At 33.2% G+C, this 288,358-nt stretch overlaps 10 protein-coding genes across 12 annotated transcripts in view; 2 read left to right on the top strand and 8 right to left on the bottom strand.

The window, feature by feature from the left end:
• The window catches only part of LOC139515725 (calpain-9-like), a 25,906-nt gene extending 21,763 nt beyond the window's left edge, over positions 1-4,143 (bottom strand). Inside the window, exon 1 of the mRNA XM_071305391.1 lies at positions 3,630-4,143. Coding sequence (XP_071161492.1) covers positions 3,630-3,989 — 360 coding nt within the window. The 5' untranslated portion in view covers positions 3,990-4,143. The remainder of the gene's footprint in view (positions 1-3,629) is intronic.
• Positions 4,144-11,607: 7,464 nt separating this feature from the next.
• On the bottom strand, positions 11,608-17,009 carry LOC139514777 (cyclic AMP-dependent transcription factor ATF-3-like). The gene is made up of 4 exons (XM_071304408.1): positions 16,909-17,009; positions 14,982-15,244; positions 13,412-13,519; positions 11,608-12,738 (listed from the first exon to the last, which is right to left on the bottom strand). The coding sequence occupies exons 2-4, from the start codon at positions 15,213-15,215 to the stop codon at positions 12,607-12,609; spliced, it is 474 nt and encodes a 157-aa protein (XP_071160509.1). The 5' UTR covers positions 15,216-15,244; positions 16,909-17,009; the 3' UTR covers positions 11,608-12,606.
• Positions 17,010-27,523: 10,514 nt separating this feature from the next.
• On the bottom strand, positions 27,524-36,870 carry LOC139515721 (cyclic AMP-dependent transcription factor ATF-3-like). 2 transcript variants are annotated; one of them, XM_071305385.1, is made up of 5 exons: positions 36,791-36,855; positions 33,516-33,619; positions 30,697-30,947; positions 29,135-29,242; positions 27,524-28,734 (listed from the first exon to the last, which is right to left on the bottom strand). In XM_071305385.1, exons 3-5 carry the CDS (start codon positions 30,928-30,930, stop codon positions 28,588-28,590), a joined length of 489 nt encoding a protein of 162 aa, XP_071161486.1. In that variant the 5' UTR covers positions 30,931-30,947; positions 33,516-33,619; positions 36,791-36,855; the 3' UTR covers positions 27,524-28,587. The 2 variants fall into 2 exon arrangements, with proteins under 2 accessions (XP_071161486.1, XP_071161487.1); XM_071305386.1 differs by lacking the exon at positions 33,516-33,619 and having other exon boundaries at positions 36,791-36,870.
• A 44,519-nt stretch (positions 36,871-81,389) lies between these two features.
• Positions 81,390-85,790, bottom strand: LOC139514776 (basic leucine zipper transcriptional factor ATF-like 3). Of its 2 annotated transcripts, none has more exons than XM_071304406.1 (4): positions 85,706-85,790; positions 83,311-83,538; positions 82,546-82,653; positions 81,390-82,010 (listed from the first exon to the last, which is right to left on the bottom strand). In XM_071304406.1, exons 1-4 carry the CDS (start codon positions 85,721-85,723, stop codon positions 81,864-81,866), a joined length of 501 nt encoding a protein of 166 aa, XP_071160507.1. In that variant the 5' UTR covers positions 85,724-85,790; the 3' UTR covers positions 81,390-81,863. The 2 variants fall into 2 exon arrangements, with proteins under 2 accessions (XP_071160507.1, XP_071160508.1); XM_071304407.1 differs by lacking the exon at positions 85,706-85,790 and adding an exon at positions 85,353-85,477.
• A 14,092-nt stretch (positions 85,791-99,882) lies between these two features.
• On the bottom strand, positions 99,883-102,165 carry LOC139515734 (cyclic AMP-dependent transcription factor ATF-3-like). The gene is made up of 3 exons (XM_071305406.1): positions 101,657-102,165; positions 101,298-101,405; positions 99,883-100,913 (listed from the first exon to the last, which is right to left on the bottom strand). The coding sequence occupies exons 1-3, from the start codon at positions 101,948-101,950 to the stop codon at positions 100,776-100,778; spliced, it is 540 nt and encodes a 179-aa protein (XP_071161507.1). The 5' UTR covers positions 101,951-102,165; the 3' UTR covers positions 99,883-100,775.
• Positions 102,166-106,880: 4,715 nt separating this feature from the next.
• Positions 106,881-113,801, bottom strand: LOC139515719 (phosphatidylinositol-glycan biosynthesis class F protein-like). Its single transcript, XM_071305383.1, has 5 exons — positions 113,507-113,801; positions 111,537-111,628; positions 110,744-110,860; positions 108,600-108,708; positions 106,881-107,212 (listed from the first exon to the last, which is right to left on the bottom strand). Exons 1-5 carry the CDS (start codon positions 113,765-113,767, stop codon positions 107,096-107,098), a joined length of 696 nt encoding a protein of 231 aa, XP_071161484.1. The 5' UTR covers positions 113,768-113,801; the 3' UTR covers positions 106,881-107,095.
• Positions 113,782-116,643, top strand: LOC139515720 (F-box only protein 48-like). The gene is made up of 3 exons (XM_071305384.1): positions 113,782-113,913; positions 114,539-114,768; positions 114,965-116,643. Exons 1-3 carry the CDS (start codon positions 113,847-113,849, stop codon positions 115,127-115,129), a joined length of 462 nt encoding a protein of 153 aa, XP_071161485.1. The 5' UTR covers positions 113,782-113,846; the 3' UTR covers positions 115,130-116,643.
• A 1,772-nt stretch (positions 116,644-118,415) lies between these two features.
• LOC139515717 (uncharacterized) lies at positions 118,416-143,446 on the bottom strand. The gene is made up of 13 exons (XM_071305381.1): positions 143,270-143,446; positions 141,202-141,427; positions 140,581-140,688; positions 139,604-139,708; positions 136,541-136,668; positions 128,440-128,578; positions 126,903-127,079; positions 125,403-125,599; positions 124,536-124,662; positions 123,952-124,245; positions 123,201-123,317; positions 121,313-121,470; positions 118,416-120,504 (listed from the first exon to the last, which is right to left on the bottom strand). The coding sequence occupies exons 1-13, from the start codon at positions 143,377-143,379 to the stop codon at positions 120,366-120,368; spliced, it is 2,025 nt and encodes a 674-aa protein (XP_071161482.1). The 5' UTR covers positions 143,380-143,446; the 3' UTR covers positions 118,416-120,365.
• A 9-nt stretch (positions 143,447-143,455) lies between these two features.
• Positions 143,456-207,227, top strand: LOC139515718 (uncharacterized). Its single transcript, XM_071305382.1, has 13 exons — positions 143,456-143,579; positions 146,667-146,704; positions 147,229-147,269; positions 150,758-150,853; positions 151,942-152,066; positions 161,268-161,357; positions 163,362-163,476; positions 163,851-163,904; positions 164,625-164,686; positions 189,566-189,724; positions 190,389-190,523; positions 191,377-191,422; positions 206,255-207,227. The coding sequence occupies exons 1-13, from the start codon at positions 143,517-143,519 to the stop codon at positions 206,302-206,304; spliced, it is 1,074 nt and encodes a 357-aa protein (XP_071161483.1). The 5' UTR covers positions 143,456-143,516; the 3' UTR covers positions 206,305-207,227.
• A 22,194-nt stretch (positions 207,228-229,421) lies between these two features.
• LOC139515716 (PAS domain-containing protein cky-1-like) lies at positions 229,422-236,289 on the bottom strand. Its single transcript, XM_071305380.1, has 10 exons — positions 236,078-236,289; positions 235,570-235,736; positions 234,926-234,975; positions 234,201-234,290; positions 233,690-233,872; positions 233,091-233,278; positions 232,742-232,848; positions 232,255-232,411; positions 230,644-232,028; positions 229,422-230,372 (listed from the first exon to the last, which is right to left on the bottom strand). Exons 1-10 carry the CDS (start codon positions 236,122-236,124, stop codon positions 230,341-230,343), a joined length of 2,406 nt encoding a protein of 801 aa, XP_071161481.1. The 5' UTR covers positions 236,125-236,289; the 3' UTR covers positions 229,422-230,340.
• Positions 236,290-288,358: the final 52,069 nt, after the last annotated feature.

Here is a 288,358-nt window from a genome sequence, read left to right as displayed (position 1 = left end):
CATGACTAATGTCCAAATCGGTCACTAAAATAAGCATGTACAAAATATACATTCATCATTCATGTGTACCATTCATGTAAGTATAAATAAAGATATCTTTTAGTCACAAAATGTCCAAGGAATCTTTTGGACTGTTTTAAACATGTAGATAAGAAATACAATTGACAATGGAAATGTGGAATGTTTCAAAGAGACAACAACCTGACCAAAGACACATGAAAGAGCAAAATACAGCCCAAGGCCACCACTTCAAAGGGTCTCCAACACAGCCAGAAAATTCCACCCCCAGAGGCGGGCTTCAGCTGGCCCCTAAACAAAAATGTGTAAAAGTTCAGCAAAAAAGGATGTCACACTAAACTCTGAAACATACATGACATATAAATGAACCAAAATTTTAAAAATATGCAAGAAAGCTTATCAACCTTATACATGTACGATCTGGAGTGAAAAAAACTTGTAACAGGTTCTTCTACAACACATCTGTATGTTTAACATTAATAGTTTCATTTTGTAAATGTACAAAACATCCTAAACCTCCAATAACAAATGTTTACACTAATCAAAATTCCTTCCAGCCTACAATTATGTACATGCATGTAAAATATCATCAAAGATACCATATCATGCTTATGATTTTGTACGCCAGAGGCATTTTTCTTTAACATTTATATCACAAGACTAAAATTTAAAGTAATGCTTGCATCAAAACAATTGAAAGGCCAAATCAAATAGATATTATAAAACCAAACTAATATAAAGGCTGAGGACAGTGGCGGATCCAGAAATTTCCATAAGTGGGGGCCCACTGATCAATTGACTGCCCAAGAGGGGGCCTGCCCCAGTCATGCTTCAGTGATTTCCTAAATTATCAACTATTTTTTTTCCGCAAAAGGGCCCCTCCCACCTTAAATCAGCCTCTAAAGGCAAATAAGGCATTGTTTCCATAAATTTTTGAAAATATTAACAATATTTTCAACAAAGTGAATATTTAATATAAAATATCTTTTTCCAGTTTCAATAATTTATTATGTTATTCATGTTTATATCATGTACATGTATGTCTATCGGTGTTTAACAGAAATTTATTTCTGAAAACTTATCATACAACTCATACATTTGTAGAGGTTTTTGTTCAACACTTTTTATCTTGTTTCAAGTTGTTTGTATGATTACATTGCTGATGTTAATTTTATGACATGTTTCAGATTTGTAATGTTTTGACCCAAGGGCAATAAATGTCATTTAATAAATGCAAAAAATGGTAATTCAATTCATTTTCCCAAAAATTACATTCTGTAAAAAAATCCTTACAACTGTAAAATTCAATTCCAGTGTATATACAGAAATTGAAAAACAAATGAGAAAAACTCTATAGTTGGTTCAATTTCTGTATGATAATATAAGTTATATGGTTCGCTACTGACCCCATACAGATCCATAGAGGGTTAGTAAAATCCATAGGGGGTGAGGCCGGAGGCATTTAACCAATCACAACGTGATAATTCATCTGTGGTCCGATAAGGATGGATAATAGCTACATGTACATTGTATATATAGGACTTAAGGATATATAAACTGACATACATGTACATGTATATGTATGTAAAAGAATGATTATAAATTCTAAAAAAAAAAGGACATGTAAAACATTGCAGATACATGTATGCATTGTACCTAACAAAATGTTAAGCATGTTAAGTGGGTTATAACTACATGTAGTCCTTATTGTAATGAACCCACTGATCATTTGTTAATAGTTAATTATCTTTTATACATGTACATTACATTTGAGACATCTTAATAATAATTATGCTATTGTCAGGTGATTGTTGGTAAAATACATTGTACATATACTTGAGTTTATCATGTACAAATGGACATGTATCTCATATACAAAGTGGGTCTCGTTGGGGTTTAAGCGTGATGCTGAACTGACTGTTTTTTTTTAAACACGAGACGTGAAAGTTAAATAAATAAGAGCGAAAACGGGAAATTACATGCTCTATTATGGCAACGAGAAGCTGGATTTTCATTAAGCAGTAAGTGGGATCTAGGATCAGACCACCCCCTCCCCCCAATGAGACTCCCTACAAAATGTACATTTGTGCTTATTGTTTAATGAAATGATGGCTAAAAAATTCCAAAGGGTCTCCAACACAGCCAGAAATTTTTTTTACATGAAAAACTGTTGTTGAGTTTTTTTCATGATGTTTAGGGATATTAAACAAAATTTTTGGTCACACAAGATAATCAACAAGGAATGCCCTTTACCGTTATGTGTCAAACATATGTTTTTTCGCAACCATTGGCATTAGCATTAAATGAGCCTCAATTTTCCAATGTTCAATCTCATTTTGTAGCTACATGTATGCATGATTAGTATCGAAAGGAGTAAATTTTTTATCATTGATAAATAAGCTTGTATATAGATTCCACAACTGCAAGAAGTGTGTAACGATATTTCTCTACTTGAGACAGTTTACGAGTTAAATTTTAATATTTAAAGTGCAAGGCTTCCTGAGCTTTTTAAATACTTAAAATGTAACTGTCGATAGTAGTGGAATCTGTTTCTCTAATGATTTTTATCCTTCCTTTTCAAAGATTTGTAGAAAGCTGTGTATTTTTTTATGGGATGTCACCAGACATGGTCACCTTTTTTCATGATGTCACAATGGGACAACTCAGAAGAAACCAAGAAAATTTAAAGTTATAATTAAATTTCAACCAAATATCATGATCATTTGCAGAGATCAGAACTTTTACTAGTGGGGAGAATTATTTTTCTCACACCCATCAAGAAATGTGAAAACAGCGCAAAAATTAGAGAAACATGTATGAGTAATTAGTTTTGCTGTCTTTCTTCTGGTGCTGTACCCCACACCTACATACACCTTATCGCTAATCCCGGCTGACCCGGCTGCTTGAACTTTTGACGCATACAACAATCACTTTTCCATTGTGGCGTCATATATTTTGTATTCTAATGCAATTATTTTGTATCCATGGTTCTGATTGGATGACAGTAAGCGTAAAATTCTCTATCTCCTTGTCTGTAACTAAGGAAGCCGACATTTTGAATTGCTGAATGTATTGACATGTATTTTCTACAATAATAAGCCAAAAAACTCACATGTTGCACCTAAAAATCTTCTTTTTATCAAATTTTATTACATTCTGAAGCGGCACAGAATCCAGAAAACGCCCGGTGTTTATGTTTGACACCGGAAGCATACCTATGACGTCACCTAGTGTAGGGACCAAAGAAGATACCATCTTTTCGCGGGATTTTCTTTAATGAACGTTTAAGACTGAAATAATGATTTAAATTCAATTATGAACTCGATTTGCATTAGAATAGAGATAACTGTATTGTATTTGAAGCTTTGCTGACGTCCATCGGTTTTACTGTCGCAAATACCCGTTTACCTGTCTCCGCTCCGCGTCGCCAGGTAAACTAAATTTGCGACAGTAAAACTCAAAATTTTACGGGAACCTGTGTGATATCCAGTAATGGCGGACAAATAGCGATAAGGTGTATTGCACCTGCATAAGCTGGTACTGTAAAGTTCATTGTAAAAATGCCACAGTTTAAAGGATAAATAGGGAGGTACATGTATACAATCACTTACATAAGGTCTTTTCCATTCAATCCTATATGGCAAAGTCCGACTGTAATAAATAGAAGAGTCTTTAGCAGGAAAATCAGGGTCTTCATACAAAATTCTCCTCCTCAAACACTCAGACCGAATGTTATCAAAATTGCTTTTCCCACGATGATGCTTGCTATGAGTTTCTGTCTCTCTGTTAAAGGGACGAGACACACCAACCTTATTTACTTTGTCAAAAGGGCTCCCGTTCTGATACTGGTGTGGTAAATTTTTAGGCGGTTCGTTGGCATAAGTTGGCTTGTCGTCTACTAGTACTTTTGAGTTGTCAAACTTTTTAATAGGTCTACTATACACAGCCCTACTCGAGGATGCAAAAGCCATGATGTGTTGATTGCTACGTCATATTTGAAATATTTAAAACTCATTAACAGATGCACTATGCATGAAAACATTGCTTTTCAGGTAAATGATGTTTGTTGACATTTTTCACATGCATTTCCTCCGGATGTTGTATTCGAAATGGTGTTTCCTACTTACCAAGAAAAAGGTAATCTGATTGGCTTACCATGCGAGGAAGGCGTGTCGTATTTAGAGGTAACGTAGGGGTTTAATTCACATAAAACTAAGATCAACTCAGATATTTAATACCGAATCTTCAAAGTTTCTAACTGAACGAAATATCATTGAAAAAATTTTAATTTATGAAAAATATGAATTGCTTTTAAACATTCCTTTTTGTTCGACTGTCTACTGTACAGTACTATATATATTTTCTTCTTGATTACATGATTTGCAAAGCCGAAAATGGACCATTATCTTATTTTATATATATCTTATATATTTTATGAGATATCTTATATAGTTAATGAGATATCTTATATAGTTTATCTTATATAGTTTATAAAATATCGTATACAGTTTTCTTTATAAGATATCTTATAAATTATATGAGATATCTAATAAACTCAGTGGCGGATTCAAAGGGGAACATTTAGTTGGTACCTCCCCCCCCCCCCCGCCCCTTGTCCTGGGTTAGGAAGCCCCCACCCCACCCTTTTTTTGACCGATCAATGCATTTGAATGGGAACATATAGGTGGAACCCCCCTTTTTGTCCTTGGTTAGGAACCCCCCTTTTTTTAAATGGCTGGATCCGCCCCTGAAACTATAGAAAATATCTCATGAACTATAAAAGATATATCTTATAAACTATATGAGATATCTTACATAAAGTATCTTATCTAAAAAAAAGATGTATAAGATATCTTATGAACTTAAGGATATCTTATATGAGATATCTGATGAAAACAGATTAAATAAGATATCTTATATATTAAATGAGATATCTTAAATGGTTAACAAGATATCTTTAATATTAAATGATATATCTCATATAGTTTATATATGGCGGTCAGTATTTACTGGTGGAGGAAGCCTGAGTGCCCGGAGAAAACCACCGACCTTCGATAGGAAAACTGACAATCATAGTCAATTAAGATTGGAATTGAGTGCACCCGCACGAGCGGGGTTCGAACTCACAACCTCAGTGTTGACTGGCTAGTGATTACAGTAGTAACTACTTAGACCACTCGGCCACCGCAGCCCCCTAAAACAACTCGGTTATTGATATCAAGCAAATACAATGCAAGAGGGGCAACTCATGTAACCTATTCATAGTTCATGTAGTTGATGAAAGAAACAAATAAAATATTGATTTTTTTATGGTTTTTTTTTTGTTGTTTTTTTTTGGGGGGGGGGGGGGGGGTCGCAAATATGATCGAAGTGAAACGTTTAAAATGCGTATGTTGTGCTTTTTTAAAAATTTTCTTTCAAAGCTAAAAGTTTGGAAACCCAAAGATGGATAAATATATAAGGAGACAAAGAAAAAGGGCGAATGCATCCAAAGGCTCTATTTTATATATAATAATAATAGTAGTAAGAGTAGTTGTAGTAGTTTGTAGTAGTTGTAGTAGTAGTATTATAGTAGTAGTAGTAGTAGTAGTAGTAGTAGTAGTAGTAGACTACTAGTAGTAGTAGTAGCAGACTACTAGTAGTAGTAGTAGCAGACTACTAGTAGTAGTAGTAGCAGGCTACTAGTAGTAGTAGTAGTAGTAGTAGTAGTAGTAGTAGTAGTAGTAGTAGTAGTAGACTACTACTGAGTAGTAGTAGTAGCAGACTACTAGTAGTAGTAGTAGTAGTAGTAGTAGTAGTAGTAGTAGTAGTAGTAGTAGTAGTAGTAGTAGTTCAAACTTTACAATATTTTCGAATTGATTAGTCTTTTAGTTGAATCAAGCAACCATTAGCGACACAAGAGTAACATTAGGCTATTTTGAAGACATTTCAAAATAACGGTACTTACTATTATGAATAAATGCAATTTTCTAACTTTTCTTATTTAGAGTTATCTTTCTTCGTATGTGCGATCATTGCAAAAAATGAGAAAGCCTTTGAGGCGGTATAAATTTGGTATAACTGGGACGAGAGAAGATGCACAGCATGGATTTTTTTATGTTCGTCATAAACAAGAAGTGTTTGTATTCTTCCTTTGGAAAATGCTTTCCCAACCAATTCAGATCTTTTCACGTTTTTTTTAATGAAATATCTTTAGATTATTTACTTTCAATATTAAAAGAACTAGGTTCGATAAGGTCCTAAAATGGACACGACGTCTAAACTTGTCAGCAAATCAAAGTGAACACAATCTAGTTACACAATTTCTTACTGAATTAAAATAAAGTAAAAAAAAATATCTCTATTTATCTTTCAAGATTGTGTTCTACGCAATCTTCAATCATTTGTGCATTCAAAAGTACCAGTTATGTATGTTGGTCAAATTTCAGATAGTTAATGCAGTGTATATATGTCTCTGGTAAGTGTCAAACGCTTTGAAGGAAGGAAACACAATTGAAATTTTAACAATTTTTTAGCATAGTTTGATACCCCCAAAAAATGCACACAACGCACACAATCGTCCAAGTTGTAAATCTGAAGGCATAATTGATTAGCGTTATAAAGATCGGATAACATCGTTGAAATTGAATAAATGTTTAATTTTATGATTATTCTTTTTGGCAGAATAATACGATTACCCATAAGACAACTATCCACAAAAGGTCAAATGGCATAGACGAACGCAACTATATTACTGTTCGAACTTCAACAATCAGTGAAACTTATATCATAGTCAGTGATATAAAGCACCGATATGAAGAAATCTATTTTAACTGAAACAGCAGACACAAAGTAAGGGGAACAACTCTGTTTACCTTGTGACCATTTTATATAATGAAACAAATGAATTATAAGCCATTGGGGGAGCGTTTGTTTTGATTTTTTTTTATTTGGGGTGAGGAGTGCCGTTCTTTTTTGAAGTTTTTATGTCACGGAATAGAAGTTCCTTCATAACATAAGTTCCAAAGGGAAAATATATTCTGGAATATTATTTCCACAGGAATAAATATTACAGTATATGTTCCTAACGGAATAAATGTTATAGAATATTTGTTCCAACAGGAATATTTATTATGACAATGTTTATAACAAAGTTTCCATTGGAACTTCTGTTAGGCGGATCAAATATACGTTGACACTTACTCGTATAATCGGCGTGCCTGGTTCTCAGCTATATTTTGTTAGCCTCTGTTGTATAGTTTTTTTTTAACATAGATCCCATTGATAGTTTCGCTTTGTTACTTGTACATAAAGCATATTGTCTCTCTTCTTTTTTTTTTTTTTTTTTATAGAACTGGTATTGTCATGTATTAGATTAAATGGTTGGATAATGTGATGGATGAGATAGTTTGGTAAAGTGTCAATATTTTAATTTGGCATATAGCTTAAAATGGAAGCATTCTAAATGTTTTGAACTCTACTGATACATACCATACATGATTCGCTTTTACGAAACACAATCTAATCAAAATAAAGATCACTGATTTCTTTAAACAAAATATGACGAAAGTTACGATAGATTTATATTTGATTCAGAAATAGATTGCATGAAACACATGTTTTTTTAACATTGTGTTAGTTTATTTTCTTTTGCGTCAACATCTATTCTGATTTTTGTATACTTCACCCACTATTTAATTTTTCTAAAACACATGAACAGATCTGACACCAAAAGCCCTCAAGGTTACACTGCGGTTTATTCTAAAAACATACATGCTGTTGTCTGCTCTATGGTCGGGTTGTTGTCGCTTTGACACATTCCCCATTTCCATTCTCAATTTCATGCTGTCGATTTTCATGCACACAACCTGAATATACGAATGCAAAAGTATTCTTTTGATTCGGTTCACATATTCCATTACAAAAATAAGCTGCCGAGAGCTTTTTGCTGAATATAAACAATATTTAAACATTAAAACAGAGAGTATGCAGATAAGATATTTAAGCAACATACATATAAATACAGCACAGGCATATTGAAATACACGCAAAGCAATACTGAACCACAAATCTAAACATACTAAAACTGAGACATAGCGAAAAATGAAACAAAACTTAAATTCAAGCACAACAATAATGAAGCAAAACCAACAATTACACATCCAAAATTAAAAGCAAAATGAAAAAGTTAAGCTTATCAGTGTAAATGTTGGCGCTATAACCAAAACATTATTCAAGAGAAGCAGAACGACGACATTCCGATCCATTCCAGGGCTGTATAAGGCTCTTGCATTGTAAATAAATCTACTCTTTCCCTTAACCCTTAATTCTCTCAGGGCCAGATGTCACATAAGGCCTCCACGCTGCCATTCCACCCTTTTCTATCTTCTGCCGCTGTTCTTGCTACGTTTCAAATTGTCCATCCTTGCTGGTTACTTCCTTTCTCTGTTGCTCTTCTCCATTTAGTTTTTGGCCTTCCTCTAGTTCTTTTCCCTTCCGGTGCTTATTTTAAGTGCAACGTAACTGTTGTTGTCTCTTTCACGCCTCAATATGTTTCATATCCATGTCCATCGTTTCCTACTTATGTCACAACTGATGTTTCTGGTGTTAGCAATTTCGTTTACTGTTTAATTTGATGTTTAACTTTGCCATCTGATTTTTAGGATTTTTCTTAGGCATTGGTGTTGTACAGTATTCAGTTTGAATTTTCTTTTCTTCGAGGTTTGTGAGTTTCCATGTTTCACATTCATACAATTATACAGGTGCATTCTTGTTTTACGGCCAATTCCTCTTGTATACCATATATTTCTTAGGCGATGGAATGTCCCTGTTGCTGTCTGTATTCTGTTCTTGGTGTCGCTACTTCCTCCTCCCTCTCTACCCCCAGTTACTTCTACTTTTTCATTTTATAGTGTTATCAACTCTTTACTTTTTGTTTGCTTGGATCTCTGAATTTTACATTTTTTTTTAACACTTTTTGGGGTTAAGTTTTAATTCCAACGACGGGTGCCACTTGTGAAGCAGGATCTGCTTACCCTCTCGGAGCACCTGAGATCACTCCTAGTTTTTGGTGGGGTTCGTGTTGCTTATTCTTTAGTTTTCTATGTTGTGTCATGTGTACTATTGTTTGTCTGTTTGTCTTTTTCATTTTTAACCATGCGTTGTCAGTTTATTTTCGATTTATGAGTTTGACTGTCACTCTGGTTCCTCTTTTTCAGCTTCTGTTGTAAATCTCTGCGTTTTCTCGTCAAGGTCGTTAAGTTTTGAGGAAAGAAGTGCGATGTCGTCAGCTAATTCAAAATCTTCTAAAACAGTATTAAAGTTCCATCTTACCCCTCTGGCTTTGTCTGCAGTTGTTTTTTCGCATGATCCATCTATATTTTGAGGGGTTAGATTCCAAGTTCTACCATTCTGATGTTTCTCCCTGATCGATATCGGAACACTAAATTCCATGTATATATTCCTTTTATGGTTCTTATGATCTTGCTTGGTATTCCATAGCTCTTCGTGCTCTTTTATAGACTCTCTCGGTGGACTGAGTCAAGTGCTTTTTCAAAGTCTATAAAAAGCTTGATTAAATTCATTTGTTTGTTCGGATGTTCCTCTGTTTGATATAAAACTTGCCTGTTCATTCCTTAATCTTTTGTATATTCCTTCTTTTATTCTTTCTATCAGCATTCTGCAGAATACTTACTGAGAACAGGTAAAAGTCACTCCCCTCCAGTTGATACAATCTTTCATATCGCCCTTCTTAAAGATCTTATCAGCATTCTGCAGAATACTTACTGAGAACAGGTAAAAGTCACTCCCCGTCTGTTGTTACAATCTGTCATATTGCTCTTCTTAAAGATCTTGCAAATCAATCCCTTTCTTCAGTCTGATGGCCATTTTTCTTTTTCCGATGGGCTGTTAAATATTTCCGCTATTTTCTCTGCTGTTAGGTCGATGTCTGCCTTAATTACCTCTGGTGTTACGCTGTCTATTCCTGCTGACTTCCCATTTTGTGTCTTCTTCAAAGCTCTGTTAACTTCAGTTACTGTCCATTCTCCTAATTCAATCTCGTCTATTATATTTTTAGCCAGATCTACATCTTCCTCTGAATATGTTCTACCCATCTATTCAGTATATAGTTCCTTTCACTTTTCAATTCTCCTTCTTTACTTTTTACTCCTGTGTGTTGCCTCTTTCTTTCACATGTTAAGATTTTAGTGATATTATATAGCGCTTTGCTTCTGGCCTTTTCTGCCGCTTTTTCTGCATTTTCAGCCATCATATTGTACCACTCCCATTTATCCTCCCGGGCACTTTTCTAAACACCTTTATTTTTCTGTTTGTATTCTTCATTTAGTCTCGTTTTTAATCTTTCTGATCTAGTACCTTAAATTCTTTTCTTTCATCAATCATTTTCCATGTATTGTTGGTTATCCATGCTTTACTGATATTTTTACTGCTCCCGATACCTGTTTAGCTGCCTCAGCGTAAATCTCTACTGCACTTTCATATTATTACACTAGATATTTTAAGTCACCTTCATCCAGTACTTAGAATTTGTTTCTCACTTCAAGATTAAACTTTTTCCCTACATCCATATTTTTTAGATTGTTTATGTCATATCTCTCTCTCTTGCTTTTGTTCTCGTCACTTTTATTTCGTGTCAGTTTGATTCCAATCTTTGACCTTACTTTGGTCACTGTTCACATCTGCTCCTCTCATAACTCTTTTATCTAATATTGATGTCATCATATCCCCACGTAATATTATATGATCTATCTGATTTGTTGTTTTTCCATCAAGGGGGTTTCTATGTTGCTTTGTGTATTTCTTTGTATGGGAATATAGAGAGAGAGCCTGTTATGAAGAAGCCGTTGATTTGAGAAAAATTGCATAATAATTTCACATTTACATTAATTGTCCTTCATCCGTGTTTTCCTAAAACCTCTTGCATATGGCTGTTGTCTCAGTAGTACCCTTTCCCTCCATCTTATTTGACTATTCAATTGTCTTATATTCAAATTGTCTGCCCTTTGTACACTTTGTTGCAATTCGATATTAGTAAGTATCACAAATTTGCATGCATACAATAGTTATCAAAGGTACCAGGATTATAATTTAGTACGCCAGACGCGCGTTTCGTCTACATAAGACTCATCAGTGACGCTCATATCAAAATATCTATAAAGCCAAACAAGTACATAATTGAAGAGCATTGAGGATCCAAAATTCCAAAAAAATGCGCCAAATACAGCTAAGGTAATCTATTCCTGGGATAGGAAAATCCTTAGTTTTTCGAAAAATTCAAAGTTTTGTTCACAGGAAATTTATTAAAATGACCACATTATTGGTATTCATGTCGACACCGAAATGTTGACTACTGGGCTGGTGATACCCTCGGGCACGAAACGTCCACTAGCAGTGGCATCGACCCAGTGGTGTAAATAGTTATCAAAGATACCAGGATTATAATTTAGTACGCCACACCAAACTTGTTCTCACTAAAAGAATTATCCAATATATTAAAAGGTGATATCTAACACACTTATTCTTATTTAATACATACAAATATAGCAATTCACCTTTATTGTAGTAAAGGTATATAGGCATTTTTTTTTACGAAACAGAGGACATTGACAAAAAAAGTTGCCACATAATCATTACAAAATCACACCAAGCTGACGTACAACACAGCAACTTAGCTAAAAAGGAAACAGTGGAATATATTTGCAAGCTAGATTTAAATATATTACATTTTTTAAATCAATATATAATTATGGTTCAATTCTTTTTACCCTTATCAGTTTTGTCATTACACCTACAAACAAGTACTATGATAAGATTGCTTTAATGATTAAAAGAAAGAAAGAAAATAACACACAAAGCATAGAAACGAGTTTGTTTTTCATTTAGTTCATAACCAAAGTTCGTTTTATTTTTCAATTAAATACATAGGTTAATTCAATAACAGAAAAAATGTACCTGACGGTAAAGAATTAAGAAAAAGACTTTAGAAAACCTATATACGTGCAATTAAGTCAATGTCGGGAGTTTAAATGGCTACCCTCTTTTTTCTGTTACATTTCTTAACCTCAAAATACATGTTTGATAGTCGGTGACATGTGAAAGAATTTGGAAAACCCCACCACCCACAAACGTTTTGCATTAGTACACGAGTTTCAATAACCTAGATTATACCATATATAGGTATAGATTAGATAGTCAAACCTTATTTGGGTAAAGTTTAACAAGATAAATTTAGTTTCTGGAGAAAATCTTTTAAAAACTACATAATTGTTAAATAAGTGCTAACTCGTTGCTTAATTTATTTTTTTATTATCGCTTTCAAACCGTATACATAGTTAACACAATTATATACACAGTTACCAACCAAAACATTGCATACATTACAAATTCTGATAAATATCTGCGTCATGTTTGCTGATTTTTCAACGTATTGATTTATAACAGTATATAACTTTAATATTTTAATAATATGTATAAATAATTTGTCAAACACGTACTTTCTCATATACACAATTCACAAACAATTTGAACAACAAGCAAACGAATAGCAACACAAATTTTCTTATTCAAATCACAACAATCAATATTTATCTACAAAGTCGTTTGGATGCCCGGACATACAAGTAAGTGATCATTTAAAAGTTTAAGAAGCGTCTCTTTTTCTTCCCGCAATCTCTTAATTTCAGCAGTCTTTACATCATTATCACGTTCAAGATCTTGGATCTGTAAAAAAAAGATGCATTAATGATGATGTTGTGTTGTAAGTTTTGAAGAGCTGTGTTGTAATTTTTGAAGAGGCGAAGGGATGCATATTTTGATGATCATGTGCTAAAGTAGGAGAGGAGATGTAGTTTTGATACTCATGTGTTGTCCGGTTACGAATGGTTCCTCATATTTACTCTATACCAATGAATGCTTAACACCAGAGAGCAAAGAGACATTGCACATGGTTTCATTTTGTCCATAAATTTAGTTATGATTTCATGTTTGTTCGTTTTTTGTTATCTGTTATTGCTGCTTTTTTATTCTGTCCAATTATCACGATATTCAGTCAGATTTCATACTTTCGTGTCTCAAAAATCGTTTCTATGTGGGTGAGTTTTTAGTGTTTTCTGTGAAAATAGTTGTTTGTATTGGTGTAAATTTATTATGATTCTTTAAAAGTTTTTTGTTTGATTTTATTTGTGTTGTGTTTTCTCTGATTTTGCAGTGATGAGATTTTATGAAAAATGTTCTAATATTTTGTACCTGTTTTTGCGATTATTTTTAGTTCCATTTTCATTTTCCTTAGTTCATGCAGCCTTTTGCTTACAAGTGTATATATCATGCATAGGTATGCACGTAAAGCATGAAGATTTCCCCCAAAATATAGCATATTTCAATCGAACCAATTTACCTCGGAGAGTGTTTTCTTATTTTGTTTCCGTCTTTTGCGAAACCTCCTGGCCGCCATTCTATTTTGTTCTCGTCTTCTTACAATTTTGTTCTGTTCATCTTCTGTAAGCTTTAAAATCAAAAGTACATTTGATCAATACAACAAGTTCGAATACAACATTTAATACAGCTCATTTTGAAAGATTTTGACTCAGTGGTGGATACTTGCCTTTCTTCGAATACCTAAAACTAAATCTTTCGAAATAAGGGTTGAGACAGTTTTTTTTACCTCTGTAACTTGTATACTTATAACAACGGAACCACTCTTTTTTAAATTTTCTGAATCCGTAATTTACATTAAATGAAAATGAAAACATTATAGAATATTTGTACACAAAAAAACAAAAGTTCATATGGTTCCTTTTCCACTATTCGCCAGCATATGTTGTTTATTTCCTCAACATATGTACCTTTGTAATATTATATAATGTCTATGTTCTTCTGTGTACCTTTGTATTTACAGCGGTTTATCAGAATAAAGGAAGAAAATAGTAAAACAAACTTTCATTTTTGTTCAATTCCTTTTTTTATTACCCTATTTTTTTTTTAATTTGACCTAAAGACGGTTAAGAACTGACAGTATATAAGATAGGAGATATTTGCTAGAAAGATCAGCTCATGTTGAATATAGAAAATATAACGCAATAACGCACATGTACATACATATGAGGGAACACCAGACTTGGCTATTAAAATGTGATTGAGGCAAGTGCAAAACAAAGGCTAGTGATTATGTTGATCGCGGTCGTTGATACCACTACCCCCTTCTCATGAAAGCTATAAATGTATATTTTATTGCTGGATTGATCAGGATTTATCATATCTCAACATAGCAATTCATCTATTGATGAATGTAAATGTAGGAACTTACAAGTCACACCAGGTCCAAACTTGCGAAAAAGCCAACCAGTAAAATGATATATACGTTCAAACTTCCTGAAAGGTCGTTAACTTTATCTGTTGACTCTATAACTACTTAGTAATATGTTTTATATTATATTATATATGTATAGTTTCTTTATACTATACAGTATATGCATAATTATATCTACTCACTTTGATTAGAATTCCGTAAATAGTAATCAAAGGTACCAGGCTTATAAATGTAAAGTGCACAATTGATATAGAAGTTTTTTCAGCTTTCTACTTTAAAACAGTTAAAGGCAGTGTTTGTTTTTTTGGAAAAAAATGTTTTACGACTAAATAACATTTCAAAACTCACTACCAGCAAAGGAAAACAATTTTAATTAACTTAATGTTTGATGCCAATTTTTAAATTATTATTGTTGAGTAATTTATCTATAGCAAACTTCACATAAGTATAGAACGTTTTCAATTTGAATTAGACAATGAATTAAAAAAAATTACATATATGACTAGTCACTAAGTGAACGTTCAAATAATCACATAAATATTTATTTTTTTGGCTTTTTATGTTGGTTTTAATTTTTTTTAACTTTTAGTCAGCGGGTATAAACAAAGAAAATACAACTTTGATTAAAAAAATAAGTTACTAATAAATATAATTCTACCTGGTACTTGATTTCTTCAGAAAAGTCTACTTTTAGTTCATCTTGTCCTTTGGCTAGTCTTCTTGTTTGTATTGTACATTTCAATTCTTCCTTGACCAGATGCGACAGATCTCCTGTTTCAAATGCTGCTAGGGAGTCATCAAGCACATTGTTACATTTGGATTTTGAGAAAATATCATATAGAGCTTCTTCAAGGTTGTAAAGGTCGCCATTTTGAATTTGAAAGTCCAGCATACTTGAAAGTTATGCTTTTTGTATGTAGACTGGAAATGAAAATTACAGACTGAATACCTGTTATGCAAAATGAAATGGTTACCTATTTTATTCTGAATATACTAAATAAGGGATAACGCAATCTTTGGATTTATTGTTTGAGATTTTGAACTGCAGTAGACAAAATTATTACATTCTATAGAATGCACCGCATATTTCTTTAAGGGAACCGATTTAAGGAGTACTGTGTTTTCCTAAACAAATATTCTTATCCCCAATTTAATGAACAAAAATAATGTGATCAAGCAGACGATAAAAAAAACATTCTAAATCCAGATTTTCCCCATACCTTAAAGTGTTTAATTTTGAAAACAAAAACAACAATTTGTTTGAGTCGAAAAACTGAAGAAGTAACATCTGACTAAAGCAAAAATAAAACATGATACTATCCTGTCAATTTCCAGGCATAGATTACCTTAGCCGTTTTTGGCACAACTTTTTGGAATTTTGGATCCTCAATGCTCTTCAACTTTGTACTTTTATATATGCGTCACTGATGAGTCTTATGTAGACGAAACGCGCGTCTGCCGTACTAAATTATAATCCTGGTACCTTTGATAACTATCTATATGTACAACTATAAAGGTCACCATTTTATCCTATATTTGAAAATTTAAAAAAATGGTAAAAATTTAAGACTTCAAGACGTCAATAAAGGATAAAAAACAGAAACTGCTTTCTGCCGAAAGCAAAAAAGTTCATCTGTGAATTGGCAATCGCAAAACGTGAGGAGGTAAAATACACGACAGAAATCGAAAGAACAATTTGACCCAAAAGTCCCAAGAAACTAAGATAAATTCTGATCGATCATGAAAACAAATTTTGTGTATGCCTTTACGAAAAATGTTAACTAGAATGTCATAATTAGTGTGGTTTTATATTTGTCTTATCTAATTTAAAATGTTTTACAATGAATATCATTCAAAAACTAAATAAAATTCGTAAGAATAAAACAAACAAATTTGAAATATCTGTCAATAATAGCAAAATGATCGCAAACAACAACGCTTTCTGATTTTTCTTTAGATGTTTTTTTCGCCCGAAAAATGCATTATACATCTTGTCATCTTGCAATTTCTAAAAGAATGCCAATGCAAACAATATCATCTTATTTTAATTAATAATTTTTTCTCTATTTTTACATGCCAAAATTTTAATTGTTTTAGAACTTCAAGTAAACAAAAACTGAACGCTGGAACATAGAGTTTAAATAAAAAAATATAAATATATCTTAGATAAGGGAATCAATTAATATATAACTAAATAAAAATATATTAATTTCATTCCTAAATTTTGTTTTATTCAATGTTTAAAACAACTTTATTAATTGAATCAAACATAAATATATTACATATGATATTACTATCATTAAAATTTGCATTAAAATAATGACTAAGCATTTTTAAAACATATATATTCCTTTATTTACTCCCCAAAACTTCGAAGCCTCAGTAGCAATGATCAACAGTAAACTTGCCATATTACAATTTTCAAAGGTATTGTGGAAAGAATGTATACAAACGAAATAATAATTACTAGTAGTAAACGAATATTCTCCCGGATATATGTACATAGACTTTGCACGTAGATTGTATACATACTCATTTAAATAGTTGGTAAGCTTCCAAAAGAAAATTTTCATAAATTTACTCACTTATAATGGAAATGCATTAGTGCACTGCACACATCTCCTGCATTTCACTATTTATGTTTGAATTATTTTATTCCGTCCAATCTTGTTATATCTAATACATATTTAGTTTACCTTGAGAAGTTGGAAAAACCCACTATGCACTCCCATTTTAAATGTTTGGACATAGCTTATTGCTATAGTCGACAAAACTGTTCACAAAACAATACAATGGAGAGATATGTTACAATGCTTCAACGTAAACATGACAACAAGCTTATAGACCAATAATTATTGGTTTAATATAGGAAAAATGTCTTAACTGCATTTTCCACAACACGAATATTTAACAATCAAATAAAGATATGTGGACAATTTCTAGTATATTTCTTCACTCGGATGGTCGAGATCGAAAATATATAAAACTTTAAGAATTTTGATAATTTGTAGAACACATTAGTTTGTATCTAGCTCAACCTCTAACTTGTGTGACAGTCGCATAAAATTTCACCATATTCACAACCATGCGTGAAAGAAAAACAAATTGCCACATAAACAAGGCACATCAGAAACACATTATGTCCACAGCACAACTTCACATAGGCGAGATGCATAAGTACACAGCCATGCCAAAAGGATATTACCAAAACTGGATTAAACAGTAAAGGTTAATGATTTACAAAGACAAATAAATAAACAGTATTGAAAAGTTCCATACATTGATGCTGTGCACGATTTTGATACGTTATTGCATTCTGACATGACCAGTTTTTAGCGAAGTCTGCTAAGCTCTGATGTCAAATAAAGGCAACAGTAGTATACCGCTGTTCAAAACTCATAAATCCATGGACAAAAAACAAAATCGGGGTAACAAACCAAAACCGAGCGAAACGCATTAAATATAAGAGGAGAACAACGACACAACATCGAAACGCAACACACACAGAAACAGACCAATCATCAGACAAAACACCACGAGAATAACAAATGTAACATGAAAACCAAATACATGAATTTGGGATAGACAAGTACCGTGCCACGTCTTATCTCAATATCTCAAAAATAAGAGAAAACACAAACGACTCAACGTTAAAATGCAACACAAAGAGAAACGAACAATATATAACAATGACCATCTTCCTGACTTGGTACAGGACACTTTTAAAGGGGAATAAAAGTGGTGGGTTGAACCTGGTTTTAAGGCATGCCAAACCTCGCACTTTAATGGCAAAGTTAAATATAACATTGAAATGACAACATAATATTACAGGACTACAATACAAATAAATAGGAGAACATATTAGACACAGAAAAACATGATTAATAGATAACAAAAAGTATCAGGTTTAAAATTCAATACGCCAAAAACGCGCCTTGCCCACACAAGACTCACCAGTGACGCCCAGATATAAAAGATCGAAAGTGAAAAAAGTACAAAGTTGTACAGCACTGAAGATCAAAAGTTGAAAAGGTTTCGCAAAATACGGCATTGTTTTTATGCCCGGGATAAGAACATTCTTACTATATAGAACAATTCATGCTATTGCAAACAGTAAATTTTATCAAATGAATATGAAAGAGATATACACAAAGAAACTAAAGTATTAACTAATTACAGAAAACTAAACCTGAATACATAACGCCTAGATATAAAAGATCGAACGTGAAAAAGGTACAAAGTTGTACAGCACTGAAGATTAAAAGTTGAAAAGGTTTTGACAAATACGGCATTGTTTTTATGCACGGGATAAGAACATCCTTATTATATAGAATACTTAATGCTATTGCAAACAGTAAATGTTAACAAATGAATATGAAAGAGATATACATAATGAAACTGAAATATTAACTAATTACAGAAAACTAAACCCAAGTTTATCACAAAATAGACACACATCCGAATCAGTCCAAGCGTCAACGTAATTAAAAAAATTGTGACGTCACATACGATGGCGAAAAGGCAGAAACGTTATGCCACATTTGAATTTATGAAATTTAGAAACAGCATGACGTCACATATGAAAAACTATCATTCAAAAATGAGATAGAATAAGGATTGATTTAGAACTAAATACTGATAATTCATTTAAACAAAATGCATATTGCAATACTTATTAATAGCAATTAACTGTAATATATATATATGTCCAGTTTGTTATGAATCCAACTTCAAACGTAAATAATCGTACAAAATTTAATATAATTAATAAAGAGGAGGTGGTTATTTTTTCTATACGTCATACCTAAATATATAATAAGAAGACGTCAACACATTTGACAAAATCTGATGAGAATTACAAATATAACATTAAACATGTAAACTAAATACATGAATTTGGGATAAACAAGTACAGAAACACGTCTTATAGTAATGCGAATTCACATTCAGCAAAACGGTCACAATCGGGAATAAGTCACGTTTGGTAATTAAAAGATTAGACGACATAATGACAAACCACAATCTACCATGTGGTAAAAATGTCCTTAGCTAGTTTGGTTAAAGAGACATTATATGGATCAACCAATTCGTGATGGTGTCCATAAAATTTACGGAGTGTCAATTTTAATCTGTCCTCCTCATAACTTTGTTGGAGCAGTTTCTGCGTAAGGAGCACACTCCTGTATATGAAGTCCGTATAGTGTGAACAAGCACGTGAATAACGTATCAATTGTGATATGTAAACACCATACGAAGGGGCAGAGGGTATGTTACTGCTGAGAAATGGGAAATTGATAATTGGGAAGTTGAAATCGTCCCGTTTATCATAGATTTTTGTGTGAAGTCGTCCATCTACGTCAATATTGAGGAAAAGATCAAGGTATGAAGCAGTCCTTCTAGTATCAGTAGTATCCTTAATTTCAAGTTCACTGGGATATATGAGATGTAAGTATTGGCTGAAGTATGGGTTGTTCAACGATAAAACATCATCAATATATCGAAAAGTAAAATTAAAGAATTTCGCAAGGTGCTTTTTCTTTTTGTCTTTTAGAAGGTTCTGAATAAATTCTGCTTCATACGAATACAAAAACAAATCAGCCAGCAGGGGTGCACAATTAGTACCCATTGGAATACCGACTGTCTGTTGAAATATAAATCCTCCAAACTCAACAAATATATTGTCGATCAAAAAGTCCAGCATTTTAATAATATCATCTTCAGTATATTTTCTGGGAGATTCAGTGTGATTCTTCACAAAATATGAAGTATTGTATCCCAAAACAAGAAATTTGTATCTACGATTCCCATTTTTATAGAAAAAGCTCTGTTTTATGAGTTGGTGAAGTCGATCTTTCAACTGAGCATGGGGAATAGTAGTATATAGCGTAGAAAAATCAAAAGTTTTTATGTTGCTGCAAAATTGCAAAGATTGTGATCGAAGGTTAAGCAGTAGATCTTTCGAATTTTTGAGAATCCACATCTGGTTAACACCACTGGTAGAATATATCTCCTCACAATATTTTTGAAGCCCATCTTTAACTGTAGAAAGAATAGTAGTCAATACTTTAGAAAGATGTTTAGTCGAACATTTTGAAGACCCAGCTATGTATCGTTCTTTATATGGAGTTTTGTGTAATTTAGGTATCCAGTATAATGAGGGCAAGTTTTCTTCGTTTTCTTTGATGTTGATACCAAAAGAAAGAAGGACAGATTTATGATTTTGTAAAATTTCATCCTTGGTAAATGATGTTAAAGAATATGTAGGATTACCAGTAGTTTGATCAATTCCAAGCTCTGTAGTGAGACATTGCAAATAATGTTTTTTACATATGAAGACAATATTATTGGAGGCTTTATCTGCCGGAACAACGACATATTTGTCATGCAAAGAGGATAAAGCATCCACAACCTCCGGATTCTTGAAAGGGTTAGAAACTCTTGTACTCATATTACATCTTAGTTTTTGTATGCGCCTCTGAATGCATGATCGAATAGCTTTGATCCATTCAGACAAAGTGTCCAGTTCGGGTTCGTCTGGTTCGCGCTTTATCCATTTTCTTGCATAGTCCTCAACTGCATCCATCAGTAACTTGAAATTCTTTTTCCAGTTGATGGGCTGGGGGATTCTATACTTTGGTCCCTTGGCTAGCAACTCTCTTAGTTGTTTATTGGTAACAATACCAAGGTCAAGATCTAAAATAAACAAGTGTGTAAATTAAATAATGTACAGAGGTTACAAGTTATAGATAATGCATATTTTAAGGTTTTTCTTGTCGTAGAATACAACGAGGGGTGTCAGGATTGATCAAATGAAAGACCGACCGAAGGGAGGTCTTTCTTTGGAAAATCCTGACACCCCGAGGTGTTCTACGACAAGAAAAACCTTAAAATATGCATTATCTGACTTATATACCGACAAAAAAATATTATTCTTATAAAGATTTGCAAAATTTATCGTCCTATTTTACCGACCACACAAAAGTGGGATATTCCTATCTAATGCGTTCAGGTTTTAATACGCCCTACGGCTCATTTAGAATTTGAAATAAAACTCACTAATTAATCTAGATATAAACCTTTGAAATTAATATCTATACACAATAAAAAATATTACTGTAACTGCATGACGAAAGACACAAATGAATTGTTACCATTCGATAACGGTGTATGATAAACACAAGACACATTGTAAGTAGTTTATTGTACCAAATTAGTTTATTGAAAAGTGGGGCGGGAGTGGGGGTGCTATGTTTTTTCCAATTGTAATGACATTTCTACCGCGAAAAAGTGGTTAATTTTTCAACAATTTTAATTGAATCGAATGAAATATTCAGAAAGATTGTCTTTTAAATAGCAACACATTTTGTTAACAGATAATCAGTATAAAATTATATATCCTCCCCATCCGCTCCTATTGAGAGTTTCGTGAATGTTATTCGTTAATTAGTTGATCATTTGATATAGTAAAAGGTATATATACATAAATTTTTTAAAAAAGTAAAGAACTGACACGAAGACGAATATAGATACATGTAGGTCACAGTATCATTTCCTATTCAGTGTGTATCGTCCTGAACATGCATGAAATATTTGCCACTGGACGTTAAGCAACCAACAATCAATCAACCTTTTCAGTGTGACTCAATAAGATTTTCAAATCTTACACACGAATATGTTAAATCTAGCTTCATGAAAATCTACACTAAAATTCATTTCGCTTAAATTCTGTATTTAAGTGATATATTAACTTTAATTAAAATAAAATTAAAATGTGGTCAATGACGATTTTTTTTTATACCTATCATTGATTAAACTTTTAAAAATAAATTCCCAAATCAGCAACAAAATACAATCAGACGAATTTGATTTTGAAGTAACTTATAGATTCTATTTTTATCAAGGAAAATAATGACCTCACACATGTCATTATTTTATGCCTTGGGGCATATTTCATTGAAACAATGTATCGTCCGGGTTGATTCTGAAAAAGAATGACCTATGGTTCTGAAAGGAAATAACTCCATATAGGTATATAAAGAAGAGCTGATCGATAAAATCTAAATTTTGGGTAGAATGTCTACATGGTCTAATTGATTCATTTTTTGTCTTAATAATGATTGATTCATTTTTTTGTCTTAATAATGATTGATTCATTTTTTGTCTTAATAATGATTGATCATTTTGATACTCATAATTTTTCAAAATGTAAATTCACGAATTTCCGGAAATTGGTTCTTCCTTTGTATAAGTTATTTAAACTTGCACATATATACTTGAATATCCTGGTTACAATTATGACATTAAATTCATCTTCACCCAATAAAACCTAATAGACTCTCGTTTAAAACCAGCTCAAGCATTTAAATTTTCATTTCCTTCTTTTTGTGAAATGGGATCGCTAAGACATGCATGCCAGAACTTCTTTTAAAACTAAATAAAATATTTTCATTCACTCTTAATGTCGAAATTCGTTCAAAAGACTTATTTTTAATGCAATTACGACATCACCGAATTGATTGATTGTTTAAAACTTACTTCAATTGTGTATATACTAGGTATATATCTATATTTCAAGTTTCCACTTGGCCTTTCATGAGAACTAAATATTATCAAAAACTTAGAAGTATTTATAAATTTTATGTTTTACAGCTGATTGTTTTCTTTTGTAGATACTACTAGATATTCTGTTATCATGTACGTGAACGTGTACCCCTATTATCAACTTCCAAGAGGGTGTTGGATAGTGTGGTACACGATTTTTTCTTCTTGTAGAAATACACGTAAACGATTACGGGCTAATTGACCTGAAGACACGTTTCTATGTGCCAAATCATAAAAGAAATGTGCAACGTTAGGGTGTTTTGATATAATATACATTGTTAATGGAAAGAAAGGATATTATGTATGAATGCATGAGAAAATATTTCTACAGGCACTTGCCTTAGCTAAAAACAAAGAAACGGTACAGTATTGCTATCAATCTCAAAATCAATGCTCCTTAACTTCGTGTTTTGTTAGGCTCTTTTATATTGCTTTTTTAAAAGAGCGTCATTGATGAGTCTTTTGTAGAATAATCTCGCGTCTGGTGTACACAGGTTTAAGGTATCTATGATGAACTAATTCAAGATGAGACCTTCAACACGAAACAAAAAGATCAAACTTCACCTCAAAGTCAACACGGTTACTAACATCAATTTGAGTGAAATTATTTCTGTTTGCCCATTTACCTGTGCAATAAAGACTTGAACATCTATGAGGGTCTCATTTGGGGGTTCTGATCCAGGATCCTGCTTACTGTTTTGTCAGATTCCAGTATTCCGCTTACACTATGTACGTAAGCAATTCCATTTTTTTATAATTTCCCGTGTCACGCTATCTAGTCTTCAGATCTCGTTATCACGGCAAAATAATGTGACTTTCACGTGTCACGCTTATAAAAAAAATCGTCAATCCATCGTCACGCTTATACCCAAATTGAAACCCACAACTATGGGGGTAATATCGATCAACAAATTGCAGACCATAACGAGGGGAAAATCTAACACTCATTATTGGTTCGACAAAACGTTTTGTAAAACACAAAAAAAACACCAATACAAACATTTAAATTAACTTCGGATCTTCTTTGAACAGCGGTATACTACTGTTGCCTTTATTATTCGACAACTTGGCAGAAATAAACGAATGGATACTAGTAGTGTATATAATTCGAATGATCTATATTAAAATTCTGGTAACCATACATGTCGAAAGAGAAAAAGTGAGGAAATGCACATAGAATTTTTCTCAAGAATAAATATGTCAAAACAGACATTTACCTCACTAACTATAATTTTTTTCCCGATTCGAGCGTCACTGATGAATCTTTTGTTGACAAAAAGCCCGTCTGGCGCAAATACAAAATTTCAATCCTGGTACCTATGATGAGTTTATTTACAACCATTGAATCGATGCCACTGCTGGTGGAGTTTTATTCCCGGAGGGTATCACCAGCCCAGTAGTCAGGATTTCTATGATGATATGAATTATCATTGATATGGCCATAATTATAAATAAACTGTTGACAAAACTTTGAATTTTGAAATACTGAGGCTTTTCTACCTGAGGAATAGACATTATTAGCTGTATTTGGCAAAACTTTTAGGAATTTTTGGTCTTCAATACTCTTCAGTTTTGTACTTTATTTGGCCTTTTAAACTTTTTGAGTCTTTTGTTGCCGAAATGCGCGTCTGACGAATATACAAAATTTCAATCCTGGTATCTATAATGAGATTATTTATTAAACATACGGCCTCCACACGATGTAAGATACATTGTTATAAAAAGAAGGGATATAATGTATTATTTCATGAATTAAAATCTCTAAAACCAAAAACACACTTGAGAACCAAAGTTAAAAAATATTTTTTAACCACAAATACACGAAAACACCAAAATAATTAACTTCACTGACAGAAGAACAAAAACATTTTTTACACAAAAAACACGAGCACAACAAAACAACAGGCAATACATACAACTCTTATAAAGCCAGACCAATATATCACATGCTCCGTATAGTAATACAGTCAAAGCCAGGAATTTTTATTTAATCCTTTGGATTTAATACCTTGTCAGAATAGTTTAAGAAAACTAGGCTAATTATTGGATAACACAGAATTGTATTCATATCATATACATATCTTTCGACAAAATTTAAATGCATTCACAAATTTTTGTCGATATTGTTATTTAACAAAAATAATCCATGTCAATTTATTGACCGAAAAGTTGAAGTGACCAATTATTTTTTGGTAGATGACAAAAATGTCCATAAATTGCAACTAGGCCTGGAGTGACATTATTTGTAAATTTTTATTCTACTGTATATTTACCGTGAATCCGATCTACATTATTTGATTCGGGGCAACTTTAAAAATATTTTGATTTTTAAATAACTTTTAACACAATGCTCATAAAAGGCTTTATTTAAACCCATTCACTTTTTCTTCAATGATAGACTTTAATGGGCCAGATAACTCTTAAGACTTACAATGTCACCATGCATATCAGAAATTAGCGTTAGTTATCAACCAATCAAATAGGTCAAACGTTCTCTTAAAGGGGACTGCAGTTCTTGAAGTCTTTAATATACGCAATATATTTATTTTTTTAAAATATCAAGTAATACTTTCAAATATTCGATTAAATGCACAAAAGTAAGGATTATTGATTGTATATATCAATTTTATATATTTTGATCGCACGTTATATATATATATTCGAAGCACTCTTTTTGGAACATGCTGAAAGAAGAGGATAAAAACTCACAGAATAACAAGTAGTGCTAATTAATTGTATTAATTAAGGTTTTAATTCCATTCAAACCTATATGGAAGATGACCTCTCGAAATAATGTAAAGAACTTTATCATTCAACCTAAGAAAAAATAAAATCACAAAAATACTGAACTTAGAGGAAAATCAATTCGAAAAGTCCATAATCACATGGCAAAATCAAATAACAAAACGCATCAAAAACGAATGGACAAGAACTGTCATATTCCTGACTTGGTACAGGCATTTTCAAATGTAGAAAATGGTGGATTAAACCTGGTTTTATAGCGCTAACCCTCTCACTTTGATGACAGTCTCAGGAAAACAGTATACGCATGTCTTTTTTTAAAGTTCGATGATATCAAAAGGGTTGCTTCGAATGGGATCTCTTTTCGTTTAAAGTGGAACCCTTACATTAAAGTTATTTTTTGGGTACCTGTTCTCTCTGTGATTATTTCACTGGCAGCGACAAACACTCTTAGATATATCGACAGGGTTCTCAGGAAGAAATACTGGAACTTTAACTTTACAAGTTCTCTGATTCCGATGAAGTTGATTGCTTGTTTCATTGTGTCCTTTTCTTAAGTCTGTATGCTTATTTATCTCTTCCATAGATTCCACATGACTATAAATGTCAATCTTACTATATTACCGGTTTAACAATGTTCCTTGCTTGGGCACTTACTACCGGGTGTGACCTTGAAATTGTTTGAAGGGTGATGCACTTAAACATAAGATACACATCCTTCAACACATTCAAATGCATTCAATTAAAGGTCATGACATTTGAGTATTTGTCACTCCTATTTGTTATCTGTATCATACCTTCCATTATTATATAATCTCAGAAAATTTGCATATTATCATGGGACTTGGTTTACGGTAAAACTTTTTACTTATACAGCTAGTGGTGTTAATGGGAAACCTTTTATAGAATCCCTTAAAAAGTAAAATAACAAAAATAGCGAACTCCTAGGAAAATTCAAATCAGAAAGTCCCTTATCAAATGACAAAATCAAAAAGCTAAATTGATCAAACGAATAGAAAACAACTTTCATATTCCTGACTTGGTACAGGCATTACCTGATGTAAACAGTTCAAGGATTTTCTCGATTCGGGGAGACATAGGAACTCACTGGACATGTTGAATATAGAATTGTTTGTGAGGGTATTCTTATAGAATAACGAGCTTGAATTTTGAATACGTGTGTGTGTTTGCAGGTGTTATGACCTTTAGCTATTACAGCAGTAACAAGGAACGGATTATCAATTACACTAAAGCTGATTATATTGTCAAAAGCTTTAGTGTTATATTTGAGCTTACTCATCTTTTGCTTTCATTACTCATTCAATTGTTTGATATGTGTTTAATGTCGCAGATATTCAACATCGAAAACTCTGCTGTTGGACTGTTAGTCCCCGAAGGTATCACCCCTCTAGTTGCTAGTACTGCGGGATTGGCATGATAATGCGGATATTGCTTCATTGGAATATGCTACTAAAAAAATTAAAACATTTCAAATTAAGGAATATATTTTCCTTCTGCAAACTTCTGATTTCTTGTCTAGATTTAGCTATACCTTAGTCATTACTTCTATATGCTGTGTTTTGTGCACTATTTTTTCTTGTTAGCCATTGCGTTGTCAGACTATTTTCGAATAATGAGTTTGAATGTCCCTTTGGCATCTTTCGCCTCTCCTTTTTAGTCCTTTTTTGATTGGTCAATTCTTCAACGTTGGTATAAGTTTTGAATTTTAATTGTTTTAGCCTGGAGCATCATATTAAAGACATTTATTGTAGTAATGCGCTATGGAACAGTAACATTGGTACCGTTAATGTTACAACCGACATATTTTTCATGCAATGGAGGCTCAATTAAAAACAGTTAAAGGAAACATTTATTATATAGTATAAATTGTACAAAAATACAAATATTCAAAAACCTTATTCACAAAAAAAAGCTTTACTAGCCATTGATAAGCATGTTTAATCAGCAGAAATTGATTAATGAAAAGCATCCTATTACAATTAGAACAAATAAATGATTTCCTTGGTATCAATTTGAAGTAATAAACAGAAACTGAATAAAATGCCATAACAGTTACAAGTACAGTCAATACAGTTTGTAGGAGTATTCGCTTTTATTTCGTACAGTGAACAACTATTTCATAATATTGAACACAAAACGTTCTTTCACAAAACTTATCATTAGCCCTAGACGTTATATGTCTTTTCAATAAAAAAATGATTACAAACAGTACATCATAATACAGTAGATTGATATAATATGTAAATGATAAATTTCTCTAATATCTGTATGGAATTATGATTAACTGATTCAATGCCATTTCTCTTTCTCTTACACTTATTATGTATATAAGGCAGAAATTGTTTACCAATTATCGATGCATATCATATAGATAAAGGCAGATGTGGTGTGAGTGCCAATGAGACAACTCTCCATCCAAATAACAATTTAAAAAAGTAAACCATTATAGGTAAAAGTACGGCCTTCAACACGGAGCCTTGGCTCACACCGAACAACAAGCTATAAAGGGCCCCAAAATTACTAGTATAAAACCATTCAAACGGGAAAACCAACGGTCTAATCTATATAAACATGTTAGTATATTCAAGTCATTGGTTTGTTTTCCTTTTCCTATTAGGACAAAAACGTCTATCTATTAGATAGGCTGATACCATCAAACATATGCCAAACAATTGTTCTTTTAAACAGATTAGAAAACTTCAATCTTAATAAAAAAAAAATTGTCGTAAGATAATTGTGTTGCTCTGAACTAGTTGTATCCATTTATTGATGGGGATATATGCATCTTTAACTTTTTTAGGAAGTTAATGTCATATTACCTTGGAACAAAGTAAGATTGCAATCTTAGTTCATTCCTATCATTTAAAAAATGGTAGATAATAATTTCACCCTTTAAATATTCATGGCTGAAATCTTATGCATTGTTTTGCATTAGGACACACTAACAAATGTTCGAACAACATTTTCTGTAACTGTTCCTTCTCTGCACGCAGTTCTTTTACCTCGTTTGTCTTTTTCATATTGTCAGATTCTTGCTCTTGTATTTTCTACAAACAAAATATCAGGGTTTACATTAGAGTATGATAATAAGCATATCAGGATACAAAATGGTAATATTATCATTGTCTTTTACTTAGTTTTACTATTGTAAGGAAATGAACAGATATTTTGTTAGAAAGTCATAAATCGATAGAGTAAAAAAATCCGAATAACAAACTAAAACAAGGGGAAACACATCAACTATGAGAGGAAAACACATGACCAACATGAACACTGAAGTGCTACAAAAACAAATGCCAACATGCTTAGAAACAAACTATGTGATAACAACTGCCATATTCCTGACTTGGTACCTGACATTTTAAGAAAAAAATGGTGGATAGACAAAGCTAAAAAATATTCCTTTCATATACCAATATATACAAGTTTCTTTCTCTCATTACCAACCTTGAACAGAAGCGATGAAGTACTTTTCTTCTTTTCACGAAACCTATGCGCTGCTTGTCTGTTTTGTTCACGACGTCTGTCAATCTTAATCTTTTCTTCAACTGTCAGCTAAAATGAAATTGTAAATTGTGATAATACACAAACTTTAACAACATTCTTGTAGTGTATTAAAAACAAAAACAGATATAAAAAAAGTCTTATTCTCGATTGTGGTATTTTGACTTATAAATCAAGGCAACAGTAGTATAACGATGTTCAAAAGTCATAAATCGATTAAAAGAAAACAAGTCACGTGGATTCGCAATGCGGGCGAAGCATTCATAGCAGCAACAGACACTTACTTTGTGAACGAACCCTGTCTCACTCTTTTGGGGTTCTTTCGTTTCTGACAGTTTTTGTTTGCTTCCTTGATTTGTCTACTTATTGGTGGTTTTGATATCATGTCCTTTCATAGGTTACAATGCAAAGCTCTTATTCCTTGTCATAAATTTTACATCACCCAAGTTTAGGTTTGTTTTGATCAGCTCTTTACGATTTATATTAGGTTTTCATTTCACATATAGTTTGGCCTCTAGAACATGTAGAACTACTGAAGAGACGTTTATTTTCAAAATCAACAATCAGGTGCAGCAAAATTGTATTGTGTAAGTTAAATTAAAATATTACTTTTCAGTCATATAATGGGTTTCACTGGTACTTCTTGGAACATTCAGTACCAACATATTAATAAGTGGGTTTCTTGTAATGAAGTTTGTGGCTTTCTGTGTTATGCTTTTGTATAAGTGTTTTGTGTTTTGATCTCTTTTTGGGGGATTATATCCTTGTTTTTTTTTCTATTCACTTCGATTTGTGATTGGCCTTGACTATTTCCTTATTTTAAATGTTCAAACATAAAAAAGAGATTTGATATGATTCCCTATGACAAATATTTATAACAAATAAACAAGATAAAGAAAATTAAAAAAAACATACTAAACAAAATGAATCTTAAATAGATTTGTAATTGCTAACATTAACGGATGGCACCCTCGTTCCCCAATTGCCATGTTAACGGCAGCCATTTTGAAAATTCTAAAGTCATAAATCGTATTTGATTGTGCCAATCAACATGTTTGTGAAATTTCATCAGGTTTGGGTCAGTTTGAAGTTTCAGACTTTTTTGCTGTTTCCATGGCAATGGCAGCCATTTTGAAAATTCCAAAGTCAAATGAAAAGTCTCATGCCAATCAACATTTCTGTAAAGTTTCATAGAGTTTGAAGAACTTTCTTTATTTTTACATTTTTTTTCTGTTTCCATGGAAACGATGGCCATTTTGCATATTCCAAAGTCAGGTGCACAACTTGGTGGTCATGGTGGTCAACGTGATAGCAAAGCTCAATCAAGATTGGTCAATCTAATTCCGAGAAACAGCCTGGACAAAAAGTGTCAATATAAATAATGAGAAAAAAGAACGTAGAATAACAATATGTCACCCCAACTCCGCTGAGGGTGCCATAATCAACATTTACAACAACACATGGGAGGCGGTTCTAAAATTCGAATGATAAGACTTTCATTTTACCTCATATATTTTCTCTTTGGGAATCTCAACTTTTAGTTCCTCTTGTCCTTGTTTGTATCGTCTAGACTGGATTGTGTACTTTAGATCTTCTTTAATCAGTGGGGCCAGATTTCCAGTTTTTAAAGCTAATAATGTAGCATCAAGCAATGTGTTGTTGTTGTTTTCCAATTTCAAAATTTCTTCCCATGATTCATCTTCTACAGTCTGTAAGTTTGTATTATCGATGGCGAGCATTTTGTAAAATATTGAAACTAAAATAAAAATACGTTTCTTTAACAGAAATTTATAGACTAGAAGAAGTTAGAAAAATTGCGAATTTAAAGTTACATGATATGACATCTTAAATATTATGTTTACCATCCTTTCTATGATATTTGTATGTGTAATATGAAATTATACCAGAACAAAGCATATATTCAGAAAATTCTGTAAAATCTTTCGACAGTATCTCTGCCCTTACTTACTCAGCACATTTTTTACGCATGCGCATACGTGGTTAAGGGTAACGTCATCCCTATAGTAGGATTATTGTTGTGATATTATTAGATATTATTAAATATGGAAAGAGCAATAACTCCTACTCTTTAAATGAACACAGAAATATACGTGTTAATTAAGGTCTTTCCTCTACGCGAGGTAAGACCTTAGTTTTATTATTACCTTTATAAAATAAATGATAATTTTAATATGTTTATCTGTTCCAAGTAATCAAACTTGCATTGAATTTTAATATGCTTATATTTTCATTTGTAGTTATAGAAAATAACGATATTCCGTTGTCATGAAGTGTCTATGTGCAATTTTGATACTTAAAAAAATCGAATTGAGACAACGGGATATAGGATGCAGAATCGACAAACATTTGCATTGATGAGAGGAGAGAGGTTAAAGTGCAAAGTATATGCATCCGAAACGCTTTTCTGCATTAAACTTCATAAAGAGCGCTCAAAGCCAAAAAATTCATTTAAGGATATAATATAAGACCCAAATTTTTGATCAGCTATATGACAAAATAAAGGACCTTAAAATATTACAAAAAAAAATAACTAAGGAAAACTTTGCCATATGGAGTAAACAGAGATTCACACAAAAAAATCGAGTTATCAACATAGTATTAACGAAGTTTTGTTACAAATCATGCCAGTACCGAATCAATGGCTACTGGGCTGATAATACCGTGACATCGGTAACTGATAGTCCATCATCAGAGATATCCACCCAGTGGTAGAAAATTTAAAAAAAAACACGTCATAAGTTGACTCCGTCCGACGCACTGTTTCTGGATTTACATTGAATACGACCGTACAATGCCAAACAAACATTGAAAGTCAAGGATGTATAAGACCCGAATCATGGGACAAGCTATATGACAAAAGATGAACTACAAAAAAATAGCTTAATTCATCTCGGAACAACTTTGCTTGAAGTTCACAAAATATTACACTTAAAACTATGAAATACTTGGTAAGCTAAAGTTTTTAAACATATATATGCCATAGTCATATTCGTCTTGAGCAACCTGTTCGATTCTTTGTTTTATAATGCTTTTAAAAATAAAGGCGAATGATACCAAGGGGACATTCAAACTCACAAGTCGAAACAAACTGACAACAGCTTTGTAAAAAAAAACCAAGAAAACGAACAAAAGACAGACAACAGTATCCAAAAACACAACATAGAAAACTATAGACTGAGCAACGCGAACCCTACCAAACTCACGATTGATCTCGTATGCCCCAGTCCACTTCGTATTCGATTTGGCCTGCTAATTGTTTTTTATTTGAGAGTCACTTGTTATTATTTTAAGACAAACACGTGTCAGGCCGGTATCAAAATACAAGCCTGATATCTTTGATGAGATTTTGGATGCAATATTTTTTTTATCCCATTTCGTATGATTCTTTGGTTACCTTCGTATAGCAGCAAATTTCACCCCTTTTTTTTGTTCTGCTGTACAATCCTTTTTTTCATTACTGGCTTTTTCGATGGGTTTTTTTATGGTGTGGAGAAGCTTCTTTTTCTTACTCTTCTCTTACTGAAAAGTTGTTTCCCCTATTTTGTTTTAGACTGACGTTTTTCAGAACTAACCTTCATATATAGCTTTCAAACATCAAAAAGTAAAATCACAAAAATACTGAACTCCGAGGAAAATTCCAAACGGAAAGTCCATGATAAAATGGCAAAATCAAAAGCTCAAACACATCAAAGTCTCTGTTCTTTAAAATCACGACTTTTATCTACCTGTGTTGTTATTTTCTTACCTCATTATGTAATTAGGTGATATATATACATGTCAAAATCGTTTTTAAAAAGGATGCCTGACATTTAGAATTTCTAACGTGTCTGAACATGCTAAGTTCGAGTAATTTCAAGGGTGATTCCCCTTTTGCCGCTAGAAAACTCGATATCATTAATTAATAACAGGTTAATATTTTTATATTATAAAAACGAGTGATACATGTAAATATATGTGTAAAGGTTACTGTAACTTACGAGAAAATATTTTCTGATGAAATAATTATGTAGGTCAGTTTTGTTTACCTAGACTTCGAAATTTTATCGTGTATCTTTAATTTGTTATATAATTAATATTTATCCATAATAATATTTGATACAATTATTGAAAGCCTTGAATATTATATTGATATCTTATAAATAGTACGTGTATTATAAAATTCATCTTACCATTTACATTCACATAATTATCATGTATACATACACTAATTATAAAATTAATGATGACAGCTCAATTTATTTTGATGCTGAATTTTATATGTATTTTTGTATATAAAGCATGCTATTTGGAAATGTACACTTACATAATATTGCCTCAGATATTGTGCATTTATACGTTTGCTTCTGTATAAGAAACGTTCTATGTTTATATTTACATTGTGAGGATTCCAACGGAAAACACCTTTTTCTATAAATATAACAACATCTATATATTTGCCGGAGGCTAATAGTTCAATCGGGATGATGTGTATTAGAATACTGAATCAGTTATATGATTATTGTACGTATCAAATTACATTGTAGTTTTGTGTATCTATTAAAATCTTATTTTATAATGTCTTTATCCTGCGGCTAAAACAAACAGCTCTAACATGTTTTTACAGGAATATCTATAAATAAATAATTTCAAGTAACACCCCGATATTACCAATATAATAGATTTTATTTTTTTCATTCTTTGAAATAATACTAAGAAAATGTCTTACTTGGATTTATAAGTATCGGCGTTATTATGTAAATTCACCCAATTCATTAATTTCATAGACGAGAAAACATATATTTTACGTTAAAAAAAAACATACATTTAATGATATTTGCATTCATTGTAAATCATATAATAATTTAAGATATGTTTAGTTTATATTTGTAATTTTAAAGATATACCCAATTGTTAATCAATTAACAATACATACGTATACTTGGGATAATTTCCTACACTTTCATACCACTGACAAAATCAAAATGAGAAGCATGTTTGTACCTTCGAACACTCTATATCTAGTAGTCTAATGTAATTGGACGATTGGTGTTGATGTGATCGTTTAACTTGACAAACCTCGCGTTGTGTGTATGTTGCAATGTAGGAACTATGCAGATGTTGTCTTTTACTTTGTTACTTTTTTCTATCAAAGAACTCCAAGGATAATTCAAAACGGAAATTTCTTTATTGAATCGATTAAAAAAAATAAACGAAATAGTTTGTTACCCAAATTGATAAAGTGTTTTTTTTTTATGAGGCTTAACCCACCATTTTTCTTTATTGAAAAATGCCCCGTATGTAGTCAGGAATATAGCAGCTGTTTTCAAGTAGTCCCCTTCTACGTATGTTGGCGTTTATTTTTGCTGCAGTTCAATGTTTCTGTACATGTTGTTCCATTGTTTTTCTCTTATAGTTGATGTGTTTCCCTCAGTTTTAGTTTGTAACCTGGATTTGTTTTCGCTTAATCGATTTATGACTATTGAACAATGGTATACTACTGTAAATAATTTGCCTTTATTTAAATCATATATTTGTAAAATTTCTGCGGACACAGAAAGTGCTTATTTGACAAAAACTATCCGACATTAAATATTTGATAATACATTGTGGCTAAAAGAGTAAGGAATAAAATTAAAAATAAATTAATTTATTATTGAAGATTTGTTTAGTTTGTATATTTTGAATATATACCTAATTAGTTAATAAATAAGTCATGCCATAGCAAAGGAGAACTCAAATTAAAGAAAAGGGGGATATTCTATAAGCCAGGTTTGCATAACTCCAAAACAAGAACACTTTAAGCGTTGGCGACGATTTAAAATTATAGCCATCCAATGAATTTTCCCGGCCGGCGGTAAAACCAATGCTACAGGGATGTGCTAGATATATAGATATGCAGTCACGTCCTATCGGTATTGGGACGTTAAATCTGATTCTCGAAAAGGCCGACTGTCACACTCTATAAACGTTGACAAACTATTTTTACAACTCTTTGAGGGATCCTTGGAGACCTGTTGCAAGGCAAATTGTTACCCGAATCCAATACACCATTCCTTTCCGATAGGCCCATTTGAAGAATCAAATTTCTACCGTTGGGCGTTACACAAAGAACCAATCAATCAGCAAGGCAAGTGTAAATAACTATTAAACAGAAGAAAATTAAGATCTGCGATCAAGTTACTATTTTGGAATTTTCAACTTTGTCTCATTATGTATAGCTCCTATCAAACGTTTTGCTTCCAATGTTCAATCGAGTTTGATTAATTCTGCTGTTTTTGAAATTAAATCATAATAATTAATGCACTAACCTCGAAATAATAGTTGTCGACAACCAACGGTCGAAATATATATAAAATAAAATCATCACAGATACCAGGTTTGAAATTTAAACTCGTTCCTTGCTTGTGCTGTTAGATTGAGTGAGAGCTTAAGGTAGCTGGCTTGTGATGTTTTTGAATTTTGGTAAGATTTTCGGAATCCTCTGGTTTTATCAATTTGAATGCATTAACAAATTTTGCCCGGTGACCCCCGTTTTTCTTTTTATAATTCTTTTACATGTATAATGATGAGCTGTCTGTTAAAGTCTTTTACAATTTTAATTACTTTTTAATAGTTTTTAAGGACTTTTACTTGTCAATGATAAAGCTATGAAAAGTCAAGAGAGAACATTTCCCGCCAAAATTTCAATGGCTAATATATCGAAAACGAGCACGGTGACCTATATATATTTTTTGCTCTTTGAATTCCTTCATTAATCCCCTATCAATATAAACTAGTGTTTCGAAAAGTTAATTACTTTGAAACTGAGAAGCGAACTACCTTAACAATCAAGCCCACAAATCTGTTATGATGAAAGGTATTTTCAATGTTTTTGATAATCAAGGTAGTAGGGTTATTGACAGGAGAACTTTTCTTGAAGGGGATAATGTTTGGATATATTTTCTCAATCAATGTTACGTCTGTATGCTTCTATTTTTATGTATTCCCTCGAATCTATCAATAATGGTTGTAGAAGTAACACCCATCACCCATTCTATGTAATTGTTGCGGTGTTAATCTTTTTTCTTCTTCCTTTTATTGAAAACATTTTGTGAAATCTAAAGTAGGAAAAATTTCGAGGTTGTTCCCCTTTTACCACCGGGAGAGATTGTTTTGAATCAAAATAACTACACGTTTAACCAGGTATAATTGTATTGTTTCAAGATTTAATTTGGATTCACATTGTGAGATAAAATATGAGAGTAAAGGTTAACTCATTTTACGACAAATATTTTCTGATGAAATAAGAACCAAGGTCAATATGATTTGCGTAAAAAAAATAATTATTGTGTGTATCGCGATTAGGAAATAAGCTAATATCCATTCAGAAAAAAATCAATACCATAAAATCTATTTTTTTTTAAAGCGAATGAACGTCTCTTCATATGATATTGAGTGAGATCACTTTAAGAAGTCATTCTTATCTACATATATATTAGTCAAATCTTTAATCATGTATAAAGAAGAACTATGACAACTTATTATTATTGTAGATAAGTTGTACATTCATTAATATGTATACATTATTCTAGAACATGCTATTTGGAAACATAGACTTACATTGTCTCTGGTATAGTTCATAAATTCGTTTGCTTCTTTCAAAATTGCCTCGTCATGTGCAAAACGTATACGAAACGTTTTGTGTTTATATTTATCTTGGGAGGATTCCAAAGGAAAACACCTGTTTCTATAAATATAACATATATGATTAAAGAGCCTTGTGGTTATACGTCACGGCATGACTGTGGAACTGCTGAAGGCTATTAACAAGTATTAAGAAGATGAATCGTTTATTCGTAGAATTGAATTAGTTGTCTACGAAATGAACTTCATTTAGCCTTTTTAACCCCTTTTTATATTCGAGCGTCACTAATGAGTGAGTCTCTGCGTCTGGCGCAAATGCAAAATAACATCCTTGGTATCTATGATGAGTTTATTTATTTCCACGAAATGAGATGATTGTTTTGTAATAAACATACAATTAACTGCTTCATTAAGGTTTTTACCCATACTAGTCTTTATTACTTTTTTTTTTATAACAGAACTAAAGCTTTTAACTGTGTATTGCTATATACCTTAATTATGTTGAAATGATACAAAGTTTAATTTAAGTCCCCGATTTGGACCAATTCAAAAACGGAACACGAAATCCAAACACACAGTAAATTTTAGCATATTCAGTATTATGTTGGCCCCTTTTTCTAAACGGTTAGGTCCATCATTACTCCCATAATCAATCTTAACCTTCCTTTTCGGTATGTAACCTTGAAGTACAATTTCAAAGAAATCTATAACTTATACTGAAGTTTTTTCCTGAAATCCTAGTTTTTGTCTCATTTTTGGCCGCTTATTCCTGAACGGTTTGGGCCACAACTCCCCAAATCAAACCCCAACCTTCCTTTTGATGTAGGACACCCTGTGGTACAATGCATACACTTATACCACAGGCACTTGTCTCAGAAATGTTTTTCCTCTATACCTTAATATAAAACTATATATGGTATATTAAGGTATATTCGGGAGGAATTGAGACAAGTGCATGTGCTTCTTTACTGTAACGACTAAAACCATCACCATTAAAAGTTTATGGTTATTCAAATAAATAAGAAAACTATATATATTTTTCAATCTTTGGGAGATTCGTGACATTACCGAAATCATGTACGCAAGTCTGTCAATTAAAAAAAGTGCATATATTTATTTTGAAAGATGTTAACAAAAGAACCCTCGTTTTTCGTGTTTATTTATTTTGAAAGATTTTAGCAAAAGAACCCTCATTTTTCGTGTGTGTTTGTCTGATTGGGTAAGATTAAAAATAAGAATTATTAGGAAATGTATAAACAAAAATATAAATTCGTTATTACGATTTTTTTTTCTTTCAATAAATTATTTTCGTGTGTTCCACTTCTCACAACACTAATATTTCACCACTGGAAAATTTGCCCGGCTTAGATTGCTTTGGCTATTATTTCAGGTCCTTTGGTCATATTGTTTGTTTTGTTTTGATTTTGTATTGGTATGTTTTTCAAACAATCCTATTGTTTGAATTTTAAACTAATAAAATTATTATTCAATAGTCCTTCATTTGTATCGATTCTCATACATCTTTGGATTTCAAATTTTGACTCTTCAGCGTTTCTTAGAGAATTAAGGTTAATCCACAAAAGTGTTTCAAAGGCAACCTGCTTATTTCTAAAATGTTATTTTCATTTTCTAACACTAGGGGAATTTTTGTACTTTTTGATACACAGAGAGTATCAAAAGATCAGTAATTAGAGTATCGGTACTAACATGACTGATTAATAACAAACCTTTCTCCGATGATAACGGTTTTTCTGCGTATGGTGTTCCCATGAAAGTATTAGAAGTCAATATAATACTTCCATGGTGTTCCTAATGAAGGCGAATCTCGAATAACGCGGCGGACGCAACTAATTTATAAATTTTAATGAGTAAAATCACAAAAAAACGAACTTCGGGGAAAATTCAAAACTTAAAGTCTCTAATCAAATGGCAAAATTAAAAGCTCAAACATATCAAACGAATGGATTACAACTGTCATATTCTTGATTTAATACAGACATTTTCTTAATATGTAGAAATTAAATTGTTATTTTCATCATATTAAAATAGCTTACATAACATGGGGATTTGCAGTGTTGCGTAGATCACTCATACGCGTGTCCCGACTTTGCCTACTTAAATCCCTATTGATAGTTATATAAAACTTTATTGTTTTATATTTTTAGGAAAAAATGGACTTATTGGTCGTGTAATATACTTTTGGTTAACCTGTGATAATTTTCTCCGAGGAGGTCAAGTCATAAATTTTGAAACGTTTCATCTACACATAGTTATAATAACGATATATGTTTATATCATTCAAAATATTAGATTAAAAATTTCTAAATACATATCATATTTATATTTGGAAATGTACACGTCATAGTTAAATGTATATTACAATACATACACATTTGTATAGAATGTTTAATTGAAATAGACCACGGAAAGGTTTCCCCAATATATTTTTACTATATACATGTTCAAATGTGTGATGTGTAATATTTCACATAATTTTGATTCTGAGTTGCTCTGTTCTTAAGTTTTCTGTAGAAAGTTTTATGACATTTTGTCTTTCCTTTTTGTTCTTTTGTCTCAATTGTTGTTTGCCTTTTTTGATTAATGATTGAATGGCCAGTCGCTACCAATGTTCTCCTGATTTTGTAAATTATTGTTCATGCTATTGAATTTTTTTCTTAGTAACCATTGCTTGTGTTTGAATAAACCATTTTGTTTTTGTTGCTGTTCCGTGTTTCTCGTGTTCCGTTGTTTTTCTTCTAAGAACTGATGTGTTCACTATATTTTTGGTTTGTAACCCGGATTTGTTTTTCCTTAATCGATTTATTACTATAGCGGTATATTACTGTAACCTTGCATTTAGGTGGCACGGTAGTATTTCCTGGCCCATAAGGGATAATGATAGCCTTTTTTAAATTTTCACCACTTTCTAACACTGCAAAAAATTTTACATTCACAGTTAACTGAAGTACTTTCATTTTACTATTCAGAAATGAATTTGAATATGTATCTTGACCGTTTACTTTTTTTGCTATTTTTAAAAACCTAAGGCCACTGTACTTTTAGGTCTTTTATGGTGAAGTGAATACAAAATTTAAACCAGGTGCTCTGCAGGGCGCAGCTTCATATGACTTCAGAGGTCGATCCCTGAACAGTTGGGGCAGGTATGGACAAAACATTTAAGCGTGATACAGCTCTGAATTTGGATTGTGATCAAATTTTTGACATTATATGGGTTTTTTACACAAAACAAATGTCAAGATTTTACAAATCAATTAAAGATTTCTTCTTCAAACTTATTTAAATCTAGAATTAAATAGTTGACACAGCATAGGTTTCTGACACAGAATGAATGTGGTCTAATGAACTTAAATTTTTTTTTGCCTTTGAGCAATTCACTATGCTGTTGAATATTAATCCTGTCAAAAAAATGTTTGAAGAAATTTTCTTTTTATTTATGAAATCTGAAATGAGAACAAGTATGGACACAACTTTTAATCTAAAAATATTTTAGATAAGATATAAAGGGAAAAAAAACTTCATTAGCAACATTTTATATTGGCAAATTTCCAATGAAGTTATTTACATAAAGTTATTGGCAAATAAAAATAGAAAATGACATCAAAGTCATGTCTGGCAAATGTCCAACATACATTATCTAAAAACATTTTAGATAAGATAAGGAAGAAAAGCTTCATCAGCAACATTTTATATTGGCAAATTTCCAATGAAGTTATTTACATAAAGTTAGTGGCAAATAAAAATAGAAAATGACATCATAGTCATGTCTGGCAAATTTCCAACATATATTATCAAATACTATTCTATACAAAGAATGATAACTCCAATTGAAAATTAATTGCTATTGCACAATATTGTGCAATTAGATATTTCTTGCTATTGTGCAATAATGTGCAATTGAAAATTTCTTGCTATTGCACAATACTTGATATGGAATCCTGATTTGGACCAACTTGAAAACTGGGCCCATAATCAAAAATCAAAGTACATGCTAAGATAAAGCATATCAAATAAGCCCAATAATTTAAATTTTGTTAAAATCAAACTTAGTTTAATTTTGGACCCTTTGGACCTTAATGTAGACCAATTTGAAAACTGGACCAAAAATTAAGAATCTACATACACAGTTAGATTTGGCATATCAAAGAACCCATTTATTCAATTTTTGATGAAATCAAACAAAGTTTAATTTTGGACCCCCATTTGGACCAACTTGAAAACTAGGCCAATAATTAAAAATCTAAATTCATTTTTAAATTCAGCATATCAAAGAACCCCAAGGATTCATTTTTTGTTAAAATCAAACTAAGTTTAATTTTGGACCCTTTTGATCTAAATGTAGACCAATTTGAAAATTGGACCAAAAATTAAGAATCTACATACATAGTTAGATTTGAAATATCAAAGAACCCCAATTATTCAATTTTTTATGAAATCACACAAAGTTCAATTTTGGACCCTTTGGGCCCCTTATTCCTAAACTGTTGGGACCAAAACTCCCAAAATCAAACCCAACCTTCCTTTTATGGTCATAAATCTTGTGTTTAAATTTCATAGATTTCTATTTACTTAAACTAAAGTTATGGTGCAAAAACCAAACATAATGCTTAATTGGGCCCCTTTTTGGCTCCTAATTCATAAACTGTTGTGACCTCAACTCCAAAAATCAATCCCAACCTTCTTTTTGTGGTCATAAACCTTGTGTTTAAATTTCATTGATTTCTATTTACTTATACTAAAGTTATTGTGCGTAAACCAAGAATATTGCTTATTTGGGCCCTTTTTTGGCCCTTAATTCCTAAACTGTTGGAACCAAAACTCCCAAAATCAATCCCAACCGTCCTTTTGTGGTCATAAACCTTGTGTCAAAATTTCATAGATTTCTATTCACTTAAACTAAAGTTATAGTGCGAAAACCAAGAAAATGCTTATTTGGGCCCTTTTTGGCCCCTAATTCCTAAAATGTTGGGACCAAAACTCCCAAAATCAATCCCAACCTTCCTTTTGTGGTCATAAACCTTGTGTTGAAATTTCATTGATTTCTATTCACTTTTACTAAAGTTAGAGTGCGAAAACTAAAAGTATTCGGACGACGACGACGCAAGACGACGCAGGACGACGACGACGCCAACGTGATAGCAATATACGACCAAAAAATTAAAATGTTTGCGGTCGTATAAAAAGATGACAATTGATTAAGAACAAGTTTTTCCAGTCGTTCATACAAAATGTGAAGTTTGACTGGAAATATCAATAAAAATGCATAATTCCGAGTTTAGTACACACGATATTTGGTTTGGAAAGCCAAGGTTCAAATTTATAGTTATATCTATGTCGATATGACACTTTGATTCAGAATATGCAGACCTTAATTTTCAGTATACATAATGTGACATGTTTTCAACATTTTTTATTGTTAGTTTCATATATTTTAAGGTGGTACCCAACACTTTCACTAAAATTAATTTGGCTCGTTTAATTTTCATAAAATTTTGACAAAGTATTTACTTTGACCCTTTGACAAAAATATAAAAATTTCAAAAAATTTGAACCAAGCATTTTATCAGAAAAATTACACTGGTTATATAGCAGTTTGACAAACACTAATTTTGATCATTGAGAAGCTTAATATTCCCTTTAAAAACACACCGTCATTAAAACGTTTAGGTGATTTTACAGAGTTATCTCCCTGTAGTGTTAGGTACCACCTTAAATGAATTCAGAGATTTGAACATCAGTAAGCTGTTGCCTCTTATTCAATGACAGTTCACATTGTTCGAGTTATTCATTTTTATCCGCTATGTTCATGTCCGACTGCATGTCTTGCTAATACCTATATACTAGATTATGTTTCAAAGATATTGTCTTTTCTATTATCAATGTTTTGTTGTCCCTTAAGATTGAGTCTCTTTTGGAAAATTGATGTTTTGCAAAATAGAAATCAGATATGAAATTAGTAGTTTTTTCCAATCTTTGCTGCAAGTCGTGAATAATTGCAGAATATGGGAAAGATACGACAGAGACATTCACTCACAAATCGAAAATAAACTGACAACGCCATTGCAAAAAAGAATAAAGACAACCACCGGTATATAAACACACAATTGTAGACCAGGGACTGCACAGCAACACAAACTCTTCCAAAGTCCAAGGGTGATCTCAGGTGAATCTGATCTCATAATTCATAATCATTCAACAACAAAATGTGCAATTTGCTGTTCATAAACAACTAATCTTTGAAACAAAATCTGATCATCATGTTTAACCCTGCCGCATTGTTGCGCCTGTCCCAAGTCAAGAACCTCTGGCATTAGTTAGTCTTGTTGTTTTTTAATTTTAGTTCATTTAAGGTGGTTCGCGAGTCTAAATCATTTATATAGGATTTCTCTATATTTTTCTATAAATGAACTTTATCTTATAGTTAATAGAAAAATAAAATAAAAAAGTGGGTTCACCGTTCATTTGCGCTCACAATCTGCCATCGAAAGAAGCATACATTTTTGTAAAGGCGTTTTTTTCACTAGTGTGGATCTAGCCGTCGATAGCAGCCGGCGTTAATATTCATGAGGCCAGCCTTCAATAATATTCATGAGCCGGCAATAATATTCATGAGATGACTTGCGTTCGAAGAAGTGTTGTTAGAAACTATGAACGATAACTATGATTAAATAACGTTCCTATTTATATGTGATATTACTTCAAACAGGCATGTCAATGGGTGTCTTCTTCGAGGTCCGCGTTTACTAAATTAACTTTTGGTCTTCTTCAAGGACTTCTAGGTCTGCGTCTTTAAATAACATTGTAAATGTAATAAAAACAATGCAAATGCTTCCATAAATATAAAACAAAATAACGGTCTTTTAACATTCTGTGATAAGAGAAATAATGTAAACTGAAGCAATAACAAGTTGAAATAAATATAATTAAATATAGAAATTTAATGGGACATTACAACAAACAAATAAAGTAAAGAACAGTTCTTATTAAAATTTTGTGATTATTGAATTAATGTAAGCTACAATAAATAAAAAAAATGATTGAATACTAGTATAGAAATTTAGGAATTACAGAGAATTGCTGGTCATATGGGCATTCCATAATTTGTTCGTTGTTCGTTGTCTACAAATATAGTCCAATCATGAAACTAAAACATACAATACAGACAGTATTTTTTATTTAAACAGATCAGAAAAAATAGAAACATAGTTAATTGCAAAAATAAAAACAACAGAAAAATAAAAACTGTCAAGTACTATTTCAATGACATATAATTCTTCAAAATTACGGAGACCAATCTCAGTCATTAATCTTAACATTAACAATTTATATCATTTCCTTTAAAATGGCCCATAGCACTTATGCCCTAAACCCGTACGAGTTAGTCAGGAAAGGATAAGGGGGGGGGGGTACCCTGGTATATCACAAATTCGAAAATGAACTATTGCCGGCTGGCCAAACGAAGAAATTCTCCACGTGGGCAATAATACGAGAGGAAGAGGTACTTATTGCCTTTAAAATGGCTCTTAGCACTTGTACCCTAGACCCGTACGAGTTTGTCAGTAGAGGGTTAAAAGGGGGGATATGGTATTCCGGTTTACAACGAATTCAAACTGAACTATTGCCGGCTGGCCAAACTAAGAGATTCTCCACATCAACCATCATACCAGAGGTAAGGGTTGGTATTGCCTATAAAATGGCTCATAGCACTTATGCCCTAGACCCGTACGAGTTAGTCAGGAAAGGATAAGGGGTACCCTGGTTTATCACAAATTCGAAAATGAACTATTGCCGACTGGCCAAACGAAGAGATTCTCCAAGCGGGCAATGATACCAAAGGAAGAGGTACTTATTGCCTTTAAAATGGCCCATAGCACCGGTACCCTAGACCCGTACGAGTTTGTCAGTAGAGGGTTAAAAGGGGGGATATGATATTCCGGTTTACAACGAATTCGAACTGAACTATTGCCGGCTGGCCAAACTAAGAGATTCTCCACATCAACCATCATACCAGAGGTAGAGGTTGGTATTGCCTATAAAATGGCTCATAGCACTTATGCCCTAGACCCGTACGAGTTAGTCAGGAAAGGATAAGGGGGGTACCCTGGTATATCACAAATTCGAAAATGAACTATTGCCGGCTGGCCAAACGAAGAGATTCTCCACGTGGGCAATGATACCAGAAGAAGAGGTACTTATTGCCTTTAAAATGGCTCATAGCACTTGTACCCTAGACCCGTACGATTTTTTCAGTAGAAGGCTAAAAGGGGGGATATGGTATTCCGGTTTACAACGAATTCGAACTGAACTATTGCCGGCTGGCCAAACTAAGAGATTCTCCACATCGACCATCATACCAGAGGTAGAGGTTGGTATTGCCTATAAAATGGCACAGAGCACTTATGCCCTAGACCCGTACGAATTAGTCTGGAAAGGATAAGGGGGGTACCCTGGTATATCACAAATTCTAAAATGAACTATTGCCGGCTGGCCAAACGAAGAGATTCTCCACGCGGGCAATGATACCAGAGGAAGAGGTACTTATTGCCTTTAAAATGGCCTATAGCACTTGTACCCTAGACCCGTACGAGTTTGTCAGTAGAGGGTTAAAAGGGGGGATATGGTATTCCGGTTTACAACGAATTCGAACTGAACTATTGCCGGCTGGCCAAACTAAGAGATTCTCAACATCGACCATCATACCAGAGGTAGAGGTTGGTATGGCCTATCAAATGGCCCATAGCACTTATGCCCTAGACCCGTACGATTTAGTCAGGAAAGGATAAGGGGGGTACCCTGGTATATCACAAATTCGAAAATGAACTATTGCCGGCTGGCCAAACGAAGAGATTCTCCACGTGGGCAATGATACCAGAGGAAGAGGTACTTATTGCCTTTAAAATGGCCCATAGCACTTGTACCCTAGACCCGTAGGAGTTTGTCAGTAGAGGGTTAAAAGGGGGGGGTATGGTATTCCGGTTTACAACGAATTCGAACTGAACTATTGCCGGCTGGCCAAACTAAGAGATTCTCCACATCAACCATCATACCAGAGGTAGAGGTTGGTATTGCCTATAAAATGGCCGATAGCACTTATGCCCTAGACCCGTACGAGTAAGTCAGGAAATGATAAGGGGGGTACCGGGGTATATCACAAATTCGAAAATGAACTATTGCCGGCTGGCCAAACGAAGAGATTCTCTACGTGGGCAATTATACCAGAGGAAGAGGTACTTATTGCCTTTAAAATGGCCCATAGCACTTGTACCCTAGACCCGCACGAGTTTGTCAGTAGAAGGTTAAAAGGGGGGATATGGTATTCCGGTTTACAACGAATTCGAACTGAACTATTGCCGGCTGGCCAAACTAAGAGATTCTCAACATCGACCATCATACCAGAGGTAGAGGTTGGTATGGCCTATCAAATGGCCCATAGCACTTATGCCCTAGACCCGTACGATTTAGTCAGGAAAGGATAAGGGGGGTACCCTGGTATATCACAAATTCGAAAATGAACTATTGCCGGCTGGCCAAACGAAGAGATTCTCCACGTGGGCAATGATACCAGAGGAAGAGGTACTTATTGCCTTTAAAATGGCCCATAGCACTTGTACCCTAGACCCGTAGGAGTTTGTCAGTAGAGGGTTAAAAGGGGGGGGTATGGTATTCCGGTTTACAACGAATTCGAACTGAACTATTGCCGGCTGGCCAAACTAAGAGATTCTCCACATCGACCATAATACCAGAGGTAGAGGTTGGTATTGCCTATAAAATGGCCCATAGCACTTATGCCCTAGACCCGTACGAGTTAGTCAGGAAAGGATAAGGGGGGTACCGGGGTATATCACAAATTCGAAAATGAACTATTGCCGGCTGGCCAAACGAAGAGATTCTCTACGTGGGCAATTATACCAGAGGAAGAGGTACTTATTGCCTTTAAAATGGCCCAGAGCACTTGTACCCTAGACCCGCACGAGTTTGTCAGTAGAAGGTTAAAAGGGGGGATATGGTATTCCGGTTTACAACGAATTCGAACTGAACTATTGCCGGCTGGCCAAACTAAGAGATTCTCCACATCGACCATCATACCAGAGGTAGAGGTTGGTATGGCCTATCAAATGGCCCATAGCACTTATGCCCTAGACCCGTACGAGTTAGTCAGGAAAGGATAAGGGGGGTACCCTGGTATATCACAAATTCGAAAATGAACTATTGCCGGCTGGCCAAACGAAGAGATTCTCCACGTGGGCAATGATACCAGAGGAAGAGGTACTTATTGCCTTTAAAATGGCCCATAGCACTTGTACCCTAGACCCGTAGGAGTTTGTCAGTAGAGGGTTAAAAGGGGGGGTATGGTATTCCGGTTTACAACGAATTCGAACTGAACTATTGCCGGCTGGCCAAACTAAGAGATTCTCCACATCGACCATCATACCAGAGGTAGAGGTTGGTATGGCCTATCAAATGGCCCATAGCACTTATGCCCTAGACCCGTACGAGTTAGTCAGGAAAGGATAAGGGGGGTACCCTGGTATATCACAAATTCGAAAATGAACTATTGCCGGCTGGCCAAACGAAGAGATTCTCCACGTGGGCAATGATACCAGAGGAAGAGGTACTTATTGCCTTTAAAATGGCCCATAGCACTTGTACCCTAGACCCGTAGGAGTTTGTCAGTAGAGGGTTAAAAGGGGGGGTATGGTATTCCGGTTTACAACGAATTCGAACTGAACTATTGCCGGCTGGCCAAACTAAGAGATTCTCCACATCGACCATAATACCAGAGGTAGAGTTGGTATTGCCTATAAAATGGCCCAGAGCAGTTATGCCCTAGACCCGTACGAGTTAGTCTGGAAAGGATAAGGGGGTACCCTGGTATATCACAAATTCTAAAATGAACTATTGCCGGCTGGCCAAACGAAGAGATTCTCCACGTGGGCCATGATACCAGAGGAAGAGGTACTTATTGCCTTTAAAATGGCCCATAGCACTTGTACCCTAGACCCGTACGAGTTTGTCAGTAGAGGGTTAAAAGGGGGGATATGGTATTCCGGTTTACAACGAATTCAAACTGAACTATTGCCGGCTGGCCAAACTAAGAGATTCTCCACATCAACCATCATACCAGAGGTAAAGGTTGGTATTACCTATAAAATGGCTCATAGCACTTATGTCCTAGACCCGTACGAGTTAGTCAGAAAAGGATAAGGGGTACCCTGGTTTATCACAAATTCGAAAATGAACTATTGCCGGCTGGCCAAACGAAGAGATTCTCCACGCGGGCAATGATACCAAAGGAAGAGGTACTTATTGCCTTTAAAATGGCCCATAGCACCGGTACCCTAGACCCGTACGAGTTTGTCAGTAGAGGGTTAAAAGGGGGGATATGGTATTCCGGTTTACAACGAATTCGAACTGAACTATTGCCGGCTAGCCAAACTAAGAGATTCTCCACATCAACCATCATACCAGAGGTAGAGGTTGGTATTGCCTATAAAATGGCTCATAGCACTTATGCCCTAGACCCGTACGAGTTAGTCAGGAAAGGATAAGGGGGGTACCCTGGTATATCACAAATTCGAAAATGAACTATTGCCGGCTGGCCAAACGAAGAGATTCTCCACGTGGGCAATGATACCAGAAGAAGAGGTACTTATTGCCTTTAAAATGGCTCATAGCACTTGTACCCTAGACCCGTACGATTTTGTCAGTAGAAGGCTAAAAGGGGGGATATGGTATTCCGGTTTACAACGAATTCGAACTGAACTATTGCCGGCTGGCCAAACTAAGAGATTCTCCACATCGACCATAATACCAGAGGTAGAGGTTGGTATTGCCTATAGAATGGCACAGAGCACTTATGCCCTAGACCCGTACGAATTAGTCTGGAAAGGATAAGGGGGGTACCCTGGTATATCACAAATTCTAAAATGAACTATTGCCGGCTGGCCAAACGAAGAGATTCTCCACGCGGGCAATGATACCAGAGGACGAGGTACTTATTGCCTTTAAAATGGCCCATAGCACTTGTACCTTAGACCCGTACAAGTTTGTAAGTAGAAGGCTAAAAGGGGGGATATGGTATTCCGGTTAACAACGAATTCGAACTGAACTATTGCCGGCTGGCCAAACTAAAAGATTCTCCACATCGACCATTATACCAGAGGTAAAGGTTGGTACTGCCTCTAAAATGGCCGATAGCACTTATGCCCTAGACCCGTACGAGTTAGTCAGGAAAGGATAAGAAGGGGGTACCCAAGTATATCACAAATTCGAAATGAATTATTGCCGGCTGGCCAAACGAAGAGATTGTCCCCGTAGGCAATGATACCAGAGGAAGAGGTACTTATTGACTTTCAAATGACCCATAGCACTTATACCCTAGACCCGTATGAGTAAGTAAGTAGAGGGTTAAAAGTGGGGATATGGGATACCGGTTTACAACAAATTCGAACTGAACTATTGCCGGCTGGCCAAGGTAAGAGATTCTCCACATCGACAATTATACCAGAGGTAGAAGTTGATATTGACTCTTAAATGACCCATAACACTTATGCCCTAGACCCGTACGAGTCAGTCAGCAAAGGGAAAGGGGTTTATTGAACTGTTGCCGACTAGCAAAACTTAAAGATTCCCCACTAGGGCCACGATAACAGGGACAAAGGTAGTTATTACCTTTAAAATGGATAAAAGCACTGATGCCTTAGACCCGTAAGATTTTTCAGAAGAGGGTTAAAAATTGAAATTAACTATTGTTGACTGGCCATACTAAGAGATTCTCCACGTTAGCCATTATTGGTTAACCTATCGCGGGAGCATAACGTCCGATTTATTGTACTTGTCCATTGTCGACGTCGTTCTGTCAGTTACTTCGCCTTGGAATACGAATATGTATATTTAATGTACTGGCTGAACAGTTGTTGTAGTACATATTGCCTTAACTATCATCTTTATTTATGATACCGTGACCCGGATCTCGAAAAAATGAAATCAGTCAGATCGGAGAACAGAAGACAGAAGCGCTGTTACCAGACTTTTCCGAAATAGAATTACCGGAGAAATAATATCTCGGAAATACGTTGTGTGTCGCTTTCCCAAAGTCGCTTGCTACAGTAATCCTTAGAGTTTTCCGAAACGTGTTTATCCCAATTCAATCCACTTTTCCATAGATCCTGTATGAGCTTCTTTGTTCGTATTGTGACCGGGCTAAGTATTCTAAGTGGATCGTATTTTTTCGAAGAATTTTCAAAATCTCACTTTTTGTTACAATGTCTAGTATTGGAATATCACATTTAGTCCGGCGGCCACAAGTATATTTCAGACGAGTTGTGCACATCCTGATATAAGCATGAACATTGGCATAGACCTTCCTGAAATATTACTCTTTTATTTCAGATAAGAAGGCATTTGAAAAAAATGTCTCACTGCCGGTTAAATGAAAAATGGCGGACATCATACTTTAATCGGCCCAATATAGAAGGCTAGTACTGTGGATTCATTTATTTTCGTGGGTACCAATTTTCGTGGATTCAGGGAAACTTACATATTCGTGGATATTTAATTTCGTGGTTTTACCGAAGTCTGCATACTAGTACAAGCCTTTGTAAAATTTGTCATTCGTTGAACATCAAATTTCGTGGTTTGCCTGTACCAACGAAATCCACGAAAAATTGGTATCCCACGAATAATAATGAATCCACAGTATGTGAAAAGGATCTATCAGCATGCTGCTATAATAATATTTGGTACAAACCTTTGTTATGTAATACTTTTGGATATATTATATAGATAAAATGTCTCTAAAAACCCTACTTTCGGTAGAATCCAATATGGCGGACATTGACTAAAATAAGCTTATTTTTTAGGGAGGGGGATTGAAATGTGTTTTAACGTATTGTTACTATCATTAAATTGTACAGGAACATTTCTTTGATGCTTCCAAGGGATGCAATGTATAAGATATATGTCTTAAAAATCCTTTCTTCCGGTAATATTCAAAATGGAGGACATAAATATGTCATTTTTTTATTTTGATATTTATCTTTTTTTCAAAATGAGAAGAAAGTGGTTTTTTTTTGTGGTGGTCATCAACTTTAGGCTTTAATTTATCCTCTAAACCACTTATCATATTCTGTAGTTAATATTTAAATACAAAGTTAACACTTCCGGTAAAAAAAACCCAATATGGCGTAAATGTCAAAGATGAGTCCTCACTCCATATGTTCGATGTAGAGCTTTGGATAGATTGATTTAATCAAAATAAAATCACTTAAGTACTAAACCTTTTAAAAATTACCACTATTTGGCAAAAAAAACTTGTAAAATCCCAGTTACCACCACATGCACACGACGCAGGGCACGGGAGACTTGATTTTCCTCATAAAAACAACCGCGACAACCTTTCTTACATCCACAATGTGCAAGCTTCTGACAACATGATGAGCCCTCAGAAAGAGTTTTTTAAAAGTGATCCCCTTTGTCTCGTCGTCATCCATTAGCGCCTGGACTTGGTAGCATACGAGCCAATTTCAGGCTCGTCCCCTAAACACGTGTCTTAGTATATTGTACATTTTGCATGCTAGAAAAGACTAGATTAAGTTGATAACCTCAATTAACCTACCCTGTTGCGTAAATAGATATTTCTTGCTTTGTTAACCATGCTAACCCCATATGATTATTTTTTGCTATCTTACAGTAAACACCGGTGATTTAGGCGGATCAATTATCATTCTTTAAGTTAAAGTCACATCTTCAAATGCTATCAATGTCTCCCAAACAGTCTTTTTCCCCCTTTTCAAGAAAACAGAGAACCGTATCACAACCGGGAAATGGATCACAATATTTGTGTGTGATCCCTAATCGCGAGTGCATTTGGAAGGTCATTTATATATATTTATCCAAAGCTTTTCCTCCTCTTAAACACAATCCATAGTTCGTCTACCCCTATGTCACGGAATAGCGAAACAGTTATGACAGCATCATCAATAACGACTGTTCGAATAATGACTTGTTTAATTTCGTGTTTCACTGCATCCGACACATGCACCATGATTCTAGTGTCAACCTTTTAATACATATGTATTAATATGGTGTTTAACTTGAAACGCATCACGGCGGTAAAGATAGAATATCCTGAACATGTGTTGCTACAACTGTCATATGCATCCAAGACTTTATCATAATAGTTTCATGCTTTTTAAGATAAGGGCATAATACCCTATCAGCATACTCGTTATGAAACAACTTGAAACTGTAACAGTGGATGAATGCATATATAGACAATACCGGTAGTTTGAATGCTGCCACAAGAAAAAAGAAATACACTTAGGGATAAGAGAATACAAAGACGAATCCAGAGTCGAAACAAATCTCAAAATTGGTAAAGTTTTCTGAGAGATGACGACATTAAGAAAGAACTTTTTAGTTTTTATTCACAGGCGCTTGCTCAATAGATTTTGAGGAAGAGTTAGTTGTAGCAACAAATGCTCAGGATGTTTTGTGTTATTCACCACATGATGGTGTTTCAAGTTTAGCCTCATGTTAAAATGAATAGGCTTATACTATAGAATCAATATACAAAAAAAAACATGTGTCTGATGCATTGATTCACAGACTTAACTGACTCATGACTTGAACATTCGATACTGATGCTGCTGTCATTGCTGTGTCATTATTCCGTGACATGGGTGCAGATGAACTTTGGCTTGTATTTGGAAGTGGAAAAAGCCTTAGATATAATCTATCCGTGACCTTTCAAGTGCACGTTTAATTGAAAGGGAACTTCGTTGTTGACATGGATGGCGTTTGAAGATGTGACTTAATGATTTAGAATGATGATTGATCAGCCAACATCACCAGATATGGATTTGATAATGCCATTGATAAAACGATACGTGGTCTTGTAGTAAGATCGAACAAACTTATCAGATGGGGTTTACGAAGCAAGAAAACATGTTTTTGAAAGTGGTAGACTTATTGATGATATTTGAACGACTCGGTCTAATGTTTTTCATCATGTAAAACTTGCAATATACCATGGCGGGTGTGGATGAGTAACAAGCTTGAGATTTGGTTTCTATGCTTACTATTCCAGACGCTTATAATGGCGGGGAAAATATGAAACATTGGAACCCCTTTGGACAACTCTTTGTGAGGCCTCTTCACCTTATCAGGAGCTTGTACATTATTGATGTAAAAACCAATACCGCCGCTGTCTTAGTAAATGAGGAAAATCAGCTTTCCGATTGTGAATATTTGCGGCAATAAATGATCTGTACTTTTAAAGATGTTTTAGTACTACAGTGATTTTATCTTATTTTCATCAATCTATCCAAATAAAAGCTCTATTTCGAAGATATGGACTGAGGACTCATCTTTGAAATTTACTCCAAATTGGTTTTATATACCGGAAGTGTTAGCTTTGTATTTAATCATTATCTATAGAATACAATAGGTGGTTTAGAAGATAACTTAAAGCCAAAACCAAATGGTAACTGACCAGCACAAAAAAAACCAGTTTCTTTACATTTTGAAATAAAGTTGAATATTAAAGTAAAATAATGATGTTTCATGTCCGCCAGTTTGACTATAACCGGAAGTAATGCTTTTAAAGACATATGTCTTATGTATTGTATCCATTAGCAGCATCAAAGAAAGGTTCCTGAACAATTTAATGATAGTAGCAATACCCTCCTTTAAAAATAAGCTTATTTTAGTACAATGTCCGCCATGTCGGATTTTACCGAAAGTAGGGTTTTAAAAGACATCTAATCTATATAAAATATCCAAAAGTAGTACATAACAAAGGTTTGTTCCAAATATTATTATATCAGCATGATAAAAACCGCTTTTCACACACTTATACACTAGCCTCTGATATTTGGATGATTTAAGTATGATGTCGGCCATTTAAGATTTTTACCGGATGTGAGACATTTTTTTCAAATGCCTCCTTATCTTGAATAAAAGAGTAACAGCTGAGCTGAGTCTATGCCAAATTTTATTCATGTAGCATGATTTGCACAATTTTTCACAAAGCGGCCGTATTAATTTCTGGTACATCAGATCATCGAATCAGCTATTCCATAACATACCAAGTACTTTTGTGTTTTGTCCGCATATAGTAGTACTTTTTTCCGTTTTAGCTAGCTTACGTATATCCACACGGTTTGACGTCCAGGATCGTAGATAGAATCCAGTTTCCTCCATCATTGATCTCCCTTCCTTATAGTCAGCCCACCCTCGTTCTGTAAACTTAACAGAATGTTGTCCACATACAAATCAGTCATTCAAACTTTGCGAATTATGCGATGTCGACAAATGCAGTCGTAAACAATTTTGATAGGCATAGAGCTTGATTCCTTCTGTACAGGATGATAAGGAATGTAGTGATACTTTTCTTAAGTTCATCTGTTTCATCTACCTTCTCTATGAATCCTCTTCGATCCTGTTCTTGTATAATGTTCCCGTACTTCTTTAACATATCTGAGTTTTGAGTAAGTCTTTGAAGGACGTTTTCTGTCCTTCTGTTCGTGACTGCTTAATTTATAGGCAATTCATCACGTTTTCAAGGTAACATAGCGGAATATTTGTTTTCTCAGAACTCAATTGATCTGTCCTGATAGACTTAAATATATGCATTGTCGTCTTCGTCTACCTCCCTACTATTTATTCCTATTGAATCTAAATTCCAAAATCTCTCCAGATTGAATTCTTTAACTTTGTGTGATACTAGAACATTACACATACTAGTCTTCGACGTGTTTGTTTTCTTACCGTATGTAAGTACCGAAAGCATTTATCCGATATTGGATTTCACGGCGGTAGGATCGTTTACACGGACTATATAATCTTTAACAATGTCCCCGTAGTGATATGCGCCTACCAGCAACGATATCTCGAATGAATCGTGCTTTGTCACCGTGTGCGCTATCTTTAAACCACGCAAATAACCGTTCTGTGTATCAATATTACGTATGTGATTCTGTATAGGCATGCCGATCATCTGTACTATCAGTACTTTGATTGACAATACGTGTCCTACATCGGTTTTCAGATAGATTGTTGACTTTTCTATGTGTCTCACGTTTTTCTCTGCACCTCCAAATGCCGATTAATATATTATTTATGTCCCCGCTATCTGTAAATTTAGTTAAGTTTTGCGTTTCAAAAGATGTTTGCCCTCCTTCGTCAAAAAGAATATCCGTATCGATAAAGAACTGATTTGAGCCTACTTGTGCCACGTCAGTTTTCAAAAGTACATTCGATTGCAATTCTGTCCGTTGAGAATACAAAATAGTAGTATTATGTTCCGTATCATCAATGTCATTCACGAGTTGAACGTTGGGCGAATTCGAAGATAGTGGGTTTAACGTGCATTACATTAGTTTGTGTGGTGTTTCTCATTACAATGTGCGTTTAGATTTACATTCGTTTAGTCTGTGTATACCAAGGTAGCTAAAGATAACAAATTTGTTCATACGGCATTATGTGTCGGCTGTTTTACTGCAATGAGTTGGTGGATGTATTTCGTGACATTAAACGCTAGGTCTAGTCTCAATATTCTTGTAAGATTTAGATTTCACCAATTTCGGATGTCGACTCTTTTGTCCTGTGTCCGGTATAACGATATCGTCTAATATGCTTTCAGGAAGGTCCGTTATACCAACGTTTTTGTTCTATGTCCTCGCGCGAGATATTTTCTGACTTCAACGGGTAATTTGTAGACAATAATGGGAAGAAGTAGTGTGCCGTATGTTTCATGTGTCTTACCTAAAGTTTCTAGACCTTGACGCTACCTCCAATTTGATCGTAAAAAACTTCGTAAGCTTGTTTACTGATTTATAGGCGAAGGAATTTCTAAATCTAGTGCTTCGTGTTCTACTTCATGAGCTTTCAAGCAGTTACACTTTTGTATATTTGTAAGTAACTAGTTAAGATGTACGGACGACTCACATGAGTCCCAGAAGGTTTGCCATTCTGAAATCGTGCCTTCGAAAGTTGGAAGCGTAAGTTTTGGTACGTTACTCTGATTAAAAGTTGCAGGAAATGTACTTTATTGCGTGTTGATTGTGAGAATGGCTTGGGCAAACTGGTTTTCAAACGACAGTGCGTTGTGTAGGTTTGCTATGTTTTGCGTTGAAACAAACGGTATAGTTTTTGGATTTAAAGTGTGCGTTCTAGTACTTTAGTATTTGATTCAATGTGACGGGACTGCAGGATTTTGGACATTTGTATGAACTTACGTACGTGTCAAATCAAGGTTATCATATTAACCGAAAATTCATCTGAATGAAATAATCTAATTTACCACATCTTCCGGTTCCGTTAACTTTAGAATTTGTTCATTCAAGTCCTAAAACAATGTTTGTGTTTGCACAAGTTTTCCTAGTGTTGTAATAACTTCTACTTGATCGAATTTTGTATTCTCCTTTGTTTCATCTAATCTTCGGTATACCTTGAACTACACGTATTTTGCGACTGACTATCTGAACAACGGAACCGAAATTACGTTAGTGATTGCGAAAAGCAGATTAGCGCAAGTGAAAACCCTTACATAACCGCAACTAGAACTTATGGCCGCAGTTATTGGAACTAGACTAGCTTTTCATGTAAAATCGACCTTCTAATGTAAAAACGTGGCTTTCTGGTCGGATAGCTGTATAGTATTGCACTGGTTAAATCATCGAAACTGTTTAAACGATTTATTGTGAATCGAGCGCGAGGAATAACAAAATCAACATTAATGGAGATATTGCCCAAAAGAATGCAACCCAACCAATCTCTTAACACGAGGAATTGACGTCGATCAATACATCGATAGTGTCCTTTAAAAAAAGACAGAATTAGTTAACGGTATTGACAATTACAGAAAAAAACGGAGACGAGGAATTTCTAAACAATGAAGTTCATACTGATCACTATGATATCAGTAACGTTATAGACAATTGGAAATATTGAAATTTTCAGGAAAGGGATTTGAGTAACTGCTTACGTTCAGCGGTTCATATTTAACTACCAATATACCGATATACCAAACATCTGAGATAAAAACACAAGGCAATATCCTAGCACTAGACAATTGTGACTCTTCATAGATGACGGTAGCTTTTTGAGATGCAATGGAAGGATTCACAGCGGAATCATTTTAGAGAATACCAAATTTCCGAATCATTTACTTACCAAACTGATAGTGACAGACGCACACGCGCGTTCACTTAATTCGGACTAAATGCTACGTTTACTTACGTATTACAATCGTATTGGGTACCGATACTTAGACAATATGTTAAGGAGTAATTGATAAAGTTTTCGCTGTTGTTAATCATTGTAATGTTACGTAAGTGTCACGTGTTGACATTATAGTCAAAATAGATATACATACATTCTATTCGCTTTTGTTATTGTTAGCTATACTAGAACACACCCGCGAAATCGCGGGCATATACAGCTTGTAGACTGTTGTAGGATGATTTTTTGTAAAAGATATTATGTATGGAGAATTTCATAAAAGGTATCAAAAGCCCTCTTTCTTTTTCCAAAGTCCGATATTTGTTTCCTTTCTGTTAAATTCAATTATTTTCGTGTGTCTGGCCTCAGACCACAATTATTCTTCTCCTTTACTGCAATGCTTCTTTTGATAAAAGTCAAATCAAATTAACAATTTGCACCGTTTCAAACATCAAATAAATGTAACTGCTTATAAGACCATTATTAGTCTAATAAAATATGCTTCTAGGACAATCCATCAGTGTTTTCTTTTTCTTTTAAGAGCCTTATGAACATGCCAATGGTAGGATATGAATCTTGTATAAATGACTAAGGCTAATTTGAGGGGTGGTCGGACGGGTCCTAATCCCGAAATCCCTGGCTTAAAACCATGAAATCCCGAGATGCAGAACTTGATTTAAAGAAATGCAAATCCCGAAATCCCGAAATCGAAAAATATATTCCCGGATCCCGTAAGGATCAATCCCCAAATCCCGAGCTTAAAAACACCCGATCCCGACGCCCCGAGAAAGGTCCTGCCTACTTCTAATCTCTACCTTACTTTCATTTTTGCCAAATCACCATTTTCCCTTTCAACAATAAATTGTTATGCCCTATTTATGGGCATTATGTTTTCTAGTCTGTACATCCGTTCGTTCGTTCGTTCGTCCGTCCGCGTCTGTCCCGCTTCAGGTTAAAGTTTTTGGTCGAGGTAGTTTTAGATGAAGTTGAGCATGTTTTACCTATTTTAATATACATGCAAGTGGTATGACCCCTTAAATAGTAAAAATTTCAAAGAAAACAGTAGACAGAATCAGGGCCGACTTTCTATACTAACATACTAACATATACTAACATAGAAAGTCCCTGAGAGAATACAGACAGTCTCTTTATATTAAAGTAGTATAATCGTAGTTATTTTAATATATATATAACTGGTATGACCCCTTAAATAGTAAACATTTCAAAGAAAACAGTAGACAGAATACAGAGAGTCTCTATATATTAAAGTAGTATAATCGTAGTTTACATGTAGATAAACGCGAAAAATAATTGTCCTCTATAAGGAGGTATAATATATGAAAATATATGAACTCAACAGAAGACTCAACAAAACATCAGTCAAAATAAGCAAATACTTTTTCAGAGGGCGCAAGAGAAGGAAAGGACAAACACGAAAATCAGTCAACCTGTCAATCAACAACAAGGACGGCATACATCCTGGACGTCTACTGAGTCTAGCGATTACTAAAAACATCTTGCTGGACACGTATACCGAATGCTTCACAATTGACCAAGAATCTGAATTTATTCAAATCCGAGTCGAACAAGAGGAATTGAACTCCTTATTCTAAACAACATCTTCAAGCTACCAAGAAAACAAAGGTGCCAAAAGTGAACAGACAAGACGAGTAGTAAAATTCTAGGTGAGTTAATCTTATCAGGTTTTGCTACTTACCTCTTGTATAGGATCACCACACAAAACACTCAACCAATGTTTTTTCTTCCAGAACTGGACTCTTGAAGTGATTGAAAAGAACACAAAGACTCAGATTGAAAATAACACAAAGACTCAGATTGGAACACCCATAATATTGTAAGTACCGTTAGTATAAGATACATTATCATCAACCGAAATGTTTTATTATACTGTATTTATGCTTACACTTATTCTTTGGACAAGACAAGCTTTTACTGTTCACCAAGTAATACTTACCCCACAACATAAATACAAACCAACACATCAGGACTGCATCTATAAAAACCATGCTCTAGAAGGGGTAAATATATACCTATCTGAACACCATCTAAGCCCAGTAACATCATCTGTACAAACTTACTACTGGATAAAAAGCTGTAAAAAACATATTCAATTGACTCAACAAAAATTTAAAACTGTCCGAGAGAGGAGTACACAAAGACTCATCTTACTCTTACTGAGTGGCATAGAGACAAACCCAGGACCAAGACGACCAAGATTCCCTTGCACGATATGCCAAAAAGCATGTAAAATAGAATCCATAGCTTGTGACGACTGCGATAAGTGGACACATAGAAACTGCATTGGTATGTCAACATCAGAATACAGCAACCTAGGCAAAAGTGAAGACACATGGACTTGCCCATCTTGCTGCAAACCAAACAATTCTTCAACCAAAATATATTTTATACCAAATGGAGATGACAGCAAGCACTCAACACAAAATATATCGACCAATCCATTAATGATGGACAGTATATCAGAAGCATCAATACCATCAACATCAGGTTCCAGCATTAATTCACCATCATTCAACACAACATCTTTCAGCACTGATATACCGATCATGACATCATCACCAAAACCAACTAAAACCAAACCAGCCACTAAAAAACAGTTAAGAATATTAAACATCAATTTTCAAAGTCTCAGAAAAAAAGGAAAACTACTCGAAGCAATCATTGAGTCAACTGAGCCAGATGTAATAATAGGCACGGAAACCTGGCTTGATCCAAACATCAAATCAAGCGAGATTATACCAGACTACTTCCATTATGACACGGAACGCCGAGATCGCCCAAAGGACCCCCATGGAGGGGTATTGATAGCAGCTAAACAAACATTACAGCTGGGTAACATCATAAAAAGCACTGAAATAGAACTACTGACTGGCACTATTAACTTAGAAGGAAAAAAGAAAATGCTCATAGGCGCTTTTTATCGACCACCTGATAAAACAGATGACACCTACCTGAATAAAATGAAAGACGAAATAAATAACATCAGATCAAAACATCAAAAAGACATATTCCTTATTGGTGGCGATTTCAACTTACCTGATATCAACTGGGCAGAACAAACTATAGACCATAGACAGTATCCTACCAGAACCAACCAGGCATTCTTGGAACTTGTAGCTGACAACGGGCTAGAACAAATTGTGGACTTCCCAACACGAAAAGAGAATACCCTAGATTTATTGCTTACATCTCATCCTTCATTTAAATTAAGATGCAAACCATTACCATCAATAGGAAACAGCGACCATGACATCGTCCTCCTAGATATGGCTTGTAAACCACTTAAACCTAAACCAGTCAGAAGAAAAATATTTCTATGGAAAAAAGCGGAAATACATAATATAAAGGAAGATCTACAAAACTTTATAACTACCTTCAAAAACATCAAAGATAGAAGCGTTGAGTCTTTATGGCAGGCATTTAAAACAGCTGTACAAACCACCATAGAGAAAAGAGTACCAACGAAAATGACCCTTGGAAGAAACACTCATCCATGGATCAATACAACCATTAGACGCAAAATAAACCAAAAGCAGAAAGCACACAAGAAGGCGAGAAAAACTAAAAAGAAAAGAGACATGGATAGGTATAAAAGACTACAACAAGAAGTGCAGTGGGAGGTCCGTCAAGCCAACAAGAAGTATATGGAAGAGGTCAGTTCAGACTATAGAGATAATGCAAAGAAATTCTGGTCTTATATCAAGAGCAAAGGTCAGGAATGGACAGGAGTGGCACCGCTAAAAAACAAAATGGGATTTCTGCAAAGTGATAACAAGAGTAAAGCTGACATTTTAAACGACCAATTCCAGTCAGTATTTACCAAAGAAAACCTAAATAACTTTCCAGATAAAGGTAAAAGTCCATACTCCACCATGAAGGACATAAAAATTAGTACCAACGGAGTCCACAAATTATTAAAAAACCTGAAACCGCATAAAGCTACTGGTCCCGATTCAATACCAGCCTTTATACTGAAAGCAGCAGCAGAACAACTTGCTCCTATACTCACAGACCTATATCAAACATCATTGAACACTGGTGAAGTCCCGCAAGATTGGAGAGATGCCAATGTAGTTCCACTTTTTAAAAAAGACGAAAGGCACCTAGCATCTAACTACAGACCAGTATCTCTAACTTCCATCACATGTAAGGTCTTAGAACATATTGTACATAGCAACATCATGGACCACTTTGACAAAAATAAAATACTAACTGATGCACAACACGGATTCCGCAAAAGACGATCATGCGAATCCCAACTAATCGTAACCATCAACGACATTGCATCGAAATTAAAAAGTAGCGGCCAAGTAGACATCATCCTGCTTGACTTTGCAAAAGCATTTGACAAGGTACCACATCACCGCCTCCTACACAAGTTGGAATACTACGGCGTCAACCCCAAAACCAATAAATGGATTCGCTCCTTCCTACATAACAGAAAACAGAGCGTGATATTAGAGGGTGCCGTCTCTTCACAAGTACCAGTACTCTCTGGTGTACCCCAAGGCACAGTCCTTGGTCCATTACTGTTCCTGGCCTACATTAATGACATGCCAGAAACAGCATCTACATCAGAGACCAAATTGTTCGCGGATGACAGCCTTCTCTTTCGTACCATCACCAACCAAGCTGACAGTGAACTTCTACAAAAGGACTTAACAGCATTGGAAGACTGGGAAAACAAATGGCAGATGAGTTTTAATGCCAAAAAATGCCTTGTCATTAGAATATCCCCCAAAAATAGACCAGTGATACAAACATCGTACCATCTTCACGGTCATACTCTAGATACAGAGGAAGCAAGTAAATATCTTGGAGTAACCATCAGCAACAACCTAACATGGGATAAACACATAGACAATACAGTAGGCAAAGGAAACAGAACGTTGGGGTTTATACGTAGAAACCTCAAAGGCTGTACAAAACCTGTAAAAGCAGCTGCATATGTGTCCATGGTAAGACCTGCAGTGGAATACGCAAGCACAGTATGGGACCCAACCGCCCAAAATAAAATCAAGGCAATTGAACAGGTGCAGAAAAGAGCAGCACGATTTGTGAATAACAACTACACAGACCGAACACCTGGCTGTGTCACAAATATGGTTAAAAATCTAAAGTGGGAAAGCCTCGAAGAACGGAGGAAAACAAATAGATTGTGCATGCTATTCAAGATCCAGCATGAACTTATAGATATAGACCGTCACCAATATTTGACCCCGAATGATAACCGGACCAGAGGTAAAAACCGCTTCTTCCAAGAAAGAACAAGTACAGACACCTATGGCCAATCTTTCTTCCCGAGGACAATCAGGGACTGGAACAACCTACCAACAACAGTTACAGCGACCAACACCGTTGAGGGATTCAGAGCTGCCCTGAAGGCATGCTCTGAAAGGAAGTAGGAAAACCAGTTGTAAATAATTTTAATTGTATATTTTTTTGCGAACGTTTTAAATGTAATTTGTAAATAGCCAAGAGAAATCTTTCTGTGTTGCCCGACACTGCGTAAAGTTTTCGCGCGGAACCATTAACATTCAGCAATGAATCCGGTTCCTTACCTGGAAGAAGAAGAAGAAGATAATAGTTGTGGTTCTTGCGAACGCTCTGATTGGCTTATTCATTTTTCATTTTTGTTATCTATCATACGATTGGTTGTATTTGTGCATCTTTAAAACCGGAAGTCTTATCTATGACTAAAAGTCAGTCCGATGACGGAATCATATCCGGACTCCTTTTTTGTCGTTTTTCTCCCAAAATAACTCAATCTGAATAATCATAAGAATGGATGACAAATGCGACTATGCATGTTACCTATAGGACACAGAGGCATGATGATTGATTTATTGTGGAAGGAAGAGAAGCGACACCCAAAATGAGGTCTTCTCGTTTAATAGTATAGATAGTTGTCCGATGTAACCTCTTAACGATATTGGTGTCAAGTGAACCTCTTAACGATATTGGTGTCAAGTGACCAGGATGAATTTACAGCTAAAATCGATACTAGCAGGACATAGTAGTGCCGTCTCCGGAATATTCCAGAAATTCGACGAAAAATGGGGAGAGCGGCACAAAACTTGTTGATTCCAATAACCTTCGAAACAGAAATCGTTAACTCTGATGATTATTTATTTAATTTAGAAAAAAAAAAGCCAATAGCAAAATTTATCTAAGTACAAACATCAACGCTAAACACAAATGCCACAAGTTCGCAACATCACGCAAACGTACATGAATGCATAATTTTACATACCTTCATACAAGAGCTTACGTTATTTTTTACGACAAAACTGAAACATATGTACGTGGTTTAGAATCCCTTGGTCAGACAGAGAATACATATGACCCATTATTGGTCCCTATCATATTGAAAAAGTTACCGGGGACGTACGCATAAATCTTACAAGACACCATGAATCAAATAGTTGGCAATTAAATGAACTACTACATATACTATCTCAAGAACTCAACATTATGGAGAGAGGCAATTCCTCTGATCATACGGAAACTTAAACCACTACAGCAGCATTTCACACCAATGTAAAGGTACGTACAAAATAAATCAACACAAATAAACGTAAAATCATGTGTACTTTTGTAACGAATCACATGTTCCCGTTAATTGCACTAAGATAATTGATCAAACAGCAAATATTTCTGTTGTTAAACAGCATCGTTTATGTTTTAACTGTCTTTGACCCCCAATATAGCTGATTGCAAATCACACAAAAGTTGCAGGAAATGTAAAATAAAGCAGCATACTAGTTTATGCAAAGACGAGGTTAAAAAGATGAAAAACAGAGTAACACTAATGAATATATTACTAGTAACACAATTCAGTAAACACAACACAACGCGAAGAAAACGGGTACAGTTCTTCACTCACAGACACAGACTAAAAACTGTCGTAGCGCAAGTAAGTTCGGGCATTCAATGTACTTACACAAACACATTATTTGACAAGGGCGCACAGATGCCCTCATCACAGAAAAATAAGCTACAGAGCTTGATTTGACAATTACCAGACAGAAGACCATAAACTTGTCAGGATTTTGTGACACAAGTGATGGCACAGACAACGGCAAATTACCTATCAACGTTTTGATTGTACCAGAAATAGCTGGACCAATGAAGACTTATGTACGTAATATAACAAATTTAAAGTATTTGTTTGGCTTGAAATTAGACCATCCGGTCTCACATGACCCAATGGTTGAAGATTCTCTATTGAATTATATCTAATTCGATTATTACTGGTCAATTGTCGATGATAGAATAGTATGAGAAACAGGACCTACTACCGTCAAGTCGGAAATCCGTAACCTTCTGTCCGGCACAATCAATTGAATACCTGCAAATCCAGATCACACACTTACGTCAATGATGAACATATTAGTAGGTCACAAAGTTGAAGAGTAGAACTTTTATAATGGAGAAATTTATGGAAGTTGAAGCTGCTAGTATAAATAATAGTGACAACAAATCTGAAAACAGACAATTCCAAGATGTATATAAATCAAATGGTAGAGGTTACCATATGGAAACATAAAGATATGTTGATAAGTTACCTTGTAAGGAGGAACACCACACCTTACTAGACAACAGAAGTATTGAATAACGGAGAACAGAAAATGTCATTAAACGTCTTAATCGTGAACTTACACTTTTACAGAAAAACGGAAAAATTATTAATGAACAAGAAAAACGTAGATTTATCGAGAGAGTTGATGAACGATCAGCCAAACCAATTGTTCATTCCATACCGCACCATCATTTCCGTAAAAAGTCGTCAACCACGCCAATCAGAATTGTATTTGACTGTAGCTGCAAATTAAACCTTCACCTATTAATCTAAGCTTAAATGATTGTTTGATGGATCTTTGGCCAAACTTTAATGATTTAACCGGAATTTTTCTCCGATTTAGAATGCACAAATACGCCGTCTCGACAGGTATAGAAAAAAGCCTCACTTATTATGGGCTGGAGGAAGAGGATCGTGATGTTACCAGATTCTCTTATGCGTAGTAACCCGGATGACCCAAATAGTACACTAACCGCAAACAGATTCAAGTCAGTATAATTTGGAGCAACTTTCTCTCCGTTTATCCTAAATGCTGTTATACGTAAACATTTGACTGCAATTCAACAGACTGGACAGCAATGTTAAAGAAATACTTTTATGTTGACAATATTATATCGAGCTTTAATTAACAAAGAGCTTTGTTATACTTCTTCCATGCATCACGTTTATTATTTGTTAATGATTTGTATGATGCGAGAGCATAAGAAATTGAACATTTATCAAAATCATCATGTAACCGAGAAGCTTAATCCTTATGGAACAATTTTGTTCGGTAGATGGTGGGAGAGATTGAGAGGAATAACGAAAAACTGCATTAAACGAGCACATATGGACAATAAAACACTCAACACGATAATGACTGAAGTAGAACGTTTACTCAGTGATCGCCCACTAACATACGTTTCATCGGATCAAACGCGGACGACGAACCCCTTACTCCGTCAGATTTATTATATTGAAAACGGACCAAGACGCTACCGTATAACGGCCTTAAAGACTGTAGTTTACAACCAGGAACCAAAGACACTACGCATGAACCTGTAACTGGCTAGACAATCGAAGTTTCTTTCATTAATTCTTAAAAACTACATAAAAAGATGGAAGCAGGAATACATAAATTCGCTTAGGAAATATTACCGATACACAGATCGAAACACATAGAACATTAACGTCGGAAATATGTAGTTCAGATTCAGGACTATGTATCTAGAGTAAATTGGACTTTGGTGATCATTGACAAATTATTTTACGGCAAAGATGGACTTACACGATCAGCCATAATTCGAACAAAAACTGGTTTGATATCTAGACTAATCATCAAACTTGAATTCTTTGGAACTTGAAAATATAGCAGCTCAGAGTGAGGAAAAGACGAAAATAAAAACATAGACTATCATGTGTTAAATATAAATCGTGAAAAGTAAAATGATAACGTGTGATTATATTAGCATATGGACATTAAAATGAATTTAAACCGTGGGCTGTTAAATATTTTACATATAAACTTTAAAATTGTACTAGTAATTTATTTTATTAGAACTTTAATAATTAATGTTCTGATCACTTTCATTTATTTTAAAGTAATTCATGTGCGGCCCAAGTATGTTAAGAGCAAAATTACAAACGCAACGTTCTCGCTGCCCATATTCATTGTAACATGTGTGACATGTTGACATTAGAGCTTGAATAGAAAGAATTATTCACACGAGTCATTATATCAGAGGGAGAGGTATCCATTGCCTCAAAAATGACAAAAATCTTTAATGCCCTAGACTCGTACGACTTAGCCAGGAAAGGATAAGGTTGGTACCTTTATCTATCACAAAGTCGAAATGAACTATTGCCAGCTGGCCAAACCAAGACATTTTCCACATGGGTCATGACACAAGAGGTATATGTAGTAGTTGTATAATGGCCCATAGTACTTATGTCCTAGACCCGTACGAGTTTGTCAGGAGGGGATAACAAGGGTTGTGGTACTCCGATTCATCACGAAGTCGAAAAAAACTATTGCCGGATGGCCAAATTAAGAAATTCTCCACGTGGGTCATTATATCAGAGGAAGAAATAGGAATTGCCTCTAAAATGACCCATACTACTATACCCTGGACCGTACGACCTAGTCAGCAAAGAGAAAGATGGGCACCTTTATATATCTCAAAGTCGAATTGAACTATTGACGACTTGTCAAACTAAAAGATTCTCCTCGTGGACCATGATACAGAGGTTAAGGTACTAATTACCTTTAAAATGACCAGCAAGTAAAAGTATGTTTGAATATTTTGATATACAAGAGTACTTCCCTTACCCTTTTCCTACCAATACGTACGGATCTATGATATACGATACCTGGGCCTTTTTAGAGAAAACACCTAAGCTAATCTTTTTGTTAGCCCACAAGGAGAAACTCTTAGTTTGGTCTTTGTGATATACAAGAGTACTTCCCTTTGCTGTTCAACAGGTACGGGTCTAGGACATAAGAACCATGGGTAATTTTCGAGGCAACATTATTCCATACATCTGATTTGTTTGACAACGCAATCAGGGTAAGTGCTCTGGCCCATCTTAAAGGCAAGGCTACCTCTACCTCTGCTTATATGGTCCACGCTTAGATTATCTTAGTCGGTCAGCTGGCAATATTTCATTTTGACTTCGTTGTACACCGGGATACTATATCCCCCTTTAAACCGTCTGCTGACAAATTTGCACAGGTCTAGGGCATGATTGTTATGGGCCATTTTAGAGGAAATGCCTACCTCTACCACTGGTTTAATGGCCCACGTGGAGAATCTCATAGTTTGGCCAGCCGGCAATAATTCAGATCGAATTCGTTTTATACCGTGACACCATATCCCCCCTATTAACCCTTTACTGACATCGTACGGGTCTAGGGTATAAATGCTATGGGCCATTTTAAAGGCAATAAGTACCTCTTCCTCTGGTATCATTGCCCACGTGGAGAATCTCTTCGTTTGGCCAGCCGGCAATAGAGCATTTTCTTATTTGTGATATACCAGGGTACCCCCCTTATCCTTTTCTGACTAACTCGTACGGGTCTAGGGCATAAGTGTTATGGGCCATTTTAGAGGCAATACCAACCTCTACCTCTGGTATAATGGTCGATGTGGAGAATCTCTTAGTTTGGCCAGCCGGTAATAGTTCAGTTCGAATTCGTTGTATCCGGGATACCATATCCCCCCTTTGAACCCTCTACTGACAAACTCGTACGGGTCTAGGGTATAAGTGCTCTGGGCCATTTTAAAGGCAATAAGAACCTCTTCCTCTGGTATCATTGCCCACGTGGAGAATTTCTTCGTTTGGCCAGCCGGCAATAGTTCATTTTCGAATTTGTGATATACCAGGGTACCCCCCTTATCCTTTTCTGACTAACTCGTACGGGTCTAGGGCATAAGTGCTCTGGGCCATTTTAGAGGCAATACCATCCTCTACTTTTGGTATAATGGTCGATGTGGAAAATCTCTTAGTTTGACCAGCCGGCAATAGTGCAGTTCGAATTCGTTGTATCCGGGATACCATATCCCCCTTTTGAACCCTCTACTGACAAACTCGTACGGGTCTAGGGTATAAGTGCTCTGGGCCATTTTAAAGGCAATAAGGACCTATTCCTCTGGTATCATTGCCCACGTGGAGAATCTCTTCGTTTGGCCAGCCGGTAATAGTTCATTTTCGAATTTGTGATATACCAGGGTTCCCCCTTATCCTTTTCTGACTAACTCGTACGGGTCTAGTGCATAAGTGCTATGGGCAATTTTAGAGGCAATACCAACCTCTACCTCTGGTATAATGGTCGATGTGGCGAATATCTTAGTTTGGTCAGCCGGCAATAGTTCATTTTAGAATTTGTGATATACCAGGGTACCCCCCTTATCCTTTCCAGACTAACTCGTACGGGTCTAGGGCATAAGTGCTCTGGACCATTTTATAGGCAATACAAACCTCTACCTCTGGTATGATGGTCGATGTGGAGAATCTCTTAGTTTGGACAGCCGGCAATAGTTCATTTTCGAATTTGTGATATACCAGGGTACCCCCCTTATCCTTTTCTGACTAACTCGTACGGGTCTAGGGCATAAGTGCTATGGGCCATTTTATAGGCAATACCAACCTCTACCTCTGGTATAATGGTCGATGTGGAGAATCTCTTAGTTTGGCCAGCCGGCAATAGTTCAGTTCGAATTCGTTGTATCCGGGATACCATATCCCCCCTTTGAACCCTCTACTGACAAACTCGTACGGGTCTAGGGTATAAGTGCTATGGGCCATTTTAAAGGCAATAATAACCTCTTCCTCTGGTATCATTGCCCACGTGGAGAATCTCTTCGTTTGGCCAGCCGGCAATAGTTCATTTTCGAATTTGTGATATACCAGGGTACCCCCCCTTATCCTTTTCTGACTAACTCGTACGGGTCTAGGGCATAAGTGCTCTAGGCCATTTTAGAGGCAATACCATCCTCTACCTCTGGTATAATGGTCGATGTGGAAAATCTCTTAGTTTGGCCAGCCGGCAATAGTGCAGTTCGAATTCGTTGTATCCGGGATACCATATCCCCCTTTTGAACCCTCTACTGACAAACTCGTACGGGTCTAGGGTATAAGTGCTCTGGGCCATTTTAAAGGCAATAAGGACCTATTCCTCTGGTATCATTGCCCACGTGGAGAATCTCTTCGTTTGGCCAGCCGGCAATAGTTTATTTTCGAATTTGTGATATACCAGGGTTCCCCCTTATCCTTTTTTGACTAACTCGTACGGGTCTAGTGCATAAGTGCTATGGGCAATTTTAGAGGCAATACCAACCTCTACCTCTGGTATAATGGTCGATGTGGCGAATACCTTAGTTTGGTCAGCCGGCAATAGTTCATTTTAGAATTTGTGATATACCAGGGTACCCCCCTTATCCTTTTCTGACTAACTCGTACGGGTCTAGGGCATAAGTGCTATGGGCCATTTTATAGGCAATACCAACCTCTACCTCTGGTATAATGGTCGATGTGGAGAATCTCTTAGTTTGGCCAGCCGGCAATAGTTCAGTTCGAATTCGTTGTATCCGGGATACCATATCCCCCCTTTGAACCCTCTACTGACAAACTCGTACGGGTCTAGGGCATAAGTGCTCTTGGCCATTTTAAAGGCAATACCAACCTCTACCTCTGGTATCATTGCCCACGTGGAGAATCTCTTCGTTTGGCCAGCCGGTAATAGTTCATTTTCGAATTTGTGATATACCAGGGTTCCCCCTTATCCTTTTCTGACTAACTCGTACGGGTCTAGTGCATAAGTGCTATGGGCAATTTTAGAGGCAATACCAACCTCTACCTCTGGTATAATGGTCGATGTGGCGAATATCTTAGTTTGGTCAGCCGGCAATAGTTCATTTTAGAATTTGTGATATACCAGGGTACCCCCCTTATCCTTTCCAGACTAACTCGTACGGGTCTAGGGCATAAGTGCTCTGGACCATTTTATAGGCAATACAAACCTCTACCTCTGGTATGATGGTCGATGTGGAGAATCTCTTAGTTTGGACAGCCGGCAATAGTTCATTTTCGAATTTGTGATATACCAGGGTACCCCCCTTATCCTTTTCTGACTAACTCGTACGGGTCTAGGGCATAAGTGCTATGGGCCATTTTATAGGCAATACCAACCTCTACCTCTGGTATAATGGTCGATGTGGAGAATCTCTTAGTTTGGCCAGCCGGCAATAGTTCAGTTCGAATTCGTTGTATCCGGGATACCATATCCCCCCTTTGAACCCTCTACTGACAAACTCGTACGGGTCTAGGGTATAAGTGCTATGGGCCATTTTAAAGGCAATAATAACCTCTTCCTCTGGTATCATTGCCCACGTGGAGAATCTCTTCGTTTGGCCAGCCGGCAATAGTTCATTTTCGAATTTGTGATATACCAGGGTACCCCCCCTTATCCTTTTCTGACTAACTCGTACGGGTCTAGGGCATAAGTGCTCTGGGCCATTTTAGAGGCAATACCATCCTCTACCTCTGGTATAATGGTCGATGTGGAAAATCTCTTAGTTTGGCCAGCCGGCAATAGTGCAGTTCGAATTCGTTGTATCCGGGATACCATATCCCCCTTTTGAACCCTCTACTGACAAACTCGTACGGGTCTAGGGTATAAGTGCTCTGGGCCATTTTAAAGGCAATAAGGACCTATTCCTCTGGTATCATTGCCCACGTGGAGAATCTCTTCGTTTGGCCAGCCGGCAATAGTTTATTTTCGAATTTGTGATATACCAGGGTTCCCCCTTATCCTTTTTTGACTAACTCGTACGGGTCTAGTGCATAAGTGCTATGGGCAATTTTAGAGGCAATACCAACCTCTACCTCTGGTATAATGGTCAATGTGGCGAATACCTTAGTTTGGTCAGCCGGCAATAGTTCATTTTAGAATTTGTGATATACCAGGGTACCCCCCTTATCCTTTCCAGACTAACTCGTACGGGTCTAGGGCATAAGTGCTCTGGACCATTTTATAGGCAATACAAACCTCTACCTCTGGTATGATGGTCGATGTGGAGAATCTCTTAGTTTGGCCAGCCGGCAATAGTTCATTTTCGAATTTGTGATATACCAGGGTACCCCCCTTATCCTTTTCTGACTAACTCGTACGGGTCTAGGGCATAAGTGCTATGGGCCATTTTATAGGCAATACCAACCTCTACCTCTGGTATAATGGTCGATGTGGAGAATCTCTTAGTTTGGCCAGCCGGCAATAGTTCAGTTCGAATTCGTTGTATCCGGGATACCATATCCCCCCTTTGAACCCTCTACTGACAAACTCGTACGGGTCTAGGGCATAAGTGCTCTGGGCCATTTTAAAGGCAATACCAACCTCTACCTCTGGTATCATTGCCCACGTGGAGAATCTCTTCGTTTGGCCAGCCGGCAATAGTTTATTTTCGAATTTGTGATATACCAGGGTTCCCCTTATCCTTTTTTGACTAACTCGTACGGGTCTAGTGCATAAGTGCTATGGGCAATTTTAGAGGCAATACCAACCTCTACCTCTGGTATAATGGTCGATGTGGCGAATACCTTAGTTTGGTCAGCCGGCAATAGTTCATTTTAGAATTTGTGATATACCAGGGTACCCCCCTTATCCTTTCCAGACTAACTCGTACGGGTCTAGGGCATAAGTGCTCTGGACCATTTTATAGGCAATACAAACCTCTACCTCTGGTATGATGGTCGATGTGGAGAATCTCTTAGTTTGGCCAGCCGGCAATAGTTCATTTTCGAATTTGTGATATACCAGGGTACCCCCCTTATCCTTTTCTGACTAACTCGTACGGGTCTAGGGCATAAGTGCTCTGGGCCATTTTATAGGCAATACCAACCTCTACCTCTGGTATAATGGTCGATGTGGAGAATCTCTTAGTTTGGCCAGCCGGCAATAGTTCAGTTCGAATTCGTTGTATCCGGGATACCATATCCCCCCTTTGAACCCTCTACTGACAAACTCGTACGGGTCTAGGGCATAAGTGCTCTGGGCCATTTTAAAGGCAATACCAACCTCTACCTCTGGTATCATTGCCCACGTGGAGAATCTCTTCGTTTGGCCAGCCGGTAATAGTTCATTTTCGAATTTGTGATATACCAGGGTTCCCCCTTATCCTTTTCTGACTAACTCGTACGGGTCTAGTGCATAAGTGCTATGGGCCATTTTAGAGGCAATACCAACCTCTACCTCTGGTATAATGGTCGATGTGGCGAATATCTTAGTTTGGTCAGCCGGCAATAGTTCATTTTAGAATTTGTGATATACCAGGGTACCCCCCTTATCCTTTCCAGACTAACTCGTACGGGTCTAGGGCATAAGTGCTCTGGACCATTTTATAGGCAATACAAACCTCTACCTCTGGTATGATGGTCGATGTGGAGAATCTCTTAGTTTGGACAGCCGGCAATAGTTCATTTTCGAATTTGTGATATACCAGGGTACCCCCCTTATCCTTTTCTGACTAACTCGTACGGGTCTAGGGCATAAGTGCTATGAGCCATTTTATAGGCAATACCAACCTCTACCTCTGGTATAATGGTCGATGTGGAGAATCTCTTAGTTTGGCCAGCCGGCAATAGTTCAGTTCGAATTCGTTGTATCCGGGATACCATATCCCCCCTTTGAACCCTCTACTGACAAACTCGTACGGGTCTAGGGTATAAGTGCTATGGGCCATTTTAAAGGCAATAATAACCTCTTCCTCTGGTATCATTGCCCACGTGGAGAATCTCTTCGTTTGGCCAGCCGGCAATAGTTCATTTTCGAATTTGTGATATACCAGGGTACCCCCCCTTATCCTTTTCTGACTAACTCGTACGGGTCTAGGGCATAAGTGCTCTGGGCCATTTTAGAGGCAATACCATCCTCTACCTCTGGTATAATGGTCGATGTGGAAAATCTCTTAGTTTGGCCAGCCGGCAATAGTGCAGTTCGAATTCGTTGTATCCGGGATACCATATCCCCCTTTTGAACCCTCTACTGACAAACTCGTACGGGTCTAGGGTATAAGTGCTCTGGGCCATTTTAAAGGCAATAAGGACCTATTCCTCTGGTATCATTGCCCACGTGGAGAATCTCTTCGTTTGGCCAGCCGGCAATAGTTTATTTTCGAATTTGTGATATACCAGGGTTCCCCCTTATCCTTTTTTGACTAACTCGTACGGGTCTAGTGCATAAGTGCTATGGGCAATTTTAGAGGCAATACCAACCTCTACCTCTGGTATAATGGTCGATGTGGCGAATACCTTAGTTTGGTCAGCCGGCAATAGTTCATTTTAGAATTTGTGATATACCAGGGTACCCCCCTTATCCTTTCCAGACTAACTCGTACGGGTCTAGGGCATAAGTGCTCTGGACCATTTTATAGGCAATACAAACCTCTACCTCTGGTATGATGGTCGATGTGGAGAATCTCTTAGTTTGGCCAGCCGGCAATAGTTCATTTTCGAATTTGTGATATACCAGGGTACCCCCCTTATCCTTTTCTGACTAACTCGTACGGGTCTAGGGCATAAGTGCTATGGGCCATTTTATAGGCAATACCAACCTCTACCTCTGGTATAATGGTCGATGTGGAGAATCTCTTAGTTTGGCCAGCCGGCAATAGTTCAGTTCGAATTCGTTGTATCCGGGATACCATATCCCCCCTTTGAACCCTCTACTGACAAACTCGTACGGGTCTAGGGCATAAGTGCTCTGGGCCATTTTAAAGGCAATACCAACCTCTACCTCTGGTATCATTGCCCACGTGGAGAATCTCTTCGTTTGGCCAGCCGGTAATAGTTCATTTTCGAATTTGTGATATACCAGGGTTCCCCCTTATCCTTTTCTGACTAACTCGTACGGGTCTAGTGCATAAGTGCTATGGGCCATTTTAGAGGCAATACCAACCTCTACCTCTGGTATAATGGTCGATGTGGCGAATATCTTAGTTTGGTCAGCCGGCAATAGTTCATTTTAGAATTTGTGATATACCAGGGTACCCCCCTTATCCTTTCCAGACTAACTCGTACGGGTCTAGGGCATAAGTGCTCTGGACCATTTTATAGGCAATACAAACCTCTACCTCTGGTATGATGGTCGATGTGGAGAATCTCTTAGTTTGGACAGCCGGCAATAGTTCATTTTCGAATTTGTGATATACCAGGGTACCCCCCTTATCCTTTTCTGACTAACTCGTACGGGTCTAGGGCATAAGTGCTATGGGCCATTTTATAGGCAATACCAACCTCTACCTCTGGTATAATGGTCGATGTGGAGAATCTCTTAGTTTGGCCAGCCGGCAATAGTTCAGTTCGAATTCGTTGTATCCGGGATACCATATCCCCCCTTTGAACCCTCTACTGACAAACTCGTACGGGTCTAGGGTATAAGTGCTATGGGCCATTTTAAAGGCAATAATAACCTCTTCCTCTGGTATCATTGCCCACGTGGAGAATCTCTTCGTTTGGCCAGCCGGCAATAGTTCATTTTCGAATTTGTGATATACCAGGGTACCCCCCCTTATCCTTTTCTGACTAACTCGTACGGGTCTAGGGCATAAGTGCTCTGGGCCATTTTAGAGGCAATACCATCCTCTACCTCTGGTATAATGGTCGATGTGGAAAATCTCTTAGTTTGGCCAGCCGGCAATAGTGCAGTTCGAATTCGTTGTATCCGGGATACCATATCCCCCTTTTGAACCCTCTACTGACAAACTCGTACGGGTCTAGGGTATAAGTGCTCTGGGCCATTTTAAAGGCAATAAGGACCTATTCCTCTGGTATAATTGCCCACGTGGAGAATCTCTTCGTTTGGCCAGCCGGCAATAGTTTATTTTCGAATTTGTGATATACCAGGGTTCCCCCTTATCCTTTTTTGACTAACTCGTACGGGTCTAGTGCATAAGTGCTATGGGCAATTTTAGAGGCAATACCAACCTCTACCTCTGGTATAATGGTCGATGTGGCGAATACCTTAGTTTGGTCAGCCGGCAATAGTTCATTTTAGAATTTGTGATATACCAGGGTACCCCCCTTATCCTTTCCAGACTAACTCGTACGGGTCTAGGGCATAAGTGCTCTGGACCATTTTATAGGCAATACAAACCTCTACCTCTGGTATGATGGTCGATGTGGAGAATCTCTTAGTTTGGCCAGCCGGCAATAGTTCATTTTCGAATTTGTGATATACCAGGGTACCCCCCTTATCCTTTTCTGACTAACTCGTACGGGTCTAGGGCATAAGTGCTATGGGCCATTTTATAGGCAATACCAACCTCTACCTCTGGTATAATGGTCGATGTGGAGAATCTCTTAGTTTGGCCAGCCGGCAATAGTTCAGTTCGAATTCGTTGTATCCGGGATACCATATCCCCCCTTTGAACCCTCTACTGACAAACTCGTACGGGTCTAGGGCATAAGTGCTCTGGGCCATTTTAAAGGCAATACCAACCTCTACCTCTGGTATCATTGCCCACGTGGAGAATCTCTTCGTTTGGCCAGCCGGTAATAGTTCATTTTCGAATTTGTGATATACCAGGGTTCCCCCTTATCCTTTTCTGACTAACTCGTACGGGTCTAGTGCATAAGTGCTATGGGCCATTTTAGAGGCAATACCAACCTCTACCTCTGGTATAATGGTCGATGTGGCGAATATCTTAGTTTGGTCAGCCGGCAATAGTTCATTTTAGAATTTGTGATATACCAGGGTACCCCCCTTATCCTTTCCAGACTAACTCGTACGGGTCTAGGGCATAAGTGCTCTGGACCATTTTATAGGCAATACAAACCTCTACCTCTGGTATGATGGTCGATATGGAGAATCTCTTAGTTTGGACAGCCGGCAATAGTTCATTTTCGAATTTGTGATATACCAGGGTACCCCCCTTATCCTTTTCTGACTAACTCGTACGGGTCTAGGGCATAAGTGCTATGGGCCATTTTATAGGCAATACCAACCTCTACCTCTGGTATAATGGTCGATGTGGAGAATCTCTTAGTTTGGCCAGCCGGCAATAGTTCAGTTCGAATTCGTTGTATCCGGGATACCATATCCCCCCTTTGAACCCTCTACTGACAAACTCGTACGGGTCTAGGGTATAAGTGCTATGGGCCATTTTAAAGGCAATAATAACCTCTTCCTCTGGTATCATTGCCCACGTGGAGAATCTCTTCGTTTGGCCAGCCGGCAATAGTTCATTTTCGAATTTGTGATATACCAGGGTACCCCCCCTTATCCTTTTCTGACTAACTCGTACGGGTCTAGGGCATAAGTGCTCTGGGCCATTTTAGAGGCAATACCATCCTCTACCTCTGGTATAATGGTCGATGTGGAAAATCTCTTAGTTTGGCCAGCCGGCAATAGTGCAGTTCGAATTCGTTGTATCCGGGATACCATATCCCCCTTTTGAACCCTCTACTGACAAACTCGTACGGGTCTAGGGTATAAGTGCTCTGGGCCATTTTAAAGGCAATAAGGACCTATTCCTCTGGTATCATTGCCCACGTGGAGAATCTCTTCGTTTGGCCAGCCGGCAATAGTTTATTTTCGAATTTGTGATATACCAGGGTTCCCCCTTATCCTTTTTTGACTAACTCGTACGGGTCTAGTGCATAAGTGCTATGGGCAATTTTAGAGGCAATACCAACCTCTACCTCTGGTATAATGGTCGATGTGGCGAATACCTTAGTTTGGTCAGCCGGCAATAGTTCATTTTAGAATTTGTGATATACCAGGGTACCCCCCTTATCCTTTCCAGACTAACTCGTACGGGTCTAGGGCATAAGTGCTCTGGACCATTTTATAGGCAATACAAACCTCTACCTCTGGTATGATGGTCGATGTGGAGAATCTCTTAGTTTGGCCAGCCGGCAATAGTTCATTTTCGAATTTGTGATATACCAGGGTACCCACCTTATCCTTTTCTGACTAACTCGTACGGGTCTAGGGCATAAGTGCTATGGGCCATTTTATAGGCAATACCAACCTCTACCTCTGGTATAATGGTCGATGTGGAGAATCTCTTAGTTTGGCCAGCCGGCAATAGTTCAGTTCGAATTCGTTGTATCCGGGATACCATATCCCCCCTTTGAACCCTCTACTGACAAACTCGTACGGGTCTAGGGCATAAGTGCTCTGGGCCATTTTAAAGGCAATACCAACCTCTACCTCTGGTATCATTGCCCACGTGGAGAATCTCTTCGTTTGGCCAGCCGGTAATAGTTCATTTTCGAATTTGTGATATACCAGGGTTCCCCCTTATCCTTTTCTGACTAACTCGTACGGGTCTAGTGCATAAGTGCTATGGGCCATTTTAGAGGCAATACCAACCTCTACCTCTGGTATAATGGTCGATGTGGCGAATATCTTAGTTTGGTCAGCCGGCAATAGTTCATTTTAGAATTTGTGATATACCAGGGTACCCCCCTTATCCTTTCCAGACTAACTCGTACGGGTCTAGGGCATAAGTGCTCTGGACCATTTTATAGGCAATACAAACCTCTACCTCTGGTATGATGGTCGATGTGGAGAATCTCTTAGTTTGGACAGCCGGCAATAGTTCATTTTCGAATTTGTGATATACCAGGGTACCCCCCTTATCCTTTTCTGACTAACTCGTACGGGTCTAGGGCATAAGTGCTATGGGCCATTTTATAGGCAATACCAACCTCTACCTCTGGTATAATGGTCGATGTGGAGAATCTCTTAGTTTGGCCAGCCGGCAATAGTTCAGTTCGAATTCGTTGTATCCGGGATACCATATCCCCCCTTTGAACCCTCTACTGACAAACTCGTACGGGTCTAGGGTATAAGTGCTATGGGCCATTTTAAAGGCAATAATAACCTCTTCCTCTGGTATCATTGCCCACGTGGAGAATCTCTTCGTTTGGCCAGCCGGCAATAGTTCATTTTCGAATTTGTGATATACCAGGGTACCCCCCCTTATCCTTTTCTGACTAACTCGTACGGGTCTAGGGCATAAGTGCTCTGGGCCATTTTAGAGGCAATACCATCCTCTACCTCTGGTATAATGGTCGATGTGGAAAATCTCTTAGTTTGGCCAGCCGGCAATAGTGCAGTTCGAATTCGTTGTATCCGGGATACCATATCCCCCTTTTGAACCCTCTACTGACAAACTCGTACGGGTCTAGGGTATAAGTGCTCTGGGCCATTTTAAAGGCAATAAGGACCTATTCCTCTGGTATCATTGCCCACGTGGAGAATCTCTTCGTTTGGCCAGCCGGCAATAGTTTATTTTCGAATTTGTGATATACCAGGGTTCCCCCTTATCCTTTTTTGACTAACTCGTACGGGTCTAGTGCATAAGTGCTATGGGCAATTTTAGAGGCAATACCAACCTCTACCTCTGGTATAATGGTCGATGTGGCGAATACCTTAGTTTGGTCAGCCGGCAATAGTTCATTTTAGAATTTGTGATATACCAGGGTACCCCCCTTATCCTTTCCAGACTAACTCGTACGGGTCTAGGGCATAAGTGCTCTGGACCATTTTATAGGCAATACAAACCTCTACCTCTGGTATGATGGTCGATGTGGAGAATCTCTTAGTTTGGCCAGCCGGCAATAGTTCATTTTCGAATTTGTGATATACCAGGGTACCCACCTTATCCTTTTCTGACTAACTCGTACGGGTCTAGGGCATAAGTGCTATGGGCCATTTTATAGGCAATACCAACCTCTACCTCTGGTATAATGGTCGATGTGGAGAATCTCTTAGTTTGGCCAGCCGGCAATAGTTCAGTTCGAATTCGTTGTATCCGGGATACCATATCCCCCCTTTGAACCCTCTACTGACAAACTCGTACGGGTCTAGGGCATAAGTGCTATGGGCCATTTTAGAGGCAATACCAACCTCTACCTCTGGTATAATGGTCGATGTGGAGAATCTCTTAGTTTGGCCAGGCGGCAATAGTTCAGTTCGAATATGTTGTATCCGGGATACCATATCCCCCCTTTGAACCCTCTACTGACAAACTCGTACGGGTCTAGGGTATAAGTGCTATGAGCCATTTTAAAGGCAATAAGTATCTCTTCTTCTGGTATCATTGCCCACGTGGAGAATCTTTTCGTTTGGCCAGCCGGCAATAGTTCGTTTTCGAATTTGTGATATACCAGGGTACCCCCCTTATCCTTTTCTGACTAACTCGTACGGGTCTAGGGCATAAGTGCTATGGGCCATTTTAGAGGCAATACCAACCTCTACCTCTGGTATAATGGTCGATGTGGAGAATCTCTTAGTTTGGCCAGCCGGCAATAGTTCAGTTCGAATTCGTTGTATCCGGGATACCATATCCCCCCTTTGAACCCTCTACTGACAAACTCGTGCGGGTCTAGGGTATAAGTGCTATGGGCCATTTTAAAGGCAATAAGTACCTCTTCTTCTGGTATCATTGCCCACGTGGAGAATCTCTTCGTTTAGCCAGCCGGCAATAGTTCATTTTCGAATTTGTGATATACCAGGGTACCCCCCTTATCCTTTTCTGACTAACTCGTACGGGTCTAGGGCATAAGTGCTATGGGCCATTTTAGAGGCAATACCAACCTCTACCTCTGGTATAATGGTCGATGTGGAGAATCTCTTAGTTTGGCCAGCCGGCAATAGTTCAGTTCGAATTCGTTGTATCCGGGATACCATATCCACCCTTTGAACCCTCTACTGACAAACTCGTACGGGTCTAGGGTATAAGTGCTATGGGCCATTTTAAAGGCAATAAGTACCTCTTCCTCTGGTATCATTGCCCACGTGGAGAATCTCTTCGTTTGGCCAGCCGGCAATAGTTCATTTTCGAATTTTTGATATACCAGGGTACCCCCCTTATCCTTTTCTGACCAACTCGTACGGGTCTAGGGCATAAGTGCTATGGGCCATTTTAGAGGCAATTAAATGGACTGGTAATGTTGAGATTAAAGACTCTTATTGATCTCCGTAATTTTGAAGAATTATGTCATTGAAATAGTAATTGACAGTTTCTATTTTTCTGTTTATTATATTCCTTCAATAAACTATGTTTCTTGTTTTTCTGATCTTTTTAATTGTGTGATACTATCGTATGTATTGTATATTTTAGTTTTAGAATTGGACTATATTTGTAGACAACGAACAGATTATGGAATGCCCATATGACAATTAATTCCATTTAATTACCCTATATTTAATCATCTTGTTTTAATTACTATAGTTTACATTGATTCAATAATAACAACATTTTAATGTTCATAATTGTTTTGTGTTGTGTGAGGCAATGCAATTAAACTTTTCATTTACTTTCATTTTAAATGACGCGGACCTTGCAGAAGACACCTATTGGCTTACTATTTCCTAATTACTTTATATTGCTATAAATAGCATAACCATAATGGATATTAACAGCAAAAGTTATTTTATTGTCACAATCTAATAACTACCCAAATCATTTCATCGAACGCGGTTTTGATCTTATGAATATTATTGACGGCTAGCCTCATGAATATTAACGCCGGCTAGATCCACACTAGTGTTTTTTTCCGTTGAAGTAATAGGAGAAATAAAGGTAATATCGAAATAAAAAAAAGAAATTTATTACAGAAATCGCTAAAATTTTACAATAATTTAGTTTAAGTACAGCTTATATGGAAATTATATTAAAAAAGATAGGTCACCGATGAGTTGAAAAAGATATTTCAATTTTAGAGCCAAAAAATTGCATTTTTCCACCAAAGGGAGATAATTTGGAACTTTTTCAATGATGTATACATTTTGAAAGTCATCTGGGGCCAACACGAATTGATTGTTTTGAATTATTTTTGTACCATATGATAAAGTAACAACTACAAAAGGAAATAAATAAAATTTGTAATGAAAAACAAATGTTTGATTTTTTTTCTGAAATTTTTTTACCCTCGAGCCTCCTTAATTGTTTTTGAGTTTAGTATGACGTCTATTTTCACTGAACTAGTACACAATTGTTTAGGGTCCAATCGGAGGACAACCTCCGGGTACGGGATTTTCTCGCTGCGTTTAAGACCAATTGGTGGCCTTCGGCTGTTATCGACTCATTGGTCGTGTTGTTGTCTCTTGGACACAATTCTTATTTCCATTATCGATTCTAATCCTATTGAATTAAGATTGTCTAGCTGAAATTTACTGTTGTAAGCTAAAGATTCAGTTATCAAACAATAATGATAAAAACATTTTGATGGTAATGAAATTTTATTCCAATAAGTGCACATGTATCAAACGATAACTCTTGCATGTCAACAACCAAACATTCATATAATACAAATTAGTAGTATAACTGATCAAACTATATAACAGTTCATAAAACATTGTGTATAGATGTGTCACTTTAATAAAGCATACATCAATGAATAGGTGTTAATATAAATGAATGCAACCAGTATGTCTTTTGATACTCATTATTACCGCTAAGTATATGAACAGTTCACACTAATGATCATGAATGATACAACATTCTACTCTGTCAGATTTTCGAAGTCCTTTTCCCTTGCCAGAATTCTACGACTAGTTTAGTTGTTCATGTATATGTAGGATAAGACAGCAAGGACACATTCAAATTATTCTTCTTATGTTAATTGACAATTGTCTCCTTATGGTCATGTTAGGGTATATGGAATCCCATTGTAGTTTACTGTCAGTACCAAATTTCATGGTTCAAATTTGATACTTTGTTTGGCACTAGGACAAACTAAGAGATGTTCGTATAGCATTGTCTGTAACTTTGCCTTTTCTGCACGGAGAGTCCTAATTTCATATGATTTCTGTGTGTTGTCTGCTTCCAGTTCTTGTATTTTCTACAATGATAAATTTAGTGAAAAGCTACAAATCTGATGATATATTTATTTGATATTTACTTTTATATAGGTGTAATATATCGTCACAAATTGTTACGAATTTTTCAAAATAATCATTACTTAATAATAAAAATACTAATTTAACCATTTTAACAAATATTTACTATTCTGTTATTTACAATTCTATCGATATTTAAAATGTGTTTAAATACAATTTCATAAACCCAAATTTTAGTTTTATCAAAGGCAAATCTTTCTTTTTTTCAAATACAATTTAAAAGAATCTACTGATATAATCATAAGCATATTAGTATTTTCTATCTGAGTTAGCTTTTTGAAGCATCCGTCCTGTCAGCCTCTTGAGGTAGTTTTAAAAAAAATGTTGTGTTAACGTTGTCCTTATGTTTTTGTATGTGTTTTTTGTTTTTGTTTGATTGTAATATATAGTACCTTATTTTATGGAGTGCGCTGACATATGCTTTGCCTGTTGCCCAATGCAATTCAATTTGTTTGAAAAAAAAACATTTTAACCTACCTTGCAAAGTGATGTAGAATTAGTTTTCTTTCTATCCCGAAATCTTTGTGCTGCTAATCTATTTTGTTCACGACGTTTAACAATTTTATCCTGCTCTTCCTCTGTTAGCTGAAACAAAGAATTTGAAATTCAATGACAATTTTTAAATAATAAAAAAAACCTCTTTCTTTGCAGTGTGTTGGTGCCTTTAAGGCTGAAGATTTTCGTTTCCAACATCCGCATATGGTATGCCTTCCTTTGTCGCTTATTCTTTATTATGATTGTTTTATAATCTGAATTCGTAAATGTTAGATATCTTAATTTAAAATATTTTTATCTTGTAGTACTGAAGGAATTTAGTGATGATTCCAACGGTCTGAAAATTCCATATTTTTTATCGTCAGTCTTCCAAAAAATTAAGGCAACAGAAGATAACCGATGTTCCAATACCATAAATAAACAAATAAAACCAATGGATTAACAAACAAAAACTAAACCCGCCTGTCAGTTAAACTGATAAATTGCGTACAATGTGTTTTATGAAATTTAACTATTAATCCCATTAAAATACAAATAATGTGTCCAAGCTGTGTACTACAATCTTACAACACTTCGCCCAACTTTCTGGTTTTGGTAATTATGAAATTTCAGTCTTCAAAATTTTGATGGTTGATATTCATCTCACAAAACCAGTTGATCCCAAAATGGCATTTAAACAGTGGAAATAAGAATGCCGCGTTTTCGGATCTGTAATTTAATCATTTTTTATAACTATTATTAACCTACCTCATGTTTTGTTTCTTCTGGAAATTCTACTTTCATTTCGTGTTGTCCCTTGGCTAATCGTCTTGACTGTATTGTACATTTTAGCTCTTCCTTTATCAGTGGCGCCATGTCACCAGTTTCCAATGCTAGAAGTGTTGCATCTACCAAATTGGTGCTGCCGTTTGCCATTTTCATAAGTATATTATCTTCCAAATCACATATATAAGAATTATCCAGCATTTTATAAAACTGTAATAAAAACATAAATTTCTATAAAGTGCTAGCAGATATGATCATGTATTCTTTCTAAAAATAAATGTTAAAACGCATCTTCTTTATTTGAATATACATAGCTTTAAATTGACAATACAGTATATCACTTTTTTGAGTTTATACTGCGTATACTTATTTCATAATTATCAGCCCTTCTTATTACAATTTTAACTCCTTATATACGATTACGACTTTACCTTTTATTAGCGTTCACATTACGTCATGTCTATTTTTAAAATTTTGCTTACTCAGGAAAAAAAACCGCATGCGCATATAACTGACTTTTATTTAAATTGGTATATGTAACCTACTTTTTTTTAATCTAGAGCCGACACTATGGTTTATTTATAAATCTAGAAGGAAAGGTTACTTTTCAGATACCTTTAACAAGATTGTAAATCAAGTCAAACGTTTTGATAACGTATTTAGTAAAATTTCAAAATTACGTCATATCTTAATATATTCATTTCCACTTACGCAGCATTTTTCAAGCGTATGCGCAGACCAAATTATATATTAAAGGGTTAATTGATATTCACGTGGAATCCATGTCACGTGTTCGAGATATTAGTTAATGACGCCAAAAAATCTACTTGAATTTTTGCTGATTCCAAATATCAAAACAAAACGAAAGTATCTCAAACGATAATATCGTACAATCATAGATGTAATTACAATGTTCTTCAAATGGTTGTGGATTTTTTCCCCATATCACCTCAATAGTCAGTACATCGATACTGACATGGTTTATAAAATACCTTTCTTAATTTTGCCGTTAAGTTTGAAACTCTCAAGAAACTAAGGTACTAACTCCTCCAGGGTAAATTGAACTTATAGTGTAGATTGTGTATACATCCTATTTAGGTTTTATCGTTCCTGGTGAAGGTGTATACAGAAAAGCGCTTTGAACTAACCAAATTTATTTTATTGCCTAATCTGATCATTGTGAACAGAGTATTTCTCAAAGTATGCTTATTTTTAATTAATGTTTTATAAGTGAACTCAAATTATGGAAATGTACACTAGTATTTTGTTAAGTTCGAAATATAAAGGTAATAAAAGGACGTATGTACTGAAACAAGCATGTTTGGTCTCTGGTGGATAGTTGTCTCGATGACAATCATACCAAATATCTAAATCATCTCTAATCTCTGTAGTATGACAAGTGCTTTTTTAAGATGCAAGTTTGGTAAGAATTGTCTCCTATATGAACTACAAAACGGAAAATGGTATCATTGGTAAAATTTTGATTTTGGTTTATATTGACAAATGTGTTGCGTAAAATAATTTATCGGATCCTTCTTTTAAGCATACTCTGACTTGACGGAAAATGGAAGACCGATCTTTTTGTGGGGTTGGTAACTGTATCAGCGGGTATCAACGCCTCATTATACTTTTGTTTAAGTCTTGACTATGTATGACTTATATATACAACAGTAATTGCAAAAGTAAAGTATCATCCTGTATCATACATGTTATCTATATCATATTACATAAAGTAAGAAAATGTGATGTATTCCTTCGGTTTATCCAAACACCTGAATATTATTCGAAGTGCCATATATCTATACAGTTCGTTACATATTATATAACCCAAGAACGCACATTTCATATGAATTAAGGCATTCAGTCTAGTTATGCTAAACAACATATATATAGGTACATATACACCCCGCTTGTGCAATTCATGCATGTCATCATATTCAATATACTAGTAGTGTAACAAATATTTGAAGCATTGTTTTTTTTTTTTTTTTTTTTTTAAAGATGAGTAAATAAAGTTAACTTACATTCTTCTGCGGTTTCTGATGAAATCACCACTAATGTGTTAAGTGTGTATATATGCGGCACTGTATTTGTGTATTATGTGTTGATGAACTTGAGAATCGCTGTGTGAATAATGCACATGTCGTCCAAATGATCCTGAGACAATGATCATACCTTTTTATATATTTGAAAATATTCATACTCATAAGTATATTGATGACGATAGAGAAATATATACCCCCCTCTTTTTCCGTCTTTAATGTATATATAATTAAAAGCTCCTAAAAGTAACTGTATACTAATTTGTATTTCCGATTAGAAAGTAGTAAATATTACATTTTTCAATTGATAATGGTATTTGGTAATACACACTTACATTGTTTCTTTTGAACATAAGCTTTGAAATAGGTCTGGATCGTTTGAAATTACGCCAACTTGTGTAATACGTAATTTAACGTCCATTTTTATATCATTGGGTGAGGATTCCCATGGAAAACACCTATTCTAAAAATAACTTATCGATTGGATTGTTTATTTAGACTTGTTTTAGAATGGCATACTGGCCAAAACAGGCAGTGAAGACATTCTATAAATCAAAATTGAAAATAGCATTTCCGAAAGTAAGCCTCTTCGATAGATAATTCAAATTTCACTTGGCTGTCAGATATCTGCCAAAAATTCATTGATCTATAAACACTATGACCTACAGAACAAATATTGAACCTCGAAAATCATGATCGTGACAGCGACACTGGGTTAAATGTGATGAAAAATAAAAGTCAGTCCGCAAGAAATCGTCCTGCTTCCCCAAGAACATCAAATGGTCATCCCATTCAATTTCTCAAATAAATAATCTGGTTGTTAGTATGTATTTTAATGGAAGTAAACGCATAACACCACACGAAAGAATCAAAAATCAAAATAAAACATCTGGGTCATTATTATAAAATGTCTTTAAAAAAAACCGAAAAATTGTGTGTGTGTGTGCGCGCAATTTTTATTTTATTAAGTTTCGAAGACTCCAAAACTCTATAAAGCAAATTTAAGTCATTTGTAAGAAAACAAACAAAATGTCTGATGTGAATTTTTAGTAGTATCATAAATCTAATATATGGTAGTATCATGTATGTTTCTCTCCTTGTATTTCATACATAATCATCAAAGCTATGAACAATATAATTATCTGGTACAGCATAGTTTGAAATATACGGAAGCCGATAAGGGCCATTAAAAAAAAAATTATGTCGTAATTTCGACATAACATGTCGTAATTTCGACATAACATGTCGTAATTACAACATCACTTTGTCGTGATTTCGACATAATATGTCGTTATAACGACATCGCTATGTCATAATTTCGACATAACATGTGGAAATAACGACATCGCTATATCATTATAACAACCTTAGCCTTGTTACGTTATGAGCATTGAAACAATATGGGAAACAACATTTTCATCTTTATTTTAAGAACCACTTATCAGAATCGAATCAAACTTGATATACGTGTGCACTATAAGGTCCTATTCAAGTGTTGTAACTTATAGTTACAAATTGGTTAAAAGACATGACCGCCAATGGACTTTAAAAATGTTCAAAATATTCTTCTCAAGAACACTAAAATGACTGAGTTTAAACTTAGTATAAATATACATTGTGTACCTAGTATATGATGTCTTTTAAAAGAGCTGTTGCGTTTGACATGATCCGAAATTAAATATGGCCGCCAGTGAGGACAAAGTTTGTATCATCAAAACCCTATTGTAAACATATTCATTTTCTTTTTGAGAATGATAAACTCTGAATTCAATCAAGCTTGATTGATATTAAAGTTATTGACTCTATATGTCTGCACATGATAGAACTTTATTTCATAATCAAGTCGAATAGGACCCTTATAAATGGGGAACAATTCAGGCTCCTTGGAGCCTCTATTATATTTGGCATGTATGTAGCAAGAAGGTGTGTTTAGTACTGGAAGGGTTATGTGTGGTTTTGCAATTGCTTGTCGTCCGTCATAGTCTGTAGTTACCATTTATTTTTATTTCTAGTTATTCTACTATTGCCTTGACTAAGTATCGGTCGCCATATTGTTGGTTGCCGGTCATAATCGGCGGACGCCAAGTGATGATAATACAAGCAGCTATCCAAAAAAATGTTTAAGAGGACAAAACTCTGATAGGACGCAAACGGATCATTCTGAAATGTTCGGTATTGGTCCATTTTGTCATGATGAACCCTCGACAGATTTGGGATAAATGTAACGGTTTTCGAGATATTATCAAAAAAAATAATGTGTGCCCATTATATCTTATTTTTCAAGTTAGTAACAGCCGCTGTGCTTTTAAGGAGTAAAAATCGACGAACGCCCGTCTGTAAAGAAAAGATTTAATACGAAAAAATCAAACTAACTTTCAAAGAATTTTGCACAGTATAGTTTCGAAGGAGAGTAAAAATACACTTACGGCAGACGACGACGGACAACAAGCGATAGCAATCGCTCGCATACCACTTCGGATACTAGACACAACTTCCATAGGTGATAGGCGAAGGTCAGGGGATCCATTAGGTTCGAGTATTAGGGGTCCAAAGTTTAACATAGGCTCCAATGGAAAAAGCTTTGAAAATCTTCTCCATAAGAACTATTAGGCCATGTTGGACCAATCTTAGAGAATGAATGATCCTTATATAATGCGGAGTAAATATAAAAAAGGATATGATTGCCAATGAGACAACTCTCCATAAGAAACCAAATTTCACAGAAATTAACAATTATAGGTCACCGTACAGCCTTCAACAATGATCACACCTCATACCGCATGGTCAGCTATAAAAGGCCCCGAAATGACAAATGTAATATAATATAAACGAGAAAAACTAGCAGCCTATTGTATGTACAGAAATAAACGAAACATAAATATGTAAAACATAAACAAACGACAACCACTGAATTACAGGCTCCTGACTTGGGATAGACACATACATAAATAATGTGTTGAGGTTAAACATGTTAGCGGGATCCCAACCCTCCCCCAAGTTTGTAGGAATAGTTGTCCTGGCCATGGGAACAGTGGTTAAAATAACTTGGGGTACACAGTTTTAATAGGGCTTCAATGGGGATGACGCTTGAAGAATTTCATTAAGAACTATCAATAGCAATGCAGTTATAATTTGCATCAAGCCTCAGTAGTACATTAAGGTTCAAGTGTGTACAAATGAAGGTACAGAGATAGATCTGTGGGTCTGAGCACTATGAGTCCAAAGTCTAACATAGTCTTTATTGGGAAAAGCTTAAAATTCATCTTATTCACAACCTGCAATGGAAATGCAGGACTTCATTATTTACACAAATCTGTACATGCCTAACATATTTAGAGGCTCCAAGGAGCGTGAATTGCTCCCCATTCAACTGGGTCTAATTTGACTTGATTATAAATAAAGTTCTAGTATGTGCAAGTGAATAACTTTAATTAAGCTTGATTGCATAGAGTGTTCATTATTCTCAAAAAGAAAAGATGAATTTGTTTACGCTACAAACTTTGCCTTTACTGACGACCATTTTGAAATTCCTATCGCCTCAAAAAGTGAAAAGATAAACTATAAGGTTGTCGATATTATCACATAGCGGTTAGGAGTCTGTAATTCAGTGGTTGTCATTTGTTGCTGTGTTACATATTCGTTTTTCGGTATTTGTTAATACATTATTAAAACCATCTTTTTTACTCGTTTGAATTAAATTGTTAAACAGCTGTCATTTCGGGGACTCTCCCGCTCTGGTATCTTTCGTCCCTCTTTTATAGCTGACTATACGGGGGGATTTTCTCATTATTGAAGGATTATGATGACCTATAGTTGTTAATTTCTGTGTCATTTAGTCTCTTGGCAATCATAATGCATATTCTTTTATATATATAGCGATGTCGTTAAACGACATAGTGATGTCGTAATTACGACATGCTATGTCGAAATTACGACATAGCGATGTCGTTATTACGACATGCTATGTCGTAATTACGACATAATTTTTTTTTTAATGGCCCTTGTCGGCTTCCGTAGAAATACGACGACTAGATTTCATCATTAATTGTAGTAACTTGTCAGTTCAGCTATTTTTTAAATTATTTTTTTTATTTATTTCTGTTGTTTTGTGGGACTGTTGTTGGTTTTCTTATCTTTTTTTTCTCTCCATGATTTTGTATGTTTCTCTTCTCTTTATGTTCTTCCATTGTATATCCCGCCTTTTTTTTCTATCCTATAAGAATGGCTTAATTTTGTTTATGCTAGAGATTTGGAAGAAAAAAAGTGTCAATTAATTAAGACCAGAAAGATCGGACTTTTGATAGTTTTTTTCACTAGAATTAAAGCTATGTACCAGATACATGTAGTATATAAACTGATCAAATTATCTGTTTACGCAGAATTTTCGAAGTCGAATTAAAAAAAAATTATTGATGAAAGCCACCCAACTCATCAACAAAAAGAAATTTTTTTATAAATATTTTACAGTTTATTGAATGATCTTATGTCTCATCATGCATTTATTTGACTTTACATTTAAAAATAAGAAGATGTGATATGATTTCCAATGAGAAAACTATATCCACCAGATTTCACTGGACAAGGATGTGAAATACTATAGGTCACGGTATGGGTATCAACACAAACAATTCCCATAATGCATAGTAAGCTATTAAAGTTCCAAACATGGAAATTTTTAATCATTCCAAAGGACGACGACGATGGGTTTTTTTTCTAACGACCTTGACTACCATTGAGAGTCTTGCACGGTCGGTCAAATAAGGAGAAACCTAACGGCGTGATTTAGGCTGAAAATTTACCCTTTTAAGAGATAATCTACATGAACTTTGAACATGTTTAATTAGATTGATAATTTTTGTCTTTTGAACGTAAATAATGAGGCGTGACAAAGGTGTAGTCTAAGGTAGAACGTCAAATGCAGCTTAGAGTTGAAAAGGAAAAAGATGGCAATGTTAAGACAAAAGATTCGTAATAAGTCGTTGTCAAAAATATATAATGTTCAAGAAATTCTTCACTTTCGATTTTTCCAAATGACTTTCGAAAAATCTTACAAGTCAATACGTCATTATAAAAATAGAAATGAAATATCTGACCTGGTTCCAATTTTTATTTGCACTTTTGGTCAAACGGAGTTTCCCAGAACTGCAAAACAACCACAAGGAGACTTGAGTATATAAAAATAGTCATCCCAGAAATTTTCAACAAAACCCATGCTATGAGTTGCGTATGTGTCTCGGATGTATAAATACACAGCCACGCCTGAAAAATAAGGACATTGAATCCGATGCCTATAGTTTACAGTTAGTGTGTACTCTCGAATCGTTATTGTCCCTAGGAACAACCATGCAACCCCTATCCAACGATTCCTTTATTTTAAAAGGCAGTCTAAATTCTCACTGTCTATCGGGTACTTCTTTACAGACCCATGTACCTTTTGGATTTAATGAGGTACTCGTACCACATCTTCTTATAATGTTAGCCGAATTATAAGTTCAAATGTTTCAACTATTGTAATGTTTTGTTAGAAACATTCCACTAAATAATAGTACACCAAGGACAATTTTTATGCATTTTTTTGTAAAAAAAACCCAAAATTATGCTATTATCCAACCATGATATTTTATAATATTTGAAATTTCATGCTGTTAGAATTTGCATACTTATCCATTAAGTTTTGCGAAAAAACATCACCTTTTTGTAGAACTTCAATATTTGAAATCCAAATATGCACCACCGTCTCTTTCTTCCAATCTTTACTCTTCCGCGTGATGTTATTTGTGCAGTAGTTGCACCTTTCGTTCTTTACTTCCATTCAACCGTTTTGATTTCATTTTAGGTAGCTTCTTTTATGTTTTAGAAACAGAAAAAAAAACTTCATTATAAATCTACAAAACTTGTTCCGAATAGTCTAAGAGCATACACACCGTATACAATTATTATATTTCGTTACTTTAATATACTAAAATTGGGATCTCTGCTTGATCGGTTCTGACTTATTATAAACAAACTAACTAATGCATGTGTATTTAACCGATATTACGGTTTTAGTCTATTGTACATTTTAAAGGGCAATGAAAAAAGGACCTTAACCTTTACAACATACTTCTTAGCTACAATGTTTATATATTGATCTAAATTTCTCGTCTATTTATCATAATACTTTACGATCAATATTAGTTTTCTCTCATAAAAAAATGGAACTATGTCATATCCATATAAGGTGCCCGGGACTAAATATCCATATCCAGGGTTATCTGTTAAATGTCCATATATAGCGTTCAAGTCTACTGTGAGCTTTATATATTATCTCACATACTAATACATGTACCCTTTAATGTCCAAATATGGTTTAGTTGTACAAATCACCACCTAATTCCTAAAGAAAAGCAACAATCCATAGCAAATATATATTAATATCAACAAAGAAATGAGTCAAGTTAAAATGTATTTGCTGATATAATTTTCATGTTGTACAAAATGTGTTTTATACACAAGAGTTGTCCGTTTACATAAAGCAGAAAAAATGAAAATGCCAGACCTATTAAGATGGACAAACTTGCAAATATTATTGATTAACATAGCGTAAACGATATCAAATACATGTAGCACGGGTCCGCCGCCTGCTTCATAAAAAAACTGTATATTTTACATGGTAAAACGAACGGTTAATTGCATCTTCGAATTTATGCACGTTCTTTTGGTACATGAAATTTGGAATTTGTCGGTCAATTCCATTTTTCGTATATAAGGACAACGTTTTATTTCATTCGTCCTAACGTTAAAGTCACAGTGCTGCCATGCCAAGGTTGGACCCTGCATGCTTGTCGAGATATCGTCATCGGCTGTCTCCTGGCTGGAGAGTGACCCAAAGTGAGGTAGAGCTGAAAATAATAACAAGAGGACGATTTCGTGTCTCTGGAATAAATAATAACAGGCTGGCTGAACTAAGGACCAACAGAGGAGCGGAAGACCTCGCATAAGGACTCCTGGACAAGATCATTACATCCGGGTATTTCATCCACGGAACCATTGTCGCAACAGCCACTGCAGTTGGGATACCAGGATGGAGAAGAATCGGCTCAAAAACACTCCATGATAAGAAATCATCACTTGACAAAAATAGGAAACTGTTTTTGTTTAAGCATATAAAAACTGAAAATAAACCAGAATTTCATTTGACTTAGTACCTTAATCTTGATACAAGAAAACTTATTCATGCAATTTTAGAATTGTTGGTCATTCCATTGCTATTAAAACTGGAAGATATAGGCCACGCTCTCAAATACCTTTTTATTAGTGCAAAGTTCTGGATAATGAATCCAATTTCTTTTATGATGTAATGTGAATAATCAATAATGATTTAAAACATATAAAACAGAAGATGTGGTATGATTGCAAATGAGACAACATTCCACGAGATCAAATGACACAGAAATTAACAACTATAGGTCACCGTACGACCTTGAACTAAGAGCAAAGCCCATATCCAATAGTCAGCTATAAAAGGCCTGAAATGACAAATGCAAAACAAAGCAAAAGAGAAAACTAACGGCCTAATTTATTTACAAAAAATAAACGATAACAAATATGTAGTACATCAACAAACGACAAACAGTGATTTACAGGCTCATACATACAGAATGTGGAGAGCTTAAACATGTTATCGGGATCGCAACCCTTTCCTAATCTGGGACAGTAGTTTAACAGTTCAACATAAGGACGAACTATAACCAGATGCTCCGCAGGGCGCAGCTTTATACGACCGCAAAGGTTGAACCCTGAACGGTTGGGGCAAGTATGGACACAACATTCAAGCTGGATTCAGCTCTAAATTTGGATTGTGATTAAATAGTTGACACAGCATAGGTTTCTGACACATAATGAATGTGGTCTAATGAACTTAAAATTTTTGTTTTGCCTTTGAGCAATACACTATGCTGTTGAATATTAATCCTCTCAAATAAATGTATGAAGAATTTTTTTTTTATTTATGAAATCTGAAATGAGAAAAATTTAACCCCACCCCCAATTTTTTTTTCACCCCCCCCCCCCCCCCCCCCTTTCTCTTATTCCAAAACTGATCTCAATTCAAATTTCTAATGGAGTTTGCAACAATAACTATTCATTTAAATACATCATAAAATATTAAAATGTAAAAAAGGTGCTTGTTATCACTGAACTTGGTAAAGATTGTTTTAATTTATCAGTTGGTAGTAAAAGTGAATATACATTGTATATTGTATAAAACAATGATTTAAGTTGATTCAACTACTATTCTGGACAAAGAAAGATAACTCCAATTTTCGAAAATTTCTTGCTATTGCACAATATTGTGCAATTAGATATTTCTTGCTATTGCGCAATACTGTGCAATTGAAAATGCTTGCTAATTGAAGATTTCTTGCTATTGCGCAATACTGTGCAATTGAAAATTTCTTACTATTGCACAATATTGTGGTGTCTGTTATGGTGCAAAAACCAAGAAAAATGCTTATTTGGGCCCCTTTTTGGCCCCTAATTCCTAAAATTTTGGGACCAAAACTCCCAAAATCAATCCCAATTAAAATATTGTTTATCAATGTTTTTAAAATCTTTTTTATCGTATTTCCTGTCTATTTGTATTACGTTTATTGTAATTGTTATGTATGTATTCAACCCCTAGGGGTATAAATGTGCATTTTATTAACAAATGAATAAATGTTTTTAACGTTGGCATTATTATTTCTTTGTTTTCTAGCAATGTGCAGTTTACTATCCATATCCATTTACTGAAAAATCCTAATATACATGTAATTGTTATGCCTTTGACCCATTCAGGGTGTAATTTGTAGCCCCAGATATTACGAAATGTTTAATCAAAATATGTTTTAACATGAATTTGTTAAAAAATTTAAGAAGATTTTGAAATGATTCACAGATTAATAGCTTATTGTCCAAAATGGTAAAATCATATTCAAATATGTAAAATTACCGCAGGTTGTGTAATCCGCGGATCAACGAAAACACCTATATTTATAAATAACCAGTTTATTTATAAGTAAAATTATATGTATAAATAGAACAAATCCCATTGGACAAATATACAGGTATAGTATAAAAGATTATAAACATTCTATGATTAATATTTTCTGATACAACTATAACAAAGTGTTTAGTAGTGTAAGATATTTTACAGAACAATTTACCCTTTTCATAAAACTTGCGAATTAAACGATGCTATTGAAGACAACCATACCACATATTAATGTGTATTCTACATGTTCGATTCAGCCTGCATTATCATTTTAAAGTGATATTCATATTCATCTAGTGTGTGTGTGTGTGTGGGGGGGGGGGGGGGGGGCAATATTAACTGAACTAGTTTCACCCTACGGTACCTTTGCATGCACCTGTCCATGCGAATGTGCTTATATATAGTCTTTGAATATTATACAGACGGACAGATTGGAGGAAAGAAAGTCTAGCTGTCACAGACCCTTAATTTTAAAAGATAAAAGATTAGTTATAACAAAAGTAAAATACAGATCACCTCTACGTATTTGTTGTTATTTAACTATATAATGATATATGTTTGTTGACAATGCATGCATATCAGCGTGAAACAAACATGAATCAATAAATATATCAAATAATTGGTTTGTTCAACAAATAGGATTTTTGAGTTGGGAGAATATAATATTTAACTCGATTTTATTATATCAAATATTCATTTTTAGCACGTCATCTTAGTTCTTTTATCATATGTTAACATAGTTAGTATTTTAGGGTCTGGATCATTCTTGTCTGTACATTAGTGTACTTTACTGAACAATATTAGTGATTTGTTGGAACAATATATTGTCATTACATGAAATCTTTCAGATATCAGATCGTAGTATTCCGAGGTATTCCGATTAAATGTGTTGGGAGAAGATGAACTCATCAATAACTTATACACAGTCACTACGCTATACATAGTATTGAAGATACAACCTTCTTATATTTTGTCTTTATTAAATTTTATTCATTTGTAACGTATTATGAATATGCTATAATGTGATAAAGTTCAGCATCATACTTTACGTCACAATATCAAATTCAACCATACTGGTAATTTGCTGATATTATTTCATCATCCGATATATGATGAAACGGTAACCAAGCAACATTACTTGACCACTAAATAAAAAAAAAGAAAAAAAACCCAACATACGATATTTAATGATTATAATTGACGTGGTTATCTTGGATTTGTCTTAAGTGAGTCAATAATATCCATATGATTATATCCTGAACTGAATAAATCATCTTTTTTCGTTTAAAGGTTTATTTTTTATGGCTTAAATGGTGGTATAGATAACACGTATACGTGCTCTAGGCTTCGGGCTTAGTGTAAGGATGACAATGATATTGTATTTGATTCTTCGCTTTGTAGATGTTTTCGTACATAATGTAGATTTGTTTGTAGATCAAACGATATGAACATGTTTTCGCTATTTTTACTTTACTAAACCTGCTTCTTTTACTCAAGTGACCTGTCTGGTACGAATGTGTGCACAAGACTTAAAGATACTTGACATAAAATTGAGAATGGAAATGGGGAATGTGTCAAAGAGACAACAACCCGACCAAATAAAAAACAACAGCAGAGGGTCACCAACAGGTCTTCAATGTAGCGAGAAATTCCCGCACCCGGAGGCGTCCTTCAGCTGGCCCCTAAACAAATATATACTAGTCCAGTGATAATAAACGCCATACTAATTTCCAAATTGTACACAAGAAACTAAAATTAAAATAATACAAGACTAACAAAGGCCAGAGGCTCCTGACTTGGGACAGACGCAAAAATGAGGCGGGGTTAAACATGTTTGTGAGATCTCAACCCTCCCCCTATACCTCTAACCAATGTAGTAAAGTAAACGCATAACAATACGCATGTAATGCTTCTTTTACTCAGGTGACCAGTCTGGTACGAATGTGTGCACAAGACTTAAAGATACTTGACATGTATGCTTCTTTTACTCAAGTGACCGGTCTGGTACGAATGTGTGCACAAGACTTAAAGATACTTGACATGTATGTTTCTTTTACTCAAGTGACCAGTCTGGTACGAATGTGTGCACAAGACTTAAAGATACTTGACATGTATGTTTCTTTTCCTCAAGTGATCGGTCTGGTACGAATGTGAGCACAAGACTTAAAGATACTTGACATGTATGCTTCTTTTTCTCAAGTGATCGGTCTGGTACGAAAGTGAGCACAAGACTTAAAGATACTTGACATGTATTTTTCTTTTCCTCAAGTGATCGGTCTGGTACGAATGTGAGCACAAGACTTAAAGATACTTGATATGTATGTTTCTTTTCCTCAAGTGATCGGTCTGGTACGAATGTGTGCACAAGACTTAAAGATACTTGACATGTATGTTTAATTTCTTTTACTCAAGTGACCAGTCTGGTACGAATGTGTGCACAAGACTTAAAGATACTTGACATGTATGTTTCTTTTACTCAGGTGACCGGTCTGGTACGAATGTGTGCACAAGACTTAAAGATACTTGACATGTATGCTTCGTTTACTCAAGTGACCAGTCTGGTACGAATTTGTGCACAAGACTTAAAGATACTTGACATGTATGCTTCTTTTCCTCAAGTGACCAGTCTGGTACGAATGTGTGCACAAGACTTAAAGATACTTGACATGTATGCTTCTTTTACTCAAGTGACCGGTCTGGTACGAATGTGTGCACAAGACTTAAAGATACTTGACATGTATGCTTCTTTTACTCAAGTGATCGGTCTGGTACGAATGTGAGCACAAGACTTAAAGATACTTGACATGTATGTTTCTTTTCCTCAAGTGATCGGTCTGGTACGAATGTGAGCACAAGACTTAAAGATACTTGACATGTATGTTTCTTTTCCTCAAGTGATCGGTCTGGTACGAATGTGTGCACAAGACTTAAAGATATACTTGACATGTATGCTTCTTTTACTCAAGTGACTAGTTTGGTACGAATGTATGCACAAGACTTAAAGATACTTGACATGTATGCTTCTTTTACTCAAGTGACTAGTTTGGTACGAATGTATGCACAAGACTTAAAGATACTTGACATGTATGCTTCTTTTACTCAAGTGACCGGTCTGGTACGAATGTGTGCACAAGACTTAAAGATACTTGACATGTATGCTTCTTTTACTCAAGTGATCGGTCTGGTACGAATGTGAGCACAAGACTTAAAGATACTTGACATGTATGTTTCTTTTCCTCAAGTGATCGGTCTGGTACGAATGTGAGCACAAGACTTAAAGATACTTGACATGTATGTTTCTTTTCCTCAAGTGATCGGTCTGGTACGAATGTGTGCACAAGACTTAAAGATATACTTGACATGTATGCTTCTTTTACTCAAGTGACTAGTTTGGTACGAATGTATGCACAAGACTTAAAGATACTTGACATGTATGCTTCTTTTACTCAAGTGACTAGTTTGGTACGAATGTATGCACAAGACTTAAAGATACTTGACATGTATGCTTCTTTTACTCAAGTGACCGGTCTGGTACGAATGGGTGCACACGACTTAAAGATACTTGACATGTATGCTTCTGTTTTCTGTTTTCAACCCTGTATCCCATTGGCCATGTGAAAAAATTTATATTGGTTTGTATAAACATTGAACGACAAAAATATATGACGAATAAATTTTCTGACGACAGACACGCGAAATTTCAACGGATGAGACTGTCGTACAAAGTGAGAGGTTTGGCGTTATAAAACTATGTTTAATCCACCATTTTTTACATTTGAAAATGCCTGTAACAAGTCAGGAATATGACAGTTGTTTGTCCATTCGTTTTTATGTGTTTTGTGATTTGATTTTGCCATGTGATTAGGGACTTTCCGATTTGATTTTCCTCTGAGTTTAGTATTTTTGTTATTTTTATTTTTTTACATGTGTCTATGAAACGCAAAGGTTTGGAATACGATGTCCAAGGTTATCAGGTTATATTTTATTTTCATTCTACGCACACATAAAAATTAAACAAATTCAAGAGATGCTCGTTTAGCTATAACAAATAAGTTAGGACCCTTCTTGAAAAAGTCATTAGAAATGAGGGCATGGGACTCTTAACAGCTTGTTTGTTGTTATAAATTTTGATGCTGTTGTTATTGTGATTGTTTAATATGTATATATATATATGTTTATTGTGTTTATTGTGTTAATATATGTTGGTCACAAACTGTAAAGTTTATATGACAATAAAATATTTGATTTGATTTGATTTGTAATTGATGTTCTGTGTTCACGTCCGGTGCAATTGGCTTTTTGTGTGAGAATGTCAGGATCTCTACTTTCAATGTAACCATATAGTTTACAAAGCTTTCAAAGGTGGGTGTTTTAGTAAGTTCCTGCCTGAGTTTTATTGAACCCATTACGAGTTGCTGGTCTTTATAGAATATTCGTTTCTCAGATGATAGCGGATATAGAATTGAGAATGGAAATGGGGAATGTGTCAAAGGGACACCAAACCGACCATAAAACAGACAACAACATACATGTATTTCGTACAACTGCAATCCTGTCCCTATTCCCCAATGTAACCTACATAATTTGACTTATAACTGGGTTTGTACTAAGTAAACATGAGCTACACGACGGGTACTACATACAGAGCACCTGAGGTCACTCTCGGTTTTTGGTGGGGGTTCGTGTTGCTAAGAATTCAGTTTTTTTATGTTATGTAGTAGGTGCTTTTCTTTTTGTGTTGTTTTTTGTTTGTTTCAGTCATGGTGTTGTCAGTTTATTTTCGACTTGTGAACGTCCCTCTAGTATCTTTCGCCTCTCTTTCTTGATTCTCTTTCCTCTCAAACTAGTCGTCGAAGATTTTGTAGAATCTTTCAAAATGAAGAACAACAATATACGTTTCAAAATGAAGAACCACAACACATGAGTTCCTTATTCTGATAAGTGGTTATTTCGGTTACTATGAGTGATATGTAAAAAAAAGACTGATTATTCTTTCCCTGTGGCTGCAGAATAGAATTTCCCAGGATGCATTCCATACATAAATTCATTCGCTTAAGATAAAACGAAGCTAACCAATATTTCACACTTGAAGAATGGTAAATGTAAAACCATGGAATGTGTCTGATAGACATCCATGCATTCCAAATCTTGAATTCTTAGTTCCTTTATTTTGTTTTATTTGGCTTGACTGATGTAATACATCACAGAATAAACAGTTTCCAAGTGATTTTGCCTTTGTCTATCTATGGAGTTTCTGATTCTCCATTTTTGTGAAATCATTAGTTTTCTATTACCTATTCTACTGACTATATCATCCTCACTCCTCTCTTCTTCTTTTTTGTACGTCTCCCTCTTTTAAAAAGATAACAATTTAATAGCTTGCCTTAAACTTTCCTGTTGTCTCTTTTTCCTCTTAAAATTGCCTATTTCATCAATTTTTGTTCGTACCACTTCTATGTTTATCTTACTAATACGTGAAATAAACACATTGACAACAAGTAAACTTTGAAATATTTAATGTAAATAACAGTCTATAATCTGAATGTACACTCTATGCCATGTCAATATATTACACCATTTAATGGTAATATTAGAGTAAGAGATTCTACAAAATCTGTCAAGAAACATTTTTTTCATTATTCAGTTAACAAATATTGCACATAATACATTTTTTTCTTTAAAAAATGAAAAATCGTCAAAAAAATGAAATTATCTAAACGCTCTAAGTACTAGTAATCAAACTTAAACTCTTTATCACAGTGTTGTCTCCTAAGTTTGCCCTACAATCATTTATCGACTAGTTACAACTACAATTATTTGGACTAGTTACTTTTCATAATTGAAAATCTTTCTAAATGTTTAAAGATTCAGATCTTCAAATTTACAACATAAAATACATTACTATTTGCAAGCACCACTTGTATGGCAAAATACGATAACACTGTCTTGTTATGACAAAATATTTCATAGACAAACAAGACAAAATGTAATTTCAAATGAGTATTTTTTTAGTTCTTAATATACTGTTTCTATATTTTTTTTCTTAATATACTGTTTCTATATTTTTTTCTTAATATGCTGTTTCTATACTGTTTGGTAACTAACTATATGAAAACTGCATTTTTCAACTCTCATCTACATATACATTAAACAAACACATTTTGATAACTAGTGTAATACATAAACCCTACGACAGTATTGTCATGTATGTAGTTTAAGTATGTACACTATTCTGTGTCTAAGTTTCCTCGGAATCGTTGTAGATGTAATATACAACTATATTGTAAATATATACACAGAGCTCTGCGCTTTTTACACATATGTTTATATTGTATGTTCTGTACTTATAAACATTTGATCCTTGAATATCACACGAACTTCTTGTCCAATGTTCATCCAGTTTGTATGGTAACCGTGGGACAGACCAACATATGATTCTGTAACATCGCCTGTAGTTCGTCCCGCTCTTTTCGCAGACGTCTGATTTCTGCCAGTTTTCTCGTGTTGTCCGCCTCTAACTCATTCACTTCCTGAAAATAATAATTATAAAATTAGAAATATATTAACATATCAAAAATCATATGTTAGAGAAAATATTGATACCTGTTCTTTTGTTATTCTGTTTATAATTGATCCGCATAATTGTATTTGTTTGTAAGGTGTTGTTTTTCATTGTGTTCGTGTTTTTCGTTTTGGGGTCGGGAATACACATATAAACTTTCACCAAGAAGGATGATGATAAAACTAACTTTATTCTGGCACACATTTTTGGCATACTTTGCCAAGTTTTCGGTATAATTCATATCGCTCAATAAGCATGATAAGATGATTAGAGAAATACTATTTGATCTATAGAAAGCACATATAATTCTAGGAGAAAAAAAAACATTATTTTTGTTATATATTATGCTTACCTTTGCATAGACGGGTCCTTTCGCTCGGCGACGTTGACGAAATCGTCTGGCTGCTAGTTTATTCTGTTCTCGTCTTTTTACTATTTTCTCCTTTTCCTCTTCCGTCAGCTAAAAACATATCACAATATGAATATAAATAAGTCATTTAATAACGAATCCATTTAAAAAAATCTTTAAAAAAATTAAAGGCCGAGATTTAATTGACACAAGATTTAAAATAGGACTAAACTAATTTCTTACAATTAAATACTTTTCAGCTTTATTTTTTTATTTTATTTCACATTATCTTGACAACCCGATTGATATTTACAAAACTTATATAGACTATATATAAATACAATAGATAAACACTGACTTACCTGTCCTTGTTCTGGTTCAGTAAATTCCACCCCTAGTTCACTTTGACCATTTGCCAACCTTCTTGATTGTATGGTATATTTTAATTCCTCTTTTACTAATGGGGTAAGTTCTCCCGTTTCCAAGGCAGTTAAAGTAGCTTCCGCAAAACCGTCAGTCTGCTGAGAAGGTTTTAACTCAGCATCATAAAAGAACGTAGCCTCCATGAATTTATCGGCTTCTTCTGTCTCAAGAACTGACATAGGATAGTTGTCCAGTGGGGTCATCCACATACTCGGGCATTCGAAGTCGAGCATTTTTATTGTTCATATATTGACATTACTTGCAAAAGTCAATTTAAACTCTTGTGCTAACTTTATTTTTTTCTCTTGTATTCATTATTTATCGAGCCATGCTGAATTTTTAAACACGTCTATATCGTTCTGTGGTCGTAGTTCTTATGACTCTGGGATACCCATTCAATCCTATTTATACCAACCGCATGATTGACTACATGATTATTAGTTTCTACGTGTTGTGAAATGACATGTACATTGAACGGGAAACACCTTGTACGTATTAATAGAAATACTGACGTGTACTACATGTTAGGAGAATTTGTGTAAAAGCACTTTTTAATCAATAACACATGTATCGGTTGAAAATTTGTTCATGTTGGTATTTTTTAATATACCATATTGGACGATTTTTTTTCGAATGATATCTTTTTCCTGCCTATAATTACTATATCGACGATCGACAGTACGACAACTACGTTTAGGACAAATCTTTTCCGAACGATACCAAGTTGGGAGAATTTACACTAATCTGTTGAATAGGACCATGTAAATATAAATTACGAAAACACTACATTTTGAATACACAATTATAGTTTAATTATAATTAATGAAAATGTTTTACTAAATATTTTATGATCCATCGACCTCTAAAACTTCCTACAGAATCATTTTAAAGATACCAAAAGAAGGTCAAAATACAAGTAACTAGTATAACCAGAGACATATGTCTCTGTAACTAAATATAAAAATGAAATGTACATACGTAAATTTCTCTGCGTGTTTTCATATTAAGTAGAAATTTGCCGTATAGACTTTTTTTTAAAGTCAGTTCAGACAAACCGTATAGGATGTTAATTTCTTCAAATATTTTTATATAAATTCGTTGGAATAAATTTTCAAATACTTTTTTTATTACAAATTAAGACTCTTAAAAGTTGACAACAGATGGAACTATCTTCTTTTCTGTATTTATGGGTTTTCTTGGTAGTGCATTCCGACTTTGGTCCCTTATACTAGTAACGCAGTGTGCATAATGCCATTTCTAGATTCCATGGTTAGATATGCGCAGGTTGCTGTGACAATTCATATACTAATCAGAGTACTATTCTATTTACTGCAAAAATTCTACAAAATATAACCGGTCAAACCTTTTGATAAAACTGTAAAACTGAACAATTTAAGAACTCATTCTTTGTCAAGACTGTGATTCATTGAAACCAACTGGAAGAAGCAATAGTGTGCGCCAAGTCAGTTGAGAGCTTCAAAACAGCTCTCCAACGCCGTCAATAGGCGCTCTCTCTCCCATCGAGTAAAAGCCAGTATTGGTACCTTCGACGTAACGATACAGATACAGATTGTATCCGGTAGTATCATATGTTTTTTTTTCTTTCTTTTGTCGAAGACTATTATATATTGACTTTAAACGTATTGTATGGTGTTGTGTCTTTTATCTGCTGTCGTCTTGACCATTTCTCCGTTTATTAACTTTTATGCGAGAAATTTATGTTTTCATATATTTTTATTTTTTATGATCTTTGATTTCTGTCATAGTCACGGCACCCTCAGTCAAATTCATGAACACTTTTCTTGACTCAGCCATGATGATTTAGGATCATTTAGGGCTTGATGAAAAAAGGTGAGAGTGGGCTATACAGAATATAAAATATAGGGGGAAAAAAAGAAAAAAAAAGAAAGGCCAATGTGACAAATGAACAAAAAATAAAGAATTCAAACTCAGATCTTAGTATGGCATTAAAGTATCCTTTAATATAATGTTAATTTCAAGATCGTTACAAGTCAGAGGCGGATTTAGAGGTGGGGCCCAGGGGGCCCGGCCCCCCTTTTTGGGAAAAAATTTGGTTGCTTATATAGGGAATCACTGAAGCGTGACTGGAGCGGGCCCCCTCTTAGGTCAGTCAGTGGGCCCCCACTTATGAAAATTTCTGGATCCGCCACTGCAAGTTGCCTTATGTGTATCTTTTGGTTCGTTTTGTCGATGGGTTTTTGCCCCGTTGGTGAATTATCGACTTTTGTTTTTATTTATATTCAATAAAGAGCAGTACCGTAATAGTTGACTGTTCATAATTGAAGAACACACGAGTTGTCTCCCATATAGAATTACTTTTTCACTTAAAAAGAAAAGACATTAGTTACTTCCCTTCCACCAATTCAGTTTATTGGTAAACATATTCAGCCGTATTGATGGTTAACATGCGAGACAATACTGAGGCATTGATAGATTTCTGGTTGTCAATGTCCAGTGGCAAATAGTTCATACATGTTCAAAACTGAACTTCGAGTCAAGTAAAGATAACATCATGGCCAGACAAAAAAAAAAACTCAAGAAAATAAAGAAATGACAACTAAAAAAAAAACATGTACAAAATAACTCTAAAACAATAAACATTAAACATTGTACAAAACAAACATCATTTAAAACATGAAAAACAACAAGTAAGCCCTCAAAAACCGTGTTGCCCACATGAACCGAGGAAGGTTTAAAAAAGTTGTGTAGAGTGAAGAGAGCCAAAAAGGAATGTTCTTCAAAATCACAGATTAGTTCGATCAATGATGCACGGTCAAATACTGGCATTTACAAAATTGAACGCAAAAACAAATATGAAACAGTTAGCTAGTATGTGAACAATCCTTCTAAATATGTTGCAATACAAACCTTGCTAAGTCTTTTCTGATCTACAAAAACTGGAGTACAAGACAACGGATCTCTATAAAATAAGACAACTAGGTTCCATACCAAAAAAAGTAAGAAATGGAAAGTTATTTATTTTGAAACTGAGCAGCAAACATTCTTAAGATATACTTGTGAAATAAAAAAATAAATATCTATATCAATACTGATAGATGCATAGTTTTTAAGAAGGCAATATTCATAGGGGTATTTCATGAACATTAGACAAAACGCTACACATAAATCTGAAGATAGAGGAACACAAACCAGTGAGTAACTCAAGTGTTTTTCAAGAGTAAGCAGTTTTTATAACTAGTGAGTGATTAGTCTCCTTTTGCAATTTCACCATCAAAAGGTCAAAATTGTGGAATATATCTTTGGACATCTGTGACACAAATCAGATTAAAAGGAAAAGCTAATAAATACAGAACATATTAAAATACCGTATAACGAAATTCATCTACGATGTATGAAATAAAGATTATATAATCAGAGGAGTAGCTGACATTAGGCACTTTAGATAGGTACATGTGAAAGAAGTTGTGGTATGAGTGCCAATGAGACAACTCTCCATCCAAGTCACAATTAGGCAGTCACAAGCTTAAGGTCATGTTTTTTCTCTTGATTGTTTATGACGTATTAACACTAAATCCATCGGATATTGGATGTGTACTGATTGATAATTTAGACTTTAGATGCATGATTTTGTTTATTAGTTGCTATTGGCTTTGAACCAGCTGTCAATAACTGCAAGTACTCTCAGATTTGTACTTAGTGTCTTTTTGTTAGTGGGATGTACAAGTACTCGGTTTACATCCACTCTGTTTTTGTTATATGTATTTCTAGTTGTATTCATCTGATGAGTTAAGCCTTTCTTCAACTGATTTTTTTTAGTTTGTTCTTATGTTGTGTAGTTACAACACTGTCCCATGCAGGCCCGTAGCCAGGAATTTCAAAAGGGGGGTTCGTTTGACTCAAAAACTCGACTTTAACAGTCACAATTCGAACAGAACATTGACTTTAACAGTGCTTATTTGTTTTCAAGGGGGGGTTCGTCCGAACCCCCCGAACCCCCCCTGGCTACGGGTATGGTCCCATGTAAGGGGATCCTGATAACATGTTAAACCCTTCCACATTTAGTATGTATGTACCTGTCCCAAGTCAGGATGGTTGCCCTTTGTTGCTGTATTACATAGTTCTTTTTCTTGTACATTAACTAGGCTGTTAGTTTTCCTATTGAATTATTCAACATTTGTGACAATTGGGCCTTTTTTTTTTATATCTATGTGGTATGTGCTTTGCCTATTGTTGTAGCTGTTAATTTCTGTCATGTCATTGGCAATCATAACAAATGTTCTTTTTATAGTCATATCTGAAAAGAATGGGTGCGATTAATTCAATGCCTACTGCCTAGTGTAGAGAAAATTCCATACTCTCTGCATCTTAAGAACACTTCCAATAATTCTTTTATAGGTTCAAAAGTAGTTTGCTGACAGATAAAATTTAAGTCCCTATCCAATGAACCCTCATTATCTAAAGGCATTTCCAGATTTCCAAACCTTTAACCAGGATAACACCTATTATAGGACCTACCTGTTGTATTCATTGAACATTTTTTGTTTTTTTCCTGAACATGTATGAACTATTTGCAACTGGACGTTTAGTAATCAATCTATCAACAAGCTTTCAGTTACTAGAGTACTCTCTCATTATTCAAAGCTAGGAATTTTACGGTACAGGATATTAGAAAACAATAATTTCTGTAACTTTCTTTTGAGAACCAACTTCTGCATTAGCATCAACTGTGTGTGTGTGTGGCTTGGGGAGGAAGGTTAAGAATCAAAAGATGACTGGTCTGAATGATAGCTTTATTATTTAGTAGTTTCAGTGTTAATTTGCCTATCTTTTTAACAAGGATTCTTAATATGTACTAACACTTAAACTCATATCAGTTATCCTCTATCAGCAAGTAATAGCCCAATACCAGGGCTCTGCTTGAGGCCTAGAGAGGCAGACCCCTTTTGTACTTTGTGCCTACAGTTTATTGAATACCTACCAATGACCCTGGCATTAACTAAAACAATATTTTGTATTTCAACAAACACCTTTTTTCTTAACATGTTTTTTCTTGAAATAAAACTCCATTCTACTATCCAAAGAAAACAGTATGTCATTACCTTAATCTATATACCTTAAACATTTCCTTTGAAAAATAGAAAATTGATATAAAGTGTTAGAATTTTTTTTTATAATTTCAAACCAATTAAGATTATTTTATTAACAGAATAATTTTCATGTACATGTATAAAAAATCTAAGTACAAATTATTGTTGTTGTTTTGTGACTTTGAATTCTGAAATGTATGCATATCTGCCCTGCTATCTCCTTGAACCAGAACAATGCATGTCCTTTCATCTGAACATTGGTCCAAATACCTTTTGAAGACTGGTCTCAGATTCTGACTATCACTTGTTTTATGTAATTTTGATCCTTTTTATTCTGTTATAGTTTATATAAAGGTGAGCTGCACCAATGATTACACCTGTACAATATCCAAACAGTGTCCCTACTACACAGGTAATTGGCCATTCCTAAAAAAAAAAGATACAAATTAATCAAAACATTTTACAATGCATTTCTTTATTTCTCAGTCTAAATGTCGGACAAAACTGTGCAGACAATTGCAGTCAGCAAATAAGTGACAAGGAATGACATGATGTCATCTCATATAAGAGGATGGTGAAATTTTGGTTAGGAGTTCAGACCTAAGATCAGGACTTTTTTATTGTAATATAACTGTCTGATATAAACTTTGTTTTTAAAGTGTTTGTAATTCAATTTTTCCCTTGAATGTAATGTGTTTACATATACAGTACTCATGAATCATCGCCCACTGATTTTCTAAATATTTTTTTTTTGGTGTTTCTTTTTTTCAAAACTGAGGATTGACAATTGGTAAACCTGTAAAATAAAGTAACTTCCCTTAATACCAGATTGACCTTAACAGAGTTGTTGTTTTGAAGTGTACCGGATAAAACTGATGAACAAGATATACGGAAAAACTAAAGGCAACAATAATAATACATGTAAATTGCATAAATATTCAAAATGTTTCTGTGTAACTGGTTTTGGTTTGTTCTTCAAAATGCCGCCAAATGGCAGTGTCATGGCCTGAAAAAGAGCTGCTTGATTGTGAAGACGTCCCCTTACTCTAAGATCAATTATGAATAATAAGAATCCATGAACCTTAAGAAATCTAATTGGCATTTCTGACACGAAATTTTCAAATGACATAATTTATCCTTTAAGATCCGTTCATCATCTGTTTTATCCATTATACCTCCTGTTAGAAGGCCATTAGAAGTTCGTTGTTGAATTTATCTGCCAGACCTCCAACGGATGTATAATGGAATGGACACGTAACGGATACAAAACAGAAACGAAACGGACGAGTACCGTACAAAACGGACGCCTACTGGCCGTTCAATGGACTTTTCATCCGTTGGATGTCCATTTAAAAAATTTTGAACATGCTCAAAATTTTCCACCGGACAGAACAGACGTAGATGGATAAATGTACACTCAATGGACATGCAGCAGATATGGACGGACGTCTAACGGATAAGAATGGACGTCTAATGGACATGAACAGATTGAAATAAGTTATCTGTTGGGCGTACATTCGAGCTATCCCATAAGGTGTGAAGGAGGCTTTAGATATTGTTTTAATTAATCTATTTAGTCAGCATAGTCGAAGGTGTTCTCATTATTTATTTGACCTTTGAGTGGTAATTTCAACATAGTAAATGTATTCCTTGACAACGTATTGAACAGTATAAAATCTGTGTTTTCTGACTGAAAAACAGATCATGTGTCAATGTTTCATTTTCAAGGACCTGACAACAACGACGTACTGTTCTCCTTTCTATTCTAATAATCACTACATCAACCAATTCAAAGCTTGAGTACAATATTTACCTGCCATGGTCTGTCCCAATCAAGGGGTATTGGGAAAGCTCCTAACCAGGCACCTACTATACTACATATAGTTGAGAAATACACTATAGACTCTGCTCCAAGTTCTGGACTAAAATTAAAATAAAATTCTTTACAAGTCAGGTCATCTTGGGTGTAAAACAGTATTTTTTCAATCATTGCAGGAAATATAAAATAATCCGATACTGTGCAGATACATCCAATAAATCTATACTATTTTATGAAATGACCTGTTGGTTTCCATAGATACCAATCAACTAATTTCTATAATCAAAGTCTCCTTCTTTCTTGTATCAGAAAAGAAAAAGGAAATTCAACAGGTAAAATATATGTAAGAGTACAAAAGGGTTACAGTGAATATGTATTCAAATTTAATAAAAAAATTATAGTGGCTACCATACCAGCCAAGTTTTGAAAGTGCCCATGGGGGTTTTAGTGCGCGACAACAATTTCAAAGGTTACAATTCTTTGCAACGACTATTTTGCGTGTGCTGTTTTGTGGTCTAGAAAAAGCGTCATCTTTGTAAGATGAGCTTACAAGCCTTTTCTAAAGTTTATTTGCATGATTCTAGTTATTATATATCAGTAGAAAAGCCGCTACTTGGTGGTACAGTGTAAAAACATTCATTTTTGTTTTTTCTATAAATATAGAAGACAATTATTTGGTCACAACCAGACTTGGGGTAATTGTAATTGTAATCTTTAATCAGCTGTAATTGATTACAATTTTTCAAGTAATCATTGTAATCATTAATCAGCCAAAAATTTGATTACATGTAATTTAATTTAATCAATTACTTTTCAAAATGCCCTGTAATCCTAATTACATTTTGATTACAATGAAAAAAATCTTGAACTGTGTTTATGGTCAATAATGAACCTTTTGTTATTCTAATTTAGTAGATATTTAACAAGTTAAGATAGTTTGGTTTACTTTATCAAGCATGTTAATTGATTTGTATACTTCAGTAAAAAATAAACTTACAATATTAAAAAAGTCATCATTAGCCTAAGAAGGCCTTAGTAAAAGATATTGTACATGTATTCACAATTTAAAGATGTACATATATATATATTTGATAAAAAAAAAACTGTTATATTTAAGCAATATTATATTTTTCTTTAACCCTGAATTATAATCTTTTGTTAATATTGTTATTATTGTAAACTTTCAGTTGACAGGTAGGAAACCAATTAAGGTTTGTTTTTATTGCAATTTCCAATTGAGTATAGCTGTAGGACAATATATATGATAAAAAATTAATCAGACATGAGAAAATTCATCTAATTAGCACAAACTAAATTAAAAGTTGGACAAATATCTTGTTTAATATACGCAAATTTGTGTATGTACTTGGACTGGACATGTAAATTGCATTGACTTATAGAACTTGTATTTTGTTTACAATTTGTTTAAACAATTCTATTGATTTTTATCATAATTTTTATCTGTTAACTTTATTTCATCCATATTTTAACTTCTGAAAACTGCACCTTGAAATACATATAAAGTCTGGAAGAGGTCAGAATACAAACAGCAAACTCTTTATAAAGCCATATTCAATTGAAGTCAAAATGATTCAGAGATCAATGATGATAAAGTGTAATTGGTGACACAATGTTCATGTATGTCATGTATGTCTGTAGTGAACTTTTGTGGTTTATTAAATAGATGAAGTTTGAAGTTATCATTTTAAAATATATAAAACAAAATTCTTTCTAAAAAGAACTAACATTATATTAAACATTAATTCATTCTCATCATTCAAAACGTTTTTTTTTTAATTTATTGTAATCAGATGTAATCATGATTACTTTGCCAATGTAATCATTAATTTAATCAGACACTTTCAGAAATGAAGTAATCATTAATTTAATTTAATCGTACAAATGACAAAGTAATTGTAATTTAATCAATTACATTGAAAGTAATCGGACCCATCTCTGGTCACAACCTACATGACCTACGGTTTTATTTTCTTCTACATATATCTGAATAACCAACAGAAATCTTATTTCTAAGTGAAGAAGTTGATAGTATTTGTAGAAGTGTATTTTAACAAATAGCAGTTTTCATTCTAACTATACCAAAGTAAAATGGTTCATTGATGAATAAAAGAAAATACCTGTTTTGTGCAAATATTCTGATCCATTGCACTGTATTGGTGCCCATTACACACAGAGCTGGTACTACAACTGTAGCTGACATGGTCATACCAAAGTGAAATGTCTCTGCTGAGGATCTAATAATGCAAGGTAATACATGTAATCATTAAATGTTAAAACTGTACTCAGTTAATGACAAATGTCAACTTGGTTTTTCTATCAATAAAAATTTGTCTTCTCTCATTTGATTCTGATGTTGAGAGATTAGTGAATATGGGGTTTATGCCAATGTGATGGTTGATATTTTTAAGACTCGGCATACAACTACCTGTCATAGGTAAATGCTACCAAGAAAATGGTCATAGATATTAAATTGTAAAATTTAAATTCATAATGTTTATACTGGCTATATTATAAAAAGAAAGTTTCATTTAACAGGAATATCTATCATGTCTATATTATCATTATGTTCTATTTCCAGTCAATTTTTATCCCATAAAAAAACATTGAAATATTAGCAGCACAAAGACTTTATAAATCAGATTATAAATAAATGTGAATTGTTATTTATTCTGATTGTATAAATGTGAATTGTTATTTATTCTGATTGTATAAATGTGAATTGTTACTTATTCTGATTGTATAAATGTGAATTGTTATTTATCAGATGGTTTGAATCTTTTTGTCTTAATAGTGAATATTGAATCTACATGTACATGTACCATGTGTACCTGTCTTATCAAATGTTGATGAACATATTTGTTTATAAGTAATTTTTGCTGCTAAGGGTAGTCTAATATACACTGTACTCACTCTAAGAATGGTGCACCGAATAAAACTGCTATTACATGAAAAAATATTGATGAACAAAATAACAGTGATCCATTCTTCAAAATGATTCTTATCTGAAATAAAAAGTATATGTTTAAATACAAGTTCCATTAAAATATAAACATTAAAGATGAACATTGATAATATGAAAAATTACATATGCATGTAGTAACTATTTTACTAATCTTTTACTAACCAACATGATCAATCATGTCAATGGGAACAGTTATCCCTCTATCATAGATGGGAGGCTTTCATGAAGATTTTCTTAAAAAATTTAAACATGTTAAAAGGCCTCAAACGCTATAACAAAGAAAATTGAGACAATATGGGTTTTCTTAGTTTGCAGTCCCTTACCATAGATCAAATTTTTAAAATTTAATTATAAAAAGCTGTGTGGTTAGTTGAGTGGCAGCAAATACTGATTTTAAAAACGTTTGGGTTGATATTTCTGTCAATATTATAGTATTTCTTGCACAAACTGTGACAAAGCAGGGTACATTTTTATATCATGTCAACTTGTAAGTAATATTTGCCATTGGTTGGTCCAACCACTATACATGTATCTTTCAAGACTGTTCCAGCCTCCAGGACTTTTTGTGTAGACATGTAGAAGTTAGAGTCGTTCTGAACACCAATCAGGTGACACTGCACTCACTCTAAGAATGATGCACCAAATAAAACTGCTATAACATAAACATAACCCATACCTTGGGGTGGAGCTAGACAGCTAGCTCAATTGGAACCATCACATTACCTCTCAAATGTTTTTGTTAAAAGAAATTTATATACATGTAGATGTCCTCAGGAAATTTAACAACATGCTTACATGTAAATTGCTCTGATAAGACCACACCTGGAATACAGTAGTTCAGTATGGGACCCCTATTGGAAGAAGGACATAAAAGTATAGAAATGGTACAACACAAGAACTACAACTACCAACCCGGCTCTATGACCGCAATTATACAACCTTTGAATCAACCTACTCCTGATACTAGAAAAACAACAAATCGCTTAAAATTATTTCAGAAAATACTGTACCACCAAGTAGCCACTGAAATTCTCAAATACTACAGTACACACTGGGACATGGTCTGAAAAATACCACATCAACAACAAGAAAACACGTCATAGCCACACAGACAGCATCATGCAGCCACAATGCAACATCTCAGAAAACAAATTCAGCTTTTTCCCTGTAACAAACCGGAACTGGAACCATTTACCAGGAAACATCACAACTTACACCGACTTGAACACTTGAATGACTTTCAAGGAAAAGCCCTGGTCACACTTCCATCCTGAGACCAGAGACACAGTGATGCTCTAAAGATCTTCCATGTTTTCATCCAGCACTGATCACAATTTTAAACTTGTATAAATTTATTTCCTTTTCGGTTTTGTCAGGTTTGATGATCACAACTTGTACAGCACCTGCACTTAATGACACAGCATTAGGGACGACATCAAAAGATCGATGTAGGATAAAAAACTTAAATCGAATAGTTTGGGGGTGGGGGGTCAACATTGCTGCAAGTTTTGTTAATCTAAAATCGATTTTACATATATGCATATAGGTAAATCAATTTTTCCTAAATTAAGTTAAGAAGGGGGGTAGGGGTCAGCAAAAAATCTATGTGAATTAAGTTTTTAATCCTACATTGAACTTTTGATGTCATCCCTTAGCTTGATGGTATTTTTCCGTTGCTGGTTAACGAAAGAAGAGGTAGTACACATAATTGACAACTTCCTGTGAATTATGACATCTTGAAAGAGCTTCTTTTTTTTTTAATCTTAATTATTTGGACTATATAGTAGTATAGAGAAAAGCCTTTCAAAAGGAGACAAAGCTAACCAGGTACCAATTATAATTTTTTATCAGAAATTTCTTAGGAAAAAGGGAAGGTCTGTGTTTGATACATGCCAGTGATTATTTCATACATTCTTACTTTCGATAGTATCCCTGCATTCCTTTGAGATGTACCTCCATGGATATTCATAAAATTGTAAAGAATGATATTGAATACGCTGATGAACAATATAAATAGTTTTGTGACAATAAAGCGATATTTGACTATACTAAACAGATTTTCATTGTTTATGCTAAAGAATAATAACATCAATGTACTAATAGAGAATATAAGATGTCCTTTTAGCAAGGAATTGAGAGTTTCTTTCGCTGGCAAACGATTTGCCATGGGGGCAGACATCTTTGTTTACGATCCGATTGCTTCCCTTTGAAGAGTTCCGGTTTCTGTCAAAACAAATACACGCGAGCGTCAGTTGTTCATGTCAATACACATCTTCACGTTTCAGAGAAAAGACGTTGAAAAGGGGAATATTTTTTGTCAATTAGGTATTTATATTGCATTAATCATACACAATAGTTCTTTAAAGCTAAAATATTCGGTTAGAGGTGCCACGCCCCCTCCTACAGTCAGCTTACAAATTTTGGACATCTGTTTTCGTTCTCATAAATGCAACCTAAGAAAAGAACGTGAGAGCTGATTGTCTCTGGATAAACAACCTGAGTGCAAAATCATGAAGAATTTTGTAGGGCCAATAATGAGGGTTGATGACGAATAATGGTAAAAAATATTGCCAAATATCATTAACAGTAATTTTCGGTGCCGGTGGATAAAGTGTACACTTTCTTTTAGACGATAAAAAAAAGACTAATTAAGATGAATCACATAAACAATTTGATGCTAACAGTAGCTTAAAATGATTATGTTTCAATGTTCGATAAAATGTTTTCCCTGAAATAACCCAAGATCAACCACAGCAGTTCCCTAATAGATACAAATCAGAATGTTGTGTACCTTTGACTCAAGTTTAGTCATGGATTCCAGGAGATATTGGGTATACATCACAATGAGACACCAATCCAACAAAATACGATATTTGTAGAAGTCAAAAAATGAGGTTATCATACAAATGTACATTATATCATGGTAATTTTTGTGATCTTTTATTTACAGGTATACAAATGTGTGACAGTCTAACTACAATAGATGAGCTACCAAATGAAATTCTTCTTGTGATATTTAGCTACTGTAATGTAGATTCATTGAACAATTCTTCGTTGGTTTGTAAGAGATGGAATATTGTGATTGGTCAATCAGATATTTTATGGAAGGAGCTATGTTCTTCATTACATGAAACCAGGAGGCTGATACAAGTAGACAGGGAGCTTGGTAGATCATGGCAGGTAATAATTTACAAAGAAAGGCTTTTTAAAAATGTATAAGATACCAGAAGTACATTACATAGTAATGGTCTTCTGAAGATATACTGAAAATGAACAATTAATGAAGTTATAATTCAAGCACTAAAATCACACTTATCAAATTCATATATTTTCATTTTTTTGCCAGTATGTACAGTTCCTCATATTTTTTTTTCAGGAAACATTTAAGATGAATTACAAAACTAATGACATAAAGAAGAAATGGAAGAAAGGAGATTTTAGTAATCCAAAAAATTACCAAGAACTGGCACCAAAACCAGTTTGTAAAATGGACGATGAGAGCTGGGGCGAAATATTCCAGATGGAACTGGATCGTTGTTGATTCATATTTTCCCATTTATCTAAGATATCAGCAGCTGAAAAAAAAGAATAAATATGAACAGCTTACTAAAAGGATTTAAAAAAGACTGAAACTGATAACTACCAATGACAATTTCATTTCTTAATGTTTTAAATACTCTAAGGCCAAAAAGTGCAGATGATAGGTCTAATTTTGACAATTATTTGGTTCTCAATTAAAAAAAATGTTTTAAGGTAAAAATATAAACAGAAATATAATGTACTGCAGAAGTTTAAATATTTTTCTTTATAAGGTCAGGACTATTAAAATGACATGTACAAAAATATTTTTGTCTCACTGTTGAAGACTTAATTTATTTTACCAATCTATTATAGGGCAGCTTGAATATATTTTCGTTATATTGTTAAGGTTTTTATGTAATTTTTTTATTTACGATATTTTATGTTTATGTTTTTGTTTATTTAATTCATAACAAGTTTTAAGATTTAGTTTTATTTGCAAGTTGTTTTCTCTGTAGATGTACAGAATATATGTTTGTTGTTTTCATATCGAAGTAAATGAGATATATATCAACACCTTAAAAGCAGTCAATATTGTTCATATTGATGAAGAATATTGTTAAAAATGCTTAGACTGAACATAAATTACTTAAATTCCATATTGGTGTACCTAACTATTTTAAACAGAGTTTAAACAATACCAATACATGTTTTTCATGGTATATTTAAATTTGTTTTCAACAGTTATGTCTCTATATAACAGATATTAAGACAAAATTTAGATTTATGTTCTACAAAGCATCTTTGCCAATTCTCAAAGATACAGACAAAAATATTTGATTTCATCATTTATCAAGACATGTAATTTGCAAAGGGAGATAATTTCTACCAAATTGTGTTCAATTCAGGGGGAGATAATTTAACAAAATATTTACATTGTATTCAGAAAACATGAAAGATTAAAACATATATTTTTTTTTATCATTTTCTGAAAATAATTTTATGGAATAAATAACCATATGGTTGATTTCTATTGGTGATTTTTTGCTTTATTTTAACACCCTCCTTAAGTATGAGATTTATACAATTTGGAACATTTCGTTCAGTCATTTTGTACATTTGATTGACCAAAAACATATTAAATTTAGAGACTTTTTGGAGATACTGGCTATCATTGTATATATACAGGTATATGTAGACGTATATTTATAGACATTTTGTCCTACACATTTTTTTTACCATCTTGCAGGATGTTTTTTTTATTTAGAAAAAAATCATTCTCATTACACACAGAGTTTGGCCCAAAAAAATCTGTTTTTGTGTTGATTGAATCATTATGCAGTAGATTTTTTTTTTTTTATCAGGTCTGGAACTTGATTTTAAAAGAGTGATTGTTTTATTGCTTTGATTGTTTATGAATGTATATTGTTTGATGTGTTAATTTATTAATGTTTTATAACATTGATTGTTGTAGAGTATTTTCTCAACTGTGCTCATCACAGGCTGTGCTTGTAAATAAATAAAATCATTTTATAATAATTTTTATTATTTCTCATCCATGTAACCAACTTTTTACATTCTAACAACTGGTTTATACACCACATTGTAATAATTAGCACACTTCATGATCAAAATGTGTTTGTAATAATACCTGTTATGCACTCAAATTAAAATGCAGAATTCAATGTCACAAATGTTTCTCTAAATACATACCATTGTGCATAGAGAACATTTGGTTTACTGGTTCTCAAGCCTTCATTGGTTGAAATTCATGACTTATGTTTACAATTTTCATTTGCCATTGCACCAAAAAGTGGACTATGAGTGATTGTAACACACAGAAAAACACAAAATTGTTGTTACCCTTCTGAGATAAAAGATATTTAAGGATGTACTTAGGTGAAATTTGAAAAATTAAGAAATTTAATTTGATACTACATTTTGAAAGAGCACCAGTTAAGGAACAAAATAAGCTAAAAATATTGATAGATAATGGACCTACTTTTTGAGATATTTGAGTTTTAAAAAAAGGCGGGAAAAGGCTGACTCGGACTTTTACCTTATATTTGCATTGGTTTTATTTGGGTCACAAATTGAAAGAACAAAAATTAAGAAATTGCTTAAATTTTGGAAAATGGCCTTTTATGACCTATTGAAGACTTTAATACAGAGAAAAATGGGTGTTATGGGGCAATTTTTTTTACCCTAGATTGATGGAAAAATACCAAGGAGTCCGAACATTTTACCCCAATTTCTAAACCTCACCTTAGTACATCCTTAAGTCTAAAATTTTGTTCTATTGTTAAACAAATCATTATAGACTGGACAAAGCAATATATATACAAATCAAATTACACCATTAGAAAGCTATCTATTGTTTAAGACTAACAGTAATGATTGTAAAAAACATATAATGAATATTGACAAATCATAAAAGTAAAGGAATGTATCTGTATACTTAAATAATTCCACAAAAACTATTAAATAATATACTATTACCTAAAAAATAAAATAAAATGGAAAATTATGCAAAAATTGGTATGAACAAATGTTGACAAAATATTATATTTGGTTCATATTAAAAGGTGAAGATTACTATGGAAGATGTGAGTTAAACGACAATGAAACTATTACCAAACAACATAAAGTAACACAAAGTTATAAGTAAAACATTTAAAGGTCTATTCATGGTCTTCAATATTCAGCTGGCTTTTGAAACCTGACTGATAGGAGATATGTTTGAATTCTGAAAACTTATAGCAATGTATCTAGTTTATAAAGAACATTACGAGACAGTAACAGCCAGTGATATATATCCTAGTCATCGCATTAAAACAAATAGTGTTTACATCAACGAATCAAATCATCACCCTTATGTGTAAAATATTATGATTTTTTAGGCCCCACCTACAATAGTGGAGGGGCATTATGTTTTCTGGTCTGTGCGTCCGTTCGTCCGTCTGTTTAATTGTCTGTTCGTTTGTCTGTCCGTCTGTCCCGCTTCAGGTTAAAGTTTTTTATCAAGGTAGTTTTTGATGTGAGTTAAATGACAACGAAACTATCACCCAACAACATAAAGTAACAAAAAGTTATAAGTAAAACATTTAAAGGTCTATTCATGCTCTTCAATATTCAGCTGGCTTTTGAAACATATAGTCAGCTTTCAATAGTCCATTTTCATTTTACCAACTATCGACTCCGGAATTAATATTTTTTCAACAAGTTACCTTTTCTGTGGTAGGACATCTTGTTACTTGGTTAAGCAAGAGCAATATAAATAAGTAAATTAAAGATTTTAATCGTTTAAATTTTTCTGTATATGATTAAATCATTGGACAATAGTAAATTTCCCTCAAAATTGCACAGATTATATATTTGATTTTACTTTGTTTGGTTGCTCCTAATTGACAGAGTACCAGGATGACCTACCACAGAACTGGGAGTCAAAAGTCAAAAGTCAGTAATATGAAAAATAAAAAATGGTCAATTGCATAGAGATTCAACAAGTTGTTAATACAATAGTACAAAAATATGAGATGTGGTATTACTTAGAGACAACTATCCACCAAATACAAAGGATGTTTAAAACAACTGCATGTTACAGTATAGTCATTAACTATAAGCAAAACTCTATACTATAGATAGCTAAAAGGAGGCTCCAGTATTATAACAAAATGTGTAAAATGTTCAAAAGAGAAAACTATGGTCTAAATATAAATTTAATTACTATAACAACAGATGACTACTCTGACAACCACTGGAATACATACTCCTGGCATACAAAGGCACATAAAGAATATGGTGGGGTTAAATAAATTGTGACAATATGTTTGTTTGCTCTAAACTCTTTCCCTAACCTGGGACTGGTGAAACAGCAAAATAGAACAAACAACAAAATCAGCTAAAAAGGAATTGACTGATCAGAGATATGTTTGAATTCTGAAAACTTATAGCAATGTATCTAGTTTCTAAAGAACATTACGAGACAGTAACAGCCAGTGATATATATCCTAGTCATCGCATTAAAACAAATACTGGTAGTGTTTACATCATGGAATCAAATCATCAACCTTATGTGTAAAATATGATTTTTTTATGCCCCACCTACGATAGTAGAGGGGCATTATGTTTTTTGGTATGTGCGTCGGTTCGTTTGTCTGTCAGTCTGTCCCGCTTCAGGTTTAAGTTTTTGGTCAAGGTAGTTTTTGATGAAGTTAAGTCCAATCAACTTATAACTTAGTACAAATGTTCCTCAAAAAAACATTTTTCTAATTTAATGCCAAATTAAAGTTTTGATCCCAATTTCACGGTCTACAGAAAATGATAGTGCAAAGTTCAGGTTAAAGTTTTAATTAAAGTTTTTGGTCAAGGTAGTTTTTGATGAAGTTGAAGTCACATCAACTGGAAACTTAGTACACATGTTCCCTATGATATGATCTTTCTAATTTTAAATCCAAATTAGAGTTTGACCCCAATTTCACAGTCCAATGAACATCGAAAATGATAGTGGGAGTGGGGCATCCGTGTACTATGTAACTATTGTTTGTATCTTAAATAATTATTACAGCAACATTTGGAATTTAGACTCTATATAAACATGATAAAATTCAATCATATATGTATTGACAAAACAAGAAAACTTGAAAATTTACAATATCTCAGTCTCAAGTTTTAAACTTACAAAAGTCAAAATATATTAGGCTATACAAAATATGACAAAGAAGTATATAATATTTAAAAGATAATAAATGGCACAAAAAGTTTTAGGTAGTTTTATGTAAGACAAAGCATGTTCTTGTAAAAGATGAATCATTGATTGCTTTTTCTAGAACTCAAATTCTTTGTCAGTCTGGCATAAAATACACAATGATTAAATAAATAAAGCACTTAAAGCAACTAAAATGGCCAAAAAACAAAGCACAGTATCAGTAAATTAAGAGTATGATCCAGGTTATTTTATTGATCAATATTAAGAAAGAACTTTAGTAAATTGAAAACCTTCAAAGAACAAATACTTCTTTCTCTTTTACAGCAAAATGTTAACACTTCAGTCTCAGAAACATTGTTAAACTTTTCCCAAATATTAGTTCAGATTGTAAAGTCTATTCTATCTGCTTTCACATTAGTATATGAAAAGATGTCAGTTGTTCATACTGTCAATGTACCTCTATAACACTTTAATATATATTTTCTAATACAACCTTTCATTGGATAGAATTGTACATAAATTATAAAATTAACCTATTAAAAGCCATGTGCTATCTGGTTTTGGATTGATGTGTATATGGTAATAAGTCTTTCATTGGAAATCCATGTAAAACTAATAAAATAATCAACATTGCTATAAATGGTGTCACTAATAACCACTGTAAGTCTTCCATGATTAAACGATTAAATCTGAAAATATAACAACAAAAACAATGAAATGTAAGTAAAACAAAACAAAGCAATAATTCGAAATTAACAAAATCAAGTATTGCAGTGCCCTCTATATAAAGCTTCCCTTCCGTTATTCTTTTTATAAATATAAAACAGATGTGGTATGTATAGCAAGAAACATAACTGTGTTTCTTATTGTCACCACTGGGAGAATAGAAGTTTCAATTGTTTCCAAGCTTTTTCTGTTTGACTTGTTGGGCACTATTCATTTTTGGACTCTTTATAGCTTGCTGTTTGGTGCAAGCCAAGGCTTCTTGTTGAAGGCAGTACTTCAACCTATAAATGTTTACTTTTTACACATTGTGATTTGGATGGAGAGTTGTCTTGTTGGCACACATACCAAATCTTCTTATTACTACATGTTTAAGACAACTTCTAAAATGGTTTAGAAAACAGGAAAAAACAAAAGGTGTCGCAAGTAAAGTAAGGATTTAAACATTTCCTTTCAGAAACATCGGACAAAATCCAGGATTATGGTAGGAGTTACTTTGATTTTCATGGGAGGTTATATGTTAAGCTTTATTTTTTTTAATTCTGCTTTATAATTGTATGCAAGCTGTTCATTTGCTTTGGGTTTTGTCAACCACTTATTTTGAGATTTTCCCCATGGCAAAACTTAGACTTTGAAAATTATATATACATGTACCAATAAGAGTATAGGCTTATTAGCTCTACTTATTGTTTTCTATTTTTTCGTTTAACCTTTTGCAATGGAACTACGGTACATGTATAACCATAGCATCCATGTTTGTTGCTACCTGCTTACCTAATTGTATAAGAGTCTGTAACAATCAAACCATGTTTATTCCTCATCACAACAATTATATGTCCATGACTGGGTTCATCAAAGGCAGGAACTTTTATACTGTAAACCCCTGGTCCAGCGTGGCTTGTGTTTTGTAACAGATGAAATCCAAAATAAACCTGAAACAGTTCCACACACTTTAAACTTGATCATATTTATCCAACATAATTTGAATACAGACTTATAGTTTTGATATGAAATATATTTGATATGTTTTCTAAACTTTACTGTTTCATCAAATACAGTCGACTCTCGTTATGTCGAAGTCAGCCGGACCAGAGAAATATTTCGAGATACACGTAGTTCGACTCAAACGAACACCGGAAGTTCAACAATCTAAGGGACACAACTCTCGCTTAGCTTGGTAAAGCTAAAATAAATCCGTGTGAATATGGCAAGGGGGTCGATATTCTAGTATCAGATCGATGTATTTGTATGTCACAGTCTTTTATTATTATAATGACTTTTATTTTTACTTATTCAATTGTTTCAATTAAAAAAAAAATCCTATGGCTTTTCCAAGAGAGTAATTTCCAATCGACAGACAGTTTCGTAATTCAGGTCGCTAATAGCTGACAAAATTGTTTATTCTCGGATACAAGAGCTTTAAGAAAATTTTGATTGCTATTTATTTTGTTTTATCCCACTCTTTCTTTTCAAAAGAATATATAACAAGATTAAAGACGCCGTTTGAGTAGTTTTTAGGTGATCATCAACGGAAGCCATAATCCTCACTTTATACACACCCAAGCTCATTAGTGTAAATCACAAATTAATTGTTTTGTAAACAATTTAAATACTTTTCATGAACATTAACAATGTATCACTAATTATTTATAAAAATTCTATAAAAGATCATCTTAGGTAAACACTCATGGAAATAGCATGTCATAAATCAATACAGTGGTCAGTGACCGGAAATTTAATTACACGTGTATTGTCAGATTAACTCTTCAATCCATTTAAATCCCGGAGGTCATGTTTTGACATATGTGTATTAGTTCGAGATAAAAAATGAATTTTGAATGCTTTTGTTAACCTTGGGACCGTAAATTTAGTTCGACTCAACCGAATTTTCGACTCATCCAATTTCGACTCATCAGGAGTCAAATTACATATTTTGTATGGAATAAAGTTCGGGACCACGTGAAAACTTCGACTCATCCGAAATTTCGAGTCAACCGAGTTCGAGACAACGAGAGTTAACTGTACTAAAATATTCAAAGCACTAAGGTTTTTTTCCACCCCAGGCATATATAGCCCGGCTGTTTTTGACACAACTGTCCAGAATTATTTTTCACATGCTTTTCAACTTAACATTTGACTTGGCTTACAGCTGTTTTGATTTGAGCACCACTGATAAGTTTTATGTAGATTAACCATCCATAACAATTTAAACTCAAATAGCCTTCCTTTTTAGATTATCTGGCTGATATTAGATTCTATAGATAACATATCATGTGAGTGACATTCTATAATGTTCTAAAGGTTATTCCATTAAAATGTCAATCTAATTAAAATTAGTTCTTCACACTTGCTCCTCAATTCCTTTCGGTTATTTTTATGTCTTGTGTGACCCTCAAGCTGGTTGTAGTTAGAACTCCCACACTTGACATATAAACAACCAAACAGCAGCAAGTGTGGATAACTAATTTTAATTAGATTGTTAAAATGGATGCAGGTCTTTTAAAATCCCCAGTAACCAACATACTTTCTCTAAGTATTTTTTGTTACAATTTATGGATAAAGTGCTACAAATGACCCACTACCCATTTCCAAAAATAAAACTTTCTGTCCCACCCTCCCTCGTACATTTAAATGGAATAGTCTATATCTCAAAATGACTTACCCTGATTTCATATGGACCTGCCTTCTTTGACATATCACTAATAGCATATTCTAAGTAGAATTCTGACCCTGTGACCTCTTCTTCTATTCGACTGTATTGTGTGATGTAAAGATTAGGCTGAAAAATAAATAAACTGAGATCTTCAAAATAGAGGTGATGCATTTGCTTTTCTATCTATCTATCAAGCAGAAAAAGTGATGAATGACAGAGTTACAGCATTAACAAAAGTGCTTGCTGTTGTTTTCATGAATGTATTGGTTTAAACGATCAAAACATGGAATGAAAAATATCAAATTCATCATTTTTAAAACCCTGGATAAATCATTAGGCATTGCATATAACGGAAAATTACAAAAAATAAAAAAAAATTCAAAAGTGTCTAGAGCCATAACCATATAGACAAAAGTTCACTTATTGAAAAACATGGAGATAATGTGGACTCTTATAAAATAAAATAAAAAAATTAGATGAAATGAATTAATGCACAATATTGATGCTAACTTCAACAAATAAGAATGAATTATCTCCCATTAATATTTATTGAAAAGTCTTGCCTTCTTTAATGACCATTGCTTTTGTTTAAAGATAAAGGTATATATTTTCAGATTTTCAGTTCTTTAGTGATTTTAGGTTACTTATATAACATATTAGACCAATAACAAGTATCAAGCAAATATTCTCCTGTTATAACTGTAAGTTAACTTTCCTTTTAAAGTCCAACATAGAGAAATAAATTTTCAACAACACATACCTTTATACTTCCATATATAAAATCATTAGGACTTTTTGTTTCACTTTGTAAACTGAATTTTAATATTTCTTTATCTTTTTCTTCATCAATAAATATATCTGTTGTTTCCTGAGAGCTTCCTAAACATATCAATGCTCCATCGTTAGTGGCAACTAATATCTCCAATCCCTCTGACCCTTTCACAAGGTCATGAGCCAACAACTGGACCAGAGTTGTCTCCCCTAGTGTGAATTTAGTTTTACATTTGAGGTCCATTGAGATAACATGTAGATATCCATCGTCTGTTAAAACTAACTGAAATGTCAATAGATAAAATAGTTAATCAACAGTTTAAGTTTTAAGAAATTTCTGAGTACAGTCGTTGAATGGTGTAAGCCTCACTTTCACCATTAAACATTACACCATTCCCTCTTCCTATTTAAAGCATGATTGATTGGCAGCATTCCAAATTATCCAAAATTTGATGGGTTGGAGAGAATCAAAATGTTACAGAGTGTGAAAAAAATATATCTTAAGGTAAGAAAAATATTCTGGACTAAATGAATTTTCAATGTTCATGTACCCAGTAAAATAAATGACCATACCATATCAGGTGTTGAATGTGCTGTTGAGATCTTTGTAATAAGAACATTGGATGATATCTTCTTTCCTAACTTTACTGGCCAGTTCGGTAATATCTGACCATTCATGCCATCTAATGCAAAAATATCACTGAAACATATATGAAAATATAATAAATAACATAATATTATGCTACTGTAGATAAATTTATTTTGATGGATACCAATTTTCATGGATTTCGGGGAAAAAATGTATTTTCACAGATATTTTATTAACTTATTTTGACAATATCAGTGTACAAGCTTATTGAAAATTTATACTTAGTTAAACATTCAAATTTGAGGTTCACCTATACCAACAAAATCCATTTATATAAATATCCCATGAGTAATAATGAATCTACTGTAAGATATCCATTTATATAAATGTTTAAATTAGCATAGAACCATTCATAGGATGATTTCTCAATATAACAAGAATGTGTCCTCAGTACACGAATGCCCCACTCGCACTATCATTTTCCATGTTCAGTGGACCGTGAAATTGGGGTAAAAACTCTAATTTGGCATTAAAATTAGAAAGATCATATCATAGGGGACATGTGTACTAAGTTTGAAGTCGATTGGACTTAAACTTCATCAAAAACTACCTTGACCAAAAACTTTAACCTGAAACAGGACAGACGGACGGACGAACGAACAGACGGACGGACGAACGGACAGACGGATGGATGCACAGACCAGAAAACATAATGCCCCTCTACTATCGTAGGTGGGGCATAAAAAGTTCTGGAAAGTTCAATAGAAATACAGTGACATATTTAGCGGGAATTTGGACACCCAACCCCTTTTTGGAAATGGCTGGATCCGCCCCTAAAATACATTACATACCCAACATTTGTTGTAATAATGACATCTAACACATTATCACTGTTGACATCATACAGTCGACTACCAGCCGTAGATGTCCCTGTGATCTGTATCTCCCATTGAGTTTTACCATCCGAGTTATAGCAGACGACATCTCCACTTGTATCTATGGCAATGATGTCTAGGATATCATCACCATTTAGGTCAGCTACAGTTATCTGAAAATCAAATTGTTAATAATAACCACAAATTTTCATGAATTCAACATTAAATTATAGTCTTTAACTATTTAGCCATTTCATTTTTCATTCTTTTTTAATCTTGTTACTGTTTTAAAAGAGCTGTAGTAAAGCTTTTTATGATCCTGTGCATTACAGAATAACACTATTTTTGACTTCTCAAGACTTTCATACATTAATATTCCAACTAGTATATGTATTGCATTTCATGTGTCTTATTTTTTTCTCTCGATAGTCCCCATATAACTGCATTTAGTGGTTGTTCTGGAAAGATGTCTTTTAATATTCTCTTCTCATTTAACATGTATTTCAACAAAAATTAAGATAAAAGGACGACTGAACAGTCAAGGAGTCATTACAAAATCTCCTTAGAGATTGTCAATTAGCGAAATAAGTTTGATGCTAAAGCTTGATCTTAATTATTCACCCGTTTCCAATACTTAAGGTCAGTAGGGACCATATGGTTAGTGTAAGCCGTTATTTTTAAGGATACCCAGTATTTGATGACCTTTATTTTGGTGAACATATATTGTAAGCTTGTTGTTTACTCAAAAAAATAACAACATGTCAGAATTCTTTAATTTTAATTTTTTGAATTATTGTAGTTTGCATATGTTCAGTGGTACATTTTTAATGCATAATCAGGATAAGAATAAGTTATAAATATCTCTAATAGGTAGATTTTGCACCTTATACATACAAGAAACAGAATATTTTTAGGACTCCAACATTGTGCATGCTAACAGATCAAATATAGTTATTTATAATTTACCTCATCCTAACATTGAATATAGATTTCTTTTTTAATATCTCCACAGAGTAAACAAATGTTCTTATTTAAATAGTGACTCCATGGTTTTTGGTCAAGTCAGGTTATTCAGAGTTATTTCCCTTAACCCTTTCCTCCATGGATTTTTTTTCTTCACATACTTGATTCGCATAGGATTTTTTCATTAAAATAATAATCATAAGGTTTAAAGTATTAATGCATTGGGGAAAACAAATATTTCATCAAATAAATTTAAGTCAGATAATTTTATGAATATCCTTTTCATATTGGTTTCATATTGGATTCAAATTTAATTAAGTCTGATTGAGACATTTCCTTGTAAAAGTGTTTCAGCTGAGGTACTACACAGGCTTCAAAAGGCGTCATTATGGAGTAAAGGGGGTGGCGTCAAAAGGCGTCATTATGGAGGAAAGAGTTAAGCCCATGTTGATATTCAGAAAAAGTGCATTTCTGTTTATTTGGTGAAGTATTAATATATCTAACTTGTCTAACCTGTCCATGTATAGACCCAGATGACTTAGGCCATCCATCTTTAACTTGTCCAGTATGGTCTAATATATAGAGATTACCAGCTGACGTTCCCAGAACGATCTCTAAAGGACTGAAATCTCCCTGGATATCTACCACAGTGGGAGTGAATAAATTGTACGCAGGAAACTCAGCTGTAATCTGAATAGAAAAAGAAACTCATTTACTAACAAACAATACTAATACAAAGACAAGAGAGAACCGTTTAACAAGATCTCAATGCATTACAATATTTTTTATTGGCATTAACTTTGTACTTTTTTCCATCTAGATTTGGTAGTTATTTTCTGTGCACTTTAAAGAGTGAAGCAGTCAAATTTTGTAATATAACATTTTTTGGATTGTCAATTTTTTTTAAACTCTGGCCTGTTACTACTTTTTAGCAAGTGCTAGTTAATATTGGGACTTTTTAAGTCATGACAAGAAGATACTAGATATCATTGAGATGGGAGCCATCTCTGTGGGCCCCGCTGTGAATAATGTGCATTAAAAAATTGTATCTTTACCATAAGACATGGGTTTGTCAACTGAAATCAAAGTTTTTGACCTTGACCTTTGACCTAGGAAGTTGTAAATAAATTATGACACACCCTTTGGTGTTGGTTTATAAACATGTCAAGTATAAACTTTGAAATGATAACGGTTCTCAAGATATAGAGCGGACACGATCTTTACCATAGGACATGGGGTTGTCAACTGAAATCAAAGTTTTTGACCTTGAACTTTGCCCTAGGCAGTCGTTCATAAATTATGACACACCCTCTGGTGTTGGTTCATATACATGTCAAGTATAAACTTTGAAATCATAACGGTTCTCAAGATATAGAGCGGACACGATCTTCACCACAGGACACAGGGTTGTCAACTGAAACCAAAGTTTTTTTACCTTGACCTTTGACGTAGGAAGTTGTACATACATCATGACACGCCCTCTGGTGGTGGTTAATAAACATGTAAAGTATAAAGTATGAAATCATAATGGTTCTCTAGATATGGAGCGACACAAAGTGTTACGGACGGACGGACGGACAGACTGATCACTATAGGGCGACCCGCCTTTGGCGGGGCCCTAATAAAAAGATAAATAACATAAAAACTACAAATTTAACTGTTTATATTCACTTTTAAAATTCAACAGAGTAAGATCCATGGCTGCAAACTAACCTAATCAGGTTCATCCTGTAAATGAAAATAAAACTTGACCTGTTAGATTTATTATTTTGGTCCACAATAGTTCCAAAGTTGACAAAGTGACCAGTTATCGGTTAGCTATTTATCATTCTATTACTGGTCTTTTCCACCTCCCCAAGACAGTTTTACGCTTGATGAAAGCCAGCTTGATAAAGTTTCCTCAGACATTGTGTCGTTGCTGATAACTTCTCCTCAGAAATTGTGACGTCCCTCATAATGCCTGCTCATGATTCAAAGCTGTGATACCAGAATTATGGAGTGACTGAGCAGGGTGATATAGACATAGGGAAGGACGATAATAACAACTTACCTGTGTTAGGTCTAATATTTTGGTCCACAATGGCTCTAAAGTTGTCAAATTGACCACTGTTATTCCAGACAATAAAAACTTGCCAATGTCTTCATACTTCAATCCATTTAACTGTTCTTTTTTATTACTTCCCTTTGCTCTGAAATTGAAACAATAAACATGTAATAAAGTGTTGTCTATTAGCAAATTCAACAAAGGACACTCTCCAACATTATATACAAGAATAGAATTCATGACAAAAAACTCTGTTTTGTTGATTTTGTATTGCTGATCGTTTGATCTCTATATTCTTTAATTTTTGCTCAAAACACAAAAGAGGTTTAAAAAATCCTCATTTGAAGGTAATCACTCCAATAAAGAGTCACAGTCTACTTAACTATATCAGCAAAAATTAACTTATTAGTAGATCTTGACTTCCTGATAATTTTTGTGATTTAAAGCGTGTATTTATATATTATGATTTTTATCCGTGATAAAAGAATTACGTTTTATGATTTGAAAGTGACTTATAGACCCAATGGGTCGGGTGTATTTATTGTGTATGTAATATATTTGTACTTTACTGAATTGTTACTACACATGTCACTATAATAAAAATTTACTTACTTACTTACTAACTTACAACAAAATTCAAACAAACAACCTAAGGTTCTATTTTTAGCCATTGAGGCCATGTTGGTTGGCAGATCGGGTAATCAGACACCCAGTTATGTTTGTGGCCAAGTTTGACTTAATTTGGCCCAGTAGTTTTAGAGGAGAAGATTTTTGTAAAAGTTGACAACAACAGATGACAGATGCAAATTAAAGAGAAAAGTTTACTTGGCACATTAGGCCATGTTAGCTAAACAAGATACCCTAACAAACATAGTTAAAGTTTGCAAGTATTTGGCCAATCAGTTTCAGACGAGAATTTTTTTTTTCGAAAAATTAATAGACGCACAAAAAAATGTAAAAAATTATGTTTCAAGGGTAATTACTCCTTTAGGGGTTAATTGATAATTTGATTATGCTGACTTATTTGTAGATTGTACTAGCTGAAGATTTGCAAAATTAATAACAAAAAAATGTAAAATTTCCTAAAAATTAACTACTTCTGACAGTGCTGGTGGTGTTTTAATTCCTGAGGGTATCACCACTCACCAGCCCAGTAGTCAGCACTTCTGTGTTGACATGAATTATCATTATTATGGTCATATTTACAAAACTTTTGAATTTTTGAAATACTAAGGCTTTTCTACCTCAGAAATAGATTACCTTAGCTGTATTTGGCAAAAATTTTAGGAATGTTGGTCCTCAATGCTCTGCAACTTCGTACTGTAATTGGCCTTTTTAATTTTTTTTTTTTAATTCAAGCGTCACTGATGAGTCTTTTAGTAGACGAAACGCGCGTCTGGCGTAAATACAAAATTTAAATCCTGGTATCTATGGTGAGTTAATTTACCCTAATTAGCCTGAAAATTTCATAGTAGATAGATCTTGACTTAATCATCACTTAAATTCCCTTCAAGTTTGCTCTAACTGCTTTAGTTTATGAGATATAAGCCAAAAACTAGATTGACCTCTATGTTTTAATTTTGGCAACAGTGGCCATGTTTGTTACTAGATTGTAACTTCTGATACAAATTATAACAAGATATCCTAAGAAACATTCAGTTAAAGTTTGAAGATTCTTACAATAGTTTATGACAAAGACAGACAAAAGTCGCCAAGTGTTAGCATATAATCTCACATGGCCATTTGGGCCAGGTGAGCTTAAAATAAAGTTTAGGTCAGATGGACCCCATAAGATGACATGTCATGCAATCATTCCTATCAAAAATAAAGTTGACGTTTTGGTTTAAGTAACTGAGAAACAAACATAAACATTTAAAACTAAAATTGACCAATGAAAAATGAAAAGGAGGTCAAGGAAAGATAAACCCAGCAAGACAGACATGTAAACATTACAATCATTTCATACAACAAATATATGTAGTTGATATATTGCTTAATATATCTGATAAACAGACAAAACAATCATATCTTAACATTGACCAATGAACCATGGAAATGAGGTTAAGGTCAGATGAAACCATCTAGACAGACATGTACACCTTACAGCTACTCTTAAATTGCTTATATAGTATCTAAGAAACGCAAAATGTAAACCAAAGCACAAAAAACTTAATATTGACCAATCAACTATGAAAATAAGGTCAATCTCAGATGAAAACCTGCCACTCAGATATGTTTCCCTTATGATCATGGCATACACTAAATAAAGTTGACGTATTACTTAAAGTATCTGAGAAAAGACTTGACCAAAACACTTAATCTTGATCATTGATCCTTGTAATGAGGTCCAGGTCAGATAAACCCTGTCTCATGTAGATGTAGACCTTACTAAGGATCCATATATTAAATTATATTATCTTTTATAACTAATAATAAATGAATATTTCACTTGACAAAATCATATACATGTAGCAGTTTTTCAAGTAGTTGTTAAACCATGAAAATGAGGTCAAGATGATGAATATAGTATGACACAAACACTTAAAGACATCTGCGTACAAAAATGTATTTAGCATCCAGGTCTTCCATCTTTATAATATATTGAGCTATACAAAACTAGTTTATGGCAACGCCTAATATGTTTCCCATACAATGACTTGCATACAATGACTTATGTCCCAGGCAAGACAAAAACTATGACCAAATACACACAATACACTTCTGAAATTCCGTTCCATTCAACTCATGAATTGTTAAAATCAACCCATAAAAGCCTTCAATCTTTTTTTTTAATAAATCTTTAATCATAATAATATACAGCAAATTTGAAGGTAACTGTCTGTGCACTCCTATGTTACTTTTAAAATATTTTTCCAATTGATATAGTTTGGATAACAAAGTATCTAAAGTTTGAAAAAAATTCCTACTCTTCTCTTGTTTCTTCAAAACAGTTCTAATTCTTACATGCTACTGTAAGCTTATAATACAAATAGTGGGTGACAAAACAAGGACAGATTGGGTAGTACCTTCCATGTTAAAATGTTCCATTAGCAATTTAGATTTTGTTCTCTCTATATATATAGCTAGTGTTTATATCCTCCTCTTTATCAAAAATGCTAAAACTACATATCAATTTCCAATTACAAGGATCCAAATTTAAGTAATGAAAAATCTCCTGGCACAAAATGTGGAAATGCTATTTCTCCTGATGGCATATAGGTTTCATTAGGTATTTCTTCAGTCAATGATTCAGAAAGACTATCAAAGTTTTCCAAGAAAAAGATAACACCTTCACTTGTTGTACAGAGTTTAGAACCTAATATTTCACATGCTGTCTGTAATTTTTCTAATGTCTCTTCAATTTCATTGTGTTCTATATCAATATCTATCAAGATCAATTTCTGGCGCTTCTTCAAATCCTTGCTAAGCTCATCAGCATACTTATCAATCATACTATGCCAATTTTTCTTATGATCAAAAATATCTTGTTTGACATTTTCAAATTTTTCATTAATTTTTTTTTTTTCACCCTTCATTCTATCTGAACCTTTGGACCACCTAATTATATTCCTCTGTGCTTTCTCGAATTTCGCCTTTTTATCATCGAAGTCATCTTCATCAACAAGAATGTGATGTATGTTATGAGTTTTAGTTTCAGTAATGCAATGTGAACAGATGACTTTACTGCAAGCTTTACAGTAATGACTGCAAGACATACCCTCATGCTCCTCACACTTAATGTTACGAAACTTCAAACTACCAGACACGTCTTTATATGGTACTTCTTTAATTCTCTCCATTCTATGGTTTTTAGCAATTTTTGAATGGATATTATCTTTACATTTATCACACATAACAGGTCGACATTCACAGTCTAAACATCTCCACATCCCTTTACATTCACAGAAGTCACAATATACTGATGTCTGACTTTTATGTTGACTGCCAGTATTTGCCATACCTGTGTATAGGGAATGACTATATCCAGATGCCATATTTATAAGAAAAACTTCTATTATTCCTTGTTTTTATTCTACTAGCAAATAGTGCATTTCAGTTATACAAACTTGTAATTAAGACAATTGTAACCTACTAAAAACATTGAAGGCACACCTGAATAATTACATATAAAGAGGGGTAGTCGTCCATAGAGTATGAGGCAACAATAATGTATAATAAGTTAATAACAGATAATTTTATGAGAAAGAGAATTTTAATAAATACTTTATTTTCAATGAATAAAACAGCTTTAGTCTGCTTTCTGATTTTTCAAGCTTTTATTCATTAAGCTCAAATAATAGTTATGTCACTAATTATATATTTTGAGCTGGTTACAAGCAATGGTACATGATACCCCTAACTTAAATATGTAATTTGATCATTTTCCATTTAAAAGTTGTTGTTTTTTAGTCTGACAATTCTTTTCAATAAAAGGTTCCCTTATTATCTTTTAATTCTAAAATGAAATTTAATGGGCCATTAAAATAATCTTAAGTATTTTATTGTCTTATATAACATTTTAAAGTTTATTCTGAAAAATAAAGCAAATGGTATATTCAATGTTTCTAATTGCATGAAAAAAACAAATTAATATTTTGAGTCATGAATGTATTAAAGAGTAAACAGTTAGCACATGTAGCACTGCAAAGTTGAGTGCTAATAGTTATCAAAGGTACCAGGATTATAATTTAGTACACAAGACACGCGTTTCGTCAACATAAGACTCATCAGTGACGCTCATATCAAAATATTTATAAAGCCAAACAAGTACAAAGTTGAAGAGCATTGTGGATCAAAAATTCCAAAAAGTTGTGCCAAATACGGCTAAGGTAATCTATGCCTGGGATAAGAAAATCCTTAGTTTTTCGAAAAATTCAAAGTTTTGTAAAGAGGAAATTCAAACAAATGACCACATTATTGATATTCATGTCAACACAGAAATGTTGACTACTGGGCTGGTGATACCCTCTGGGACGAAACGTCCACCAGCAGTGGCATCGACCCAGTGGTGTAAATAGTTATCAAAGGTACAAAGATTATAATTTAGTACACCAGACGTGCGTTTTCTCAACATAAGACTCATCAGTGACGCTCATATCAAAATATTTATGAAGCCAAACAAGTACAAAGTTGAAGAGCATTGTGGATAAAAAATTCCAACAGATGCTCCCAAAACCCCTCATTACCTTCTAACCAAAATTGTTAGTTTTTGTGTAAACAACAAACCTTTTACTTTTAAAAAGTATCTGATGTAAGGATTGACCAAGAAACTTTAAATCATGATCTTGATCTCTTATCCATGAAATTAGGTTCAGGTCAGATGAACCCTGTCTGATGTATATGAAGACCTTGCAAAGGATCCATATACCAAATGATATTATCTTTTATAATTTATAAAAAGTGAGTATTTCGCTTGACAAAAAAATATACAATTTTTCAAGTACAATGTAGTTGTTGAACCATGAAAATGAAAATAATACGACAGATAAAAACTTCATAAATAAGGCATCTTCATACTCAAACATATGAGGCATTGAGGTCTCGCTTCTAAATTATTAAGCTTTACAAAAAAGGTTGATACCTCAACTGTTGCCACTGCCATATTGTAATCCCTGTGTCTCGCATACTGGGACCATAGATGTAATACCCATATGGGTATTAATCTATGCTGGGATATATGTTTCAGACAAGACAAAAACTATGACCAAATAGACACCATGAACCATGGTGACTTTCTGTTTTAATTGAACTCATGGAGAGTCAAAATCAACCAATAAAAGCCTGCAACACCAATTATTTTTTTTTATCTTTTATTAGATGAAATATAAAGCAAAATTTCACGTAACAAATTCTATTGTTTGTGCACTCCTATATGTTACTTTCAATTTTGTTTTTTTCAATTGATATCTTTTGGATTACAAAGTTTGATCAATTTCTTCCTCTTCACTTGTTTCTTCAAAACTGTTCCTACAAGCTCCATTGCAAAACATATTCAGGTGACAAATAACATGATGATTAGGTATAATTTCCAGGTTTAAAAGTTCTCCTCACAATTCAGAATATATTCTGTATTCTGTATCCTACCATGTCATCCAAATCCAAAGACGTTATTTCACCAACTTTCAAGGATCCAAATTTAAGAAATGAAAATTTTCCTGGGACAAATTCTGGAAAACTTATAAGCCTTTTGGCGACCAATTTTCCTCCTACAGGTGTTTTTTCTGTCAGTGAGTCAGAAAGACTATCAAAATTTTCTAAGAAAAAAATAACTCCTTCAGTGGTTGTACAAGGTTTAGAACCTAGTATCTCACCAGCAGTCTGTATTTTATTGAATATCTCTTCAATTTCATTATGTTCTATATCAATATCTATCATGATTAATGTCTGGTGTTTTTTCAATTCCTTGTTAAGCATATCTGCATACCTATCAACCATACTTTGTAATTCTTTTTTATGATTCAAAATATCTTGTTTGATATTATCAAACTGTTATCTATCTCTTTTTTCGTATTCTTTATTCTATTCAAATCGATCGACCACTCAGGTTTATTCCTCTGTGCTTTTTCAAAACGCTGCATTTTATCCTCAAAATCTTTTTCATCAACAAGAATGTGATGTCTGTTATGAGTTTTAGTTTCAGTAATGCAATGTGAACAGATGACTTTACTGCAAGCTTTACAGTAATGACTGCAAAACACACCCTCATGCTCCTCACACTTAATGTTATGAAACTTCAAACAACCAGAAGTGTCTTTTTGTGCTTCTTCTTTAATTCTTTCAATTCTGTGGTTCTTAGAAATTTTCGGATGGATATTGTCTTTACATTTATCGCACATGACAGGTTGACAATCACAGTCGAGACACTTCCACATATTTACCCCATTTGATTCACATAAATCACAATATACTGGTGATTGACGTAGACGACTTGCCCTTACATTCAGTTGTCTATGTCTATACGCCATACTTCAAAAAGACTAATACTTTTTTTAATTTTTTACTGTCACTGTCTTCCAATCATACACAATAATAAGAAAGAAATATACTACTTAAGACGTTTATACAACACCTCAATAAACAAGCATACAGAGGGGTTCTTAACTTCTTAGTCATAAAGTGAAAGTCAACATTATTTTATTATTGAATTTCTTTTATTGATCTTCAATGAATAAAACAGCTTGATTCTGCATTCTGGTTTTGAAGCCAAATTAGTCAAATTATTCCATTGTGACTGAAAAACTGCTAGGAATACTACTACATGATATCCTATTGCTACCCTCACTTCAGTATGTAATTTGATCATTTCCATATATATCTTTATGAAATCATCTGGCACTAATAATTCTATTCATAAATAGGTTCTCTTGTTTATGCATTATTTCTTGAATGAAATTTATTGATCCATTTCAATGCTTACAAATATTTCAATATCTCTTTTTAATATCATATGACAATAAATTTTTGCTGCAAAGTATAAATAATAACTGGGAGAATGAAATAATTATATTCACTTTTGATATTGATCAATGAATCAATATCAAGGGACCCTGTCACACTGATATGCACAATACCTTCCATAATTACTGAAAATATATGTAATGCTGATGAAACAGTTTTACTGTTATTCATTATCATAGTAAATTCAAAAAACCAATGTGTGCATTGTGACTCTTTGACCTCTGACAAAACTGCAAAATCTAATAAATGTCCTTGCAAATTTTTTTTGGAAGGATAATATGATTGAAAATATGAAGTTTTTATAATTGCACACCTTATACTGTCCCTTTCATAAAAACATCACAATCAGTAATGAATTGACAGTAATTGAAAAGATCCCCTAAATCATAAAGAATATCCATTGATAAAAAAATGGCAACAGCAGTTTATTATGACATTTGTTCACCTGTTTTTGGTAATCTATCAGGCCTTAGTGGTCCACTGGTTGAAGAAGTTTTTTAACTGTATCTCTAGCCTGTCAACCATGATATTGTATCTTTAAATGCTGCATATGGCAAGTGCATTCAACTCCAATCTTAATTAAAATGGATTATATAATTTTTCCTTAGCTTCAGAAGTTGAACTAAGATAAAATAAATACTTTACTTACAGAAAGTCATCTTCTTCAAAGAAATAAGAAACTGATATAACAAGTTCTTCTACTCTCTTGTCATTATTGAGGTCAACCAAAACAGGTGTCGATAACACATGAGCATCTACTGGTACTACATGCTGAAACTGTAAATAAACAATGACAATATTACATCTGTACATGTGCTTCAACTGGTTCTACATGCTAAAACTGTAAATAAACTATACATGTGTACATGTTCCTCTACTGGTACTACATGCTGAAACTGTAAATAAATAATAAAGGTGTACATGTGCAGCTACTGGTACTACATGCTGAAACTGTAAATAAATAATATAGGTGTACATGTGCATCTACTGGTACTACATGCTGAAACTGTATATAAATAATATAGGTGTACATGTGCATCTACTGGTACTACATGTTGAAACTGTAAATAAACAAAACAGGTGTACATGTGCATCTACTGGTACTACATGCTGAAACTGTAAATAAACAATACATGTGTACATGTGCATCAACTGGTAATACATGCTGAAACTGTAAATATACAAAACAGGGTGTACATGTGCATCAACCGGGACTGCATGCTGAAACTGTAAATAAACAATACATGTTTATATTTGCATCAACTGGTAATACATGCTGAAACTGTAAATAAACAAAACAGGTGTACATTTGTGTGCATCTACTGGTACTTCATGCTGAAACTGTACATGAATAATACATGTGTACATTTGCATCAACTGGTAATACATGCTGAAACTGTAAATAAACAAAACAGGGTGTACATGTGCATCAACCGGGACTGCATGCTGAAACTGTAAATAAACAATACATGTGTACATGTGCATCTCCTCAAAAAAACATTAGCATTATAGTTTTTACGATACATATGTTGATTTTTCTGGATAAATATGCTTATGTACTGTAAATATGCAAACTAATGCAGACAAAACATTTGATGAGCATGTATCTTTAAAACACGTTGAAAAAAGGTTTGTAGATTTAAGCTGAAAATGTTGCAGAATTCATCAATTTCAAAGCTATATTTTAACATTCTGGTTTTTTTTTTTATTATTATTTGGCTTCTTTTTGCACTATTTAACTGCTATTTATTATTTAATCTTCCAAAATATAATATGAAATGCTTCATGTAATAAACCATAAAGTTGTGCATAAATGTGTATCGGAAATGTTTACCATTATATAACATTTCTGCACTATAGAAGAAAGCAGATGCAAATCCAGGATTTTGAAAAAAACCAGGGGGAACAAATTAGGCAATTTTGGAGTAGAAAAAGTAGTCTAAACATAAACCATATATCTAGCTACATATGGAGAGGGGTGGCCAATTTTTGGCTTCTTGGAACCTGTTACTTATTTTGATATCTAAGGTAAAGTTGTCTTAAGCCGTTTCACTAGAGCTATTTTTATTTCAACGATTAATGAAAGAAGAAAGTGTCATAGGACACAAATGCCCATTGCCTTCTTATTTATCATATTATCAAAGTTAAAAAGGGTCATTACTCTAGAACAATAAAAGACTTGCTGCACAAATTCTAACTCTGTCTGCATGTTGAGGTTCTTGGCATTGTGTATGAGTTTCATCAAATTTGCATAAGGCAAACTTAAGTAAGAGTGTTATCAATGAAAATGGGACAGATGCAAAGACAGATTGCCAACATGGCCAAGGGTAACACTTAATGTCCCAATTGTAAAATTTGAACAGCTTATTCAACAACAACAAAAAAAAACAATTCAGAAATGACCATTTACCAACATATTGTAAAATAGATTTTATAGTTTGTTCTTATGTTGTATATTATTGTTCTTATGTTGTATATTATGCCACTCTCCAAGGTTAGGCGAGAGTTCAGATCCTGTTAACATGTTTAACCCTGCCACATTCTGTATGTATGTGCCTGTCCCAAGTCAGGAACCTGTAATTCAGTGGTTGTCATTTGTTTATGTGTTACATATTTGTTTTTCTTTCTTTTTTTGTACATAAATAAGGCCGTTAGTTTTCTCTTTTGAATTGTTTTACATTGTCACTTCAGGGCCTTTTATCTATAGCTGACTATGCGGTATGGGCTTTGCTCATTGTTGAAGGCCGTTTGGTGACCTAATAGCTATAGTTGTTAATTTCTGTGTCATTTTGGTCTCTTGTGGAGAGATGTCTAATTGGCAATCATACCACATCTTCTTTTTTATAATTAAAATACATTTTTCTCTTATACTGTTGATTCATTATTATTTGTGGAATACCAATTTTTCAGGCTTTCTTGTGTAGAGTGGGGTGCTCATTTTCGCCATATCTTTCCATGTTTTCTTCAGTTCATATTCAGGTCTTTATGTTTTTGAAGTATACTGATATTTCTATATGAAGATAACTTCAAATGCAAAATATTCTTAGCTTGAAAACATACTTGTTTTGAGAAAAATCATCTGAAAAGTTGGATTAAAGGGTGTTTGAAATTTCCTGATGAGTTGTCAAAGGGGGACACATATTCGCCGTTTTTTACACATCTATTTAAAACCAAATAACTGCAGCTTTAAACAATATTTATCAAATCAATTTCATTATAGATGAAAAGCAGACATCTGAAAGGGTTAAAAAAAAAAAAAAACTGAAATTTAGGGCTATCAGTCAAAGAATTACTAAAAAAAATACTTCTTTGAAATCGTTTTTTTCATTCAGGAAATTGGCTGAAAATTGTTGTCTGTTTTTCGGTCCTTTTCGGTAAGTGCCGAAATTTTGTCTCATTTAAATAAATAATCATATTTGTTATAAAAATATAATTTACCGGCATATTTCTTCCATTTCAACCATCCTTTGAAGTTTTTACACATCAAAATCATAAAACGGCGAAATTGTGTCCCTGACGAATATGTGAGCCCCACTCTACAGGTGATCCTAAAATCAAAATGTTCAACAAAGTACACCTTTCTATAGGCTTGTATGCAAAGTTCTGTAAGACCATGAATCAAATATCCATGAAAATACAGGTTTTTCCTTTATCCACAAAAATTGTTACCAACCAAAATAAATGAAGCCATAGTAACTGTATTTTCTCTCACCTCATCTCCTTTTGGTTTCTCAACAAAAGCATATTTATCTATTGCTGGAGTATTTAATATCAATTCATACTGGTACCAAGCTTTGGAAACATAGACTGGATCAATCTGAAACCAGAAATTAAATTTTCATGTAAATTCAATATATTGGTTATACATGTTCATTATTTGAGAAGGGTTACCTTCCCATTTGAGAGTGTCTTAATCTGCTTGTGTAGTGATTCTTACTTCAAAAAAATACTCAGGTTTTTTTCTGCAAGGATATGCATATATCGTGACCATGAAAAAGTGTCGGTTAAAGTAGGGTGTTGGAATACTCAGTTGTCGGATTAGGCAAGTTACACTGTATTTCTAGTAATTACAATAAAATTGTTGTCATGCTTCCCCTATTAAAAACAAATTCAACCATAAAAATATCATTTAACGAACCAAACTTCAAGACACAGCCTTTTATTCAAAACTCATTTCTTGAAATAACCAGATGCTTCTCAGGGCGCAGCTTTATACGACCGTTGAGGTCCAACCCTGAACAGTTTGGGCAAGTATGGACATAATATTCAAGCTTGATACAGCACTGAATTTGGATTGTGATTATATAGTTGACACAGCATAGGTTTCTGACACAAAATTAATGTGATCTAATGAACTTAAAAAAAATTTTGGCTTTTGAGCAATACACTATAAAAATATATTCAACAGTAGAAATTTATATAAAACGCATGCTGAATGCCTATTATAATCAATCAAAAAGCTGCTATTAAAGCTGTGATTCTTCACTGCTACAAATACCAATTTCCCGTAAGAACTTGCCTCAGATTGCAATTTTCCAGTCAATTTCAAGATTCCATGCATGAAATTCAGGAAACAGTGTCCATACATGCCAGTTATTCTATACATCCCATAAATCCATTCTTTAATGTTTCAGTTTGTCAACAAATTCACAGAATTTCCAGCTATAAAAAATAACAGAATTGACATACCTGATAAGTTTTATCCTTTAACCTCACGCCATCTGGTGAGTAAAATCTCAGCTCTCCAGACGACAGAGTAAACATTATATCTAACATTCCATCATGGTCAATGTCGAACTGAAAATAGATTATCTATTATATGAAACTTATAGAAGGGATAGTATTTTTGTATTAAAAAGAATGAAAGTGCAACAATAAAATACAAAGTAAAACAATGTAATGTTATATTTATTTGTTGTCCATCAATAGTATAAAATTTAGAAAGGTTTTACCAAATACTGCTTAAATTTTTTTATGAACATAAGTCAAAATGTAAGTATCCCACTTATCTGTGAAGAGGATCATCTAGCTGGAGCTTATGTTATACCTACACGTTATGTCATGTGTGTGGAAAATTGCTTCTTTTATCAGACTTGTTTTTTTTTTTTGTGTCAACCTATAACTACTGACCAGTTGAACAGACTTGACATGCTTGATGAAATAATTAACAATTTGGTCAATATTTTCATTGAAGTGCAATATATGGACACTGTCACAGCAACACTGACAATTAAGTTACTGTGATAAAAAGTGAAAATGTATTTATCATTGAATAACTGAAAGTTACCTTTGATTTTTTTAATGACCTACCTGTAAAGGACTGGCATGGACAGAGTTATCAAGGTTGACAGCTGGCCATGATGAATGGTGTAATATCTGACCATTCTGTCCCTGTAGTACAGTAAAACTCTCACTAAATGGAGCAGCTATTATTTCATCTTTACCGTTGCCATCGACATCAGATATCAAAGGACCAGCAGCAAATGGAGAGTGGGCAAGCTCAGCTGTCCAGAGGGTATCAAGGTTATAACCACATCTGATAAAATAAATACAGACTGTAGGATGAACCAAGGTCAGGTTAACGAATTTGAGATTGATTTTCCGACTTCTTCGTTATTTCCTAGCATACCAAGTAAAATATTTCGCGCCATAACACCCATTTTTCTTTTCATATAAAACTTTGCTCCTTATCTAATGCTCTTCTGACTTATACATGTAGTATCAATTTAATATTCTATGTCTTTTTTAATTCACCTAAGTTCAACCTTAATGAGCAACAAACGAAGGAAATAATAAATGGTCAACCTTGTATGGGATTGCATCATAAATCTGTTAACACAAACTGTAACCTTCAGTTTTAAGTAAAGTTACAAAAGCAAGTAATTGTTTACGGATCTCTTCACAGAGTTTTCCTTCTACATGTATTTCTGTTCTTTTCAAACATGTATTATCATTTAATGTTTTAATTGGGAAGAGGTTGACAATGGTTGAGGTACAAAAAAATGTATCTGTAATTGATTTTAATCCAAAATTGATTTTAGTTCATTTCAGATGTACACCAGCCATTCAAAACCATATTTTCTAAGTCATGACAGAGGGTAGGAATGCCCTTTACCATCAGGTGTCATTTACAGCTACAGATAGTGTCAAATGGTTAAGATTTTATTGTCATTCTGCAAAATATCATATCATGTTTTGTCAGACACATATCAGAGATCTGTTATTATTGTCTGTCGTTACCATTATTTATATTAATGGAAAAAAAATAATGCGATTCCTTAAAATGATAATTTGTACATTAAAATTTATCTTCATACACAAAAAAAAAACTCTTACTGAACATTTTGCAAAGAATTTTTTATCATTATTTTTCATGAAGTCACCCATATTATGACCTTTATAACAGTACGATATAGCTGTCATGCTCTGTACATGTCAGATGCCCAAAAGTATAATTTGTTTGAGATTGAAGTACAGATATTAATATCAATGTCAATGGTATCAGGTCCGTTCACCCTAATTACATGTTCGCCCTAGGTCCTTTCGCCCTGGGTTCGTTTGCCCTACTTTAAAAAAAATATAATCAATATTAAGGGCATCATATTTAATAACTTATTCAGATATTAATATTGTATATATATTCTTGGCATTTCTAAAAACACATCAAAAGCTTGTTCAATGACATAGTACTTCTCACTGATTGTTAAAATACTTGTCTTTGATGGATTAATGATAAACTAGTCAACTTAACATTATTAAAAACAAAGATGTACGGTCGGAATTGCAAATCATGAAAAGGATTTACAAGTTCATTTATTATTTTATTCTGAAACTGCTTAGCTTTAACACATGTAAATACCTGTAACAATTATACTATTAGTATAATAGTCCCAGCAAATACCAATATAAAGATAAATTACACATTGTAAATCAAAAGGGAAACTTATAAAATGGTTGCGGCAATACAAATATCATGAATATTCGGCAAATTTCAACAACAAATTTTAATATTTTCTTTTCAAATAATAAACATGATAAACATTATGCAACTAGAGTCTAGACAACAATAAAAAAATAAGAATCAGGGTGAATGGACCCTGGGCGAACAGGTATTAGGACGAACAGGTACTAGTTCTGTTCAGCAAACATCAATCAGGGCAAATGGACCCGGATTCAATGTCAATGGCCTTCTACCAATTACCTTCTACCTGTTTCTAAGCCTTGCTTGAAATAAATTTAAACTTTCAAGACAATAACTAAATTAATAAGTTAACCATATTCAACATCATATTTGCTCTACTGGATATTCTAGTTTATATAAACCAAACCAAAATATAAATAAATTAAAAATTGTAAAAAATATTTTGCATCTTCACACCTTAACTTTTCTACACGTTCAGATTGTACTTTAGATGAAATTGGCTCAATGTTTTCAATATTTCTGATGAAACAAAGCAAAAGTAGCAACAAAATCGTCTGATTATTCATCTTTTAAGATTTTTGTTCATTTTCATGGGCGCATCCATCTTGATTACTTCCCCTTGACACTGGGCCCTTTACAATCGGAAACCAGTCTACTTTCACTTTCTTCGTCCTAGTTTTTGACATGCACCACTTCAATTATCATGCTGTCCAAAAGATCTGCAGCCTTTCTTCTGAAAAGCCTGAACAGTTCACAATTGTCTAGTGTAAGTGTTTGAACAAAAACATTCACAAAGTCCAAATTATGTTTGACATATAAAAGATAAATGCTAATCACTAAATCAGTTGGTTATTGCTCATTTTGACCCATTTTTTGGATACACAAGTCAAGTCAATTCAGACTTAATAATTAGCTTTATTTGATTTCAAATAGAATGACCACATAAATCATAATGCATGAAAAGATCTGAAAGTCAATATGCAAAAGAAAGAGTTCAGTGTATGTACCAATTTAAGCCAAAAAAGGTTCTGTACAAAATTAGTTTATCCTCGACTCCTCGTCTCAAGGGTTATCATGCTTTTAGGAAATCATTGTGACGTAACAATATCCATTGGTAAAGCATGCATAGGAAGAATTCATATGACATTCTTTATGGAAACATTTGATCTGAACATCATTAAATAAGGAAACGTACCATATGAAGTGTACCTGTTAGGATTTAGAGATCAACGAATTCTAGATGGAAAAATGATTGCTCCATGTGGTTTTGTATTTTCGAGTAGGGTAGTAGGAATCTAGTGTCATGTCCTCTTGTTGTTAATGCTACACCCCTCGGTATTAAGTATTGCTCGGATGGTATTGCAACAAGATCTTGTATTATGCTGATAAAGCATGATGGTCTTTACCCTCTTTCTGCTTTCTTGTAATTTTTCATTGCAGGGTTTTAAGCATCTCGGTTACACTACTGGTGGTTCTTTAGTCTCCAGTTACAAAGCATGCTGTTCTTTTCTGCACCATTTCTAATTCTCTGATGTTTTTCTGAGTTATTGGGTCCCAAGTAATACAAGCATATTCCATAATAGACAACTTTCGAGTTAGATGCATTTCTGTCAAAAACTCTGGTTTGAGTGAACATCATTTGTGCCTTTAGGGGCATTGTCACTTCTGTTTAAATGTTGAGCGAATGGTTGGAAAACCATAATGCTATGTTGTACGTATTAATTTATTCAGAAAATTAAATTCTTATAATTGACAATCAGCACTGCTGTCATTCATGTTGTCATTAGGTTATATTGTAATTAGGTACTTACAAAACAAACATTATTTCTAGTTTATCCTGCAAAATGACGATCACTAAGAGGCTTGAAGAACGTTAATAGTGCAGAGATACAGGCGATCTCCTCTATCTTGTAAATAACGTCATAAAGGCGTTCATAATTGACAAGTTTTTTTCCGGTGATGGATGAGCTCAAAAGTGGTCTATTGGTCTAACTAGTGTGGTATAACATTGTGCCTTGATCTTATTTGATCAGGAGCTGATAGTTCTTCTCAAGAAAGAATTGATGTTATTGGCTCTCTTGGTTACTGTACAAATGTACCTATATAATAGTTCCATACGTTGTGGCTGATAATAAGGCCTAGGTATTTAGCATTCTTTACTACTTGTAATACGCAGGCACTTGTTTCAGAAATTTTTTTTCCTATATTCCTTAATATAACATTATATTAAGGTATATAGGAAAAAACATTTCTGAGACAAGTGCCTGTGTTGTAATGTCTTTTCATGTATGGTGTAGTTTGTGGTAATTGGTTTGTGTTTGTTGGTTACTTGTACATGCAGTAGTACCTCACATATGTCAGGGTTGAATTGCATGAGCCATGTGTAATTCCATTTCTGTAGATTGTCTAGGTTTTTCTGGAGTAAGATGGTGTCCTCCTCTTTACATATCTTTCTGTAAAGTAAACAATCATCTGCGAATAATCTAGTTTTAGATGTTAATAGTTCTGTCAGGTCATTTAATGTAGATAAGAAACCCTGATCTCCTATATTAACAAACAACAACAAAAAAAGATGGCAACCTATGACAACCACTCAGTAAAAGACTCTTTACTGGGAACATGCACATAAAGAATGTGGCATTTCATATGGTTCTGAGTGCCCCCCTTCCCTAGACCAAAAATTCAATTTCCATCCTTGAAAAATATGTTGCAGAGGTTTGTTGTCTTCTTTATAAAATTTATAAATGATTCTGGACCTATCAGTTATGTTGTGAATTTGCATATCCACTTATGAAATCAGTCTAAAGGCTAAAGAATCCTGGTAAAAACAGGTTATTTTCCGTATTAACAGGGTTTTTTTTACGATCCAGCGGGTATTGAAAACATCTCAGGTATGGATTGGGTCGAAATTCTCCAGTGTGACCTGCAGGATACTGGTCACTTGACAGGTATGGTGGACATTCTGAATTAGATACATTAGAAGGTCCAAATTAATTTTTAAAAAAAATAAAAAATTCAAAGAAATCAGGCAAACCTGTTTACCTTTAGAGGGGAAAATGTTAGAAATGAAAAACATTTCTCTGTAAGTAGTCTGTTCAAGTTGATGATTGATTGATCTTGGAAATTTTGATTTTTATCAGACTGGTGCAAAGACTGTTTAAATGACTCATAATATAATTGTTAACAACTACAATAGATAATTGAAGTTGGAAATGTCATAAATGGACAACAAACAAACCAGAGAGCAGAAAACAGTCTCAAGGTGGTCTTTATTTAGCCACTAAAAAATAATTTAAACTAGCTAAGAAAAATTGACACCTCACTAAACTCAGAAACATACAAATGAACCAAGATTTGAAAAAAAACACACAAGACTATCAAAGCCTTTAGGTTCCTGAAACAGGAACAAACATGTGGCTTGTTGAACATGTTTTGTGAGAGCTCCCCTCCTCCCCTATACCTCTAGTCGATGTTGAGTATAAAACAAACACACTTCAATACGCTGAGTAAAAATTCAGTTACAGTTCAAGAACAATGTTAGAATAGGTAACAGAAGAAACTACATTAAGCAAAATGGCAATGATCAACATAAATAAGCAAAAGATTATTAGAAGTTACCGACATGACAGCCCCAGACCTGAATAAAAAACTAATACTCAATTTAGAAATAGGTACCAGAGTTATCTCTCTTTATACTGTTGTGTTATTATGTTCTAACTTGCAATTTGGAAAGATTTAAAACAGCATAAATTTGTTAAATGTTTTATATTGTGCATTATATATAATAGTTGGATACTGTTTAACAGAAGATTTGTTTAATTTTTAAATTCATGTTTATACAAATATTTTTTAGGAAGCAATTAGAAATGGATTTGTTGGTATGGTAGGAAGGTAAGTTTTTCAATAAAATTTCTCTTAAATCTTATTTGAGTTCATGACATTACTGTCTGTCTGTCCTGTGCTCTTAAAAAATTGTGTTCTCAAAAGTGTACTCTCTTTTTAATCATTTTATAAACTTTGGTGCAGACGCACTTTCTATTATAACATGTACGATGGACAAGTTAAATATTTTTATTTTCTATTTTCAAATTTGATTAGATTTGCATTGATTGTAATTTTTCAATTGCAGGGGGAACGAATACTGGTACATTGTATATTGCATAATTGTCAAATACAGTTAATTGGGCAATACTGAAGTACTCACTCAGAATGAGAATAGGCATATATAATTATTTTGAAAATTTGACCGTTTATAAAAATAACTTGTTTTACTCATTGAATTTCTGCTAGACTACAACAAATTATTATTATAGAGATCCATGTTCAACTGAATATATGATAAACTCGTGGACCTCTACTAAATCTATAAAATTTGTAAACTATCTTTGTATATCTACAAACTTCTCTGTTTACAGGACACCCTTAGTGCGACTTAACAAAGTTAGCCAAGAAACAGGTAAATTTATCAACTTACTTTACCCAGGATTTTATATTGATTCTGACATTTCCTTCTTTGGAGAACCAAATAAGAGGGTAATTAGGGTACATTTTGAGGAAAGAATCGAATATGGGTCTAGGTAAGGTTTGGGTAATATTAGCAGTTTTAGGTTTAAATGCTACTAGTATATGAAAATTAAGAAAGGGAGAATTTTCAATAGATTTAACACTTTTATTACTTTATAGACCTCTGAAATATGCATAGAACTTAGCTAAATGCACATCTTTACATGATTTTTACTATGCTGATATGGTATCAAGCTTTTCCCAACAGATTTTTATGGTTTGTTCTTATGAAGTGTTACACCACTGTCCCAGGGAAATAGAAGGGTTGAGCAATGTCAAACGTGTCTAACCTGCCACATTCTTTATGTGCCTGTTCCTGGTTTGGAGCCTCTTTTTCAGAGGTTGTCTTTACTTGCTGTTGGACTTATTTGTTTTTCAATTGTTGTTTTTAGCATAAATCAGGCTGTTGATTTTCTTTTAAATTATTTCACGTTCTTTGTCATATGACGCCAGGGCTTATTGAAAATTACATTACAGTATGGGTTTTGCTCATTATTGAAGGCCTTATAGTGCCAAACAGTTGTTTACATCCTTTGATCTCTAGTTGATAGCTGTCTCATTGGCAATCATGCCACATCTTACTTTTACATAATAATTTTTTTTTTAAATTGTCAGAAATGGGTAAGGTTGCCTGTTGCATGTCAAAATTTATGCCCTTTACAACCAAAGATTTTTATAAATATTGTACCAATAAAATCATTGTTCCAGCATATACCCTCCTTTTTAAGTGGCAGTTCAATTTTCTATGTCCTACAGATCGATCTTATATAGACTTGGGGTAATTGTAATTGTAATCGTTAATCAGCTGTAATTGATTACAATTTTTCAAGTTCAAATTCAAATTCAAATTCAAATTCTTTATTAATTTTGAGCCTTACGGCTCATCAGTATAATAAAGTACATGTACAGTGTATACATATGGCATATTACAAACAATATAAACAATATACATAATAAACAATAGGTGACGTCAGAAGTTTCATCAAAACAAAATATCCTTTATTACAATAAACTGTTTCTTAATTTAAAAGAAAAATGTATATACTTTTCTAAGTTACAAAGCTGTTTTGTGTTTTCACCTGACAATAATTCTATTAATTTAAAAGTTGATGGCCTAGACCAGTAATAAAATTGAGAATGGAAATGGGGAATGTGCCAAAGAGACAACAACCCGACCATAGAAAAATAAAAAAAAATAAAACAGCAGAAGGTCACCGAACAGCAAGCTATAAAGGGCCCTAAAAAGTACTAGTGTAAAACCATTCAAACGGGAAAACCAACGGTCTAATCTATATAAAAACGAGAAACGAGAAACATGTATGAACTACATAAACAGACAACAACCATTGTACATCAGATTCCAAATAGGACATGTGCAAACATTTGCAGTGGGATTAAACGTTTTAATGGTACCAAACCGTCTCAATTTTCTGAAACAATAGCATAACATCACAACATAGAAAGGCACTTTTTATTTGACCCCTACATGCATACATTTAAAATTGGATATTTCATTTAAATGTTCAAGCAATCTTTTCACCATCCATCAAATTTTAAAAAGTGCCTTCCTTGATTAAAGACCAATAAAAACATTTTTCAAACATATTCCCCTTTTCCAGTGGTAGTCCAAGTTTCTAGGTCCTACAGATCTTATATAGTAACTACTTCATTCTTAGACCTGAATATACATGAAGTATTTGCCACTGGGTGTTAAACTAAGAAAAATCTATCAATAGAATATTTTGAATGGAATTTTCTTCTGTCAGAATACATTTTGAAGTGGAAAATAGATATGAATAATCTTTTCATCCATAACACTCAAGGATAGCAAAAGTATTCTGAAATTTGAACCTAAAGACTTTTTAATGATAATCTTTTTTTTTCTAAAAAATATCATGTAATCACTGCATGTTAAAAGGATTTACATTTATTATTTCACATGGTGTGAAATGTGATTTAAGATTTAGTTGTTTTTAATTTCACTCCAGATCGAATGTTTACCACATTATAATAGTCATGATAGTAGTCTTCATGTGTTTTAACAGTTACAGGTATTAACTGAAATTTAAAACTAATTACTAGTACATAGCACACGTTGAAGGCCGTACAGTGACCTAATGTGTCATCTTGATCTCTTGTGGAGAGTTGCCTCAATGGCAATCAAACCAAACTTCTTTTTTTATATGAAGACCTGAGTCTACAATTATACCTGTATAATGTATTTATAATATCACTTGTAATTTGCAGTATTTTTTTTTTAAATTTTATTTATTATTTTTTATACACTTTTCATCAAGACAAACAAAGCTTTTTATAATGTATGAAAGGGTAAATCAACCTAACACTTATTAATTTCTTACCTCAAATGAAAAAATAAAAATAAAAAAATAAAACATGGTCAAGTAATTTCAGAAATTGAAAAACAGGCCTAATTTTGATGAGACTAGACAGTGCCAGACAGACATCAATCATGTATCATTTTTGTTGACATGCACTGACACCATGCAAAATGAGTCCACAAGTGTATTTTGGACAGTAAGGTATGCACTTTGTTGCAGAAGTTGTTTAACCAAATACATGTTGGCAATTTTCTTCATATATTTGTTTCCTATAATAACCAATAAAAATTGACCCCCATGAAATAGCTCATTCTAATAAAACATTGTTTGTAACATTAATTTTGAATGGACAATGTCACTAATTCTCATGGTATCAATTCACAATTGACCTATGAAAATGTACAGGCAAGTGCAAATGACCTATGACAGATTTCAAATGTATGAATCCTATTGATAGAATAAGAAAAAAATAATTTCCGCTCCAAATAAATTATTGTTTTCATAACACTCTATTTATATAACATTCAACCTTAGCCAACACATTTTTATACCTAATTATATATTTAACTCTCACCCTGACCTAAACATATTGTATAATTAAAATTTAATGTACCAAGCTTGGTACTTCAGTACTTAATTTTTGTTTGTAATTCTGTATGTAGGATCAGATGACAGGCAGTCAAAGCATGTTGACCAAGTTTAATAAAATTGCAGACACTTTATTGTTATCATGTATAGGTATACTAATAGTTAAAAGTTTTGACTAATACAAAAATAGTTAAGCAATGTTTGAACATAGAAATTGTGTATTTCAATGAATATTTGATACTTGGTTCTACAAAAAATTTGCATGCAATTATGTAGACAATTTCTTCTTCGCTCCTTTATAGATTCCTGTTCAATATGAGCTAAGTCTTTGTTTTGAAGGCCATACTTTGATCTATTATGGTTCACTTTTAACTAACTATGGTTTGTATGTCTCATTGGCATGCATACCACATCTTCTTATATCTTAATTTATTACAGTTTTTTGTACTTGTAGGTTGTGAAATTTTAGCTAAAGCTGAGTTTTGTAATGGTGGAGGATCTGTGAAGGATAGAGCAGCATTGTTTTTAATTAAAGATGCACAGGAAAAAGGTAAAAATCTTCAACAAATAAAGCACTGTTTAACTGGCCACCCGCTGATTGATACTTAGACACAAAGTTTGTGTAGATTAGATGAAACAACAGCAGGGGTCCAGTTTAAAGCACTGTTTGAATTGTATTTGAATATTTGCTTGCGTCAGCTGTATTTTAGTTTTGCACTGACTGACACATTTGTAGAGTCTAGAGAGCTGATAGTTGCTGCTGTAGAATTTCATAAATTTTTTTCTCAATTTAAATACAGTGTTTATAAGTTAAAGCAAAGATTGGATTCAGAATATCAAAAATCTGATGAAGCATGTTGTTCTTATAAAGCTACCATTTGATTTCAATGGGGGTGGGGTGGGGCTAGGATGAAATTTGAAAAAAAGGCATGACAGGAGTTTTGAGTAAAAAAAAAGCAGGATGAGCAACTTGGCAAAAAAAAAAGGCAGGATGACTATTTATGTAAAATAAGGATAAACAAATAAAAAAGACAGTATTTTGACCTATAATGGTATACTTTTACAAATTGTGACTTGAATGGAAAGTTGTCTCATTGGCCCTCATACCCGTATCTTCTTATATCTACTATTATAAGGACCAAATAGAGTGAAAAATAAAAAGGCAGGACAGAAACTACAACCAAAAAAAAGGCAGAACAATTTTTTTTATCCTACCTCACCCCTCACCCCCCATAAATTCAAATGGTAGCTCCTTTAAGTACTAATTACTGTTTGATTGTATCACTTGTTATTGTTAGGGATATGCATTTGTTGATTTTCTTTAAGCAGCCATAAAATGATAAATCAGTTAATTCATGAAATTTTCCCTTGAATTCAAGTCTTTTTAAGCTAATCGTTAGAATTCTCATATATTTTGTGAACAATTATATGTAAAATTTGGTAAATATGTATAAATCGATAACATTATACATTTGTACCAAATCAGGAATATGACAGTTGTTATTCATTCGTTTGATGTATTTGAACTTTTGATTTTGCCATTTGATTTGGGTCTTTCCTTTTTGAATTTTCCTCAGAGTTCAGTATTTTTGTGTTTTTACTTTTTTTTTGTACTACATATACTTGTTATTATTTTAGGACAGTTAAAACCTGGTGGTACAGTAGTTGAAGGGACAGCTGGCAATACAGGAATAGGTCTGGCACACATGTGTTTTGCCATGGGATACAAATGTGTCATTTACATGCCAAACAACCAGTCACAAGTAGGTATTGACACCTCTTGACTCACAAACTAAAATATGGTACAAATGTGCTTTGCAATTTAATACAAATGTGTCAAGCCAAATAAAATAGTATGTGTGGTTCCAGTTACATCTGAAAATAAGTTAGGGTAGGTAGGTAGGGATTTTTTTTATTTTATGTTTTTTTTTTTACATTGAGTTGATGGGAGCAACATTCTGACTTTAACAGTGCTTGATGAAAAATGACAATAAAATCTTACGGGTAGGCTATTTTTGAGACAAAAAAGTAGGGATGGTAGGGTAACTGGAACCACACATATATTTTTATTTGGTCTCATTTACATGCCAAACAACCAATCACAAGTAAGTATAAGGTATTGACATTTCTTGATTTGCAAACTAAAATATGGTATATATGCTTTGCAATTGGATACAAATGTGTCATTTACATGCTAAACAACCAATCAAAAGTAGGTATCTATAGTACACCTTCTGACTCATATGCTAGCTAAAATGTGAAATTTTCACTTGGTATAAACAAAAGCATGATATGATTCAATTTTGTCAATATAAGCTAAAAAACTTTGCTGATGAATTATTCATTTGCAAGTGAATAATTCAACCCCATTAAATCTGTATGAAAGTGACCTTCAATTTAACCCACTAGCTAGAGATTGGTTACCCATGAAGAAGGCATGTTCAGTTATTGAAAGGAAAAGAATGTCAACAATGAAAGTGAAACAAGGGGTAAACCATTTATCCACAAAAACTCATTTCTTTTAATGTAAAAGAGATGATTAATGTATATTTTAAATTATATTATAAAATCCAATTGCAGGAAACCGTTATCAAGTCAGAGAATTTCTTTGTACTTTTTTTGAATTAATAAACTTAAACAGCGACACTTTTCACGAAAAAAAAGTTAAGGGTGTACAAGGTTATACAAAGCTGTACTGTACAGTGACCTATAATTACTTCCACGTAATTTGAACTGTTGTAGATGAGTTGTTGCATTGCCAATCACACCACCTCTCCATATTTCTATATTAAACAGTGACAAATAAATAGACATAATATATTTATATTAAACCTCCCTAAAATAACTGAATAATACATGTTAAAATCCTGTAATTCAGATTTAACAATGTTCATTAGAAGTGTAAAGTACTAAGGATGATAATGATGTAAAGAGTCGGTCAATTATGGTCAATTGCAGTTCTGTTATTATAATGTTAAGAGCAACAAAACGAACCGATAATTTGTATTCCATAATTGTAGATAATATGTAATATTTGAAAAATTACCTCTTTTTTCAGACAATAATTTGTATACTACCTTTGATATTTGTCCTTGAATATATTTTATTACCAAAGCAGACATTTTAAGATAAAAATATTATCAGATTGTGAATTATCTCATCATTTTATGTATGTGTAATGATGCTAGAATTTGAACAAAGTGACAAATTTAAAAGTGATAATTACACAATTATACATGGAGGAAGCAGCAATGCTATTGTTACATTTAGAATCTTTGTTAACCTTGGTTGACCTTTGTTATTAGATGTTGACCTCACATTGTTACTTACTTTACAGTTATCCAATTGATCCAAAATTGGTCAAAAGGTACTTCAAACTTGATCTAATCTCCCTTGTCACTTGTCACTTTGTACATGTTTGCAATAAATGATTAAAAAAATAAATAAAATTGAATGCATAGAAAAATATGAAATAGTCATAATACCCTTGTAATAGATTACTTATCTTAGTGGTAAATTTTTTATTTTTAAAAACCATAAAGGAATGATATATAAACTAACAGATGGTGGTGGTGGTGGTGGGGGGGGGGGGGGGGGCACAAGAATTCACACATTAATATCAATGTTCAGTTCCTATAAATACTAAGCTATATTTAATGGCAATGAGTTGTTTGTTGAACACTAAATTGAAGGATACTTATCTTCAAAAATCAAAATAACATGTGGTCAAGTCATATACTGAACTTCTAACTTGAATTCAAATTGAAGGAAATTGTTGCTGTTTAACTCATATCTCTTTCATCAGAGATATAAAACAAAATTAATTACAACAAATCCTCGAAAACTTGTATCAATAGTAAACCAGCATGTACAAGATGTCAATAGTACACCAGCATGTACAGGATATCAATAGGTTGCCAGCATGAACAGTATATCAATAGTACACCAGCATGTACAGTGTATCAATAGTACACCAGCATGTACAGGATATCAATAATACACCAGGATGTACAGGATATCAATAGTACACCAGCATGTACAGTGTATTGATAGTACACCAGCATGTACAGTGTATCAATAGTACACCAGCATGTACAGGATATCAATAGTACACCAGCATGTACAGTGTATCAATTGTACACCAGCATGTACAGTGTATAAATAGTACACCAGCATGTACAGTGTATCAATAGTACACCAGCATGTACAGGATATCAATAGCCCACCAGCATGTACAATGTATCAATAGTATACCAGCATGTACAGGATATCAATAGTACACCAGCATGTACAGTGTATCAATAGTACACCAGCATGTACAGTGTATCAATAGTACACCAGTATGTACAGTGTATCAATAGTACACCAGCATGTACAGGATATCAATAGCACACCAGCATGTACAGTGTATCAATAGTACACCAGCATGTACAGGATATCAATAGTACACCAGCATGTACAGTGTATCAATAGTACACCAGCATGTACATTGTATCAATAGTACACCAGTATGTACAGGATATCAATAGTACACCAGCATGTACAGGATATCAATAGCACACCAGCATGTACAGTGTATCAATAGTATACCAGCATGTACAGGATATCAATAGTACACCAGCATGTACAGGATATCAATAGTACACCAGCATGTACAGTGTATCAATAGTACACCAGTATGTACAGGATATCAATAGTACACCAGCATGCACTGTGTATCAATAGTACACCAGCATGCACTGTGTATCAATAGTACACCAGCATGTACAGTGTATCGATAATACACCAGCATGTAAAGTGTATCCATAGTACACCAGCATGTACAGGATATCAATAGTACACCAGCATGTATAGGGTATCAATAGTACACCAGCATGTACATGATATCAATAGTACATCAGCATGTACAGTGTATCAAAAGAACACCAGCATGTACAGGATATCAATAGTACACCAGCATGTACTGTGTATCAATAGTACACCAGCATGTACAGGATATCAATAGTACACCAGCATGTACAGGATATCAATAGTACACCAGCATGTACAGGATATCAATAGTACACCAGCATGTACAGTGTATCAATAGTACACCAGTATGTACAGGATATCAATAGTACACCAGCATGCACTGTGTATCAATAGTACACCAGCATGTACAGTGTATCGATAATACACCAGCATGTACAGTGTATCCATAGTACACCAGCATGTACAGGATATCAACAGTACACCAGCATGTATAGGGTATCAATAGTACACCAGCATGTACATGATATCAATAGTACATCAGCATGTACAGTGTATCAAAAGAACACCAGCATGTACAGGATATCAATAGTACACCAGCATGTACTGTGTATCAATAGTACACCAGCATGTACAGTGTATTGATAGTACAGCAGCATGTACAGTTTATCCATAGTGCATCAGAATGTACAGGATATCAATAGTACACCAGCATGTACAGGGTATCAATAGTACACCAGCATGTACAGGATATCAATAGTACACCAGCATGTACAGTGTATCAATAGTACACCAGCATGTACAGGATATCAATAGTACACCAGCATGTACAGTGTATCAATAGTACACCAGCATATACAGGATATCAATAGTACACCAGCATGTACAGTGTATCAATAGTATACCAGCATGTACAGGATATCAATAGTACACCAGCATGTACAGTGTATCAATAGTACACAAGCATGTACAGGGTATCAATAGTACACCAGCATGTACAGGATATCAATAGTACACCAGCATGTACAGTGTATCAAAGTACACCAGCATGTACTGTGTATCAATAGTACACCAGCATGTACAGTGTATCAATAGTACACCAGAATGTACAGGATATTAATAGTACATCAGCATGTACAGGATATCAATAGTATACCAGCATGTACAGGATATCAATAGTACACCAGCATGTACAGTGTATTAATAGTACACCAGCATGTACAGTGTATCAATAGTACACCAGCATGTACAGTGTATCAATAGTACACCAGCATGTTCAGTGTATTAATAGTACACCAGCATGTACAGGATATCAATAGTACACCAGCATGTACAGGATTCATTTAAATGTTTTGTGATTTATATCTAAATTTCCAAAGCTAGCTAGTCATATAAAATGAATTAAAAAAAAATCCATTTCCATACAAAATATCTATTAATGTTTCTCCTATTAATACATGTATGTGCAGATCATGACTGTTTCATACAAAAATATATATTGTGACTTTTTCTCCTGTGACCTTTTTTCCTGTGAATTTTTTTCAGTGCCTTTTTTTCCTACATTCTTGACTGCACCTGTTCTCCAAGGGATACACGATCAGCAAGGTTTTCATTGTCCTAGTGGTTCGAGCTGTGATCTACTTTTGTTTCTACCCTAGTCGTCTAAAACATCATTGCTTAATCTCATCTACCAATGTTCTTACTTTTGTTACTTTGTAGGAGATTTTTATTTCTCATCTTGTTTGGCTTGTAGATTTTGTGAACAATGTGGGAACAGTTGTTGTGAAATCCATTTTCTTTATGTATGTCACTTTATAGTTTAAAGGGGATTTTCCAGTTTTTGGACAATAATTCAAAAATGCTTTCAGCAATTCTCATGAAACTTTGGTGAATTGTTTATATCTTTTGACATGAGCTCTATTCCGATTTTTATAAATTTTAGATATTATGTTCCCAAGTTATGTTTTATTCATTAAAAAGGGAGGATTTTCATGTTTGTGTACAAGAACTCATAAATGTTTTCAGAAGGTCTCATGAAATTTGGTGAATAGTTCATATTTATTGATGTATGCTCCCTTTTGATTTTTATAAATTTTAGATATTAGTTTCTAAGTTACGGTATTTAATTCATTAAAAAAGGGGGGATTTTCCAGTTTTTTGTCAATAACTCAAAAATGCTTTCAGCAATTCTCATGAATCTTTGGTGAATTGTTTATATCTATAGACGTAAACTCCCTTTCATTTCAATATTTACTAATATTAGATATGAGATTGAGAAGTTATTGACCTTTTTTCTTTGAAAATGCCACAGGCGTATCATGCACTCATGGGCACAGCTATAATTTGCCATCATTCTAATCTATCCAGCAGAACTTATTTTACACTGACTTTGAAAAAGTTCACCTTCAAGGCCGTAGCTACCCTTGAGGTAGGTAAGGCAATTGCCTCACTAAAATTTCGACACTGATTATTTTTTTTATACATATATATGAATATAACAGTCATTTGTTGTTCTGTCTCAACCTTGATTTCTATAACTTGTCATCATTCCTTTTAAACTATTCTTCCTGGATATAACTCAGCATCTCAACGGGTGATGTTTCTCAATTACATTAACCTAGTAACGATCATCATCATGGATCTCTAGTTAAAAACAGGCTCTTGCAGAAAAAGGAAAAGCGACACTGAAGGTAAAGAATAATAATTCTAGTAAACTATTTTTGTGAACAGAGTCTGAGTATTGCATATAACTTCATTATTACAATCCAAAAACGATAAGTAGACTGACAAATCAAGTACTGGTCTTCGGAAGGGGGCCGTCCTGTCTGCGTATTCGTTTCTCCGTTTCACCAACTTTTGACAAATCAAGTACTGGGCATCGCAAGGGGGCAGTCCTGTCTGCGTATTCATTTCACGAACTTTAATCTTTCTCTTTACAGATAAATAAATTAAAAATATAAATAATATGAAACATGCATGGATTAGTTTTTATCAATGTTTCTTTAACCTTAAAAATTGAAATAATATCCCATATTCCACTTTGATATTATTGAGGAATGGTAAACCTTTAACACAGGATTTCATCTTTACTTATTTGGGACTACGGAATTTCGTTTCTTTATATTCGGGGTTTCGGAATCGGACACCCCCAACCCCTAACCCCTAAATTTATAAATTCTGGAACTAAAATACCACCAACTATTTCCAGAAATAATTGGAAATTACGGACCTAAATGTAAACTTCAAAAACTCCATTCCAATTTCTCCTGTACCCATATCAGATATACCTACTCTATAGATAGAATCATATACCTGTATCTTATCTCATTCTATCCTTAGTTTGTCTACTCTTTGTCAGCGTAAAAGCGAGTTTAATATTTTGTAACTGCGACTGTAAGATGGTGTTTACAGGAAAGCTTAATTCTTTTTTGCAAACAAAACTGTTACTACCGATGCTGCTAACGAATTGCCGATGGAGAAGGAATTAGAAGAAGAAATTGATCATTGTGTTGATGATAATGTGCTACCTTTAGAAACACAGACTGCCCTGAAACGACTGAAAACTTGGAAAAGAGCATGCATGAGTGGCGAGAGATTGTGCGGTCTTGCCATGCTCCATGTTCATCGCGATAAGGATATCAGCAGACCAAATTATGATTCTGAAACGATTTGACTGAACCGGCAATAGAAAAATTTGGCAAACTCTACTGGATCGATGTTTGTTCTATTTTCTGGCAGCAGACTCAAATCAGTGATATTTGGATGATTATCTTGCATATAAATTTAAATAAAATTGTTAAAAATTTGGTGTTAGTAAAAGATTAAAATATGAAAAATTTATATAAAAAGTGTCCAAATTCAAAACATTATCAAACTCTCTAAAAATGCCTAGAATGCAGAATTTTGCACCATTCATTTCATACCCTCCAAAAGAAATTGGCTCAGTTATTTTGCCTCACTAAAATAAGATGCCTAGTACGGCCTTGACCTTGGTGGATCTTTGGAAACTTCATTTAAAGATATGTGCAAAAAGGGAAAATGTTAACCATTTGGACTATGGTGAAAAGTTGTCCAATTTGAAATCGTATCTCCTTGTTTTTCTTTAGTGGTTATATGCTTACATTGAATTTGAAACATAATCGATTAGATACCCTGGTGAGTTAAACTTAAAGATTTTTAATTTAGTTGTAATACCACCAAATCATAGTACGTGGAATCTGGTTGCATACAAAAATGGGTCATATGGTCTTTTGTTGAGAGTTGCATCATTGGCACCCATACCACATCTTCTTATTTCTATATACACAACTTTTTCCCAGTGTAGAAAGTCTTATAACAAAGTAGACAATATATGTAGCATCTGTTCCTGAGGAGTTGGTATTTTTTATAACACGTCCATTAAAAGGCATTAATTTGTCAACAACAATTATGATATTGGACTTCAAATTACTTCTGCTTATTCGTGTTGCTCAGTCTTACTTTTCTGGGTTTTTTTTTTTTACTATCGTTTGTCTGATTTTCTTTTTTCTTTAGCCATGACGTTGTTAGTTTATTTTCAACTTTTGTGGTTGAATGTCGCTCTCATACTTTTGCATATCTCTAAATTGTAAATTAAACAGTTATAGTTAAGCTTTAAAAAAAGAGTAATTAAATTAATTAAAATATACATCTCATACCAATCAGAAGTCTTGATAAACAAACAAAGGTAAGTTTTTAAGGCTTGTGATGAGTTAATTATTAATCCATGAAAGTGTTGATCCGTGTACAAACACAATTAAAAATGTCTCTAATCAATTGTGTAGGGTTCACCGCAGGTTACTTTGATTTTGTGTTTGTTTTAAAATATGATCTGGTCAACAATTTCAGATGAAAGACTGTTTAACTCTCTTTGTTTTTGTTACAAGGAGTAAACATGAAAATATTCCCTCGAAAGGAATGGATGTTGCTGGCACTACTATAACAGATAGTATCCTCAGGATAAACATATTTATGTTGTTAATTGATTTTATTGAGTATTACGAAGGGGTTTCAACAGAACTAAAATGAGTGGAAATGTCAAGATGTATAAAAAGCAAACGAGTATCCGAGTACTAAAACTGTACTCGAGTACTCGGCCCTCTGAGCAAGTACCCCAGTACTCGAGTTCTCGTTGCCATCCCTACTTAATATAGATGAAACAGAATTTTCAATTAAAAAAGGAGTGATATCAAATAAAATATTTCCAATTAACGCTTGAGATTGGTGTTACAATCAGAGACATATAATATATTACTGTATTATATTTCAACATGTAATCTTACAAATAAGATTATCCTCATTATAAAAACTATAAGTATTTTATCATTTCATGGAGTTTTAGATTAACTTGGTGTCTTTTTACAGATGTCATATTTTCATTGGAAGATTTATTTTCCAACACCTATCTCCTATTACAATTTCCATTTTATGGAGCTTAGATTATCATTAAGGTTTTTTCATTTTACCAATATCATATTTTTCCATTAGCCATCTCTAGTTACAATTAGAACTTTGAGACAATGGCACTACACATTCACTTACTGTAATCCTGTTTTTGTTTTCTTATTTGACATAAGCTTCTTACAATCAAAAGATAGTATCGAAAGAAATATTTTTATTATATTTTTCCTCATTTCTCTTGATCCTGCCATTAACAACAAAAGTAGAGGAGACACTGGGTTCCTTGGAACCCTTACAAATTTTTTCTTTATGTTTGGTCCATCATTTCTATATGTGATTGTCAAAAGCCTGTGCTTAAGTGGTTGTGTATTTTTTGCTGTGTTCAGTGTTTTGCTTATTGTTGAAGGCTGTACTGTATTAAATTTGCTTAAATTTGCTTCATTGGATAGTTTTCTCATTTGCATGCATGCCACATCTTCTTATTTTAAACCTTTCCTATTCTTTATTTGCTTATGATAATTTTTTGCCCTTGGTCTAGATATATATATATATATATATACCGGTATATACTACTTCATTTTTTAGTTTTTTTAGCAACAAATGAAGCAAAACGAAAAAAAGCTGCCTATTGAAAATCTTAATTATATTCCTCTCCAACAGTTTTTCCTTTGTTTCGTGTTTTAGTCTTAATTAAGCCAGCATTTTCTAGCTTTTGAATTGCTTCATACTTTGTCTTTCTCCAGCTTTTGCAGCTTACTATACAGAACGCAGTTTTAAATATTTTATTTTTTTTGTAGGAGAAAATAGAAATGTTAAAACTGCTTGGAGCAGATGTGCGACCTGTTCCAGTTGTGCCATGGACAGACCCAGACAATTACAATCATCAGGTAGGCATTTTATATAAAAAATGATTTTATCAAGTTTAGTGATCTTGAATTATCTCCCTTGTTTAAAAATATCTTTACAAAAACACTCCTGTTAGTCTGGTCATCTTTTGTGGGGGAGGGGGCACATGGTTATTTTTTCTGAAGACAAATAATTTTTCAATCAATACAAACTATACTGTATGGTGGGAAGTGGCGGGGCACATGGTTATATTTTCTGTAGAGGTCACAGACAATTTCATTTTCATAAAAACAAACTACTTTTTAAATGTGGGATGTTTCTGTGAAGAGTTTATTATCACTTATCTTGTGATGGTCTTTGCCTTATTAAGGTAGATCAATCATAATTATGATAATTATCAAAGCAATTTTATTGTGATTCAGTTTCTCGCTTAGTCTAATAATAGGTTTATCATTTTTTTTTTCTGAATATGTGGTTTTAAAAAGAGGCCTATTTTTGAATTGATTTTAGTTGCAGTTATGACCCCTTTGCAAGACATTGAGAACACTGTTATTATTATAAATTAAGGAATGTATCTCCCTCATGCAAAGCTCTAATTCCTTTCACAGATTTGGCTATACTTTTTGGACCTTTTGGATTATAGCTCTTCATCTTTTATATAAGCTTTGGATTTCAAATTTTTTGGCCACGAGCATCACTGAAGAGACATGTATTGTCGAAATGCGCATCTGGTGCAAGAAAATTGGTACCGTTAATTTTATTACAACCACTGGGTCGATGCCTCTGCTGGTGGACTATTAGTGCCAGAGGGTATCACCAGCCCAGTAGCCAGTACTTCGGTACTGGCTTGAAAATACGGATTTTTTGTGTTATTAAAATTTGCTGTTACAAAATGATAGAAATTATTATAAATTAAGGAATGTATCTCCCTCATGCAAAGCTCTGATTCCTTTCACGGATTTGGCTATACTTTTTGGACCTTTTGGATTATAGCTTTTCATCTTTTATATAAGCTTTGGATTTCAAATATTTTGGCCATAAGCATCACTGAAAAGACATGTATTGTCGAAATGCGCATCTGATGCAAGAAAATTGGTACCGTTAATTTTATTTTTTATAACATAAAATCTTTTCTGTTCTTGAGGAGTGAAGAAGTTCAAAATACACATTTGTTTATGATGAAAGGGATGTGTGGGACTGTGGGGTACATATCAAAAATACATCAACAAAATGGCACTAACAAACCATATAGAACTAACTTTTGTTTTTTACAAACAAAAGTAATATTTGGTTCTGAAAACGAGACAGATTTTCTCATTTTCAATCTCAATGACCAAGAAATTTTCCTGATTTTTGAAAGACCATTCTGATATCTGATACATATATTTTTATGTAACTTTATCTCAAATATTGGATTATCATATTAAATGCTGGCTATAATTTCTGAATTTACAGTATTCATTGTACATCCTGATACAACAGTCATTTGACAGTTCACTTTGGAATGATTTCTATTTTTTAAACATAGTTTAAATTACTTTAGAAAGCTGTTTCGGTGTTGACATGAATATCAATAATGTGGTCATTTGTATGAATTTTCTGTTTACAAAACTGAATCTTTCGAAAAAATAAGGATTTTCTTATCCCAGGCATAGATTACCTTAGACGTATTTGGCACAACTTTTTGGAATTTTGGATCCTCAATGCTCTTCAACTCTGTACTTGTTTGGCTTTATAATATAAATATATTGATATGAGGGTCACTGATGAGTCTTATGTAGACAAAACGCGCGTCTGGCGTACTAAATTATTATCTTGGTACCTTTGATAACTATTTACTGATTTTTAGTTTGTATGGTCATTGTATTTTATATTTTTTTATTCCTTGTAATAAAGTATTTTTTTATCTTTCAGTTACTAACTGTCAATTTTAAAATCTTGAAAATGTAAAAGTTTTTACTTTCTTTTTTCAAGAGTGTTTATTTAACTTCGCCTTAAATGGTCTCCAATAAAAGGCTTTTAGATTTTTTTTATTGTCTTGAAAGGCTAAAAGATTTGCAGAGAGTATAGAGAATGCTGTTTGGACCAATCAGTTTGATAATACAGCTAATAAACGGGCTCATATAGAAACGACTGGTCCTGAAATCTGGCAAGAAACAGGTAGGTTGGATAGATAAAATTGGGAATGGAATAAGAATTTACAAATTGTTTGTTGGTTTGCTTCTTTTTTTAACTCTGCCAAAAATATAAGTCTTATTTTAGAGTTTTGTCCGTCATTTCTTTTTTTCAGCTAACATGAATTTGTGATACCGGGTACTATGAGTAGGACATGACTGTTTTCTGTTATTCTTAGTTTTTTTCAGATTCATTTTTGTTTGTTTTTTCCTATGAAAGATAAAGAAACCAAAATTAAAATAAAAACAGGTATGACAGGTAGTTTTTATCCTTTCCATCTGACAAAGCATCTTAAATGCTTAATCCCCCTGATTAACATGACATATCTTCATACTTAAGATGAAATATATTTTTTTCAGGTGGTAAAGTGAATGCTGTTGTGTTTGGTACAGGAACTGGGGGAACTTTGGGAGGTAAGCTATTAACTTGTTGTTGTTAATGTCTGTTAATGTTTGACAATGTCTGTTAATGTTTGACAATGTCTCTGTTAATGTTTGACAATGTCTGTTAATGTTTGACAATGTTTGAAAATGTCAGTTTATTGTTGACAATGTCTGTTAATTGTAATATCAGTAATGGTGGATCACAACCTTACTAAAATATTGCTAAATTTTAAAAAAAACATAACATATTAACATCTAAATAAAATATAAAGGAAAAAAATGATATTCCTGTGTTTCTTTATTTGATACTTTTTCATTGATATAATTTTTATTGCTATATCTATTTGGTTATTTCTCTATGTTGTGATACTACAGATATTGCTTTGTAAATCAATCCACTTGAACTTGTTAACAGACTTGAAGACTAGAAAAAAAATCTTAACATTTGTTCATTTGTGCAAGCTATTTATGATTCATCTCTACAAGCTCGTAAAGGTCTTTTTTAGACTTGCTTGCTCCACATGTGTATATTTGTTTTATCAAATTAGAAATTCTATCAATTTGTCATACAAAATGGCAGCCATAGAAAATAATTCCAATGCAGTTCTGTTAATTAAAAACTATTTGAACTGATGGTTCAAAACAATGAAATGAAAGGCACTTAATACTAATAATACTAATACTAATAATAATACTAATACTAATACTAATACTAATACTAATACTTAAGGCATTTTATTTATCTTTTAGGTGTTGGCACTTACTTAAAAGAGAAGAACCCCAAAGTACAAGTATATCTGGCTGACCCTCAGGTAAGTTCTGTTTTCATTTAACAAAAAATATGTTATTTTTTCGTATGAATGCTGTTTTCAAAGTTGTTAACCAACTGCATTGTTTGCACACTATTATTTTCTATTCTTTTTTTAAGGCAATTATTCATTATTCTGAAAACCCCATCGAGACCCTCATATGTTAGTTGTTTGTAGAATTTCCAGTGGTTATTTGAATAAGCCAATATCTCCTTTTTCCATTGCAGTACCATGATAAAGTGATCTTATTGTCTGAAAATATCAGAGTTATTCCTCTTTGTTTATTATTTTAAAACACAAAATAGTTGTAAATGGATTGTACTGTGTGATGTTGAAGCAAACTTTCAAATTATATACAAACTGGTCACCATTTTAACACAAGTCAATACAGGTAATTAATGGATAAATCCAATAAAATCAAAAAGTGGTAGCTTTTTAGATAAAGTTGAGAATGAAAATGGGGAATGTGTCAATGTAAATGTAAAATATTGGTTAACAAATATTATGTTGGGATGTAATGTGTAATTTAATTAATAACTTTAGTTAAGTAATTGTAATTTAATTAATTACATTTCAAAAACTGTGTAATTAGTGTAATTGACCATTTTTGCAATGTAATGTGTAATTTAATTAATTACATTCCAATGTAATTGACCCCCAAGTCTGTCATGTATGTTATATTAATTTACATTAATTGTAAATATGTGTGAACTAAGATAGCATATACATGTATCGTAATGAATATTCAATGTATATTCAGAAAGTTTCAAGCAATCAAAAAGAAGGGATGTCCAAGTCATGGCTGAAGATTTTTTTTTTATTGTTAAAAGAGATTTCCTCAAATAAAAAGTATGAAGAAAAAACAGTTGTATGATTTCTTGTTTTTTCACTGAATTTTAATCTATTCCCCAATTGGTATCATGGGCATTTTTTATAAACAACAGGAAACTGTAATAAATCACTAATATTAATATTGCTTTTAGATTTGAAAAAAGAAGATCTGAATACTGAAATGTTAAGATGTAATTTGTTTACTTCAGTTGCAACTAATTTAAGTATAATACAATATAATCCCATGCTGTTCTTTCAATAAAAATTCAGTACTAAGATTTGAAGTATTTTAAGATTTCCGCACAAACAGATAATATTTTATTAATTATCTATACATGGATTTTGTGAATAAGTTAGAACACCCATCTTGATAACCTTAAAATGACTTTAAATATGCAAATAAGCATTAAATTTACAAAATGGTGAATTAATCAATGGCAGAAAATATTACATATATAATTTAAAAGATAAAAGGGGATTAAAATAAAGTGATTTATTTTTTTAAAGGGATATTTTGATCTACCTCACATATGACATGCCAAAAGTGGGAGACTTCTAATTTTCAAATGAAAAATAGTACGCCCTTGAACTGGTGTGTTAGCAAATATGGACAGTTCTTAAAATAGAAAAAAAAGAGGTAGTTGAACTATTTATGATTCCAATCTCATTAATGATCTCTTTGGCATTTGTAACTTGTAAAGCATTCAAACACCTATTAAGGTAATTATTGAATGTATAACATGAAATCCTCACCAATTTTTCTGTGTGTTATGTGTTATCACATTTACTGGAGATTTACAGCTTATTTTCACTTAATCATATCAAATTATCATATGTTAATTCAGGGTTACCAGTTGTATTTATTTGTAAAAAAAAATCATTAGATGAAAATACAGGACATCACAGATTCTGACCTTTATGAATTTCTAATGGGCCTTTTAGATATAGAACTTGACTTGTGGGATGGACATATTATCTATCCAAGATGCATTTATCCATTATGGTGTCATTTTCTAGAACATTTCTGAATCAATTAATTTTCAACCCCTGAGTATGAGTCTGTGATATTTTTAATCTCAGCCTCAGACTTTATGCATGACTGATAGATATTAAAAAAAAAAAGAGATATGCATTTTGTTATGGTTTGATCTGAGCATGAGAATACAAAATATTGCGTTGATACATGGTACTTTCTATTCCTGAGTGTTTTATATGTGTCTGACTCTAAGCGTTTTCTCACTATTAAATGATGTGTTTTCCTCAAATCTTATATTCACAGTGGTTATAAATTAGTTGCAATATAAAACTTACTTTGTTTTTCATATCTATATAACAAATTTTTCAAAAGACAGTCACGGTTATTTTTTGGAAAATTTTATTTTTAAACTCATAAATGTCTTTAGTATCATAATATATATGATGCTTTAATATTATTACTTTTAATCATTGTAACGAAATGTTGATTTGTAACATGTGTAGAAATGCATTTGAAATTCCTTTTCTTACACATGCTGATATATTATAAGAAAATGTGCTTTCAAATACATGTGAAAAAAACAACATAAATTCCAATTCATCCCAGAGACATTTGTCACAGAAAAAATTATATATCTAACTACATATATAAGATATAAAGGTGTTGTTTTTTTTCAGAGACAAAATCCTTGTGCTTCATGCACATTAAATATTTAAATTGAGTATTCAAATTTTTCCTTAATTGTAATTTTTTGTACAATTATGAATCATATACAAATGATATAAATATTTCAAATTTATCAGAAGAGATAAAAGAGGGACGAAAGATACCAAAGGGACAGTCAAACTCATAAATCTAAAACAAACTGACAACGCCATGGCTAAAAATGAAAAAGACAAACAGAAAAACAATAGTATACATGACACAACATAGAAAACTAAAGAATAAACAACACGAACCCCACCAAAAACTAGGGGTGATCTCAGGTGCTCCGGAAGGGTAAGCAGATCCTGCTCCACATGTGGCACCCGTCGTGTTGTTTATGTGATTACAAATCCGGTAAATAGTCTAATTCGGTAGGTCACATTCATGAAAGGGAAGGGGATTGTAGTTACGACGTAAGGAACATATCCGATATCATTTGTGAAACGGTTATTTCATAACGGTCAACCAACTCGTGATGGCGTCCGTAAAATTTACGAAGGGATGATTTCAACTTCACCATTTGGAACTCTTGGTTTAATAGCTTCCTTGTGAGCAGTAACCCTCTATCAAGAAAATCATGATAGGAAATGCAAGCACGGGAATATCGTATCAATTGGGAGATATATACCCCGTATGCAGGTGCTGCTGGAATGTTGCTACTTAGAAATGGAAAGTTCACAATTGGAAAGCTGAAATCATCTCTTTTGTCGTAAAGTTTAGTTTTCAATCGACCCTCATTGTCAATTTCTAGATGTAAGTCAAGATATGAAGCCGACTTAACTGTATCTGTAGTATCCTTTATCTCCAATTCGATGGGATAGATGCGTTCCACATAGTCACCAAATTTTGAATTGTTTAGTGAAAGAACGTCATCTATATAGCGGAAAGTGGAGTTAAAGGATATTGCTAACTTCTTATCTTTCTTCCTAAGAAGTTCCTGCATGAAGTCAGCCTCATAATAATAAAGAAACAAGTCGGCAAGTAGAGGGGCACAGTTTGTTCCCATTGGGATGCCGACAGTCTGTTGAAAAACACGTCCTCCGAACGTTACAAATATGTTGTCAATCAAGAAATCAAGCATCTTGATAATATCGGTTTCAGAGAATTTTTTGTTTGAATCAGAGTGATTCTTTACAAAGTATGATTTATCCCTCCCTAAGACAAGATACTTGTATCTACGTTGGCCATTCTTTTTTATGAAGCAAAGTAATACCAACTCTTTCAATTTGTCTTTTAGTTTGGAGTGTGGAATACTTGTATTAAGAGTAGAAAAGTCAAATGTTTTAATACTGTTACAAGATGAAAGAGAGTTAGATTGTATGTACTCTAAAAGATCTTTGGAATTTTTAAGTATCCACATATGATTCACGCCACCTCTAGAATAGGCAGTTTCACAATAATTTGACATATCTGAGTTAAGATATGAAGGCTATAGTGTTAAAAATCAAAATGGAAATACATCATTGTCACTTTTTTCCAAATGTGTTTAAATAAGTTATATATAAAGCTCAGAAGGAAGTTTTAAGGTCAGAGCTCATTTATATTCATAGTTTGTAAGGAATTATAGCCTGCATAAAGTTGTGAGTAGTGTCAGTTGTGGTCTTATATCATATCTTATAATTTTTTGGTGATTAGGAGGATTTGGTGTCGGTGATAGATGGTTTGTTTGATGTATTCACAACTTTCCTTGTCTTTTGTTGGGGTTTAATGCAACTTTCAGGACTCTGCTTTATCAGGGCAGCCAGTTTTTTTATTGGTGGAGGAATAAACACATATTTCACTTTTGAGGTTTTACTGTTACGGATCTAAATTGCACTGTAAGACCTAATAACATTTGTAAATCAATCACATTCAGTCGTTGACATTTTCTCATTAACAAAGATTTACCGGGAAAAACTTTTATTTCCTTAAATGATAGACAAACTCATAATTTGTACATGGCCATAGGCCTACTGTACTGTCTTTTATTACTCATAGTAAGTAGTCATAGTATCACATGGTCTTATGATCACATGTTCATTTGTCTGCCATCCTTCATAGACACAACAGACACTTTGCTCAATACTGGGTCATGACCAAATGGGTCAAAGTTGAAGGTCACATAATGGGTGTAATATATATGTCTATGAAAAGGACCCACCAGCAAATTTAATATGTGCGAGATCATCTTGAGTAGGCACTACTGTCCAGATAAGGAAAATATTTATAAAAGCATTAAAGATTTGAGCAACAACACTAAATACAAGATGGCAATACACGTATAGGAAGATGCTGTTATAAAATTGTGTTGAAAAAATATTTCTGCCGAACAAACAGCCTTTGTTTATATAAGTGTCAATATGAATTGTTTAAGTTTCTTATGGTCACATGTTCATTTGTTTTGTCATTCCTTATAGGTACATCTGACACATCTGAAAGTCATTACTGGGTCATGTCAAGATTTATATAAATATCTTCAATGAAAACATTTATTCAATCATGGTCAAGAAAATAAATAATTCATAATAATTCTTATATGATTTGCATATTAGGGAATATGTTGATATGATTGGTCGAGAGAACTTCTTGTAGTTGATCTTGACGTTGGTTATTTTTCGATAGACGATTGACTGAACTTCTTTTTGTTACCAATGTAAACAAGCCGACGGCAATAATAATACCGACGTTACCAAATTTTTTTTATTGCACTTTCATCGTTAAATAGAATAATACACCAAAACATTCGTTTGAATGATAATAAGAGTTTTTGCAGTTTTTTTTTTATCAGATAGCACATTTCATTGAGTACATATTTTTGCATTTACAAACAAATATATTCATGCGCCAGGCCTATTCAATGACATAAATATACAATTTGACGTGTAATAGAGGTAACGAGTGTGAAAACATATATTTCCTATCTCCAATTTTAAAGAATTATAAGGACATTAAAAGACATTCCCGTACAATGTTGACGTCATGAGAGAAAATGTATAAGTGTTTTTTGTATGATGTCAATATATAGTTCCAAGTCTTGCATAATATCAGATCAAACGTGGCAGATTCTGTAATAGTGATAATACCTTTAGCTTAATTTCTATATACAATTCAGGTTTCTTCTCATCTTTGGAAGTTGTAAAAGTTTTGCTCATTGTTTAAGGTTTAATACTGACCCGAATTGTTTACTTTTGAGTCTTATCATCTTTGGTAAATAGCTGTCTTATTAGCAATTATACAACATCTACTTTATTTATTATAAGAAAAAAACATGATTTGTAAACTGTAAGTTCAGAATTTATTGTTAGATTTTTTTTATTAATGCGAATAACATGGCTGAGTGGGTATTGCAATGATAACAGTTCGTGTTTTTAGAATCTGATACATATATATATTTGTATGTAGAGTTTCTAGTGTTTTAGAATCTGATACATATATATATATTTGTATGTAGAGTTTCTAGTGTTTTAAAATCTGATATATATATATATATTTGTATGTAGAGTTTCTAGTGTTTTAGAATCTGATATATATATATATATTTGTATGTAGAGTTTCTAGTGTTTTTGAATCTGATATATATATATATTTGTATGTAGAGTTTCTAGTGTTTTTGAATCTGATATATATATATATTTGTATGTAGAGTTTCTAGTGTTTTAGAATCTGATATATATATATATTTGTATGTAGAGTTTCTAGAAATCACAATAATTAATTTTGATTTTTTTTCTATTCTTTAAAAATTGCAATAATCATAATAATAAATACATCCGATTATTTCATATTTACAGTATCTTACTATACAAATCCTTAGAATGACTAAAACATTCAACTATTATTCTTAGTATGTAACAAAAATTATCTAAATTTGTAAACTATAAGAATGAATGAAAATATACATGTATAATTAATCATGGCCATTGCTGTTGTAATTAGAAGAAGCTGTAAATGATCAATACTTTTTATTGAAGGTGTGAAAGAAACTTCTCTACATAACCTTATATGGGCATTACCTTTTGTGTATAGTGTGAACTCATTAACTGTAATAGTGATCAAAGTATGTTCATTATATCTCTGATGCTGCTTAACAGTTTTTAGACCCATGAAAACAAAAGACATGCAAAATTTATTGGCAACCTTTGAATTATTTATATTTAATTGGGTTTGAGACTTGCATATTGGTTTTTGTATCTTCATTTGTATTTATTACATAATTTTTTTTTATAAATATTGCTCTTGAGACTCGTATCTGAGATAATGTTTCTCCTGAGAGAATGATAAACTAATTGTGCTGCAGTCGATGTTTTATGGCATTCAACAATAGTCTACTGATCTGTGTGATTGAATTATTCATATAATTGCTTTATAAATAGTTAATCACCTTCAATGAATAAAGGGGTCATCTGTGGAAGAGTGATCTAAGTAGTCTCACTACTGTATCACTAGCCTGTCAACACTTAGGTTGGGAGTCGAATCCCGCTTATTGCAGGTGCACTGGACTCCAATCTTAATTGACCTTGATTGTCAGTTATACTACTGAAATTTGGTGGTATTTCTGCACACCAAGCTTTATTCACCAATAAAAACTGACCACTATCCAAATATCACAATGGTTTTGAAAGTGTCGTTACACAGCAATTTATCAATCCATTATGATTATCAAATGTTATTTTAAGTTTTTAAGTTTTATTTGTAAATGATTATAGATTGATGCCTTCACTACATATTTTAGAGAACTGAATGAAGTGGTTTGTTCTTGATATGTTCATTTTGTTGTATAGTAAATTTGAATTTTATTTCTCATTATAACTGCATAGTTACAGAATATATATATATATGAAATAACAATTTCAACAAATAACAAATATCAAAATAGTTATAAAGCCAAACAAGGACAAAGTTGAAGAGCATTGAGGATCCAAGATTCCAAAAAGTTGTGCCAAATACGGCTAAGGTAATCTATTCTTGGGACAAGAAAATCTTTAGTTTTTCGAAAAGTTCAAAGTTTTGTAATCAGAAAATTTATAAAAATGACCATATAATTGATATTCATGTCAACATCGAAGTGCTGACTACTGGGCTGGTGATACCCTTGGGGACGAAACGTCCACCAGCAGTGGCATCGACCCAGTGGTGTAAATATCTATGAAAAGTACCAGGATTATAATTTACTTGGTTTTAGTGACTTCCATTTTTGAATTTTCCTTAGTGTTCAGTATTTTAGTGACTTTTTTATTCACAAAAATTACACAACCTATCATTTCTGGATACGTTATTCCACCTTCCCTTATACATGTTATACGTGTTGTTTAATATGCATTTGTGAAATGTCAACTGTGAGATTTTGGTAACTTCTTTAATTTTTATAGAAACCAATGAAATTCTACCTTTATTGAATTTTTCAAAGCTAAATATCTGACTGAAAAGATTCTCTGCCAAAAATAGTTATCAAAGTTACCAGGATAATAATTTAGTACGCCAGACGCGCGTTTCATCTACATAAGACTCATCAGTGACGCTCATATCAAAATATTTATAAAGCCGAACAAGTACAAAGTTGAAGAGCATTGAGGATCTAAAATTCCAAAAAGTTGTGCCAAATACGGCTAAGGTAATCTATGCTTGGGATTAGAAAATCCTTGGTTTTTCGAAAAATTCAAAGTTTTTTTTAACAGGAAATTCATAAAAATGACCACATTATTGATATTCATGTTAACACAGAAGTGTTGACTACTGGGCTTGTGATACCCTCGGGGACGAAACGTCCATCAGCAGTGGCATCGACCCAGTGGTGTAAATAGTTATCAAAGGTACCAGGATTATAATTAAGTACGCCAGACGCGCGTTTATTCTACATAAGACTCATCAGTGACGCTCATATCAAAATATTTATAAAGCCAAACAAGTACAAAGTTGAAAAGCATTGAGGATCTAAAATTCCAAAAAGTTGTGCCAAATACGGCTAAGGTAATATAAAAAGTCATGGGTCTTTATTTTTTGGTGTCATATATAAAGTTGTTGATCCTAAAAATAGAAGATCTATATTTATCACTTTTTGTTCCATTTTGAAAATATTTTTCAAATATCCATCATTCTGACATGTTTTATATACATGTATATGCTTTCAGGAAAAGTTTTATCATTCATGAGAGAATACTTTAATGGGAAAACCCTGTCGTCTGATAATATCTTTGACAACATTTACTAAAGAATTCGACCAATTTTTTTTGAAGTATCACAAGTGTGAACTTTTAATATGTCATTCAACTTGAAATATGATATAACTTATTACTAAAAAGACTGGATGTTATATATATATCAGGAAAGAAAAAGATTAAGTAGCAATTGAAATGAAATAAAACATCATTTTCCCAGTATGATATAAGTATTTTTAGCATAGATATGAGCTGTTTTTGATATTTTTTTTATTAAGGTCTTATATAACTTCTCAATAAATATCTTTGATGGCTGTGGAATTCACCACAGGAGAAAATGTAATGGTAGTTTTTTTATACTGTTTTGATCACAGATGTGGATATTGAGAAGTGCAAAAAGTGCAAGCTGTTTTGTATTGTATGCAAAAAAAGGACACAGCCAGTCTTTTTTGTACTGGTATCTAAAAGATAGCACATAGTGTGAGAATTTAAGAAAACTCATTAAATTTATTCGTTTTAGCCTGATAAGAGATTCTCCTCTGTGAATAATTTCGAAGGCTTGTAAAAATGTTAATTCATCTGAATTATATCTCCTGTGAAACTTTCATTTCTGATGTAAATGAATGATATTTGCATTAATGTTCACATTTGAAATTTAAATGAAGTTTTTATAGCAGTAACATTGTTTAGAATTGAGAAATGATATAATTTTAATCTTGCAAGTGTTTTAAATCTAGTTACATCTAATGAATTCAAAAAGCATTTGCCAAGTTAAAGTATTCCATGAAACGATCTTATTTTATTTTGAAGGTTATAATACTGACCATTGGTTCTAGCAGTTACATTAAATGACTTTCTGTTCTTATTAGTTAACTTATTATCAATGTGACTTGCAAAACCATATTGTTGGTCACTTAGTAGCTCCCTTGCCTTGAGTGCTGTAGGTTGTATGTATGATCCTTTTAAAGACTAACCAATGTATTTGCTGCTTCTCAGCTAAGAATATTGGAGTAAAAGCAAACACTCAGAATAATGTGTCAGAGTTAGGTGATGTGTCTTCATATGGACTATTACCTTTTGACTAGCTCGCATATAATCCAGCTCAGCATGTCAGTCTAATACACAGCATAGTTCATGCTTGTATATGGGGGCAATTGCTATGTTTTTGAACCCTTCTACTTTTTAACATTTATGGAAATGCTAGTTTTTTTCTTTTGTGCTTGTCACTTCAGAAGTTTACCCCTCCCCTTATTGAAGCCCGCTCCTACACCCTTTATGATAAAAAATTATTGTCACATACACATATAGTTGTTTGTGACAAAGAATAAGAGAATAAGACATGATATAAAAAAATAACAATGGTCAATATATAGACTTTTCCTGTCTTACAACAAAGAGAAGAGCCATGTGTATGCACTGACTTCTATAATAAATCTTCAATGATTGTTTTAAATATGACATGTTGTGAGTCTGACATGGTTTACTGTTTATATAATAGGAATTTACAATTATTTTTGTTTTTTTACAAAAAATTAGTCAGACACAACTTAGAAATAGCAAACTTATAGACTTCTGTTTAAGTAACGAGAGTCAGTGGTTTCTTCTTCTGTCTTTTTTGTTGTTTTTTTTTACTGGCCAATATGGTTGAAAAGAGGAAAACTCTCATTTAAGAATAAGAAAATATACAATTCAAAAGGATATTTTCTTTCGAGGCTCGTGAAAATGTCAGTAACAAAATAGAAATGTGAATTGTTGTTCAACAGCTTAACTACTAATCTAACTTCTTGTCTGTCCTTGGATTTACCATAATGAACATTTTCTATGCACACATATAGGAGCTGATCTGATTTAGTAGTTCAATCTATTTTAATTCTTTGACCTAGCTTTGGTATATCTGTCGCTAGCATATTCTATAATTCTCTGTAGTACTTTGCACCGCATTACATAACTTTAAAGTTATATGTTTCAGTATGATTTTTAAAGGTGAGGGTTATTTTTTGTTGATGTATAAAATTGTATTATTACATCAGTTTACATGCTTAATCAATACAATTAACAGAGTGTCTAGAACATGTGTCTATTTTATAGGTATACATGTTCTGTACTTTTAGATACAAGAGTTCGAAGTTGCTTTAAAAACTCAAAAATTAGGGCGATTTCAATTTGCCTTTCCTCTCTAAAGGACCATTGTATTGATGGGATATGCATGATTACCAAAAGAGATAACTCTCCACCAGAAACCAAATCACATAGAAGTTGATAAATATTGGTCACAGTATGCCTTCAATAATGAAAAAAAACTAAAAAAAACTAAAATACCGAACTCCGAGGAAAATTCAAAACGGAAATTTCGTAATCAAATGGCAAAATAGACACCTCAAACTCATCAAACGAATGGATAACAACTATCATATAACTTGACATTTTTTAATGTAGGAAATGGTGGATTAAACCGGGTTTAACCTCTCACTGGTATGACAGTCGCATGAAATTCCGAAAACCTTTTCCACATAGTCAGCTATAAAAGGCCTTTTTTCTCTCTCTAAAGGACCATTGTTTTGTTTAATTCTAAATAATTATAGAAGCTATCAAAAAGCTATAAAAACAATAAGTCCAATTTCTTAACATTAATTTGTTTCTTTCACTCTATTCCATTATTTTACATACGAAAACGCCTGTACCATATCAGGAATATGACAGTTGTTGTCCATTCGTTTGATGTGTTTGAGATTTTGAGAATTTGCCATTATTTTAGGGACTTTCCGATTTGAATTCCTTAAAGTGCAGTATTTTTGATATTTTTCTTTTTATACATGTACAAGATTAAATTCTGAAAGTTTAATCTAGTGGAATTCAAATATTAAAAAGTATCATAATATACATAAAATAAAGAAATATTTTTCTGTTTTTCTCATAACCTATAACATACCTGGCCACTTATTACATTAACATGTAATTAGGTCTTTTTCAACAATATGCAATTATAAAAATAATATAACCTATCATCTACAAATATGTCTTTAAAAGAAAAATATCCATCAAATTAGGCTATTTTACTGAAAATATGTTCATTAGCCTTGGGTATATAATTATATAGTATGTATGCTATTATACAGCAATCAGCTGGCCATTACTGTTTGTGACATTCGAGTTATTAATTACTAATTTCGTATGGGAATTGATGGAACATTAGTATAAACAAATCAATATCATATTGTATTTCATTTGTACAAGATGAAAAAGGTGTGGAAAAGCTTCAGATTTATTAATCATAAAAATGTATTTAAACTATTATAAGAAGCTATAGGCCATATTTATACAAAAAAATCTACATGTAAATTGAGTGAAGTTCATTAAAAGGGAATAATTAGCCAACTTCCTTTGAAGGTGTTGCAATAAATATTTGAAAGTTTAATGATTTTGTTTAGTGAAAATTAATTAGTAATATTTTTATGGCGAATTTGATATGACAATTTCCTGGTACAATGTATATGAAACCATAAGCTTGACATATAATGCGGTGAGGGGGGACATCTTGAAGAGAACATCATTGATATTCATACATTGTTTATTAGTTGTATTTATGATGTAATCCAGTATAAATGGTATTATTAAAGGTCCAACATTATCTATTCAATATAAAGTGACGTTGACTATGAACAATTTAATATCAATTTCTATTGCTTGATTCAGATTTCTCTACTTCCTCATTTGCTATTTTTAATGTTTAGTTTAAAAAGTCAACTAGAAATATTACTCATCATTTAGAAACTCACTTGAAACACACCCTTTCTCTGTTACATCCGCATATATGTGTATCAAGTTTAGTCGTATTCTCTTAACACTTGTTGAATGTATCTCGAAATGAAAACTGCCACTCATTACATACCCTTTATTTGTTCTTGAGGGCCTCATTAGCCAAGTGTTCAAAGTATATGACCTACTGTATTACTAGACTGTCAACACCGAGAATGTGAGTTCCAAACCTACACGGGACAAGTGCACTCGACTCTTAATTTATTAGAATTGCTAGTTTTCATACTGAGTGTCGGTGTAACTTTCAGGACACTCAGCCCTCTTCAAATATACCAAACCGTTAGCCTCGAAATATTACAATAGTGTTGAAAGTGGCATTAAACCCAAATCAATAAATCAATCATTTCAGGTGTCTTGTATTGTATATGTCTGCTTAAATAAATTGAGAATAAAGAAATTTTAGAGACTTTAAGATATCATTGGTTCAGGTACAAGCGTCTAAGTATATCGAGAATAAAAAAAAATGTTGACACCAAGGTTATGTCCCTTAAATGTATTTGTTTTAGACATGTCCAAAACAGGTACCGGGACCAATGAAATTAGCAAAATAATGCTTGCTCACCTGATTATCTATTTGTACAATAAACTTATCATTGGGACCCCAATTTAAATTTTATATTTGCACCAGACGCGCTTTTTGTCTACAAAAAATATACCAGTGACGCTCGAATCACAGATATCCATAAACAAGACTTTCGCATATATTGAATTTATCCTCATATTATTTCTTTACCATGTTTACTAATATAAAGTAAAATAACAAGAATACTGAACTCCGAGGAAAAATCTAAACGGAAAGTCCCTAATCAAATGATAAAATTTGAACCTTAAACACGTGAAACGAATGGATAGCAACTGACATATTCCTGACTTGGCACAATCATTTTCTTATGTTGAACTTGAACTTATAGCTATCAAAACTCTCACTTTTATTTTTTATTTTTATTTTGGTATCAATGTGAGAACAAAACAAACATATATAATAGGTAAAATGTCAAAAAATAGAGGCAGCAGTCAACAGTATGTTATAATCTTAATCACAATTAAAATCACAATTTAACAACACCCTTAAACTGAAAAGGAGACGTTATGAAAAAAGCAATCGTCTAGCTTCTGAAATTAAAAAAAAAAACGTTTATGCTTTCAAAATTGTCTTGACCTCATGTATGAATGATTATAACGATAGAATCTGGTACTTAAGTGTGGTTATGCAATACATGCAAGACGTTGGACACCTTTTCAGACAGCAAATTTATCAGACTAAATTCATAAACATTATTACTTATATCTGCGTATGTCTTATGTGGTTTTTATGAGGTGTTTATTTATGAACACTTGTAGTATGTTATTTGATGGCTTTATAGTTCTTTTTTAATTTTTGAATTCAAGTGGCTTCTTAGTGGCCTCGTCTGACCTTTTCTGACCCAGAAACTTCCTTAATATCCCTCCACATAAGTTTCTGTTAAATACGAAAGGTTCAAATTTCGTTCAAGCTATGTTTGGGACAGACACTTTCAAATGATAGTAGAGATGTGTTACGATATCACATTATCTTAAGAAAAGTAAAATCACAAAAATACTGAACTTTGAGGAAAAGTCCCTAATCAAATGTCAAAATTTAATGATAAAACACATCAATCGAATGGACAACAACTGTCATATTCTTGACTTGGTACAGGCATTTTTAAATGTAGATAATGGTGGATTGAACCTGGTTTCATAGCGCTAAACCTTTCTCTTGAACAACAGTCGCAAAAGATTACATGAAGTTATTGAACTTTTTTCCAAATTTTTATACATTTGTTGTCAAACTCTGATAGCTTGTTCATCTTAGATCGATGTATTCCCCCTATTGATATACTTGGTTACGGATAGATTAGGGTAAATTAGAATATGAAATATGAAATATATATTCAGATCGGAAACATGCTAAAGAAACATTTATATACCTTATTTTGTAAAATACTAATTAACTGAGTCAGATTTGTATGTGCTAGATCACAAGACTAAAGTATGTAGAAATATATGTTAAAAGCTCAAACCCATTTAACGAATTGAAAACACCAGTTTAACTTTTTTGGTTTAATTCAACTGTCCTTGTTATTCATAATTATACACCCGCTTTAAAAAAGGGGGGTATACTGTTTTACCTCTGTCTGTCAGTCCGTCCGTCAGTCCGTCCGTCCATCAGTCCGTCAGTCAGTCCGTCCCATGGAACTTTCGTCACATTTTTCTTAGGAACTATACATCCACCCTTTCTGTAATTTGGTATCAACATTTATATATGTTAGCCATACCGTGTGATGCGTTTTCAGATTCATCACTTGACAACTTCCTGTTTACCGAACACTTGTATGATTTTACACATGATAGCCAAGTTGAAAATTTTCGTCACATTTTTCTCAGGAACTACACATCCACCCTTTCTGTAATTTGGTATCAACATTTATATATGTTAGCCATACCGTGTGATGCGTTTTCAGATTCATCACTTGACAACTTCCTGTTTACCGAACACTTGTATGATTTTACACATGATAGCCAAGTTGAAAATTTTCGTCACATTTTTCTCAGCAACTACAATACAAGGATTTCTGAAATTTGGTTTCAGGATTTATATAAGTCAGCTATACCGTGTGATGCGTTTTCAGATTCATCACTTGACAACTTCCTGTTTACCGAACACTTGCATATTTTTACACTATTAATATTATCCACTTGCGGCGGGGGTATCATCAGTGAGCAGTAGCTCGCAGTTTCACTTGTTGAGATTGAATTGTTCGATGAGAGTTGAGTTATCATCTGATTTATAAGTACAAAACGTATACAGTAAAATCACAAAAATACTGAACTCCGGGGAAAATTCAAAACGGAAAGACCTAATCAAATGGCAAATTCAAAAGATAAAACACATCAAACGAATGGACAACAACTGTCATATTCCTAACTTGGAAACGGCAATTGCATTTTTATGCCCCATCTACGATAGTAGAGAGGCATTATGTTTTCTGGTCTCTGCGTCCGTCTGGTTTTTCGTTCGTCTGTCCGTTCGTTTGTTCGTCTGTTCGTCCGTCCGTCTGTCCCGCTTCAGGTTAAAGTCTTTGGTCAAGGAAGTTTTTGATGAAGCTGAAGTCCAATCAACACATGTTCCTAATGATAAAATATTTCTTATTTTAAAGCCAAACTAGACTTTAGACCCCAATTTCACGGTCCACTGAACATATAAAATGAAAGTGCACGTTTCTGGTTAAAGTTTTTGGTCAAGGTAATTTTTGATGAAGTTGAAGTCCAATCAACTTGAATCTTAGTACACATGTTCCCTATGATAAGATCTTTCTAATTTTAAAGCCAAATTAGACCTTTGACTCCAATTTCACAGTCCACTGAACATAGAAATGAAAGTGCCCGTTTCAGGTTAAAGTTTTTGGTCAAGTCCAATCAACTTAAAACTTAGTACACATGTTCCCTATGGTATGATCTTTCTAATTTTTAATGCCAACTAAATATTTTACCCTACTTGACGGTCCATTTATCATGGTTAACGATAGTGCGAGTGGTGCATCCGTGTACTTTAGACACATTCCTGTTAGAAAATGGTGGATTGAACCTGTTTTTATAGCGACAAACATCTCAATTGTATGACAGTCTCATCGAATTCCATAATATTGTATGTTAATGAAATCAGTCAGTTAATACTCTTAAGGTTAATGCATTAATTGTTTGGTAAATTTGTCCAGGGTAGACTCTTATTTTGTACGAGCTAGCCAGAGCAATATAGATTCTACGAGTAATGTTTTTCACCATTGAATAGTCATTCAATGTATAACCCTTTTATTGTACATAGCAAAGCTTGAAAAAATGTTAAAAACATATTTTTGTCACTGATGACATCACCAATTGAAATTTTGTTTCGTAAAATTGCAAAATGATATATATTTTGTATAATTGCACGCTAACTTTTGGTAACATTTTGTCGGAAATATTTGTTTGCCATAGAACACAATCACATTTTAAAGGTCATACAACAATATTATCTATGATCTTTTACAGCAGTAAACATAGTAGTGCGACACCTGATACTTAATTTGCGACATTTACATGCAAGATGTAGATGTTTATCCTGTATATGTTTCCAGGGCGTGGGTAGATCACATAATTTCGGAAGGAAAAACTGTTTGTCCTTTCTATTTCCTCGCTTTACAACTTATGTGAAAAGTACTTATAGTGTCGTGTATTTATTTTATTGAAATAAAAGAAACCATTTGAATCAAATCAGTCTCCACTGAATCCACTTACATGTATTTGACTAGTTCCAATTAATATTACTAGGGATTTTCTACCGAAGGAACAGATTAATGAATTGAACTTAACATCTGTTTTGATCGTCATTGAAAAATCAGATTTAAACGAAATGCGCATCTATAGCTTGCAAAAATATAAGCCCGGTATCTTTGATGTGTTTTTATCTTCAACACTTTATTATCTTGAGAAAAAAAACATCACCAGAAACAATTTTATACAAACTAAATCTCCTCAGAACCCACGAATTTACATATATGTCAGACCCTAGTTAATCTTAAACCATTGCTACTTTAAGTTGAAGAATGTGACCTATTTTTTAAAGGTTTTTCTCATGCGGAAACCTCTTGAATTGGGTCGTTATTAGATCGTATCTGATACATTGATTTTACTTTAAAACTTTCCCATAAACTATCAATCTTAGTCAATTTATGTTTTCCTTTACCGCTTTTTTTAAAGATAAAAGAAACAATATCGTTCAAGTCTAAAGGTGTTTTATATGATGTGGTTTATTTTCCCGCCTACATCTTTGTCTATCAATATTATACCTATATAATCTTGGCCTAAATTCAATTATATTGAGTACATTTGTATACTAGTATTGTCATTTTAAGTCTTTTTCATAATTGATCACAGATGCATGCTTCAGCCGTTAACCAGTGTTACTGAGGTGAAAAGTCTGACGTAAATTTTAATGGAAATGTAGAATTGGTAAAAGCACAATTAAATTACCTAGACAAAGTCGTGGAGAGATTTTACCTATTTGTTCTCTATTAAAGCAGTTGCGAGGCCTCTTTCAGGGAAAACGGTTGTTTGCATAATCAAATTGGTCTGGTTATTATAAACATATTAATATGTTTTTACAGAAAACAAGGAGATGTATGATTTCAATCGAGAAAAGTATCAACCATAAGTTAAAATGAAGTGGTACTAGATAATAAACGGCTACCGCACGGCCTTCAACAACTGAAATAACGTTTAACATATAGTCTGCTATAAAAGGCGAGGACATGAAAAATGTAAAAACAATACCAACGAGAAAACTAATGGCGGAATTTATAACAATAGTTTCTGCTTTCACAGCACTGCACTCTACTATTCAGCACAAAGTACAAATTTATCATTAGCATATATGAGCAAAAATATTCTTGAATGACTTATTTTTTGTTCTACAAATCGATTAGTGATGTTGAAGATATATAAACTTATTTAATTGGAGACCACGTTCCTAAAATTGGTTATATCACTTAAAAAGTGTTATTTGATTTTCTAGCTCTGCTTATACTGTTGCTGGTGGACAGGTAGTTCCCGAGGGTATCAACAGCCCGGTAGTCAGTAACTAACCATTGAAATCATTCATAATCTACGTTACATAAATATATTGAAAAAAGATAAGAAACAAAGGTTTCAACACCCTCAGCAAAGTTATACAACTAGCAACTGACGTACTAAATTTTAGTCCTGGTATCTATGATGAGTGTATGCATATGTGTTTTGTTACCCTTTTTATATATATTTTGGTCCCGTAACTCTTCAAGTGTTATGGCTTCCTGACTCTCAAAATTCTGGTTCTGAAGGAAATCAAGAAAAACGTTGGACGCACCAACTTCATTACGTGTTTTTTTTTCAGTTTTTATCACAGTGTCGATACAGACTACTATTCCACAAGAGTAGCATCAGCACAGTCGTCAGTGCTCTGCCATTGTCACCAGTTGTCACATACGCTTCTAAAATTTTCCCCTCAGAAAATTTAAAAAATGTTAGATATTAATGATTCAATCCCTTCGGACAAACTAGACTTAAGAAGGTCTTGACTATTTTTATTATGTCTCTTTGATCATATAACCCTCCTTTGACATAACAAACTTAGAATTTGATTGTTATAATGTTGATAATTAGAAAACATCAACAAATTTTACACATGATAGCAAAGAATAAGAAGAGAGGCAAATTCTGCATAACTTTTTTTTTAAATTGATGATCTTAGAACGCGATACGTAAGGAAAATTCAGTTTAGCATTGCCAATCTGCGGCTTTTTAACCGTCTATCCTTATCCATTATTTTGAACGCAAAATGATACGAAAACCTAAATGTACAAAGACATCATCGAACAAACATGACATTTGAAAGGAACTTAAACCCTTAGCCATCCTGTCTCAGTTAATTTAGTCCTAATTGGTCCTGACGCTGTTTTGTTAGGTAAAGTATCAAATTACTTGGTATAGCAATCACTACTGGAAATATGATACATTCGGAAACAACACAATTTGACCCTATAAAAGTAAACAAGTCTTACATATACTGATTTTAATGCTTCCGAAGGTTATGTTTTCTTTCACGACCTTTCAATAGTATACAGTTGTTCGTCCATTCGTTCGTCTGTCTGTCCATCCGTCCGTCGTCAAGATTTCAGACAATAACTCCAAAACTCCATTGGTTGATTTTTCATTGTTTTGACCGTTTTGACTAAAAGGTTTCCTATGTTGTTTTCTGTTATTTGGTCGGGTTGTTGTCTCATTTCCATTCTCAATTTTATACTGTAGGCTTTAGAAAATAGTTAAATGAATTCGATTCTGAAATGGATTAGTTGGTACGTGTGTCTTTGATTTACTATTACATAAGAACATTATTTACCCTACAGCACCGTTACTTACGTAAGGATATGACAGATGGCTATATAATGGATGTGTGCACGAGATGAACTGTTATAATCTAAAGGTGTGTTTTTTTCTGATTATTCCATATTCTTTGGGAGTTATTAAATACATAAAGGCATTAACAATCGATATATATATTTTCAAAAATGCACTTTAACAGCATACAAACGACTATATTGATTCCAACGGATTCTATCTACACCGGGAAAGTTTTTAAAAAAAAACATAGTTTTTTTTTCTCTCTAAAAATTCATATAATTTAAAGTCGTGCCTTTAGATTTTCGGCACCGTAATAATTCAGCAATAGAGCTTGATTTGTTCATTTTGCATACATAGTAGTCTTTTTTGCCAAGAAAGAAAAGAAATATCTTTTAATCGATACTTTTTCAGACTTCTAAAAACTGATATTGACATTAAGACATACAACTCTGAGAGTCATTGTGAGACAGTTCCAAAATAGACTTTTATCAATCTTTCGACATTTTGATATTTGTTGTTGCGATATAAATTATACAGAAGAGACACGTCGCAGTAGAGTCTTATGTTGACCTTCATGTTAATGATTATTGACCTTGTACTAGTAGATATTGTACACTCCTAAACAAAACGTATGGTCAATTCGTTGTTATATTATAAGGTCTATAAGTCGAACAACAACATGTGGATTAGAGGAAAAAATATACAGATAATGTGCAATATAGTTTATATTTTCATATCTTTTGTTCTATGGGAAAGATTCTTTCATGCCAATGTTGACCATAGATTTACATTACTGTCCATTGGTAGACACCACAGCTGCTTCACTAAGAATTATGACAAATAACAATTTTTTTAAGGAAGGAAAAATATAGCCATTTCATAATATTTTATTATTTGATCTTGACATCCACGTGTTATTGCACGACTTTTGAAAATTATGTTTTTTCACTGGTCTGCGCAAAATTGTTATGGTAAACAATCAAATACCTCAATCCTCTACCAGACATGAATCTTCAAATAACTGTGGTGTCTACTATTTAAAGTATGACAGGTGCGCTCGACTCTAATATTAATCGACTAGGATTGTAAGTTTTTCCATGGAAGGTCGCTGACTATCTTGAGCACTCCGACTCTCTCCGCAAAACAGTGACGCTTAAACACCAACACTCAATAAATCAATAATTGCAAGTGAAATGGGTGAATGAGACCGATTTGAGAGTTGCAATATAGTGAATGACAACTGGCATGATCGTAAAAATATTTGTTTTTATTTTATTACTTCATTGTTGTTGTGTTTTTTTTTTGTCATTTTTCAATTTGATAATGATAATGATTATTTTTTTAATGATTAAAATGTGCATTTACAGTTTCATATAAAATGAGGACCCCCACTGACTAGTTAGTTGCTCTGTAGTAATTATTCAGTTAAAGGGGCACTAACTGTCAAATTCATGGTCACCGATTTGACTCAAATTCTCATATTTTATTTATAACAATGTAAAACATTTATCCAAACTATCAAAAGTCTAAAATAAACATTTTACAGAGCAAGGGGTAGATAATATATAGGTTCGTTTCGTGTGTATTTCAGTCCAGACGCCATCTATAAATTACCGATCGATTTGACCTCAGATGACCATATAAGCGATGTAAACATAAATAAAAATATGAATAGATTAAACCAACACGTGCAGTGCAATTGGATTTTTATAAATCTGTTTGATTTTATTTTATAGATTAAAAATAGATGTTTCTCATTGTTTTTAACCGTATAAGAATGATTTTATGTGCATCAAATTAGTAATCATATGATTTACCGTAGTTTCACTTTCAATGTTGACATTCTTTTTCTTTAAATAACCAGTACACGTACAATGCATGCGTTGTCAATCTCTAGCTAGGGGTTAAATTGAAGTTCACTTGAATACGGATTTAAAGAGGTCGACTCATTCACTTGCAAGTGAATTACTAATTACCAATGTTTCTTAACGTAATTTGACAAAACTGAACCTTTTTGGCTGCAAAAAGCGAATTGTTATTTCACTATTTCACTTTCATTATTGATTGAACAGAAAAAAATCAAACTTTAGATTTATTATATATCTCGTAGCTAGTGCCCCTTTAAATGTCAGCATTTCTTTGTCGAGCTTAAATATACTTCATTTACTTAAATATATAAAAGGGTTCAACACAAGACATTTATAAGTCAAGATTCCTTCCGATATCCATGATTTTTAACCGGATTTTTGTGACAAAAATGTCGGTTATTGATTTGGGGATGTACGGCGGGCGGGCGGGCGGGCGGGCGGCAATCACATGTTGTCCGTGCATTAACTCATGAACCGTTCAACCAAAGCTTTTAAAATTTTAATATGTTGTTACTGATGACAAAATGGAGGTCAAGTACAATAGTGACGATTTTGACTTTTACCGTTCAGGAGTTATGGTTCTTGAAAGATTGAAAAATGGTGTTTCCAGTCGTGTCCGTGCATTTACGCATGAACTGTTTTACTAAAGCTTCCCAAATTTTAATATGTTGTTACTGATGACAAAATAGAGGTCAAGTTCAATAATGACGATTTTGACATTTACCGTTCAGGAGTTATGGTTCTTGAAAGATTGAAAAATGGTGTTTCCAGTCGTGTCCGTGCATTTTCTCATGAACCATTCAACCAAAGCATTTGAAATTTTTATATGTTGTTACTGATGGCAAATTAGAGGTCAAGTTCAATAATGTTGATTTTGACTTTTACCGTTCTGGAGTTTTGGTTCTTGAAAGATTGTGAAATGGCGTTTCCATTCACGTTGTTGCATTTACTCATGAACCATTCAATCAAAGCTTTTCAAATTTTAAGATGTTGATACTGATGACAAAATGGAGGTCAAATTTGATATTGACGATTTTCACTTTCACCATTCATCAGTAATGGTGCTTGTGATATTGCCAGGACACAAATAAATATTAATAAATCCGGTTTGCTGTCGTTGTGACAGCCTCTTGTTAACACTGTGTTGACAATGATAAGGAAGGCCATTTTTGATTTCTATGTAATCTTGCTGGGAAATTTGTGGAATAAAATTTGTTTTTTTTTTATGGAAAAATTACTAATTTGGAGACAAATTATTTCCTATGATGTATAAATAAAAAATGAAGGCAACAGTAGTATACCGCTTTTGAAAAGTAATTAATCGCTTCAGTAGAAACAAATCCTGATCACGAAACCAAAAACCGAGGGAAAACATCAAATAGAAGAGGAAAACAATGGAACAACAGAAACACTTGATTTTTAATATTGAAATTCGTTCCTAGTGTAAGCAAAACAATATTTATTTTGACTAGTGTCGATAGTGGGGATTTCAAATAAACATTGGTATATAAATATTACAGGGATTATACACTTATTTCGAGATGATTCCTGGTGTCTGATTTGTAGTAAATAAACTCATCATAGATACCAGGGTTGAAATTGTGTATTTGCGCCAGACGCGCGTTTCGTCTACAAAAGACTCATTTGTGACACCCTAATCAAAGATAAATAACAGTTTTGTTGAAATAAATATTCCGAAATGATTTTTCAACGTTCATTTTACTTGGATTTATACATAAATTTCTATTAATGTAAAACACACAATGTATTTACTGAAATTTAAAATCAAAATTTAAAATATATATATATATAATAAACACGAATTGCTTGGTTTGCATGAGTATAACATGTTATCACACAAACATAAACAAGTATGAGGTACTTGCTGGTTTGTCAGTTTTCTTGTTTATTTTTATATTGAATGAATTTAGCAAGTAACTTGTCAGTAGTGTACAAAGAATGGTTAAATAATTTGATTTTCATGCGTCAATCTTTTGTTTTTGGTTAGTTTTTGTTACGGATGACTGCTTGTCATGATTTGGAGTTTTTGTCAGATTTTCGGAATCCTCTGGTTTTATTCATTTGAATGCCTTAAACAATTTCCCCATGAACCCCAATTTTTCTTCTCATAAATCTTTCATATGTATAATTTGTAAAAGTTTTTTAATAGTGTTTGAGTACTTTAACTGGTCAATGATAAAGCTATGGAAAATCAAAATTCCAAAGGCTGATATCTCGAAAACAAGCACATTGACCCCTATATTTTTTTTGCTTTTTTTATTCCTCAATTTATTCCCTATCAATACATACTAGTTTTATGAAAAGTTATTTATTTTGAAAATGAGCAGCGAACATCCTTAAACGTTCTTTCTTTTAGATGATTTTCTAGCGTCACTTAGTATCTACTTTGCTTTTATATTGAGTTATTTTCTGTGGCAGTAATGATAATTGATAATTTTAGAAAATCAAGATATTTGTTAAAAATTGTTTTCAGATTTTAATGTAAGAGAAATAATCTGTAAAAGAAAGTTCGACTGACGTTTCTAGGCAGCAATGCTAGAATAAAAAATGAATATATTAATTTTTTACTTTTTGTCCTGTACGTTTATGAACAGCAATTTATTTGTTGACCCATATGCGAATTCCCTCCGACTATTGAAATTTGACACAGCACGAATTCTTTGAGTGAACTTGGTAATTATGCTGTGATCAATGAGGGTGAAGCTTACAATTTAGATTATGTGCTACTTTCCATTAGGCAAGTACTTAACTTATATTTCCTATTTCTGGTTTGGTTGAGTGTAGTTTAAATTATTCATAACACTTCAATTTCGCTCTTTGATGATAGCGCAAAGGTGTTTTGATGAGAAAGTTATACGTGGAAATAGGTTTGTGGATCAAAATAACAATGAACAAATGTGTAAAGTTAATAAGGCAAATATAAAAATATAAAAATACATTCCATAATTATTTTTTCAACGCCAACAGCACATGTCAATACAGAAATATGACTTGTCATTGTGCTGTCCGTAGTACCCTTAACAATACAATTTTAGAAGTGCTCAACTACGCAAAAACTTCTGAATTCCATCCTAGTTGGGTTTTTATTCTAAACTTGAGCCGTCATACAATTGCACATTAACAGTATCTGACAGGAGCCTATGGTGATATGACCAGTTGCATTTCTTATGTACGTAATTTTCCGGGACCAACAATTGTTGAAATTATATTATAATGGCCCTTTGAAGGGGAGTTATTCCGAGTGACAATATATGGTGATTTTTTTAGATATGTTCTTTGCTAATTATAGTTACTTTTGGACGCCCGGTGAGCTATATCGACTCTTTGACTGCATTGACTTATTAGTTATTAGTTAACAACTTGTATTCCTATAAAAGTAGTGATGTACCGAATGAGCGAATTGTTTTAGATGCATGTAGGAAAAAACTTTGCTCAACCTTGTTAATTAAAAGTTATGTTTGGAAAGAGTTGGGGTTTTTTTTCCTATTATTATTTTATTTAAATTGTTTTGAAATGAAGGTATTTGTTAATATGAAAACAAAATTTGTGTTAAGAAATAATCTTTCTTAAAAAATTCTCTTTTTTATAATTTTAGGGCAGTGTTTTATATAATTACTTTAAGCACGGAAAATTAGAACGATCAGAAGGAAGTTCAATAGCAGAAGGAATAGGTCAAGGTCGATTAACAAATAATCTTAAAGATACGCCAATCGATGATGCTTTTTTGATAAAAGATACAGATGCAGTTGAAATGGTAAATATACATATAAAAGTTTTGGGTGTCATTCTCTCCCTGCCACAGTTTAAAAGGGGGATTTGAAATTAGCTTTGTTTTAATATTTAAAAAAAGTCTGAATATGAATATAAAAAGCGATATTCTTAAGATATGTGTATAAAAATTCCGGAGGCTATAAATATAGAGAATAACAAGAAGATATACAATAATAAAATTTTAATAGTTTACTGCGTCTGTAGTTTCTTTTTATATTTAACTACATATGGGAACGCTCAAACCCCAAAAATGTCAAACTTTGGAAGTAAAATACATAAAAACTTGAGAAGCCATATGATCAAATAGGATCTAAAAGGAATTCCCAAATTTACTGAGTTGTATGCCAATTGGATTGATTTCAGTTTTTCGACCATAATGAATTTTCTGTTTTCGTATATTCTACATGATTTACGGTATTTATTTTGACAGTTAAGCTGTTATACAATAGGTTCAACAACTATTCTAGAAGGAAGTCGTACATAACGGTTATCTAACTGTTTGAAGTTTAAGGAAACAAATTTATAAAGCCATGGAAGATCGAAAAACACATCATCGTAGATTAAGTAAAATGTTGTTTCAAATATTTCTACTATCCTTTTTTATCAACATAAACTATTATTTAAAATATATGTGTATTTTGATCTAGGTATTTCGTTTATTACATGAAGAGGGATTTTTTGTTGGTGCTTCGTCGGGATTAAATGTAGTAGGGGCAGTGCAAGCAGCTAAGTTGATGGGACCAGGCCATACAATAGTTACTTGCTTATGTGATACAGGACAGGTAATAAAAACATTTCCAATTTAAACAGGATCAAGACTGTGATTGCTAAAGTCTCAAAGAACTTATTTTTATAGTCCGACATAGAAGAGAATAAAAAAGTACAAGATAGATAATTAATTTCATGTTCAGGTAAAGTTCTAAGAAGTATAAAAAGGGGGACTGTAAGATAACCAATGAAATATGTCATAGTATAAAATTATCCTATGAAAGATACCAGGCATAAAAAAAATTACGCCATATGAGCGTTTCGTCAACATAAAACTCATCAGCGGTGGTAGAATCAAACCACTTAGTATATCAAATCAAATGCGAAGTCGAAAGGCACTAAAAAAGTGAAAATTCTGAAGCATTTGTCAAATATGGTTAAGGCAATATATGCCTGGTTGTAGAAAAACTTTAGCATTTCTAGTGTATTACTATTCTTTACATTTCATAAAAAAAACGTTTCAATGATATGTCATCACACAAATGCTGAAGACTGGACTTTTGATACCCTCGGGTGGAAAGATGAATTTATATTATATACATATAAGCATATAATGAGAGATGGTCGTATTTATATTATATACATATAAGCATATAATGAGAGATGGTCGTATTTATATTATATACAAATTAGCATATAATGAGAGATGGTCGTATTTATATTATATACATATAAGCATATAATGAGAGATGGTCGTATTTATATTATATACAAATTAGCATATAATGAGAGATGGTCGTAACTGAAAATATGTTTAAAATACTTAACTTGCTTATATCAAATCATACCATTATTAAGAAGGGTAAATTTAAGAGCCAATTGGAACGATTAGTTGGAAATATAATAATTAATATGTATTCGTTTTAGAAATACTATGGAAAGTTATTTAGTAGGAAGATCCTAGAAGAAAAAGGTTCGTAACTTTAAAATGGTTTCATTTAAAGTAGTGTGTCCCTTTATATTCATATATTTCATGGTTTTATAGCGTTCCTAATGTTCATTAAAATGTAAGTGATACTCTTTTTTTACCCAATCTCAACCTACTATCTACATAAATTCATTGGTTTAGATCAGTTACCAACATATAGACGTCTAATCTTCAATTCAACTGATTGTTTCCTATTCCAGATTGTAACATTTTGAGTAAATGTGAATCCGACTGACATAAAACATGCATGTATATCAGAAGACGTTTAACCTATTCACACACTTTATGGAGTTCATGCGCTTCACCTATCTACGCTTTTTTTTGAGTTAATGCGATTCCTCAAAGTTTTTGTTTAGCCTTCATGTGTTTCTTTTTAATCAATTTGCGACATTTGAACATCAGTAAACTGCTGTCGCCTTAATTTACGGAAGTTAATTGAATTTGGTTGTCGTTATGAAAGATTTATTTAAAGTCTACCATTCCATTCCTTAAATGATAAGAGTTGCTTTGCCACCCTGTATGGAGAAGTTTCGCCTCCCTGTAGGGAAACGCTTCGCCTCAATGACTACACACTGGTCTGCTTTCCTCTTGGAGATCTCTCAGTTTTCGTTTGTATAATAAAGGCAACAGTAGTATACCACTATTCGAAATTCATAAATCAACTGAGAAAAAACAATTCCGAGTTACAAACTAAAACTGAGGGAAATGCATCAAATATAAGAGGGAAACTACGACACAATAGAAACAACAAACACAGGAACAAACTATAATATAACAATGGCCATTTTCCTGACTTGGTACAGGACATTTTAAGAAAAAAATAGTGGGTTGAACCTTATTTTGCGGCATGCCAAACCTCCCGCTTTAATGGTTATACTAAATATAACATTAAATTGACATCATTATATGACAGGACTACAATACAAACAAATGGAGAAAATATAGGACAGAGAAACACACGAATAATAGCTAACAAAAGGTATCAGGTTTAAAATTTAATACGCCAGACGTGCGTTTCGTCCACACAAGACTAACCAGTAACCAGTACACCTTGATTTCTCTTCTTAATCGATTCAATGATATTTTCCATCAGTAAACTACTGTACTTTAATTAATGACATCATAAAATCGACTGATAATTTGGTATCAAATCGCACCGGTAACTCTATTTTTAAAGAATTTAAAGTTCTTGATACAAAATAGTGGGATACGAGTTTGTCAATCCTTAGTGGTAGTTATAGGATTTTGGTCGAATGTTGTTTGTTTTCAATTTCTTCTGATTATGGTTATACCTGCTTGTCATGGTCGACTTGTGATTTATGTTTGTCTTCTTTGAAATCTTCATATATTTATTGTATAAACCAAAAATACGAGGTAATATAACAGTAGCTCAAGTCAACAAATCCATTATATGTGGGGAAGATGTAGTTGATATTTTAATTTAGAATAAGAAAACGTGTAGTGTTGAAACGTAAAATATACCAGGGGAAAGGTCAAATAAAATAGTTTTGATGTTATTGTAAAGTTTGTGCGTTAAATTTTGTAAGCAGGTCTTAAGAATGTTCGCATGTAATTGATACTGCTGCTTGAGTATGTCAGGTCACAATATTTTTTTAGTTCCATCTTTTACTGTACAAAGGTGATGGTAAGGATGTTACATTTTTAGTAAAATATCTAGACCGGAAGTGTATATGTCGGTCTTTATAAGGATGTTTGTGCAATGCCATTGCTAAGAGCAAATAAAAACCACATAAATACATGTACGACAGAGAAAAGTCAGTATTTGTATATACATCTACAAATCACAACATATGTATAAATGCAATAATGGTATTTGAACTGAGATTCCATATTGCATTTGGTAATAAATATTGTTTATTGAACCGCCGTCCAAAATACATTGAGTGTTTTATGTTTTTCCATAAACAAAATTTTTGAGGCAAACAAGGAAACGTTGCTCCCAGATAACTCCTACAGTACAAAGACTTGTATATAAGTTGTCATATAGAAATGGACGTTATTGGAACTCCGGTTGTAGCTATAGAACTTACAGGAGAAATTTCATGTGGTTTAGAATGTTTAGCATGAGTGCTTATAAGGAATGATGCTAAATACCACAGCAAAACAGTTTCAGTAAAATTCAAATAATGTTATTTTAGGTTTTAATGTGTTGTGAAACACTTGGACATAAAGGTGTCCATGAACATACAAAATACACCTTTGGTGTGATAAACAGTCAGTATAAAATGACTGCTAAATAGGATAACACCATTTCCTACTATATAACTTCATTGTTAATTCGAGTTTCATCCAGTAACATATGCATAAACCGCCGGGTGAACCTGTGGAGCAGAAAATAAATTCATCAAAGATTTTCAGTAAGGGGCAACCATTTAATTTTTAAGGAGGTATCAGGAAAATCCGGGTTCAATTGTTTTCTTCATAGGCTTGACAACAATATTTGTTTTCGTCAAATTGGAGATACTTTTTGGGGGAAAACCCATACCCCACGCTCCTTCTGTGTTTTCTCCACTTTTATTCCCGCCATGTTATCTTCTTTATATTTAATTTGATTTGATTTGGTAATTACATATAAACTCATCATAGTTACCAGGCTTTAAAGTCTGTTGAAATGGCATATAAAGTAAAGGTTTAGCCAAATAAAGCTAAGGGAATATTTTGTTGGCATACAAAATCCTTATTCATTCGAAAAAAAATTTTAAACTTTGATTTATAGTTATTACCAAATAAATGACAATTGGTGCCAACAAAGAAGTGCTGACTATACTGGACTGATGATAATTCATATTAGATAAAAAAAAAAAAAAAAAAAGCATAGAAACAAAGAGACACTGTCGTTCTTGAGATGTTACGATGAAATGATGATTTAGGGGCTTTACCTAATAACAAATAACCGTTGTGTATGCTGTAATAGTACACCTGTTCTAGTACAATCGTTGGAATGACATCATGCACTAACATACCTCATCAACTGGGATAACAACTGCCAAAGGCTTGTATAGATGATGTATTACTTGTATTATCTAGAATATAGATATGCTCATTGAAAATGTGAGAGAGAGGAATTATGCTTCACTATTACTTTAGAGATAAAGTTAAGTACCCCGAGGGTATCACCAGCCCAGTAGTCAACACTTCGGTGTTGACATGAATATCAATAATGTGGTCATTTTTATTAATTTCCTGTTTACAAAAGGTTTTAATTTTTCGAAAAACTAAGGATTTTCTTATCCCAGGCATAGATAACCTTAGCCGTATTTGGCACCACTTTTTAGAATAATGGATCCTCAATGCTCTTCAACTTTGTACTTGTTTGGCTTTATAATATTTTGATATGGGCGTCACTGATGAGTCTTATGTAGACGAAACGCGCGTCTGGTGTACTAAATTATAATCCTGGTACCTTTGATAACTATTGCCATTCTGTATGGAATATTAGGTAAAAAGATTTAAATACAAGGCTTTTGCTCTTCACATAAATTTGTTTACCTCTAATTATGACTTAAAATTAATAATGGCAACAGTAGTATACCACTGTTCGAAAGTCATAAATCGATTTAGAGAAAAACCTGAAAACTTAGAAACTAAAACCGAGGGAACACATCAAAATTTTTATGTACATTTTATGGTCAACGTCATGAATTGATTGACCGATACGATATACAAGTATCTGTAGGTCAACTCACAAGCGACATTTTTCACAGGATTAATTCTTAAGATATGAGAAAAGTTGTCATCTATAGAAATCTTTGAGGTAATAGCACACCTGTGATAGTACAATAGGTGTAATGACAACTTGCACTAACCAACCTCGCCACAATAGATAACCAATGCCAAAGACTTGTGCATATGATGTGTTGCTACTTGAGAATGTGGATATGCTAATTTGGAAAATTTACTAATAAGGGAGAAGGAATAAATTAAGCATCACTATTACCTAACAATATATGTTTCAGGTACAATTCTGTATAAAATTTTATTTGAATTTTGGGGGTAAAGGTCCTGAAACTTTTTGTCTTGTCATATGTTTAATTTCAATTTAGCTTGATCAATGAATTATAGCATTGACCAAAGCACTTCATCCATATATCGGAAACATTAATTTAAAACAAAAATTTAATTAATTTGATTTATGTCTTCTCTTTGAGAATGTTGTCTCCGATTTGAGACATAGGGATATTATTCCAGCTGCTGTGATTTGTTAGGAGATTAAACACTTGACAGAAACCTTTAGGTACGAAGTTTCTGTCAAACATTATCCGTGTTATTGGCTTATTTTTCGGGTTCAATGACAGTATAAACAATACAAGTATAGTATTTTCTTTTCACTGATTATTTTTACATTTTTTGAGTCATGAATCAACTTTTGTTGCTATATATTATCATTGTATTAAATAGTCTGAAGACTAACAGAAAAATTAAAACCGACGAAAAGCCGTGAAAATTGATAAAAAAATTTAAACATAGAAAACAAACTTATGACTGTGAAATACGAACTCAAACAAACGCAGGTGCTCTGGAAGGGTAGCAGATCCGATTCCACATTTAGCACTTGTAATGTTTAACATGGTGATGAACAAGTAGGAAATAAAAAAGAGAAAACCTTTGGTTACGGCATTATCGGTTGAGATTTTGTTGGTTTTATGTAACACAGACATTCCATAACGGTCAACCAACTCCGAGATGGCGCCAGTATATCTTTCGAAGGGATGACATAAAATTTGCATATGAATACCCCGCTGGAATGCTGCTACAGAAAATTGTAAAATTCACAATTGGAAAGCTGAAATCCTCCCTTTTGTTAATTTTTCGCTAGATCTAAGTCATTACTATAATGGGACAAACTAAAACTAGTTTTGGTATCTCTTATTTTAATTTCGAATGAGTACACCCAAAGTATGTATGTGCGTGTTGCAGTGTTTACATGACATTCGTCTTTGTTATGGTTTAGTGGTCGATGTTAAGTTTCATAGTAAAGGCCAAATAAAAAAGTATATATGGTTCCAGTTACATCTGAAAAAAAGTTGGGGTAGGTAGGTAGGGAACTTTTTTTTTATGCCCCACCTACGATAGTAGAGGGGCATTATGTTTTCTGGTCTGTGCCTCCGTTCGTCCGTCCGTCCGCCGTCCGGTTAAAGTTTTTGGTCAACTTGAAACTTAATACACATGTTCCCCATGATATGTTCTAATTTTAATTCCAAATTAAAGTTTGACCCCAATTTCACGGTCCACTGAACATAGAAAATGATAGTGGGAGTGGGGCATCCGTGTACTATGGACACATTCTTGTTATTTTATGTTGGTTTTTTTTACATTGAGTCTATGGGAGCAACATTCTGACTTTAACGGTGCTTAATGAAAAATGACAATAAAATGCCGAAAAAGTAGGGACGGTAGGGTAACTGGAACCACACATATATTTTTATTTGGCCTAAGGTTAGTTTCTCAGGTAATAATAAGAAATAAGCCAACTGTAGTTAGTGACGTTAACTTATTGAACAAAGGTTAACATTAACAATTGCAGAGACCGTTTAAGCACACTTCTCATCTTAAAATCAAGAGAACTTTTTTAACACCCAGAAATAATTGAATTATATAATTCATACAATTTGTTACATAAAAAGATAACAAATTTTTAAAATGTTGTCATGAAACTGGCAGAAAAGATGAGAAGATTAGTAAAGGAAGACGAAAGTAAGCTGATTTTGGCGTGTTTTCTGTGTAGTTGCATAGCAGTAAAAATGAAAGAGGAAAACATCTTAGTGTAGTAATCATGATTTAAATCTCTTTTGTCTAAATCTACTATGAGCGTGACGTCATGATTTAGAGGAACTTATAACGTCTATTCTTAAGGACTTCCTAAAAGTATGTATACTTTGTAATCTCATTCTTAAGAGCTTCCATGTAGTATTTATTTATATAATTTCATTCGTAAGAACTTCCGTCTAGAAGGTCAGTTTCTCGGATAATTTGAGTATAAGTCAACTATATTTATATATACATTTTGTATATAAAAGGACGTAATGCTAAGATTCTGCGGTATATTTTTCTTCAAAGATAAAAGTGTACAGTACATTGAAGATAACTGTTTACGATAACTTTAAACCCTTTCTGCAATAGTGTAATTATAATCCGTACGTAGGCGATGTGTTAATGTTTGAACTTTTTTTCCTATTATTAGTCATATAAGTTCAAGAATAAGTGAGAGTGTTATATTGTTCAATACACAAGTTATATCAATATTGGTAATTAGCGATATTAAAGGACTATTCTTGCGCCATACAGCTATCTTAGTTAATAACACACTATATTGTCTAAACTCATATTAACATCTATGTGTCCAATCAAATTGCTTGAATTTCCCCTTTCATAGTATAGTACATAAATGTTTTTGTACTCTAAGTAATTGTATATGAACGACCACAAGCATACGATTGCATAGTGTTGTAACCAAGATATTTTGGCAAAACTTTTAGAAATTTTGGTCGTCAATGCTCTTCAACTTCGTACTTTATTTGACCATTTTAACTCTTTTAGATTCGAGCGTCACTGATGAGTATTTTGTAGACGAAACGCGCGTCGGCGTATATACACAATTAAGTCCTGATATGTATGATGAGTTAATTAAGAATAGGTTCAATGCTTTGGTAAGACGTTCTCGTCAAATTTTTTTTTGAGCAATTTATTCGTTCCGGAAATTCGGGTCTGTCAAGTTTTACCGGGCTTGGTATAAAATATATTCTATACTCTCCCCTAAAAAGAAACTAGTTAAACGTATTATTTTTTTTTTAATTCCACACATGGAAATAAAAATACTGATCTAATTGATGGTCTGAATAGGGTAAACAGAATAGAGAACAGTGTGTCAATACTATTACAGGAAATAGGGGTAAGAAATAAATATAGAGAAAATAGGCCTAAAAGATATAGTATAGAACATAATTGGTGACGAATATAAAGAGTAGTGAAAATTAACACAATGTTAACTGCAGCACCCCTATTTGTGACATGTTTACCTATTATGTCTGTTTGTTTTGTTCACACATCGTGTTAATAAAATATAATTTCATGCGACTTGTCATACAAGTGAGAGGTTTAGCAAGCTATAAAATCAGATTTAATCCATCAGTTTCTACATACATGTATATAAGAGAATGCATGACTGTACCAAGTAAGGAATATGACGGTTGCTATCCATTCGTTTGTATATGAGCTTTTTATTTTGCCATTTGAATGGGGACTTTCCATTTTGCATTTTCTTCGAAGTTAAGTATGTTTGTGATTTTTCTATTGTACCTAAAAAATAATATAAAGAATATAGTTATGAAGGGCCCCATCCAAACCCTCATATATGCTCATTTGGCATATTTTGCAATGCAAGTTCATGCTTCAAAATGATTTATAGTCTTAAACACTATTATAGGATTTCAATACTATATATAATTGAAAAGGTTAAAAGGTATATGATATGAACAGATTAGATCATACACCAGGGGAAAGAAAATTAAGTTTCCCGATCAATATGTTATACAAGTTTTCCTTGAATAGTATGTCAGAAGTTGAAGCTTCTCTGGTTAATCAAAAGAGAGATTATAGTATACATATACAAATAATTATAGTTCTTGATTTTATGTGGGTATTATTACAGAGAACACGGGTTGAATTATAATCTTGCATTAATTGGAAACCATTCTAAACTGAATATTATCAGCACTCTGTTGTAATATTACCTGTCTTATTTGTATAAAATCTTCAGTTTCAAAGAATTATAGTTTGGATATTAAAGTCACTTTGATGTAGGAATTTGAATGAAGTTGTATATTTTAAACCCCGCCTACAGCATTATATGTGATATAATATTTTCTGGTATTCGCGCCCGTAAATCTGTCCGTCCTGTTTTGAGTTGACATTTTGGTTTCAGGCATTAACCATGAAGATGAGCTCACATTAAAAAAGTACATACTTTCATAATGATGTTAACTTTTTAAGATATATGTCAAATCAGGGTATTGACACCAATTTATTGGCCCACCGAAAACATGTTTATATTCAAGCGCTAGCATGATGAACTAAAGATGCATTTCTGTTTATTTATAAATCTGTTTTTCAATTCAAATCGACTCTTGATTAAATAACCTGCATAAGAATTAAATCACACGTCTCCCTATGTCGTTGTTTTCAAAGTTTTCAACCTCTATATTTTAAACTTTCACATCCTGTGGATTCATTTATTTTCGTGGTTACGTATTTTCTTGCATATTTGAATTTGTTGTTTCGCAAACAATTGTATACATTCCTACAGAAAATTTACTTCTTTGAACATTTTAACTCATCGTTTCACTATACACACAAATTAACGAAAAATTGTACTTTAATAAAACGACAGAAATAAAGATTATTTGAAAAGAATATCGTCTACGAGATTGCGACACAAAAACACAAAATACTAGACGGACTTTACTAAAATATTGTATAAAGTACAATTGCTTTCCAATGCCAATAGTTATCAAAGGTATCAGGATTATAATTTAGTATGCCAGACGCGCGTTTCGTCTACATAAGACTCATCAGTGACGCTCATATCAAAATATTTATAAAGCCAAACAAATACAAAGTTGAAGAGCACTGAGGATCCAAAATTACAAAAAGTTGTGCCAAATACATCTAAGGAAATTTAATATGTGTCTGGGATAAGAAAATCCTTAGTTTTTAAAAAATTCAAAGTTTTATAAACAGGAAATTTATATATAAAGAAAAGACCCATATTGATCATATAACTCACTTGGTTTCTTCCAACGGAAGACTGACATTTGAATTGTTAAAAAATTCTTAAATTTTACAACATTCTTTTTTTTTTTTGGGGGGGGGGGGTATTTTACCATTTTGGTGAATGACCATTACGTTAAGTTACATAAAATAACTTAGTACATGCATGTATATTGATAATTTCTTTTTAAGATATATATATATATATATATATATATATATATAAGTACGTCTGAGTCAGTGACAACCCTACAACAGATTATCCATTGGATCGCCATCAATGATGGTGATACATGGCTGTGTACATAATGTATATACAACTCGTCTAAACATCAACCCAACAATGTTAGATCTGTAAATTTGCTTTCGCAAATTTTTGGTTCTTCCCTCGCCGGGATTCGAACCCATGCTACTGTGATATCGTGACACCAAATCGTCTAAACATCAACCCAACAATGTTAGATCTGTAAATTATATATATATACAACTCGTCTAAACATCAACCCAACAATGCTAGATCTGTAAATATGATTTCGCCTCGCCGGGATTCGAACCCATGCTACTGTGATATCGTGACACCAAATCGCCTGCACTGCAGCCGTCCCGCTAGACCACACGACCACCTGAGCTCTCAAAAAAGAGCTTTCGCTGGCCGTGTGTTACCTTTCCTCGTCAGTTTTAATCTAGCGAAATACTACAGTACATGATATATAAGACATGAAGTTGTTATTGATACAGATCAGCTAAATTATCTATAGTAAAGGATCCTACAAATTAATGTAATATACAGTCACAGAAAATAATTATATTTATAAGTACGTCTGAGTCAGTGACAACTCTACAACATATGTATATATATATATATATATACTAAGTTAGGGTATTGACACCAATTTCTCGGTCCACTGAATATGTTTATGTTCAAGTGGTAGAGTGATCTATAGATGCAATTTTGTTTATTTATAAATCGGTTCTTAAATTCAATAGTAAAGAAAACACACGAGACCCATCGTCGTTTCTTAAACTATGCAAGCAGGGGAATCATCTTTGTCTCATAGAAACATTCCCTTTTTTATGATAACTTGTTTTTGCCTCAAACATATCCACTGCTCTATTTAAATGACAAATATTGTAATTGGCTATTATATATAGAAAGTTTTAAATATTTAAAATTTTATCGAAATAGTTGTCTGGTTTTGTCGAAGGAAAACACCATATAATCAATTCTAGTATGTTTAATAGTTCGACAGATGGTCATAAATGTCTGATTTTGTATATTGTCAGTTTACTAGAGCATTACTGTTTGAATAACTTCTGTTTTGAGCGCAAAAAGCTAAGATTGTAATTTATTTTCAAAATGTTGTAAAATTTAAGAATTTTTTAACAATTCATGTGGTATTCAATCCGAAAAAGAAACTACACACATACAAACCGTAACATGTACAAATTTTGTAGTATTTTAACTGTTTAACGTCTTGCATACACCTAATTCCAGATCCGCGAATACCACCTCAACGGTTGTGAAAAAGCAAACTTTCCAAGGGACCCATCAAACATACCAATGATACGGTCGTTCCTACTCTTTTCAGCCAACCCATACTATAATATATGTTTGGTGGCATTCTCATTTTGTTTCAATTTGCATCTGATCAAATTCCCGTATTGTTTATGTTAAATGTCACTACAGAATGTCCAGCCAACCCATACTATAATATATGTTTGTTGGCAGTCTCATTTTGTTTCAATTTTACGTCGTCACTTCAGAATGTCCAGCCAACCCATACTATAATATATGTTTGGTGGCATTCTCATTTTGTTTCAATTGGTATCTGATCAAATTCCCGTATCGTTTATGTTAAATGTCACTTCAGAATGTCCAGCCAGCTTATACTATAATATATGTTTGTTGGCAGTCTCATTTTGTTTCAATTTTACGTCGTCACTTCAGAATGTCCAGCCAACCCATACTATAATATATGTTTGGTGGCATTCTCATTTTGTTTCAATTGGTATCTGATCAAATTCCCGTATCGTTTATGTTAAATGTCACTTCAGAATGGCCAGCCAGCCTATACTATAATATATGTTTGTTGGCAGTCTCATTTTGTTTCAATTTTACGTCGTCACTTCAGAATGTCCAGCCAACCCATACTATAATATATGTTTGGTGGCAGTCTAATTTTGTTTCAATTTGCATCTGATCAAATTCCCGTATCGTTTATGTTAAATGTCACTTCAGAATGTCCAGCCAACCCATACTATAATATATGTTTGATGGCAGTCTAATTTTATTTCAATTTTGCGTCTGATCGAATCCCCGTATCGTTTATGTTTGCTCTCTAGATTTTGCCAATTATTTAGGGACTTTCCTTTTTGAATTTTCCTCGGAGTTTAGTAATTTTGTGATTTTACTTTTATTGTTTCATGTCATTTCAAAATGTTCACCAATTGTTCTCATTAAATGACGGATGTTACATTTGTATATCAAATGATCCATAAACTTTACAATTGTATCAAAATATTCGTCAGCTCTTGACATAGAGCAAATACACATTCTATATAAATATGTATGATATTACGGCCAACCTTGATAAAGGTCGATTCAGTTGATGGACTAGACGCTTGAGTATGTCTGCGGAAGAACATTATGTACTTATTCAGGGAGGTTTTATTTTTTTGTCGGGGTTAGGATGGAAGGTGCTACAACATCGTTGTAAACCTTTTTTATCAAAATGTTCTTTTCTGACACTTCTGGACACTTCTAACATATGCTGAGTTATCCCTAAGTAAAAATGTTTATGTCTTTGTTACTGCTAATCAACCAACATGGCCGTCATTGCTGAAAATAAACATAGGGAGAAAAACATGAGGATTAAATACAAATAAGTCTATATGATCCGAATTGACAATTAAGTTTACCCTACGTACTCTTAAGCACCAGTGTTTTGAGCAGAGATATCTTCAAACATTCCATTTTAATGTTAAAAATTCAGTGGGACATAAAGTAGTCAAGTTGAACGTGGAAACTTATGTGTGTACCAAACCATCAACAAAAAAATAAAATAATACACCAAGAAACAACAACCACTGAATAATAGGCTTATCAATTGGGGACAGTGGCTGTTGTCAGAACTATTGAAAATAACATGAGCAGGTTTGACAAAGGGGAAACTATGTCTAAGTGTGATGTGCAATCTAGGGTACCACCGGAGTAACCATATCTAAGTCTTCAGGTGTGATGTGCGATCTAGTGCGTCTCCGGACTACCCCATTTAAGTCTATATGTGTGTTGTGCAATCTTGTGCGTCACCGGAGTAACCGTATCTAAGTCTCCATGTGTGTTGTGCAATCTTGTGCGTCACCGGAGTAACCATATCTAAGTCTCCATGTGTGTTGTGCAATCTTGTGCGTCACCGGAGTAACCGTATCTAAGTCTCCATGTGTGTTGTGCAATCTTGTGCGTCACCGGAGTAACCGTATCTAAGTCTCCATGTGTGTTGTGCAATCTTGTGCGTCTCCGGACTACCCCATTTAAGTCTCCATGTGTGTTGTGCAATCTTGTGCGTCACCGGAGTAACCATATCTAAGTCTCCATGTGTGTTGTGCAATCTTGTGCGTCACCGGAGTAACCATATCTAAGTCTCCATGTGTGTTGTGCAATCGTGTGCGTCACCGGAGTAACCGTATCTAAGTCTCCATGTGTGTTGTGCAATCTTGTGCGTCACCGGAGTAACCATATCTAAGTCTCCATGTGTGTTGTGCAATCTTGTGCGTCACCGGAGTAACCGTATCTAAGTCTCCATGTGTGTTGTGCAATCTTGTGCGTCACCGGAGTAACCGTATCTAAGTCTCCATGTGTGTTGTGCAATCTTGTTCGTCACCGGAGTAACCGTATCTAAGTCTCCATGTGTGTTGTGCAATCTTGTTCGTCACCGGAGTAACCGTATCTAAGTCTCCAGGTGTGATGTGCGATCTAGTGCGTCTCCGGACTACCCCATTTAAGTCTCCATGTGTGTTGTGCAATCTTGTGCGTCACCGGAGTAACCGTATCTAAGTCTCCATGTGTGATGTGCAATCTTGTTCGTCACCGGAGTAACCGTATCTAAGTCTCCATGTGTGATGTGCAATCTTGTGCGTCTCCGGACTACCCCATTTAAGTCTCCATGTGTGTTGTGCAATCTTGTGCGTCACCGGAGTAACCATATCTAAGTCTCCATGTGTGTTGTGCAATCTTGTGCGTCACCGGAGTAACCATATCTAAGTCTCCATGTGTGTTGTGCAATCTTGTGCGTCACCGGAGTAACCGTATCTAAGTCTCCATGTGTGTTGTGCAATCTTGTGCGTCACCGGAGTAACCGTATCTAAGTCTCCATGTGTGATGTGCAATCTTGTGCGTCTCCGGACTACCCCATTTAAGTCTCCATGTGTGTTGTGCAATCTTGTGCGTCACCGGAGTAACCATATCTAAGTCTCCATGTGTGTTGTGCAATCTTGTGCGTCACCGGAGTAACCATATCTAAGTCTCCATGTGTGTTGTGCAATCTTGTGCGTCACCGGAGTAACCGTATCTAAGTCTCCATGTGTGTTGTGCAATCTTGTGCGTCACCGGAGTAACCGTATCTAAGTCTCCATGTGTGTTGTGCAATCTTGTGCGTCACCGGAGTAACCATATCTAAGTCTCCATGTGTGTTGTGCAATCTTGTTCGTCACCGGAGTAACCGTATCTAAGTCTCCATGTGTGTTGTGCAATCTTGTTCGTCACCGGAGTAACCATATCTAAGTCTCCATGTGTGTTGTGCAATCTTGGGCGTCACCGGAGTAACCGTATCTAAGTCTCCATGTGTGTTGTGCAATCTTGTGCGTCACCGGAGTAACCATATCTAAGTCTCCATGTGTGTTGTGCAATCTTGTGCGTCACCGGAGTAACCGTATCTAAGTCTCCATGTGTGTTGTGCAATCTTGTGCGTCACCGGAGTAACCGTATCTAAGTCTCCATGTGTGTTGTGCAATCTTGTGCGTCACCGGGGTAACCATATCTAAGTCTCCAAGTGTGATGTTCAATCTGTTGAATTACCGGAGTACCCAGGTAGTGTAATGGTCAAATCCGTCATCGTTTCAAAGAATTTATAACAGTCTATATTGGACATTGATTCATTTGATCTTCATGCCTTTCGTGACTAATTACTATTATTATATGTAAAATTGATGTCTTGTTTTTAATAATGAAAATTTTCATCACAAAAATTTTCGATTCCGTTTGTAAACAAATGTTAAAATTTTCAAAATAATGTTTACCTGTTATAAACGTGACATTTGTCATTTTATGAAATAAATAAATTGGACTGGTGTTTGTTTATTTTGGTTAATAATTAATAAATGTTAATGTAGAAAAACAAATTGGATATTTATTCATGTTGTCTTGCATGCAATATTTTTCACTTTTTTTTTCTCTTAAGGCAATTTACAGTATTATGGGAGGTTAAATGGAAAAAATGGAATGTTGATGTTTTATGGGCTTTTACTATTTTTTATATACAAGTTGTCTCCGTCTTTCTTGGCATATTACTAGTTATATAGTAATACTATACTGGTTTTGTGTATATGCTTGTTATAGAACTGATGCATAATTTCTAAGTCATCATAACAGCGAAAACCTCGTAAAAAGATGAAATCAGAAATGCGGGTGAATTTTTGTTGAAAATACACACGGAAAAGTGAACTAACTCGACTAACTAAATTGTAATTGGAAAAAAGGAAAAAGAAAATGGACAGTAATGATTCACTGTACATTGTGTTTTAAATATCTATAGTGTTTAACGTTCGAATAACTCGTTCGACTATAATCTTGATACACAAGGATTGTCAGTTCTTCGGAACGCTATGCTTCCTCAACCAATAAAATAAACTAACCACCACTAAATAACCAATAGTGTTAAAGATGGCGTTAAAACACAAATCAATCCATTAACCTCAATCGTTTTATCTACATGTATGTCAGCTGATATTGTAAAATGTGTTTTATTTCGACAGGTTTGCTGGAGGCAGTGCCATTACAGTATAGAAGTTCACTACATGGATAACATATGTATACTACCTCGACATTGCAATATATGTATTACAAGTGTATCATCTTATTACATCTTTAGTTTTATATTATTTGTTTCAAAGTGTTATAGTTAATTAGTGACCTTGTGGCTTGTTAATTTCTGATGGATATTTGTTATCTCTTTCCTTTCTTTTTTTTTCTTTTTTTTGGGGAGGGGGAAGGAGAGAGGGTCTTTCATCAAACGACTTTTATCCAAATTTTTTTTTAAATTACTTTTACTATGTATGAAATATTATGTACAACTTTAATGGTCTTCTTTGATTCAACATGGTATTTCCGTTATATAAAAGTTAAAATCTATCATAGATAAGGTAAAATAGACATGGGATAGGTGTTACTTTGACACAAAATTTTACAATATATCAATGAGAATAGCCAGAAGCGGTATGAAGAAGTTCAGATGTACTCTTAAAACACCACTTATAAAGACAAAATAAAGATATAGATTTTAATTTGCGGGAGTTTGCAATAATTTGAGCAACTTACTGGTTGTATTTTACAGTATATTTTGGATGTATAGTAAATAATCTCATCATAGTACCAGGATTAAATTTTGTATTTACACCAGACGCTTGTTTCGTCTACAAAAAACTCATCAGTGACGCTCGAATCCAAAAAAGCTAAAAAGGCCAAATAATGTACGAAGTTGAAGAACATTGAGAACCAAAATTCCTAAAAGTTTTGCCAAATACAGCTAAGATATATTATTTCTGAGGTAAAAAAGCCTTAGTATTTCAAGAATTCAAAAGTTTTGTTATCAATTAATTTCGTGTATCTTTCATTCTTTATTTGTTATGGTTAATTGAATTTTATACATTCATGTCTATCCCTTTTATAGTAATATATGGATATGTATATTATGTGTATATCATAAATAATAAAAGCTACATCATAATACTATTGTGTTTGTTCTATACATTCTGTTGAGATTAGATCATCTAATCTGTTAATCTACAACTTTCTACATAATAAAATGCCTTTACAAAGTCAGGAATCACGTGACAGTTGATTTTCACTCGTGTAATTTGTTTGACCTTTTATATTTTGCCATTTGTTAAGGTACTTTCTGTTTTCAAAATTTCCTTGAAGTTCGGTATATTTGTTAGTTTTTCCTTTTTTTCCTTTTTTTATGTTAGTTTATTTTTTTCTATAAATTCATGATACATCTCCAATCTGTAAAATTTTCTATGCGTTTTCTACATTAGGAAATGTCTGTATCAGGTCGGGGAAATAACATTTGTTTTCCTTTCGTTTGATGTGTTTGAGATTTTGATTTTGTCATTCGGTTTTGAATTTTCCTAGGAGTTCGATACTTGTGTTAATTTCTTTTGAACAATTTCATGATACATCTTAAATCTGTTAAATGACTTTCCTTCTCCGTTGTGTAAGTTTCATATCCTCCAATTGTTAAGATTCGGACCATTTTATCTACTTTTGGATTCCTCTTCAAATTTGTTCATTTAAGATCCGTTTCCCATCTGTTGATTACAGGTGGTGTGTCTCCTATCTGTTATCTGGAGGTCCGTTTCCATCCCTTTATTAGTCCGTCGCCATCCCTTCATTGGTTATATGTACCAAGTGAGGAATATGACAGTTGCTAAATTACAACCATTCGTGTGATGTGTTTGGACTTTTGATTTTGCCGTTTGATTACTGATTTTCCGTTTTGAATTTTCCGTTGAGTTTCGTATTTTCATTATTTTACTTTTCTATGAATTCATGTTACATCTCACATCTATAAATTGACTATCCTTCTTCATTGTGTTAGTTTACTATCTATAATTGGTAAGTTCAGGCTTTTTTTTTTAATTTCTCTTTTTGTTTTAATTTGATCTTTAAGAATGTCTTCCATCTGTCGATTTGAGGTCCGTCTCCTATCTGTTGGCTGGAGGTCCGTCTCCATCCCTAAATTTGTCAAATGTACCAAGTCAGGAATATAACAGTTGTTATCCATTCTTTTGTTGTGTTTGAACTTTTGATTTTGCCGTTTGATTACGAACTTCCCGGTTTGAATTTTCCTTGGAATTCGATATTTTTGTAAACCTCCTTTTCAACGAAAGTATGATACATTTCAAATCTGTTGATTGACTATCTTCTCCCGTGTGATAGTTTCATACTGAAAATTAGATTTCAGTTTTGAATTTTCCTCTGAATTCGGTATTTGTTATTTTACTTTTTATATAAAGCAAGACCTATCTCATTTTATTTTTTTGTGCTCTCTATACACTCATCTTACTGATTGTCAAATCTGCCAACCGTAAAAACATTGACTACTAACACTGGACAGATCATTGGGGTTGGTTCTTTTAATTGATAAGTATAATTCCTTAGGGTTTGATAAATTAAGGATAGTCGATCCTATGTTTATATACGCTATACTTTACTATAATCTCTTTAATTGATCTCAAATTGTAAATAAGTTAGTTTCTGCAATTTACTTTATCTGTTATTTACATAACCTACAGAATATTCCATGTAGAATTGATTAACATTGTATCGATTTTCGAATAACTTCATAAACTTTAAATGTGATTGTTTACGTTATAATAAGCTTGTTTTCAAAATAAATCGGGATGGAATTGAAATTCAAAAACAAGCAAAAGTTGTTTGAAGCGGTTTTCTAACTTTAAATGTATATAGATTAGGTATTTTCAAGAATGGCATGACTTTTGTTCTCCATATGACAGCATGGGCTTTATTGACATGCGTCATGAAGTATTAGAACAAAAACTTTATTAAGTCGTGAACCATAGGATAATACCAAATCTTTAAAAATTAACATCTTCTAACGTTTATTGCAACATCCAAAAATTACTAAAGGTATCAGTTAATAATTTAACAAGATCTTGCTAAATATCAGTACACGTTCCGATGTACTGGGTGGATTGTAGTAGTACGACTATTTTTTACTTTTACTTTAATATTATACTTTTTATGCATTCCTTAAACGGCCTTTGTTGTATATTTCATTATCATTTAATATGTCAACTTCAAATGAGTATAAGATGTCTGAACGTTTTAAGTAAGTAATTTATGATTTTAATTATATTAATTATCTTTTTAAAAGAACAGAGACTTTATAAAAATTTAATTTAATGGGTAAAATTTAAGTAACTGCCCTTGTTTTTAAGATGAGAGTGACAGTCGCACTCAAGAACATATCAAATTTCTTTGACAGTTAACATCAATTATATTTTACAGGCATAGAAACTAGATTTTAAGAAGATTTTGTTTCTCTTATTTTTTGAAATTTTTTCAAGGAAAGGCCGCTTATACCAAAAAGGATATTCAAACTTTTAAGTCGATAACAAACTGACCATATGATGCTAAAAACTGAAAACAACCAGCAAAAAAACCAACGGCATAGAAAACAGAACCCACCTAAAACCAAGTGGTAATATAGTTATCAATGGTATCAGGCTTTTAATTTTATACACCAGACGCGCGTTTCGTCTTCATAAGACTGATCAGTGACGCTCAGATCAAAATAGTTAAAAAGCCAAACAAGTACAAAGTTGAAAAGCATTGAGGAACCAAAATTCCAAAAAGGTTGCGCCAAATATCTATGGCTGAGATAAGAAAATCATTAGTTTTTCGAATAATAAATACTTTCGAAAACATTTTTATAAAAATTATCATATAATTGATATTCATGTCAACACCGAAGTGCTGACAAATGACTTCTGGGATGGGGATACCCTCGCAAACGAAATATCCACCAGCAGAGGCATCGACCCAGTGGGGTAAAAAGTTATCAACGATATCAGGCTTATCAACAGCATATTATCCTGCTCCAATTCATTGCTTTATAAGAACACGTGACAGACTATAATTCTTCATATACTGGGTAGAAATGAAATAAGGGACAAACATTTGATTTCTTCTATTTCATGGGTTTTTTTCTTGGGAAGGGAGACAGGAGGATTCGAAAATGAATAACTTGGCCTTTTAAGATCTTAATATAAATTTTTGGACAAGAAAGGATGAAAACGAATATTCTTCAACACAACTTTCTGGAAACTAATATGTACAAAAGGGAAAATAAGCATGCATCCACTTGTATTTTTGTCCATCTGATGAGTTAAGCCTTTTTCAACTGATTTTTATAGTTCGTTCTTATGTTGTACTGTTATACCACTGTCCCAGGTTAGGGGAGGGTTGGGATCCCGCTAACATGTTTAACCCCGCCACATTATTTTAGTATGTGCCTGTCCCAAGTCAGGAGCCTGTAATTCAGTAGTTGTCGTTTGTTTATGTGTTAAAAATTTGTTTTTCATTCATTTTTTATATAAATAAGGCCGTTAGTTTTCTCGTTTGAATTGTTTTACATTGTCTTATCGGGGCCTTTTATAGCTGACTATGCGGTATGGGCTTTGCTCATTGTTGAAGGCCGTATGGTGACCTATAGTTGTTAATGTCTGTCATTTTTGGTCTCTTGTGGACAGTTGTCTCATTGGCAATCATACCACATGTTCTTTTTAGCTCACCTGGCCCGAAGGGCCAAGTGAGCTTATGCCATCACTTGGCGTCCGTTGTCGTCCGTCGTCGTCTGTCGTCGTAAACTATTTCAAGAATCTTCTCCTCTGAAACTACTAGGCCAAATACTTCCAAAATTTAACTGAGTGTTCCTTAGGGTTTTAATCTATCAACAAACATGGTCGCCATTGCTAAAAATAGAACATAGGGGTCAAATGCAGTTTTTGGCTTATATCTCAAAAACTAAAGCATTTAGAGCAAATCTGACATGTGGGTAAAAATGTTCATTAGATCAAGATCTATCAGCCCTGAAATTTTCAGATGAATCAAACAACCCATTGTTGGGTTGCTGCCACTTAATTGGTAATTTTAAGGAAATTTTGAGGTTTTTGGTCATTATCTTGAATATTATTATAGATAAAGATAAACTGTAAACACCAAAAATGATCAGCAAAGTAAGATCTACAAATAAGTTAATATGACCAAAATTGTCAATTGACCCCTTAAGGGGTTATTGTCCTTTAATGACAATTTTTCACAATTTGTTCATCATATTTGCTAACTTTAAAAAATCTTCTCCTCTATAACTACCCAACCAAATTCAACCAAACTTCAACTGAATGATCAGTAGGGTGTATAAAATAAAGTTTGTGTTTTATTTTCTATTTCGTCAAAAAACATGGCCGTCATGGCTAAAAATTGAACACAGGGTAAAATGCAGTTTTTCAAGAATCTTCTCCTCTGAAACTACTAGGCCAAATACTTCCAAACTTTAACTGAATGTTCCTTAGGGTATCTAGTTTACTTACATTTTCCACTGAAACTACTGGGCCAAGTTCATTATAGATAGAGATAATTGTAAGCAGCAAGAATGTTAAGTTAAGTAAGATGTACAAACACATCACCATCACCAAAACACAATTTTGTCATGAATCCATCTGCTAGCTTTGTTTAATATTCACATAGACCAAGGTGAGCGACACAGGCTCTTTAGAGCGAGCAACAGACGTAAATAAATGATCAACCTGAATATCTAAGGTCGCCAACTAATGAAATTGTATATGTTGGCGCGTTTATTCAGACAGAAGATTTGAAAGCATTAATAAAAACTTATGAACTTTTACAAAAAAATGTATATGCTTTTTAATGCTTTTAGAAGTAACATGCAATCTTGAGTTTTATACAAATTATTAAGAAAATAATAATTCATTTTCAATCAGAACACATATTTTTAATAACAACCTGATTGTCAATTATTACCATAACCAGTTTTACCGCAAATATGTTCACACAGACGTTTATGATGATTGAATACAGACATAATGATGCACTTAATTTAAATGGTTTTAAAAGTGTTTGAAAATTAAAATTTTTAAAACCACATTATCCCCAGAAACTATTTACACCATGGCTTTCCGTTTTCTTAATTTATGATGTCCGGTTTATTAGTTGATGACTAAATTAATCATCACTTTATTAAATATTTGTGCAATAATTTGTATACTAGTAATAATTTTATTTTGCAAAATATAGCCATTCGGTTCATGCAAACATAAATACAAACATATATGATACAGAAAGTGAAGAACTACAAATACACACATAAAACGGGCAGAATCAATTTGCGCCAATTGCAGTTTTGAAAAGGTATTAATTGCGCCACTCTCTTTTATTTTGATGGTATTAATTGTGCCAATAAAAGAAATGAATTTGCGCCACATTTACCTGTAAATGTTTTTACTTATATCATACCTGTACATGTTTTACCTATCATACATGTACTATTATTAAAATTTCCACTTCAGATTTAATTGAACACACATCAAATTTAAGAAAACTCGCCAAAAAATAAATTGTTTAGTAATAGAATATTTTTTCACGAGTCAAGAATGTCTGATATACCATTCAAGAAAATAGAATCTGATACAGGAAAAACCGGTCATCATTGTTGAAGAACACAAAATTCCGTCAGTCATTTGTACAGAAAACTGGAGAAATAAGGTGGAGATGTAACAGTTAAGGAAAACTGGAGAAATAAGGTGGAGATGTACAGTTAAGTCGTGTTGTGCTAGGTTATTCACAGATGAATCTTGTACAATTATTTTGATTGGAAAATTAGATTATATGTCATGAAACAAAAGTCCAGAAATAAGAACGTCAAATTTTGAGAACTGTGTGCAAAAGAAAAGCAACCGATATGTTGCCAGAGCGACCTTCAAAAATAAAAAAAATTCAGAGCTCTTCAAAATTGAAGAAGAAAATTTAGAAAAGAAAGATTTAAAATATGTGCGTCAGTCAATGTATATGGAGAGAATAAAACTGCATCCGGCTCAACCTAAAAGTCAAGCAGAATTTCACAGAATAACACACATAGTTATAAATGGTAATGTAACCTTTGATGGATATGGACTTCTTTTTCACAATTCTAAAGGTTGCTTTATAAAGTCATTAGCTATACTGTCAAAAGCTCGAATTCAGGAATTAAAAGTGGTTGATAATTTGCATAATCAGGATTACTTTAATATATGTTATCTAATAAAGCTATATATTCGCAGGTGTTTTCAAATGCAAATCAGAACATTCTATATATTCACCTGTTTTGTCCTTGTATGACTTTTTAAAGTACATATAGTTTTGCTAACACTAAAACCATTACGTATGAGCGTGGAATAGAAGCGTACGTTTCACGTGTTTCCTTCCCACTGTAAATAATTAATCATGTTATATTTTATAATAATGCTGTTATTTTCAATCAAAATTTTACCAAATTGAATAAAAGGGGGATTTATAAGATGCCTACGACCCATCTTAGAAAATGCCATGACCTGAAGTAAAACGACAAAAATACTAAGATCAACTAGGTTTTTGAATGACCATTGGTCATTGAATTAATTTTATAAACAGGACGTAGAACCATCGATGTGTGTAAATAATTGAGATAATTGCAAATTTATCCATCTAAACATTACAATAACCACTAGTTTCTCCGTTATGTGGTTAACTATTCCCTAATATGCATACCAAATATCATTTAATTATGTAGAGAAAAATTGATAAAGACAAACCACAAAACATATATATGATATAAACATATAAAGGAGATGTGGTATGCTTGCCAATGAGAATTCTATTCTCTAGAGTTCAGATGGCGGCATGGATGTAAACAATACCAGGGTACTGTACGACCTTCAAAAATGAGTAAAACCAATACTGTATAATAATTTTCAGAAATAACTTTACAACTGAAAGGAATTGTCACTTAATAGTATTAATAAGGTTGGTCGGTATATCATATCGAAAAAGTTATTAAGAATTTTGTTGAAGATTAATTACATTTATGATAAGTTATTAAGCACACAATGATGATTTAATCTGAGGATTTAATAGGGATACAATTATTGAAAAGGTAAATAACAAATAAACCGAACATCAAAATTTTCAAGTAAAATGCATATTCAAGAAAAATGCATATTGGAAAGTCCCTTATCAAATAGCAAAAATAAAAGCCCAAAGCGTTGAACAAATGACATCATAGTCTTACAGATCTCTCAAATGAGACATTATCTATATGGTTATTCACTAATTAAAATCTGTCTGTACTGACACATTTAGGTAATTATATGAATAAATTTCTAGATGTCAGACATAATTTTATTTTGTATATAGCTACAAATTTATTCAAATTTTTTTTTTTATTGTTTTGTTTTTTGTTTGTTTGTTTGGTTTTTTATTGGCTCTTTTCTGAAAACATCAGACGATCAAGATAAATTGTAAGTTATATTGCAATGTTGCTGAGTTGCAAGTACTATAATATAATTTCTCTTATTTTTTTTGTAATTAACCCATTTACTGGTCCTGTCTTAGGTGCAACTTATGTGGTTTATATAAAAAAAAATATAAATAGATATAAAAATAAGGAGATGCGGTATGATTTCCAATGAGACAACAATCCACAAAATTCAAATGAAGTGAATGTAAGTATTTATATTAAATGGTAGGGCATTCAACGATAAGAAAATACCATACCTCAGTGTCGGCTATAATAGACTCAAACATAAAATATATAAAATAATTCTTTTGAGAAAATTAATGGTCTAGTTCATAACAAAACAATTTGCGGAAAACAGGAACCTGTGACAACCACTGGACATGTTTCGCTCTGCGTTGTCAGAAAATACTTATATTCCTGAAATACAGAACATGGGCATTCGTAACATTCGGTGTTAGGAACCTACAGGGACTCAGTCGCTCCATAAAACAAAATTAAAGTTCGTAGAAAAACGTTTAATGAAAATACAATAAATGCTCTTTGACAATGTCAGACTTTCATATCATGCATCATAGAAATAAGTGTTTATTGACTGGAAGGTGTTTTGGGTTTTGATCTTCCAGGCAAGTAATTATACATTATTAAATAAATACTTCATAATGCGAAGTGTAAGGGACTTTTTTCTAAATTGTTGGTGGTTACCTATAGAAGACATCGCAACTGAATAGAAATACTGACTAGCTTGCTAGAGAAACCTTGGAAAACTATAAAGGATTCGCAAAGAAGACAAACACTTAATCTGAGCCACATTATATGCTATAATAGCGTTCATTATCACTGAACTAGTATATATATATATATTTGTTTAGGGGCTAGCTGAAGGACGCCTCCGGGTACAGGAATGTCTCGCTGCATTGAAGACCTGTTGGCGACCTTCTGCTGTTGTCTGCTCTATGGTCGGGTTGTTGTCTCTTTGACACATTCCCCATTTCCATTCTCTATTTTATGTCCTGTTCTGTTTTGATTGCAAAAAACGCGATGTGTTGGGTCCTGGTGTTGTAAGGTATAATTTCTGACCTTCAGCAAAATTCCACTACAACTCTTTTTTGATAAACAAAAGGTACAAAAGATATTATTTCCAATTCAGTAGATTTATTCAATATTCACAAGTTGTAATAGGTAATATTAATAACGTGTCATAAGGGTTATGAATAAATTTCTATTTATCAAAAAAACCCAAAAAAACTTGGGTTCAAATATGCAAAATGAAACACTATATGCATACAAATAACGTGTCAATATGATGTCTATGCAAATTTAATTTAATTTTAATATAACTTAGATTAGATTTACATTGTACTATTGGGAAAACATATATTTGTACAAACCACCTACACTATCAATCAGCACAAATGTTTTGTAAACAAAAATGTTAAAACAAGTGTTTTATGCATAAGAATGTAAATTATTTTTATGTTTCAGTTTTATCATTGTCAACTAATGTCACATTCCATGTATGTAAAATCGTTGTAACTTTTTTATCTCCATAAATATAACCGTTGACATTTTGATAGTATGCTCCAGAGTTCTATGTTTTCATTTTATAACCTTTAAGGATATAATTTTTTTTCAAATGCTAAGCAGTATCTTTGATATTTACAAATCCTGAAAAAAATGTTTTGTGTATTCAGTCATTTAGTGCTAGCGATATGATCTCTCTTCTCTGTGTTGCAGATCCATTGGTGGTCTCAGTGGCTGGTGCAGGGGGGGGGGGGGGATTCCGGGATAGGAAACACCCCTTTTTGTGGACGATCAATTCATTTGAATGGGGATATATAGTTCTCCTGGGTTGGGAACTCCGCGCACTCCTATTTTAAAAATGGTTGGATTCGCTCCTGGGCCTTGTGCTGTGTTCTGCTCTTTGGTCGATGTATTGGCTCTTTGGCACATTCCCCATTTCCATTCTCAATTTGATTATTTTTATTGATCTATTCCTAAAAGGACGGGCTATCATAACCCTTATAATTCAATTGTTTTATTTCGCTGCCTTTCGATGGCTGTAGTAACCTCGCTTGGGAGAAAGAGAGACACGGAGCTTGCCTTGTTCGAGTTAACGATAAAATCAAATCCAATATAGTTGTTACACAACGTTTACAAGTAAAAAAAATCACTAACCCCATCATGGCATAATTGTCAAAGTATGATAGTATGTGGTGTAAAAAATCTAGAAGCATGTTTTCTAGTGGATGTTGTTGCTGTTTTATATATTAGATACTTCAATATAGTCGGGGAAATGTTTTATTGTCTTATATTGCGATCTTGGTTTGGTTTTGTGTAATGCATTTTGTCATTTTTTTTTCTTTTGTGTAGTCATGGCATTGACAGTTTTTTTTTCGACTTATGAGCTTGAATTTTCCTTTGGTATCTTTCGTCTCTCGTTTATCTATATTAACAGTATTCATTTTTCTATAAATAATTATAATATCCTACATAAACACAAGTCCGTTTAAATTCAATAGTATGGGCTGTTAGCAGCAACAAGTACCAGCCGGTCAAAGACCCAAACCGCCGTACGGTGACCTATAGTTTTTATTTCTGTGTCATTTTGTTTCTTGTGGAGAGTTTTTTCATTGGTAATCATAACACATCATCTTTTTATAAATAAAACCAGACGCGATAACCCAATACAGAATATTTATAAGGTCTCCTCTACATTAAGAAGATAGATACTCAAATTTATCCTACATAGATATAGGAAGATGTGGTGTGAGTGCCAATGAGACAACTCTCCATACAAATAACAATTTAAAAAGTACACCATTATAGGTTAAAGTACGGCCTTCAACACGGAGCCTTGGCTCACACCGAACAACAAGCTATAAAGAGCCCCAAAATTACTAGTGTAAAACCATTCAAACGGGAAAACCAACGGTCTAATCTATATAAACAAAACGAGAAACGAGAAACACGTATATATTACATAAACAAACGACAACTACTGTACATCAAATTCCTGACTTAGGACAGGTGCAAACATTTGCAGCGGGATTAAACGTTTTAATGGATCCAAACCTTCTCCCTTTTTCTGAAACAATAGCATAACATCACAACAAAGAAAAACATACGATAAAATATCAATTGGCAGACTTAACTCAATCAAAAAACGTATGATTAAACAATGAACGAATAAATTTGATCTGCGATATCTGAATACAAATGCACAGTTAATTAAATATTAGAGACAAACATTCATGACCAAAAAGCTAACAAACAAATTCAAACACAGGACATGACTGAGAAATATTTAACCAATCAATGTTCACTTTAGAAAAAAACCGTTTTTTTATAATCTTGAAGTTTATACAAATGTTGTAAGAATAAGTGAAAAATTGAAGATATTACCACAATCTAATTAAAAACCGATCTCTCATCGATCCTGTTTCTGATATGTCGCGTGGTCCCACGCGACATATCAGAAACAGGAGCGATGAGAGATCGGTTTTTAATTAGATTGATATTACCAATAATGAAAGCTGGTGTACAGACAAGATCCATATAAATAAAAAATAACAAAAAAGCATTATAAACAGTATCAACAGGTCGAATTAACAAGAAAATACGATTTGAGAGTACTCGCAGTTACTGACAGCTAGTTAAAAGCCAAAACCAATAAATAATAAAAAAAAATCATGCATCAGAGACTAAAATCGACTAAAACACATCACAGGGATTTAGTATTTTAACGTCATTAATAGTCAAAGAAGACATGACTTGTGCAATGCCAAAAATAAATGTATCGACAGGTAGTAGTATAGTGAAGAGCGACTTCTATAGAAATAAAAGTTAACGTGTCTGTGTCTCTATACATCTCGCCTCAAAAGATATTGAAATTTAGTTATGTTTTAATTTGCTAATGACAATATCAATATTAGTGCCAATGTGAACTATATTCAGAGATCTTATTACAATATTGGTACGATAACCCTTACTTATAAGTTTGTTTAAAGGTTCGATGAGTTTACAAGGATCACATAGTGATTTCCTCGCTTTAAGTACAATATTACCATAAAATTTAGGATGTGAAATACCATTTTTAATAAGCTTTCTACAGGTATAGCCAAATTTACTAATCAAATCTTTGTATCTATGAAAGAACACAACACATATGATATTTTGGATTTTTATCAGGCATACAACCTAACTCCTTGGGCTGAATTTAAATAAAAATAAAATTCTTATTTTTAGCGCTGATAACACGATATATAGAATATTAATACGTATTCTATATATATATCCGCCAAAGTGATATATACGTTAATTTACCCTACATAAAAGGATGTTTCGGATTTTTATAAAACTTAGTGTACACCTTTACTTCGTGGACTGAATTTAAATAAACACAATCTCATTTGGGGCAATATGCGCAATTGTTTCTCCATAGGCGGTAATGTTAACGTTTTCTTTTGTTGCTCAGTCCATATCGTAAATCTTGATATGTATGATGGCTCGTTCGAAGCTGAGACATTTTCACATATGTGGTTAAATTTTCGGGGTACTAAGTGTGATTCATTATATTTTTCCGTAAATTAGCATACCCCGAAAATCCTGTCGGGATGCGGCTCTTCATGGTAAAAAGTCCCATTTTTCTCACAATAATTTCTTTGAACATTTAATACTTTGAATACATATAATAACGGCATAGTTATTACACGTTTATTCTATGGTCCTATACTTTCCAGATATAAACACAAATGATTAAGCTCAGTCATTTGTTAAAAATTGAAACATGTCCATCACACAGTGATTTTATGGTTTACAAATAAACTTTACAAACATTTTACATTCCTCAATTGGTGGCGCATTAGGGATATTGTCCCATTTCTAGCTTTAAATTTCCCCGAGATAAAGTTGGTTGAATGTTGTTGTGAATGGTTGTAAATGTATAGATTACTTGTACAGACGGAAATGATGGAAATATTTTCATTTTCCTCGGTCAAAGTAAATGGATTTGGCTATTAAATTAAGGGATATTTTAGTAATAAATATCATGCTCCTCAGTTTTATACATCTTTGGGTTTCAGCGTTCTTGATGAAATGTATCCAGCAAAGAGCGTAGAACATATCAAAAGTGTATAAACTCTGTGTTATTTTCAGATATGGATAAAATTATGATGCTTTTTTCTTCGTTTTACCCGTTGTATATAGTACAAGATTTTACTACCACATATATAAAAAAGACAAGTGGGATATATTTCAACGAAACAGCAACCGAACTACAAAAGGTTCACAGGTGGTTTATGAGAGAGCATGTTTATCCATTCGGATACCAATCTGATTCATATACAGCTCCTGGTTTTTCGCTTTGCTTACGGCCTTGTAATCGAAGCATGAATGCAGAATCCTGTATTTCAATCAGATTTGTCGGTTACGTCAGAGAGCTGTTTCTGATAATAAACAGTTTATTATAATTTTGATATAATAATATTGAAGCGTTGGTTTTGAAAAGGGGAAACAATATATCAAGGGGACAACGAATAACAATAAATCTACAAAAACAGACGACACTGTAGCCAAAGGGAAACGAAGAAAAGGCAGAATGAGACAACAGCTCCACCATACCGGAAAGGAAGTATAATCTGCTTCGGATCAGCTTAGATTGACATTGACTAGCTCATGTTGCTAAAAAATACTTTTTTTTCTATCTAAATGTCATGATGTATGAATCTTTTATGTACGAGGGTCTGGATGGGTCGGGGTTCTTTATTTATATAAAAATTAATAAAGTAATTTCTCTCATATCTTTATATTGTTTGTTCAGGATACTCTATATATTCCTAATAATTCAGCACCCAAATTATTCTCTATTTGTCATGTTTTTGCAACCCATTATCCCTATTCTTATTTTGGGTCCTTTTTTCTCTATTTCATATATTTATTTCCAAATATTTTTTTTTCGTTAACCCCCATGCATCCCCAGTTTAATGTTGGTCGTGATATCATTAAAACAATTTCAAATGATTTCGAGCGATGTTTGATATTTGAGAATATCAGTAATTTACCCATAAAACATACAGACGTTTAAATCATTGATTCGTTCTCATTTTTAGACTACATATGAGACAATGTACTTATTCTATTGTCGTAGCTACGCATATTAAAAAGGTACATATTTTATGAGGATTGTTTGTTATTTCCGCTTTGATAATGCACATTTACAATGATTTTGATAAATAGCTTTACTTTAATGCGATATCGGTCAGACATATGCGTATTGTTAAGTGTGTCCTCAATACCACACCATACAATTCGCTGCCACGTTACCACTCAATGCGAACAAGAATGCTTCTTAAATAACCAGACGGTACCAGTTTGAAAAAGAATGCTTCTTAAATAACCAGACGGTACCAGTTTGAAAAAGAATGCTTCTTAAATAACCAGTCGGTACCAGTTTGAAAAAGAATATAAAACAATGATTCATAAGGTTTAGCAAAAACTTTTCTTACAGGACCTGGGAAATTGTTGAACACCCAGTGGCGGATCCAGCCATTTTAAAAAGGAGGGGTTCCCAACCCAGAGTAAATGGGGGGTTCCAACTATATGCTCCCATTCAAATGCATTGATCGGCCAAAAAAGGGGGGTTCCAACCCCCGGAGCCCCCTCTGGATCCGCCACTGACACCAATATATATTTCATATTTATTTATCAACTGAAAAGCAACACATTTTGTCATATTGATTTCTTTTACTTATAAACGAAAGCTTGACATTCTAGTTTTATTAACGATCATTAAACAATTCTTTTATAGAATTATCTTGTTCAGACATCTGTATCAGATAATCTTTTAACTATACACACTTACGCATTTGATTCCTTCGTAATCGTATAATTCGAACTTGTTCTACAGCCTCGTTTGATCTCGCGATAAATTATAATAGTTACAGTTAGGCAAATTTTATGTTAGATGGACGAATAAATGAGTTGTTTTTTTTATTTAGGCAATTCATTTAACCGTGTCTTTTTGGTATACTAAGACTTCTATGTAAACGCAATGAACATGAAGTAAGGGGCACACAATTACAAAAGAGATGGGTAGGAAAGAATTAATTTTTCTCTTTTGGATTGTTCTACTTTGGTCATTTCGGGGCCTTTTTATAGCTGACTATGATATGCGGTATAGGCTTTGCTCATTAATGAAGGCCGTATTGTGACCTATAGTTGTTAATTTCTGTGTCATTTGGTTTCTTGTTTGGAGTTGTCTCATTGGCAATCATACACACCTTCTATTTTATATTTCTCAGAAAAGTTGGAGGGGTGTATAGCATTGAAAAGTTAGTCCCAGCATTTGTCACAAATGGGTCTACTTTTAAGGAACGATAATTAAGGTGGTTTTAAGTGCAAGAATCGTGACCTTCTTCAACAAAGAATTTGGTATTTGTAGAGCCTGCACAATTGCAGACGTCGCTTGTAGGAGATTGTGAGAGGGTTGTACCCGCCAGTGAGAGTGCGTGGGTCCAATATACTGGGTACCCTCTAGGTTCAACCATATTCAGTGAAAGACTATATTAATAATATAATAGGGACCCTACTTTGTACTAGACTACGTGTGGGTGTTTTTTCTTCAGTTAGCTTATATAGTTTTATACAATTGAAAGTGTCTTGATCTTTTTAATGACTGCCATTTTAATTTAGTGTACTTTTATTAGATACGTTTGTGTCATATATATAAATTGTCTCAATCTAATATAACGTTGACTGTACATGTGCTGGTCTCAGAAAGAAATTCCTTTCTACCTTAATGTTATATTAAGGTATATAGGAAATTTATCTTCTGAGACAAGGGCCTGTGGTTGTAACTGTCCTTGTAACACATTCTATTCGGTAAACTTTTCCAGCCTTCTTTGTGAATGACTATAATTTGTATATAATTTGTATTCTGACACCATGTGTATGCACCTGATATATACCAATATGTTGTTCGAAGTTTAAATGTTAAATTTCTCCACCCACACCTACGCATTGTCTTAGAAGTAATTATCAGACAATCTTTGCCAACTATTAGCTAGAAGCAATTTGAGAATATACGTAATTCTTTATGTTTCATATGAATCTTTAGATTCTTATTTTAATTTCGGAGGGCCCTCATGGGGTTTTTGATTATGTGATTACTTGGCCGTTTTTTTAATGATTATTTGATTATTAAGCCAAATATTTCATGATTATTTGATTACCTAGGACTGTATTTTTAGTTTATGATTATTTGATTACTAAAGATAAGCAAATATTTAATGATTATGTGATTATATTGGCAAAAAAATGGTGATTATGTGATTACTAGGACCCCCCCCCCCCCCATGAGGGGCCTCATTTCGCTTGAAGGTTACAGCATTAGCTACACTGTATGATACTTTTACATTAGGTTATGTCTTCTATGTTCTATGCGTCACGTCAACCATAAGTAACGCCATATATAAACATGTCATTATAGTTTTGTATAACAGGTTTTTTCCCTATCTTTAAATTGGATGTTTTGCAGTTATTCGAGGGAAAGATGTAGAATAATCGATTAACACGGATGGACGTCTTATATCTATATATTAAAAGAAAATTTGTGTTTGTTGTCCAACGGCTGCCGATATTTTTCAAAATGGCTTCACAATAAAATCCCAATGATAAACACGGGCCGATACGATCATGTTTTTTAGTTTGTTATACGCAGATACCATACCAAGACTATTGTTTTGGTATTCACGTGGCATGTGGTGCTTTACGGAACGTGACGACAAAACAAAAACCTGCACCAAAGTGCTCCCTTAGATGTTACTCGAATAATTGTGCACCCTCTAGTGGCCTATAGCATATAGAGGTTAGCGTAGCGATCAGAGATCAGCGGAATATAAAGATTGCCATTATTCGGTTTACCTTTGTTGCCGGGTGTTAAGGATGGTCGATTGTCATGTTTTGGAATTTTTGTCGGATTATCGGAATCCCCTGGTTTTATTCATTCGAATGCCTAAAAATACAAAAACAAATGACAAATGAAATTTTTAGATTAAGTCAAAGAAAACAGAAAACACCACAATACCATGAGAAATAAGTTTGAAAATCACAATGAAATACTCAAATACTTAAAAAGTGAAGATTGAGGACAATAAACCCAACTGAAAACGAAGGGTGAACTTAAGTGGTCCACAAAGGGTAAGTCTTTCCTGTTCCACAAGTGTTTCAAAGACCATTTTTCAAACATTCTTGTTGAAACTATCAAATGTTTGGAATACAATCATACATATTATATATTCACAGCTGATACCACATTAAGAAATGAATTGACTATGTATTTCGATCAACCAGACTTCTTTGTAATTGCACTTTATTTTATGGAAAACACTCATATACATATCATATTCACAGTTAAGACCACATTTAAATATGAGTTGACCACATCTTTTTATCAAATGACTTCTGAGTAACTGGCAAACCACAGAATAAACATGTAATCATAATTGAAAATTATACCATGGCAGGATTCTTTACCCTATATGCTCCGAATGTTGTCATATTGTTGAGGATGCGGATTTATAAGGGATTAAATGAAAAAGAACCGTCAAAGAAAAATAATCATTTACATTGTGTTATTGTTGTTGTCTATAACTTAGTCAAGGACATGCTAAGTTGTGTTGATCAACATGTACACGTTGCATGTGCGCACGCAAATAATTCATTTGTTTGATTTATACCGGAAGTATTCATACTCAACATCAAAACTTAGGTTGTTTTTTGTTTATTTTTTGCAGTGTTTGTTTTTCGTGCATTCTCCGTTTCTCTACTGATTACAAAAGACTAATCTGTTATATTTACACCTGTTTTATCTTGGACTTCACAACTGTAGTCCAAGAAAGGAATATATTTGAGGGTCTGGACGGGGTTTACAGAATGGGGAAAAATGGACCAAAACTACATAAAAATGGTGCAAACAAATGTAGAATAGAGAAAAATATAACCCCAAAAAATAAGGAATAGAGAATGTTGGTTTGCCAATATATAGAAATTAGAGAATAATGGGTAAAATAGATATAGAAAAGAGAAATGGTTTTAAAAAATGAAGAATAAAGAATGAAGAAAAGAAAAGAATTGTAAGAGCCTCAGCCCTCTGCATCTATAATTGAGGCATTCATTGAACGCATATAAAATCGGGAAACCCCTAATGTTTCACTGAAATAAGTGTGCCACTATATACTTATAAAGTAGCAAACGTAATATTTCTCTCAATACCTTTTAATGTACATTGAATCTATCTTAAAAGCCTCATGGCCTAATTTAATTTGGTTATTGATTAATTATAGAAAGAATAAGTTCTAATTGTTATCTGGTTAACTTCCACGTAGGAGTAAGAGCTTGGAAGATGTCGATGTTCCATTGATCCATTGCGATTATAGTCTTGGTTGTTATAAGTGTCGTTAAAGCGTCCTCCAGAGAGGTTTAATCAACAATATTTGCGTAAGTTATGTCCCTTGGCACCTGTATATTGTAGTGAATTATTAACACATTCGCCTACTTGTATTCCATTGTCTACGCAGATACATCTAATTGTTTCAACAGCTTTTGACGCAAACGGTTTAGAATGTAAGAATACGTATATCAGGTTTAATTTCAATATCAAACACGCCATTACGTTCAAAGAAGGTGACAATAAAGACTTAAAAGGATATAAATGGTGTTTGAAAAGAGCTATATTTTTTTCACACGAAAAGAGTATCTAAAATGTCAAATAAACCAACAGAACGCAACCTGGCAATGTAATGGTAGACCATGCGCAAATAGAATAATTACAAAACAACTTCCATACTTGGATAGAACATTTTCCGAAAATGATGTGGTTGACAAGATTAATCCTGACGTACCTTAATGCCTTTTATTCGCGTGCTCTGACGTTATCTTTATGCAGACTTTATTAGTTAATTATAAGTGTGTACAGCAATATTACTTTTCAAGCATTTTTTGTTCTATAAAAAGAACACCTTTTTCTTTTAAAACTATGAAAAAAAATGATGTATAGATATAGACAGTCGACAATCAAATTCTGTAAATATTTTCTTTTCCAGCAGAAGATTTTATATATATATATATAAAATAGATTCCATTGATGGGGGTTTAGTGACCTAGATAGAACAAAAGTCCCAATATAGATGGAATTTAAGTAGTTTATGAATTGTCTTTTTCTTTAAAAAAATGCTTTTGTCATTTATCGAATATTTCTCCAAAAAAGAAAATAAAAATATAAAAACGGTCTGTGAAACTGAGAACAAATGAGCCTTTAGCAACTGATTGTTAAAAGAATGTTGCATATTATTATATTTTACATGTTTTATGCTTTTTGTACGAGTATATATGTATAGAAATACTAAGAAATACAATTTATATAAAATTAAATTGGATTAGTAGACACAATCAGTGCTTTCGTATGTATTTATTTCCCTATATATGTTCAAAAATGAAATTACAAATCTATGTTGACATGATGACATATTGATAGGTAGATGAATATGTATGAAAAAAAAGTACAATGTACGAGGAATATAAGTAATCAAAAGTTGGTATTAATACATAGTCAGAAGTGCTCTTATGTAAATGAACACATTTCTCAAAGTGCAAAAATATTATTACAAAATGAAAATATAATTATTAACAGGCTATACATGTATGTACAACGTACGAAGAATACAAGTTATTAAAAAGGGACAGAAGATCAAAATGTTTTATGTAACTATTTACATACTGATATTTCATTGTCTATTTACTAGTACTAGTACAAAGAAAAAAAACTGCAGACCTTCATTTCAGTGAGAAATTATTTTGACAACTTAATCTTAACTAGGAGTAAACAAAGTCTAAGCTATACTGACTTCTGGATTCAATTTTAATCTAATCTGTGTAATAATATCTAATGTCAGTAAATATTTAAACCATTAAATTGAGCAAAATAAACAATAAATATTTACAGTCAACACCGAAGGCTCATGTTAGTCAGATTAAATATCGCTTTTTGTGTTGACTTGTTGTTTATTCCCTAAAGTGACGATTTCCGGTAATACTTGAAATTAATATTGATGTTTCTACCCTGGGTGTATATGTCATATGCGTTTCCTGTTTAATTATCAGCTACAGAGACTGCAAAAAAAAAATCAGAGATATACAAACAAGTGTAGGATGTCTATTTGCAATTCACAATAAAAAGTAAGAGTATATTTCAAAACGACAATACAAATTCATCAAATCAATGCAAGTTATCGAAAAAAGTAAAATCACAAAATTACCGAACGCCGACGAAAATTGGAAACGAAAAGTCCCTAATTAAATGGCAAAAGGTCAAGCTCAAATACATCAAACAAATGGATACACAACTGTCATATTCCTGACTTGATTCAGACATTTTCTTTTGTAAAAAATGGCGAATTAATCCTAGTTTTAAAGCTAGCTAAAACCCCCTCTTGTATGACAGTCGCGCAAAATGTCATTATATTGAAAACAATGTATGAACAAAACAAACAGACATAGAACCTTCCTAGTTCATGAGCGTGTATAAGATACACTTTGAAGGCGTTAGCCCGAATGGTTGTATCTAATTTACATGAAGATATAATTCTCATTGCAGAATGATTGTTTACAATAATTCAGGAGGAATATTTTTCAGCGATTTGCAAATGCGTTTTTGAAAAGCAGAATAAATGCTCCGTATTAAGTTTCATCTAACAACATATTGGTGTTAATTAAGTTCATATATAGAGCTGTAATTGGTCAATCAATTAAAACTTCTATGAATGAAAAAGATTTTGGATACATCAATACGTCATCCTTGTTTGATAATCAGAACTTAATTTTCATTTAAACATTGAAATGCTTCCTCAAAACATATAAAACAATCGATTTTGGCATGCATATTCCTCAGCATGTCCTTGTAAGTTGTTCTAATTCTATGTTGTCCCTTGTGACCTAGTTATTAGTAATTTCATATTTAAAAGTGCCCGTACTCATAATGTTCACCTACGGAAATCATAAGGATGTCTACGTTAATGGTCTCCATGGTGATTAAGTATTATTTGATTTTCCCGTATGTATTTCCTTAATTGCGTCACTGACTGTCAAGTCCTTTTAAGATAAATTTCCGAAGTTTTTCAGTACATAACTGATTTCGATAAATAAATTATAAATATTTCTCTTGTTTTACCTCCCGTCTTCCACACTTTTAGTGTGAAAAGGAAGGAAACTAGTCTATTCCCATTCTTCCGTCCTGCTTATTGCCTTTATTTAGACGATTCCTGTTTCCCTATTCGTTCTAAATACATGGTTTACAAAAAATATTTTTCGTTTCTATTATTTGATGCGCGTCTTCAAAAAGTTTTTTTTTATATATTTCGATAGAGGCGTACGAGAACTATAGTCTTTCGTAACTTCTAGTTCGTTTTTTATGTTTCTTTTTGTCTTAAGCTTTGTATCAACTTTTAATTTTTGAAATAAATATGTAGTGCTTGGTTACTACCTTGACAAAACAAAAACTGACAGAATTTTTAGTCCTCCATTTTGTTTTAACTTCGTACTTTATTAGGACTTTAAAATGTTTTAATTCGAGTGACGTCGAAACTGACAAGTCTTTAAAAACAACGAAACGTGCTTCTATCGTACAACACTATATGCCTGGTATTTTTAATAAGTTAAAATTCACAATCTTATGTTTATCAATTGTCAGTTGCTGAATAAAGTTAACAAGTCAACAGTAGTTTATAGACGAAACGCGCGTCTGACGTATATACAAAATTTAGTCCTGGTATCTATGATGAGGTTATTTACAACCACTGGGTCGATGCCACTGCTGGTGTTAGGGTTATAACTTTTCAAGTGAGTCTTCCTGGTTAATCACCACTCTTCTTTACTATACTGTTTATCATGTATTATTTGATATTTTCATCTCATCTTGTCATGTGTGTTTGTGTTATGTTATATGACTTTTGATGAACTTCTTTGTACCATTGTATCTTTATGGTGTTCAAGAAATAAAGAATCTTGAAATCTTGGTGGAGATTTATTTCCCCGAGGGTATCACAAGCCCAGTAGTCAGGACTTTTTGTGCTGATATGAATTATCATTGATATAGTTATATTTATAAATAAACTGTTTACAAAATTTAGAATTTTTTGAAATACGAAGGCTTTTCTACCTCGGGCATAGATTACCTTAGCTGCATATGGCAAAACTTTTAGAAATTTTTGTCCTCAATGCTCAACTTCGTACTTTATTTGGCCTTTTTAACTTTTTTAGATTTGAGCGTCAGTGTTGAGTCTTTTGTAGACGAAAACGTGTCACTTGTGAGATTAACAAACCTGTCGAATTGCTTTACGATTTCACAAATTTGATAGTAAATCCTTGATAGTGCCGATTTCAGTCGGTTTTTACTTATATGTGTGTTGAGGTATTTTCTTTCTTTGTTCTTTTTTTTTTAAATTCTTTGATTTTGGAGTTTTTCAGTTTTAAGCTTTTCATAATTTGTTTTGTTAAATATTACTTTTCCCTTGTATTCTACACAGTGGTTTTTTATTTGATCGGCTTGTCGTTTTTTTTTATTATCTATATGATTGTTTGTCCCTATATAAATTTGATTGTCCCTTTAATTTGTAGCTTTTTAGTTCTTTGTGTGCCTTTTTTTTGTATTATTCTCATCTGTTTTCGTCGAAACTGTATTGTTCCTTTATTCTATGGTTAATAAGTACTTATATGTCTTATATAGTTGTATTTTCCCCCATGTACAAATGTTTATTGTTCCAATCATGTTAAATGAATCAATAAACCAGACCATATATATTACATCAGACTTTATTAAAACAGTTATGTAACAAAATATTAATTAATAATAAAGCTGACAATATGGTTCTGACCAGCAAAAACCATGAAACACTAATACTCCATACTGGAGGTGTGTGGTATAACTTATAACCACAGCAGCACTTAAAATGACAGTAATAATTTAATAGTTGATGTATTATATTCACAATGTACCTGATCTACTTATTAATCAAAGCACGAGGATAATCTAAATATTACAATGTCAACTTTTATAACAGATTAAAATATGTTATTTTAAAATTATTACAATTTTAATATATATTTCTTTGGGGAAATAAAACGCAAAACATGAATGAGATGAAAGAGGACCAGCCTCGTTTTGACGTACATTGGTTGAGAGAAAACGTTCAAGCTTCAGAAATACAATCATACCTACATAGGGACAACCACCAGGGCTGTATATGAACAGAGTCTATAAATGAATCAAAAACGAATTCTCTATCCTATTACAATAGCAGCATCAAAATTAATGAATGAATGATACGACCAGCGTTACTTATAATAAACTCTACATAAATCAAATGCACTAATAGCTTAATATTTTGCAAATTATACTGTAGTGACCAGCACTACAATTCACAAAACTAATTTACATAATAGACTTGCGACCTGCGCAATAATGTGTAAAAACATATGTACATTACATAATAGTTCAAAGTTCAAATATGTAAAGTAATCAAGTATAAATGTAAAAATGTCTGACCAGCAGACTTAAAGTCATGTAAATGTATAAAGCACAATGTAAAACCCGTCCAGCGGGGAACAGTCGTCATCTTCCATTACTCTTCTGCCTGCAGAAACCGGAAGTGACGCATAGGGAGTGGCAATATGCCTTACATATGAAAAGTCGTAAGTCGAAACTTACACAGTAACCTACTGGGAGTCTTCGTTAGAACTGAGAACACCTGAAAAACAGAATGAACACATTGAGTATAAAAGTTTATATTTGGAATATTAAGTAAAGTCATAAAAATAAATTTTCTTTGGTGTTTGTTTTTAAACCTTGTTAAAAGTTGTTGTGTATTGTATGCGTTTGTTGAATGCAATTTTATTGAACATAAATATAGATCTCGTCTTCTTTTTTTAGTTTATTATGTGTTTCATTATCTTAGAAATTAATGCTGACTTGTAATAATATACATAATTGAATGCACAAAGTAACGAAAGAAATCTTACCACTTGGCGTCCAAGATGAAATAAACTTTCTAAGCTGATGCAGCTCAGTTTCACCGGAACTGGCGTCAACATTGACCATAGGAACATTGCCATATTTGTCCAGTTCTGTCAACAGTCCTGAACAAGGCAACTTCAGGGTCTGAAGCATCCAGTTGTCCGGGTCCATAATCTCTTCATAATGATCAGAATCGAAGTCAGATTCTGGAGTCAGTGCACAGTACGATTTCTCGTCGTACGACATTCTGTCTTCTGTTATTGACGAAACTGGAGACAAGGGCAGTGGGCTTGTATGACTTTCTGGTACGCTGAAAGTGCTCTCGTTTATCTCCACCTTGATTTCGTTTAAAGATTTCCCGCCATTTATCTCCGGTTCAGGGTCACTCAACGCAAGTATATCTTCTACATCAAAATTGTCAGTTTCCTTCGCGTCAATGAGATCATCTATGTCAATTGGTTCGGCTTTCACAATGCCATCAAAATCTTTTAAAGAATTTTGCATTACAAATGTGCCAAGTTCATCAAAGAAAGAATCGACGAATGAAACATCGAGGCTTGGAAGATTCTTAGATCTCCTCTCAGCATTAGTGTCATTCATTTGTTTCTGCTTCAGCGAACAAATATACTTTGCCACTAAAACTGGATTAAACGAATGTATGTCCTTTGAAGAGGCATCGTTTGATGGCTGAGGAGATGATACTGGTGATGCATCTGGTGTTAGATAGCAAGATGGCATGGAAACGTCTGGAACAACTTGCTCATTATTGTTTTTATCTTCCATTTTTACGATCGGTTTGTAAACACGATCAGACAATAATGGACCTTTCTTCTGAGTTAATGTTTGTTGTATGTCTCTCCTGGCATATAACATTTGCATGGGACCATGATCGTATGCTGGTGCAATGTAATCATTTTGCGATGATGGCAAAGACTGGCATATTAATGTTTCATGGGGTAAAACAGATGAAGGAGAGGAATTTCCCATTCCATAGCCGCCATTTTGATGATGCATCATTCGAGGAAGTTTGGTAGGTTTGCATGTTGTGAAATTTTCTTGAATTTTCCTTTTTAGTGCACGTAGTGTGTCATTACGACCTTGTCGGTCTGCCATATTTGGAGAACAGTTTTTGACGCAGAAAGATTTATGCGTTGGAGGTATTTGACCGTGAACAGGTTGTGGTACAGTTGCAAAAGGCTGATCGAAAATTTGTTGTCCGGAGAAAAATGGCGATGGGAACATGTTACCAGCAGCTGGTAGCATAGGACTTCCTTCGGTATTTGTTGGGATAGGAGCACAAAATGTTGATCCGAAGAAGAAATCTGGAGTTCGAGATGCATACAATGCGAATAGCTGCCCTTGTAGTTTGAACTGGAATGCCTCTTGTTCACTGAAAAATAAAGGGAACATTTGAACCATTTTTTAAACTGTAAAATTGGTTTTTAATTTTCTTGTTGCATTTTACGAAAAGAAGCACATAAAACAAATAATGTTTTTTTTTCTTTTGTCATTTTCTTAACCATATTTTTATTTTGAATTTCTTTTAATGAAACAGACACATACCAATGCAAGTTACTGATATAGATATATTGATGTGCTAAAAAGTTGATATTTACCTGACTACTTGATTGATGCATAATATAACCGGTTCATCACTATTAGATAACAATGCCTGTCTAACTTGCATCACAATGTTGACCCAGATGACTTCATCTTTGGCTGTGATCATACGTACAGTCATCATACACCCCATTTCATGTCGTGATTTTATTACTAAAATTATAAATTAATATTAAATAAGTATTATGAATAAGGTTCGAACACGTGATTGACATTTAACATTCCCTAATTATCTATGACTGCAAAGACAGTGGTCGAATTCCGTAATACCTAATTTCATCTTATTTCCAATTTCGTGTTTATTTGAACTCAAACATTACTCAGTAAATTTTGACATTAAAAGTTATAAAATTCTTGGCTTCATGAATCATTGAAATCTATTGACCACACTGACATAATGAATAGTTTACGTCTGATTGGTTTTATTACCATATAGAAAATTATTCCATATCTTTATACTTTGAACATATGTTGACGACTTACATTGGGTGTGTTTGTCCTTGGCCTCTTGCAAATCCTCGGGATATATGTAACTATACCATGATTTACTCTGGATTTCATCATTAGTGGTTTGAAGATGATATTCTCCACTATAATAAAACAAACATACTTTTTAATATTTTTTTCTTCTGTGTAGTATAATTTTAAAAAAATGTAAAATTGTGCATGTAAATCCTTTGTTCTCTGACTCATCTTTTTTTTTTATAGTTATAAGTTTTAAGGTTATTATAAACTGTATTTCTTTAGTTAATTGATTGTCATTATAAGTAATATTAAACATGTTTAAGCAATTACCTAATATTGTTATTATCAAGAAAAAATATTAACTTACTTCACTGTAAGTTCTATGAAGGACATATCAAGGTTGTGAACCGATTTATAGACCATGGTATTGTTTTGGATGAGGCTTTCTTTGACGTCTGGTGTAATTAAAGGTGAGCAAACAGCAATAAACACTTGCTGTTCTACATCAGAATCCTGTGTCGGTACTGTCACAAAATGACCTTTCACATGCATGACCTGTAAAACAATGATCATTACATATATTATTTTATTATATTATTTTATTTAAAAATAAAGTAGATAAAAAATCAAATTTAAGAATTAATTCAATCTTTTTTCTTAGTAATGTTCTGTTGTTTAATTTGTTTCTTATTTTGAATACTGAATATAAATCTTATAAGTTGACAACTTAAGTTGACAAGTGTAAATTTAGCAGGAAACAGTCATTCATCTTGAATGTATTTTATTGCTTGTGTAGAAATATAATATTTCACTTCACCACTAATGTCATTTTTGGTTGGCAGTTTGCCATTTCTATAAATACACATTATCTTTGTACAAGTGTTTCTGTTGTAGCTATCAGTAAAGATAGCGCGATAGAAGTTAAAGATACGCCTACTGTATTGAGGCTCAGTAAAGGGTGTTTACCTTAACATCTCCAAATCCGGCTTGTCGTTTAAGTGTCCTAGACATGTTCATTCGACAGAAGAAGCTGGTTGGTATATCCTGTGACATTTTCCCGCCACCATGTAACAACTGTGCCTGCACAGTGCCATGGTCGCGTTTGTCTACAATATCAAACAAGCTATCTCCTTGAGTTTTCATGTCGACCTGAAATGGAAAGAAAACATATTCAAAACTTATTTATTATAAACATTGTTACAATTATCAATTTCATATGATAATATTTTTTTCTGTCTACTGATTGATGTTTATTTTATACTTTTAATTGTTATATAATTATATGCTGATGATGCAAAGCAATATAATTATATTACATTTTAAATACTTTCTATTTTATCCATACGAAACAAACATGCTTTATTCTTTTTTTTTACAGTATTTGCGTGTATGTGTTACTTAATGATCTTTTTAACATTTTATATTTAGAAAGGTTGTCAGTTTTTAACAAGTCTCACAGTTAGAATGTATTACTTACCATTGAATGGCCCAAATACTCTGTTACATTCTCTGATATATATAGTAATTTTCCATCTCTTGTTGTTAACAGCAGAAATCCTGTCAGAGACTGTAAATAGGAAATGGAATTTTAATTATTATAATTATTCATTATATTTAATAGTTTAATAGTATATTGGAAAGTATTTTAATCTCCTTGTATAATGTGTTTCTATGTATTTGATAAGGTGATTATTTAATTGATTGACATATTTAAATCAATGTGTATGTAAACTGAACAGGTAGTTTTTATCTTATCTTAGATTCGCCTGCTACCGCCATACTCTTAATTTTCCACAACGTTACCGCAATATAAAATTACAGTTAAAATTTATTCAGAATAAAACACACACCTGATGACGTCAATCGATTCTATTTATACTTTTTATGCCAAGTCGACCATTGCAAGCTTTTAAATATTTGCTAGTCAACAGGTAGTTTGTTCAGGTAAAATATGGACAAAATATGAACAATGTAAGGCTGTATAATAGGATCTTGACATGTTGTCAAAAGTGATTCATTATACATCGCTGTGTATCTCATAAATGTCCCCATGTAGCCTCCAGCAAACCCATTGAGACGGAAATGTGTATTTGACCTTTTGTCACATTATGACGTAAATATCAGTCAGCTACAAAGAAAATATTGTCTTGAGCACTGTAGAAAATAGCACTTGACCTGGATTTTATAGACTGTAAAACTTACCTGTGAAAAATCGCACGGTACTTCCGAATTATTCTGAGAAGATTTAACCACTGAAATTGAGAAAAGAAAAAATATTTATTTGTGCTGTTTAAAGATAAGAAGTATTAATTTAGAAAAATATATTGAATAATTTCATAACTTTATCAAGAAGAACATGTGTTTATTTTATTTATTAGTTATTTACTGATAAATAGATATTATTCTTAACAAGTTTAATTGTGTTATTCAACATGTTCAAACTATGATATATTTGAACATCGGCAAATCATTGTTTTCTCAATTTTCAAAAGAATTTTCAAAAAGGTTCATATTTCACCATTCTTGTTAATAAAATTCCAAAAACTATTTAATGAGATATTTTACTAGTTAGTAGTTTCATTTTAATACATGATGTTTGTGTTAAATGATTAGTTTAACTTTCAAATATTTTTGAATGTTTGAATCCTTCATAAAAATAATACAACTAACCCATATCAAAACTTCTCCCACTGTTTTTTAAAAGCTTGGTTATTTATTAATATGACATTTGAAACTGGTATATTCATTTTTTTCGAATCACATAACTTCCAATCATTGTATCTTTACAATTATTAATAAGATATCACTCAAATTATCAGCATTAATACTAATAACAGTACACTTACTTTTCTGTAAAACGTTACATTTTCGGATGAATACACAACTAAGGGACATGATCTGGAGTTGGGATAATCTTTGTCTTGCACTCTCTGGTAGAGGTAATAGATCTCTCATTACGGAAATTTCTCCATTTATTTGGTCTCTTCGTTGTTTTGAAGCTCCTTTATTTGACCTAAAACCCAACAATACAATATTTAAATTTTGAAGACATATGATAACCCGTTAATAACAAATTGTTTAGCTGTGAGTCAGTTTCTAAAAACAGCTTCGACTAACTGTGTACGCAACTCTCTGCAACTATGTCGGGAAATATTTTGATGTGTTCAGTAATACAAGGGGGTTTTGATTGATGAAACATTAATTAAATTATCTTTGTATTATTACAATACTGTATATTGTTCGCCATTATAGTTACTCGGTTCAAAAGTTATAAAATTCCGTGTTGTTTACAACGAGAGAGGACCACTCCTTTAAAAGTTAAGTTTGTCAAGTAGAATAATGATCATCGCTTACCTTTCTAAGTCCATAAGAGCCAGCTCTTCAACGGGACTTGGTGCCATTTTGTTTACACTTTTATATTTATTTACATTTAAAGTTAATAATCACAATGTATTTCAGCGGACCAGCCGCTGTATAATCCTCAAAGAAAAATTCGACAATGAACAATCTCGTTCTAGCTCTGACGCATATGTCAATGTTAGTTTATCATGTGACTTTCGCCGATTGGTCTGTTCTTGTCACATGGTTTAATTATGTATTTACTACACTGTTAATGATACGATGTGTATCGATCAGGTAAATGATAGGTATAATTTTTCAGCTATGACGTATATAATAGTACGAAAGTTATTCATAATTAATGGCGTATAAATAGTTAACCGAAAAGTTTAAATGGAATGTATATATCTTTTTATAATTAAGTTTGTTGAAAATAACGTCATAGATTTCAGATTTAGAGAGAAAAAATACATTAATTTCTTCATTTTTGTTTAATATTCCATTCAACTTGTTTTTAATCTGCATGTAAATTAACAAACTTTCTAAAACCGAATATTTCCAGAACTTTTATTGAATAATTAACTTAACTGCAATGGTTCTATTGTTGTACGTTGTAATGCAATTTACTCCCAAGAGCCTACTTATTCTAATTTCAATGTATATTTTAGCAGTTGTTACCGATTTGGAATGAGCATTGTAACTTAAAACTGTTTTAGATCACATTTTTCACTATTTTAACTTATTTAAACTTAAAACGTAGGACGAAATGATCTTAAAAGTCTGAAATTAGTTGTTCAAAAGCGTAAATTAAAGTTTCTATCAATTGTTTGGGGTGGTTAGTAAGTAGTTTTTTTGTACACTAAACATATTTTGAATCTAAACTTGCTAATGACAATAAAAAGTAACACTTTATAATACATGGGTTAAAATATTTTCATTTTCCCAAATAATTGCAAGGAAAGTATGCACACCTACTTGAATACTGTAAATTCATAAATTATTGAATACATTTATTATTTCGATTTTTCAAAATGGACAAGAACGTGAGTTTAATTATTACGAATAAAGAATAATCTACATAAAAGCATTCAAAATGCGAGTTAAATTGCGATACTCACCTAGTCGCATCATTTGCATCAATTAATTCTCTCAATCATTTCTAAATTCACAGTATGCAAGTAGTTTATTAAGAAGACCTTTACGAAAAATAGCAAAATCCTTCTGAGGTAGATTTTTCTTCAGAAAATTAGAACCATAGTTTCTTAATTACTTATAACATGTTTATCAATGTTATAAAAGTTTAAAAAATGTGATACATATCGTGGCAAGATCGAAGCAATGTTTACTGCACTGATGATACTCTCGGTGACAAGCAATCCACTGGCAGTATTATGATAACAAAAACCTAAAATACCCAGCTTATAATTTTGTACACCAGAAGCTAGTTTCGCGTACAAAAGACCCTCTTGAATATCAAAGGTTGAAAAGCATTTAGGACCCAAATTCTGAAACATTTTGTCAGATACAATAAAGCCAGGGTGCAGAAAACCCAAAATGATAAATTCCAAATTAAAAAAAAATATATATCCTGATAAACTATGTGTATGCAAAACATTTATTAGACCCAAACTAACCAAACTGCATATGATAAAAAGCACATAAACTTTCGTTTTTATGTTAAAAAAAGACATAGATTTCTTATCACAATTATAAATAAAGGCAACAGTAGTATACCGCTGTTCAATAGTCATAAATCGATTGAGCATAAATAATTTCAAGTCACAAACCAAAACCGGGTGAAACAAATCAACTACAGGTTGAAAAAAACGGAACAACAGAAACAAACATAATTTGTGCCATTGTCTGACTTGTCTACTCATTGTAAAATGAATTTACAATGTTGTGCAGTTATAACAATAGTTATCATAATATTTTAAATCATGAATGAAAATCACATTAAGTACCTTTTGGGCGAAAGCCATAGAAATCAGCCTGCACATATTACGAAAAAGAAATTAAACCTTTTTTGCAATTTTATTTATTAACGAAGTCAACAAATTCAGAGATCAGCAACATCCTGTTCTAAATTAACTTTTGCAACATAACAACAATAATGTACTCTTTCCGAAGGTAAAATAGAATAACGTAAACTGGATTGTTTTTCTTTCTTCTGTATCATCTTAGCACCTTTAAGTTGAAATGATAAACAATGTTTGTATACGCACACGTAAACAACGCATATTGTTTTGGCTTCTTTGTTGCTTGAGCTTTGTTGTGGCTTGAAAAGAAGAAAATTCGATCAGGTTCTGTTCTTGAGGTGAGACACAGATGATGTGTGGGAGTAAGTAAGCTTTACCTGTTTACGTATAGTCTTGAAACTAGTTATCCATGAAAATGTGTGCATATATATATTGTTATCAAAGGTACCAGGATTATAATTTAGTACGCCAGACGCGCGTTTCGTCTACATAAGACTCATCAGTGACGCTCATATCATATATACACGTCAATATAAACAATTTAGCTTTCTTCTTTTGCAGGTTGTAGCCTCGAGAGTATAACCACAATAATAGGAAATCAAGACGAGTTAGAATGGATTTAAAATTACGAATCTGATTGAATTCTGATTTTGATATTGTACATTTTGTGGGAGTAAGGTAAGCTTGTCATGAAACTAGTACAAGAATATTCATTTGTTTGAAGAAGAAAAACCAGAATGTTATGAATATAACTGCCAATTTCATTTCCGTTATAATACCTAAAAAAAAATGTATACACAATATTACTCGCCTGAATGACTGATATGAAATTTTAGATTCATTTGAGGAAACTTTATGAACTAATTCCTTGGAAACGTCTCAGAATAAATGTTTTATATCCTTCACCTAACAAAAAAGACAATATCAAGATGCAACTCATAATTTGAAGTGAAAACAGATGATAACTTTATTTTGACATTTTAACTTTTTATTATTCAAGCGTCAATGATGAGTCTTCTGTAGACGAAACGAGCGTATAGCACAGATACAAAATTGCAATCCTGGTATCTTTGAGGAGTTTACGTAGCCATGACAAAAGAATAGATGAACTGACAACAGTTCAAAACCAATGTTCATAATTCTTATTACTTAGCAACAAGAATGGCCAAAATATACCGAGGGTGATGCATACATGTCTTTCAAAGGTGAATGAGTTGTTAGGTAAGACATTTTTTATTAACATCCCTTTTATATTGATTGTATTAATTTTAAACATAAACGAGTTATGAAATGGGGTTGCCAACGATAGCGCTATGACAAAAAGCAATAGTTGATAGAGAAAGGTTTTGGTTCTACATAAACATGGCGATTTTGAGTCTACCAATGTTTCTTGGCATATTATCGCGAAAATCTCTAACAAACACTAATAAACTAGTATAAAAGGTAACAGTAGTTTACCGATGTCGAAATATCATTAATCGATTAAAAAGACAAGTAAAGGTGTGCATGAAGTACCATCATTATCTACTACAAGAATTTTGATTTATTGAAAAACTGGACGAATACCAAAACGCTTACATGAATAACAAGTAAATCTTAAACAATCGAAATTTTTACAAGACTGTCTGTGAAAATTGCATGAAATCTTAGATTTTTAGATATCATTCGTCCGAAGTGTTTTTCTAAAATTGACCATCTTGCAATGCAAACATTAGGTTAAAATATATATCCACAGACAGCCAACAATGAAAACAGCTGCTTTTGTTAAACTAAGGTGAAAGGTGATTTTGTGCAACTTTTTTTTCCCAGTTTCTGCAAATTTGTTGTCATGATAAAAGAGTTGCGCGTATAAACAGTTAACGATGCAGTTAAAATGCGGTTTACTTCTGTCATCGTAACATACCTTGCACATTTAGGAACACTTATTTCGACCATATCATAGTTTTTAAAAAAGACTCGTCAGTGACCTTCGAATCAAATAGGTAAAATCATTATAAAGTACAAAGTTTGAAGAGCATTGAGAATCACAAATTTCCAAAAGCTTTTTACCATTTACAGCTAATACACCTATTCCTGGGTAAGCAAATTCATTGTGTTTTGAAAAATTCAAAGTTTTGTAAACAGTGAATTCGAAATGATATTATAGGTACATGAAACGTACATGATACTCAAAAATACAGGATAGTATGCATTTCCTTACACAGATGGTAATGCCGAATGATTTTAAACGAGTGGATTCCGGAAAGGATGAAAAAAATCAATAATTTTCCAAGACTATCAGAACTCAACATCCAGGTATTGTTGTTAGTAACACATTGCAGTAAGTAAAGGCAGTCGACTACTATCACCTCTCGAAGTTACGTCACTCCAATCTGATGATATACGTCATCTATAGCTAATTACATGTTATGAAAGAACCTATTGGTACATATTGATACAAAATATACCAACACAATTGATTGATAAAGACGCCTTCTTTATTTGTTCAGTTGCTAGTGTTTCTGCTTTGATGGACAGTTTTCTCATCGGTAATTATATCACCTAATTTTGATAAAGGTAGTTGGATACTCTGAGGTTGGATATTAATCAAGGTGTTTTCTTAAATGTTCTGTCAGACATTTATACTTGAATACATGATGTATTTTGTACATTACTAAACTTTCGAGATTTGATGAAAAGTAATTCCCAGTTAGTTTTTGTTTTTCATTTGTTTTTGTAATGTAAAAGTTGCGTGCCAACAGTTTTTGTTCATAAATAGTCGAACATTTACCAAGTCCATTTTATTCATCGCGTTGTCAGCGCACTGATATAACTGATATCTAAATGAATTATGCAATGTGCATTTTACATTCGAAACTATGGTAAAAGGTGATTTTGTGCAATTTGTTTCCCAGCTTTTGCATATTTGTTTTCGAGATAAAAGGATTGCGCGTGTAAACATTTAAAAGAAAAATCACAAAGATACTGAACTCCGAGGAAAATGCGAAACGGAAAATCCCAAATCACATGATAAAATCAAAAGCTCAAACACGTCAAACGAATGGATTATAACTGTCATATTCCTGATTTGATACAGGCATTTTCTTATGTAGAAAATGGTGGATTGAACCTGGCCCCATAGCTAGCTAAATTTGTATGACAGCCGCATCAAATTCCATTCTAAAGATTAAAGATGCAGTTAGAAATGCAGTTTGCTTCTGTCATCGTAACACAGCATGTACATTTATTTATGACCACTTCTTTCGACCCTATCATAGTTTTATAAAAGTCTCGTCAGTGACTTTCGAATCAAAAAGTTAAAGGTCAAATGAAGTACGAAGTTAAAGAGCATTGCAGACTCAAAAATCCAAAAGGTTTGTCGTTCCGATTTCGAAAATAATCTTAAATTTGTATAAAGTACGACCTTATAATAATGTCAACACAGAAGTGCTGACTACAGAGTTGGTTAATGGTTTGGATTTAAATTGTTTTTAACTATGGTCTTCGATGCTTTTTATTTTCGTAATTGGTTTTGTCTTTCAACTGTTTAAACGCAAGTAAATCTGATGAATCTTATGCAGACAGAACGAGCACCTGGTGTACTGATTTATATGCATGGTTTGTTTAACCAATTCGTTTAATATGTATATTTGCAACATTAGATAAATTCATTAAAAAAACGTTATTAAAGGTACAGTTAAAATATCCTTAAATTACGAATTTGACGACTTAAAAATAAATCCTACAATCGGTAGATAAATTCAGTAAAAAAATGTTATCAAAGATACATTTAAAATATCCTTAAATGACGAATTTGACGACTTAAAAAAAAAATCCTGCAAGCGGTTTAAACGGATTTGTATCTCTAGACAGATAATGATTTCATATTTTAAGAACGTTAATTATAACTATGCGTCGTCATTTTCAATTTTCCTACACAGCACATATAAAACAAATCCATATAAAGGATAAAAGCATATCAATGGTTGTCTAATGCATCTGATAATATTTTCTTTGAATTAAAAGTTTCCGTTGACACAAATTTCGGAATCTATGCAATTGAGGCAAAAAGGTTGAATATAGTTTGTTTGAGACGGTATTGCAGTCTCTAGTAGTTACTAGGATACCCTTACTATTTGTAAACATGTACAGAATAGATATAGGAAGATGTGGTATGAGTGCCAATAAGACAACTCTCCATCCAAGTCACAATTTATTAAGTAAACCATTATAGGTCAAGGTACAGTCTTCAACACGGAGCCTTGGCTCACCTCACACCGAACAGCAAGCTATAAAGAGCTCCAAAAAAAATACTAGTGTAAAACCATTCAAACGAGAAAACCAACGGTTTAATCTAATATTAAAACAAGAAACACTTATGAACCACATAAACAGACGGCAACCACTGAACATGTATAGAATAGACATGTCATATGAAAGTAGTTTATCGATGTGAAGGAAAGACATGTGGTATGCTTTCAGTTTGCATATCATAAATTCTGACTTAGACATTTATGAAGGGACAACAATTGAAATCCTTGAATAGTATACGCCTCTTCTTCTTGAGAAGCTTTATAAATGCAGAGTGTCCCAGAAAGGGGATGATTATCATTTATTTCCATAGTAGTACGTTGTATGTTGTAATGAAGCTGTGTCAATGTAAACAAACTGAGTTTCCTATGAGAATTAGGACACCTAAATTGGTCAAGGGTAAACTGATAAGATTATTTATTTTGATTACTCTAGGAACAATATTTTGTAACAATTTCAAGATGTCTTGGTTTAAAACCTTTGAAGTGTAAATTTTAAAACAAGAAAATTGAGATGATTCGAAAAGCATTAAGGAGCGATTATATAAAATCATGCAATACAATCAATATAGACACACAATACCGCGGCCACAAAATAGGAAAACAAGTATAACAAAAGTACCGTACAAAAGGTGATTGCAAAAAGGGTGAAGTCCAAACATTTGCCAAAAGTTTGATGGTATTAACCACTCAAATTAGTGAAAAACAACGGTCATGTTCTTGATTTGGTACAGTCATTAAGCATTTAACTGGATTTTTTTAAATACTAAGGCTTTTCTACCTCAGGAATAGATTACTTTAGCTGTATTTGGAAAAACTTTTAGGACTTTTAGAACATTTTTTTATTCGAGCGTCACTGATGAGTCTTTTGTAGACGAAACGCGTGTCTGGCTAAAATATTAAATTTGAATCCTGGTATCTATGGGGAGTTTATATAGAAGACTATAACCTCTGCCCACACTAAAGATTAGATATAAGATATATATAATGGAAAACTAATATTTCCTGAACAACGACTGCCTAACCGCTGATGTGACAATAAGTTCGGAATTTTGTGTAAATTTTCCTAAATCCTTAGATTCGAAAAATGCTAAAAGGTCATGAACCTTCTGAAGGAAATGGAACCGTGGTCCCATTCTTTTGTTTGACCCTTCCTCTGATAAAGATGACATTAACCTGTACTAGATAAGGACAAAGATAACATAATTCACCTTGTTTTGGAAGGGTCTGGTTAAAACAGGTTAAAACAATGTGTTGTTGATATGAAATTCGGATAGTGAAGAGTACAAAAAAGTAGATTTTGAATGCACTTGTATATCCTAGGGAAACAGTTTTTTTTAAATTTTCTTTGTTAAATTTTAGATTCATAGTAAATCTTTTTGTATCTCGTTCTGTTTCTTGTTCTTGTCGGTTTATTGCGCCAATCTTTTTCAGTTTACTTTTCGTTTGTGTTCTATGCTTTTGATCTTTCCAACACATTAATTTTGTAACCTTAAATTATCGAACAGTGAAGATACCAAGAGAACCACCGTCAAATGCACTGTTTTAAAACAGGCTCCCAACTGGGGACAGGAACAACAGAATGTGGCAAGGTTAAACATGTTAGCGGGCGCCCACCTTACCCTGAACTGGTACAGTGGTGTATCAGTACAACATAAGAACAAACTATAAAAATCAGTTCAAAAAGGCTTAACTCATCAGATGGATAATGATATAAACATTTATCATACCTCCTATACATTTCCAGGAATATGATTGGTCAAAAGCGTCCGCGTGCAAACCGTGTATATTTGATATTAGGTTAGTAGGGAGGCGGGGCTTATCCCATACACGGTTAGTAGTGGAGTTACGTCCCTTTATATTCCTTATTAGGTAAGAAGGGGGCGGGGCTTATTTTATACACGGTTAGTAATGGTGTTATGTCCCTTTATAAAAAACAAAACGGTACTGAGAAAAAAATCTTAAAAATTCCAACAGACGAAGAAATTGATGATTAAGATTGAAAAAAATTCATAAAACACATTTAAACCTTACAAGTCATTATTGTTGGCATCTGTTTTTGTAGGATCAATGGAAGTATTTTCTTAGTGCTAACAGTATTGAAGACTTGCTCGTTTTGAGAATCACACGTTAAGATAGTCGGTAAGATAAATTCGTTACATAGTGTGCTAGTGACTTAATACGGTATATATGGGGTCAGTAAATTCCATATGGGGATTCGAGCTTCGCTCTCACCCCATATGGAATTTACTGACCCCATATATACCGTATTAGGTCACTAGCACACTATGTTACTAATAGTATATAGACAATATAGATAAGACCAGTGGTTTTACCGTTTCAGTGGTTTAACACTCATCATTGTTGGGCCCTTTAGGTGGCACGGTAGTATTTGCATTCCAGAATTTAGGTTGCTTTTTTGTGTACCCTACTTAGGTTAATGTATCTAAACAGTGTGATTGGACAAAAAATACAGTATCAACTGAACATACTTTCCCAAACTAAGGGATGAATCAGGTGTAGAAAAATATGAAATAATTTTACATACAGATGAAAATGAATTTTTGAGAATTATTTTTAATTTTGTATTCACTGCACCATAAAAGACCTAAAAATGCTAGTGGCCTTAGGTATTTAAATATAGCAAAAAAAGTAAACGGTCATGATACATATTCAAATTCATTTCTAAATAGTAAAATGAAAGTACTTCAGTTAACTGTGAATGTAGAATTTTTTGCAGTGTTAGAAAGTGGTGAAAATTCTAAAAAGGCTATCATTATCCCTATGGGCCAGGAAATACTACCGTGCCACCTTTATAGGTTGTTGTTCGGTGCGAGCCAAGGCTCCGTGTTGAATACCGTACGTTGACCTATAATTGTTAACTTTAACAAATTGTGACTTGGATGGAGAGTTGTCTCAGTGGCACTCATGCTACATCTTCTTATATCTATTTATATATATAAGACATTGATGCGTCAATGAGACAGCAACTAAAGGACAAAAATAACCCCAAAAAAACATACAATAGCCATCTAAAAAACCACCTACAAGCGAAATCAACCAAAAAAAACATATAACAGCCATCTCCAAGATACAGCCTTCAAGCGAAATCAACAAAAAAAACATATAACAGCCATCTCCAAGATACAGCCTTCAAGCGAAATCAACAAAAAAAAAATTTAATAGCCATCTCCAAGATACAGCCTTCAAGCGAAATCAACCAAAAAAAACATATAATAGCCATCTCCAAGATACAGCCTTCAAGCGAAATCAACCAAAAAAAACATATAACAGCCATCTCCAAGATACAGACTTCAAGCGAAATCAACCAAAAAAAACATATAATAGCCATCTCCAAGATACAGCCTTCAAGCGAAATCAACAAAAAAAAACATATAACAGCCATCTCCAAGATACAGCCTTCAAGCGAAATCAACAAAAAAAAACATATAACAGCCATCTCCAAGATACAGCCTTCAAGCGAAATCAACAAAAAAAACCATATAATAGCCATCTCCAAGATACAGCCTTCAAGCGAAATCAATCAAAAAAAAACATATAACAGCCATCTCCAAGATACAGCCTTCAAGCGAAATCAACAAAAAAAAACATATAATAGCCATCTCCAAGATACAGCCTTCAAGCGAAATCAACCAAAAAAAAACATATAATAGCCATCTCCAAGATACAGCCTTCAAGCGAAATCAACAAAAAAAAACATATAACAGCCATCTCCAAGATACAGCCTTCAAGCGAAATCAACAAAAAAAAAACATATAACAGCCATCTCCAAGATACAGCCTTCAAGCGAAATTAACAAAAAAAACCATATAATAGCCATCTCCAAGATACAGCCTTCAAGCGAAATCAACCAAAAAAAACATATAACAGCCATCTCCAAGATACAGCCTTCAAGCGAAATCAACAAAAAAAAACATATAATAGCCATCTCCAAGATACAGCCTTCAAGCGAAATCAACCAAAAAAAACATATAACAGCCATCTCCAAGATACAGCCTTCAAGCGAAATCAATCAAAAAAAAACATATAACAGCCATCTCCAAGATACAGCCTTCAAGCGAAATCAACAAAAAAAAACATATAATAGCCATCTCCAAGATACAGCCTTCAAGCGAAATCAACCAAAAAAAAACATATAATAGCCATCTCCAAGATACAGCCTTCAAGCGAAATCAACAAAAAAAAACATATAATAGCCATCTAAGAAACCACTTACAAGCGAAATCAAAATACTTCCAAGTTATGTAAATTGTAACAAAGATGAAGAAACTTGACATTTGCAAGTATGTATAATTAACCCTTTGAAATAGTAGCTTTACATATCTTCGTGGTATATGTGCTATGGTCCACAAAATAAAAATCAATATACAGAGAATTAAGTTTCAGAATTTTAATAAATAAAATATATATTCTCGTAACATTGCTGCATTTGCATATTTCACATTAAATTTTGATTTATCCGATGCTAACATCAAAGATATATATCATGAGAGAGAAAATAATAATTTGTTTTATTCTCGCGGCTTAGTGAACTATAAGTTGATAAAGTTTAGTATTTTGTTAAATCTTCAATGCATTCACAAAATTAAATCGAACTGAGGTAGATCAGAAAAACGGTTGTACTTAGTGTACTCGGATAATTTGGCTTTGAATGGATCAAAATATGGGACGAGACCGTATTACTATTATATAAGTAGAATTTGTTCTAGACCTACTTACACAATACAAAATTGTAAATATTTTGCTTGCATCCACGGGGATATCACCTGAGAAAGGTTGGTCTTACAGCGAATGGCTTTGTTCCAATGATCAATAAGTTTGTTTTTAAATTTAATTGTCCTATTCTCAGAGACCATCGAACTATATTAAATCAAGTATATTAAGATCAATGTATATTAAATATCAAAAAAACATTTAACCGAGTGTCTTGCAATGCATTTCTTTACTAAATAGGTCGTTCATTGTTATTTTATTGTCTCTTTGAAAATTACAAATAAATGTTATATTGCAAATAAAACAAGACGAATTCATCAACAAATACGATAAAATAAGTAAAAACATAATTTGATTTTCTCAAATAGTCGATCGTCTACACGAAGAAAATCATTAGGGTTTTCATAAAGGAAGAATTAGAAATTAAAATATGAGAATGATGGGAAAAAGTACTAGGTTAAAGTATTTTATTTATTTCTAAAAACATTCATAATGTCTTGCCTGCTCAACATGGGAATGAAAAAAAAGTTTCTTAAAAAAAACAGGTCTGACCGTCTCAGTTAAATGTCGATATAGTTTAAGCATAATATTCATAATATAAATATAAAGTCTATATGTTAAGGTAGATGGGGGGTCTAATTTTTTATCCATAGATTTTTTTTATTTTTAAGGAAAACTACTTTGAAATTATCAAATAAAAAAGTGGGGTCACCAGTGTTCCAAGCTCAAAATTTGATTTGACTATGAATGAAAAAACGTTATTTGATACATTATTTGAATCAAAAGTTGCATTTCTAATCCATAGAATTTTTTTATTTTGTGTTTTTGAATTCTCCAAACATTAATTTAAAAGTTAAGATAAAAAAAAATGGTAGGTCACCGTCCATATCAGAAACATACAAGCTAATTTTGACAAGAAAATAGATCAAAAAGGGAGTTAACTTTAAATTCATGAATTGAATAAATTTGAAAACTTTATTTTTTTCTTGTTCAGATTTTAATTTGTTTCTTTAGATACATCAATGGTATTTGGTATGTTAGTGTTTAATATTAAGACGGTGAGTTGTGTACCACCAAGCCCGCATTTTTTACTTGACCTTTGACCTCAACGTCAAATTATTGAAACCTATCTAAGTGTTATATTACGAACTTGTAGTTAATTGTCCGAGCCGTATATTTTTGTCTTTTGAGATAAATCAATGATGTATTGTATGTTTTTGTAAAACCATGGGACAACTTGTTGTATACCATCATGTCAGCTAGCAATTTAGCCTTGACCTTTGGCTTCAAGGTTAAATAATTGACATTTCAAGTATGCATGATGGATTGGATGTCAAAAATTTTGTTTTCATTGTCATACAGATGAATATGAAGTTTGTTAAGTACGTGTAAAATCAAAGGAGGGTATGTCATGTGCTATAAGGACTGCAATGTGACTTGACCTCTGAACCCAAGGTCAATAATTGATATTTTGTACATGTGAAGCTAGAACTTGTATTGTATTTTTATAAAAACATTTTTGGTAATTGTCCTTTAACGGGGAAAAGTGGACGCATTGTCAAAACCGAAGACAACCATCTTACTCCAGATTGTTTAATGACATTTCCGTGTGCAATTTGTGGGAAGTTCCAGGTTTTACTGTGCACTTATTCAGTTTCTTATACAATAAGTAGACGAATTCCGAACATTCTTTATCACTCCTTCAACAACATCAAAAAGGGGTTAAGATCCATATTGAATAGAAAGTTTCGAAATGGAAAAAATAATAATCATCTGTGACAAGTTTATTTCTTGAATAACAGCAACAGACTTTAGTACACTGGATAAGTTTCGATATGTATCCTTCAGTCGGTGTGAAAGGAATTATATATTGTTGATCAGATCACACATGTCACACTCATTTTGTGTGTTTCTTGAATGGTAAAAACACGGACTAAGTCATTACTCTATTTCAAATGTCTTCAAGTATCGCTTGCAATTTCCATTTGTAAAAATGATCAAAAGTTCTTTAAAGGATTATTTTTAAGTATCATTTGTAGATATACAAATAGCATACAGAATTATATTTTTATTTACCATTCTGACTTTGTGCATCAGTATGCATTTTTAAAATGTTAATGCAATGTATGTGCTAGGGCCTAAATTGACCCTGAATTATTTCAAGTGTTTTTTGGCCTAAGACTTTTTAATTCTATTAAACTATTACATGTAATATAATATGCTATTTGTAATTAATTTCCTTTCTATTTAAAGTACATTTTGTACAGTACATCTGGGAGGATTATGTATTTAACAAAAGCTCTTTACGAATTTTAAGTTGATGAAAAGTATTAAATTCTCATACAATGTGAGTCTTTCCCGCGAATTTCACAGTCAGGATTTACTTCGCCAAAATTATCTTCACATTAAGCCACCTATTTTTTTTTATTTTTTTTTCAATCGTGAAAATGAAATCTATTGTTTGGTTGACATGCTGTCAATTTATGCACATCCTTGTATACATTGCTAAAAGACAAATGTATTTACTGGCCATATATGATGCTTAATATACTGTTTTGCCTTTTGACAACTGAAAACTATTGTGGGGGCAGGGATGATCAATCTGTTGTCTTTCTGTGGAATTTGGAATTTAATTTGTGGTGTTTCATGTCTAAACGCATTAAATATCCGCGTGTATTTGAACGTACCATATCTGGAAGCCCATACTATAATTTAAATGTAAACATATATACTAAACAAGTACACACCCGTGATATCGCGGGTCCGTGGCTGAATTAAAGTTATATAACTATGCCTAAGCCTTATTTTAGTAATTGGTATTGTCATCTGATAAAGTCATGTCGATTACAAGATACACAGTTTTCTCTGCTTTCAAATCTTTCTGTTTGAACCCGTCGACCTGGAACTTATCAATTATTGGAAATATTAATTATTTGGAAAACAAAAGGTCCAGGCTATCCAGGAATGGGATATTTTTTAATCAACAGCATTGTCCTATATTAGTTATCTTAGAAAGTCTTGCTGATTGCTGAATAAAGCTACAATAGGGAACAATTTGACAATGATTGAATTTAGTAGTGTCAGCCCTTTGATTATGACCCGTGTATATAGCAAAATCTTAAATACACCGTTTGGTGGTGCGCCAGTCAAATGCGGAACGTATAGATAAGGTAACAGCTAACAGGTGAATATACTATTGGTATCGGTATCGGAATAGACCCGGAACTTGCTAATTATTGGCAATATTAATTATGTGGAAAACAAAAGGGTCTGGAGTGGTGTAATTTTTAATCTACACCATTGTCCTATATTAGTTATATATAGAGTTGAATTCTTTGATTTGTCGTTTTTACCCGATGACGGCTGACAAATTGGACCTCGTAATTTTAGCATTATAGATTCCAAAAAAATTTAATTATGCACCTACTATGAACTTTTATGGGCTATAGAAACAGATGTTAACAATTCAAATATACCAACTTGGCTAAATTTACCTTCCCTAAAAAAAAGTTCCATTTTAATTTCAACTTGTTATCAGCCTGATCTATTCTGTTTCTAGCCGATTTCTTCAATGAGAAAATTTGCACATGTTAACCTATGGCCTTCAGTAAATATCTATCATAGTGATATCGTAATATATCAGTTGGAGTCTCAAAGTATAGCTTCTTTAGTCAATTACATTGTCCGAGTTTGTCTTTTTTGATTTGTGGAGGCCTTATAAAGTTTCTCCACTCCTGAGGTTATTTCATATATTTCTGTAGTTATTACGTATTAATATTTTATATAACTTCGGCACTTAGAATCGTCTTGTAGAAATCATTAGGGATTTTTTTTAAAAGAAGACTGATGAATACTAATGGCCAATATCTTATGTACCCAAATTAAAACTAATGTTAATGTTAAAAAATTCCCGTTTGGTAGAACCGCCTAAACGATGGAGCTCTAATCGGATAATTGTCTCTTTGAAAATTACAAATAAATGTTATATTGCAAATAAAATACAATTCATCAACAAATACGATAAAATAAATAAAAAAATAATTTGATTTTCTCAAATAGTCGATCTGGTGTTATTTTGCAAAAGACAACCTTTTATTATAACTGTTGCATTTAGAACAAAGTAGCAATATACTATACATACATGGACTACCGACTATACTCTAAGGTATACAAGGTTTCGACCTGTTACCTTCACTGGTCCTCGGTTTAGTAAGATCAAAAGAAAGAAGTAAGATCAAGCCTTCCATTGGTATGGTGTTTAACATCGTCAAGCATTTCTTTTTTTCTTTTTTTTTTGGTTGGTTGGTTTTTATTTTTATTTTTTTTATTTAAAGTGTTCATTGCTATTGAGCTATAAGCACATGCTGTTTATGGTGTTGTCGTCTAATCGAAATTGTGTTTCAGAAAGTTATTGATTTATGTTATTAGCGTCATCCATATTTCTGTTATGCTAAATTTTAACACTGACTTATAATTTCATTCGTTGTGTATTCATTTAAGAATTGAATGCTTCTTTTTGTAAATTTATTGGGGTGTAAAAGCGTTGACCGAAGTACATTTTGTATGAAGCGCGGAAGCGCTTCATTCTAAAAATGTACGCACGGTCACCCTTTTACAACCCTATAAAGTTACAAAAAGAAGCATTCAATACTTATAATTACATTTTTTAGCTATGATTATGAAAACACGAATTTTATATATTTTATTATTTAATTCACTTGTGCACTTTATTGTTCGAGCACGTGTTATCATGAATGAAAAGTTGTATTGAGCATTGCAATTGCTTACGGAATAACACGTGATGTGCAGTTAGCCAATCAGAATAAAATATTATAATGAAACATACATCTAATGTAATTATTTATGTATGCATAACATAAAAACCCGGAAATAATGATAAAGAAACATGTTTAAAGGGGAAAATAAATATATGATAATAAGATGGTAATATATATGTTATATACTGATTCTTTATAACTGATTATAATTTTATGCATTTTGTTTTGGTGTATTGGTGTATGTAGGTACCGGTCTTGCACAACTCTAGTTTCCGGTGCATTAAAAAGGCAGTCGAATAAAATAAAGGATTGTGAGCTCACAAACATGTTTAACCTCGCCACATTTTATATATTACTTCCAAAGTCCAGAGCATCTAGTTCAGTAGTTGTCGTTGTTCGTTCCTGTCTGACATAAGGTCGTTAGTTTTCTCTAGTAAATTGTTTCACATTTTTCCTATTAGTCGGGTCACAGTGGCGGATCCAGAACTTTTCATAAAAGGGGGGCTGACTGACCTAAGGGGGGCCTCTCCAGTCATGCTTCAGTTATTCCCTGTGAAATCAACCAAATTTTTCCCACGTAAGCGGGGCCCCCTGGATCCGGCTATGGGTAAAACAAAAGGTTTAAACATCGGTAGTTGTTCGTCAGGCACGTGGCATTAATGAGTAGGAGTAAAGATTGTAGTCCGAATAATATTCCCTCGTAGGGTGACGCATCTTCTTTTGGGCTGTTTGTTACCTTTTGAACTAGAACGTTAAAATCAAACTAAACGTGTGGATCTAGTTCAAACCAGGGTTCATTTTACTTTTCATATCAATATATTCTCGTTCTGATAGTCATGCTGTATAATATTTGCCACTGGACGTAAAACACCTGACCACTCTATCTCCAATCCATTCAGTCGATATCAAAACTGCTGTTTCCATTCTGTTCATCTTTTTTCCCGTGATTTGTTATTCCTTGCACTTTGCATAATAAAATAAAAGGAAAAAAATAGCAGCACTAAATTAAAGGATGATATTCTATTATAATTTAATTTTGGATGTAACGCGTCTTCTGATTGGCTGACGTTATGAGCCCATAGACATAATTTAGTCATGTGACCGTGACGTCATCAACGTTTTTTCATCGTTTTCTACGGTTTAAAATGAAATTTAGAATTAAATTATAAGAAATGACTGTAATATTTTTTCTGTCTATTCGAAATAACATAAAAAATGTGGTGCACACTGTTAATAACCCGCTACGCGCGTTATTCAGTGTGCACCAAATTTTTTATGTTATTTCTTCATAGACAGAAAAAATATTACAGTCATTCCTTAAATAATACAGGCTAAAAACCTCGTAAATCTGTTATATAAAGCGCACGTGTACCTAACGTATGTACAATGCATATGATGAACTTGGTCTTGACGTGTACCGAACGTATGCACAATGTATATATGATGAACTTGATACTGGAGCATATGGATTATAACTGGTTTGAGATGTTGTTTTATATGTTTAGAATCCCGAGGACAATTTATATAAATTCAACGAGACTATTCCAATCAAGGCAATTTTTTTTTACACATATTTCTATTTAAGTGACAGCTTTATAGCAACTAGTTATTGGATATTTCTTTTACGCGAATTAGCAAATAATAAAATTCTATATGATATAAAAAAGAAGATGGAATATGATTGTAAATGAGACAACTCTCCACAATAGACAAAATGACACAGAAATTAACAACTATATGTCACTGTACGGCCTTAAACAATGAACAAAACCCATACCGCATATTTAGCTATAAAAACTAAAAGTTATACTAGTAGTTGAAAAATTAAATTGAAATAACCTATAAAAGTATCGTTACATATTTCGTTGAATATCTATATAAATAGTATTCTTATGATACTCCTCAGTTAGAAAACAGCAGTTTAAAAATGCCATTAAAAGACAAAACAGCTGACATTTCTGCAAATGCAGATTTAATCGCCTAATTCATTAAGCAATACATTCATCATTATTTTTAAAGGATTAACGAATTTCACTATTTGGGGAATTTCGATGGTCAGATAATACATTTAAAGCTCTAAATATAAAAAAAAGAAAAAAAATGTGGTATGATTGCCAATGAGACAACTCTCTACGAGAGACCAAATGACACAAATATTAACTATTATAGGTCACCGTACGGCCTGCAACAATGAACAAAGCCCATACCGCATATATAAGGCCCCGAAATGACAATGTGAAAAATTCAAACGAGAAAACTATAGCAGCTAAGCATACCTCATTTATTATAACTTCAAGTCACAAATGAATTAAAAGCGTTTTTCAATTCATTTAGTATGTTCTTTTGAGAAAATCTGACCGTCTTGGTGCTCTTCGGTCAAAAGTGCATTATATTATACTAACATGTCTGTCTGCATTTACTATGCTAACATATGATTGTCACATCTTGACTCTTTCTGAATCCTTTTTCCTTTTTAAAATTCTATTTGTTGTCATAAATATAAAATACTTCACGACCTAACTGTTGAAAACATTTAAGTTCGAGTATATAACTATAAATCTAAAGTTTGTTTTATTATGTATACATTGCAAAACAAAGTCAGCTCCCATATATATAATCGATCAAGTTTAATAAGTTCAATTGATGTCTTTGTACAATAAACCGACAAATCTAAGATAAATGATTCGATTACATGATAAGACGCTCATATCGTCCCGCTTCGGTGTTATTTTTTTTTAACTAGGGATAGAGGTATAACTGTGTGTATATGTTACAGTGAATTTGTATAATCAGTGGTTATGTAGAATCCCTGAAATTTTCAGGGATTATGTAGAATCACTGACCAGTTTAGGGATTATATATAATCACTAAAATTTTCAGGGATTATGTATAATCACTAGAAAAAACGCCAGGGATTATACATAATAACTGAAATGAGGAAATAGTTTTATTTATAAAGAAAATGAATAAAAGTCAAAATTAATTTATGCTATAAAATCATATTAAAACAGCATTACTCTGTATAAATATAAGTTGTAAAATGTTAAGAACAAAATATCAAAATGATAACCCCAATTTTAAAAATGTTAGGCACAATATATTAAAATGTTTAACACAATATATTAAAATAAAATGCTCCATATCTGTTTTTACCACTATATCCATATTTAAAAAAAACTTTCCTTCACATATTGAATCAGATATTATGACCCGCCCAAGAGAAATAAAGTGTTCAGATCATCCTCTGTGATTAAAAGCAAAATTATTTCATTTGGCAAGGAATATGAAAGTAAAAAATCATAATTTGTCTTTTTTTATTTTTTTTTATCAACCAAAGGATCCTTAAATGATTCATATTCCCTGAAATTGTATTAGGGAATTCGTGGAATAATAGATAAAGTTTTTAGTGATTATGTAAAATCACTGGTCATTTTCAGGGATTATATATAATTACTAATGATTTTAGTGATTCTACATATTCCCTGAAAAATCAGGGATTCTACATAATCCCTGATTATACAAATTCACTGTAACATATATAGCAATCAGCTGGTACAAGTTCATATACAAAAGAAGATGTGGTATGATTGCCAATGAGACAACTGTCCACAAGAGACCAAAATGACACAGACATTAACAACTATAGGTCACCGTACGGCCTTCAACAATGAGCAAAGCTCATACCGCATAGTCAGCTATAAAAGGCCCCGATATGACAATGTAAAACAATTCAAACGAGAAAAACTAACGGCCTTATTTACATAAAAAAATGAATGTATGTTTTTGGAAACTGCAATGTAAGACTTTGTTAGGTACTAATTGTAGACAGACGACTATTCAACATATTCTTCATGCATAGAAACATTCTTTTTTTAATGATTTAAGTGGTGCTTAAATATTTATTCTTTCTAGTCTTGACTCGTTTAGTTAGTTTATTTCGATTAACTTTTAAAATTATCAAATTGAAAGACTTTCTGGTTCATACCGGTAATGCCGTTGACTTGTTTTATGTTTATACATGGTACCCGATTACCAACCTGGTACACTAATACGTCACAAATTAAACTATTTAATAAGTTCAGAGTACAAAAACTAACAACTAGGAGGTCTATCACTGACAACTATTAGTCAAATAAAACAAAGAAACAATTTACCGATCTTTGGTACTTTAAATAGCTCTTAACACATTACGTTATAATTTTGTCTTCGCAGTTCTATTCTATTTGTAAATATTTGTGCTGCATCCAGGGAGATATCACGTGATAAGTGTGGATATCCAGAAGACTAACCTATTTATATAATTGCACCAATTAGTCTTGTAGTCCTGTTCAAGTTTTCCTTAATTAGACCCAGATTTATAAGATTTAAATAAGATTTAAATGAAAACACATGAAAAACATGTCCAAGAAGGGCGTCAGCTTGGTTCTGCGGGATGTATATATATAAACCTTGTCAGGAATGGAAACTTTTAAGACATTTACACGTCATCTGAAAAAAACCTATATTGAAAGCTGTTTATTAAAATATGTTGGCTCTGAACATACTTTTGAATTATTAAAGAACTTATGTAAAGTAAAAAAAAACAACATTTATTTCTTCATTTTTTACGATATTTTAAAGTATTAATGTTAAACAGGCGGTCTAGGGACATGCCATTTTGGTTGTTTTGGACCATTCAGGAGTCAATATCTTATCAATCCCTCTAAAAATAAACTGTTTCTTTGCTTTAAAATGTTAAATCTAATTCAATGTACTGACTGCACAAAAAAATACTTGCAAAGATCAAACGCATTTTTTTTAAAGTGGCTGGGACAAGAAAATACGTTTTTATTGAAAAACGCCCATATATGATTTACTCTTATACCTTATCTTAAATATTATCGTTTAGTTTTTCTTTCTGTTACAATTTTTTTTAGCTTAATAATAAACTTGTCTACATTTTGTCCAATTTTCAAAAAAAATCTATTTACCAAGAATATGTGGTATGATAACCGATGAGGGAACTATCCATCAGATATCAAATGAAGTGAATATAATACCTTAAAGGCAGCCGTACGCCCTTCAACAATGAAACCCGTACCCTCATACTATATAGTTGACTTTAAAAGCCCTGACATGCAAAGTATGAAAGATTTCAATTGAGAAAATGAACGGCCTAATTCATTACAAAACAGTTAGCTTTAAATAATTTCAGGTACATTTACTACGATAAATGTTTCATAAAAAATCATATCCTGGAATGGAAAGTTCACCTGCACTGCTATTTTTAGCAAAGGTTATTTTTCGACTTTATATGATGTGATATACCTGGGGTCATACCTGGACCTTCTAGAGTTTAAGTATTTTTTTTGGAATTTTTTAATACCTCTCCTTTTACTTTGAGTTTTCCTTAGAATTCAATTCTACCGCTTCCCTATTGTATTTCTCATTTTAAAAAAGGTGTGGTTTGTGAATCAGTTCTATATTTACCTATAATCTTGAGCGGATTTCCCCGAATTTGATAGTATTCTATTTATACGAAAACTGTCACCAGTTAAAAGATTTTATATCAAATAAATCGAGTCAACTTGCTGTTGCGAAATGAATTTAAAAGATATTTTTAATTTTGATCTTTAACTTGTTATTAAGGAACTTGAAGATTTTATTTCTTCAAAAAAGTGTATACAGTCTATCGTCAAAGTATTATGTTTGTACACTTACCCAAAATACTTTACTCCTGCACGAGCTCAAAAAGGTCCTAAATATAAAGTTACCGGTAACAACCAAATGTGTTTTTTTTTTGTGTAGAACCCGATGTAGATAATAGGACCTGTGGAAACATAAACAGTTTACAAAGGGTAAAACAATAGCCGGCACATATGGCAGGATTTTTTTCCCGGGTTTTAGTATGATAATCAACACATATATAGTAGTTTTAACTCTTTTGCGCAAAATGTCAACTTAATATTGACACTACGAATATTGAAGTATCACGTAATTTTTATTGGCTGAGGTATATGTATATAGACAATCTTAAATACCAGCTGTATGTTTACGTGGCTAAAAAACAGGTGAAAACCGAGCTTAAGCAATAGTGTACAAAACACAACATAAAAAAGTAAAGACTGAGCGAACCCCACCAAATGAAAAACTGCGGGTGATATCAGGTGCTCCGGAAGGGCAAGTAGATCATGTAGCAGATTAAGCAATAGGTCAGTTTTCGGACTTTATTAACTTTCTCGGTCAATATAATTGATAAGTCGTTTCTATGGCAGTTAGTATAAAACAGTTATTAATTTTCCACATGTCCATTTAAGTTTAGTAATTTTTAAATTTTGATGCCACCTTTTAATAAAAAAAAAATGAGATTTGTAATACGATTGTCAATGAGACAGCTATGCATCAAAGACCAAATGATAAGATTCGAACCAGGCGCGGATCCAGAGGGGGGGGTTCCGGGGGTTGGGACCCCCCTTTTTGGGACGATCAATGCATTTGAATGGGGACATGTAGTTGGAACCCCCCTTTTTAAATGGCTGGATCCGCCCCTGCGAACTATTACAGGTATTGAATAATTAAACAAATGACTAAAGACACACAGTACAGATCTGATATTTCTCACATTTAATTAGAGCCAAATTTTAATTACGAATAGCCGTGCAGAACTTCTTAAATGCAAATGACTTCATAACCAGCCTGTTAAAATAGATCTTGATAAATATATATGTATTGACAGAAAAAAACAGTTCATGGTTGGATAGCAATACATGTTTCAATAAAACTATTGAAATTAAATCAATGTAAACATCGATAAAGAAAATATGCTAAGATCTTACTTTCATAACCTTTTACACTTATGCTTATAATTCAAAGTTTACATGGTCATATCTTGATTTTAAAGTTTAATACATTTAATTTAACCTTGATCTCTTTCAATTTGAATATACTATATTCATTCATAATCAATTACAAAGACAACCTATTTCTGTCTGTTCATTCTGGTTCTTATCTATATTTGTCCTTGTGGGGCTTCGGTGACCGATTGGGTTAAGTAGCGTATCTACTGTTTCACTAGGCTGTCAAAACCGAGGTTATAAGTTCGAACCGCGCATGTGCAGGTGCGTTCGACTCCAATCTAATAATTGGCTTGGATTGTCAGTTTTTCTGCCGAAGGTCTGTGATTTCCTATGGCTTCATCAACCAACTGCATTGCCAATAGTGATGAAAGTGGCGTTAAACACCAAAATAAATGTGAGATCTTTACAATTGAGCGGTCTTCGTGTGCTTATCAGTGTTGTGTAGTAGGCAATATAAAGTCTTCTTACTCTTTTAGTCCAATCTGAAAATTTCAAATGAAACGGTGCTGTAAAGTAGAAACAGGCTCCCCGACCTTCTTCCCCTTGTTCTGTTATCTTTGACAGCGCGTGCTGAAAATAGTACTAGGCTACTAGCATGTTAAAGTTTAATCGTTCAGTAATGCATGAATTAATTTATAAAAATAATAATATGTATTTCATAAGCTTTCTATGCATACATGTATGTGTATATATGTACATAATGTGTAGCATTGATGATATTTGTAAAATTGATAGCCAAACTTATCCAAGGTTGTTCTTAAACAAGGTCGAATTTTTAAAGGTCATTAACTCACTATATATTCATATAAACAATATTTTGGATCAAATGAAAGATCTGTTCTATTGTTTCATTTAATATAACTGTTTATCCTTCATTTGATATCCGAATATGGCTTCAGATTTATCTAGCTTTCTGTAGGGTTTTCATCATATAAAATAAGTGTAACCAAAGACGTGTGTGTTGATGAGTTTTTATTTTATTTCGACAGATTTTGATAAGAAAATCACGTTATCTCTTTGACCTCCGGAACTACAAATTTTCTCTCCCGTGCACCTCGAATGGTATGATTCATTGTTTGTCGCTTGGTATAATGCATATATTTTCTCCTTTGTGGATGCCATTTTTGTATCTTTTAAACATTGTACCCTTGTTAGGTCTTGGTATCTTCTGTTTATTACCTACTAAAAAGTAAAATCACAAAAATACTGAACTCAGAGGAAAATCAATTCGGAAAGTCCATAATCACATGGCAAAATCAAATAACAAAACGCATCAAAAACGAATGGACAAGAACTGTCATATTCCTGACTTGGTACAGGCATTTTCAAATGTAGAAAATGGTGGATTGAACCTGGTTTTATAGCTAGCTAAACCTCTCACTTGTATGACAGTCGCATCAAATTCTATTATATTGTCACCGATGCGTGATCAAAACAAACAGACACAATAGGTAAAAATGTCAAAAATAGGGGTACACCAGTCAACATTGTGTTATCATCTTAATCACTATAAAAACAACAAATGTAACGAAGAAGCACAAACATGCATACATCAAATTAACATCCTCATTTTGATTATGACACGATTTTATTTGTCTATGTAAAATGCACCCATCAAGGAAGAAGGGTTTTGAGTACTGGATTAAAACTTGCATCTTCGATAAATTCTCTCTCTCTCTCTCTCTCTCTCTCTCTCTCTCTCTCTCTCTCTCTCTCTCTCTCTCTCTCTCTCTCTCTCTCTCTCTCTCTCTCTCTCTCTCTCTCTCTCTCTCTCTCTCTCTCTCTCTCTCTCTCTCTCTCTCTCTTGTATTTTATTGAAGAAGATATGCTTTCCTTCTAAAGCACCTTAAATCACACCCGGTTATTTTTTGGTGCAATTCTTGTTGTTCAGTCTGTAGTTTTCAATGTTGTGTTTTGTAGACTGTTGCTTGTGTTTTTGACATTTTTCGTTTTTATTCCTAGAATCTTCAGTTTGGTTTTGCCTACCTCTTTATATCATCTTTAGGATATTCCAGGTGTATATCACATGTAGAGCAGGATCTACTGACCTTGATCACCTAATAGTACCCCCACCCCCATCCCACACACACCACCACCACCCCACCCCCTACCCCTACCCCCGTAGTTTTTGGCGGGTGCATGTTGCTAAGCTTTATATGTTGTGTTTTATGTACTGTTGTTTTTCTTTGTCTCTGTCTTTTTCCTTCTAACCAAGCTGTTGTCAGTTTATTTTCGACTTGTGAGTTTGAATGTCCCTTAATTTGGTATCCCTCACCTCTCTATAAGTGATTGTCACTGGTGCCCTTATCTTCCGGTATAGATTGTCGTATGTTTCTTCTTTTGGTTGCCATCTCTGATATATTTTGTTAATTGTCCCCATTCCTTAAATATTTTATAAAAGGTTGCCCTCTGCTAACTTCTATTGGTTTTCTTCTTACAATAACACGCCTGCTATACGTGGTCCCCTTGATAGCCACAAAATAATTTCGGATTCCGACCATGAAGTAATAGCGAAGACTGTCCGAGGTCAACTTCAAATGAAAGATCTAGATTCAATATATTCATAGGACTTTTAAAAAGCATAAAATTAAACATATAACAATAATATTTATATTGTAAACGCCTTCTATTGAAATATTCAACTAACAGACTTAATTGTAAATAGTTTTACTAAGTATATTATTTAACATAAACTTTGAAACAAAAACTTACTTGAAATAAATTTTATTTCAAAGTCGCACTTTAGAATTGATCAAACTCAATCAACAAAAGTCAATATTATCAAACACTCAAGTTTCCCTAACAATAAACTCTGCATTTTTCCTTTAATTTATGTAGGCAAATATTTACATACCCCTTTTTCGAAACCCGGATTTTAATTTTACATGAGTTAATCATATTAATGGGATGTTTAACTCTCACGTGGCAACACATTTTAATGGTGAGATGCAGATATTAGTTGTTTATTTTCATTTCAGCAAAATCTTGTTTTAAGTTTCGTTTGTTAATCAAATTTACTTTGAAATCGTATTGGTTTTATAAAGTCCATAAGTTTGAACAGGCTAACACATTTGGTAAGCTGTATTACTAAAATTATTTAGACTGGTGGGCTATAAGTCCAGAGGTATCGTCATCTCAGTAGTCAGTACTTCAGTACATATTTTTTTTTTAAATTCCTTGTTGATTAACTCATTTGTATACATATAGAGCCCTTGGTATGGTTTAAAAATAAAACAATGCAGATAAAAAAAAGGGAAAAAACGGAGGTTAGATTAAATTCCCGTGTAAAGTTTCTGTTGACACCCGTCGTGCTGTTTGGTTGATATTTTTTGGTAGAACGCCACTTCTATTGGATATGTCTTAGTGGCCGTTTTTTTGTTGTTGTTTTTATTGTTGGAGGAAGCCGGAGTGCTTTGAGATAACCACCAACTTTCGGCAGGAAACGTAACAATTCATAGTCAATTAGGATTGTAGTCAAGCGCACCTGCCACGTGCAGAGTTTGAACTCACATCATCCGCCGTGTTGTTCATCACAAGTATAAACATAAGGTAACATTAAGGCAAGGTATTAACTGAGAAAGTTCAACAAGTTTTAGATCTTGTGGTTCATTGTCAACTTTTTACATCTAAGGATAAGTATTGTCGAGTGGAAAATCGTTGCTTGTTGCTTTATTTCATTTTATATTACAAAATATAACCAGAGACATGAATTATATGTCTCTGATATAACCAAATGTTGAAAACTTTATTAAAACTATAAGAAATCATTGGAACAATCTACAAAAAGACAAACAATGCAATGAAATGTTCACCCAAGTGTCTATTATAACATAAACGGGGGGATGGTTGAGTATGCAACACTTTCAAACTGATCTATTTTGTTTTTGTTTTTGATTTTGTTTTTGTTTTTGTTGATGTTTTTTCGTTTTTGTTTTTCACTTTAACATGACTGACTTCTTATTCTTCACGCTATATTCACATGTATTAACGTATTTATTGTGTTGGTTTTAAAGGTCGACTCGTCCCGAAAGACACCAAACCGATTAAATGTATATATTCACTTTTACTTAGCTTTGCCGATTGCCTGCACATAATCATAATACAAAATTTATGACGTAGACCTGAGCTAAATTTTTAAACTTTCGTACGTGTCTGTCGTCACACAATTAAACCAAAGTGCGCCATCTTAAAACAGTGTTAACATCTAGGACGAACGCTGCCTGATCTGTACTTCTACTGCGGGGTGTTTACATGAGGGTCTCGCATGATCGAGTAGGTGACAAACTACGACCATTTAAAATTATGGAGGTTTATGGAAGGTGAAATTTTGTCAAACAATGACATGATCCTTCTTTATACTAGATCGACTCGCTGAGCCAGATTTTAACGCGATAGTTCACAAGGTAGTCGTCCATAGAAATAAATATTCAGACAGCATTGTCATAAAAAATAAGCAATTGTTCATCACAATGATTGAAAATAAATACGCATGCGTTTAAAAAAAATAGTCCCGTCTATTACCATTATTGTATAAGGATTCACAAATTTTGATAACACCCTATTCCACAACCCCACCTTAATTATTAAATAAACTCATCATAGATGCTAGGCTTTTCATTTTGTTAAGTTCTGTCTACGAAAGACTCACCAGTGACGCTCGAATTAAAAAAGTTTAAAAGGCTAAATACTACGAAGTTGAAGAGAATGACCAAAAATTCATAAAAGTTTGTCAAATGCAGCTAAGGTAATGTATATTCCTTGTGTGTAAGCCTTAGTATACAAAAATTCTAAATTTTGTAAACAGTGACAATATCAATGGTAATTCATGTCAACACAGAAGTGCTGTCTACTGAGTTGGTGATACCCTCCGGGGGGGGGGGGGGGAGGTGGGAAACTCCACCAGCAGTGGCATCGACCTAGTGGTTGTGAATTAACTCATCATAGATACCATCATTGAAAGGATCAATAGTCCAATGATTATATACTACATCCCCGTCCACCCTGTATCTGCCAGGGTTTTGTAACCCCAGGAATGTTTTTGTAATCCTAGAGCGATCTTTTCCATTGTTAGACGATATTAACTTTCAAAACTATTAAAGCATTTAATTTATTTGAAATGTTTAGTGTTGTTTGAGGCTATCTGAATATGTGGCCTCCCTGAATCGTCGTAGAACATTTGCGCTTTTTTAAATAGAAATTTGCTTCCATTTTTTAGGACGTCTGCGCTTTAACAACAAAACCTTTGATATATCTAATGCCGGTGCAGTTTGGGAATGCTATTCCAAAATACATAGGACAAAAATGCAGAATGCGTTGAGTAAATGTAAAAAAGAAGACGTGGTAGGATTGTAATTATTGTTCACTGTGGGCCTGTTTTGATTCTGAAAAAAAATGTTGATCGTTTAGTTATTAGGTAATGTGTTAAAGCTTCGGCTTATTCCTTAGTATTGATGGAAATTGAAATTCTACATAAAGAAACGTTCTGTCAGATAATATTCGAATTTGGACTATTTATGTTTTCTTGGTGTTTTAGCCATCCTATAATCAATAAAAAGAATGGTCAACATTTTAATCTGAAAAGAAATCATTTTAATTCCACAAATCTCATACCTATTTGGCCTTTTAAAATTTTTTTTTATCTGAGCGTCACTAATGAGTCTTATGTAAACGAAACGCGCGTCTGGCGTAAACATAAAATTTTAATCCTGGTATCTATGATGAGTTTATTTGCAACCACTGGGTCGATGCCACTGCTGGTGGAGATTTATTTCCCCGAGGGTATCACCAGCCCAATAATCAGCACTTCTGTGTTGACCTGAGTTATCACTGATATTTTCATAATTATAAATTACCTGTTAACAAAACTTTTAATTTTTGAAAAACTAAGGCTATTCTACATCAGAAATAGATTACCTTAGCTGTATTTGGCAAAATTTTTAGGTATTTTTGGTTCTCAATGCTCTCCAACTTCGTACCTATTTGGCTTTTTAAACATTTATTGATCTGAGCGTAACTGATGAGTCTTATGTAAACGAAACGCGCGTCTGGCGTAAACATAAAATTTTAATCATGGTATCTATGATGAGTTTATTATACAACTGCTTGAAGTATTTAGGCCAGTAGTAAGCACTTCTGTGTTGACACGAATAATCATTGATATGGTCATAATTATAAATTAACTGTTTACAAAACTTTGAATTTTATAAATACTACGGCTTTTCTACCTCAGGAATAGATTACCTCAGCTGTATTTTGGCAAAACTTTATTGATTTTTTGGTATTCAATGCTCTTTAAGCCGTACTTTATTTGTTCTCTTTAACATTTTTTATTCGAGCGTCACTGCTGAGTCTTTTGTAGATGAAACGTGCGTCTGGCGCAAATTCAAAATTTCAATCCTGGCATCTATGATTTTATATCCAGCTGCTTGAAGTAGTATGACCTAAATTTGAATTTTTCATCAATAAAGAGTGTTCCAAATACCAAAATCACTCTAAATTTACCGTACATTTAAAGAAAAATTAAATATGTACTGTAATTACCTCAGGGAATAAGTCTGAATGAACTAACAGACTGAATTACTTAATAATTTATTGTTCAGTCTTTTACGAGCTGTTCAATAATAACTGACTACGAAATAATTAAAATTGTCGACCTATTTAAATACCATTATTCGATCTTCAATGAGAAAGATATTTTTAAACAACTTAACTCTGTTGACGCGCCGATAGCTGTGACGTTAACTACGTTAAAGCTGATGGCATTTAAACTGACACCAAGTACATGTATATCAATACAAATATATTAACAGTTGATTACTGTAAGCGGATTGTAAAAAATAGATAAGAATAGTTTTACGTCCATAAAATATTAATTCATTGTAATAAAAAGAAACTCACTTCTTTTATTTATTTCATACATAAAAAACAGGATTTAACCACTGGGTCGATGCCACTGCTGGTGGAGATTTATTTCCCCGAGGGTATCACAAGCCCAGTAGTCAGCACTTTTTGTGCTGACATGAATTGTCATTGATATGGTTATACTGTTTACAAATTTTTGATTTTTTTTAAATACTAAGGCTTTTCTACCTCAGGCATAGATTACCTTAGCTGTATTTGGCAAAACTTTTAGGAATTTTGGTCCTCCAACTCTTCAACTTCGTACTTTATTTGGCCTTTTTAACTTTTTTGTATTCGAGCGTCACTGATGAGTCTTTTGTAGACGAAACGCGCGTCTGGCGTATATACAAAATTTAGTCCTGGTATCTATGATGAGTTTATTTATGGATTGTACGGGACTTCCGATACTATACGAGCTAGTCCATGAAAATATGAAATAATCGAAAAGGATGGTTGATTTATGAAATATAAGATAATTAAACATAATTTCAATTTTAAATTTTTTTTAAAATCAAGATGACACAGTTTTTGCATTTTACCTTTCGTTTGATTGTTGTCTGCCTTTCTTAAGTCTCAAGTAGAGATGATGAACATTGTTGACCTTTTCTCTCTACACAGGCCAATTTCACTCACATCAATTTCACGTTAATTTAAATTCATGTGAATTTTACGTGAAATTCACATGAATTTCACCAATTCACGTGAATTTTACGTGAAATTCACATGAATTTCACCAATTCACATGAATTTCACCTCAAACGAGCTTATACGTGAAACTCACTCGAAATCAGTTTTTGTGAGTTTCAAGTGAATCTCACATGAAAATCGCGTAAAAAATGTTCATGTGAAATTCACATGAATTTTTAAAATAGAGTAATTCAAATAACATCTAAATTTTCAAATTTAATTAAAATCATGAAAAATATCATTTATTTGGGGAGTAAATTTCACATGAAATTCATGTGAAAATTTTCACATCAGATTGATATGAATCTCAATTCACATGAAATTCACCTGAAAATTTTCAAGTGAGTTTCATGTATAAGCTCGTTTGAGGTGAATCTCACGTGAAATTTGTCATGTAAATTTCATGTGAGATTCATGTGAAATTCATGTGAGCAAATTTTGCCTGTGTATTATAGTTAGTGTCATACATTGTTTGATATCTGCTCAGTTCTTGTTCCGGGTATTAGATTAATTTGAACCCGCATAAGTACTATACTACATGTTATATTTCTACGTCTTTACCGTTTAAACTGACAAATTCCAGGCAGAATTGACAATTTTATGAGTCTTCGCATTTTCTCTTATGTTTAACTGTTTTCAAAAGGACTGCCTCATTGCAAAAAAATGTTATTTTCATAACTACATCAACAAAACAAACTAAGTAAGATCTGGCATGAATAACACCTTTTAAATTATACATTTATTTAGCTCTAAGATTCTGTTTTTCACGCTATCTAAAGTTGCTCCTTACGCAAAAACTGCTCCAACTGACTTACGAGGAGGAATGATTAAAAACGATACTCCGTAAATTTTATAGACACCATCACTAATTGATTGATCTATACGACGTGTCTGTAATCCAATAATGACATTTTTACAACGTCTTAGATTGTGGTTTAACATCTATGTCGTCTGTCTATTAAGTACTGGACGTTACCTATTCCCTAATATGCCTGTCATACAAAGTGTAATTGGGATTGCTATACGACGTGTCTTGGTATTTTGTACATCCAACATTCGTGTATTTATTCTTTTCCAGTTTCTGTTATGGTTTCGGTTGGATAAAGTGTTATCATTGTTATGTCTTATCACTTGTAGCCCAAATAATTATATAATGACTTTTAATACCATAATTTTTTTTGAACTGGTATTGTAAAAATACTTGTATAAAGTTCGAGATTGCATGTTCGTTGCGTCACTGTTTGTGGTGTCTGTCTTTGATGGAAGATGTTCGTTGCTGCTGTGTGGTTTGCATGTTGTGTCGACTATTATATTATTTGTTTGTGCGTTTCTCTGTGATGAGTTGTTGTGGTGTGTTTATCGCTCGTAGTGTTGTCATTTTAGCGACATTTTAATATTGTCATATAAGCGGGAGGTATGGCTAGCCATAAAACCACTTTCAATCAACCATTTTTTTCTTAAAATTTCCCGTTTCATGTCAGGAATATGGCAGTTGTCTGTGTATGTTGGCTTTTGGGGTTTGTTTTTTTGCACTTCACTGTTCCTATTGTTTATTGTTTTTTTCCTCTTATAGTTGATGTGTTTTCTTCGGTTAAAGTTTGTAACCAGTTTTGTTTTCTTTCAATCGATTTATGTCCTTTGAACACCAGTATACTACTGTTGCCTTAATTTAGTTCTGTTGGTAGCATCACTTCGGATTTTCGATGTGTCTTTTGTATATGTTGAATTGCGTACATTGCACAGTGTGTTCTCGATTTATTGCACAGATGTTGTTGATTGGTCAAGCTTCGCCCTGAAGAAATGATTTATAGATCACATTTCAAAGGTGACAAAGCTACATGACAACAGCTTTTAGACCTACATTTTCTCAAGTTTGTGTTGATGGATATTTTTTTTCACCGGTCAATTGTTGAACTATTCAAGATATTCTTGATAAATTTAATTAAGAAAATTTAAACATGTTCTTTTGAAAGATAAAACTTTATATTTTCTTTCGACTTGTAACCCTTACATACCAGTGGTATTTAATGACAATTTTGTAATGCTGTATTTGATTGGCTGGTAGGTTGACTAAGTGTCGATTCCAATAGCGGTTCATCCAAGGCTCCATGTTGAAGGCCGTACATTGACCTATAATGGTTTACTTTTTATAAATTGTTACTTGAATAGAGAGTTGTCTCATAAGCACTCATACCACATCTTCCTAGAACTATATGCATAGCAGACGACGATTTCCCTTTCGACGCTGATGAGCTCAACTATGCACGCCATGTCAAAAAACTATCTGTTACCTAGACCCCGCTAAGATTGTACGGAGGAGATTGAAAGAGGGTCACAAAATGACATTCGGTGTTAAAATTTGAGAGCCGTCTACAAAGTCAGAAGAATTCACTGCCTTAGTATGAGCTAAATTGTTCCTGCAAGTTATAAAGTTATTATATTTATTTTGTGGTATATAGAATAGCATAGTGTAATAAGTAACTAATGTATGTATCTTCATTTTGTTATTTCATATACAATCCATAACGGTTTTCATCTTCACCGAAAGTATTTTCTGTCCATCCCCAGCTTTTATAACCCTGTTTAGTTTTTACCTTGGTATATGTTGTACCTAATCTAAAGATTTAACAAGGTTGTGACGTACGAAAACAAGCCAACCATGCAAGCAGTTCAGTCCTTTTTTAAATTATTGAAATAGTTTTGACTAAGTTAAAAGCTAATCTACTTCTTCTTTAAATATCTAATTTATTTCATGCCTATGATATAACTGCTTTATTTGACAGCGTCATAATCTTACTGACGTATCCAAGAGCGTCACAACAGCACTAACGTATTTGATAGTTTAAACATAACCTTCTACAAGCCTTACCATAATCAAACCATTGAAAAGTAATATTACACCAGGGCGGGACATGTTTCAAATTATGTTTACAATTAAGTTCTTGTGTATATTCTAAAAAGACAAACAATCGATCCCCTGTGGAGATTTAAACCCATTGAGGATAAGGTTTGTAGACCAAATGCGCTATTCTTAAATTAAGTTGGCAGCTTGTATTGTCAAATGTGGGAAAATTTCCTTTTCTTTTATATATATATCAAATACTTTAAATTTAAAAAAGGGATCGCGTCTTCAATAAAATATCATTTCAAAAAGAAATTTAAAGCTATTGACCATATTTTACAGAAAGTTTATTATATAACATATAATTTCGGTCATATTACTTCAACCTTACAAAAGATTATCGTTTGATGTTGTTATATGTATTTATATATAAACTGTGATGTCAATCGTAAACCGATATAAAACGCATTTACACCACTAGCTTAGAGGCGTTTACAAAATTATTTCATATTTTCACTCCTTTTGTTGTGAATGTTTAGGTAGAGGATTTTACTTAATCTTTCATTAAAAAATTAAAAAAAAGATGAACAATTAAGCTGTTTTCTTTGCGATTACTCACAAACTTACAACATTTTAAGTTATCGTTTTACATGTTGATTATTGGTAGTGTAAATCGCAACTGTTAATACTTTTAAAGCACGAGCCTGAGCTCTCATTGAGTTTTTGTTGTGGTTGATTTTACTCAATCTTTAGTTTTCTGTGTGATGATTTCTTTTGTAATTGTTGTTTGTCTTTTTCTTCTTCTTTTGTTTTGTTATGCTGTTTTCTTTAATTATAGCTTTGGTTGCACCCTTCATATTTTCTTAACAAATTAATTTCTGTTTACCGTTATTACTGGATTGGTTCAATACATGCAATGGAGATAAATAAAGGCAACAGTAATATACCGATGTTCAAAAGTCATAAATCGATTGAGAGAAAGAAAAATACGGGTTACAACCAAAAACCGATATAACTCTAGCAAAGATGAAAACTGCTTGCTATGTTTCCAAAAAGTCAAATTATGTTTCATCCATGACACACCCTCTTATAAGAGAAGTACGATTTTTTTTTAGAATAATCATTAACGTTGAGTCGTTTGTGTTTTCTCTTATTTTTGAGATAAGACGTGGTACGGTACTTGTCTATCCCAAATTCATGTATTTGGTTTTGATGTTATATTTGTTATTCTCGTGGTGTTTTGTCTGTTGCTTGGTCCGTTTCTGTGTGTGTTGCGTTTCGGTGTTGTGTCGTTGTTCTCCTCTTATATTTAATGCGTTTCCCTCGGTTTTAGTTTGTTACCCCGATTTTGTTTTTTGTCCATGGATTTATGAGTTTTGAACAGCGGTATACTACTGTTGCCTTTATAGGATCGCAATCCAATTCTATTTTCTTCACACATACAACCCCCCATACAAAACACAAGTTTGAACGCGTTTATTTACAAACGACATTTTTTGTGAAAGAAATTGTAATAAAAACCCGTTATGTGTAATACAATAATAATACTCATCAAAATTCAGCTGACAAGTCTCGTTATTGTTTTAATTCTGGTCAGATAGTTATTAAAAATAATGTTGATCCCATAGGTGAAAAATAAAGGCAACAGTTATATACTGCTGTTCGAAAGTCAAAATCGATCGAGAGAAAATAAATCCGGGTTACAAGCTAAAACCGAGGGAAACACATCAACTATCAGAGGAAAACAACAGAAACACTGAAGTGCAATAAAAAAAAAACGACAATGCAACACACAGAAACTAACTATAAGATACCAACTTCCATTTTCCTGACTTGATACAGGACATTTTAAAAAAAATGGTGGGTTGAACCTGGTTTTGTGGCTAGCCAAAATATTATCTACAACTATTATTTGCGATTAGTACCGAACTCCATTACTGACTGTCTGTATGCGAGATACAATAGGATCTTTTACCTAAACCCTTTAACCGGTTATCAATATTGTAGATACCATAGTATTTGTGAAACCGAACCTTGCTGTCGGCTATCGGTATGTCTGATACCATAATATAATTTGTATACCTAAACCATGTTAAATACTTTCGGTACGATAGATACCATAGGTAATGTGTACAAAACCCTATTACCTGCTATCGGTACGGCAGATAACAAAGGTTATGTCTACAAAACCCTATTACCTGCTATCGATACGACAGAAAGTGAAGGATATTTGTACCCACGCACTATATACTCGCTATAGTTTTGTCAGATATCATAGGACTAGTGTACCCTAACTATTTAATCGTAGGATTTACCATAACTTTATAGGTTTTGCGTGCATCCGTGTTTGATCTTGGTTTGAGAATCTGACCAAGACTCTTAAAAAGAAAGATATAAGAATTGCTACCTATCACCATATAGGTACTCAGAACTACATTTTCTTCCAAAAGATTTTTTTTTGTTTAATTTTTCTAAAGGTTTTACCAGTATGTTCCGTGTTCAATAGACCCTGGTCAACTATTGTTGAATTTGGAGATAGACGTTTCAACAAATTGTCGGCATTCCTATGTGACCAAACTTCGGGCCAATTTCTTTTTATTTTCATCTATCTGTTCAGATAATTGTGTAAAAAAAAGATTATTAAAGAAGTCAGATCATTTAATTTCACATTCAGATATATGTTTTATGTGCTTTCCATTAACAGTCGAACATTTTCGGATTGGGTTTCATCAATATATCCTAAATCTTACATTTCCTAAAGCATTCGATAATCAGGAGATTGCAACTGCTTATCGGACTTAATGAAACGTCTGTGCAGAAAGTCAACGAACCAGGATTATGTCAAAGAACGTCTCGTCCTCTTTCTAAAGAGTCAATCGTAATATTCCATGACCTTTTTGATAAATATTCTTTATCAAATTCACAAATAATACATGATGGTCTTGATGTAAAGATTCAAGGTACTGGCGTTGTTTATAATCAGAATAACGTGTTGTAGTGTTCTTTTATTTGACCAGATTTAATCCAAAATTTTCTACATAAGAAAGTGTCTGTACCAAGTCAGGAATATGACAGTTGTTTTCCATTCGCTTGATGTGATAGCGCTTTTGAATTTTTGCGTTGTTAATGGACTTCTAGTTAAAGAGGGACGAAAGATACCAGAGGGAGAGTCAAACTCACTGACAACGCCATGGCTAAAAATAAAAAAGACAGACAGACAAACAATAGTACAGAAGGCACAACATAGAAAACACGAACCCCCCCAAAAACTGGGTGATCTCAGGTGCTCCGAAAGGATAAGCAGATCCTGCTCCACAGTGTTGCTTATGTTTTTACAAATCCGGTTAAATAGTCTAATTCGGTAGGTCACATTTGTGAAAAGGGAAGGGTATTGTAGTTACGACATAAGGAACATATCCGATATCATCTGTGAAACGGTTATTCCATAACGGTCAACCAATTCGTGATGGGATGATTTCAATTTCACCATTTGAAACTCTTGGTTTAATAGCTTCCTTGTGAGTAGCAATCCTCTATCAAGGAAATCATGATAGGAAATACAAGCCCGGGAATATTGTATCAATTGGGAGACATATACTGCGTATGCAGGCGCTGCTGGAATGTTGCTACATAGAAATGGAAAGTTCACAATTAGGAAGCTAAAATCATCTCTTTTGTCGTAAAGTTTTGTTTTCAACCGACCTTCATTGTCAATATCTAAATGTAAGTCAAGATATGAGTCAGACTTAGCTGTATCTAGTATCCTTTATTTCTAGTTTGATGGGATAGATTCGTTCACCATAGTTACCAAATTTTGTATTATTTGGTGAGAAAACATTATCTATATAGCACAGTGTAGATACTATTCTGTACGCTATCCGGAAGTCGCGATTTTCGAAGCGAGAACTTTTTGGATCACATTTTAAATTTGATGGGAATACTGAATTAAACGGTAAGTTGATCATCTGAAGATTGCTTAATGATTAATTCAGCCGACATCGATATTCTCAAATGGATTAGAATTAAATTCCGCACATTCATTATTCGTATCTTTGCCTTAATCAAGAGATTTTCAAGTGCATCACTAAGAAAAATCAGTCGGCGAACCTAAAAACAATCGTTTTACCCTCTTAGTGTACAAATTAACGTAAACACCTGACTTAATTAACTAAATGAAGTATATTTCAAGTGGTGGTAAAAGTTTCAACCAGATCTTTGAAGCCAGAAATTAGAAAATTACTCTTGTTTGAATTTCTCACTGTACGATCAGTCACGCTTGTATATTTTAAAACTGTATGATCAGTCTTTATGTAACTGTATTCTAGTGGTGATGTCAAAGTTATTTACGATACATTAGAAGGTGGCATTTTTCTAAATAACACAAATATATTTCAATACATTCACATCCTGAAAACGTATGAAACATTTGTTTAGCTTAATAGGGTGTACTCGACTTACTACATTAAGTATAAGGATATTTAAATGTTGCTAAAATAAGAGGAAGGTTTGATGTATACTAGCATATAAGTTTCAGAAATGTCCTCCGTTATTCTTAAAATTGTACAAACACACAGATTTAGTTGTTATATAAAAATGCATGTATTTACACACATTCGAGGCCGTACTGTAGCCTATAACTGATCACAGTTCCTTCACTTTGTTTAAGATGTAGAGCTGTCTCTTTGACACTCAATTGTACATCACTTTGTCAAGCAGGGGGTTATAGTGATAAAGAAGTCCGTCTTTCCGTTCGTCCGTTGGACCGATACAATATGTTTCGCCGGTTTTGTAAGCGCATCTCCTCATAAACCACTTAATATACATTGGGGTTCCGGCCATTTTTAAATGGAGAGGGGTCAAATCCAGGAGAAAAGGGGATTCCAAATATATGTTCCCATACAAATGCATTGATAGTTAAAAAAAGGGTCCGTCTATTTCGAATTTTAGTAAAAATCTTTTATGGGGTTACTTTATATAAGATACGGACTTGAACATTGCATTATATGGGGGCACCCATCAGGTTTTTCCAACACCTCCTAAATAAGGCATTAAAGTTTTCTGAAATTGCTCCATTTTTACTCGATTAATGCATTATGGACCTTCTATTTCTGTAAACTTACCAAAATTATATCGCAAAGCTGTCTTTATCCATTTTTTGTTATTTTAAAAGAGACAAGCTTGATTCATGTTATCATCAATTGGTCAACGGCGGACGGTGTAAATAATCTTTAAAAATGTAATAGCTAAACAGATAACTGTAACGATACACTATTACAAAGTCCACAAGCGAATCATGTATTACTTTTTAGGCATTTAAAGACTGATGGAACAAAAATACCATTATTTTGCCGTCTAAAAAATTCATCAGAAATATATGTGTATTGTCTGATGAAAGTAATTACACGTTATAGTTCCCTGGATAGTTCATAATATCACATATACACGTATATACCTTCAAATTGCTGTTGTTTTTCTTCAAAATCACGACTGGTCATACAGTCAAAAAATCTGAAATCGCTTCTAGAATACAGTCGGTTCTAGACTGATCGTACAGTAATTTATTTTGGGATCCTCAAGGAAAACATATTTTTTATGGGAAATACGAATATTCTACTTAAATACGAAAAGAATATTGAAATAGTATATATTTAACTGTAAACTGATGCAAATATTTGCAATAAAAGATTATTTGCTTTGTACTACGAGAGCAAAATTGTCCTTCGATTTCACTTTTTTTCTACCAAGTTGATTTGATGCATACGTATATTTTATATTCTAATACATGTTTTTGTCACAGTTACACATATTTATGATGCTATATATACCTTGAAGATGTTCAAAACACTTTGTAGATATAGGAGTAAACAAATGATGAGAAAAGTTACCGTAGGCAAAACCGTCCTGTTAGCCAGTTGGAAATCATCGCTTCGAAAATCGCGACTTCCGGATAGCGTACAGAATAGTATCTATACTGTGTATAGCGGAACGTAAAGTTAAAGGATATTGCTAACTTCTCATCTTTCTTCCTAAAAATTGTTGATTTGTTTTTAAGATGACGTCAACAATCAGCGTACATTAAAAGAGTTTTTGGTTATTGAAATCATGTGAATCAAACATATTGAATTTGCCACATAAGACATCTATGATGTTTCATATTCAATAGTGACAGTCAATATACATCACGATGTCTATCAATTTGACTAGCATAATATATTGATATACATTTATAGAATGTTAGATAGACTTATGCATACGTTTATATTACAATAAATGTCATGTGCATATCATTATGCTGAAAACGACCTTTGTGGCAGTATAACAAGTTCAGGGTACAGAATACCAAGGTAGTTTCAAAATATGAATAAAACAGTGGCGGGTATTTGTCGACAAAAATACAATCCTACCAAAAACGTCATCTAGATTTAGAGGCAAGAATACGGTCAGCAATAGCAAAGTATCTGTACAAATTTCAAGCTATTAACAAAAAAATTGAATGAATTTAATTGAAACTTTAGAATATCAATGACAAATTAAGGAAGTGCCATATAAAAATATAGAAACGATTTGATCAAAGACGAACAGTCTCGGGACTTGACGTTTACAACCGTCCATCTTTTATTTTCATCGATGGATTTAACATGCGAAAAACAATCAAATGTGGCTTTGAGAAATATAAAAAAAAAAAGGTTTACAGTGTAACCTGCCTAATCCTACACCTGAGTATTCCAACATCCTGCTTTAACCAAAACATTGTTCTGGTCGCAAACTATACCTATTATTCCGACACCCTGCTTAATGTGTTTTTTTGTTTCTGGTCCCTCCACAAGTTATACTGTATACACTTTTCGCGTGAAAATCACCTGGAAATAAAATCCTAAATAATGACCCAAAGATATACATAATGTTCTTGTATAAGTGTTCAGATAAAGTGACAAGGAATGCAATGTTATAAAACCCATGAACATATTTATTTCATATTGACTGACGTTTATCACATATCATTTGATATACCCGGATCTGTATCATTGTTAATCATATTGACTGACGTTTATCACATATCATTTGATATGTACGCGTCTGGCGTACTAAATTATAATCCTGGTACCTTTGATAACTATTGATATACCCGGATCTGTGTTCATTGTTAATCATATTTTTTTCCTCGTCAGCAAGTACAGTAACTTTGAACTATTATCAAAAAGTACAAGAGAATGATATGATATATTTGGACTGATGCATCTTATGTAATTTATAAAGATATCTTTTTGTTGGTGTTGCTAAATACTTAAAATAACAGATAAATGAAGTGCAGACAGTTTCAAATAGCAAAAGAAGTAAAAATCGAGTAACGGAACACATGTGTGGCGATAAGATAGTACCGCTTTGATGCATTTTAAGGTTTAATTCACTAATATATTTTAATTCTAGTATATACTCTTAGTATCTATCAAAGATACTGGGTAAATTAATTCTCTAGACTTGCTTTTTGTCTACAAAAGACTAAACAGTGAGGCTCGGCTAACTAAAATTAAAAGACCAAATAAAGTACGAAAATGAAGACCATTTTAACCCTAAAATATCTAAAGCTCATGCAAAATACAGCTAAGGCAATCTATTACTGGATTGGAAAATCCTTATTATTTTGCAAAATCATAAATTTGTAAATAATTAATTTATTAATATGGTTATATCAATAATAATTTAGGTAAATAAACAAGTGCCAACTGTTGGGCCGGTGAACCTTCGGAGAGGAAATCTCCAACAGCTGTGTCATCTACCCAGTGGTTGTAAAATAAACCGAGCTTACTGTTTTGTATGCAAGACGCGCGTATATTATATACCCTTTTTTAATGTGGAACATACCGGTAACTATTCTGGAATCAACTTTATCACGTACTTTAAAAATCAAACGCTTTGACGGCTACATGTATCAAGTGATTTTGAATGGAACCAAAATCTGCAGCTACATTTACCCCCGAGGTCAACAAAAGTATATTTTTAATCAGACCTCATTTACGATTTGAATAAGGGTTAAAAGGGAGCGCCTGTACAGAAGGTTAACAATCGGGTTCAATAGTAAGAAACATGTCATGCATTAACTCATGTTTTTTACATATTGAATTTGTCAAATATCGTTACAATTTTGTTTTCGAAGGAGCGCTTCCGCAGAAGGTTACTTATCGGATTCAATAGTAAGAAACAAGTTATGCATTAACTTATGTTTTTACATATTGAACTTGTCAAATATAGTTACAATTTGGTTTTCGAAGGAGCACTTCCGCAGAAGGTTTCTTATCGGATTCAGTAGTAAGAAACATGTCATGCATAAACTCATGCTTTTTTCATAAAGAATATGTCAAATATCTTTACAATTTCTGTTCAATATGATTACTACTGATACTTTTATGCTCTGTCTTCGATGCGGTGAGAGGTTAGCAAATTGTATGAACCCTGACTATTATTGAAGACTATAAGTTGCCCTGTAGAAGATCATTTATTATATCTGTTGTCAGATTTCTGTCTCATATGTTTATATCCGACATTTCTTTTTAAAATGCAAAAAGCCCACAATGTATAAATGTTACTAACATGTGGTATTGCTTTTGTACTAGGTATATTCATTTAACTTCCTTTTCGTTTGAAAATATCAAATTTCTTGTTTACGGATGTAAATTTTTTAAAGGGCGTTTATATTTATTTATGCTGTTCAAGTTTATTGTCTGATCTGACGTAGTTGGAATACCGAGAACTACACGGTATTTATACCTTTTGTATACTAAGTATTCTATATTAAGTTGCTGTATCATTGAAGTAAAACTGACACCATAATCATTGCACCTAAAGTATTAAACTAAAAGCAACTATACACGACCTTAATTTAGAACAAAACCTCTAACATGTGACCGTTCCCACTCGCCTTATATTAACAAGTCGTCTGGTTATGTTATTACTGGGGTTCGAAATATAATTCAAAATGAACATCTTTGAAAGGTGATATATTATGGTCCTACATTTAAAAGAACCCCACCACATCAATTGAAATCATTACTTCAAAATAATTATGGATTCTATTGAGGACTACGCCAGAGCATGGGCTCATCGAGAAGAAGTAAGACTGTACACTTTGTCAGAATGGGTGGAAATAATTTGGTCTTTGATAAAACGTCGCATTCATAAGTTGAAAACTGTATGAATAATAGACCAAATAGATATAGGAAGATGTGGTGTGAGTGCCAATGAGACAACTCTCCATCCAAATAACAATTTATAAAAGTAAACCAATATAGGTCAATGTACGGCCTTCAACACGGAGCCTAGGCTCACACCGAACAACAAGCTATAAAGGGCCCAAACATTACTAGTGTAAAACCATTCAAAGTCCGTTTTCAGAGACAAAGAGTCTGTGAAATGGCTACCATCTCTTCGCGATAAGTACTTAGAAAATCTACTTAGTATGGTGTTGTTCCTGCGAGCAAAGCTTCACATGATATTGTCATTATACGTTAATTGTACTACTTCGAATGTCTTGTAAAATAATAAGGAATAAAAGAGCACTCACGTCATCCCACATACAAAACCATATAATTTGACAGGGATGAGATTTTGGTAAATCGTAAGTCATTCATTGCTTCATTGGCATTTACTGTCATACAAGTGAGAGTGTAAGCTAGCTATAAAACCAGGTTTTATCAACCATTTTCTACATAAGAAAATGCCTGTACAAAGTCAGGAATGTGACAGTTACCCATTCGTAAGACGTGTTAGAGATTTTGATTTTGCCATTTGTTAAGAGACTTTCCGTTTTGAATTTTTCTCGGAGTTCGGTATTTATGTTAATTGACCTTTTTATATTTGCTTTTATTCATCATTGTCATGGCGTTGTCATTTTTTCCAGACTTATGAGTTAAAATATCTCTTTGATATCTTACACCTTAAATGTACTCTAGTTATACACATAGTTTCAACATAACAGAGTTCAGTACAACGATGTTTGACTGAAGTACCAATAAGACGTATAACCTTTTGTATTCGTTAACAGTTAACTCCCCTAAAACATTATTTACTCCCGTGGCTGTAATAGAGACAATTTCAATGAACTCTATGGTTCTGGTTTAATGTATTTTCCCACTTTTATACAGGGCCTCTATCTTCTATCTAGCGTAGGACGTTCGTATAGTAATACTTTTGATTGGTAACTACACTATTAAAAGCTTTAGTCTATCAAAAGGAGATCCAAGGTTTTATAGATCACAGACATCAAATTTGACAAACCTCTAAGCAACTTCTTTTCGATCTGAAATTTATCACAATTCTGATAACAGAATCTACCAATTGTTTTGATAAATCTAAGAAATATTAAATTACCAAAGGAACGATAGATCCGTTGAAACAATAAAATATACGATTTCATATATTAGATTCATATAAAGTTTTTTAAGAATTTATCAAAATGTTTACGGAACATGTAGACAAGTTATAAAATTCAAACAGATACTTCGATATCGGCAGTTTTGATAGAATTGTCAACATTTCGGTAAATATTCATGCAATATATAGGAAGGACATTTAACAAAACACAGACTATAGGGGACATTTTTCGTTTCAATTCTACAAAAAACTATGGTTTTCAATGAAACAAATTCAAGTTATTGACCATACTCTTTACTCTTAATCCACACTTTTTTCATGAAAACAAAAAAACAGTCAATTTATAAACAAAAAATTAGAGAAAAATTGAAGAAAGCATAACAAAGTTTAGATAATTTAACGATTAATTGATTTACTGCCTTTTTCTCAACTTCAGCGGCAACACAAAATTGTTATGTCGCATTAAAGGTAATGTTAAAAAATGAGTTAGGAAACTCAAACAAATGTTCAAAGGCAATCAAGAGATTTTAACACATTGTGCAGTGTAGCCAAAGTCGACAGTTTAGAAATCTTCAATGACCATCAGGTTATCGCTGTCTTGCTGTACTACCTTTGATTGTTGTTTTTTGTCGTATTCTTAAATACACTCATATATCACAGGTGATTTAATAGGGAATACCTTTTGAACCTGCAAATTTTCTCATTATAAGATGTAGGCAATGTCAAAAGTTGAAGAACGTTCAATGGCCATCAGATAATCAATGTCTTGCTGAGTTACCTTGGATTTTTTTTGTTGTATTTTTAGCTACACTCAAATATCACTGGTGATATAACACTGAATATCTTTTAAACCTGTAATTTTCTCAGAACACAATTAATGAAATTCTATTCACAAATCTAGAATCTGAGACATTAAAGATGTCTGTGATCAAGCTATTTGGGAAATTAAAAATCAGGTTTCATGCTTTATTCAATGGAATTATGACTTACCTGTATTGACAGTACACTTAAACGATTTTTGAATACCTAACAGGATATGCGTACCGGTTCAACGCTCTTAAAAAGTCCTACTTTTGAATGCAATTTTTAAAATAAGATATGAACTAGTTTTTTCTTCAATTCATTTAATGGTTATTTTTTGTCGTATTCTTGTATTGTATGATATTTCATATAAGGCAGGTATATGACGGTTATAATTCATTTGTTTGGTGTGTTTGCGCTTTTGATATTGCCATTTGATATGGACTTTCCTGATGGAATTTTCCTCGGAGTTCAGTATCTTTGCGATTTTACCTCTTGTTGGAGTCATATTAGAGAAGCCATTTTTGGACAATTTAGTTGGTAATATTTTTCAACTTCCTAACTGATTGATCTTTCATCAATTTGGTTGATTTATTCGAAACACTATATCTATGTTTTTTTCTACTTTCAGACACAAACTACCTAATTGCATTTTGGCCTACTTTTCGAAAATATTGATTTTATATGCTATTCCGTATTACAGATATTTTGGCCTTTCAACTGTTTTAATCTGAGCGCTACTTATGAGTCTTATCTCGACGAAACGCGCGTTTGGTATAAGCTTGGTTACATTGTTGAGTTCTACACTGCTATTGAATTGCTATTTGTGTGTCTTGTTGGAAAATGATCTGCTTTTATTGGGATCTAATGTACGTTGTTTTCCATACTTACTTCGATTCATTGCTATATTTTAAGTTCATCTAATATACCATTCAAAAATTTTCTAAAATTTTCAAGTTTTTTTTTCTGAATGAAAAAAAAAAGAAAACGACAATCAAATAGTTCTTGGAAAAATACCATGTTCCGAACATGATTAGTTCATATCGCAATCAAATTTAGAATGGTGAACATGATCGTCAATGCAGTATATCGATCTTTTCAATATGGTAAAGCAGACGACCATTTGATTTTTGTTTGTCGACGGCATTTTAACCGTCTTTTTCACTTTGCCCAAAATTGTTTCCTGCTTTTCGTTAGAAAGAAATTTTCATTTTAATTCTGTCTTTTTGTTTTAAAAATATTATTTCACTTCTAAATAAAGGCAACAGTAGTATACCGCTGTTCAAAACTCATAAATCCATGGACAAAAAACAAAATCGGGGTAACAAACCAAAACCGAGCGAAACGCATTAAATATAAGAGGAGAACAACGACACAACACCGAAACGCAACACACACAGAAACAGACCAATCATCAGACAAAACACCACGAGAATAACAAATGTAACATGAAAACCAAATACATGAATTTGGGATAGACAAGTACCGTGCCACGTCTTATCTCAATATCTCAAAAATAAGAGAAAACACAAACGACTGAACGTTAAAATGCAACACAAAGAGAAACGAACAATATTATAACAATGACCATCTTCCTGACTTGGTACAGGACACTTTTAAAAGGGGAATAAAAGTGGTGGGTTGAACCTGGTTTTAAGGCATGCCAAACCTCGCACTTTAATGGCAAAGTTAAATATAACATTGAAATGACAACATAATATTACAGGACTACAATACAAATAAATAGGAGAACATATTAGACACAGAAAAACATGATTAATAGATAACAAAAAGCATCAGGTTTAAAATTCAATACGCCAAAAACGCGCCTTGTCCACACAAGACTCACCAGTGACGCCCAGATATAAAAGATCGAAAGTGAAAAAAGTACAAAGTTGTACAGCACTGAAGATCAAAAGTTGAAAAGGTTTCGCAAAATACGGCATTGTTTTTATGCCCGGGATAAGAACATTCTTATTATATAGAACAATTCATGCTATTGCAAACAGTAAGTTTTATCAACTGAATATGAAAGAGATATACACAAAGAAACTAAAGTATTACCTAATTACAGAAAACTAAACCTGAATACATAACGCCTAGATATAAAAGATCGAACGTGAAAAAGGTACAAAGTTGTACAACACTGAAGATCAAAAGTTGAAAAGGTTTTGACAAATACGGCATTGTTTTTATGCACGGGATAAGAACATCCTTATTATATAGAATACTTAATGCTATTGCAAACAGTAAATTTTAACAAATGAATATGAAAGAGATATACATAATGAAACTGAAATATTAACTAATTACAGAAAACTAAACCCAAGTTTATCACAAAATAGACACACATCCGACTCAGTCCAGGCGTCAACGTAATTAAAAAAATTGTGACGTCACATACGATGGCGAAAAGGCAGAAACGTTATGCCACATTTGAATTTATGAAATTTAGAAACAGCATGACGTCACATATGAAAAACTATCATTCAAAAATGAGATAGAATTAGGATTGATTTAGAACTAAATACTGATAATTCATTTTTAAAAACAAAATGCATGTTGCAATACTTATTAATAGCAATTAACTGTAATAAATATATATGTCCAGTTTGTTATGAATCCAACTTCAAACGTAAATAATCGTACAAAATTTAATATAATTAATAAAGAGGAGGTGATTAATTTTTCTATACGCCATACCTAAATATATAATAAGAAGACGTCAACACATTTGACAAAATCTGATGAGAATTACAAATATAACATTAAACATGTAAACTAAATACATGAATTTGGGATAAACAAGTACAGAAACACGTCTTATAGTAATGCGAATTCACATTCAGCAAAACGGTCACAATCGGGAATAAGTCACGTTTGGTAATTAAAAGATTAGACGACATAATGACAAACCACAATCTACCATGTGGTAAAAATGTCCTTAGCTAGTTTGGTTAAAGAGACTTCATATGGATCAACCAATTCGTGATGGTGTCCATAAAATTTACGGAGTGTCAATTTTAATCTGTCCTCCTCATAACTTTGTTGGAGCAGTTTCTGCGTAAGGAGCACACTCCTGTATATGAAGTCCGTATAGTGTGAACATGCACGTGAATAACGTATCAATTGTGATATGTAAACCCCATACGAAGGGGCAGAGGGTATGTTACTGCTGAGAAATACTTTTATTCAGTATCCTGCTTGTATTTATTACTGCTTTATATAAATCTATGATTGACCTCTGTGTCCATACCATGTGTTTCTAATCTAACCTTCAAAAGGTATACGCTTAGGAATAATAATTCAAAAGACCAAATGTACAAATTTAGCTTAGTAACGACATACACAGCAGCAGAAATCCTCAATATGTTTTTTAAATCGCCATTCTGTTAATGAATGTCCTTTGTGTAATATTTGACTTGAAAGAAATCATTTTTTTATTTACGAATGAATATAGAAAAATGGCATTTTCGGTTTTTGAACCTCATTATATCAGCAAGAATATCAAGCGAGCCCGCAAAAGCGAGCTTATATTCGAGTTGATGATGTCTGTATAGGAAAATAAAATGGAATTATTCTCTTTATCGGATAATATCTTAACTGTGGGTTTTTTTCTTATTAGAATAGGAAGTTAAATGAAATAGTTTGTAAAACTACTTTCACGCGTACAAAAACGTTGGATGATGTCGCGAGGAGTTGATTTGGTCTTTGAAATTACAGTCAGGATTCTACTTCGTCAAAATTATCTCCCCATTTCGCCAGTTCATTTTCACAATCATAGAAATGGAAGCCATTGTAGGGATGACGCGCTACCAATTTTGCCCATGGAAATCGATAAATTTATATTATAGTTCGTTTCTGTGTGTATTACATTATAACGTTGTGTCGTTTGTTTTCTCTTATTTTTGAGTGTAAATTCACATTGCGATAAGACGTGTCACGGTACTTGTCTATCCCAAATTCATGTATTTGGTTTTGATGTTATAAATTATATGTTATATTTGTTATTCTCGTGGGATTTTGTCTATGTGTGTTACATTTTAGTGTTATGTCGTTGTTCTCCTTTTATATTTAATGCGTTTCCCTCGGTTTTAGTTTGTTACCCCGATTTTGTTTTTTGTCCATGGATTTATGAGTTTTGAACAGCGGTATACTACTGTTGCCTTTATTTATCTACATTGCACCATTACGATCCTTACATGTCAGTTGTATTTGAAAAGAAAAATGTATCAACTAGCTAATGAGCATCAGTTAATGATCTTGTCTGCATTTATTCAACTTAAAACTATTGTCTGATCGGCTGTCAGGTGGAATTTTCGAAAATTCATAAACATGTAAAAAAATTCTAATTAAAAATTTCGTGGAAGGGCAGACTAGATTTTTTTAGCGTATAAAGACTATAAACCCTTGTTTTCACACACAAAAAAATATATTTTTTCAAAGATATGCATTTTCATCATCCAACTTTAAAGACTGTCGTCAAGTACTTCAGTAAAAAATAGCTATTCGAACACACCTTCTCTGTTTTTGTGACTCATTAGATAGGTATTTCACTTGACCCATATATTTCATCTTTTAGTACTGTTATTTTTTTGTGTTATAACGTCAATCTGTAGCTTTGATATATAACAAAAAATAGAATCTGAAGCGAGACGATATATGAAATAATCTTACTTTGTACATCACTGAAGACACATGTATTGTCGAAATGCGCATCTGGTGCAAGAAAATTGGTACCGTTAATTTTATTATTGTACGATATAAAGACAAAATATTCAACGCAAACACGCCTAAACATAAAAAGGTGCACTCGATTTTCTCTTTTCGATAAAATTGTTACCCATTTTTTTGGAATTTTTTCTAGAGTCACATAATGGAAGGGCAGACACGAACATTTTTGAACTGATAGATTGATGTTTTCCGTCCGTGGTAATTTTTTCAAAAACATAAGAGGTTATGGATTTTCTTCATTCAACTTGAAAGATACCCATGTCGTCGACTTGAAATCTAATTGTTCTGCTTAACTATGTACTTGATAGATTGAAAACTTATGCAAATGGTGTTTTTAAAAGAAAAAACACCTGTAATTGAGAAGAAAATTGTAATTTTGTTTGTTTCTATTAACTTTTTTGTCACTATAGTAAACAATACAGTACACATTTATCGCCTTCTCTAACAAAGAGCTTCGATTCTTTTGTACTAATTCGACCGGGTTTTCTACTGTTATTATTGACACGCGCATAGATTTGAGCACGAGAAGTCGTTGCACTTATATATGAGGTCATTCCATATTATTTTTCTTCATATCAAGTACTGTCCATAATATAAAAAATACTAGGCAGTAAGATCAAAGGAAACATACATTTTGCCGATAAATGGAGATGTGATGTGTAAGCCAATGTCTTTTTTAAAGAGATTTCGTCAACATAAGCATCGGAAAATAATATGAAATATCGATCACGTGCAGTTTATTTAGATTTACACTCGAGCATAACGTGTGCGCATAAATAAACTCTTTCTTTTGTGATCAAATAAAATTCGCTTTATTTTCCATTCTGTGAGATATCATTTGCATTCATTTAATAACGTTTTCTATATTTTAACCGATAAAAAGATTTCTTATAATTTACTGAATATTTGCACCCAAACCATACTGATTATGAAATGATACTATAGCTATGTTCTTTTGTGTCATATGAATATTCAATTGTTTCGGTTGTTATATATCCATCTTGGCTTTCAAATATTCGGCTTTGAGCGTTACTGGTGAATCCAGAACAGTGTTTCGGATGTATGAAATTTATAATGTGTAGTTTACCTTTTTAACTAGTTCAAATTGTTTAAGACAATTTAATTTCATAAGATTTTAATGAATACAAGAATATTTCCCATCAAGAAGAGATTCTTATTCACTCCAATGGATAAATAAAGGCAACAGTAGTATACCGCTCTTCAAAACACATAAATCCATGGACAAAAAACAAAATCGGGGTAACAAACTAAAACCGAGGGAAACGCAATAAATATAAGAGGAGAACAACGACACAACACTAAAATGTAACACACACAGAAACGGAACAAGCATCAGACAAAATCCCACGAGAATAACAAATATAACATCTAAACCAAATACATGAATTTGGGATAGACAAGTACCGTGACACGTCTTATCGAAATGTGATAACAATGACTGACTCGAAGTGGATATAATCAAATGTAATATACAACGTAATCATATTCCTCAAGATATTAGTAGTATGCCGCTGTTAGGTCATAAATCAATTAAGAAAAAAACAAATCCGGATTACAAACTAAAACCAAAGGAACACATCAACTGTAAGAGAAAAAAACAGACAAAACAACTGATCTGTAACAAAAACAAACACCAACATGCATAGAAACTATTAAAACTTGTGATAAATTCCGTATTAGGACAACTGAACACTGTGTAACGAATCTATCCTGATTTTGTTTTTATTTTCATATTATTATATTCAAATTCATTTTTAGGACAATATCAACCAAATATTTATTAAAGATATTTAATCTGAAACTATAAAAAAATTAATATATCAGGACTATAAAGCAACTCAATTTTTTTTTATTAGGTCAATGGTATAAGGTAGATAATTCCAATTGACGTAACAAATAAGGGAGATAATTCCAATTGACGTGATAAAAAATTGTACTGAAATTTATTAGGACAATATCAGCCAATTTAATTGCGAGAAATTAGTCTGAAGCAGGATAAATATATTTATACTGCACTCGTTCTATTTGAGCAGTCAAAATGCGTTTGACTGTATATTTCTATGCCATATACAGTCACTGACCTGATATCACTTTTCCTCATGAATATTTAAATAGAAATTGTCGAAATTATATTTAATTATTCATACGACCTTTTCAACCTGTTCTTGTTTCCAATGTAAACAACGATGCGTTTAACGGCTAAAACTTGTTTCTTTTGCAATTTTTGGGAAAACATGTTTCACTTATTAATATTTTTTTGTTTGCAACCTATAAATCATTATGTTTTATGTTTATTGTTGATATTTTAGTCTGCAACGAATTCGTTCACCATTGATTGCGGTAATGATGTACATTTCATCGTGTTTTATATTTCTCCGTCTGTGTGATATGAGGCCTTTTTAAAGGGGGATTTTTCCCAATATTTAAATCAATTAAGATTGCAGTATAAAGACAATAATAGTGCATTGACTTGACATATCAACGATATAAGGATTCGGCCCGAAACGGGGAAAATGCTCGGCACAGCCTCGCATTTCCCCGTTTCTTAGCCTCATCCTTATATCGTTGATATGTCAAGTCAATGCACTATTATTGTCTATATATTTATGCAAAAAGATGCAATCAAAATATGATTTAATATGGCAAACTGAGCTTAATAATGATTTCAGAGGCAATAAACTATATGGTAACCAGCTTAGAACTTATAGACTTTTAAAAAAAAGCTTTTGCTTAGAAAATAACCTTTTGCAGGAAAATTTTAGATGTAGACATTACTTAACGAAATTCTGTATCAGTGCTCACGATTTAGAGATTGAGAGGGGGAGGAACAAATAATCTGACAGTGTCAGAACGTATCTGTAAATTTTGTGGTACTGAGGTTGAGGATGAAATTCATTTTCTTCTTCAGTGCCACAAACTTTCAAATATTCGTTTCAAATTTTTAAATTTAATAAAACAACGGTTTCAAAATTTTAGTGGTTTAGATATTAAATCACAATTTATTTGGCTAATGTCCTCTGAAGATATTTTCTTACTCCAGAAACTCGGAAAATATTGGAAAATTTATCCTCATATAGGAAAGTTTCCTTAAATGATATATAGATAAAGTAATGCCCAGTGACCCCCCTTTTTTAACCTAGTTATATGATTAAACACTGTGCTTGATGTATTCTTCTACTTGTCTTAATAAATATTATTTTTTTTTATAACATTGTGTCTCAATCATATTGAATCACTTGTAATCATTTGTATATAATTAATGTTGATTGTTCTGCTCCTTGTGGGCGCTTTGATTAGCAATAAATATATTTGAATTGAAATATATAT

Source organism: Mytilus edulis, chromosome 3 (genome assembly GCF_963676685.1).
Source record: "Mytilus edulis chromosome 3, xbMytEdul2.2, whole genome shotgun sequence".
In the NCBI taxonomy this organism is placed as follows: domain Eukaryota; kingdom Metazoa; phylum Mollusca; class Bivalvia; order Mytilida; family Mytilidae; genus Mytilus; species Mytilus edulis.
Note: the sequence above shows the minus strand (reverse complement) of the source record. Positions and strands in the feature narration are given on the sequence as shown.

Coding starts and splice junctions, on each gene's coding strand:
- LOC139514777 (XM_071304408.1), bottom strand. CDS start 15,215: ATGCTGGACTTTCAAATTCAAAATGGCGACCTTTACAACCTTGAAGAA. Junction 13,520..14,981: donor CTGAAGAAATCAAGTACCAG/GTAGAATTATAT, acceptor TTGATTTTAAAG/CTTACAGAAGATGAACAGAA. Junction 12,739..13,411: donor ATAAGAAAACACTCTCCGAG/GTAAATTGGTTC, acceptor TTTTTTTTACAG/ATCCAAGATCTTGAACGTGA.
- LOC139515717 (XM_071305381.1), bottom strand. CDS start 143,379: ATGAATAATCAGACGATTTTGTTGCTACTTTTGCTTTGTTTCATCAGA. Junction 128,579..136,540: donor TTTGAAGAAGATGACTTTCT/GTAAGTAAAGTA, acceptor TTTCAATTTCAG/AGCAAAGGGAAGTAATAAAA. Junction 127,080..128,439: donor AAATATTAGACCTAACACAG/GTAAGTTGTTAT, acceptor TTTTCTATTCAG/ATTACAGCTGAGTTTCCTGC.
- LOC139515720 (XM_071305384.1), top strand. CDS start 113,847: ATGTCAATACACATCTTCACGTTTCAGAGAAAAGACGTTGAAAAGGGG. Junction 113,914..114,538: donor GAATATTTTTTGTCAATTAG/GTATTTATATTG, acceptor TTTTATTTACAG/GTATACAAATGTGTGACAGT. Junction 114,769..114,964: donor AGCTTGGTAGATCATGGCAG/GTAATAATTTAC, acceptor TTTTTTTTTCAG/GAAACATTTAAGATGAATTA.
- LOC139515721 (XM_071305386.1), bottom strand. CDS start 30,930: ATGCTCGCCATCGATAATACAAACTTACAGACTGTAGAAGATGAATCA. Junction 29,243..30,696: donor CCAAAGAGAAAATATATGAG/GTAAAATGAAAG, acceptor ATTTCATTTTAG/CTGACAGTTGAAGAAAAGAT. Junction 28,735..29,134: donor CTTCATCGCTTCTGTTCAAG/GTTGGTAATGAG, acceptor TTTTGTTTGTAG/AAAATACAAGAGCAAGAATC.
- LOC139515718 (XM_071305382.1), top strand. CDS start 143,517: ATGCTGTCCAAAAGATCTGCAGCCTTTCTTCTGAAAAGCCTGAACAGT. Junction 147,270..150,757: donor CAAAGTTAGCCAAGAAACAG/GTAAATTTATCA, acceptor TTGTACTTGTAG/GTTGTGAAATTTTAGCTAAA. Junction 189,725..190,388: donor ATACAGATGCAGTTGAAATG/GTAAATATACAT, acceptor ATTTTGATCTAG/GTATTTCGTTTATTACATGA.
- LOC139515716 (XM_071305380.1), bottom strand. CDS start 236,124: ATGGCACCAAGTCCCGTTGAAGAGCTGGCTCTTATGGACTTAGAAAG. Junction 234,976..235,569: donor ATGTAACGTTTTACAGAAAA/GTAAGTGTACTG, acceptor TCTCAATTTCAG/TGGTTAAATCTTCTCAGAAT. Junction 234,291..234,925: donor TACCGTGCGATTTTTCACAG/GTAAGTTTTACA, acceptor TCCTATTTACAG/TCTCTGACAGGATTTCTGCT.
- LOC139515719 (XM_071305383.1), bottom strand. CDS start 113,767: ATGTCTGCCCCCATGGCAAATCGTTTGCCAGCGAAAGAAACTCTCAAT. Junction 110,861..111,536: donor TTCGGTGCACCATTCTTAGA/GTGAGTACAGTG, acceptor TTGCATTATTAG/ATCCTCAGCAGAGACATTTC. Junction 108,709..110,743: donor AGAATATTTGCACAAAACAG/GTATTTTCTTTT, acceptor TTTTAATTTTAG/TCCAGAACTTGGAGCAGAGT.
- LOC139514776 (XM_071304406.1), bottom strand. Junction 82,654..83,310: donor CAGAAGAAACAAAACATGAG/GTAGGTTAATAA, acceptor TCTTTGTTTCAG/CTAACAGAGGAAGAGCAGGA. Junction 82,011..82,545: donor ATTCTACATCACTTTGCAAG/GTAGGTTAAAAT, acceptor TTATCATTGTAG/AAAATACAAGAACTGGAAGC.
- LOC139515734 (XM_071305406.1), bottom strand. CDS start 101,950: ATGCTCGACTTCGAATGCCCGAGTATGTGGATGACCCCACTGGACAAC. Junction 101,406..101,656: donor CTGAACCAGAACAAGGACAG/GTAAGTCAGTGT, acceptor ATATGTTTTTAG/CTGACGGAAGAGGAAAAGGA. Junction 100,914..101,297: donor AAGGACCCGTCTATGCAAAG/GTAAGCATAATA, acceptor TATTATTTTCAG/GAAGTGAATGAGTTAGAGGC.